The sequence below is a fragment of the Labeo rohita genome, chromosome 14 (assembly GCF_022985175.1).
Source record: "Labeo rohita strain BAU-BD-2019 chromosome 14, IGBB_LRoh.1.0, whole genome shotgun sequence".
NCBI classification, from domain to species: Eukaryota; Metazoa; Chordata; class Actinopteri; order Cypriniformes; family Cyprinidae; genus Labeo; species Labeo rohita.
The window spans coordinates 1,841,387-2,079,316 of NC_066882.1; the positions used below are offsets into that span (position 1 = coordinate 1,841,387).

At 35.2% G+C, this 237,930-nt stretch overlaps 9 protein-coding genes across 11 annotated transcripts in view; 7 read left to right on the forward strand and 2 right to left on the reverse strand.

Annotated features, from left to right (window-relative positions):
• Positions 1-47,902, forward strand: part of gabrb2a (gamma-aminobutyric acid type A receptor subunit beta2a) — a 55,151-nt gene extending 7,249 nt beyond the window's left edge. The window contains 8 exon segments of the mRNA XM_051127151.1: positions 16,177-16,397; positions 27,203-27,285; positions 34,961-35,098; positions 36,993-37,145; positions 43,407-43,599; positions 43,601-43,649; positions 44,046-44,186; positions 46,089-47,902. Of these exon segments, the coding sequence (XP_050983108.1) occupies positions 16,177-16,397; positions 27,203-27,285; positions 34,961-35,098; positions 36,993-37,145; positions 43,407-43,599; positions 43,601-43,649; positions 44,046-44,186; positions 46,089-46,433 (1,323 nt within the window). The 3' untranslated portion in view covers positions 46,434-47,902.
• Positions 47,903-58,566: 10,664 nt separating this feature from the next.
• Positions 58,567-105,012, forward strand: atp10b (ATPase phospholipid transporting 10B). The gene is made up of 21 exons (XM_051128387.1): positions 58,567-59,165; positions 74,005-74,209; positions 75,467-75,552; positions 77,276-77,382; positions 79,848-79,979; positions 80,377-80,504; positions 82,313-82,565; positions 82,807-83,021; positions 86,258-86,407; positions 89,065-89,596; positions 91,124-91,230; positions 91,327-91,453; positions 92,770-92,954; positions 95,478-95,775; positions 95,886-95,962; positions 97,439-97,564; positions 98,669-98,869; positions 99,464-99,544; positions 99,634-99,738; positions 100,820-101,007; positions 103,234-105,012. The coding sequence occupies exons 1-21, from the start codon at positions 58,756-58,758 to the stop codon at positions 103,418-103,420; spliced, it is 3,900 nt and encodes a 1,299-aa protein (XP_050984344.1). The 5' UTR covers positions 58,567-58,755; the 3' UTR covers positions 103,421-105,012.
• A 760-nt stretch (positions 105,013-105,772) lies between these two features.
• fbxl3l (F-box and leucine-rich repeat protein 3, like) lies at positions 105,773-117,660 on the reverse strand. Of its 2 annotated transcripts, XM_051127013.1 has the most exons (5): positions 117,295-117,660; positions 115,474-115,846; positions 113,819-113,941; positions 111,969-112,140; positions 105,773-109,236 (listed from the first exon to the last, which is right to left on the reverse strand). In XM_051127013.1, exons 1-5 carry the CDS (start codon positions 117,327-117,329, stop codon positions 108,593-108,595), a joined length of 1,347 nt encoding a protein of 448 aa, XP_050982970.1. In that variant the 5' UTR covers positions 117,330-117,660; the 3' UTR covers positions 105,773-108,592. The 2 variants fall into 2 exon arrangements, with proteins under 2 accessions (XP_050982970.1, XP_050982969.1); XM_051127012.1 differs by lacking the exon at positions 117,295-117,660 and having other exon boundaries at positions 115,474-116,246.
• A 6,233-nt stretch (positions 117,661-123,893) lies between these two features.
• atp7a (ATPase copper transporting alpha) lies at positions 123,894-153,222 on the forward strand. The gene is made up of 23 exons (XM_051127638.1): positions 123,894-124,226; positions 125,379-125,505; positions 127,818-128,277; positions 130,757-131,443; positions 133,498-133,722; positions 135,621-135,784; positions 135,872-136,033; positions 136,307-136,383; positions 139,381-139,603; positions 139,729-139,962; positions 140,077-140,168; positions 140,248-140,375; positions 142,451-142,605; positions 143,838-143,972; positions 145,437-145,631; positions 145,714-145,896; positions 147,163-147,373; positions 147,475-147,621; positions 149,315-149,457; positions 149,543-149,746; positions 150,027-150,144; positions 151,345-151,447; positions 151,568-153,222. The coding sequence occupies exons 1-23, from the start codon at positions 124,207-124,209 to the stop codon at positions 151,839-151,841; spliced, it is 4,467 nt and encodes a 1,488-aa protein (XP_050983595.1). The 5' UTR covers positions 123,894-124,206; the 3' UTR covers positions 151,842-153,222.
• A 7,390-nt stretch (positions 153,223-160,612) lies between these two features.
• On the forward strand, positions 160,613-162,774 carry sowahab (sosondowah ankyrin repeat domain family member Ab). The gene has a single exon (XM_051127098.1). The coding sequence runs from the start codon at positions 160,713-160,715 to the stop codon at positions 162,045-162,047; it is 1,335 nt and encodes a 444-aa protein (XP_050983055.1). The 5' UTR covers positions 160,613-160,712; the 3' UTR covers positions 162,048-162,774.
• A 3,222-nt stretch (positions 162,775-165,996) lies between these two features.
• gdf9 (growth differentiation factor 9) lies at positions 165,997-172,334 on the forward strand. Its single transcript, XM_051127112.1, has 2 exons — positions 165,997-166,710; positions 170,724-172,334. Exons 1-2 carry the CDS (start codon positions 166,368-166,370, stop codon positions 171,656-171,658), a joined length of 1,278 nt encoding a protein of 425 aa, XP_050983069.1. The 5' UTR covers positions 165,997-166,367; the 3' UTR covers positions 171,659-172,334.
• A 1,371-nt stretch (positions 172,335-173,705) lies between these two features.
• On the forward strand, positions 173,706-179,190 carry nudt22 (nudix (nucleoside diphosphate linked moiety X)-type motif 22). 2 transcript variants are annotated; one of them, XM_051127863.1, is made up of 7 exons: positions 173,706-173,827; positions 174,055-174,236; positions 174,416-174,914; positions 177,331-177,444; positions 177,567-177,664; positions 177,757-177,850; positions 178,060-179,190. In XM_051127863.1, the coding sequence occupies exons 2-7, from the start codon at positions 174,151-174,153 to the stop codon at positions 178,159-178,161; spliced, it is 993 nt and encodes a 330-aa protein (XP_050983820.1). In that variant the 5' UTR covers positions 173,706-173,827; positions 174,055-174,150; the 3' UTR covers positions 178,162-179,190. The 2 variants fall into 2 exon arrangements, with proteins under 2 accessions (XP_050983820.1, XP_050983821.1); XM_051127864.1 differs by having other exon boundaries at positions 173,817-173,835.
• Positions 179,191-179,779: 589 nt separating this feature from the next.
• si:ch211-107m4.1 (heterogeneous nuclear ribonucleoprotein U-like protein 2) lies at positions 179,780-187,972 on the reverse strand. Its single transcript, XM_051127862.1, has 14 exons — positions 186,895-187,972; positions 186,668-186,797; positions 185,786-185,862; positions 185,544-185,683; positions 185,359-185,461; positions 185,009-185,121; positions 182,814-183,077; positions 182,589-182,711; positions 182,372-182,482; positions 182,116-182,284; positions 181,850-182,032; positions 181,710-181,759; positions 180,164-180,232; positions 179,780-180,068 (listed from the first exon to the last, which is right to left on the reverse strand). Exons 1-14 carry the CDS (start codon positions 187,448-187,450, stop codon positions 180,006-180,008), a joined length of 2,151 nt encoding a protein of 716 aa, XP_050983819.1. The 5' UTR covers positions 187,451-187,972; the 3' UTR covers positions 179,780-180,005.
• A 1,377-nt stretch (positions 187,973-189,349) lies between these two features.
• On the forward strand, positions 189,350-203,725 carry smyd5 (SMYD family member 5). The gene is made up of 13 exons (XM_051128350.1): positions 189,350-189,484; positions 189,758-189,866; positions 190,009-190,148; positions 191,956-192,077; positions 192,229-192,298; positions 192,655-192,759; positions 192,889-192,951; positions 194,671-194,741; positions 194,846-194,952; positions 195,199-195,255; positions 195,435-195,529; positions 198,597-198,667; positions 199,987-203,725. The coding sequence occupies exons 1-13, from the start codon at positions 189,392-189,394 to the stop codon at positions 200,129-200,131; spliced, it is 1,248 nt and encodes a 415-aa protein (XP_050984307.1). The 5' UTR covers positions 189,350-189,391; the 3' UTR covers positions 200,132-203,725.
• The last annotated feature ends 34,205 nt before the right edge of the window (positions 203,726-237,930 follow it).

Consider the following 237,930-nt stretch of genomic DNA (forward strand, 5'->3'; position numbering starts at 1 on the left):
TCAGTAAATATATAAATAGACTTGAATTATATTTAGTCTAATATAAATGCATTTTAAGTTTATTCCTTTTTTATTTGGGTGGGATAGGGAAAACAGACAAATGATGGAAAATCAATAAATTACTAATAATTTACTGTCATCGTGTAATCCATAAAAGAATAACTGTAATCTGATTATTAGCATTTTAATACATAATCTAATTCCAAGTACTTAATTTTTGTAATGTGATTGCGTAATCCGGATTACATGTAATCAGTTACTACCCAGCACTAAGAAACACATTGTATTTATTGAGTTATGTCCATGGCTACTCCTTACATACGAAGCTGTGATAGTTTTAATGTGTCTCTTAGTCTCTTTCTTCTGTCATATATATAAAAAATCCATTTATTAATTACTAAACTTATGTATATTTCCCCTGCAGTCACTAAGTTTATCCCTTTAAACTCATGGAAATAATTTATTCATGCTTTAAAAGTGGGTTGAATATAATTCTAGACCTTTACCTCATTTAGTATACGTGGAAGCATGAATATGCAAACTGGTCCCCGCCTCCACTCAGTCCTGCTCTGCTTTCACTTGGTTAAAGGGACAGTTTATCCAAAAAGAAAATCTGTTATCATTTATTCACCCTCAAGTTTTTCCAAAACTGTATGAGTTTATTTCTTTTGTTAAACATAAAAGAAGATATTTTGAAGAATATTGGTAACCAAACAGTTGAGGGCAGTCATTGACTTCCATGATATTTTTTTTTACAGTACTATGGAAGTCAATGGCTACCATCAACTGTTTGGTCAACATACTTCAAAATATCTTCTGTTGTGCTCAACAGAAGAAAGAAACTTGCACAGGTTTGGAACTACTTGCAGGAGAGTAAATTATGACAGATTTTTATTTTTGGGTGAACCGTCCCTTTAATTAAAGTAACATATATACTACATTGTACTTGACTACAAGTGGTAATATTGTATTAGTTCAGAAAATTGGTGTTGACTGATGAATCTGCACATGGTTTGTCTTTAAGCATATTAAAATACCAGATAGACATGAAAACAACCTAATTTTTACTACATGGGTTTTAAGTTATTATTGAATTAACATTTCATGTCCATTTATTGATTTGTCTGGTAAGTAGGCATGTAATAAGCAGGATTATGCTGTGCTCAAGGTCCTGATCACCCACTAAGGTGCTAGTTTGCTAGTATCTCCTATATGTAAAAATCAAACACGGAATGTTTTCGTAAGAAAGTTTAATCAAATAACAACATTAAAGTCTAATTTCCAAGCTAATTCTGCAAAGAGGTGCTCAGTTGTAGATTAATTTGAAACACCTGGCGTTTGGAGTCTGTCTGACATTGCAATAAACTTTGCCACTTAATCACGTCTTCAACATCAAACGTTTATCTCCAAACATGTCATCAACATCCTCATCACGGCACTTGCGGTTATGAGCTTAGATTAAGTGAAGTTAATGTGACAGATTTGCCTTGTGTAATCTGTTAATATATCATCCTGTGATGGGGTGCTAAATCAAACGTGTTTAAGTAGCTGTAAAAAACGCTCCGTTGGGAATAAAGGCTAATCGGGCCAGTCATGCTATCAGCACCCCGGGTGTGACCGCTGGATCTGAAGTCCATCTCTCTTACAACCTACAGTATTCTGAGGCTTGTGCTTAACCAGTCTTTCGCATGGTTTCGTTGTCATGACCGATTAATGAAGTCTTCAAGTCCGCAGCAGCTGTGCTGGTGTTTCTCTTATTTGGAGAGACACTGAAACTATGGCAGCGGTGATGTTAAGTGCCCCGTTATCAGCGTTCTCCATCGCAATCTCCTCGCGTCCTCATTTGGCACTTTCCACAAATAGGGACGAACAGAAACACTTTGGTCCCTCATGACTTATTTAAAGCATTAGAGGGACAAATCCCATGTTTTTTTGTGAAAACTAGCCTGGAATAAGAAGTAGCTCGATTTAATCGTAAACATTTTGTTACCACATGATTCACCCCCATAAACGTGTTTCTTGTTTCTTTGCTCAAAGTGTTACGACCACGCTTTGGATCCTTTTTACTGCATGATGGAAAGGCAAACATATAATTTCATTCCATTTTCTCAATTTCCGCACTAATTGAAGCGATAACAGCATTCATTAAGCATGACAATTCCACCCTGTTACTCACATTAAAGACATGTTATTTAGCAATTAAACACCTTGAATTTATCATTGCAACACAGTGTTGGTGATCACGCATTACAAGTAACGTGAGTTGCGTTACCAGTTTACTTTCTCAAGTAATTAGTAAAGTAACATTACTTATTGATGTACAAGAAAGTATCTGAGTTACTTGTGGTGGTAACTTGCATTACAAGTAACGCAAGTTGCGTAATCAGATTACTTTATTCTAGTAAAGTAATGCATTACTTTTTGATTTACAAGAAAGTATCTCAGTTACTTTTTCAAATAAGTAACGCCAGTTACTTTGTTTCCCCATGTTTTGACTGACAGCTTTCGTGTTGCCATGTTGAGAGAAATCGTGAGTAAGTGCAGAGGTGTTGTGTGCGCTGAGAACATGATGTTACTGTAGTTCTAGACTAATTGTGAACATGTTTTTATTCATCTCACTTGCACAAAAACAGATTAATTATTCCTCAATTGCAAAATGCTAACTCAGAATATGATGCAAACCTGCAATAGTTAAAAATATAATTTAATTCCATTTTCTTCATTTCTGCACTGATTGAAGTGTTGACAGCATTCATTAAGTTTGAAACTTCAACCCTGTTACTCATGTTAAAGACATGTTATTTAACAGTTAAACAACTTGCATTCATCATTGAAGCACAGTGTTGGTGGTAACGCATTACGAGTAATGCGAGTTGCGTAATCAGATTACTTTTTTCGAATAGCTACTAAAGTAGCATGTTACTTTTTGATTTACAAGGAAGTATCCGAGTTACTTTTTTAAATAAGTAATGCCAGTTACTTTGTTTTCCCACATATTGACTGACAGCTCTCGTGTTGCCATGTTGAGAGAAATCATGAGTAAGTGCAGAGGTGTTGTGAGCGCTGTGTGAGCATGATGTTACTGTAGTTCTAGACTAAATGTGAACATGCATTTACTCATCTCACTTGGACAAAAACAGATTCAGTATTCCTCATAATGCAAACTTAGAATATGATGCAAACCTTTAATAATTAAATATATAACTTAATTCCATCTTCTTAATTTCTGCACTAGTTGAAGTGTTGACAGCATTCATTAAGCCTGACAATTCCACCCTGTTACTTATGTTAAAGACGTGTTATTTAACAATTAAACAACTTACATTCACCATTGCAGCACAGTGCTGGTGGTAACACATTACAAGTAATGCAAGTTATGTAATCAGATTACCTTTTTCAAGTAACTTCTAAAGTAACATGTTACTTTTTGATTTACAAGAAAGTATCTGAAATACTTTAACCTGCAATAATTAAATATATAATTTAATTCCATTTTCTCAATTTCCGCACTGATTAAAGTGTTGACAGCATTCATTAAGCTTGACAATTCCACCCTGTTACTCATTTTAAAGACATGTTATTTAACAATTAAACAACTTGCATTTATCATGGCAACAGTGTTGGTGGTAACGTGAGTTGTGGAATCAGATTACTTTTTTTTTAAGTAACTAGTAAAGTACTGCATTACTTTTTGATTTACAAGGAAGTATCCGAGTTACTTTTTTAAATAAGTAACGGCATTTACTTTGTTTTCCCACATATTGACTGACAGCTCTCGTGTTGCCATGTTGAGAGAAATCAGGAGTAAGTGCAGAGGCGTTGTGTGCGCTATGTGAACATGATTTTACTCATCTCACTTGGACAAAAACAGATTTAGTATTCCTTAAAATGCAAACTTAGAATATGATGCAAACCTGCAATAATCTATTCAATGATCCAGTTCGACCTTACGGATGAGCAAAAATAGCTTTAGATAAACATTTAATGTCAGATAAACATTTTAGATGGTTCTATTTTAGATGGTTATAGGCCAATTGTTTTTTTTTTAATATTATCTGGATGCAAAATAATCTGTTGTAGTTTTGAAAGCATTAATCAACCTCACAATTCTGTGCTGTTACAAAGGTGTAGTTTGCATGTTTATTTAATGTTCATTGATAGAAAATGTAGAAATCATGATTTTAAACATGTTTTTTACTGGATCAAATGTTTGGTTACAGTGGGGTTACAAAAATTACAAACCTCATATCAAAAACTGCTAATATAATATGCAGTTTAATGTTCTGGGATAGAAGAACATCATTTTCTAAAGGTTAACAGCTTTCATTGACTACTTGATGAAAAAAAGCACTACCTTATTCTTGGAAAGTGCCATTTATTTCTCTGCCTGGAAGAAGAGAATCCTCTTTTGTTTTGCGTTCTGTTCATTTTGCATGACTTCCGTTGTGTGCCGTGGAGATGGATGTCTGCTGAACGTGATGAGTGTTGGATTTGGATTGTGACAGGCTTAATGGAGAACTCCCAGCAGCCTCTGCGTCAGTGTCAGCTCAGTGGGAGAGACCCGACAAATGACGTTGTGTCATCCTGTCACAATCTCAATATGATCTATTGATCTGGATATCCATCTGAGGAGCTGGCATGCTTCACTTTGTCTTACGTAAGCTTGTTTCTCAGATCCGGCGTGCTCCGCTGTAGATCAGACTACTGCTGGGATCAACAATAAGGATCTTTTTTTTTTTTTTAATGCTGGCCCAGTCAGTTCAGTAGATTTGAATTTTACTTTCTCTGCCAACATTTTCATTCAAGCAGCCACCACAAATTATGTTTAGGAACACATTTTGTCAGAAAATCAAGTTAGATTTCTTTCCAAAATAAATCACAATAAATATTTTACAATATTTTATTTAATTTATGGGGGAAAAAACTGTTAAAATGTTTTCTGGACTCAAAATAATGCATTGTAGTGTTGAAAGCATTGATCAAGCTTACACAGTTCCACCCTGTTATGCAAGTTGTTGTAAGAAAGAAATGGTCATAAAAATATTTTTCTTTAATTTGTGGGAATATTTTTGGTAAAATTATTATCTGGACTCAAAATAATGGATTGTAGTGTTAAAAGCATTGATCAAGCTCACACGGTTCCACCCTGTTATGCAAGTTATTGTAAGAAAAAATGATCATAAAAATATTTTTCTTTTATTATTGAGTAAAAATTGTTAAATTATTATCTGGACTCAAAAAATTGAATTGTAGTGTTGATAGCATTGATCACGCTCACACATTTCCACCCTGTTATTCAAGTTATTGTAAGAAAATATGTTTTTTTATTTATTTATGGAAAATATAAGTTTACCAGGTAAAATAAAAGTCCCAAATTAGCTATCCACCAGTGAGTGATATCTTAATGAAGGCTAAATTTGCAACCATGTTTTAGTATTTATGTGTTTATTTATTTTTCTGTTTACATCTACACAAACTATTTCAGTCTTTCAACTTCAAAAATTCACATTTAATTTAATGTTACTTGCAACTGCTTTGTAATTATTTGTGAAATCTACAAGCAGTTTTTGAGTGTAGTAAATCCTACACCGGTTTTTTATTTGTTTATATTTTCACTTATTTCTAATTGATGCTTCTGAGACTGTCACAAATAATTCTTGCAGTTTTGACAAAATCTTGTTAAGCAGCTAGACCATGGTGGTGACATTGTATGGAGGCTTAAGAACATGTACAGCATATAGTAAGAATACAGTGACTGTTGCATCATTTGTTCATCCTTATTGTTGAGTCCTGGTTTGGTATTTTTAAATGTCGGTTTGCTCAAGCCAATGGAAGGAAGTCGGTCAGTTGCAGCGAGAATTACGGATCCTGTTTCAGTGACTTTCATTGCATATAAAGACAGCTTCTTCTCGTGTCTCAGACTTCTTTAGTTGATGATTTTTCATGTCACATAAAGAATTCATAACCGATGCGCCCTTAATTAGTACATTTATGCTGCAGATTTAGAGACGTCCTTGATTAAATTAATTTGCACTTGCAAATTTCAGCTCTGTTAACGATGATTAAACAGCACAACCTAACAGAGGCTTTTTTGCTCTTGCAGAACATCTCTGCTTCTCTAAATGCTTTAAAGGGATAGTTCAGACTGAAACGACTATTCTGTCATCCTTTACGCACCTTCATGTTGATCCAAAGCGTAACTTACTTTCTTCTGTGGAACACAAAAGGATACTTTCTAAATAATTTAATGGGCACGTTCTGTGCAGCTAAATACTTTTATGCTGCACTGCGTCCTTTTTAAAACTTAAAAGCTTCGCATCTGGTTTCATTGTAACTGTTTGAAAAAGAATAGCTATTTTATATAATAGCTAACCCATTATTTATCAGTGCACCTATGTTTTCATGCATGATTCAATCGGTAGAGGCACTGCGAGTAAAAAACGTTGATAAATCCACTCGGTTGCATGTGAGCTCGCAGAAGCCGTGTGTTTGCGTCTCGGTTTGAGATCTATTGATGTCAAAGAAGAGTAAACAGAGCCCAAAGAGGCATCTGCTACCATCTGTGACCATAGTAATTATGCTCACATTTGGCACTGAAGCCAAGAGGAAAGTTCCAAGCCCAGGTGTTCCACATTCTGTACCCTGGCATCCACACTCCGCTCAGAAAAATGTATATTTAACCTCTTTTCCCAAAATGTTAATCTACAGACAGTTTCCCCCCCTATTTTTCTCCATTTGTCTTTGTGATTAATAACTGTAATACATCAGCATATGCTGTATGTACTCCTGTTTCACTGTAGTGTTTCACTGAGCCACTGTGTTTTAAAAGCTCAGAATGGAGGAATATCATTAGGCATAAATATCATCAAAACATTTTTTCATGCATAGCAAATCTTCATTCTTTCTTAAAGGCTTAGTTCATCCACAAATGAAAACTCTCTGGATAGTTTGCTCAACCTCATGCTGTTCAAACAACATATTCTTACATGAAACACAAAAGCAGATATTCAGCAGAACGTTCATGTTGCTCTTTTCCATACAGTGATTAAAGGTGACCAGGTTTGTCAAGCTCTGAAACTAAAGTGGTCCACACACCTTGTGTGCTGTATTTCAAGTCTTCTGAAATAAAATGATACCTTTGTGTGAGGAACAGTCTGAAATTTATCTCATTCATCCATTTATCCATCAAATTTCGCTTGTTGTGTCCATGAAATGAGAATCATTGACATCAAACCTGACATAACCAGTGTTGGGGAGAGTTACTTTTAAAAGTAATGTAATATTAATGTTACTCTATAAAAAATAGGTAATTATGTTACATAGTTACTTTTTTTTCCGAAAGTAATGCATTATGTTACTTTTGTGATATTTTTTGTCACCAGGGCTGGGCTTGCTTATTTGTTTTTTAATAACAAAAAAACCCAAAATAATATTTTTGACAAATGCAAATGCCATGTCACACCAAAAGTGAAATTAAAAAGCCTCAGGCAGAAGGACGTGCCTCTACACTTATTCATAATTTCTCTCAACATGGAGACAGAAGAAGTGTGAGTGAATAAATGGGAAAACAAAGTAACTGCTATTACTAGGGCTGGGAGTCGATTCCAAAAAGAATCGATTCCTCGATTCCGAGGCGTTCCAAAGGGGAATCGACTCCCCATTCATAGCCGTTTTTAGTTAAACATAGCTTATCTATGGGCGCCTCTCAAACGAAAGGCTGCATCATACGAAGGCTGCATATCTCAGCTGCTGTCATCAAACGTCGCTGAACATCGATTCCTGAGAATAAACTGAATGAAAAGAGTCGGTACTGAGCTCGTTTGAGTCAGTTTGCAGCCTTGCTCGCTAATATTGATTAGAAGTCTGATTTGTTTCCTCGAGAAGGTTCTTTCGGATAAATTGTTTTAATGAACCAGTTAAAAAATGATTCAGAAGTTATTTTACAGTGAAACAGCCTTATATTGTCCACAGTTTTGAGCGTCTTTTCCATCTTTAATGAAATGCTATTTTTTAACATTTCTATCAGCCAATGATAATTCTGAAAGAAAACGCAGAGAGCACAGATCAGTGGCCGAGAGCACAGAGAAATCTGACAGAGAAACCACAAGCTCTTATATCAGTGTTGTTCTGTTTTTTTTGTTTCAGTGTACAGTTCATTTTGTGCAAAGCATAGGCTACCGGTGTTGAAGTACACATCATTCAGCTGAAATGTGCCTTGTTCCATTCATGTAATAAACGCATGTCCACTGCTGCGCTGTGGGCTATGACTAATTTCATGTGCAATGCAGACAAAATCTCAATTTAAATACAGAAATGTATCATAATTTTTAAAAATAAAGCTTAATGTTATGATAAGGCTACTTTCTAAGACCTTTATATCCTACAGTCATGGCGAAATTAGGTTCCTCCACTCTAAAAAGAAAAAAAAAAAAAAAAAAACAAGAATCGAAAAGAATCAAAAACAACAGTGAGGAATTGATTCTTGGAATCGAATCTCATCAATTCCAGAACCAGGAATCAGAATCGGACTCGATTCCAAAATTTGATACAAATACATGTGAGTTCAACAGATAACTCAGTTTTTAACAATTTTCAAAAATCATGTTTTTTCATTGTGCACTCTAATTAATCTCAATCAAACTGCAGTTTTGATATGAAGTAAAAATAACTAAAAAATAATAACACCATAACTAACACAATAAAACACAAGAATCTGTCTTTACAAATAAACTCTTCATATTTAAAAAAGTAACTCAGATATTTTGTTAAAAATGTAAAAGTAATGCATTACTTTACTAGTTCCCTGAAAAAAGGAGTATAAATTTGCTGAAATGTGAATGTGTTTTGAGGTCTGTGTTTTTAGTTCCATTTTCCATTTTCCACACAAAACTATTGGATCACTTTTATGATGTTTTTTTGTTGGTTCCCATCCCCTTTTAATTTTATGCTTGTGAGCAGCATGAATATTCTTCAAAACGTCTTGTTTTGTTTCCCTAAAGGAAATCAAAATGTCCACTGCTCTCTGTTCCTTGAGCAGGAGATATCTGTTGATGTTGACAAAGCGACTTAATTCTGCAAATTTATAAATGTAGTATAAATGACCTTACTTTCTTTTAATGCATATTTTCATATAACACATGCATGTGTTATTAATTAAATGCATATAAATTGTCATATATGACAGTGCTAAACCTGGTGATAAATGTTGCATTGTTTAATAATAAAATAACCTTAATTTTGTTATATTAGGTGTGCATTTGATCTTATTTAACCATTGCACTTTATACAAACTACATCTGGGACTAATTAAACTCAATAAAAATGCTAAAGCCTGAAATCATTTTTACCTTGTTTATCGCAGACAAGCTAAGCACTGGAGTGATGCACATTAACCGCTGGGTGAATTTCCTTCTCCACTTCCTGTGAAGCGATCTATCGATGTACCCTTATTCTCTATGCCCTTTGAACTGAACATGTTTGCTCCCTTCGGACTGAAATCTCACTTAAGATGATGGAATAACAAATTAAGTCCACTTTGCAGTTCACTTTCGGTTGAATGGAATGCACCTTAAATGATGCAGGTTTAAAACGACTAATTAGGGTGACTAATAGGGATGTAACAATATCAGAATCACAAGGTATGGAATTTATTCCCAGAATGTCAGAAATTATTCCCAGAAAGCAGACATGACAGATAGGGTTTCATCGAACAGATAGTTCACCCAAAAATGAAAAAACCAGTCCAAACCTCTGAGACTTACTTTTTTTCTGTAAATTAGACAAATGTAAGACAACAACGAGAAACCATAAAAATTTCGACCCTTCATTCGAGTGTTTGTTTCACACATGTGCATATTAGCAGCTCGTCGTTCTTTGGTCCGAGTTGAACTCTTTCCTTAGTTCAGCGACTGTTGGAGGAGTGAATGATTCATTCATCATACGATCAGATGCAGATTATTTTGGCTCATTTCACGTTGAATAGACTGTCAGGCATCTGAAAGTGAGTTTTGATTGAGTAACTTGTAGATCTGTGCTGCTTGAGCCGCAAACTGTTTCAGACGCTTCAGTCCGATTAGGTAACTTCAACTAGTTCATCAAAAAGAACCGATTCAAAAGAATGATTCGTTCATGAACCAAACATCACTGCAGACTGTTTGTCTGAGGCTCTGGATTTCAGGTAATAATCAGTGTTGGGCATGTTACTTGTAAAAAAGTAATTAGTTATAGTTTCTAGTTACTTCTCACAAACAGTAACTAAGTTAGTAACTGAGTTACATCATTATAAAAGTAACTAATTACCAGGGAAAGTAACTATTGTGGTTTTGGGTTTAGGACATCTTTGAGGAACGGTTTTGATCCACTTTAAATGTTGACTGCTATACATATATAAAGCTTAATGGCACAGTTTTTTAAATATCTGAAAGCATCGGTCAGTCAAGCATTATAATATGACATTATGATAATTAAGATAACAAAACTACTACAAATTCTAGCACTAATAACAATATAAAACGCACTAAGGATTAATGAGCTGCTGAGTTCATGAATATTAATCACATTGTCTGCGTTCACTCGAACTGATTTGCTGAAATCAAAACAGGGGCGATAATAAGTGAGTGTCAGCCAATGAGATTGCAATTTGTGCATTAGTTCCGCCTTCTACCGGAGAAACCGGCAGTTCTGAAAAGCTGAAGAATTCCAAAGGAACTCTGTTATTTTACAAGAAAATACAACAAAGAATATCGTTTACATGTAGCGTGTGAATTCTGCATGGTATGTGAGTCTCTCTCGCTCTGTATCTTTCTTTGCGTGTGTGTGAGACAAAGTGACCGCTAGTCGTGTGCCTTCACACTAGACTGTACGGTTCATCAAAAACAGGTACACTGCACATCCATTCAGATTTATTAAAAATAAAATTATAATAATATTATAATAAATGATAGTAACACTGCATTTTATTGATTAATTAAATTAATCATTTTATGTTTAATATAAGTGAGTTTGTCCTGTTTTATTGTCTATTCAGTCAATTGACGCCGAATTGACGCTAAGTAAAATGTGCACGGGCATTTAAAGAGGGAAAAAACGAGGGAAAACTCTAACAAACTACCCCACGACCTCTCCCCCCCGGTGATACCGGTATTACCAGTGTTGTCACAGGTCAATTAACTGGTGGAAAAATTTCCTCGCACATCCATATCCCTACTGTTCCCCCTGAGGTGCAAGGAATTCAAATATGTATATGAAAATTATTATTTTCAGTGGCTTCTCCTAGATTTCTTAGTTTTATCAGTATGTTTTGATGCTGGTTTAAGATGGTCCTTTGCTGGTTTATGCTGGTCCTTGACCAGCAACATGACCAGCATAAACCAGCTAAGGACCAGCTTAAACCAGCATCAAAACATACCTACCAGCATATGCTGTTTTTTTCACCAGGGTATGTACACATCTACCCTATAATGATAAAAATCCATGCAGTGGTTTTTAATGAATTAGTAAAAAATAATATCCCCTTTTTCAAATCAAGCCGTTCTCAGATGCCTGTCATTGTGGCGTCACACCCACAGAGGCCGCTCCCACAATAGTTGATTGACATGAGCATCTTACCTCAGATCAGCTGTAAAAGTCCGACCTCCATTGTTTCGATGCCGGAGCAAGGATGTAAGTTAGACAAGAATATCTCCGATTGAGCTGTTGTGTTGCTGGATGTAATAATGAACATAGTGGCCGCTGAAGATGCAGTGGATTACATTTGTTTGTGAAGGGAATGCGCCTCCCGATCTACATATATCCGACTATGTTCGCGCGAATCATTCGTGATCCACCTTCACTTACAGCAGAAGTGAGTGTAAGGGTTTTTTTTATGAATCTTTGCGATCGCCTTTCCTAATAATGTGCTAATTAGGAAGTTTAACGGCTAAACACGGCTAAAGTAAACAGGCTCGTCACTCCACAGAGAGAAGAGAGGGGCGGGGCGAGCAGAGCTCATTAACATTTAGAGCAACCTCGACCAGAACAGGATGATTTTTGCAGAGCAGATTTTGACAAGGTAAAAAAGGTGTTATTTACACTACCATTGAGAAATTTTAACCAAAGCATGTGATAGACTTTTCATTAAGACCGTAAAGAATCATATCAACTTGTGGAAAATGGGCATCCGATGACCCCTTTAAGAGTGCTGAAGTGATTCTGTCGCCCAAGGCATCAGATGCCTGTCCTGAGGGAAACCTGCAGCGTTGATGCTCAGCACCATCCTTAACCTGCTCTACACATAATGACAAATGCTAGAGATCGGAGGATATTATGAAAGTCGACGGCTGATGACAGACCATCTGCGTGCTCATTAGGATCTTCATGTACTCATATTTTTGTTATCAATAAGTTGCAAAAAGCATTTTAAAAATACTTTTCAGCTGCAAAAATGGGATAAGTGGTAGTGGGATAATATTTGTCTATCATGGAGAGTTGGGGCATGCGTGTGTGTGTTCAGGTGTGTTTAGCGTGTGTTTGCTCATGCTGAAATGGCTGTTTGAATGTGCACATGCAGGACAGTGTGAGTCACAGCTGGTTCTTCCATCAGCTTTTGAATCAGAGGGAGGTTTGGTCCTTTAATGCCTGAGAGTAACTTTATCAAGTGTGCTGGTTATTTTTGGCAGAAGGCGATTGCCCGTTTTAAGAGTTCCCTCACAGGTCACCGCTGGAGAAGCACGGAGAGATAAATATGGGGCTAGAAACCGCCTGCCACCATTCAGCCAGCCCACTGCCCCCTCGTCCTCTGGCCACGCTGATAAACACATCCGCAGCTCTCCTGAAACAAACCCCTGATACAATCAGGGGCATTTTATCCCAGGAGGCAATGCTCAAAAAGCAGTTCTGAAAAGTACTGAATTGAAAAGAGAAACTACAAAATATGAGCATAAGCTAAGTGTTCTGCAGTGACATCGGCGGATACTTCACTGTGATTGGCCGATTAGCCTGTCAGTGGAACAATGCCAGCCTATCACGAGCGCAGCTCGTCAACGTATCGGCCTGAATGTGTCAAACGGCTGGAAATGGATGGGCTAATTACAGAGTAAACATCTCGCACACTCGGACATCATCACTTTCGGTCACATCCGAATGGAAATGAACTTGTAATGACTTGAAACACAGAGTGATTTGTGAGCGAGGCGGTTTTTAGTGAGCACTCAGCTGGGTTAAATTAAAAGGTGCATCTGCGAGCCTACCACCACCTGCGGTGTTTACTGAGGATTTGTTGACTAATGATCTGAAAGATGGCGGCTGTTAATAAAAACAGCTCAACGACAGTTAGAAATCACTAATCAAAGAGACAATATATATGCTTGGTACTGTATTATTAGTTCTTATTTAAGACTTTGATCATGTTACTTGGGAGTAAAAATGAACTAAACGTAATTTGCTTAATGTGCTAACATCTACATCAGTGAATTAATTCAAGTAAATGTTTTTATTTTAATTTAAATGAATTTAAAATGTAATATTATTAAAATTTTCAATCTAATTTAAATGTTACTTTTATTTTAAGAAATTAATCATTTTAATCTGCAAGCATGTGTGAAATTGATAAAAATGACAGTAAAGACTAGGGATGTAACAATGTTATCATTGTCACATGACAATATGAAACAATAGGTGAAAGAGTGTAGTTTTTAAAATATATTTAAACTTCTTATTCTAACATAAAAGGTCTTTAAACTTGTGTTTTGGGCCATTATGGTTTGACACCGAAAGTGCAATATAGCTTAATCCCTTCTGTTTTTGCTGTGTGTTTCAAAGTGAAGCACACACTTTGTTCAAGCCGTCAGCTTATAATCTGGTGTTTTCCATGTCTCAGAATGGCTCCGTTCACAGTGAATATATGCAGTGAACTCATTTATTGCATGTGCTGTGACTTTAGCATGCGTTTGGGAACCCAACGGCTACGATTTATGCTTTCTTTTTGTGAAAGATGATTACAGCATTTCACTAGATTTGTAGTGAGATGTGTCTTTGTAAGCCTTTTATCTTCTTTCAAAATAAAAGCTCTACTGCCGTTTCCATCAAAATAAAAGCTTAAAAGTGCAGTATGAATTGCTGACAGGTAGCGGTTTAAATGGGTAATGTTACTGCAGTCCAAATTCAAAAAATCAGGAAAGAATTAGGAAAGAAGTATTGTACTTTCTATAGTGTAGTGTAAAGCAAATATAATATACTTATGAAATATTCATTTTTATTTATTTTACAGTGCAGCTTTTTTACAATATATGGCTATAACTGTCATTGTTGTTATTGTTATTATTATTATTATTATTATTGTATTCTAATTTGTTTGGTTTCCTAAAACACCAGTGTGAATGTAATTTAGACTGAGACAGTTTACCACAAACAAAAAGAGGGTTGAGTCTCCTTTAAAGTTCAATTCACTGACTTTTTTCTGACTTAAGTTTTCTTACTTAAGAACTTAGTTAAAGCTCTGAATTTTGAACTCTCAAAGTGCATTGGATAGAATAATTTAATTTTAAAATGTACAGATTTTTTATCGTAGACTTCATATTGTGACATTATCGTATTCTGATATCGTTATGTAACTAGTAAAGACATTTATAATGTTACAAATGGTATCTGTTTCAAATAAATGCTGTACTTTTAATATCCTATTCATCAAAGAATACTGAAAAACAATTCACCATTTCCTCTAAAATATTGGGCAGCACAACTGTTTTCAACATTGATTATATAAGAAATATTTATTAAACAACAAATTAGCATATTAGAATAATTTTAAAATATATTTAAATTGAAAACAGTTATTTTGTAGTTACAGTGTTTTATAATGTGAGTTTTTTTCTGTATTTCTGATCAAATGAATGCAGTCTTAGTGAGTCAAAGAGATTTTTAAGTACATTAAAAATCTTATAGACCTCAACCTTTTAAATCCACTAGTGTAAAATAAATACACTAAAATGTATTTAAAATACATTTATTTCTGCAAAGTATACTACAAATACATTTACATATTATGTACTTTGCAATTGCAATATTCTGCAATTGTACTTTTAGTATACTAAACTGGTATATTTAAAGTCTGCTAAATGGGAACAATTAATTTTGTGCTTAATGCACTTTAATTGTACTTAAGTATATGATTGTGCTAAAGTGGAACTATTGCAAGTATACTTCAGGTACACTTCAAATACCTTGCATTTAAAGACATTTATATGTGACCCTGGACCACAGAAGTCTTAGTCAGCAGGGGCATATTTGTAGCAATACCCAAAAATACATTATATGGGTCAAAATTTTCGATTTTTCTATTATGGCAAAAATCATTAGTATATTAAGTAGAGATCATGTTCCATGAAGATATTTTGTAAATTTTCTCCCGTAAATATATCAAAAATTAATTTTTGATGAGTAATATGCATTGCTAAGAACTTCATTTGAACAACTTTAAAGGTGATTTTCTCAATATTTTGATATTTTTGCACCCTCAGATTCCAGATTTTCAAATAGTTGTATCTCAACCAAATATTGTCCTAACAAACCATACATCAATGCAAAGCTTATTTATTCAGATTTCAGATGATGTATAAATCTCAATTTCGAAAAACTGACACTTATTACAGGTTTTGTGGACCAGGGTCACTTATTATGTAAAGATATTATTTAAAGATCATACGGTCCTCATTAATAGTGACATTAAAACACATTTTAGGCTTAATATTAAGAAATGTGCATTGTGCCAAAGTCATACTCCAAATAAAGTTTAATTCAAATTTTTAGTCTCAAAATGTCAGTAAATATGTTAATAGACTTGAACCATGCTTAGTATAAAATAAATGCATTTTAAATGTATTACTTTTTTACTAGAGTTAAGATACACCAAGAAAAACAAACTAAAGGTTTAGATCATGTTGAACGTTAAGAGCTCCTTAAGGTACCACTTTTTACAGCGTGGCTTTAAATTTTAATATTAAATACTTAAATATTAATCACAGTGTACTTTTAAATATTAACGTCGGTCTTATGAATATTAAATATTGATAAACATCTAAAAATATTATAGTGTCAGTTGCATGTTCGTAGTGTAAGGTGCTTGGAACCAGAGAAAGAATGTTGTGTTTTCCCACTAGTCTTCATGATCTCATCTTTTCCTAATTTTCCTCTTATTTTTAGGACTACACCCTGACCATGTATTTCCAGCAGGCTTGGCGAGACAAGCGCTTGTCTTACTCCGAGATCCCTCTGAATCTAACCTTGGATAACCGCGTGGCTGACCAGCTGTGGGTGCCCGACACCTACTTCCTCAACGATAAGAAATCCTTCGTTCACGGAGTGACGGTCAAGAACCGAATGATACGCCTGCACCCCGACGGCACCGTGCTGTACGGATTAAGGTACGTCCTTCGAGGTCATCGGCGCCGACGCCATCGACCCGTAATCACGTTCGACTCCTCTCGGCGTTCTGTCCGTGCAAAAACTATGTGCAAACCACCCACATAACGCGCTGACGACGTGCTCCGAGGCCTGTTTTTATTTTCCCTGGCTGCTGATGCATTATGCCGGTGTAAATGACTCAACATCGTTGTCTATGTTTAGAAGGGATGAAATTGTTGTTGCTAATTCCAAAGCTGCACATTGTGCTCGCCGTTCCTCAGCCTGACAGCAGTGTCCTTATCAGGAGAGTGCTTAAAAATTAAAAATCTGCATTGCAGCAGATAATTCACTGTTATTAAGGCGACCGAAATCAATAAATATAATTTATAACGCTTCATTATGTAAGTGCCCAATTACATAAGCTATTTTTTTACATAACCCAAAAGGGAATCTGCGTGCAGAAACACTAAATGCACATGATGAAACATTGATGGGAATGTGTGAGAGTGCCGTGACCTGGCCCGCAGAACATCGCTGCCGGGACTGCCAGCGCGCTACTTTGTCAATGGAGACCTTCGCATGTGAGACAGCGCCGGCTGCGGCCGCATGTGTGTGTGTGCGTGAGCATGTGTGGAGGAGGCAGTAATAGAGCGTTCTCTTTTGTGACATCTGAAATTTAGTGCGAATCTGTGCTCTGTTGCGGTTTGACATAAAAGAGTGTTGGAAGATGGGCTTTCTGGGTTTGTAAATGCGCACGGGAGTGTGTGTGTGTGTGTGCGTTTGCGCTGAGTGGGGGTGTGTTGTCCGTGTTCCTTGGGTGCCCTGCTTCACTAAGCCTGCCAAAGCATGTTCCTCAATTACCAGGAGAAGAAGAAAATAACAGTGCTCTTCTATAGCTGTCTGTGAGAGCCCAGGCTGACAATTTAGCACAGGCAGGTAGATCTGATTATCTTGCTCCTAAAAGACTTCAACCAATAACACAGACGCCGGCCAGGGGATGAAAATACACAGGCCTAAATACAATTTCTGAGTCATAACACAACAAGTGAATCATGTTACGGCTTAGCAGTCTGTGACGTCCTTGTTTTAATCGACTAATGTCAAAAGATTTTATATGAAGTTGTGTAAATTCAGCCAATCAGATCTAATGTTGTCACGATACCAAAATTTTGACTTCGATACGATACCTGACTAAAATATCCCGATACTACGACAAAAACATAAAAAAAAACAAAAACAGAGACTATTCCAGAACAAACATTTACAGATAATTTACGCACCCCCTTGTCATCCAAAATATTCATGTCTTTCTTTCTTCAGTCGTAAAGAAATTATGTTTTTTAAGGAAAACATTTCAGGATTTTTCTGTATATAGTTGACTTCTATGGTGCCCTGAGTTTGACCTTTCAAAATGCAGTTTAAATTCGGCTTTAAAGGAGAAGTCCACTTCCAAAACAAAGATTCACATATTATGTACTCACCCCCTTGTCGTCCAAAATGTTCATGTCTTTCTTTCTTCAGTCGTAAAGAATGTTTTTTGAGGAAAGCATTTCAGGATTTTTCTCCATATAGTGGACTTCTATGGTGCCCCAGGTTTGAACTTTCGAAATGCAGTTTAAATGCAGCTTTAAATGATCCCAGCTAAGGAAGAAGGGTCTTATCTAGAGAAACGAGCATTATTTTCTAAACAAATTGACAATTTCTATACTCTCATCTTGTCTACCTCTGTGTATTCTGGTTCAATACAGTTAGGGTATGTCAAAAAACTCCCATCTCATTTTCTCCTCCAACTTCAAAATCACCCTCCCTCATTGCAGAGGTACCGATCCAGTGTTTACAAAGTAAACATGCAAAGAAGATCAAGTGCTCTTTACAAAAAAAGGTAAAACAGTGATGTAGAAAATTAGATGGGAGTTTTACAGAAGTAGACAAGATGAGCATTTGAGGTTAAAAAGTATAGAAATTGTCAGTTTGTTTAGAAAATGACAGGTCATTTCGCTAGATAAGACCCTTCTTCTTCGTTTAGAGCCATTTAAAGCTGCATTTAAACTGCATTTTGGAAATTCAAACTTGGGGGCACCATAGAAGTCCACTATATAGAGATATAGAGAAAAAACATAATTTCTTATCGACTAAAGAAGTACATGAACATGAAATTTTTGTTCTGGAAGTGAACTTTTCCTTTAAGGACAGATACAATAAAACAAAGACACAAATGAAATAAATAATGCCCTATGAAATCCATTTTATTTCTTCCCAAATTCCCATTTTATTTTATTTTTTCCGAATTCTGTTTTTTTCCCCCGTTTACATTTTTATGGATTCCGTTTTTTTCCATTAAAATTTTTCTACACTCTATTTGGTTACATTAAAAAGTATTTTTCAAAAAGCTTGTGTAATTAATTGAAATCATGAAACTTACACAATTTAATAGCAATTTATGAAAAGGTTAACAAAAATTACATTTTTAAGGCTCTATGAAATACGTTTTATTATTTTTCTCAAATTCAGTTTTATTTTTTATCAAGTTCTATGAATCTGTTTTCCATTAATTTTTAATAATAGTTTTGTTAAATTGTAACAATCAAAAGCATGTCTGATTATTTTATAAAGATCAATTCAATTTTATAAAGAATTAATGTATTATATTATTATTATTTTATTTTATTTTTTTTTCAGAAACACTGTTGTGCGTTTACACTTTTCTGGTAAATAAATTCAGGTAAATATTTTTTTCTGGTAAATATTCCTTAAATATTCTTTTATTAGTAGTAGTACCACTATCATTACATTAAGTAATATTTCTGTCAAGTTAAACCGAACTTTTATTTTGACGGGTTGCTGTGAAGACCTTTATGTTTCTCTTTGTATATGATATGATGATGGATTTTCTCAGAAGTAATGGTAAAATGCTTATAAAGTGACTGTCAGAGCAGTTTTAGAGATCATGATTATGTGTTTATGCAACAGAGGCTGAAAACACCACCGAGCATCAGTATGTGTGTAGTAAACAAAACCGCAAGTCTGCACCATTCATTCACACAGAGACGTGCAGAATGTGCAGGATTCATAGTTAAATAGCCAAATTCTGTGATTTTACGTGTTATACAGTAAATTCCCACGCTTATCAAAATGCATTCTTAAAGTACCGTACTAGTAAAATGCGGAATTGTACTGTATCGCCATACCGTTTTAGTGCCGGTATATTGTGCAGCACTAATCAGATCAAACTTGCCAGATCGAAAAAGTGCCTTCTTCTTTTCTGTCCAATGTGTATAAAGAAACCATTGTTATCTTAGGCTGAGAGTAGCATCTGACTCATACATTTAAATGTAAACAAAATGTCTCCTGTTTGAATTAACCAACATTTGACATATGGTTTTGGCAGTGATCAGCTTATTCTGTTGTTGTGTGTCACATTCACAGCATTTTAGCACAGCATAACTCAGTAAGCACACACCGTGAGGTGTTCAGCAGGGCTCTGTACTAGGCCCATTTAAGAAGCGTAACAGTGCAGTTAGAGGCACTTCTGTCTAAATGTAGTCGACTAATTTAGGACATAATAGACTTAAGCAAATCTAAATTACTACACATAGTGACTGAGAGAAGAAGTGGTCTTCTGTTTACCTTCTCATTTACAGTGTATGAGCCACACAATCAAATGGAGACATGATCATTAATTCTCATTTACAGAAAAGGTTGCCTATTATATGGAGGTGAAGTGCATTGGCTGGTGTTATTTTTTTCCAGCAGCTTCAAGATATCTAAGGGCAGAATAGGACAGCTTCTATTTATAGCAGGAATTACTTTATTTTGTATAATCACACATTCCTGTGCTATCTTTCTGTGTAGAGGTAGGTGAATATAGCAGCGGCAATAGGAAAACTCAGGAGAGGCATCACTGCAAGGAAAATTGCTGAATTGGTAGCAGAATTCAATACCATGTCCTTCTCTTACACTTTTATGTCTTATTCTGTCAATAGTGGCTTAGCAGGATCACAAAAGAAATCTATATTAAAGTAATATAAAAATAAATGCTCAGATCTTTATGTGACACATCCATTGCCTTTTTTTTCAAACATTCTGCAGATCTATGTTTAAAAAACATCTTTGGTGGTTAAATTCAGTATGAACTCTACATTGGCTTGAATTCATTTACCTTTTTTTGGCATTTGGCGCATGCTTTTATCCAAAGCAACTGGATTTAAAGTGCACATTATACCAGTTTTTGCTTTTGTCCAAAGCAAATTCAGTTGCACTTAAAGTTAACATTTTATCAGTTCATGCATTCCCCGGGAATCAAACCCATGACCTTGGTGTTTTAATGCTATGGTTTACAGAAACACTTTCTTGATGCACATTCCTAGTATGTATGTGCACATCATGTGTATGTTCACTCAAATGACTTTTCACGTCTGTTGATGTCACCAAGTCTTCTTGTTTTTTAGCCCCTTCCCTTTAACCAGTTTTAATATAGCAACCGTTTTTCACTTAAAAACGATTGCTATGCTTTTTAACACTCTGGTGTTGTTTGCATGGTGGTCAAAAATGACGAAAAATATTGCTTTTTTCATTGAAATTAATGTACTATATTTTAGTTTGATCATGTTTTTATTTTTATTTTTTTGTGTATTTGAACCATTTCCGACAATGACTGTATGTATTTTGAAATCCATCTTTTCACACTGAGGACAACTGAGAGACTCATATGCACCTATTACAGAAGGTTCAAACACTCACTGATGATCCAGAAGGAAACACGATGCATTTGCATTTGAATTTGAAGATCAGGGTAGATTTTACCTATTTTGTCTTCTGGGAAACATGTTAGCATCTTCTGTAGCTTCTGAAGGGCAGTACTAAATGAAAAAAAAAAAAAGATATTTAGACAAAATAAGAAAAATGTACACATTTTCTTTCGTTTCAAAAGTTTTCACCCCCGGCTCTTAATGCATCATGTTTCGTTCTGAAGCATCAGAAGCGTTTGAACCTTCTGTAATAGTTGCATATGAATCAAAATCATTGATATTGTTATTTTCTACTATGGACTGTATGTAAATATCTTTTATGTGAAATCTCTTATTCAGGTCAGTACTAAATAAAAAAAAATAACATGCATTTATTATTTTGGTAAAATAACATTTTGCAGATTCTGCAAGGTGTATGTAAACTTTTGACCTCAACTGTATGTTCTTTTTTTTAGCTGATTGTATGGTACTAAATTATATTTATGTAATTGTTATGATCCATTTATTACCTGTTGCTTTTGAGCATAGACCTGAAAACTTAAAGTGTTGTAAATTTAGCTGATTTACAACAAAGCAAAAATGCTTTGGAGCATATATTTTTAATTAACTTAAGGCCTCTTTTCAAAGACTTTTGGCAGATTATTGCTTAAGTGAAAAAAATGTAAAAGTGAAATTTAAAAGAACTATAGAAGTTTATTATTATGAAAAATGCACAAAAATACAGTTTTAAATTTTATATGAAATGTGTATTTTCTCTAAAAATAACCAAAAAAAAACTATAAATCTATAAATAAATCTATATATATAAATATAAATAAATATAAATAAAATATAAATAAATCTATAAATAAAGTTTTGTTTCAAATTTGAGGTTGATATTTAAAAAAAATAGCTTTCAGATAGATTTTGTTTGGGCGCAGTACCGAATGTTTCCACTAGATGAAATTTACTTTCCATTCATTTGCAATGCTGTCATTTTTGACTGTGAACTTAGGACCATTTAACCTTTTCAAATCATGTTCAGGATTTTTTTCGTGTTCACATAGCAAAGGTCAAAACCTTCACCAAGGTTAATGCCAAAAAAAAAACATTTTAAAAGACAAAATGTACAAATGTTCTGTCAAAAATAACCAAACAACACCAGAGTGGTTAAAAAAAAATCACATTCTGGCAGTTCAGTGTGCGAAATCCTTGATCCGATTTAGGACAACCATTTTGGCTGCAGTGTTTTCAGCTCTCCTCGTCCTCTCGCCACCCTCATAATGTAATTTAGTCAGACCCCTGCGTGGTGTGTTGCAGCGCAAGCCTTAGTAAACAAGGTCGTTTGGAATAAAGGTACACATGCTGCCTTGGGGTCTGTACCCAACCCTTACATGAACCTGTGCGGTGCGCGGGGAAACCGTAGCGCTGCAGCCCCGCCAGTGATAGACGGATAGATGAAGTCTAGTGTGCTGGTAAAAAGAGCGCTCTTGAATGCATGCGGATGAGAAGACCTCGGCGTCGGTGGCTTTCAATGCAGCAAAGTAGCGGTCTAACGGCACTGGAGAGTAAACAGCTCCGACTTTTATTCCTCAGACCCTTTTCAAGCTGATACAAGCTGCCAGAGGCGTTAAGCGGCACTAAACCGGTGAGGGTCAGGCCTAGCTTCCTTCTGCTCTTAATATATTGAGCCAAGCCCTCTTCGAGCGGATACAAATCAAGCAGTAAGCAGCAGGTCACAGTGAGATGGAGAGCAGAGAAATGGAGAGACTGGGGGCAAAATCTTTTTACGTTTTTCTTCCCAACTGCTACAAATATACCTACCGTCTTTTAGTACACTAAACGTGATCAGAGCTAGAAACTAGACCGTAATCAGAGCGCTTAGAGTGGTTGGGGGCAATTATAACACCTGACAAATAAATCATATTAGCCTAATTTGACATAAAAGCACACATCCAGGTTATAATGTCATTGTTTTATTATGGATTTGTTGCTTTGTTTTTACCTTGTATGTTTATTTGATCAGTAACAATAGTGAAATATTATTACAAATCAAAATAACACTTTCTATGTGAATCTATGTTAAAATGTAATTTATTTTTATGATCAAAGCTAAATTTTCAGCATCATTACTCCAGTCTTCAGTGTCACATGATCCTTCAGAAATCATTCTAATATGCTGATTTGCTGCTTAAGAAACATTTCTGATTATTATTAATAGCCAGGTTTCCTTTCAAGGATTTTTTGCGAAAAATATTTAGCGCTTCAAAATGTTTTACAATTTTAAAAATGTCGCAAAAATGTTTTTTTGTTGAGAGAAGGGGCTTTATTGAAAATAAATGTGGTCACATGACAGAATTAGTCTATAGGCAGCGTCCGTGTTTGTGGTGTTGCTCACATTAAAGCACCATTTCTCTGTAGTTGTGCATTAAATCAATTCATATTATTAAATTGCATCTGAAATTATTTTATATATGGTAAGAAAAAGACGAGTTACCTTTTAAACATACATATCTTAATTTGATGTTCCTTTAGTACGTTGCAAGTTTTACAAAAAGTACAGATTTTTACATTAATTTGTTTTGGCTTGTTAGCTTATATTTTCATTCTTGTTTTGTTCTCGGTTCTGTTTTACCGTTAAATTTAAAGGATTTGTTTTGGAGTGAGGGGAAGTAAAATAGCATTGTTTTTCAATATGTTTGGCTGACTGTATTTTATTATGACAATGAATAGGCTGCGTTGTCGCACGTGAAACGCCGGCACAATCACTTCGATTGCCCTCCCCCCCTCTATAAAGGTGAAATACACTTACAATACTCCTTTTGTGGTCATATAAGAGTAACACATTATTTGAAACTTAAATATTTCACATTTGTGTACATTTACAATAAAAACAAAACATTGTGCTTTTGTAAAATAAAGGAAACAAACAGGATGCCACTTTTGCAAAAGCACATCCCAAAAATCAAACGAAATTCTGCATATAGGCTGCTACTTGTTGAACTTTTTTTCTTTAGTTTTGTTAATTTATTAATTATCTAGAAATATATATATATATTTTGCATATAAGCCTATTTGTTTCTTTTATATATAGCTTTGTTATGTTTTCTTCGTTCGCGGAAACGCTGCAGGCGCGTGATGTGACCATGTGAATTCTCATGTTCTGTTGTTTATGCTGCTTTTTGTGTGCATAAAATTAATTTTTAATGGTATTTTTAATGGGTCACAGCCACATAATTTATTTGTAATATAACAATCTTGCCGGTTAATGGTTAATAATGTCTTAACGACTGTCGATTGTCGGTTAGGAGAAATAAAATAACCGAAATGGACATTCCTATTTCCAGTACTGTCTAATAAAAGTTAATCAGAAAAATAATAATAATAATAATACAACTGCACCTGTGTATGAATACTGCTTGATGCTCATGATACTTGTTAATAAAAATAATTTTATTTAGGCCTATACAATTAAATAATAGCTTATATAATAAAGTTTTGTTTCAAAACTAAACCAAAACTTATGCAACAGTTCGTTTTTTTAAGGATGACGTCATCACGTACACCATTTTACTGGTAAAAAGCCAGCTGGATGGAAACAGGCTGGAGACAGCAAATTTCACGTTTTTTATGCATATTCTCTTTGTTGATAACAAAAAACTGGATGGAAACTTGGCTACTGCTGAAAACAGTTGTGCTACTCAATTTTTTGGTGAAAAAAATGATTCATTTTATTTCTCAGGAATCTTTGATGAATAGAAAGTTCAAAAGAACAGTATTTATTTGAAATAGAAATATTTTGTAACATTATAAACACCTTTACTGTCACTTTTAAGCCATTTATTATATATTTGCTGAATAAAAACATGAATTTATTTAAAAAATAATCTTACTGTCATCATTAAAACTAAATCTATTTGTGATTAATGTAATTGAGTGTTATAAATTGCCCTGTGCCAGTGCAGAGTAAAAGAGATGCATGCAGGGAAAGAAAGATGGAAGATGGAAAGAGAGAAGATGAAAGGGGTTTTAGAGATGAAAGAGATTGAGAAAGGGTTAATAATGTTAAGAGAGTGAGAAGTAGGGATGGAGGAAGGAGGTTGATCAACTCCATCTCAAACTCTTCTCAAAGCTTTCCAACAACACACTTCCAGAAACACCAAAGCTCATCAACTGGAGGGACCAATGACTCTCTCATCCATCCATCTCTTAGACACCAAAATGCACAGAGACTTTTGCTGATGATGTAGCGACCTATAAATAGCCCGTTATTTTTACCTCTGCCATCTTGGCCTAATTTCCTGATTTCCCAGAGCTCCCAGTACTTCCAGCACTTCCTGTGGAATTGTGATTGCGGGACGGTGCAGTAGCAACCTCGGGAGTATTGATGTTTTTAGCATGCTGATTTATGGCCAGGAACAAAGAGAACGATAAGGCTTGCTGACAAACCAGAACTGTATATGCCTAAAAATCTAAAGCGCAAATTTAATTGCTGCTTTTCATTAAAATCTGAAAGAGATTAATTTATTTGAAACAGATTTTTGTTGTAACATTATAAATCTTACTGATTTATAACTATACTTATCTTATTATACTTATCTGACCCCAAACAAAGAAAGAGATGAGGCTTGTTCTCACTATGCTGACAAACCATAACTCATCACATATATGGTAAAAACTGCAATAATTTAAAAGTTTAAGTGCTTCTTTAAATCAAATTTAAGTTGTACTAAAGTCACAACCTGCAGTGACAAGTTGGTTATTTTTTTTACAAAAGCAAAAGTTTATAAAAACAAGCAGAAATATAAAATGATTTATTAAAATTAAAAGAATTTATATTTATAATGTTTAATAGTCATTTATCATTCATGATGTTTATATATAAATATATATTTTTAAAAAATTCAAAGGTTTACAAAATCAAGAAGAAATATAAAATGATTTTAAAAAAAAAAAAAAAAATTTATATTTATACATTTATAATGTTTAATAACATAATAACAAAAAAGCTATTTATAATTTAGGATATATATATATATATATATATATATAAATGTAAAATGATTTAATAAAATTAAAATTATTTATATTTGCAATGTTTAATAACATTTAAGTCATTTATAATTTAGGATATTTATATATAAATAAAATATATTTATATATTTTTTACAAAATCAAAAGTTTACATAATAAAGTAGAAATATAAAATGATTTATTAAAATAAAACTACTTATATTTATAATGTTTAATAATATTGAAGTCGTTTATAATTCAGGATATTTCTATATAAATAAAATAAAATCTATCATGGTTTGCACAAAAATATTCAGTAGTGCAACTGTTTTTAACACTAATAATAATCAGAAAAGTTTCTCGAGCAGCGAATCAGCATATTAGAATGATTTCTGAAGAATCATGTGACACTGAAGAGTAATGATGCTGAAAATTCAGCTTTACATCACAGAAATAAATGACATTTTAACATATATTCACATAGAAACCAGCTATTTTTAAACTGTAATAATATTTCACTGTACTGTATTTCTGATCATTTGATTGATATTGAAATAAACGCAGCCTTGGTGAGACAATTTACTTCAGCCACTGTGAAGACTAACTTTTTTCTGCCTAAAAAAAAGAAAGAAGTTGTTGCACTCACATCCGTTGGAGAATCCAAGTAAAAGGTTTTTCGAATTGAGTTGGGTGCTAAATTATTTAAGATAAGCAGTTCTTCAGATGAAGTTTTAACAACCCACATGAAGTTCAGAGACATCTATTAAATTTTAGTTTTCATTTGCTGTGAAAATGGCATTGCTGCTGCAGTTGGGTCAGACTGATGATGTTCTCTTCTGTTTGTGCTACAGGAATGTTGTTTAAAGAATAGATTTTACAGAATTTCTGAATTATGCAGAACTTCTATATTTTATAGAAAAGCAAAAATGATGTACAGAATAGTAAAAAAGCACAAAAAGCCCATTTGTAGGTGGTGAGCAGCAGTGTGGATGAGGGAGGAGGGCTGCTCTAGCGCTGCCTCGTCTCTGTTGTCCTTGAGAAGCGTCAGTAATCCCCACAGTCCCCTGTCTCTGCTTTGCATTCAGGATCACCACCACCGCTGCCTGTATGATGGACCTGAGGCGATACCCGCTGGATGAGCAGAACTGCACGCTGGAGATCGAGAGCTGTGAGTGCCGCACCTTCTGTCCTTCTTGACCCCGCTCACATTCTCAGATTCACAGCACCAGATCTATGCATCTGTCTGTCATCATCACTAGAGGTCAAACCATATTGATTTAAGACATATAATCCTAGCAGTTTTTTTAACTGATAGCCAATATTATTTTACCTAATTTTGTTCTATTAAAACAGAAATGATTATTAAAAGCAATCAAATATGTAATTAATACATATATACAGTTGAAGTCAAATGTTTACATACACCTTGCAGAATCTGCTAAATTTTATCAAAACATGAGGGACCTTACAAAATGCATGGTATTGTTTTAGTACTGACCCGAATAAGATATTTCACATAAAAGACAGTTAGAAGGACACAAGGGACTCATGAACAACTATCACAAAAAAACACAGCTGTGGATCATTCAGGTAACAGCACCGTATTAAGGATCAAGGGGATGTAAACTTTTGAATTATTTTTTTATAAATTCAACTATTATTTTCTCTTCTGAAATATCTTATTCAGGTCAGTACTAAATATTGTGCATTTTGTATGATCCTTAAAATAATTAACATATTGCAGATTCTGAAAGGGGGATGTAAACTTTTGACCTCAACTGTATGTTGAGCTGATAACCAATATGAGGAAAGATTTTATTTTATTTTATTTTATTTTTTTATTTTTACATAAATAAATACATACATTTTATTTTTCTTAACATAAAATAATTAATGATAAATAATATATAAAACAATTATATTTATTTTTATTATTAAAAGCAATGAAATATAATAATAATAATATAAACGTATAAATAGTATATTATTTTGAAATATCATTATGTAACAACAACAAAATAATTTTAATTGTAAGATGATTTTTATTTGACTTTATTAAAACAAAATATAATATTGAAAATGATTAAAAGCAATAAAATGTATACTATTACTACTAATTTATAAATTATATTATATTATTATAAAATATGTAGTAGTAATAATAATAATAATAGTAATATATTGATAACCAATACGCAGAATGATTTTTATAATAATTTGTATTAAAATATAACATAATATTGAAATATTATTAAAATAATAAAATATGTATTTATTTATTCATTTAAATTATAATGATATTTTTGGTTTTTATTTATTTTTTTACTGATGCCATCAATACTACTACTAATATGGTAACAAATGTAATTTCATGTTTCTGTTAGACTGTAACTATGTGACACTTGAGAGTGAATGGCTGTTCAGTAAACAGCTGAATAATTTATGTAAGCGACGCATTAAGAGAGTCACTCTACCTGTGATCTTTCTTGTTTCTTGCTGAACACACAGTGCTTTAATGCTGTTTTCGGGGTTTTCCTCTGTAGAAACCCACCAAGTGCCGCCATTGATCTGTGAACCCGATATTACAGAACCCATTAAACAGGAAAATATGTTAAAAACATAGGCTGAAGCGATTATGGGTTATCTGTTACCCAGACCCGTCTGATGATCTGTTTTTCAGCTGTGCCATGACAGCAGTGGTAAATTATGCATTTACAGCCATAACAAAAGCTAATCATCTCCCTCTTTATCAAGATGAATGGGCTTTCTATTTTGTCATTATTGCCTGTAATTGTGTGTAACGCAATTTTTCTTGTAATAAAAAATGAAAGACACAGGAGAAGAATGCGAGGTCTTCTCAGTGTTTTATCTTTGTCCCTGGAGTGCTGGATTACAGCGCTGTGATGTGATGCTCCGGCACAGGCTGCTCCGTTTGATCATTAAGTTGCCAGAAGCGTTAAGCAGCACAGAAACACTGAGGGTCAGGCCTGACTTCCTTCAGCTACCAATACACTTTCTCTTTCCCCCTCCTTCTCTCGCTCCATCCCTCCATTTTTGGCTCCTTTCCCGCTTCTTCTACTTATCCCCTCTCAGTGTTATTACAGTTCACTAAAACCATAAAAACATTTCCAATACTGGAAATAAAATGTTATTTCGTCTTATTGCTAAAGCAGCATTTCTCATTTCATTAGTTTAACTTGATATGCAAAAATAGCTAATATGAAATTAAAATGAATAAAAAGAAATAGACAAAAATTATATATAGTAAAAATGACAAAAACAACAAAATTACGAAAACTTTCTAAAATTAGAATTAAAGCAAAAAGTTTTAAAATATTATATTCTATAATAATATCTCAGTGATATTAAAATAAAGCTGTTCTCATAAAGGTGTAGCAGAATTCAAAATTAGTACTCTTTTATTTTAAAAGTGTATATTTAAATTGAATTGGCCACATTAGGGTTGCCAGGTCTTGCCTGATCACAGCCAAAATCGAACCAATTGTGTTCCAAGGGAAATCAGCTATTAAAAATCGCTCCAGAATTGCATTCTGATGGGGCGGGATGACTCACTTCAACCCCTGAACTAAAAAAAACAATCCGACATAACAGTATAAAAGCAGCACAATTCTGCAGGAAAAACACAGACTTGGCAACACTGTTGAATTGAAGTTTATTTTGAAATAGGAGAGAAATTTCTTTAGTCAAAACATATATTATTACATCAATAATGTTGACTAAACATGCATATTTATTTCTTATATGTGGGTCAAAGATGTTAAGATGTCCTCATCAAAAGAAATTTACAAAAGTGATTTTAAGTCCATAGAAAGCACTTTTAAGGTTTCAAATACGTTTTTGGAGAATAAAATGTCAAAATTTGGTTGAAATAATGTTACAATGTCATTCGGTGTAACACAATATTTATGTAAAAATTCAAACATGTTTATTCTGACTTGTACATTTTAGGGTTAGGGTAAATATGCCTGACAAGATTGTTACACTGAGTGTCTTCTGTAAATTAGGGAAAAATATATGATATTTATTTTTTGCTCAGAAAAACAAAAACAAAAATGCAATTAAATTAAACAGAAAACTTTTACATTTTTTTGAAAAAACAATTTAAAGCAGTATTACACTTGTTTTTATGCTTAAACCCTTTTTTGTCTCTGACCCATGTACAGTATTTTTCTTAAATAATTAGACATCATAATAAACTTTCACATAGTAAAAACAACACAGCCTAAAACAATACAACCATCAAAAAAGATGAAATGTCTACTGTTCGATCATTTTATAAATGTTAAAAATAAGAATCAATTTATATATATATATATATATATATATATATATAAAGAGAGAGAGAGAGTATAATATATATAAAATAAACAAGAGTGTACTTACACTATGGCCATTATGATTACTGTAATTTATTCAATTAATAATATAAATATATAAAAAATCAATACAGAACTTAGAATTTCAAACATTGTTTCTAAAGTATTTCTAAAAATGTATCATATGATGCTGATGAAAAAAATGGAATGTTTTTAAAAATTCAAATTTAAATTAAAATCTAATTCAGCTGGCGCACATTTGGCAACTCTGCTTTCTTTCATTTTCTCACCCACGTTCACGTTTCTCACAATTGCGTGTTTTCCCCATAATTTTCATCTGCACGTCTGTGCTCATGCGAAAGTGAACAGCGGTTTTGTGCGGTGTTTCACACAGGCTAATGAGACACAAGCTTAAGCCTCCTTTCCCCTGATAAACTTGATTCTTGATACATTTTTAATGGGCGTGATTCAGAAGCAGATTTTAAAGCAGAAGCTCTGCGCTCGAGTCGCTCACCTCTGATGTGGATTCCAGCTCGTCTGATTCTCGCCCCTTTTTCTCTCGTTTCTTTTAAGGCCCCGAGGGAATAATGGAGCCGTAGCAGTAAAGTGATGTGATCTGTTGACAGTAATCAGCCAGTCAATTGACAGAATCAGACGCGGTGGCACAGAGATAATAGATTTAATGGAAAGTGAAACACCAGTCCTTCCCAGTCCAACAGCAGTTCTCTCTAGAGTCCTCGGCTCACTCTTTCGTGCTTTCTCGCTTTCGTCTGCTCGCCATTTAAAAGCCTTTTCAGACAGAGGGGTGAACACGACGCAACCTTACGTGGCGACGGTCTCCAAACGCTCCCACGCTAGGAAGACGCATCTTATGATTGTCACATGGCTCAAGCTCTTGTCGTATTTACATCACGTTGCTCTCTGGCCCATTAAACCGAATGAAAAAGCTGTGTTTGTTATCTCTGTCGCTGCATTAATGCTTTATAAGGCCTACAGCTTTGCTGGCCTTGTTAAGTCTGTACCTGGTTGCTAAGTCATGCAGAGATAACTCCCTTGAATATGAAGAAATCAGAAGCTCGTCGTTAATTATTCAATACACTAAATAGGTCACTGGTTCTCATTATAAGTTGCGCACAGACAAACTGGTGCAGACGGAGAAGGAACCTTAGCAAGGACGGAGAACGAGCAAACACAGAGATTCCTTCACCGATGTGGATGTGTGTCTGTTTCATAACCAGCTGTCCCCTTACATAATTTAATGATCACTTGTTTTGAAATCTAAATGTCACCCTCAATATTTATTCTGCACTTTCCATGAATATGGTGCACTTTGGTATACCGTTGGTTTATGAAAAGTATTAAAAACACGAATCCCACACTATTGGATATGTCAGATAAACTAAAATTAACTAAAAATATAACCTAGCACGAACCTAGTTTAAGAGTCTGTTCTTCCCTTTTAAAATGCTGATTTTAGTCTGTCCCACCTTAATTGCTTGCCTTCTAGAATTAAAAAGTTAACAACATAATATGCAAATTTACCAAATTACTGCCAGGGTTACTATAGTTAAAGGCCGTATAGTGGGCGACCCTACCATTATCCAGCGACTACTAAATTGTCCTTAGCAGTAATTTTGATCAAACAATTACAATTATGTGTATGTAACCATTGTTGTTATAATTTGGCTGCAACTGATACAGATCATACCATTGATATTACCTAAGAAGTTAACATATAAGGTAGCCAAAGTGTTTAATATATATGCACAGTTCAGTTGAATGATAAAGTTTACCCTCTTTAACTTTGTTATTCTGCTGTTATTGCATCTGCTTCTCCCATTTGCCCCTTTTTACATTTACTGTCACTCTATATAGACTAATACAATCAGATACAATACATTTCTAATGTATTCTAATGATAAATCGAACATTCTCTTCAATGGTATGAGATGACTGGAAGCAAAAATAGTGAATTAAGCTACAAACTCATTCATAATGCACAATGTTTCCATCTAACATGTATATTGAGGTGCAGCTCGTCAAATAATGGAGTGTTCTTACTACTTAGGGGTTAACCGGTTACCTTACCTGAATATGTTCGCAGATTTGTGTTGGATGTTATCTTTGGAATTAAATTATTTATATTTTATTTGTAAAAGTCATACTTTTTTTGCTTTGTTTTAGTTAATGTCATAAAACTAGCAAGCCACCCTGGTGAAAAAACCAGCATATGTTGGTAGGTAGGTTTTGATGCTGGTTTAAGCTGGTCCTTTGCTGGTTTTTGCTGGTCATGTTGCTGGTCAAGGAACAGCATGAACCAGCAAAGGACCAGCTTAAACCATCATCAAAACCTACCTAACCAGCGTCCCAGCATCAAAACATACCTACCAGCATATGCTGGATTTTTCACCAGGTCAGTAGTTGGGTAGTACTGACAGTGTTGTGTAAACATGGCTGAAGACGCGAAAACAGAAACAGACAAACCGAATCAATTGAGTGAATCATTTATGATGGAACCGCTCCGATTAATTCAAACTCAACTTGTGACTTCAGTCATTCAGTTTAAGAGATTCTCTAGCAAAAACCAGATCCAATAGAGCTATTCAAAAAGCATGTAGTGATGGGTGAAACTGAGCTTTTCGAAACTCCAAATCAGTCGCAAAATGATTCACTGTTTCGAAGCGCTCCTAGCAAATCGCGTATCGCGAATCATTTGATACAGATTGTGACTTCAAATCGCAAATAATTGGATTTAAATCAGGCTCTCTAGATCGAACTTCGCACATCGCAAATAATATGATTTAGATTCTAACTGCAAGTACTGCTCACTGCAGAGCCGAATGGCCTCCAGCTCCCCCTCTCCACCTCTGTGTGAACTAATGGGTGGAGTTAGGGTTAGGATAGGTTAAGGGGTAGGGTTAGGGTGTGGTTAGGTGTCTATCTCCACCCATTACCTCCAGCTCCTCCCATCTGGCTCTGCAGCGAGCACCCTGCGGAGCGAGTTCGCGAATCATTTCGCGAATGATGCCCGATCCGCGCTCCGAGTCCTGATCTGAAATGATGGTTCGCGAATCATTATTCTGATCGGGACTTTGGTGTACGGATCGCGAATCATTTGATTTAGATCCAAACTTCGAGGCAGGTTTACCAGTCATTTCGCGAATTGAATGATTCACGATCCACGCTCCGAGTCCTGGTCTGAAATGATGGTTCGCGAATCATTATTCAGATCGGGACTTTGGTGTCGAATCATTTGATTTAGAACTTAGTAGCGGGTTCGTGAATCATTTCGCGAATTTAATGATTCACGTGGAGCGCTTCGAGTCCTAATCTGAAATAATGGTTCGCGAATCATTTCATTTAGATCCGAACTTAGTAGAGGGTTGGCGAATCAGTTTGCGGATTTAATGATTCAACGATCCGCGTTCCAAATCCTGATCTAAAATGATGGTTCGCGAATCATTATTCAGATCGGGACTTCTATGCGGGATCGTGAATCATTTGATTCAGATCGAGACTTTTTATTGTAAAACCAGAGTTTTACCGGAGTTTTACTACAAGTACCTTTTTAGAGTAAATGGTTAATTGTCATAAGGGATGTGTCGCCAGGTTTACAAAAAAGCAATAAATTTCCACCTTAGGATGAATATAGAGATAGGCCTACTGATTTGTCTGCTTTAGGATTAACAGAACTTTGGATAGTTTTCATGTACTTGTCTAAATCAACTTTAAATAAAAAAGAGAGGTTTAGAACCAGATTTTTTTGTTTATGTATGTGAAATTTAGATAGCAGGAAACACAAATTAATTAAGTTATATTTTCCTATATTCTCTTTTGAGTAGGCAGGTAAACCAAAGAAAACATCTTTAAAACAGAAAGAAAAGTTACTTATAAAATGAGATTGAATGAACATTAAAAAATCTGACAAAAATGTCTATGTGTGGGTAAATGGCCAAAACAAGTGAATGACGTCTTCCTCAGAAAAGTGACAAAAACGGCAACTCACTTTCAATGTCTGAATTATTATATAATTATGTCCACATTTTTAAAACACATTAAATAAATATGTATCTTAATTTAACAAAAATAATATAATAAAAAAATAATAAATATATTATAAATATTTAGAGATCATCTGAGTGATATTTACATTGTTGTTAATTTGTTTATTGTTAGTTTATTATCTATTTTTAATCATACAAGTTTTGCCTATTTATTTAAAACAAATCTAATCTCACATTAAATTAATAGAAAACTGTAATAGAAACATTTCTTATACAGTAATATTTAATTATATACAATATTTAAATAGACCTCCTGAGGATGATGATAATCAACAATCTCTTTTTAAAGTCCCATAAAGCTTGGTTGCAGAAGGAAGTAAAACACAAAGTCAGTCTTTATGCAGAGCTCATTTTCTGCTGTTGTTCTTCTGTTGTCCTCATATGTACGGAGATGCACTCAGATGTGAGTTTGTTATAACGCACGTGTGTTTGGACCCTCCAGATGGCTACACCACAGATGATATCGAGTTTTACTGGCGAGGGGGAGACGGAGCCGTTTCGGGGGTGGAGAGGATCGAGCTGCCTCAGTTCTCCATCGTGGACTACAAACTCATCTCGAAGAACGTGGTTTTCTCCACAGGTTGAATTTATTCTCATTTGTGTGTATTGTACAGTTGGGACCATGAGTCAGATCTGTTCAAAAGTAATGTTTGATCTAGGGTGGGTGGAAGGACCAGAATATTATATGACGGTATGAGCTGTTTTATCATGATAACTGTACATATGATTTATTGAAATAATAATTTTACAAATTAAAAAGGTATTTAGATGTTTTGAAACTTGAAGTACACAAACCAAAAGATATGACTGTTCAAGACTTTTGTTACAAGCAAAAATAAAACCTGAATTCTTTTATCAGTGCTGAGTAGATTACTTACAAAATGTAATCCATTACTGATATCAAATTACATGACAAAAAATACATTTTACATTTACATTTTAGGAAATATAACCAGAATACTTTCTGATTACTTTTAGTATTAATGATCAATAATAAATTATTGATTTTGCGTGAATAATATGTAATCAATAAAAAAAGTAACTGTAATCTGATTACAGGTTTTTTAAAATGTAATATAATCTAATTATAAGTACTTGATTTTTGTAATCTGATTACATATTCCAGATTACATGTAATTAGTTACCCAACACTGATTTTTATGAACTACATTCAATGCATTCACATGCAACAGCCATTATACACATACCTATAAGCGCACAGAAGGCCGATATGCGGCGATACGGCCCCGGCCTGGTATGATCCCCTCAGTTTATGCACAAAATCATCACAAGATGAAACGCTGTGGTGCAGACATTATTGCATACATATATAGTTACAGTGTCCTTTTGCTAAACCTTGAAGCGATGTATGCGATGAGTAAGCATGTGAGTAAGTGCACATAATTTGTGTTTTTCTCCAGTCTTATTATCATCACTGGTCTGCCTTTCAGGAACAGATAAAGTCACGCAGTCTGGCTGTCTGACTCTACCCACACTCTCAGACATGGCGCTTATTATTGCGACCTGTTCTGTCACCAAATATATATTTGAGGTGGTCTGTGTTTACTAGAGATGGACCAATGCATTGCATGATTAAATTAAAATGATAAATGCTGTTCTACTTATTAAAGAAATCTGAATATAATAATGTATCAGAAAAATATTAAGCAGTACAACTGTTTTCAATAATACGAAATGTTTCTAAAGCATCAAATCAGCATATTATAGTGATTTCTGAAGGATTATATGACACTGAAGACTGGAGTAATGATGCGGGAAATTCAGCTTTGATCACAGCAATAAATTATATTTTAAAATATATAAAACAGTTATTTTGAATTGCAATAATATTTGACTGCTTTTACTGTATTTTTGATCAAATAAATGCAGTCTTCTTTTAAAAACATATACAAATTTTCTATAGTGCAATTACCAGTATTGGGGAAAGTTACTTTTAAAAGTAATGCATTACGATATTGCGTTATTCTCTAAAAAGTAACTAAGTAATTACTTTGTTACTTTTTATGAAAAGTAATACGCTACGTTTACGTTACTTTTGCTTTTTTTCCTCATCTAGGCTGGGATTGCTTGCTTGTTTTTAAATATAAAAAAGTTCTATTTTTGTGCATATGTAAAATTTAATTTGTACTTAAAAAGATATTTGTTATTTAATAGTTTTAATTGTTGCATTATGTGTTATGTTTGTGCATTTACAATTTCTCTCAACATGGGACAGGAGTGCTGTCAGTCAATAAATGGGAAAACAAAGTAACTGGCATTACTTATTTGAAAAAGTAACCCCAATATTCTCTTGTAAATTAAAAAGTAATGTGTTACTTTACTAGTTACTTGGGAAAAGTAATCTGATTACATACCCCCAACACTGACAATTACTGCCATTTCCAAAATGGTAGTCCCTCGATGTTACCATCGAGCATGAATGAAACTGTCCTTCTTTGTCTTTTTTGGACCAGGTTCTTATCCACGTCTGTCTCTGAGTTTCAAACTCAAGAGGAACATTGGTTACTTCATCCTGCAGACCTACATGCCCTCAATCCTCATCACCATCCTGTCCTGGGTGTCCTTCTGGATCAACTATGATGCTTCTGCTGCCCGTGTGGCTTTAGGTGGGACTTCTGATCATGTGATGTGTGTTATTGCTGGTTTGTTGGGCTTATGATGACCGTTTTAAACTGTGTCTTTATTTTGTATGCTCCGGGATCAGTTACAGTGGTTCTTTGGATTTCCAGTACTTGTTTTACAGGCTCTTTTCTGTTTGCCTCTCAGTAATACATCAGCGACTGTGGTTTTGCCAAGATGAGTTTCTGTATCAACATCCTTGTTGGTCCTGGAACAACATTCCTATATTGTGCTGCAGTGAAGGCATAATTTTGTAGGCCAACCTGTAAACATCAGTCTGGTTCCCTCAACAAAAACCCAATAGGATTTTCATGTTGGCTTTTGGATTATTGCAGAAAATAAGATCTGTGACCAACAAAAGTTTATGAATCAAGATAATCTTCACAAATTAACTTGCATTAATGCATGTGTTTGAAACAACAAGGCTGTGAAAGTGAACTAGTAAGAAATTTTCCTGTTTGGCACAATGGTGTTTAATGTACCCGGCAACCTCTGTAGACCCAATTAGCCAATTGTTAGGAACCGTCTTTTAAGTAGAATCTTAAAGGGGGTTTTACTGATGTATTTTATGGTGTAGAATAAAACTTTAAAATATTCTGAGTTTGTGTTAACCGCAGACCTTATTTTAGACATTTAACCAACAGCCAGTGCTGGGTAGATTACTTATGAACTGTAGTCCATTATGGATTACAAATTACATGTTGAAAATTGTACTTGTTAGCATAATCTGGATTACGCATAATTATTAGGTAATGTAGTCTGATTACTTTTAGATTACTTTTTACATAACTCGTTGATCACATAGATTTGAATGTGATTATTGTGAACCATATCTATAAAAATAAACAACAGAAAACAAAGAGAAAAAAAATATTGAGCATTACATTACAGTTGGGATTCCCAAACTGGGGTCCATGAAAAGATGAATTAGTGAAGTCATAAAAATGTCAAAAGCTTGGGATTCCCTACATTCCCTACAAATATTAATATTGCATAGCCAACATTTTCCAGGTTTGAAATATTTTTGTCCAGACTTCCACTATTAATAATTAGTGAAGGTCGCTGGATATGATGAAGACATAGTGTTTCAGCTGTTCATTTCCAGTATTTAGTAACTTGCATAACTGATTTTTATAAGTGGTAGATTTAAAAAGGATTAATAGATAATTAATAAATTAAGTATAATTTACTGCCATTGTGTGAATAACATATAATCATATAATTTAAAAAAAAGTAACTGTAATCTGATTATTTTAGTATTTATCTGATTATTTTGATAGTATTTTAAAATGTAATATAATTTAATTACAAGTACATAAATATTGGAATCTGATTATGCAATCCAAATTACAGGTATCAGTTGCTGCCCAAAAAAAAAAAAAAAAAAACCCATTGACTTTGGGACAATAGAATCATAAATTTAAAAAATGTAAACTAACTTTAAAGTTTTAGTACTAATTCCTGCAGCAAACCTTAATTCCTGTTAACAAATCTTAATTTATCTTTCATTTATAGTCAGAAATGGGATATTCCTGCTAGATATCTCAGATTTCCAACCATAGAGGTGTTCCTTTGCTTAACATTCGAAAGATGACAGGAAATCGGCACTACGGTTAGCTATGCAGGTGTTCAAAGTCTTCTGCCAACCAAATGTCAGAGAATAAGCGGTGATATGCATTAATTGTGCAGGTGTAAGATTTTCAACAAATGCTTGATAAACGGGTTACATCTTATAATGCTGCCGCTTCAACTCATTGATTCACTGAATTTGCTGAAACGTGATTTCATCCCCCAGGTGTCGTCATGTTCATAAAACATCACAAGTTTGCAAGTTGGAAGTCCAGTAGTCTCGCTAAGACAGACTTTTAATTAAGGCCATACGGTTTGGGACCTGTAGTCACTTCAATTGAGCAAGGAAAGCCTACTTTAGTAGGAGGCAGTCTGAATGAATGCTTGCCGGAATAGTAATGTTTTTATTAATATCAGTACACTAAAACCTTACTACATATATCTGCTTCACGTCGTGCCTAACAATGCCCCTTATCTGTTATAATGTCACTGTAAACCATGGCTTCTTAAGGCTTATTGCTTCAGTCTGAAAGGGAAACTCCTACAAATGCATATCCAGTAAGGTCAGCAGCAAAATGACTGTCCATGCCTTTTCGGCACTAATTTTTCACTGTGTGCCTTCCCAGATAGCACACTCACGTCTGCAAGTTGTCTGTTAAAGATCACTTGATCTGGAATGTATCTGCTGTGTACAAACATCTGACAGACGTCTGTAAGATGTCATTTTTACATAGATTCTAAATCTTAAGACATCTAGTATACTTCTATTTGACATCTGATAGGAAACGTCCTATAGACGCATTGCAGATGAGCAAACACTCTAAAAAATATGTCTTGTAAATGCAGACGTCAAATAGATGTCTCTGAGATGTAGGTGTGCTATCAGGGTTTAGTTGTTTAACGCCAAAAGAGCTGGTATTACATCTGACCCTGAAGGACTGGTCACACTACTCTTTTCATTCCACTGACTTCCAATGATACGCATGCGAAGTTGTTGCCCATTTTGTTGCATTACAAAGTTCAAGTTTGGTGCACTCTGACCTGCAAATTCGTATCATGTGAGACCAAAAGATGATCGATAAATCATGGCATGACCTTGTAGCTGAATTAAAAGAGCAAATTTACAGTATTTATTACTGTACTTGTTATGTGTTGAATTAAAGTACTTAAAGAGACTGCAGCATCCAAAGAAGTTTTGCATGCTCAATGTTTTGTGTGACCTCAGCTTAAGACTTCTGACTTGTGCCATATGCATCATGCAGTCTCCTGCAGTTTTCCCATGTATGATCAACAAAAGCTGCTGATTCAGGAACATGTCTTGGCAAAATCAATCTGTTCCCCAAAAGGAGAATTGCTTAGAGGTTACTCTTTCATTTCTCAAGAGATGAGGTCCTTTGCTCAGATGTTTCTTGTAGTATTTGTTGAGACGAGTGTGAGAAATGTTTGAATGTTTAAAAAATTCTAAAACATCTGAAACTCTAGAGGAGACAATCACGAGATGAATCTCCATTTGCTCTTCAGTTTTTCTCATTGCTGCGTGGGAGGAACTAGATATTGCGGTTGTGCTTTCCTTCGGGCAGTACCTGCCTGTGCTCCAAAAGAGGAGGCTCAAATTGCAAATGAAATTGTATGATGCTTGGACTCAAGTGGGTCTTAAATCTGCCTCACTCCAGTGAAGAAGCGGCGCTGCCAGTGCTCCCCTCCCTCCCGCTCCAAACTCTATTAGGAGTGCTCTGTAGCCTCTGCTGATCTGCGCTGATGTATTACTGCTGATTAAGCTGACAAACTTTCCTCTGGTCGCTCTTTACTGACGTGTTTTATGTCCAGGGCCATGTTCCTGCCATTATGACAAAATGGCTTCTTCTGACGCCGATACTTGGGGGGGAAACGGCAGAGAATAGATCACTGATGATAGGGAGCCGGGCCTTTTGTGTTTGGGTGAACTTGTCAGAATGAATCTGTCTGCAGTGAGGGGCATGTGACAAGCAAACACATGTCTCAACCTTGCTGTATTGTTTAAACAGAAATACAGCAGCTCTGTTACAGACTCGACATCTCGTTTTCTCTACGTGGCTTCAGAATGAATTGATTGAGCTTTCTGCACTGAACGTGTTTGCTATGTATGTGTGAATTTCACCAGAGATGATGATGAACAAATTAAACATTTGGGAATTTGGGAGGAATGCTGATGAATTGTTCTTTGACTAATTTGGCAGATGGTTGGAGGTGATCTTAGAGGCAAAAATCCATCAAAAAAAAAAAAATAGATTTGACATTTTATAATACATATGCACCGTTTTATAATACATTAGAAAATAAGTCAATCTTTTTATTCAGCAAGGATGCATAAAATTGATCAAAAGTGACAGATATTTATATTTCAAGTTCTCTTTAAAATAAATAATTTTCTTTTGAACTTTCAAAAGAACCCTGAAAAATGTATCACTGTTTCAGCAAAAATATTAAACAGCACAACTGTTTTCCAATTAAATCAGCATATTAGAATGATTAATGAAGGATCATGTGACACTGAAGACTGGAGTAATGATGTTGAAAATTCAGCTTTGATCACTGGAATAAATTGCATTTCAAAAAATATTCAAATAGAAAGCAGTTTTTTTAATTGTAAAAAAAAAAAAAATACTGATTTACTGTACTGAAGATCCCTCCTTCACTGTAAGTGTATGGTTTTATGGTTTTATTTCAGCCTGATTGCTTAGCAATAGCCTTAACAACACTGTAAAAAATGCAAATGCATATTTTACACTTTTGGAAACATTTTGAGTCTCAAATACAAAAAACAAACAAAAAGATATTTTCTTGAAACAACATAAAAACCCTTGTCAGACCAACAAAATTACCCCAAATGTTGTCCCAACTAGTCAGTTGTCTGAACAAAGAATTTCAAATTGTTGAAATGTTGAAATGTTTGGCTTTGTGAGTGCTTTTCCCAGCATGCATTGCAGCATGAATACAGGCAGTTACTGTTATAGGATTATTGTTTTGCTGTTTGCTGACTTAGTTTAAACTGTTTGTTTTGTCATTATTGTTAGTTATTTGTTGCACTGTGATGTAAAGAACACATCTAACATTTAACATTTGTTGATTGCAAACGTTCTTGAGGTTTGTGTGTCTAGTTTTAAATGTTCAACCACTTCTATCTGTTTGCTGGATGTTTTACAAACATGTAGACAATGTTGTGTACAAATTAGACATGTTATCCATTAAGGTTTCTATAACAATTTACTGTGTCATTTGTAAATAAACAAAAAATTGACACATAAAAAAATAAATTACCTCAACAACAGTAATTATGATCCTGCACCACAAACCAGTCTTAAGTAGCACGGGTATATTTGCAGCAATGGCCAAAAATACATTGTATGGGTCAAAATTTTTCTTTTATGCCAAAATTCATTAGGATATTAAGTAAAGATCATGTTCCATGAAGATATTTTGTAAATGTTCTACTGTAAACTTAATTTTTAATTAATAATATGCATTGCTAAGAACTTCATTTGGACAGCTTTAAAGGCGATTTTCTCAATATTTTGATTTTTTTTTTTTTTTTTTTTTTTTTTGCACCATCAGATTCCAGATATTCAAATAGTTGTATCTCAGCCAGATAATGTATAATTCTCAATTTTAAGAAATTGACCCATAGGTTTTGTGGTCCAGGGTCACAATTGTTGTTTTAGTTGCTGTTAGAAGGCTTTTTCTATCAGCAAAATTAGACAGTCAGCGTTGCATGAACAAACACATTTATGTTGACTAAACAAAGTATGTTTACTGAGAAAAACTTAAAAACTATTGTTGAGAGAACTCAAAAATCTTACTGCATCAAGTTGCCTATTTTTTTAAAGTTTTCTCAATTATTTATTTCTTTTTACATTGAAGCTGCAAAATTTGAGGTTCTGCTGATTTTACAAGAACTTTGTGAGGCGTGTTATGTTAGAGCAAACAAATCTCTAAATCTGTAAAATTATTAAAGGAGAAGTTCACTTTCAGAACAAAAATTCACATTCTTTCTTTCTTCAGTTGTAAAGAAATTATGTTTTTTGAGGAAAACATTTCAGCATTTTTCTCCATATAATGGACTGATACGGTGGCCCGATTTTGAACTTCAAAATTAATTATTTTTATTAAAATAACCAAACGTTTCTCAGCTGGGATCATTTACAACCGCATTTGGGATCGTTTGAAGCCGCATTTAAACTGCATTTTGGAAGTTCAAAATCGGGGCACCATATCAGTCCATTATATGGAGAAAAATGCTGAAATGTTTTCCTCAAAAAACATAATTTCTTTACGTCTGAAGAAAGAAAGACATGAACATCTTGGACGACAAGGGGGTGAGTACATTATATGTGAATCTTTGTTACGGAAGTGGACTTCTCCTTTAATGCTTCTCTCTGGAAGCGCAGTAGCTCGCAGCACGTCTTTTCGATTCGCATTTGCATTAGCACATTGTGTTGGAGTTGACTGTTGTCAAAGTTTTCATAATGGTTTTGAGTTGGAAGATGACACATGAATAACCTCTGTAATTGCTTAGTTGGCAGCTCGTAGTCGGCGCTCGGCGGATAATTACGTCTCACTTCTCTTGTTATATAAAGCTGCAAGTGACTTCAGCTGCACAGTACTGCTCTTAACTATGCCTGAACGCTTTCTTTGAACTCCAGGTATCACCACGGTGCTGACCATGACCACCATTAATACTCACTTGAGAGAGACCCTTCCCAAGATTCCCTACGTGAAAGCCATAGACATGTACCTGATGGGCTGCTTTGTCTTTGTGTTCCTGGCGCTGCTGGAGTACGCCTTCGTCAATTACATCTTCTTCGGGAGAGGCCCTCAGCGGCAGAAGAAGGCGGCGGAAAGCCGCCACGGCCAACAACGAGAAACTCAGGCCCGACCCCAACAAGGTACTGCCGAGCTGCCCGCACACACGGGGTTTGTTGACAAAGGCCTCTGGTCAGTAGGTGCTCGGTTCTCTGAGGTAATATGTTGTGTCCTTTCAGGGTCAGTGCTCTGTTAAAACACCGGATGTATAGCTGTGTTTTTTCCACTGGCGTAAGCTTGTTCACCAACCCGCAACCTAATGGGCTTTTACCCTCAGAAACATGTGATGAAATATCCGGGAGATCGGCGCAGACTTTTGTTAGCTGTAAACAACAGACTCGCTCGCGCCGGGCGGGCCGCGTCCGAGCGCGCGGCCCGGCGGAGCCTCTAGGGCTTTCCTTCTAATCTCACTGAAAGAGTTGTGTCTCTCTCTGAGTGCGGCCGACCTCTGTAACAGTGCTGATTTTGTATGCTTGCAGTGGTTGGTGGGAAGTGTAGTTCAGAGAGACGATGCTCTCTATGCCAGAATGAAACAGAGGGAAATTGACGGGTATGAATCGATGTGGGATCCGATCTTTGCGGAGGATGCAGCATTAGGACTAGGCGATCAAAGACTTAAGGTACTGAATATTTGACCTGAAGTCAAAAAATGCAATGGCTCTGCATCGATAACCAACCAGAAGTAAACACACCCCAGCTCTTTTTGTTTGATTATTATGATTTCTTTGGATGACTTTCTGTTCTTCTTCCTTTAGAGTAATGATGGTAGCCATCATCATTTCCACCATTACGTTGTCCTGCCCTTTTTTCAGTTACCGTTTGCACCCGAGCCTCTTTCCCAGACGCCCATTCCCGTTCGATCGCCGAGCGTAGCATTTCGTGCAGTGGATGCTTATTAGCTTAAAAGCCCGTTCACACCACGGAGGATAACTCTAGTAAGTTTTAATAATCATTCTAATTCTGTGAGAATACAGGGTAGTCCACACTACAGCTATTACAATAACAACGAAGAAGAATGACACGTAAAGTGCTGGGGGTAACAGATCACAAGTAACGAGTTTCCTTTTTAAGTAACTATTAAAGTAACACATTACTTTTCAATGAATAGTTAAATATCTGAATTAATTTTTCAAACAAGTAATGCAAGTTACTTTGTTTACTTTGTTGTACGGTTGCCAAAAATGTAACTTTTGGGTTCTTTGTTGTTAAAAAAAAACTAATATTAGAGCCCAGGCCAGCTGACAAAAAGTAACACAAAAATAACAATGCATTACGTTCCATAAAAGTAATTAAGTAACGCAATTTGTAACTTTTTTTTTTAATGGAGGGACTCAATATTGTATGCATTACTTTTTAAAAGTAACTTTCCCCAACATTGCAGAAGAAAAAGATGGCAGCCAATCAGAATCCATGCTGCTTTAAATATGTAACAATCTAATATTTAATATATCAGAAGTTAATTGAATTAGCATTATACAGTAGATTTCTTTATAGTAATCATTCTTGGTGTGAACGAGCCTTCATTTTCAGGACATTTAGAGTGCTGAATATATATTTTTTATAGCAAAGGTTATTGTCTACATAAAAACCAAGTGAGTGATTGTCAGTAAAATGCAGATAAGTGTATATTATATAAATTTAAGGCATCTGAGATATCAAATTAGATTAAAATTAAGCAATTAAACTTCTGTTTTACAATATTTACCCTATTGAATGTTCAAAACAGATCTATTGGTGAACAACAAAATGGGGAACTAACAGTTATTGTTGATAAAATCTAAATTATATGAACATATATACTGATAAATTGTTGTATCACTAGCCTGAAAGTAGCATTAGCAGTTAGCAAACCACATAAGCAGGGTAATTTTGATTAGTGAGCAGCTTAAGATATAACAATGCTTAAAATGTAAGCATAAAACGTATGTTTTAGTAGGGTTATCGTGGAAAGTGAAAGCGAGCGAATGCTTTCCTTCCTGCCCCGGCCTTTCCTTACCTCCATCTCTTGCAACCTGACTCCTCACTGTTGATCTAGACTTTTGCCTTCATGTTTTTGCCTTTTTATTTGCATTTATTTGGCTGATTTTATACGCAGACAGAATTTTAACCATGCCATGGTTGAAATTCGGAAATAATCCTGGATATTATTGCCTGAAAAGCTTTACTCCACAGCTTTCTATAAGTGCAGTGTAACTATTGCTGATGATTCATTTAGTCTTTTGCCAACTATGGTTGTACTGCATTCATCATGGTTTTCAAGGGACAGTCCACTTCTTTTCAACATCTAGCTCATGAAATCCATCATTGTGCATCATTTCAACTTGTGGAAAAACAGCATTAGCCTGCGGTCTGTGATTCAAAAAGACGACGTTCAGTAGGCAAACAGAGATTTTTTGAAAATATCTCACCCACAGATCTCAGAAAAATGCTGGTTTTGCAAAATATAGTGTATTAGAGGGCTCTTCTGTGATGTAGCTGATCATGTACCAGATCTGATCCTACAGCGTTTGTTCTCTCTCCAGATGACTCCCGACGATATCCGGCTGACCACGGTTGAGATGAAGAACGAAATGGGCCCGTCCGATCTGTCCCGGGGTCTGGGCGACCCGCGCAGCACCATGCTAGCCTACGACAGCTCCACCCTGCAGTACCGCCGGGCGGCCATGGCTCGGCAAAACTACGGCCACAGCGCCCTGGAGCGCCATGCCACCCAGAAGAAAAGCAGGCTCAGGAGACGGGCTTCCCAGCTCAAGGTCAACATCCCGGACCTGTCCGACGTCAACTCCATCGACAAGTGGTCGAGGATGATCTTCCCCACCGTGTTTTCCTTCTTCAACATAGTTTACTGGCTTTACTACGTCCATTAAAAGGATCCGGAGAGCGGAACGGACCAAAAAAGAAAACAAAGAAGAGTAAAAAAGAGAACAAAACAATACACCTTTTGCTGATTTATTTCAAATATATAGCGGAAAGACTAAGGAAAGACGGTCAACGTTTGAAAAAAAAAAAATATCAGGACGACTCTTTCGTTTTTTCATTTTAAAGACATTGAGGAAACACATCGGCGGCGGAACCGGAGAAAAAAAACACGCAGTACAGGGCTTGTTCCAGAGTTTCGATATACCACTTATATTTGTCATATGTAGATTACTCTGTGGATCAAATATTTATGCTTGTCTTTGCATATATTTTAAGGATTTGTTTTTTGCGTTAGTATATGTTTACTTCGTAGCCAACTGCATCCACGAAAGCTTTACAAAAGGAGTCGAGAGGAGTCGGTCTTGAAAGTCTATTTTCCTATAGTTAAGCTGTATATCAGATATCTTTTAAAAGCATGCTTTGGTTTGTTTTCTTTATCTCTTGCAGAGAGCCGGAGCACAATGCATTTTCATTTGACACTTTAAAGGTTCTTCTGTTCTTTCAAATGAGTTTGCAGGATGCAATGCAAAGACACTGTCAGGAAGCCATACAGGGTATTTTCACAACAGGTCCTTTTACTATTGTTTTTTTCGATGTTGGGCCAACAAGGAAACTCAGCCCTATTAAAACTAAGGTTTTATCTGATGCAGGGGAAATACGAACAGGCTGGGCCACGACGAAGGACACGTGCGATCCCGCGGAAAAGGACGGACTGACATGGACCATTACCCTGGTGGTTGGACTCGCTGTCCGCTCCGGCTGTGTCAACAGCACCTAGGCCGTGTAAATGCTAAACAGTCCTCATCTCTACACTGTATAAACTCTGTGTGGTGAGCCGCTGAGGGGGAAACGGCTGTTTGACATCTCGCGAGTGTTTCTGTTGGACGAAGAAAGACGCAATATATCTGTAAACCATTAACACTATCGATAGATATAAGTTGAAAACTAGTAGCTGATATTACATCATGGTAAAAAAGAAACTTTCTGATTCAATAGTTATAATATCAGATGTTAATGTTATGGTTCATTATTTAAACGTATTTTTTTGGTGTATTAGATTTCTTAATGTCAAAGACTTTGGTTGATGAAAAAATAACTTCTTGCTTCTTAAAAATTGGGCGAAGGATCTGAATCTTTTTCAAAGGCCTCAAAGCGCACCAGTTGAATTTAAGCAAGAAACCGATCATTGCTACTCTTGAAATTTATGGTAACTATCACTTCAGTTCACTAACAATATGTGAAGGATCTGGATCATACAATCAAGGCATCTGTCAGGCAATTTTGTATAAAATCCTGTAAATTATAATGATATTTCATAATGACCTGTAAATATATATATTGTGTAATGATTGTCAACAATAATGAAAATGTATCTAAATTAAATTATTAAAGCTTAATGAAGCTTATATCTCTTAAACCATTACCTTACCGAATTTTCCTTACAGTTTTACGGTGAGTTGAAATGACGAGCGTAAACAATGCCACTGAACCGAACAAAACTTGCATATTCGCTGATTATTGCTGCTAAAAATGGTCAATTGCTGTCATGTTTTGAGCTGTACTAATTGGTCAGACCTGTACTATAGACTGCCAGAAGTTATAACAAATCAAGGAGAAGAGTGCAAAAAAATTTTGTGGTTGGTCAAACTGAACCAGCATATCCAGGGCAAGAATCTTGACAACCTTCGTATTTGTATTTATCATTTCTGGTCAGGTAGGTGAAATATTAGGCTAGTATCTTAAAACTGCTTGTACATGTCTTTACCACATATTAACTTTAGTTTGTCAAAATATTGCACCTTTTCCTGCTGACTAAGTCCTTCTCAATATGATTTAACAGCTTCCACACGTTTTTCCCGTGGTTTAGACAGCATAAATTAGCAGAACAACGTATTCAGTAGTACATCAACTGTGCAATCTATGCTGTTGTCTACATTCGAGTATCATACTGGCCGCGCATCCGGGCAACTGACCAAATCGTGACGTAAGTGCAAACCCTCTGTTAGATGTTGATGGGCGCTTTCGAAGCATGAAGCTTCATGAAGCTTCGAAACTTTTGTGAATCAATTGTTTCGAAACAGTGCTTCTGCCAAAGTGCGTGATTTTAGTAAACGAGGCTTCATTACGTCAGAACTGTTTCGAAACGTTTCAAAATTTCAATCGTTTGCCATTTGGGTTTGCCCAGCAGCAACCATTGGACCAGTTTCTACAGTTTTAACCTAATCTCAGATCAGTTTCATAAATTTGTAGACATTTTTAACGAGACATTTGTGTAATTAAAAGATTGAGCAGTAGTTTATAGTCTCTTACTGGCCTTTATATAGAAGCTATCCATAAAACAAACAAAGCAAGCCCTGCAAATTAATATAAAATATTTTTAAAACCACATATTATACTGGTACATATTTAATGGTATTTTATTATTTTACTGCATTTAATGTATTAAACTTTTAATAAAACATTTAAAATTGGGTTTTAAAAGCTGTTTTTAGCATGTGTTTGTTGCATTTACACGCTTTTGACCAGCAGGCGTCACTAGCGTGTGGTGCTTCGAAACAGTGAATCGTTTTGCGAAGCAATTCGTTCAAAAGATTCGAAGCTTCGTAAAGGTTCGTTTCTCCCATCACAACCGTTAGAAATGACCAAAGTGTACCTCCAATATTGCAAATTTTTGCACGCCATTACGCTTCACTTTGTTTGTTATTATGATGACTAAAATTTTTTAATAGCTACATTTTTAGCTTGGTCTAATAGCGATCGTCACTGCCAAAAAAAATAGAAATGGCCAATCAAATCGAAACAGGCGGGATTTGCTGTATTCATAGAGCGCGAATTACAGAGCAGTGTTGCCAAATCCGCCGTTTTCCCGTGGAAATGGGCTACTTATATTGTTGTCTCGGGGTGTTTTTTAAGTCGGCGGGTTGAAGCGAACCATCTCGCCCTCTTAGAACGCGATTTCGACTGAGAAACGCGATTATAGCGCTATTTTATTAAACAGTTTCCTCCTGGATGCGATTAGGCTAATTTTGGCCGTTATTGGGCAAATTCTGAGTAGCAGTTTGGCTGGTTTTATTACGCAGAACTGGCAACCCTGATTCAGAGGGTCAGTTTTCACGTTAAAAGGGACAAAGTTAAGATGGAAGTTGCTAAACATGCAATATTTGACAATTGTTTTACTTTAGAAATGTTAAATAACTGATAACCAGGGATGTAAACAACTGCATCTCCTCTCTCAAATATGGCCGTTTTAAATTGAAAATCATTTATGTGATTTAAAACCTGAATCCCGTTTAATCTTATGTAATTAGACATGGCATATCTTTACTGTTCTATTTTCTTCATCATATTAAAAAAGACAAGAAAGAAAAAAACTGGTCCCCCCAATGTTCAAGATATGGTTATGGCCTTGTGTTTACTGCTAACTAGCTTACTAATACTGCACAGTAAATACTGCCTACTATTTTTAAATAAGGTGTAACAATACAATGATGCATAATTGTTGTCACATGACCTCTTCACATTGTGTGGTGTCATCATTTTTTAAATCTTTAATTGAATTATAATTAAATAATTCATTTTAGATTTTCTTTCCTTTTTTTGTTTTTGTTTTTGTCATGCCATATTTTAGCCACATTCCTAGTCTTCTGAAGTTGCACAAAATAGCCTTGCTCTCCATGGCGAGTTGTTAAAATCACAGTTGTAATTATTTCTGGCTCATTTGTCGCACTAGTACTGGAAAGTCAAGTTGAGTGCATTATGGGATACGTTATTCTGTGCGTCATGCTCTTGTGTACTACACATTTGGGCGGATATAGGAGGCCATGGTCATACAATGCATCCAGGACATATTGCACACATTATGCATGCTATACACTTCAGAAATAGTCTGAGTGTTATGCTAGTGTACTATTCTAAACATCCACTGGCTCATTAGATTAACCAGAAGAACAATATTGAATTTGCTCTCAGTCATGTTGTGCGTTTAATCCCATTGTAGGCCAGTTGGGACGTGTACATGATTATTTTGCTCACAGTTCATTATCTCTTGTTTGTTTGAAATATGGATTCTGCTAACACAGCACAGGACTAATATCTTTATGCTTCCCTGGAAAATGATGAGCGCTTTAATAAGTTTGGAAGATTTTCAATAGCCCTTCAACGTGCGTTGACGTATTACTCTTAAATTACCATAAATCCACGTGAGCTCCATGCAGAGGAGAGGAGAAGATTAAGATGCGTTATTGTCGCAGGTGATTGAGAGACGGGGTGAGGCGCCTGTGTGTGCTTGAGGAGCGATTGGAGCGGGGTTCTTTTGCCCGCTTTATGACTGACTGGGTGCCAGAATGCATAATGGACCAAAAAGCAACACTTCCGCTCCTCTGATGGACAGAAAGGGGAAAAAAACGCAGTTCTCATGGGCGATGGAGGCTGCCACAGGGGACATTAAGGCAGAAAGGCATGAACGTTCCAGTACACTTTGGACTTGGTGTAAAAGAATGGCCCTGTAGGCCAAAGGCGCTGCAAAATGAAAGCTAGGACGAAATAGAGATCAGAAATAAAGATTTTTCACCTTAACAGAACCCTTTCTGAATCACAAACATGCTTTAAATTTTTAAATTGTGATTTTCGGCAAAAGAAAAGTCATGAGAACGACTGTCGTGAATACAAATTTTGTTACGCTTACATAGCTCTAAAATATTTCAATGGCTAGAAATACATTTTTGTGAATATAAACTGATTAAAAAATTATTCAATGAAATGATTTAAAACATCCAAAATCATGTGAATTCATTGATTACAAGATGTATGAACTCTGAATACTTTCTTTGTGAAGGGCAACGCTGTTTATGTGCTTCATTATTAATTATTCTCATTTTATTTCATATTTTGTGACTATGAATATGCACTGAAAAAGTTAGTGTAGAAACAGTTTTCTCTCAGAAATGATAAATAATTACAAAGTAAATTTCACAAACAATTACAAAGAAATGACAAGTAACACTCTGAATTGCACATGAAATATTAAAGTAGAAAAACTGAAAAGTAGAAAGTAAAAAGTACTCTAATAATCTTTTTTTCCCCCAGCTTTAAAAAATCATTTTTATGTAGTGTGCTCATTTCTTAAAATGTTTAGATATCAAATTGTACAATGTTAATAACCCTTGCAAAATCTTATTATTATTATTAATATTTAGCAAGCTTTAATCAAATGTGAAGCCTTGTGAAATAATAATAATTAAAAAAATAAAATAATAATAATTTGCAAGGTTTAATAAAAGGTAAATAACTCTTGCAAATGATTATTACTGCTACTACTAAAATTCTAATAATAATAATAATAATAATAATAACAATAGTTTTTAGCAGGCTTTTAAAAAGACATGAATAACTCTTGTGAATTATTATTATTATTATTATTGTTGTTGTTGTTGTTGTTGTTAATATTTTGCAGGCTTTAAAATGTGAATAGCCCTTGCAAGTTAATAATAATATAAATTATTATTATTAATTTGCAAGGGCTATTCACCTTTTATTAAAGCTTGCAAAATATTCAAAATAATAATCTGCAAGGTTTAGAAAAAAATGTAAATAACCCTTGAAAATTATTTTTACTACTCCTGTAAAAAAATAATAATATTATTTTGCAATCTTTTTAAAAACCGTAAATAATCCTTGTGAATTATTATTATTATTAAAATTATTATTATTATTATTATTGTTGTTGTTGTTGTAATATTGTTGTTGTTGTTGTTATTAATATTCATATTTTGTACGCTTTAATAAAATGTGAAAAGCCCTCGCAAGTTAACAATAATAATTATGATTATTATTCATTTTTATTAGTATTTGTTTTTAAAGATAAAATAATTTTATTAGGGATAAAAGTCTACACCGAACAAGCTGAAAACAAATTCTCAGAAATTGTATTGTTAAAGGATTTTTAAAAATCAATTCATTTAATTAATAAAGTAATTAAGTAACAAAGTTTTGAATGAGAAGAATTAGAATAGTATTTTCTTGTCCAACATACTCCAATAATCATTGTTTACCTTCTAAAAATTACTTTTACAGTCTGTTTCCATTTGCAGAAGTCATGGTTTTACTCCTAAGGACTAAATTCCTCTCTTTCTTAATGGCCCCGGAGCTAACGATGTTAAAGAACTCCACCTGCACAAAGCCACACAGCTATAGTCAATGTCAAGTGTAGTTGCCATGGAGATCTCTCTGCCAGGAAGTGAGAGAACAAGTTGGCTGTCTTAAAGACAGGGTTGCACGTTCACCGCTGGAGTTGGCAGTCAGTGTGACGGGAGCTGCGGTAATTAAATAGTAAAAGTCTGCACACCGGCCAGCGAGAGGCAAGACTGTCACGTCTGGGGCTGCACTCAACCGCTGCCATAGAGGGACCATTACAGACGACAGTCTGCCCAAAACACAGCGTCTGTGCGCTCGCTCCACTCACTCCTGCCACTTTCTCTTTAGTGTCTCAATCGTCTCTCAGAAAGCAACCAGTGTCCCGCTTCTCATATTTTTCGTCTGAGAAAAGCTCCCATTAATCTCCCACTAGTCTAGTCATATATATTTCATAAAGTGTGCAAAGAGACCCAAGTTCAAAACATGATCTAATATATATATTATTTTTAATAACTTGGCTGCCAGCATTATCATCTAAAGTAGTAAATATAACATTTTGTCCTGTAATAACTCTGGTTTCCATGGTAAATAATCCACCATAATAATAATAATACAGTCAAAAACATCTGGAGTCAGTAATTTATTTATTTATTTATTTATTTTTGGAGAAATTGATACTTCTATTATATACGGACACATTAAACTGATTTAAAAGTGAAAGTGATTAGAATGAAATCATATTAGAATGATTTCTGAAGGATCATGTGACACTTAAGACTGGAGTAATGGTGCTGAAAATTCAGCTTTCCACCATAGAAATAAATTAAATTTTGACGTATGTTCACATAGATCACAGCTGTTTTGAATTTGTAATATTATTTCACAATTTTACTGTATATGGGAGAAGACGAAAAAGGGTTTAAGCATAAAAACAAAAAGTGTAATACTGCTTTAATTTTTTTTTTTTTTTTTTTTTTTTTTTTAATTTCTGTTTAATTTATTTGCATTTTGTTTTTGTTTTTCTGAGCAAAAAATAAATATCATATATTTTCCCTAATTTACAGAAGACACCCACTAAAATGTCATTCAGGGTAACAATCTTGTCAGGCATATTTACACAAAAATTAATTTATGACGTATTAAAAGACAAATTACTTTCACCCCAAATACTAATTAGCTGTAATTCTACATTTTAAAAATTTGCCACTATTCTAGATTTTGCCCATTTGTCAGTAAGAATTTTTTACTCATTTAATAAAAATGTAAAATTTAATATGCTTCCTTATTCTTTTATATTTGAATGTGTACAAGTCAGAATATTTTTAGAATTTTTAAATAAATAATGTGTTACACTGAATGACAATGTAACATTATTTCAGCCAAATTTTGACATTTTGTTGTCCAAAAACATATTTGAAACTTTAAAAGTAGACACTTTACTTACATTTTCCTTTTAATGTGGACATCTTAACGTCTGACCCATATATATATATATATATATACTGTATATATATATATATATATATATATATATGTGTGTATGTATGTGTGTGTGTATATATATATATATCCCAAATAGATAGCCCCGCCCCCAAGCTCACACTATTGGCTGTAAATAAACAGAGTAATGTTTTGTGCCATGAGACACTTTTCAAGGAAATAACTGCTTCTCTGCATATTACACTGAATTTTTATTATTATTTTTTTTTAAACACTTCACCTTTAAATGGCACAAAACTGAGTTGTCTCCTGGGCTCGGAAAGAGCAAGCTCTGAGCAACAACATTTTCCTCGGGGAAGATGGAAATGCACATGAGACCTATAAGCAAACATTAAAAAACATGAAAACGCGAGAGAACCTTCGACATATATTTAGCATTTAAAGCAAGACCTCTTTCTCCCTCCTTCTCTTTCTCTTTTCCTTTCTGAAAGAGCCCTAGTGTTGTCGAGATGTGAGAGGGCTGAAAAAAGAGAAGAGCAGAATAACCAGATGCTTTCCGCTCTTCAATGCTTCTGTGCCACTGGAGGAATTAAGGATTCACAGATCTTTGTCCTATTTGTCAGGAAGTGGAGGGATGGAAGGGAGGGGAAGGAAACAGAGAAAGAGATGGAGGGAGAGGAGCGATGCCGTACTATAACAGCTGCGCCACCGCGCCGCACGAAACAAGAGGGCCAGCCATCCTGGGACGAGGCAGCCGTACGCTCCACTACTGAACCTCTGCTTTCATCAGACTTACACAACACATGGTGCGCTGCAGGGCCATGTCAGCTAGTGACAGCTGCAGAACGGGCTCTCTCTCTCTCTCTGTGTGTGTGTGCTGCTATATACTTGGGCTGAATGCACTGAGACAGATATATGAGCTCACCGCTTTTAATCACAGTATGGTATTTATATATTAGTCACTTCGCATGCAAATGCAGTAGCTGGAGGTGCAGTGATTATATAGCAGAAGTTCCATAGCCTATTTGAAATGCTTGGGTTCATATAGGCATAATTCCTCAGAGAGAAAACGTGTGGTCTCATTAGCCATTGTTCAAAATTGCAAATTGTGCACATTTTTGCAGCTATTTTAATAGGAATTCACATGATTGAGAATTCTTCAGCTCAGTATTAAAGGAATAGTGAGGATCTGGATTAGGTAATAATTAGTGCAAAAGATCACAAAACTCAGATAATATTATAATAATAGAATATATTTACAGATAATGTAGTCACCCCCTTGTCATCCAAGATGTTCATGTCTTTCGTTCTTCAGTCGTAAGGAAAATACGTTTTTTGAGAAAAACATTTCAGCATTTTTCTCCATATAATGGACTGATATGGTGCCCCGAGTTTAAACTTCCAAAATGCAGTTTAAATGCGGCTTCAAACGATCCCAAATGCGGTTGTAAACGAGTCCAGCTGAGAAAGAAGGGTCTTATCTAGTGAAATGAAATTACTTTAATGGTTATTTTCATTAAAGTAATACAATTTATATACTTTTTAATGTCAAACACTTGTCTTGTCTTGCTCTCCCTGAATTCTGTTTTTGTTTTGTTCCGGTTCATGACAGTTAGGGTATGTCAAAAAACTCCCATCTCATGTTCTCCCTCAACTTCGAAATCGTCCTATATCGCTGTTTTACCTTTTTTGTTAAGGGTGTTTGTGTACCGACTGTGTCGGTACTTCTGCAGCGATGCAGGATGATTTTGAAATTTTTTTTGAGGGAGATTATAGTTGAGGGAGAAAATACAATACAAAGAGTTTTTCGACATACCCTAACTGTCTTGAGCCAGAATACACAGAGTTCAGGGAGAGTAAGACAAGACGAGCATTTGAGATTAAAAAGTATTTAAATTGTTTTTTTGTTTTTTTTATAATGAAAATAACCGATCGTTTCACTAGATAAGACCCTTCTTCCTTGGCTGGGATAATTTACAACTGCATTTGGGATCGTTTGAAGCCGCATTTAAACTGCATTTTGGAAGTCAATAATAAAAACAAAAACAATAGTGCTGTCACTAATGATTATTTAGGTAATCGAATAATCTGTCGATTATTCTGATGATTAATCGAGTAATCTAATAATTATATTTAATATTTTGTAGTAAAACTAGACCTAAGCGAACAGCTTTTAAAATGGTTTAAAATACATATGAGGCAATAATAATTAGTTCAAATAATGTATCAAAAGCAAGTAATCGTATGGTTTTATTGAACAAAGCTGTTAAAATACATCATGTATTATTAAACAATAGAGCTAATGCACATTACGCATTATAATAAATGCCTTCAGAGGGCGCAAACGACCTGACGATTGTTTTTACACTTTACTGCGTGATCTGTTTAATATCGACAACATTTTATTCAAATGTCCACTTACTCTTTAATATTTGGAAATTTCCTTATGACAGAAATGCTACAGACATTCTGAAATTTCTTGTGTAAACTCAGCTTGAGGGTTTAAACTTTTATTTTGAAATCGTGATGAACAGTTAGCATTATATAGAAATATCGATGATTTTTTATAATTGAGTACACTAATTCATTCGAGGAATCATGACAGCCCTAAAGAACAACTGCAGTAATTACAAGCATAGATAAATACAATAAAGCAGTCACATGCATGTTTACATTTAGGGGGAAAGTGTGCGCATAATACCCTCCAAAATGGTGCTAGGCTGATACAGAGAAGAAGAATTGTTGAATAAATTTTTTTTTTTTTTTTTTTAACACAACAAGTATTCTCATATCTTCATAAAATTACGATTGAACCACTGATGTCACATGGACTGATTTATCAATGTTTTTGGTACCTTAATGGGCCTTGAACATGGAAGGACCCTTGCTGTCCATGGAGGGTCAGAGAGCTTTTGGATTTCATCAAAAATATCATAATTTGTGAATTTATGAATGAAGCTCTTAGGGGTTTGGAACAACATGAGGGTGAATAATTAATGACAGAATTGTAATTTTTGAGTAAACTAACCCTTTAACTAACAATGAAAAATACATATGCTACTTATTTTTGTTTTATTGTTTTTTTCCTTTTATTTAATCAACTTTGGTAATGTTAGTTAATAAAATACAGCTATTCATTGTTTCATTCATGTTAGTTCCATGTCCATTTAAGTTTTAAGTTTTGATTGTTTTTAATGTATTAGTAAATGGTAAAATTAATATTAAGTGCTCATAATGATGTAAATATTGTTCACTGATATATGATTATTAATAAATGCTTATTTTTCACTGGTAAATATTTATTAATAAATGCTTATTTTTCATTGATATTTAATGTTAAGTAAATGCTAATAAAAGCTTATTTTTCACTGACAAATGTTTATTAATAAATGCTTATTTTTCATTGATAAATGCTTATGAATACACTAATAAATGCTTATTTTTCATTGATATTTAATGTTAAGTAAATGCAAAGAAATGGTTATTTTTCATTGATAAATGCTTATTAATAAATTCATAAGTGCTTATTGTTTAGTGACATTTAATTAATGCAGCTAAATGGAACTATATCATAAAGTGTTACTACTTTTCTGCATGATTTGACTTTCATTTTTAAAAAACAAATGAAAAAATAATCCAAAAACGTCCAGTGGCATTACATTAAAGGGAGACCTGACTCGCATCTAGAGACCAGAATATCTCCATTGGCTTGTGTCACCAACTAAGAATTGACTTGTAGTTTATATAAATAATTAGTGTGGGCTGAGTGAAAGTGATAGACAAGATTTTATTAGTTGTTCACGTGTCAGGTAAAGTGACACTTTATGATACTGCAGGACATGGTGACATCAGCCTACAAACAAGTTTGTCTGGATTACACGGGCACATGCACATTCCTGCCATCTAACGAAAGCATCTCCACTCCTGTTTATGATGTTTGTTCTTTTAGGAACTTTTGAATACTATTCATATACAGTAATCACTGACTGACTAATAATAAAGTCGTTAAACTAGGAAATGGAATTGGAATTATGGCAATTATGATTGAGAATAATAAACAAACCAAAACAAGCTAAATAAATATCACTGGGGCTTACAAAAGGTACAAAAATATACAATTGAGGTTCTAATATGTACCTTCATGGTACTAATTCACCTTTTAGGTTATTAGGTAGAGCCTTCAGAACAAAATGTTTTTTTAAATAACTAAATGTTTCAAGTAATGAAAGCACATTCAGTCAAGCATGCCGGGGCTTTTGACTGCTAGTTTGAGTGTTGTGTCTTTAGTGAACATAAGAGGATACACGATTATTTCTCTGAATGGCTGCATTGAGCTTGATTAATGTAATCGGGTCGCGGTGGTGTCATTGTGTCTTTGAATCTTTATTGACAGCTTTGATTCAGACGCTGTACGTGTGGCATGCAGTGCTCTGACAGCATACCTTCACCTCAGACAGGTGTTTGTTCCCACAGAGAGCGGTCAGGGGAGTTGAACAGGTGTAGACTCAACCCACTTTCTCTCTTTCTCTCTCTCTCTCACTCACTCTCTTTCTTGTTCTCTGACTTCTGTCTTAGTCTCACTCGTACAGGTGATGTGAGAGGCGTGCAGGACGGCTTCTTATAAATTTCGGATTCTCTCAGGACCCTCAGGATTGATATTAAAGCTGTAAGTGTGATGCATATTTCTTCTGAGACGTCATGACCTGGACAAACCCTCTGACCCTTCTCCGGCACGGCTGGACGAGGCACCGGGACTCGGACAGACCCATCAGGAAGGTGATCTCCAACCTGCCCTTTGAAGATCTGAAGAAGCGTGAGCAGCCGAATCGCCGGTATGGGGGCAACGCCATCAAAACCAACAAGTACAGACTGTGGTCTTTCATCCCCATTAACTTATTCGAGCAGTTCCATCGTATGGCCAACATTTACTTCGTGGGCCTGGCCATCTTGAATTTCGTCCCGGTGGTGAACGCGTTCCAGCCGGAGGTGGCACTCATTCCCATTTGTGTCATCCTGGCACTGACCGCTGTCAAGGATGGTTGGGAGGATTTCCGGAGGTACCAGACTGACCAACAGCTCAACAATATGCCCTGCTTCATCTTCAGCAGGTAAATGGCTCACACATCACTGCTGTTATGCCTGTAAAACTGAAATGTGATCCTGGACCACAAGACCAGTCATAAGTGTCAAGTTTTTTGAAATTGAGATTTATACAACATTAGGATAGGACAATATTTGGCCGGTCATTGTGGGTGCAAAAAATCTAAATATTGGGAAAATCACCTTTAAAGTCATCTAGATGAACTTCTTAGCAATGCATATTACTAATCAAAAATTAAGTTTTGATATATTTGCGGTAGGAAATTTACAAAATATCTTCATGGAACATGATCTTTACTTAATATCATAATGATTTTTGGCATAAAAGAAAAATATATAGTTTCGACCCATACAATGTATTTTTGGCTATTGCTACTTAAGACTGTGTTTTTTGTCCAGGGTCACAAATAAATAATTTATATTAATAATAACACTGTATTATTGTTAGTTTAACACGTTAGTTTAGTGCAGTTGTTCTCATCCTTTTTGACTTAAAGGCCCCCAGCAGGGTTGCCAGGTCTTCTTAACAAAACCAGCCCAAATGTTACTGAAATCTAAAAAACTAAAACCAACCTAATTGCCTTTCGAGGCAAATTGGCTATCAAAATCGGTTCCACCTCAGTTGAAATTGCATTCCCGAGGGGTTTTGCTTCGGACTAAAGCCAAATTCTGGGGGAAAACTGTGGTCTTGGCAACACTGGCCCCACAATATTTGAAGCCCCTATAAATTTCCAATATTTCTGCTGTAATTATGATGAATCTGCTTGTTTTCAAACTTTGTGTGTTAGTTCTTTTAATATATGTATTGAGTCATTTAAGAAGATATTTTGTGTATTCTAGAACTTAATAGAATGTAATAAATAATAAACTACAAAAATGTAAACTCTAGTGAAAAATAAATATACTAAAATGTATTTTAAAAACATTTATTTCATGCTAAGCATACTACAAATACATTTACATATTATGTACTTAATAAAAATACTATGCAGTTGTACTTTTAGTATGCTAAACTGGTATATTTAAAGTAACTAATTTTGTACTTAATGCACTTTAATTGTGCGGAAGTAGTGCTGAAATCCAACTAAAGATACTTAAGTATATTTGATTGTGCTAAAGTAGAACTGTTACAAGTATACTTTAGGTACACTTTAAATATTTTGCATTTAAAGATCGATATTATTTAAAGATACAGTCCTCATCAATAGTGACAATAAAACAAATTTTAGGGTTAATATTAAGAAATGGGCATTGTGCACAAGTAGTACTCCAAATTAAGTGTAATTATAATTTTTATATCAGTAAGTCTTGAACTTGAACTGTACTTAGTGTAAAATAAATGCATTTTAAATGTATTACTTTTTTACTAGGAAATACTTTTCAATACCCTCACATTGAGAAAAAACTGTTTTAATTATTTAAAACAAACACCAAAACAAAACAAATTGCTGCTATACTGTAGTTAAATAACTAGAAAACGGTCTTAAAAAGATTTTGATCCACTTCAAATGTTGCCTACTGTATTTGCACCACAAACAAGTGTATTTATGTTCATTTTTGTTTATGATTATAAAAGTAAGTTAGAAGAATAACCAATACCAGCTGGCAATATTGGCACGCCAGAAACCTTACACATTCAAGCTACAAACGCCTGTACTAGCTCTTACAATACAAATAATATGGATAAAAATTTACATAATTATTAATGTCACTGATCAGTTCTGAAACAATGAGCAATTTTTTTCAAATAGCAAAAAGGGTGGTAGTCATGGCATCCTAAATAGTAAGATGCTAATAAACAAGGTTTGTTTGCACAACACATTAAAACTATGGCCGTCTAGGATTTATTTACATATGCTAATGTAACAATTATTTATCACTCTGAAAGTGAAAGTAAAAAAAAGGGAAAGTGATGATGTATTATACCCATACTAGAAATTGGTTCGATGCATTTAACCCATCACAAGTGCACCACACAACAGTGAGAAGTAAACACACGCAATGGGCAGCCATTGCTCCAGCGCCCAGGGAGCAATTGGGGGTTCAGTGCCTTGCTCAAGGGCACTTCAGTCATGGTATTGAAGGTGGAAAGAGCGCTGTTCATTCACAATCCCCACCTTCAATCCCTGCTGGTGCGGAATCAAACCAGCGACTTTTGAGTTACAAACCCAACTCGCTAACCATTAGGCCATGACTGCCCCAAAAGTCAACTCCTTTGAGCCAGATCTAGAGCAGATCAATGAAGCAGCCCGTAAATCCTTTAGCTGTCTGTACTGAACGCCTCAATTAAGTGTATTCCACTGGAAAATTTGTGTAGGTTTTAATAAAGTATATAAAATAAACAAAGTTAGTGGTGACTGTGCAGTGACTAAGTCAAATGTGTCCTGCTCTCTGCGCTCGTTCTCTCCTCTCTACATCCCTCTCTCTCTCTCTCCTCCGTCTTTCTGTGAGCTCTGTCGTGGCGCAGGCTCGCTTGAATTTGTGTTTCACTTCATCTGTGTTTCGAAACCCCATGGGAATTTTTGACCTAGAAATAAAATTTGTGTGGGAGATTTTTTTCCTTCTTTTGAAGAGCTGCACAATGTCTTGCATCCAACGCATTGTGTGCATTTTGACGAGATCCTCATCACTGCGTTGCATCAGAGGGGTAGACAGAGAGGCATCGTTTAGATCTATTTTAAAATGACTGAATAGCTGGTGGGAAAAAATGAGTAATTCACCACACTTGAGAGGTGGAAGGACTGAGAGACTAGGGGTTAGAGAGAAAGAGAGGGAGAAAGAGATTTCGCAGCAGTCACAGGTACACCCTGAGATATATTTTTACTTCCAAAAGAGATTCCAAATCCATCACTTATTGCCATGGTTACTTAGTCTCTTTCATTTTATTTTGAGCTAAGCCGCTGCTCCATTTTGTGATTCCCGGAGTGTTTCCATACGGGGAGCCCAGGTGGCCCAGCGGCACGGGGCAGGAACGGGCTCGGGTCAGTCCGAAACTCAAGCCTACTGCTGTCCTGACATGCCTGTCGTGCCCGGAGGGGGTGTTAGAAAAGCTACCTCTCTTGCCATTTCTATTACTCACAGTATGTGCTTGGCTGTTGTTTTAAGCACGTCTCAGTTTTGGACAGCTGGGGTGTATTTATTCAGATGTAACAGGCGTAATGTCAACATGAAATGTGAACACATTTGCGTATTTACTTGCTTAAGACTCGGTCTTATTGTATTGTTGCATATTAGTGCATGTTATTCCAGAGAAAATACAAGCTTTGTCTTCATAATCTTTTACAAAAATGTAATGTCTTGTCAAATGGAGTGGCATCATAGTTGATGCATTTATGGCTTAAATATAAATTGTGGTCATGTGACTTTTTTTGGCTTTGACGGTTCCAGTTTTGGGGAAAGTTGCTTTTAAAAGTAACGCATTACCCCCTAAAAAAAGTAACTAGTTACTTTTTATGGAAAGTAATGCATTACATTACTTTTTAAATCTTGCTTGTTTGTTTTTAATATAAAAAATTCTAATTTATTTTTTGCCTGATAGAAAAGGTAAATTCACATCAATACAGTAGAACACATAAAAAGAAAGTTTAAGTATAAGTTATTACAAATGTTAGCTCATCTTGAGTCATTTTTGCTTATTAGTGTGGTTGAATTGGCTAATCAAAGGTCAGCAGACAAGACACTGTTTAAAAAAAAAAATGAGAATAAATACATAAAGGAAAATTGTATTGGTAAAAGATATTTTGTTATTATTTACCATATTTAATTATTGCAGGCTTGCATCATGTTTTGAGTTGCATTTCAGTGTTTTTATTCATTTTAAGGAATGCTGAATCAGTTTTTTTTTTTTTTTTTTTTTTTTTTTTGTGAGTGAGATGAATTAATGCATATTTCACATTTATTCTAGAACTAAAGTAACATCTTTCCCCCAGTTTCTCTCAACATGGGGACAGGAGAGCTTTCAATCAATAAATGGGGGGAGAAAAAAGTAACTGGTGTTATTTATTTGAAAAAGTAACTCTGATATTTTCTCGTAATTTAAAAAGTAATGCTTTATTTTACTAGCTACTCGAAAAAGTAATCTGATTACGTAACTCACGTTACCTTCAACACTGGATGGTTCCACGAAGAACCTTTAACATCCATGGATTTGGAGTAATGTAGCATTGCATCACTTGTTCTGCAGTGAATGGGTGCTGTCAGAATGAGAGTCCAAACAGCTGATAAAAACATCACAATAATCCACAGATAGATCACACCACTCCAGTCCATCAATTAACATCTTGAGAAGTGAAAAGGTGTGTTTTTGTAAGAAACATTCATCATTATGGCATTTTAGCATTAAGCCATTGCTTCTGGCCGAAACTTTTTCACTGGTCAAGGCGGTGTTATGGATTATAGACTGTATTTTAGCTGGAAGCAAATGAATTTGTTTCTTAAAAACATGCAAGCTTTCACTTCACAAGACATTAATTGATGGACTAGAGTGGTGTGGATTATTACACATTATAACAAACTCATCTACACCTTGGATACCTTGATGGGTGCAGTTTTTTTATTTTATTTTATTTTTTATGAACTATTCCTTTAAGAGTGCATGCAAAGTCCAGAAATGTAACCTAAAAATGGTAATATTTAAAATAAAACTGGTTTTGTTTGCATCAAAAATTATCTAACATCACTGAATCAACCTAAACGCATTATTTATACTAAACAAAACTAGTTTTATGTGTTAAATTAAAACATTTAATCTCACCTTACTGATGTTTTTGTGCACTTCCTGCAAATATGGAAAAAAATAATAAAGGGTCTCAATGAAATATGTGCAGTTTCACATGATTAGTGCAAATTGTCACATGACCAGAGCAATTTTTATTTCCTGTTTGCACCTTGAGAAGATGATGACTGCATCAAAACTCCAAAAATGAAAGGCTAGTAAAGTATGTTAACATAAAGATATGACAAAGGTTTTTGGTACACATTATCTTTAGAGTGTCTAGTATCAATATATGAATTCACATATTATCAGTTTTGTTGAGTGTGGTCATAGAATGAGTAAACATGTTGATGGTCACAATAGTGACCGGTGGGATAGCAGTGAACTTATAGGTCTACAATATAAACCCAATTGCAGTTGTTAGTGAAAATTACACTAAAATGTTGCAATGACAAAATATTGCACTAAATTAAAATGTTACAAAAAATTTACAATATTGATGTTGCAATACTGGTAGCACTAATATATATTTTTTTAATGTTATATTTTACAAAAGAGTAACTTTTTTTTTTCTTTTATCTCTATGTTCCTATCAATGTTGTATGTATTTTTATGCATAATAGTAACCACAGAATGTGATCAAAGAGTTTAAAATAGTTGGGCTAAGAGAAATAACATTTTTTTGACTGGAGAAATATGTTAATTCAGTACACACATTTTCCCACCGATCATAATTGTGACAAAAAATAATTATTGATTATTTCAAATGGTTACTAATGACACATCATTTGGATATTTTAATGTCTGGGAAAATTTTGGGATTAAATGGGTTAAGTATAGTTACCAGCTTTCTACAGTGTGAGTGTAGGAATCAAGATTTTGGATATTCTTACAGCAAGTGCTGTTGTGGAAGGTATTACTGTATGTAGAATCTTGAATTTTCAGGGCTTCACTGCTTGCGTTGAGATCGTAGTGGATGCTTTTTGAGGCAGGGAGCACAATACTGTCCTCCAGCTTCCTCTGCTGATCTGTGGAGTTGCCATTCCACAGTGTGATTGAAAAAGTTAATACGCTTTCTATCGCTGCTCTATAGAACTGGAGCCGCTCGTTCTTTGATACCGCAAAACTTTTTGAGCTGTCATAGAAAGAAGAGCCTTTGGTGAGCTTTTTTGATGATGTAAGTTCTTTCGTTTCAGCACAAGGTTGTTAGAGCACCGTTCAGATAGAGAGGAAACATCGTTCCTGCAACCCTATCTGTGATCAGATTCAGCAGCGTAGCGTTTGGTTTGCATGATGGTGTTAAATGCTAAACACCTGGATAGGTAGCAGTTTCTTCCAGTTGTTGAATATTCTGTTTCGTTTGAAATTATTCACCTTGTTTTTTAACGTTGAAGTGAGCTATTTTATGTGAACATGCAAGATATTCGGTTTATTAGCTTTATGGAGCTTTGAAACCTTTGCGGATGTTATGTTTTGAAGCACTAGTGCGTATTAAACTACTAATGTCATGTGATTTCAGTACACCTTTGTTACGTCATTTTCAGAATTTCAGTGGTTAACCCTTAACCCTGTGTCTGTATGGGTTTTTACCTGATCTCAGATTAATTTTGTAATGTAGACATTTTAATGGTGCATTTGTGCCCTAATAAAAAAGCAAGACTAGTAGTAAATAGTCTTTAAGCCTGACAGTTTATTAAAAGAATATACAGTTATTAGATGATTTAGAATTCAAATTTAATAGATTAAACTTTCATGAAAATTTTTTAAATTGATTTGTAAAAGAAGTGTGCAACATTTGAGTTTTTTTGCATTTACACCAATTTGACCTGCAGGTTTTTTAACAGTATATATGTGACCCTGGACCACAAAACCAGACTTAAGTAGCACAGACATATTTGTAGCAACAGCCAAAACGATGTCAAAATTACCAATTTTTCTTTTATGCCAAAAGATCATAAGAATGTTATGTAAAGATCATGTTCCATGAAGATAGTTTGTAAATTTCCTATCAAAAATATATCAGAACCGTAATATGCATTGCTAAGAACTTAATTAGGACAATTTTAAAGGTGACTTTGATTTTTTGCATCTTCAGATTCCAGATTTTCATATAGTTGTATCTTGACCAAATATTGTCCTGTCCTATCAATCTAAAAAAACTATACAATGGAACAACCAAACCATCAATGGAAAGTTTATTTATTCAGTTTTCAAATGTTGAATAAATATTAATTTCCAAAAATTGAACCTTGTAACTGATTTTGTGGTCCAGGGTCACACACACAAACACACACACACACATATATATATATATATATATATATATATATATATATATATAGACTATAACTAGAAGAACAGCAGAGTGCAGTAAACTGTATGATAATAAATCAAAATAATATTATAATATACTAGTTTGCAATGTTATCATTTTCATTATCCTTTTCTTCATGTAAGTGGCAACCAGTCTTTATGAGTGATTTACTGAATCTTTAATTTAACCGATTTGTTCAAAAACTGATTCATATGAATGAGTCATTGAATCATTTTGTTGATGTCATTTAACCGATACATTCAAAAACTGATTCATATGAATCAGTGTCATCAGCTGGGTTTCCATTACCTTTCAAGATGCGCAAATTGAAAATACGACTAATGGAAACGTATCAATTTCTCCCAAAAACTCCCATATATCGCGAAAAAGTTTTTATGCTTGCATGAGGTGGTTTTCAGGCAATTCGAAAAGAATATTTCGCAAAACTGCAATGGAAACGGCTTTTTCGTATTTACAGGTCACATGGGATATGTAAAAAGTCATATGATCATTCTCAAGTATAAGAGGCTTTCCCTGCCAATAGACTATGTACACTGCAGGCATCTGTGGCGTGTAACGGCTCCGACACGATCACCAGAGCTTATGTTATGTTTATACCAGCAGCGTCGCACACGTTTCTGAAGAGGCTCTCCGTGCTGCTTCTGTAAAGATACACACATATGCCTCTTTTGATTAAATAAAGCCAAAACCCGTCAAAGTCCCACCAAAATCCATTGCCGTGACTTATCGCAAGAGGAACAAATTACGTTTTAGTTGCATAACATCGATTAACGGAAATGCTGTCATTTCGCAATACTTTTTTTATCGACATTTATAAAATATCGCCAACATTTTGCACAAATCTGTAATGGAAATGCGTCTATTGAATAATTCACTTAACCAATTTGCTGGTTCATTCAGGACTGAAACACCACTACTGTGTGTTGATTTTTCTATGACTTTGTTTCAAACTATTTTCATTTGCCAGGCAAAAACAGATTATAGAATCTAAAATGTAAGCAGTTTAATATAAACTACTCATATATTGAACTGTTGTACTATAAAAGCAAAAACAAATGTGCATATTCCTTAAATATGCCACATTTAGTGACTAAAATGTGTTTTTAAGTCTAGTAAGAGAATAAATGTACAGGCGACATCTGTTGTGCTTATGCACCATGACGCACGACAACCAGTAGCAATGTTTTCATTCAGTTCCCTTGCAAGGCCCGTTTTCTCTTTATGACATTGCTTTATCATGCTGCATTTTCATACCCGTAAATAAACAATTCAATTTCAAACGGTTCCCAGCAGTCAGACAATCCCTCGTTCCACCGGATCCACAAGGGGACCTTCTGTCTGAAAGCAACAAAATCATTACGCTAATCTAATACTTCACACGCTTTTACGCTGTACAGTGTTGCTAATGCTTGTAATGTGCACGTTTCCCTCCCATATTGGACTTGAATGAACTGTGGTGCTTTCCTCCAGCGGTTATGATTGATTAGTTCCTATTCTACCCCAAAGGGAGAGAGTTTTATAATATTGTTCACACACATAGTCGTACCCCCCTTTCATTAAAACGGCTCGGGGCAGACAAAGTGATGCTTATTCCGTCTTGGCTGTTTAATTCACTCCTGCTGAGAATTTTTACTGCTGTGAAATATTCAAGAAAATAAGTAGCTGGTTCTGTTCATTTAGCAAACAGGACTTTCTGAAGAGTTGTGCTCATCCATGCAAAACTCACTGTTGTGATGCTAGGGTGTTCTGGATGGTTGCTAGGTGGTTGCTTTCTAGATATGAGATGGGTTTTTAAGAATGTGTAATACTAAGAGATAGTGGTTTGTTCAGATCCCTCATACTAAGTATGAGTCATCAGTGAAATTTCTTGCACTTTTTCCAAAACTTTGAGTCATTATGTAATTTTGTGGTATGCACAGAGACTTCAAATCCTGATTAAGAATTACAATTTAACTATCAAATTTGGAGAAATGTAGTATTCCATCACTTGCTCACCAATGGATCCTCTGTAGTGAATGGGTGCAAACAGCTGAAAAAAACATTACAATAATCCACAAGTAATCCACACCACTCCGGTCCATCAGTTAACATCTTGTGAAGTGAAAAGCTGCGTGTTTGTTTGAAACAAACCCATCATTATGGCATTTTATCTTTAAACTATCTTTTCCGGCTAAATGTTTTCACTGGAGAAAGCAACATTATAGTGCCGGAAACAGTGATTTGAAGTTGAAAGCATGTTTTTATCAGCTGTTTGGACTTTCATTTTGATGGCACCCATTCACTGCAGAGGGTCCATTAGTGGTGGAGTGATGGAATGCTATATTTGTCCAAATCTGAGGAAGAAACAAACTCCTCTACATTTTGGATTTCCCAAAGGTGAGTAAATTTTAATCAAAATTTTAATCAAATTTTCATTTTTGGGAAACTATTCCTTTAAGAGTGCACACATATATCAATACATGTGTACTGAAATGGTAACCTATGGTAATATTTAAGTATACTGGGCTGCGTTTCCAAAAAGCTCAGTAAGATTAAGTACATCATAGACCCATTGAAACCAATGGAGCTACGATCAACTCAAGCTTACAATGCTTTTGGGAAATGCAGCCCTGGTTTGTTCACGTTAAAAACATTATCTAGCATCCTTTGCAGTGAATGGGTGCCGTCAGAATGAGAGTCCAAACAGCTGATTAAAAACATCATAATAATCCATAAGTAATCCACACCACTCCAGTCCTTCAGTTAACATCTTGAGAAGACAAGCTGTGTGTTTTTGAGAAACAAATCCATTATTGAGGCATTTTTTTATTAAGACAATTCATCTTTAAACTGTAGCAAAATATCATTGCGTGAATAGTTCTCTGTCTGTAATTTTGCTTTCTCCAGTGAAAAAGTTGTCTCATCTGAAACAGGAGAAAAATATGCACAGATCAAGCTCTGTTTGAAATTAGTCCAAAACTAAAAAAAAGCGTTATTATAGATTATTTTGGACTAGTTACAAGTTTAAAAATGTCTTAATAATAAAGATTTGTTTCTTGCAAACATGCAGCTTGAGTCTTCTCAAGATATTAACTGATGGACTGGATTAACTGGTGTGGATTACTTGTGGATTATTGTGATGTTTTTATTCAACTGTTTGGACTCTCATTCTGACGGCACCCATTCACTGCAGATGATCCATTGGTCAGCAATTGATGCAATGCTACATTTCTCCAAATTTTGATGAAGAAACGAACTCATCTACATCTTGGATGGCCTGAGAATGAGCACATTTTCAGCCAGTTTAAATTTTTACTCGCTCCCTTGTTTTGAATAGGCATGACACCCCTGGCAACAATGATAGTGATGCACGCTTTACCAAACAGCCCTAATAAAAAGCAGGTTTTGGCTTGCAGTCTGTAATCAGGCTCCTGGACATATGTATGGAGAGGAGAGGGGCAGTTGGTGTGGAGGAGGGATGCAGGAAGAATTGTCAGGAGTGTGGCAGGTAGTTATTTATAGATCCCTCTCCTTGCGATAGAACATACTGCCCCCAAACTTTCATTAAGAAATACATCTGCTGCAAACAATGGCAAACTTTCACAGATAGTTGCCAGGTCGGCTGACTCAGATTAGCATGCACGAGCTCTGACATTTGACACGGCATGCATTTGTATATCAAAAATGTGAGTAGGATGCAGTGTAACTAATGCCTCCCTTCCTGTTGAATCACGCTGACCTTGAAGAAATGGTTGAGCTTGAGTACATGCATGCACCTTTCTCACATACTGTATGATTTGCCATGCTTCTGCTAAAGCAAACCTAATGTATTGTATGCGGCGAATGGTATTTAACTGAAAGGAATGCAGATATATTGGTGGATTAGTTTGAAAATGATGCTTTGAAATACACACAAAAGAATGGATGCACCTACTTGTTCGCAGTTAACATGCACTGTGAATAAAAACCAGAAACACTTGAATCGAAACATATCTTAGACAGTAGCAGTGAAAGGATGAGGACTTTCAGATAGAGAGTACAACCAGTGATTATGATTGATTATGATTATAAAATGCCTGCTGTGAATGATCATATTTGAACTATAGGCACTGTAGTTTTTCACTTTAAAGACACTGTTTTTAGTTAAAATTGCAGTGAGATGTGAAATGCTACGAGGTGTTGTCTCTCGTTCAAAGATAGTATTCAAGAGCAGGTGTTTGTCTCACACATCATCATTTTTTCACACTCACACATTTTGACTGACAGTTAAATGCCAGAAATAGACGTCTCGCTAATCACAGACTGCAAACAGTGAGTCCTTCTGGAGCGCAAGAACCTCGCAAGATTTATCTCATGCCACTATCAGGAACAGACATCAGTCACTTCATTCAGAGAAACGCTTGCTCGGCACAAAACTGCATTAGTCTTGTCTGATTTGCGAAGCTAATATTCTTTTGTCAGCCGTTCTATTAGTAAAAACATCATAATTAGTTAATTGTGCTCACTTTATGGTATAAATTAAATGGATTTAAGTTTGCATGAAGGAAAAGGGGTATTTAGTGGGAATTATTTGCCTGGCATTGGGCACTGAATACTAATTTTAACTGTAATTTGACGACAACAGGTTGTATGATATTGTACCTCAACATTAAAACAATAACCTAAAAATAAATTATAAGGAAAATGTATTGTGACATTTTTTTGCAAGACAAATAAGTACACTCTATGCTGGGTTAAATACAAACCCAGGGTAAAATATGGACAAACCCAGCAACTGGATTGTTTTGACCCAGAAGTTGGGTGAAATGTTTAACCCAACCTTCTGAATAGTTTTATTTAACTCAGCTCATGATTTTTGCAATCATACCATAAAAGAACCATTTTTGGTTCCCCAAAGAACCTTTAAGTGAACAGTTCCTAAAAGAACCATTTTGAAGAACGTTTTAAATATCTAAAGAACCTTTTGTCAACTATAAAGAACCTTTTCTGCATTTGAAAGATTCCATGGATGTTCAAGGTTCTTTATAGAACCATTGATGTCAATAAAGAACTTTAATCTTTAAGAGTGTATTGTTTAAAAAATACTATGTGGCTGGCTTAAAATGAACCTAAAATAGGTTGTAAATTAAAAGTCAGACACATAATTACTAGAGGCATCAGCAATAATTAAAAATAATTAATAAGCCATAAAAAAATTGTTATTTAATTACAATTTATTCAACTTATTAATAAATGTGCATTTATTGAATATATTAGTAAATGTCCAACCTATTTTGGGTTTATTTAAGCAATAAATCACTAGGTTTCTCCATATTTCACCCAGTGCTTGGTTGTTTTTAAGAGTGTACATATTACTGTAAAAAAAAAAAAAAAAAAAAAAAAAAAAATATATATATATATATATAGTGATACAGTAAAAGAAACACTATATTGAATATTACTGTAATGTCAGTAATACAGTAAAATAACTTTACAATAAGGTTTCATTAACATGGGTTAATGAACATTAACATCATTTAATATTTATTAATCTTTGTTGAGTTCATGTTAACTCAAGTCCATTAAAAATATTAACAGACACAATGTTTGATTTTAATAACGTATTATATTAGTAAATGTTGAAATTAGCAGTAATTAAAATTAATAAATGTTTTAGGTATTATTTTCAGATTTTTTTGTTTTTCAGAGTATTTTCAGGTATTTAATTTCAGACAAATGTCAACCTTACCATGAAAAAATAGTTTTTTTATCAAAGGTTTTTAGTGTACTGATAGCACAGATGTCAACATTTGGTGGTTCAAATACCCATGTGCGGTCTCTCTTAAAGTTTTTAAAGCATTTTTTTTTTTTTTAAGCGCATGATTTTTTCCACAGTCTGCTAAGTGCTATTTCCAGGCTTGTCACATCCATAACAGTACATATTCTTCATAAATAGACACATCAGAATTATAATAAAGTAATAATTATATGTTCTGTGAAGAGCCATCACTTCTCTATTTGTTGTTTATTATTGCATCTGGTTTGTGCATTTTAATTCGCAGAAATCCTACAAAGTATGTAGTCTCACAAAAACTGTGTCTTTTTTTGTCACATCAATAACGCATGATTATTTCTGTCTTTTAACATAGAAACTAGCGCATAGACTGATATTTTTCTAATGTTTAGACTTTATCAACAATTTTTAAAATATAAACAGATGCTTCAGTATATTGGTAACACATACATTCTCTAAGCATTTATGTGTCACATCCATAACGCTGGATTTGCCCTTAATGTTAACGGTAACACTTCACAGTAAGGTGTCATTTGTTCACATTAATGTATTAACTAACATGACTGAACAATAAACAACACATTTATTACACACCCCCTTGTCATCCAAGATGTTCATGTCTTTCTTTCTTCAGTCGTAAAGAAATTGTTTTTTAAGGGGAACATTTCTGCATTTTCTCCATATAATGGACTGATATGGTGCCCCGATTTTGAACTTCCAAAATGCAGTTTACATGCGGCTTCAAAAGATCCAAAATGCGGTTGTAAATGATCCACATCAAAGAAGAAGGGTCTTATCTAGCGAAACGATCGGTTATTTTCATTTTAAAAAAATACGGTTTAAATACTTTTTAATCTCAAATGCTCGTCTTATTTTTCTCTCCCTGAACTCTGTGTATTCTGGCTCAAGACAGTTAGGGTATGTCGAAAAACTCCAATCGTATTTTCTCCCTCAACTTCAAAAATCATTTCAAAATCATCCTACATCGCTGCAGAAGTACCGACCCAGTCTTTGCAAAATGAACATGCAAAAAAGATCAAACACCTTTAACAAAAAAGGTAAAACAGTGATATAGGATGATTTTGAAGTTGAGGGAGAATGTGAGATGGGAGTTTTTCGACATACACTAACTGTCATGAACCAGAAAAAAAAACAGTTCAGGCAGAGTAAGACAAGACGAGCATTTGGCATCAGAAAGTATATAAATTGCAGATAATTAAGACCCTTCTTCCTTGGCTGGGATCACATTTAAACTGCATTTTGGAAGTTCAAAATCGGGGCACCATATCAGTCCATTATATGGAGAAAAATGCTGAAATGTTTTTCTCAAAAAACATAATTTCTTTATGACTTTAAGAAAGACAGACATGAACATGAACAGTGGACTTCTCCTTTAAAGGTTATAAAAAGTAAATGATGTCATTATTCAAATCGTAATGTTGCTAAAGGCTTTGTTTTCTTAATCTCCTATTGTTATTTTTTTGTTTTTGGGACAAAATTTGACCTGGGAATGTTTCTGTGAGATTCACCCAGACTGCGCTGCTGGCGAGAACATTAAATGAGTTGTCAAAATGCTTCTATGTAACTTTACAGCTATTTTAAGAGAACACGGAGCTCCACCCTGAAGTTCTGTTCAGAATGACTCTTCTGTTGTACATCTGGCTTTGTGTGTGAGGTGTGACGCTGAAGAGCCGTCAGTCGGTAAAGAAGCCACCCAACCCAGATGTGCCTGTAGAACAACATACCTGACGCTCACATTGTGACTCCAGGATTCTTCAGCTGTTTGCTCTTTGTTGACAGCTGACATTGAGACATACTGCAATAAGCATGAATAAGCATGAAACAGAAATTTTGCATTTTAAGCAGGTTGTGCATAGTTTAAAAATCTGTGGATTAAGATTCCTGGCAGAGTATATATATATATGGTGTGTTATATATAGAACAAAATAAGTGCGTCTGTGCATTTATATGTACTACACAGACACCGAAAGCCCACAATGCATAAGAAGAGGTCTGTATGAGGCATTAATTCTGGTCTTCTCATAGGAAGCAGATGTGTTTCGTGGAGAGGAGATGGAAGGATGTCCGTGTGGGGGATTTTGTGAGAGTGCTCTCTAATGAGATCATCCCAGCTGACATCCTGCTCCTGCACACGTCCGACCCTAATGGAGTGTGTCACATGGAAACGGCCAATCTGGACGGAGAGACCAACCTTAAACAGAGGAAGGTGGTGCCAGGCTTTTCTACTCTGGTAAGAGCGCTGCCTGTCACAAAATAGAAATACTAAAGGCCAAATCTTACAGCTACACTGGACACGTCAGGACACACACTGAAATAATCATGAATGTTACTGATAAAGTATTAACTTAACTGAAATATACACCATTATAATATAATATTAATAGAACTATATTATATGTGACCCTGGACCACAAAACTAGTCGTAGCACGGGTATGTTTATAGCAATAGCCACAATACATTGTGGGTCAAAATCATTCGGTTATTAAGTAAAGATCATGTTCCATGAAGATATTTTGTAAATTTCATACTGTTAATATATCAAAACTTAATTTTTGATTAGTAATATGCATTGCAAAGAACTTCATTTGGACAACTTTAATGGCGATTTTCTCAATAATTCGATTTTTTATTGCATCCTGTTATTAAGTGTTTTAATAATAAAAAAAGTTAAAATGTGTTATTAATAATAATATAAAAATATATGTTAATCATTTGATTTAGATCATTTTAAAATATTTTTTAAAAATCATTTAGATTATTGAATTTAAATAAACTTAAAATAATTTTAAGTCATAAATCCCAGACCCCTGTGAGAACTGGTGTTTTATAGAAATAATGTTTAAAATGTAAAGAAAAATATGGAAAAAACAAGTTAAGATCAAATTTTTCTGCTCCAGATTTTTTTCTCAAAAAGATCTCAATAATCTAAAAAAACATTGTGCTCAAGATATCAAAAATTTGCAAAGATTAAAGTAATCAATCAAAAATATTTTAAAGACAAATGGTTGTGCTAAAATGCTATTTCTGTAGACTAAATTCTCAGATATATCAGCTTTTCCTATATGTGTAATCTTACTGTTTCTCAGAAAATTATGAACTTTTTTTAATCACCAACTTTACATGCTTTTATACCTGTTTTTTGACGTTTCACTATACAGATCTACTGACTCAGAAGTTCATAAAGCATAACTCTATGATTGTGTAAAAGTTAAGTAAGTGTGCTTGTGTAATAGATAACTAACAACTCCCAAACACTTACATACCTATCATACAATTCTGTCTTTCAACATGTACGGGAAAGACTTGTTGACAATTATATTGCTCATGTGCTGATGACGGCTCAGTTTGCCACGTGGAGTTTTACTGTCAGCAGCAGCAGTACATGTTGTGCAACCTTTCTTATTCAGTTCAAATGACTATATCATTCGAAAAATGAGGATCCAGAAGGAGGAAAAACATCATCTCGTGTTTTTTCTTGTATTTCAGGGTGAACCATTTCAACCTCAAACATTTGACAGTACCGTAGTGTGTGAAAACCCTAACAACAACCTCAACCTGTTCAAAGGTTACGTGTGAGTATCTAAAATCAATTTCAGTCAAATCACTCAATTTCATGCACGATTAACTACATCACGACTCCATCGTGACTGCCTCTTTTGTCAGAGCCACACCAATGAACAGCATTTGTTTGGCCTTCACATTTGTCATTGCCTAACCAGGGAAACTGCGTAAACCTGCCGACGCATCACAAAGGAAAACATCTTGATGTCTCTCCTTTACTTAAAAACAAGCAGATAACCGGTACCAGTTTTGTTCAGAGAGGTGCAGTCTGTCCACTGCGATAGAAAGTCATGGTTAATATTTCAGAGGCTGATGCATGAGCACTTTCATCAGCCATGTTGAATTTATGCTGTTATAAATAATAAACACCACATTTAAAGAGGACAGTCATCTAAAATGATGAGTAAAGGTCAAAGGTCATGGATGTAACATCTACCTGAATGGTAACAAATGGGTTTTAGTAGAGAACACCAAGTGTCAGAGGGTTAAAGAAACAGTTCACCAAAAAATTAACATTTAAAAATGTATCAGATCCTCTGTAGTGAATGGGTGCCGTCAGAATGAGAGTCCAAACAGCTGATTAAAAACATCACAATAATTCGCAAGTAATCCACACCACTCCAGCCCATCAGTTAACATCTTAAAAACCCCAAAATTATGTGTTTGCAATTAAAAAAATACATTATTAAGACATTTTTAAAGCAACGGTCTTCTAAATCTAAATTATATCATCATTTACTCACTCTCATGTCATTCCAAACCTTTCTTTCTTCTGTTAAAAACAGGCACAAAATGATATTTCAGAGAATGTGGGTGACTAAACATTTGATGGTAGCCATTGACTTACATAGTATGGCAAAAAGTACTGTGGAAGTCAATGGGTGCCGTCAACTTTTTGGTTGCCAACATTCTTAAAAATATTTTCTTTTGTGTTCAACAGAATAAAGAAACTCATACAGGTTTGGAATTTGATTAAATGATGACAGCATTTTTATTTTTAAGCAAACTCACTTTAACTTCAAACCATTGTTGCTTCCTCCAGTAAAATAGTGTTCTGGTCTGAATCAGGAGAGAAATCTACACATATCAAGCACTGTTTACAAGCCAAAACAGCTCTAAACAATTATGATGTGAGAGACAACAGGAGATGGACGTTTTCACTGGAGGAAATAGACTTGTATTTTAGCTGAAGGCAATGGCTTGAAGTTATAATTGTCTTAATGATGGATTTGTTTATTACAAACACGCAGCTTTTGGTTTCACAAGACGTTAAGTGATAGACTGAAGTGGTGTGGATTATTTGTGGATGTTTTTATCAGCTGTTTGGACTCTCATTCTGACGGCACCCATTCGCCGCAGAGGACGCAATGATACATTTCTCCGAATCTAATGAGGAAACAAACTCATCTACATTTCGGATGGCCTGAGGGTGAGCACATTTTCAGCCATTTTTCTTTTTTTTTTGGTGTAAACTATTCCTTTAAATCTCCGTTGCAAAGTTTCCCCACACATCCAGGGCATGAAGTATGCTGGAAAACAGATTTGGCCCCTTTTTTTTGTCCCGTTGCAGCCATATTAACTGGGTTATCACGTTGAGAGATGATTCTGATGTTCCCAAGCATTATAAAGCTCTTATCCTGCTCGTCCATTCAAAGACGGGCCCGTTGCTCACGTGACACGCACTGAGGTAATTAGTCTGGGTGACTAAGGAAGATGCTGTGTTTGATGTCACAGGGAAAGGCCTGATAAGAGGAGAACGGGCTTCGGCATCGATAGTCTTCTGCTGCGCGGCTGCACGGTGCGAAATACTGATGATGCAGCTGGAATAGTGGTGTACGCAGGTACATTTCATCACTGCATGTGCCATCACACATGGGATACACTAAAATACACTACATATACTACATTACATATATACCATTATTTTGCATACAACGTAATTATTGTTTTTCTTAAAGTAATTAATCATTTGTAACATTGTACTCAAGGTACTTTTAAACAATGTACAACTGCATACCTAAATGTATCCCTCAAGGGTGCAAAGTAATACCTTAAAGGGACAGTTCACCCAAAAATTAAAGTTCTGTTATTCAGTCACCTTTAAGTTGTTTCAAACCTGTGTGAGTTTCTTTTTTACGTGGAGCACAAAAGAACGGTAAGAAAAGACGATAGCCATTGACTTCCATAGTACGGAAACAAAATACTATGGGAAGCGATGGCTACCGTCAACTGTTTGGTTGTCAACATTCTTCAAAATATCATCTTTTGTGTTCAAAGGAAGATACAAATTCATACAGGTTTGGGAATCTTTGAGGGTGAGCAAATGATGACAGAATTTTTTGGTGAACTGTCCCTTTAAAAGTACATATTATTACCTAACGTGTACATATTCGTACATATTGTGACCCTGGATGACAAAACCAGTCGTAAGTGTCAATTTTTTATTTTTTTTTAAATTGAGATTTATACATCTTCTGAAAGCTAAATATGCTTTCCATTCATGTATGGTTTGTTAGGATAGGACAATATTTGGCTGAAACCCTGTGAGGATGCTAAAAAAATGTAAATACTGAAAAAACGCCTTTGAAGTTTTTAGCAATGCATATTACTAATCAAAAATCAAGTTTTGATATATTTACAATGGAAAATTTACAAAATGAACATGGAACATGATCTTTACTTAGTATCCTAATGATTTTTGGCATAAATGAAAAATTGAAAATTTTGATATTCAGTTTATTATAGAAAAGCTTCTATTTATTAAAGATCTAAACAGTAATATTGTGAATTATTATTACAATTTAAAATAACAGTTTTCTGTTTGAATATATTTGAAAACATACTTTATTACGGTGATAGATAAATAAATAAACGTAATAAATAATAAAATAATTTAAAATTAAAATCTTTTGAATTTGTGTTCAAATTTTGTTAAAATAAAAATATTGTTGAAAACATAACTTTTTTTTGTTAATATATTCTAGATTATGATGTGAGCACATTTTTTGCTCATTATAACAAATTTTCACATATTAGTAACATTATTGGACTAGCATGGTGGAAAGATCATAAGCAAGTTAAATAAATAAATAAATTAATTAATTAATCAATAATAATAATAATAATAATAATAATAATATATTATTATATAAAATCATATAGTAAGTAAATAAATAAGTAAATAAATAATTTAATTGTTTTTAATTTTCAAACACATTGAAAGTGGCGCTTAATTTACTTTAAGAAACGATGATCAAATAAATAAATAAATAAATATATATATATATATATATATATAATATTTTACATTTATGGAAATATAGGATGATTAGTAACTTTGAGCCAATATTTTGGTACTAAAACTAGCTGGCTCCAACTGAGTGACATCTAGGTTTACAACATTCATTCATTCATCATTTTATTTTATTTTATTTTAATCTTCATGGAACATGATCTTTACTTAATATCCTAATGATTTTTTGCATACAAGAAAAATCAATCATTTTGACTCATACAATATATTTTTGATTATTTCTACAAATATACCTGTGCTTATGACTGGTTTTGTGGTCTAAAAGTGACAGCAAAGACATTTATAATGTTCTGAAAAAAATTCAATAATTCACAAATTCAGTTTCCACTAAAATATTAATATTAAATATTTTCTGAAGGATCAGGTGATATTGGGTACTGGAGTAATGATGCAGAAAATTCAGCTTTGATCACAGCTATAAATTACATTTTACCATATATTCACACAGAAAACAGCTCATTTAAATTGTAATAATATTTCACAATATTTCCTACTGTAGTTTAGTTTAATCAGTTGATCAATGCAGCTTTGGTAAGCAACCCCAAATTCTAATAGTAATTGTTTATTTTTACATTCCCATTCTTGTCTCATCCGCAAACCCTTTTGTTTTTCTAAATCACAGTGTACATTTTCATTCATCATCCCTGATCCTCATTTGTAACGATAAAGCCTAATATACTTTGACTGTAACATCTAATAGTGCCATAAGCCCGCGCTATACCGCTAGACTCGGTTTTTTAAGTCTTTAACATCCCATTTAGACCGGCAGCGGTGCAACAAACTAGAACGCTCTCCCATTATAATCAATGAAGCCGTCCATAAATCGAGCGTGCGACGGCTTAGCCGATTATAGTAGGCGCATTATATCGCAGTTCAAGTTTTCTGTAGGCCACTATTTCTCTCTTGATAAATTATACACGTGACACATCTTATAAATGGCCATTGCTATTTTACAAATGCTCTTGTTTTTACGCCATGATTTATTCATTGCAGGACACGAGACCAAATCCATGTTAAACAACAGCGGGCCCAGGTACAAACGCAGCAAGATCGAGAGGAAGATGAATACGGATGTTCTCTTCTGTGTGGTTCTTCTATTTTTCATGTGTCTCATCGGAGCCCTGGGTACAGTACGGGGAACAACCCCCTTGATATTTTAAGATGCGCTACACAAAGTACATTACTTTAACATACAAGCTGCAAAACGACACTCTGATTCTGTCTGTTCTTCTGAGCCGCATCGGCGTGCGGCTGATCTCCCGGCAGTCTGCAGAGATAAAGAATAAAGTGCTGTTACGACCTCACACAATCCTCGCGCTCTCTTTTCCTTCTGTAAGGCGTGAGCCAAAGAAGGACACTACAGACACCCAGAATAGCTCGCTCACACGCCACTCTCTTATGAAAGCAGTGATTAATCTGGCTCTCTCTTTCTCTGTGGTTCAAGTTCAGTGACGCTTTATTGGAATATCTGTATTGAAATACAGCGCTGTCATTAATGAATGTGAACGTCTCTTTCTCACAGGCCATGCGATCTGGTTGGAAACTTTTACCAGCATGCCCTCATACATCGTCCCTGACAGTGATGGCAATTACACTCCTTCAGTACTAGCGGGATTTTACATGTTCTTCACTATGATCATCTTACTTCAGGTACGCGATCTGTCACTCGCACGGCATTAGTACATGTAAGTGAAAGTAATGGCCAAATTTAGGGTACACTAACATAAATTTATCATAATGTAAAATGTAACTAGATTTAAAACTCATTTCCTCACCCCCTACAGGGATAGTTCACTCAAAAATGAACATTTTGTCATCACTTACTCAAGCTGTTCAACAAAAGAAGATGTTTTTAAGAATGTTTAAGAATGACTTTCGTATTATTATTTTTTCATACTGTGGAAGTCAATGGGTACCAACATATGTTTGGTTACCAACATTTTTCAAAATATCTCAGGTTTGGAACAAGTTGAGGGTGAATAAATGATGATAATATCTTTAAAATGTAAAATGTTGATTTTGGCCAGTCCCACCTCAGAGACCTTAAGCATTTTGACCGCATCAAATGACAAAAATCATAAATTTCATATCATAATTTTGATAGTCAAAATTCAAAATAAATCTAGACAGTACTATTGTGAATTATCATTACAATTTAAAATAACTGTTTTTCATTTGAATATATTTTAAAACATACTTTATTCCTGTGATATTTAAATAAATATATTTAAAAAATAATAAAATAATTTAAAATTAAAATCTTTTGAATTTGTTTTTAATTTATTGTAAAAACATAATATATCTAACTTTTATTTTTTTTTTAGTATTTCTTTAAAATAAAAAACATGGTTTTGCTCATGATAAAAATAATTTACTGTTTTTACAATGTTCTTAAAATGTTCACACCTTAGTAACATTTTTGGACCAGCATAATGGAAAGACCATTAGTAAAGTAAATTAATAATATAATAAGTAAATAAGTATTGTAATAATGTAATATATATTATATAATATTATATGGTAAATAAGTTACTATAAGAAACAATGACCAAATAACTATATTTTTAAATTCATTTATAATTCAATTTAATTAAAATAAAAAATAAATAGAAGTTTTGGTACCAAAACTAGCTGGCTCCAACTAAGTGACATCTAAGTTTACAACATTCACTCATGCATTCTTTATTTTATTTATTTTACATTTATGATTTTAATCTGTAATTAGATTTTCAAGAATAATATTGCATAAATTGCCAACCTTATATGACATAAATCTAAAATAAAATTGCCAGTTTTTAATATTTATATTAAATAATGTATAATATATTAATATTTAGTTTCACCTTCTGAGGTAAAATAATATTCTAATATGTGACACTGGACCACAAAACCATTTATAAGGGTCAATTATACATACAAGCTGAATAAATAAGCTTTCCATTGATGTATGGTTTGTTAGCATAGGACAATATTTGGCCGAGATACAACTATTTGAAAATCTGGAATCTGAGGGTGCAAAAAAAAATCTAAATACTAAGGTAATCGCCTTTAAATTGTCCAAATGAAGTTCTTAGCAATGCATATTACTAATTAAAAAATTAAATTTTAATACAGTTCTGGTAAAAAAAAAATTACAAAATACCTTAATGGAACATGATCTTGTTATCCTAATGATTTTTGGCATAAAAGAAAAAATGATCATTTTGAACCATACAGTGTATTTTTGGCTATTGCTACAAATATACCCTTGCTACTTAAGACTGGTTTTGTGGTCCAAAATCACATATTTAGTTTAACTTTTCCTAAAGGTTAAGCACCTCTTTTCACTGCCTGTTTATTTAAAATAAATAAATAATTTAGCTTTATATTGTACTCCATTCATGGAAAGTGGCCAAAAATTGAGATTGCAAATGTTTATCTCAATCATAACGCTAACATTTCCAGGACTTTCTCTCCAGGTGATGATCCCTGTTTCACTGTACGTGTCCATTGAGCTGGTGAAGATGGGGCAGATCTACTTCATCACTCAGGATGTGGAACTGTACGACGAGGAGCTGGACAGCCGCGTCCAGTGTCGTGCTTTGAACATCACTGAGGACTTGGGACAGATCCAATACGTCTTTTCGGATAAGACGGGGACGCTCACAGAAAACAAGATGGTGTTCAGGCGCTGCACCATCATGGGGACCGAGTACTGTCATGAGGAGAACGGTGAGTTTAGTTCTTTCTTTTCTGATTACTATTATATAAAAGCTTTTAAATATTATGAATTTGTTCCACAATATTTATCTATTTTGTTTAACAGTTTAGTTAAATTTTTTTTAAGTTTTTCAAATTCATTATATACAGATATGTTTTTACTTTCAGTTAAACGTTTTCTTTTCTTTGCTGTAAATTGGTATGTTTAGCTTAAGGAATAATAAGGGTGGCTGTTATTTTTGGCGTTTCTCAGCTGCTCATTTGGCAGTTGTCAGTGGAGCAAATGAAGAGGATGAGGTCACCGTCTACCAACAGACAAAGCTTCCTCCACTCTTCCCTCTGGAAGAATTACAGGACGTCCACACAGGGGACAAAAATCACGCCAACACTCAAGTCTCAGCTGCCAATCGACGCAGATCAAAAGCGGCAGCAGGAGCCCAAAGTGACATGGCCTTCAGCAGTCCTCTGGTGAGATCATAGATCAGAAGATGCTGATATGTGTGTGTTCAAGGTGAAGGTTGGGATTTCAGGATGATTTGTTTTGAAAGAAATGTCTCTTTCAGGCTCATTTGAAATATGTGACTACCTACATTTTTGCAAACTCGCCTAAAAAACACACCTATCCATACAATTCACTGCCGTTTCCAGCTAAAATTAACACTAGTGGCAGTAAAACACCAACAACTTTTATTACTGCTCAAACTTTGATTATGGGGTTGATTATCAGTTAAGAAACACTTATTTTTACACAGTTCCTGGCACAATAGTATATTATGACCTCAAAATGCTTTTTGATTTGTTAGCAAAATTCATTTTGATTTTTGCAGTACATACTTTATCCAATGTATGTATGGCTTTTCTGATTTAGTAAACTTGCTTGGTAGCGCCCCTTGTAGCAGTCCCATAAAAGTCTTGACTTTCGTAGAGGCAAGCTAAAATGGCACGATTGCTTCAGCAAATGTGTTTTTATCTCATGTTTGCTTTCATTCACACTATCGGTTAGGTTAAAGGGTGTGGTTTAGTGTAGATTGTACGTTGTTTTTAAATGTAATAGACCATTAAAGTCACTTAAAGGAGAACTGTCGTGATATGTGCATTAACCAACGTAATAAAATATTTCCACAGTCACTTTTAAAGGGGTAGAATGTATATAACCAAATGCTTGAAGGTAGCCATCGACTTCCGTAGTATGGAATTTTTTTATGAAAATCAATAGCTGCCCTCAGCTCTTTGGTTATTAACATTTTTCAAAATGTGTGCTTTTTGTGCTCAACAGAAGAAACTCATAAAGCTTTGGAAAAAGCTGCCTTTTAGAGAAATTTAACATGTTTTTTAGTGCCAGCCGTGCTACAAGCAACACAATATAATTCTGTAAAAATGTACAGCATAAACAAAGTGCAGCAAAACATACCAAGAACAACGTATTTCAACTTTTGCAGAGTCACGCATCACCAATGATTTTTATTACCAATGAAGCAAAGAATGCATTGTATGTGTCAAAATGATACATTTTTCTTTTTTGCCAAAAATCATTAGGATATTAAATAAAGATCATATTCCATGAAGCTATTTTGTAAATTTCCTACAGTATGTATAACAAAACTTAATTTTTAATTAGTAGTATGCATTGCTAAGAACTTAATTTGCACAACTTTTCTCAATGATTTTCTCAATGTTTTGATTTTTTTGCACACTCAGATTCCAGATTTTTAAATAGTTGTATCTCAGCCAAATATTGTCCTATTCTAACATCAAAGGAAAGACTTATATTAGCTTTCAGATGACGTATAAACCTCAATTTAATAAAATGTAACTTTTTAACTGGTTTTGTGGTCCAGGGTCACAAATATCTTAACATTCTTAAATCTTAATGCATTTACTTCAGAAGCAAAATAACTTCAGATCTTAAAGGCGTAGTTCACCCAAAACTGTAAATTCTGTCATCATTTACATAATGAGGATTTTCTGCTATTTATAATACTTAGTGCAAATAGAGGCAATTATCTGCACCTCACTATTGTAGTACATTATAAAACAGTATGCAATAATAACATATTGAGTGTAAATTATAGTTTTAATTCAAATTATTAAATGGATGCTGCCTTGGGACAACAAGCCCTCCTTACATCTACCATTTTTAACTTTTCAATTATTTCCTTCATTTTTATTGAAAATAAAATGAACATAAAATAAATCCTATATCTGATATGATATAGGATTTGAAAAGGGCAAAAAAATTTTTACCAAAAGGCAGATTTGAACCTGGGTCAATCATGTTGAAACAAATACAACACACACTTTACCATCTGTACCAATGGAGCTGTTGTTTAATGATTGTCTTTTGTAGTGTTGACTAGTCCAAACACACATTGGTGGGCGGAGTTAGTGTAAATAGCCTCTGCCAACAAGACGTGCTATTTACACTTGGTGTAAATAGACACTCCGTTGTTTTCTTACTCCATTAGCAGATATTTCTTCTTTTTTTTTTTTTTTTAAAGGAAAAAACGAACCAAATTTTGACACATTCTTAGAAAACAAGACTTAATATCTTGATTTTTAGAATGTTTAGTTATGTGACCTTGGACCACAAAACTAGTCATAAGTAGCACCGGTATATTTGTAGCAACAGCCAAAAATACATTGTATGGGTCAAATTGATCGATTTTTCTTTTATTCCAAAAATCATTAATATTTTAAATAAAGATCATATTCCATGATATTTAGTAAATTTCCTACAGTAAATATATTAAAATCTTTTTTTATATTGTTAATATGCATTGCTAAGAACTTCTTTTGGACAACTTTAAAGGCAATTTTCTCAATATTCAGATTTAGGTTTTTTTTTTGTCTGCAGTAATAATAATACTCTAACCCTAACTGATACTTCATTTTCAACTTTTCAATTATTTCCCTCATTTTTATTGAAAATAAAAGCCTTTCCGATTTGATATGAGATTTGAAAAGGGAGAAAAAAAGTTTGCCAAAAGGTGGATTCAAACCCGGGTCAATCATAGCGAGAAGAGTTCAACATGATCGTTTAATGATCATCTTTTGTAGCGTTGACTAGTCCAATCACATGTTGGTGGGCGGAGTTAGTGCAAATAGCCTCTGCCAACAAGACGTGCTATTTGCACTTGGTGTAAATAGACACTCTGCTTTTTTTCTTACCCCATTAGCTGATATTTCTTGAATTTTGAATTTTGACACATTGTTAGAAAACAAGACTTGTTTTTGCAGTCTAATGGCAGTACAATGGATAAAAGAGAAGCTCATGTTGCATTTTTGCCTCCCTTTCAGATGTCACAACCAATAAAATAATCAATTATTGTGAATGACAGCATATTGAATGATGTGAATAAAGCTGAAATGTGTCATATCTGACGCCTCGCCCCTGACCCATCTTCCTTCCATTCTCCTGCACGCTCACGGTCTGCCCCGCAGATGGCCGAGCAGTTTGGTGTCAGTTATGAGCACAGCGACGCTGGCTCCGATCCGCTGTGTTTCGATCTGTTGACATATGGGGCCGCTGGGGTGCATTAAACATGGGCTACTGATACTGTACAGATCGTCTCGCCTCCCGCCGCCTCTTCCCATGACGCCGCGCCTTTCGTTGTCGTACGATGTCGAGTAATTTTCCACCTATGGAAACATACCGCATGGTCTCGTTGTGCATGATGTAATCACAGCCGTATTTCCTCAAACAGGAAACCGTGGTGGTTCCAGACTGGAAGCTGATGCTGGAGGTGGACCATCAGATGGCGAGCATCCAGACCGGGCCCTACCTGGACTTCTTTCTGGCTTTGGCCATCTGCAACACAGTGGTGGTTTCCTCAGCGACGGCCCAAAGACAGAGGGTGAGAGCGAACGCCGCCGCTGACCTTGCTGGAGCCCGAGAGGGTCGGGGACTCTGACTCACAGCACAAAAACCGCCCTCGTGTCAAAACAATAACAATAATAGCCCGCCATGTAAATTATGCCTCTTGCACACTGAGTACCTGTGGCCGCGGTCTCGTTGCCCCGAGATATTTTATTACTGCCCCTGCATGACTAATTCTTCTTTGGCTAGTGCTTCGCAGCCCGGTGGTGTGTTTTATAATTACTACATTTTAATTCTCCAGCAAGCACTTACTCTGTGCAGGCAATTAGATTTTTCATCAGCCGGGCGGACGGCGTCCCCCACGTCCGCCCCGCACGCGTCCGTAATGAGTTGAGTCTGAGAGAGAAGTTTAGTGTAGCTGAGTATCCTTCACTTCTGGTCAGCGCTAATTTCCCAAATTGCACTCGAGGACCCCGAGCGAAGCACTTTGTCCAGGGTAGAAATTATATTTGGCCTCAGACCTGTAGCACTGAGACGTTCAAAGACATCGGGTCAACATTAATTAAGTTGATTACCAATGGAGCATGATTGTATCACCCTGGGTCCATCACTACTTAAGAAGCAGACACAATGTATGCGGATCCACAGTACCTGAAGAACTCGATTATTAGTGTATTTTAGAGCGTTATGCAGGAACATGGGCTCCGTTTCAATATTTGCAATATTTCAGGTTGATTATGATTAAACGAACACACAGTTACACAGAAAATCTGATTTAACAGATTCATTTCAGATTTGGGGTATTATTTAATTAAAATATTAGATGCAACTTATACCATTATCTCTACAGAAAGTCAACTATTTGTGATATTACAAATAACAAATGCACTACCAGTCAAAAGTTTTTGAACAGTAAGATTTTTAATGTTTTTAGAGAAGTCTCTTCTGCTCACCGAGCCTGCATTTATTTGATTCAATATACAGCAAAAACAGTAAAATTTTGAAATATTTTTACAATTTAAAATAACTGCTTTCTATTTGAATATATTTTAAAATGTAATTTATTCCTTTGATCAAAGCAGAATTTTCAGCATCATTACACCAGTCTTCAGTGTCACATAATCGTTCAGAAATCGTTCTAATATGCTGATATGCTGCTCAAAAAAATATTATTATTATCAATATTTAACACAGGTGAGTACATTTTTTCAGGATTCTTTGACGAATAGAAAGATCCAAAGATCAGCATTTATCTAAAATAAAACTGTACTATTGTACTATTTTTATTTTATTTTATTTTATTTTATTTTGTTTTGTTTTGTTTTATTTTATTTTAGGGAAAGAAATTATAGAAATTACTACTTTTATGTGGCAAGGATGCTTTAAATTGATCTAAAGTGATGATAAAGACATTTATAATGTTACAAATAATTTCCATTTCAGATAAATGGTGTTCTTCTGAACTTTCTATTCATCAAAGAAACCTGAAAAAATTCTACTCAGCTGTTTTCAACATAATAATAATAATAATAAATGTTTTTTGAGCAGCAAATCAGTTTATTAGAATGATTTCTGAAGGATCATATGACACTGAAGACTGGAATAATGATGCTGAAAATGCAGCTGCGCATTACAGAAATAAATTACATTTTAAAATATATTCAGAAAGAACACAGTTATTTTAAATAGTAAAACTTTTTTAAAATGTTACTGTTTTGCTGTACTTTAGATCAAATAAATGCAGGCTTGGTGAGCAGAAGAGACTTCTTTAAAAACATAAAAAATCTTACTGTTAAAAAACTTTTGACTTTTTGGTAGTGTGTAAGTGTTCAAAAGTTTGGGGTCAGTAAGATTTTTGCTTGCCGAGGCTATGTGAATTTGTTTAAAAATACAGTAAAATCAGTAACTTTTGTATTTTAATAAATGTAATTCAATTTTTAGAATTGTTAGTGTTAGTGTGCATGATCCTTCAGAAATCATTCTAATAAGCTGCTCAGCAAACATTTATTCTTCTCAATTATCCATTTTTATCATGATACATTTTTTTTAAGTATAAATGATGAATAATAAGTTCAAAAGAGCAGCATTTATTTGTAAGAATGCTTTTTTTAAAAAATTATTTTAAATATCTTTGCTGTAAATTTTTATCAGTTTGATTCATCATTGCTGAATAAAAGTACTGATTTATAAAAAAAAAAAAAAAAAACAATTGTATTGATCCCAGACATTTGAAATTGCATGTGACTTTCACATGCAGTTTGCATATGCAATATTTAGAAAACTTAGGCTGTTTTCCAAATGCATTCATACTATGCATACTATTTCTGTAGCATACTGAGCACAAAATGGATTTTTTGCTCAGAATACCTAGTGTATTTGTCAAAAAGTGTAGTTCATGACAGATCTCAGTGCGCTGGATACAGTATCCCACAATGCAATGCACTTGTGAATTAATATTTTTACCTTTGCTCTTGACTCATCATTTGAACAGCCTGCCAAAGACATAGCTATGTTTATTTTGCACGTTAAGTGAACTTTACAAGCTAAATTGGTATGCAACTTGGCATGCAATATGCCCTTTTTGAAAAGAAAAAAAAAGAAACTGAGATAATGCAGTAGTACTGGTGTAATAAAGCAGTATTCTAGTATCTTCTACAGCATCTGTCAAGCAAATAAACGTATGTGTTTTTCCAGGTCAAAGGACGGCGTAGCTCCTCATACTCAGGAGGTTCATTTCATAACATGCGGCAGTGGTTCAAAAAGGTTTCTCTGGGAAAAGTTTTCCGCTCTATGAAGTTCTTCAGGAGAGGCGGGGAGACGCTCGCAGATCCTTTCTCCATCGATGACGAAGAGCCCGCTGTGTTTCACAACTCCGACGTTTCAGACGTCACAGGCCAGAAGGTCATTTCGAGTGAACGCAAGGTTAAAAGCAGTCTGTCGGGGTCAGAGGAGGTGTGTTACGAGGCCCACAGCCCAGATGAGGCCGCTCTGATACACGCAGCAAAGGCTTATGGGTTCACCATGGTGGAGCGCACTCCTCATTATGTGACTGTCAAGCTGCCCAATGACGCGCTGTTGAAGTTTGAAGTGCTGGACATCCTGACCTTCGACTCCACGAGGAGGAGGATGTCCATCATTGTGCGACATCCACACAGCAAAGAAATCATCATGTACACCAAAGGAGCTGATTCAGCCATCATGGAGAGGCTGGGGAATGTTTTTTCAGGTGAGCATGAATGTCAACCAGCCAACAGTTTATTTGATCAAAAATGCTGTAAAAATCTAAAATATTATTATAATTTTAAATAGCTGTTTTCTGTGTAAATATCTGTCAAAATGTAATTTATTCCTGTGATCAAAACTACATTTTTAACATCATTACTCCGGTCTTCAGTGTCACATGATCCTTCAGAAATCATTCAATATGCTGATTTGCTGCTCAAGAAACATTTCAGATTATTATCCATGTTGAAAACAGTAGTACTGCTTCATATTTTTGAGGAAACCATGAAACATTTTATTTTTTCAGGATTTTTTGTTGAATAGAACAGCGTTTATTTGAAATAGAAATCTTTTGTATAAATGTCTTTAATTTTTTTTAGCAATTAAATGTGTCCTAGTTGAATTAAAGTATACATTTCTTTAAAAAAAGTTACATTGATATATAATGTATTTTTTTTGTCCAAAGCAATTTTAATATGGGCACAAATAATTAAATATAAATAAGCTAATAAATGAGCAATATTAGCTTTTACTTATTTATTTTAAAAACATGTTTTACCCTTTCTGTTAAATATAGCTTATAGGAAATGATTTTGAAGTTTAAAAAAAAAAATTAATTAATCATTTTCTTGTTTTATTTAAACAAAAGTTTTTATTTTTATTTTAATGCAACAAAAATGGAGATAGTAAAAAAATATATTTAAAAAATAATATATATTATTATTATTTATTTATTTATTTATTTTTGTCTAAAGCAATTACAATATGGGCACAAATAATTAAACATAAATAAGCTAATAAATGAGCAATATTAGCAGTTTTTACTTATTTAAAAAACATGTTTTACCCTTTCTGTTAAATGTAGCTTTTGAAGTTTCTAAAAAAATTCTTTATTTAAAAAAATAAAAATTAAAATAACTAAATAACTAATATATATATATATATATATATATATATATATATATATATATATATATGTATATGTATATATGTATATGTATATATGTATGTATGTATATATGTATGTATGCATGTAGTTTTTTTTACTATCTCCATTTTTGTTCCATTTTTTGTTGTTGAAATTTATTTATTTATTTTTTTGTCTGAAGCAGTTTTAATATGGGCACTGATAATTAAACAAATAAGCTAATGAATGAGCAATATTAGCCATTTTTACTTATTTATATTTCGTTGTTTTATTTAAACAATTTAAAGATTTTTTTTTTTTTTCATTTTGTTTTAATGGAATGAAAATTGAGATTATAAAAATTGACTTGTGTTATTCAAACACTGCTTTTCTTTTTTAATGGAACAAAAATAGAGAAAGTGGAAAAAAAAAAAAGATGCTGACTGTAAATGGCAATCTTCAAATTCCACATATAAATATAATAAAAAGCATAATGGTCCAAATGATTTGTGCACTTTATTTAAAATCTTCTGAAATCATATTGTAACTCAAAGTTTCCAGCGGTCAAACGAAATGTAATTGAAATACAGTCAATTTAATGTAAGTGTTGTTTGTTTTTCACAGATATGACACGAGTGGATAGTGAGGCGAAGCAACTTGCTGTAAAAACTCAAAAAGACCTTGACATGTACGCCAGGAATGGATTACGGACGCTGTGCTTTGCCAAGAAGGTAGTAGCTTTCTAGAAAATGTTGTAGTTAGACTAAACGTGTTCGAAAGCAGTTGTACAGTTGTGCTGATGGAAAGCTCTGTGTTTTTCTCTGAAGGTTATCAGTGAGCAGGAGTTTGGGGCCTGGTATGCTGTCAGACAGGAGGCGCTGTCAGATATGGATGAGAAAGAAGAGCGTCTGATGGAATCTGCAAACTTCATCGAGAACAACTTCACTCTGCTGGGTACAGTCTGTGTTTCCTTCATGTACTGTAGAACTGATGATTGTCATCCTAAACTCTTAAAAATAAAGACTTCAAAATGGGGGATTTTATTAGAAAGGCAACAGAAGAACTATTTAGGGTTTCACAGAATACCTTTCAGTGAGCAGTTCGTACAAGAAACAACTTTCTTTTCCACTGTAAAAAAGCTATAGAAGCTCATTTCTGCCATGGAATAAAAAGTGATTGTGACTTTTTATGCCACAGTACTAACTTTTTTCATGCAATTTTGAGTTTATATCTCACAATTCTGACTTTTTCCCCTATGAATTCTGAACTTACATCTTGCAGTTCTGTTTTTTTTCTGCCATGTAATAAAAATCAAGGTGATTTGCAACTTTTTATCTCAAAATTCTGAGTTTATATATTGCAGTTCTGTTTCAACACATTTTTTTCCACAGTTCACTTTTTTTCCACAATTGTGAGTATATGTCTCACATTTTTATATTGACACTTTTTCTCCCTAAATTTTCTTTCCCTCTGAGTTTTTTCTCACAATTTTTTTTAATGCTGAGTTTACATTTGCCAATTCTGTTTTATTGTTTCTGCCACATTTAAAAAAAAAAAAAAAAAAAAAAAAAAAAAAAGGTTTTTTTTTTTTCTTTCAAATGCAAGTTTAAATCTCTATTTTCTGACTTTTTTTCCCCTAGAATTCAGAATTTACACCTTGCAGTTTTGACTTTTTTCTCTGAATTCTGAGTTTACATATTGCAATTGTTTTTTGTTTTGTTTTGGTTTTCCCTGCTTAGAATTAAGAAAAGTATCTGATTTACATCTTGCAGTTCCGTTTTATCATTTCTATGGTATAAAAATCTGACAGTTATGACAGTTGTTTCTCAAAATTGTGAGTTTATATCTCTCATTTCTGACTTTTCCCCCCATAGTATTCAGAGTTTACATCTTTCAGTTCAGACTTTTTTCCCCAAAATGTTTCCCAAAGTTTGTATCTCAGTACTTTTTTCGGAGTTGCAAGTTTATATCTCACAATTCTGAGTTTATAAAATGTAATTCTGATTTCATTTTCAGAATTGCAATGTAAAAAGTCAGAATTGTTGGTAAATAGGCAAAATTATCTTTTTGTTTATCCCATGGCTGAAACCAGATAACATAAGAACCTTCTGTACAGTGGAAATGTTCAATTAATGTGAAATGTTCTTCATGCAAGCATAAGCACCATTAAAAAAACCCTTCATTTGTAAGAGTGTAATCCTCCAGATAATATTCAAAGTCACAGTTTTGTGACATGAAATGTAATCTGACCTTCTGGAGTTTTCCCACAGGGGCCACCGGCATTGAGGACCGTCTCCAAGAAAACGTCCCAGAAACCATCCAGGCTCTGAGACGGGCTGGCATGCAGGTGTGGGTGCTGACAGGGGACAAACCCGAGACGGCCATCAACATCGCGTACTCCTGCAAGCTGCTCGAGCATGAAGACCTGGTGTTCACCTTCAGCACCAACAGGAAGGTACTTCACTGTGCTAGTTAGTGACAGTGTGACAACTAACTAAAGATTCTGTAAACGAGCAGAGCAGGCACTGGTTAGACCTGTGTTTGTCAACCAGTTTCATAAGAAAAATTAGGTTTGTGAACAACATCGCATTAGTGCGATGCATTTTAGTGCCAAATGAAAAAGAGAAAAAATAAATCTAAAATTATGAGTCTTATATTTTGAGATTAAAGTCAAAATTATGAGAATAAAGTTGTAGCAGTAAGACAGCATTATAACTTAAGTTAACAGAGTTGGAGCCAACTTCAACCTTCAGAACACTTTTGATGTATCGCTACGATTTTATTCTCAAAATGTTACAATTTTAATCTCATTTTGCTACGATTTTATTCTCATAATTTTGACTTTATTCTCAAAATATTACAACCTTTTAATCTCATTTTGCTATGATTTTATTCTCAAAATATTACAACCTTTTGATCTCATTTTGCTATGACTTTATTCTTTACGACTTTAATCTTGTATTGCAATGACTTTATTCTCAAAATATTATGACTTAAATCTCATTTTGCTATGATTTTATTCTCATAATTTTGGCTTTATTCTTAAAATATTATGAATTTAATCTCGTTTTGCTACAATATTCTCAAAATATTACGACTTAAATCTCATATAGCTATGACTTTTTTCTCTAAATATTACGACTTTAATCTTGTACTGCAATGACTTTATTCTCAAAATATTACGACTATAATCTCATTTTGCTACGATTTTATTCTCAAAATATGACTTTAATCTCGTATTGCTACAACTTTATTCTCATAATTTTGACTTTATTGTCAAAATATTATGACTTTAGTCTCATAATCTTAGATTTTTTTTTATGTGGTACTAAAACAGTGTTGTACATTAGCGTTCTTAAACCAGGTCTTTCCAGCAGGATCAGATATCTCAGTAAGTGCACGCTGAGTGTTAGTCACGTTTTGCACATGTTGTTTGGGATTTAAAACACTGAACCTGCACAAAGAGGAGAAGGGTTAATTGGTTTATCTGGGACAACAAAGGCTTCAATGTTACACAGTTTAATGCCCTCAAGAGTGAAGTTCTCCATAGCGTGTTCGAACACATAAACACGCTCGCAACAATTTGTCAGATATGCTGTTTTTCATTTCATGTCTGCCTGAGTCTGTGTTTAAGAGCGCTGAGAAAAAGTGCATTCACCGTTCTGAATGGCTCATATTGCTGCTCTGTAATCCTATTTTCACACTTCTGAGGAGGGCAGCAAACCGCTCTAGTTTCATTTCAACATTAAATCTCCTCCCGAAGACTTCCACATATTGTTTTACACGTTTTATGAAATGCCTCATCTTGTGCATCTAAAACCCTCGCTTTCTGTTGTCCTAGTTTTTCATGAGGTATAAGATCGTTTATCATCATCTTATATCTTCGTTTATTCCCTAAATAGAAATCTGTGTGGAAATGAGACAATCATAAGCCATTTATGTAACATAGTGAAATGGGCAACAACTGAAATTTCATTTAGACGTAACCCAGATATATTCTCAAACCAGTCATGGTAAAACACACAGCAGGGCCAGAATGTAAAGTATGTGGATGTGGCTTCGACACACGACATCTCGGCTCATGAACATTAATTTGATCATGATGTCATTGCACGATAACGTGCATTCACGTAAACTTGTGTTAGATAAGATCTGGAATGCTTGGTGTGACGTCATGCTACGTTGATGTTGATGTTCAATGCGAACTAAAAGCGTGACGGGAGATAACTTACTGACATCACAGCTTAGACGGAAAGAACAACTGTGATGTTTTGATCTTGTTTACAATGTTAGTCTTTTATCTCTAATATCATTTAGGCTAAAAATGCACAGAAAAAGAATAAATTAAATGGTAGGTACCCTCCCATTCTAAAGTTTGGAGCTAAAACGATTTTTTAAAAGAAAGAATTTATACTTTTATTCAGCAAGGATGCATTAAATTGAGCAAAAGTGACAGCAGATGCATTTATAATGTTATGAAAGATTTCTATTTCAAATAAACGTCCTTCTTCTGAGCTTTCTATTCATCTGTGAATCCTGAAAAATAAATGGTTTCCACAGAAATATTGGGCAGCACAAGTGTTTTCAACATTGATAACAATCAGAAATGTTTCTTGAGCAGCAAATCAGCACATTAGAATGATTTCTGAAGGATCATATGACACTTGATGATGCTGAAAATTCAGCTTTACATCACAGAAATAAATTTTATTTTACAATATATTTAAATAGAAAATAGCTGTTTTAAATCATAATAATATTTCACTATTTTTACTATATTTTTGATCAAATAAATGCAGTCGTGGTAAGCATAAAACATCAAAAAATCTTACCACCCCCAATCTTTTGAATGGTGGTTTATACTAAACTTATTTACATTCAGTATCATGTAAAAGCAAATGCATGCAACAAAAATGTGAATGTGACACTTTACAGTTTTGTAAGATAAAATACTAACATAGTCTCTGTTATATTGCAGTCCGTGTGTAAAATGAGGTTGGAAGAGACACTAGGAGAGGTGCGACGAAGCACGCTGTCACCAGGAGGGTTCAGGGGTTACAACTCGACGTTTACTGGCCCGCTGATGGATCCCAGTATCGGCCTGGTGATAGACGGGGCGACTCTGAGCATGGCTATGTCGGATGATCTGGTGGACCAGTTTGTGGAGCTTTGCAAATACTGCCGTGCGGTGCTTTGCTGTAGAGTGACGCCGTTGCAGAAGAGCGCTGTGGTTAAAATCATACAGCAGAAACTGAGGGTCATGACCCTCGCTGTAGGTAATGAAACCTTTGATTTGAGGCGAAGGGCTTGCTGAAATCACTTTTGTGCTGGTTCGTGAAGTACATTGGTTTTCTGTTGCGATACAATGTGATTTGTGTCGATGCAGGTGACGGCGCCAATGATGTGAACATGATTCAAGCTGCAGATGTTGGCATTGGAGTTTCTGGGCAGGAGGGGATGCAGGTTTGTTTTTCTGTTTTTTACAACCCACTCTCAGATGAAGTTAAGACACTGCAGTTATGTATAAATCAATGAAACCTTAATTTTTAAAGAGGTTTTTCTGATCGACTGGGTTGGGTGTGTTTTAAGTCGGCATAAAAAGAAAACCATGAGCATTTTCCTTCCCTATTGTGACCTGTATCTAAATGAAGTGGCTTCTCGATTAAGAAAAAATGTGGGGCGGAGCTTGATTTTGTCCAATCAGGAATTGGAGGGCGGAGTACATTATCTGTTTTAAATGAAAAATTTCCAAGGCATGTTTTTTTAAAAATATATAATTATGTGCACAAATAAATAATTTATTATAAACATTCACAACAATAATTTAAATAAACCTTGTTAAAAAAGGTTACACTTTATATTAGTAGTCTGCTTCAGACATTCTACTGATTAGGCTATACGTAAATTTGCAGGTACAATGCTGCTTAGATTACTTAGAAATTGTGGTCCGTTACTGATTACAGATTTTGATGATCATAAACTGTAGTTAGTAATATAATCTAGGTTACTCATTTTAGGTAATGCATTCAGACTACTTTTTATCTAACTTATTTAAAACTCATTAAACATTAAACATGCACTGTAAAAAAAAAAAGTAAAATTTCCAGTAAAAACCGGCAGCTGTGGTTGCCAGAATTTTACAGCAAAAAAATACGGTAGCAATGTTTTAGGATTTACGGTTTTAAATTAAATTTACATTAAAATATCGTAATTGTTTTAACTAATATAATGTTTATATACCAACCTAATGAAGCACTGAAATCTGTTTTGTACCTTTGTAACCACCAAAAGCAGGGGGCGATGAGAAAGTCACATGATGAACCAAAGCCCATCACAAGCAGCTTTAAATATGAACATAGAAAGTGCACATCGTCATTCACACAAACACTAAACACCATCATGGCAACACACATGAAACTGAAATAATGCAATAAACATTCATTTAACAACATTAGATGTAACATACAACCCTAATGTACAAAACTGATAAGAAAATATTAAGAAGAAACCGTTACTTCAAGAAAAAAACATAAAATTAAAAAAATTTAATGCAGTGAATTCTATGTCAGTTCACGGTTATTAATCTTTTTCACTTCTGAAAATGGTATACTACTGTAAAATGACATGCAATGTCCAATAAAGTTTTTCACCATATATAGTAGGGGAACTTACCATTAACCATTTAACAGGTTTTTACTGTAGCATTTTTACAGTCTTTCATCATTAATTTTTTTACAGTGTACCATATTGACATAAAAAAAGCAAAGAAATGTAAAATGTATTAACATTACACATGTCCAAAGTCTTCCTGAATTCCAGAATCAAGTTACCGAATGTCATTGGATATAATTAAGACATAGTGTTTCTCAAAATAAGTGTAACCATAAATAATGAGTGTAACTAGTAATGTTGATTTCATGCCAAATTTGTGTTCTGCAGGCTGTCATGGCCAGCGATTTTGCCATCACACGCTTCAAACACCTCCAAAGACTGCTGCTGGTTCACGGACACTGGTGCTACTCAAGACTGGCCAACATGGTCATCTATTTCTTTTACAAGAATGTGGTAATTATCACCATGGCAACAAATTTTGTTACATTTAATTTTAGATTTTTAAGTAAGTAGTGGTGCTGGACTTGGGCCAATAAGCAACCACTTGGCAACATCCTAGTAACCACCCAAAACACAGTGACACTCAAAAGTAAATAGCTGATACATTTGTATCTTTGATACATTTGTATTGTTTCATTACAAATGTATCAAAGCGTTGTCAACATGTCACAAAGAAAATTGAAACCTACACTGCTGTTCAAAAGTTTCAAGTATTATTTAGTATCTAAAGAAATACTACTTTTACTCAGAAAGGACACATTTAATTGTTATGGAAGCTTGTTTCCGCCACTGATAATAAAATAAAGTTAACTCTGACGTTTTATCTCACAATTCTGAATTTTTCTCATACTTAAGAGATATAAACTCACAATTGCAAACTATAAAATCAGAATTGCATGATATAAAATTACAATTCTGAGAAAAAAATTCAGAATTGTGAGATATAAACTAATATAACTAATATAAACTAAGTTATATAACATTCATTTAACATGCAATCGTGAGTTCTAAAGTCAGAATTGTGAGAGATAAATGTGCAGTTGTAAGAAAATGGTCAGTCCATTTTTCCTCTGAATTTGACTTTATAACTCACAATTGCACATTTATATTTCACAGTTCTGAGAATAGAAGTCAGAACTGTAAGAAAAAAGTCAGAATTATGTGTTTATACCATGCACTTTGAAACAAAAAGTCGCAATGACCTTTTTTAAATTTCTTATTCACTGGCAGAAACTAGTTTCCAGACATTGTCATAAAGGATTTCTATTTCAAATACATGCTGTTCTTTTTTAACTTTATATTTATTATAGATTTTTTTTTTTTTTATCATACACATCATCGTACATTACTTTTTAAAATATATAAAAATAGAAGAGTTTTAAATTGTCATAATATTTCACAATATTACAGCCTTGGTACACTTCAGAAACTTTTGAATGGTAGTGAACACTGCAAACAGTCATTCTTGTATTTCTTGAAGGAAACTTGAATTGTAGTAAATTATTTTCTGTTCCTTAAAAATCACAAGCACTAACTAACTTGTGTCGTCTCACTCAGGCGTATGTAAATCTGCTGTTCTGGTATCAGTTTTTCTGTGGCTTCTCCGCCACGGCCATGATCGACTACTGGCTCATGATATTTTTCAACCTGTTCTTCACCTCTGCTCCTCCCATCATGTTTGGGATCGTGGACAAAGAGGTGTCAGACGCCACGTTACTGAGCCTGCCTGAGCTCTATAAGAGAGGACAGCACTCGGAGGTGAGGAATCCTGCTGTCGCCTGTAACTCAGTCTATCATTGCTCTAGTGCTATTAACACAATCTGGTATAGATATTTTTTGTTAGAAGGTTCGTAATAAAAATGAATTAAGGGAGTTGGAGGATGAATTTCATTAAACTATGGCAGTTATAGTTTCTAAAAGCATTCAGCTTTTTTGTTTGTTTTATAGAAACCTTGGTTCCAAGTATCTAACCATGGTATTTAGGAGTCATCCACAGAAACCATAAATATCACAGTTAGGCTGTAGTTTCACTGCAAGTTCATTTTTAAAAATGGGTGAATTCCAAATATGATTTCCACCCAAAAAATGAAAATTTGTTGTTAATTTACTCACTCTCAGGCCATTCAAGATGTAGGTGGCTCTTTTTTTCTTGAGTAGAACAGTAAAGAAGTTTTTAGCTGAAACCGTTGTCCTTGGTGATTCATAACCTGAGGATGAGTAAATTAACAGCACATTTTTATTTTTGGAAGAACTATCCCTTTAACAAATAGTTGTGAATAGTAACATTATTAAAATATTTTGAATGTCAGTCAAAGTGCATTTCTTGTAATACACTGAAATGTTTGATAACAGGGCTACAGGCGTTCAACATTTTGGATTGCGATTCTTGATGCTTTCTATCAGAGTCTAGTGTGCTTCTTCATTCCATACTGGGTAAGAACATCTGTTCAGTGTCTTGTCTGTTTCTGTATCACGTGTTTTGGAGTAAGCTGTTATCTGATCAATGCTTTTACTTTCTCAAGACATACAACGGTTCAGACATCGGCATATTTGCGTTCGGCACTCCCATGAACACGGTGTCTCTGTTCACCATCATCCTGCATCTGGCGATTGAAATCAAGAGCTGGGTGAGTTCATGCTCCGCTTAATCATTGCACAACACACTCACACAGCATCTCAGATCTATGTCTACACTGATTAACATTCAAAATATTAAGAAATGAATATAAAAGAAATGCCTTTATTCAGCATGGATGCATTAAATTGATCAAAAGTGACAACAGTAATGACAAGTATAATGTTAGGACATTATTTTAAACAAATGCTGTTTTTGAACTATTTTTGAAACCCTGGAAAAAATGTATGAAGCAACACAACTGTTTTCAAAATGTTTCTTGAGCAGCAAATCAGCATATTAGAATGATTTCTGAAAAATCTCATGTGACACTGAAAATTCATTCAGTTTTGATCATAGCAGTAAATTACATTTTATTCACATAGAAGAGTTATTTTAAATTGTAATATTTTACTTTTTTTTGTATTTATTGTGCAAAAATGGAAGCAGGGTTATTATAGTTAACTTAAACGTTTAAAAACATTCTTGCCGAGCTGAAATAAATTGAAATATAAATATTACATGAAAAACATAAATGAAAATTAGACGTTGCATTGGCAACTAACTAAATAAGTTTACGTTGAAGCAATAAAATTACTAACTTGAAATAAATAAAACCTAAATTTGCAAAATGTAAATAAAATAAATGAAATATAAATAAAAAATAATCATAAAAATGACGAAAGCTCTAAAACTAAAAATTAAACTAAAATTAAAATAATAAAAAAATTCCAAATAATTCAATATATTAATAAAAATTATGATAGTATATAAATAATACTACAGTTACACTGAACACTGACAATAAATTAATATTCTAGTGTTTAACAATAATCAAATCTAACCTACTTTTCTTCTGATGGTACTGTTGGAACGTCTTTAGGCATTTTTTGACATAAAAGTGTGTGATCTTGTCTTAACATTCGAATCCTTCAATAATTTGCACAGTGAAACATTTTTGCAGCTTTTTCTTGATAAGGTATTATTTTTGACTGTTCTGAGTTTTTTAAGGTTACAGCATGTTTAAATCATTCTCTTTTATGTCAAAATATCAGTGTTTTTCCTCAAATGCCCTTATGTTGTTTGATGTGCAGACGGTGGTTCATTGGGTGATCATGATCGGCAGTGTGCTGGTGTACTTCATCGTGTGTCTGGCCTACAGCGCCATCTGTATCAGCTGCAACCCTCCGTCTGACCCCTACTGGATCATGCACAAACAAATGGCCGACCCCATGTTCTACCTCGTCTGCATTTTAACAACGGTTGTTGCTTTACTGCCAAGGTAACTGAAATTAAGCTCTACCATTATGTGTAGCATTAAGGCTGGGTTGAACATATCGATTTTAAATCGACTCATTTTAATGAACCAATATCAGTTCTTAAAGGGATAGTTCACCCAAAAATTAAAATGAAGTTGTTCTTAAATCTGCTTTTGTGGTGTGAAAAAGAAGTAATGACATATGGCATTAAAACAACACAGGGTGAGTAAATCATAACTTGATTTTCATTTTTGGGTGAACTGTCCCTTTAAATCCCACAAATCAGTCTCTGCTGTTTAGAGTTTATAACGTTATTTGTAGTGTGCCTCTCATCTGATAAATAGCAGTGAACTTTGTGCTTTGTTTCTGTCAGTTTTATTGTGAAATGTAAACGATAAATACCGCTTTGGTGTTCTTTGATGTGGTGCAACAGATCTGCTGTAACAAGTGTTGCCAAGTCCATGGTTTTCCTGTGAAACTGGGTTACTTGAACACTGTTGATGCAGGTTGTTTTTCATGTCTGTGGGTAGAAGTGATCAATAATGTGATTTTTATCAGGGGACCCCTCACCAAAACACGATTGGTCTAGTTTTGGGCTAGTTTTGAGTGGCAATGTAGCGAGGGGGTTGTTGTGAAAACCTGGCAATCCTTGCAGTAACCGCTTCTGTTCAAGCATCAGCGTGTAGCGGCATGTAAACCAATTGTCTCTTCCGCTTTACAGCCAGATACTGCGTGAAATAAACATGAATGAACATCAAAAGGCATAGTGAAAGAAACAGAACAACTTACCGAGTGTGTATCCTGTCTCATGCAATCTCTCAATCAGCATTTCAGCTGGAAAACGTCAATATAACAGCTTGTAGACGATGTCACGTAACAACATTTAAAAGTCATTCGATGTCCATAAACTTGTAGTTATCTAGAAAAATGTAGAAAGGAGCATTTTGCTAAATATATGCACTATATTACATGTTCATTATATTTTTGTAACCTGTTTTATCGATATAAAATGTGTTTCAATAACTACATTATGAAAACACATTTAAATGAGTAGAGCGTAATAATATAATTAAAAAAGTTATTATAATGAATTTACCACCCAATTATTTATTTATTTATTATGATATTCTTATTTGTTATAGTTTAATTTGTTATAAAAATGTGCATTATATAGTAATATATATAATAAATCTAAAATAAATGTGAAATAAATGAAAACATATATAAATATATATATATGTTTTCATATATATATATATATATATATATATATGATTATTGATTATTTATTTATTTATTTATTCTATACATGTATGTGGCCCTGGACCACAAAACTAGTCTTAAGTAGAACAGGTTTATTTTTAGCAATAGCTAAAAATACATTGGGTCAAAATTTATTTTTTTTATACCAAAAATCAATAAGATATTAAGTAAAAATCATGTTCTGTGGAGATATTTTGTGAATTTCCTACTGTAAATATTTCAAAACTTAATTTTAGATTAGTAATATGCATTGCTAAGAACTTTAATTGGACAACTTTAAAGGCGATTTTCTCAATATTTTGATTTTTTTTGTGCACCTTCAGATTCCAGGTTTGTCAATATAACAGCTTGTAAACGATGTCATGTAACATCATTTACCTCCAAAAACCATCCATAAAGATGTCCATAAACTTGCAATTAACTAGAAAAATGAACAGTAGAAAGGAGCATTTTGCTAAATATATGCACCATATTACGTTATATTTTTACCTTTTAACCTGTTCTTCGATATAAAGTGTTTTAAATGTTTTTCTTTTTGCCAAAAATCATGTTCCATGAAGATATTTAGAAAACTTCCTACTGTAAATATATTTTAAAACTTAATTATTGATTAGCATTATGCATTGCTAGGACAGCTTTAAAGACTATTTTCTCAATATTTAGATTTTTTTGCACTGTCAGATTTATATTTTTTAAATATCGACCAAATATTGTGGTATTCTAACAAACCATACATTAGTGGAAAGCTTATTTATTTAGCTTTCAGGTGATGAATAAATCTCAGTTTTGAAAAACTGACACTTATGACTGGTTTCGTGGTCCAGGGTTATATATTCTAATTTGTTATGATAAACATGTACACATTTGTTTCAATAGCCAGCCCTAAATAGCATCATATCAGTGATGTTGTTTACATGTCATACATGAACTCAGAATTTTAAAAGCAATGTCCCCAGCTTTACCACTGCTTTATTTTTCTTTCCCAGGTACACCTTGCATGTCCTGAGGGGAACACTGGCGCCCTCCCCTCACCTCCGCGCGCGGCAGCTCGAGCGGCTGCCCCCGTCCTATCGGGAGCAGCGGATCAGAGAGTGGCGTGGTCTCCGAGACACGTGTATCTCTCCTTCTCTCAGATCCCAGGAACACGGCTCGTCTCCCTGCCCCAGCGCATAAGTACACACGCAGCACAGTCCAGCACGCCACGCTACCTCATGCACAGAGGACCACAGTGCCACAAAGCTTGAATTTTTCTACTCAGAAAATTGGCAACAAACTCAAACCCACATTTATGTTTTGCACACGTGGGCACGCGCCGTGTCCATTTAGGCCGTACAGAGAAGCCGTGCGTTTCAATTTCTAGACCTCTTTGCTCTCATAAACCAGCTTCGCAGGTTTCCTGCTGCGTCTGCGTTTGGAACTCAGGTTTACAGTCTGTGCTTGATCAATACATGCGTATAATTTCTCGACGGCGTGAATGTAATGTGCTCGGTGGATGCAGCTGAGCCTTTTCCCTTTTGTGAAACCTACTTCCTGTTGTCATGTGGACCACATTTGTATGCACTTGCGCTTTGAGCTGCTCATGTAATAATTGAGGTTTGCAGATGTTACATAATATCTCAGTTCATATATTCAGAGCTTGTTGTGCTCGCTGACAGAAACACAAGCGCCACAGTGAGATTAAGGAGGCTGGATCTTCTTCTTCTTCTTAATTCCTAATAAATTTATTGGCTCGTAACGCTTGTTGATGTGTGTGCGTGTAACACGCCGAGGCGGATCACACAGTCCTGCGCCGTTATTTGAATATTTAATTGCCCTGCTGACGTCTGGCTGACGCTCTTCACTCACGATGCGGTCAGCGATGACCTCACGCTCAGACGGATCATAGCCCGCCGAGCGCGGCTCGTCTCCGCATCCTTCCAGCATGTGTGTAACGCACACCACAGTCGAGGCTCAGGATGAAAAAAAGGCTCTTGCGCTGATTCTATTTGCAGAACCCAAGGCGGGTTTTATGTAATGATGTCAGGCGGCTTTCTGACGGGATGCTTCTGCTATCTAGTGGTGCTCTGATGAACTACACAACCAACCGTCCATTTAGGGAGTGAGAGAAGACACAAGATGGTTGAAGTCTGGATGTCAGAACAGCACATCCTTTAATAAACCCACATGACTGTGTTTTCAGAATGTCACGTGCTGAAGGATTTCTTTAAGGGCGGATACTTCTAAACAAAATTAAACCGTTAATGAAATTATGTTCGAAAATATTTTTCATACATGCAAATTGGGGGTTATTATTTAATATGCACAGATTTGTATATTAAGTGATATAGACCTCAAATAAATCTCACTTTAAGCTTTTCAAAAGCTATTTAATAAAACATCTCTTTGTAAAATGTAAATATATGTGTTTGTAATTAAATGAAAATATTTTTAGGAAAGAAAAAACAGCCAATAACAGGGCTATATATATATATATATATATATATATATATATATATATATTAGAAAGACAATTACCTTTAGAAGCAATATTTAAAAGCATGGGTTTCTATGTCATATTATGAAACATGTTGCCTTAAAGAGCTGCTTTTTTTTCCTGATTTGACTTGACGTACATAAATGAATGGTCGGTTCAGTGAAGTTAAATAATATTTTTGACTTGAATAAATCCAGTTAATTTAGTTAATTTAATTCATGCAATATGATTGTTGTTTACAATGTGACAAACTTTTGCTTTAAGAAAATTTGAATGAAATTTAATTTTGTAATGGGTGAATGTGATTAAAAAAAAAACAAAAAAAAAAAAAACTTTTTTTTTCTGTTTATTTTTACAGTTTGCAGTATTGTTACAAATTTTTAAACCTTACCCAGCCAACAATGAGACCAGCACAAATAAATTCAAGAGAAATACAAAATACCACTTAAAATAACAGACTTACATGAAAAAAAGACAATAAATACCACAGATTGTTACAGCTTTTGTAACGAAAGACTCCAAATATTGACCTCCCTTTGACATGTAAATATTTTAAATATACAGTATGTTTTAAGAAAACACTTTCCAGTAAAGCTGAGCTCGTTTGACAGTTGTTCTGTGAATTACAGTGAAAGTGGTTTGGTGTTTATAAGACTCAATACAGCTACACCAAATCCTAGATAATTACAGTATGATCATACTAATAAAAGGACAGTGTAAATGCATATTGTACAACAGCATAGTCTTTTAAAGCGTCCAGAATGTTCTGTACGCTATACATTTGCAATGACAAGTACAAAAAAAATGATAGGAAAGGCCTGAATTTCATGCATTTATAAAATATTATTTCATATGTGACCCTGGATCATAAAACCAGTCGTAAGTAGCATGGGTATATCTGTAGCAAAAATACATATCCATTTTTTAGTTTATGCCAAAAATAATTAGGATATTAAGTAAAGATCATGTTCCATGAAGATATTTTGTAAATTTCCCAATGTAAATATATCAAAAATTATTTTTTTAAAAATTGCTATGAATTCATTTCTCAATATTTAGATTTTTTTTTTTTTTTTTTTTTTTTTTTGCACCCTTGGATTTTCAAATAGTTGTATCTCGGCCAAATATTGGTCTATCCCAACAAAACATCTATTAATTCTATTCTAACATCTATTTAAAAAAAAGGCCCATATGTTTTGTGGTCCAGGGTCACATATAGTGTACAAATAAAAAAAAAGTTAAGTGCAAAGTTATTTTGTTGTCACAGAAAAAGGTTTAGGGCTGGATGATATGGAGAAAAATATGATCACAATATTCCATATAATACAACATCAATATTTATAGTTAATGCGGAAGTAAATACTTTTCTACATGTTTGTTAGACCTTGAGAATAAATGTAAACATAACTTTGTTCACAATTAAACTTTCACCGGGTAAAACACCTTTTAATTTAGGACTGCAAGACAATAATTTTATTTTCCAATTTTTTTCTGGATTCTGTTTTATGATTCAGTACAAATGTATCATAACAAATGGCGGCTAATGAAATGAATTAATACAACTTTAATTGTTTGATCATGCTTTTAAAATGTAATCAAATTAAATTTATTTACAACAAAACATTGCATTTTATTGAAAGCAACATAACTTTATAAAGTAATAAAAGTCCCTTGATTGTATGATATTCTTAAAAAAAATATATACTATTATTACTTTGAGAATTGTATATTAGTATGCAATAGTAATATATTTCTGTCATAATTTCTTCAAGTTAAACAGGACTTTTATTTTGACAGGTTGTGGTGAAGCTCTGAGTTTTACTTTAAGTTTGTTTGGCTGTACACTCTAAGATGTTGGGTTAAATACAACCCAGCGCTGGGTGAAATTATGGACAAACCCCGCAACTGGCTTGTTTTAAAAAAAGCTGCTGGGTTAAATGTTTAACCCAACCTTCTGGGTAGTTTATGTAACTCAACTATTGTTTAAAGACTACAATATGGCTGGCTTAAAATTAACCCAAAATAGTTTGTAAATTAAAAATTAGACACAGAATTACTAGCAATAATCAAAAGGTGAACTTTTATTCATACGCATTTTTAAAAATTATTATTATTTAATTATTATTTATTTAACTTATTAAAGGAGAAGTCCACTTCCAGAACAAAAATTGACAGATAATGTACTCATCCCTGGTCATCCAAGAAAATTGTTTTTTTGAAGAAAATATTTCAGGATTTTTTCTATATAATGGACTGATATGGTGCCCTGAGTTTGAACTTTCAAAATGCAGTTTAAGTGCGGCTTTAAACGATCACAAGTGCGGTTGTAAATGATCCCAGCCGAGGAAGAAGGGTCTTATCTAGTGAAACAATCAGTTATTTTCACAAAATTAATACAATTTATATATTTTTTAATGCCTTGTCTTACTCATGACAGTTAGGGTATGTCAAAAAACTCCCATCTCATGTTCTCCCTCAGCTTCAAAATCGTCCTATTTCGCTGTTTTACCTTTTTTGTTTAGTGTGTTTGAGCTTCCTTGCATGTTCGCTTTCCAAAGACTGTGACTTCTTCAGCGATGTAGGATGATTTTGAAATGATTTTTGAAGTTGAGGTAGAAAATATGATCAGAGTTTTTCGACATACCCTAACTGTCTTGAGTCAGAATACACAGAGCTCTGGCAGAGCAAGACAAGATGAGCATTTGAGATTAAAAAGTATTTAAATTGTATTTTTTTAATGAAAATAACCGATCGTTTCGCTAGATAAGACCCTTCCTCGGCTGGGATCGTTTACAACCACATTTGGGATCGTTTGACTTCTCCTTTAACAAATGTGCATTTATTAAATATATTAATAAATGTTAATTTCCAACATATTTTGGGTTTATTTTAAGCAAGAAAAACAGTAATTTTTAAGCAGTAGTTGAGTGAAATTAAAATACCCAGAAAGTTGGGTTAAACATTTAACTCAGTTGCTGGGTCAAAACAACCCAATCACTGGGTTTGTTCATATCTTACCCAGCGCTGGGTTTTTTTTTTTAACCCAGCATTTTTTAGAGTGTAGTTTTTCTCAAATGAAACGGTGTAAAGCTGCTGAAGTGATGAGCTCTGGAGATGAAGTTCAAGTTCATGCAAAAACTGCAAGCGTCAGGTGAGTTTTAGTATCAGACTAAACTACGTCATTCATTGACTCTAAAAAATGCTGGGATCAATACAACCCAGTGCTGGGTAAAATATGGACAAATTCAGCGATTGGCTTGCTTTGACCCAGAGGCTGGGTTACTACCCAAAAGGCTGGGTTAAACATTTAATCCAAACGGTGGGTCACAACAACCCAATTGCTGGGTTTGTCCACATTTTGCCCAGCGCTAGGTTGTTTTAAACCCAGCAGCTGTTCACACACAACAATTGGATTTATTAGCGACATGCACTGGCTACTGTTGTCCGCTTTATTTCTGCTGTTAGATTAATCCTAGTCCAAAGCGTATTATTATTGTCATGAATTTTACCGTGATCTCAATAGGATATTGTTTATTGTCCAGTCCTATTCTGTTTAGCCCACAAAAGAATGGTTAAACCAAAAAATACAAGCTCTTTAACAAGTCCCACAGGGCCATTTGCCGTGCCTGTGAATTTCACATAAAAACCCTGTTTCACGTGTGCGCACTTGTGTGGAACTGTAAACACTTTGCATTGAAATCCCGTCTCTGAGATCCAATCGCAAATCATGTTTTTACAGCAGCGCTTCCACACTAATGATCCAGATGTTCCGTTTCCCATGCTAAATTTTAATTAGCCGGTTCAGTCTAATGGCTGCCGTGCCTGCCAAACGTTTGCACAGGTAGTCCAGAGTGGATATCTAGAGTGCGTTTTTACCACGTGGGCATCATATCAGGGAACCAAATCCGACCCAGTTGTTTGGAGACCTCGCTGTGGATCTGCTCGATGTTGTAGGTGTTGTCAGGGATGAGCACCTCCTCCATGATGGACAGCTGGCTCAAGCGGCCGCCGCACATCTTCACGAACTCCATGAAGCCGCTGCAGGTGACCTCGCACTCGCCCAGGCCGATGGCCGTCAGGCTCTTGCAGCGTTCAGCGATGCGGATCAGCTCTTCGTCCAGCGGCTCCAGCCCGTTGGCGCACACCACCAGCTCCACGAGACGCGGGCAGTTCAGCCCGATGCGGCCCAGCATGTCTTTACTGACGGCCCGGCCGAAGTACAGGTGCGTGACGGGCGTCTCCTCGCGGAAGAAGGGCTCGAACTCCTCCTCGTAAAGGAAAAAGTACATGACGATGTTGACCTGGGGCGAGTGGCGGATGAGGGCGTCCCAGCTGCTCTTCTTGATGGTGTGGAACTGCGTCTGGCCCGGGTTCTCGCTCACCACGTCGATGCGCAGGTGCTCCAGGTGGACGTGCTTCTCGGAGGACAGCGCCAGCAGAAGCTCGTCGCTCAGCAGGTGGTAGTTAAGAGCCAGTTCGCGAAGGCCGTGACACTGATCCGCCACACACAGGATGCCTGGATGAGAGAGAAACAACAGGTGAACTTGGGTTTATGAACAAGGGTAGGTGATTACAATATACTTTCATTATGGACCCGTCCCAAATGACACACTTGACAATAAGGGTGTGTGATATTGACAGAAAAATTACATCTAGGTTTTTTCTGGAATTTTGTTGATAACAATAATTGGACGAGTGTGTTACTGCGCTGGTATTTTGGCAGGTTTAGGACTTCTATGGACGGCTGACTCCCAAAACTTTAGATATTCTTCATATCTAAGGTGGTTAGTTTGCAGCGGTAATGGAAATTTGACCTTTTATGTGCATTTTTATCTTTATAAGGCCATTTAAATACATTTGAACAACCAAGGGCGTAGGTTTGGTTTTGGCATTAGTGGGTACAGACAACAGTCATTTAATTGTTTGATCAAAATAATTTAGTACTTGCTGAATAGGAACATGTCATAGCATCTTTACTAAATTCTGCGCCTCTGGAAATCACAACAAGCAATGTTGGACTATAAACTATAGTTCTCAGTAACTGAAGTGAGTTGCTGTTTTAGTCACTCTTCTGAAGAAGATGTCTCTCTATATGTGTCCTTTATGTACTACTTTTTTGTTAACTTGCCAACACATTCCTTATGACAATTATGGTTTTACTCCAAAAAAAAAAAAAAAAAAACATGGTTATAGGCTTATTGTTAAACCATTTGTGTTTTCTTTTTACATTGTTTTGCTTTTATAACAGTGGTTTGATGTCTTCTACTGTTTAATAAAAAAGAAATAAGAAAAAAAGATTCGCGAACCTGCTCAGAGGTCCCGATCTAAATCAAATGATTCGCGGTCTGCGCTCCGATCGAAGTTCGGATCTGAATCAAATGATTCGCGAACCCGCACCGACGTTCGGATCTGAATCAAATGATTCGCGATCCGCGCTCCGATCGAAGTTCGGATCTGAATCAAATGATTCGCAAACCTGCACCGACGTCCCGATCTGAATCAAATGAATCGCAATCCGTGCTCCGATCGAAGTTCGGATCTGAATCAAATGATTCGCGAACTCGCACCGACGTTCAGATCTGAATCAAATGATTCGCGATCCGCGCTCCGATTGAAGTTCGGATCTGAATCATGATTCGCGATCCGCGCTCCGATCGTTCGGATCTGAATCAAATAATTCGCGATCCGCCTTTGATCGAAGTTCGGATCTGAATCAAATGATTCGCGAACCCGCACCGACGTCCGATCTGAATCAAATGAATCGCAATCCGTGCTCCGATCGAAGTTCGGATCTGAATCAAATGATTCGCGCACCCGCACCGAAGTTCGGATCTGAATCAAATGATTCGCTAACCCGCACCGAAGTCCCGATCTGAATGATTCGCGATCCGCGCTCCGATCGAAGTCCCGATCTGAATCAAATGATTCGCCATCCCGCACCGAAGTCCCGATCTGAATAATTAGCGATCGGCGCTCCGATCAAATGATTCACGATCCGCGCTCTGAAGTCCCAATCTGAATAATGATTCGCGAACCATTATTTCAGAGGATTCGGCGTGCCAATCGCGATCCATTCAAAGTCCCGATCTGAATCAAACGATTCGCGATACGCGATCCGATTGAAGCGCTTTAAAACAGTGAATCGGATTTCAGAAAAGATCAGTTTCACTCATCACTACGTGCTTTAGAAGCGATTTCAAAATTCGACTATGGTCTTTTGATCTGGTTTCTGCTAGTGAATCGTATGAACTGAATGACCAAAGTCACGAGTTTGAGTTTCAATCAATCAGAACGGTTCCAGCGTAAATGACTCACTCAGTTGATTCGGTTTGTCTGTTCCTGTTTTCGCGTCTTCAGCAATGTTTACACTGTCAGTACTAGCCTACTACTGGCTTAGCTCGCTAGTTTTAGGACATTAACAGAAATAAGCCAAAAAAATTATGAAAAAGTAAGTATTGTTGCATCTAATTGTATTAGTATTAGATATAAAAAATATCTTAGTTTGTGTTCCGAAGATGTGTTCCAAAGCAATGTTTCTCATTTTTACTTAATTAATAACTAAAGAATGAATAACTAATATAACCAATGAATAACGAAAGTACGAATAACTAAAATAACTAACACTTAAATAAAAATAAATAAAAACTACATATGCATGTAAAAAAGGAAAATAATTACTTAAGTTTTACCTAAAGTTAAAAATAGATAATTTAAAAAATAAAAACTAATTAAAAATATGACAAAATATTATATTATTTCAGTGATACGAAAATATTGGTAGTGTGTTCACATTGGTTTAGGTTTAAATAAACTTATCTGAGGAAGTAAAGAAAGTCAAAGCATTAATCTAAACCTTTGTTTTCATTCTTTTAAAAAGGTTTTCAAAGAAAGGAGTCTCTAAAAGTTACTTATTTTCATTCAAACAATCATTTTCAGTCTAACAATATGATATAGGCTATACAGTATGTCTGTAGAAATGCTGCGGATAAAATAAATAGGCTTATTTGGATAATAATTTGGATAATAATAAAATCACAAAGACATTTCAGTGGTGAGTTTATAGTATGTACCTTGGCAGTGGCATGACCTATATTAGCTTATATTCAGTTGCATATAAGTGAATCAGATGAATAAACTCAGCAATGTATATTAAAAATGAAATGGGTCAATTTGGATTTCCTGCTGACTTGAAAACAGGTTTATATTTTCATATTAGATCTGGCATGACTCAGAGGGTGACGCACTGACCTGCAGGAGATACATGAGGACAGCTACTCATCTTCAGCAGCTTGAGCGTGTCACTGTTGTTGGCGACCAGTACCTTCAGGGAAGGGTCATCAACCGGTGTGTCATCAATTTTTATAGAGGATAGGGACTTGGAATTCACAAACACCACCGTCAGAGCCGAGACAAAGTGTGACTGAGAACAGACCAGACAAGACAAGCAAGTCAGAGCCGCGGGGTCCTCGTACCCTTTACATCAAGCGTTATTTCATTATTTCACAGAGGTCACCCTGCGATGCTGCTATTTGTGTTTGAGACAGGCTGGTTCATTTTTAAACATGTGTAGAACCATTAACATAAAACCACCAACGTATCATTAAATATAACACTTGTACTGTTTGTTAAAATTGAGTTTCAGCATTTTTACATTACTTTTCTGTGGAGCATCATGGGTAATGTAGTTTTTCCACCATAAACACAATTATTAAAAATGTGAACAGATGCCTTTAACCAAAGCATATACACCATCGATTAACAGCCTCAAAGCTTACAGTAAGTCAGTCTTTAAAGCTTATTAAGTTATTGTTAAATCCTGTGGACATTTATTTATTTATTTAGTCATTTAGCAGACACTTTTATCCAAAGCGATTTACAAATGAGGACAATGGAAGCAAGCAAAATCAACAAAAGAAATATTATTTAGCTTTAATAAAATCTTATTTAAAAATATAATTATAATTAAATTAAAATTACGTTTTTTTATAAAATTATATAAAAAAAACTAAAATAAAAAATAATATCCAAATATTTATATATTAATTTATAATTAATTTATTTATATTTATATCTTTATATATTATATATATATATTAAAGAATAATTAAATAAAACTATTATAATTATTAAACAAAAGAAAATAAATAAAATATGGTGCATAATGAAATAATAACTTCTCCTCAACAAGATGACAACAAAGGACAACATACACACTGAACTTTAAAACTTAGTGTAAAATAATAAATAAAATATAAAAAAAATTACATTACACTTAACTATATTATAGAATAATTAAATAAAACATAAATAATATATACAATATTTACAACACAATTAAACATAATAATATAAAATATAAAAAAAATAAAATAAAAATGTTAAAATTAAATAAAATTAATAAAAAAAAATAATTAAAATAAGTTTAAATTAAATAAAATCTCATCAAGACGTTTGGAGCACAAATGATGCACTATGATGCAAAAACCAGAAGTAACACAGCCCCATATCTTATTTAAACTTCCGTAACCAACTGTTCTGCTCTATTTTTACACTTGATTATTTACTCATCTGAATGTTTTGAGGAGGCACCTCCTAGAGAAAAGGCCCTGACCTGAACAGAGTACACTAGACAACGTGAAATGGCGATTGAAAGATAATTAAGCCTCCAGGTGAGGACACTGACTCATCCAGATCCTCCCGGATGTTGTCCAGTGTGACGGTTGTAAATAGAAAGAAGGACACAAACAGCAGAGGCAGCTGTACGTCACATTACAGTGTGATTAATCCTGCAAATTCCCCTCCATTACGTCGGTAGTTATATAAAGAAGTCAGGCTTTCTTTGTTTTCAAATCTTTTGTGACTAAGTCAGCCACGGCGAGCCTCAACTTGTCACTTTCGATACTGGTTATACTGCTTTTTCAAACTGTCAGGATTTTGTGGAGGGTGAAATTACATGCTACAGAAATCCAGAAATCCCACGTTTGACAGCTGGGACATTATAGTATTTTTCAACTAGCGACAGGGTTTAAACAGATGTCTGATGTCATGTTCAGCTACTGTAGTGTCGTATGTTAAGGGTGAGTACGTTTCTGTCGTACCTGGGACACGTCCATGAAGCTTGGCCGTGCTGTGGAAATCAGACCTAGTGTCTTAATGGTGCAGTTCACCAGCTGTGAGAGGATGTCACAGGCTGCTTCTGCAGATTCGGTGCAGCTGTCAACCTGAATGGTGTTTAAAAAATAAATGAACAAATAATAACTATACAAATAACACATTAAACTATATATATATATATATATAATGTGTTTTAAAGACGTGCTATAGCTAATATTGTGAAATATTTTTACTATTTAAAATAATTGCTTTTTATTTAAATATATTTTAAAATATAATTTATTCCTGTGATCAAAGCTGAATTTTCAGCTTCATTACTCCAGTCTTCAGTGTCACATGATCATTCAGAAATCATTCTAATAATTTGCTGTTCAGGAAACATTTTTTTATTATTATTATCAATATTTAAAACAGTTGAGTACATTTTTTTCTGGATTCTTTGATGAATAGAAAGATCCAAAGATCGGCATTTATCGGAAATAAAAAGCTTTTGTAACATTATACACTATACCATTCAAAATCTTGGAGTCAGTAAAAAAAAATGTTTGGAAAGACATTATAGAAATTAATATTTTAATTTAATAAAGATGCTTTAAATTGATCAAAAGTGATGATAAAGACATTTATAATGTTACAAAAGATTTCTATATTTGATAAATGCTGAAGTTCTATTCATCAAAGAAACCTGAAAATTTGTACTCAGCCATTTTCAACATAATAAATGTTTTTTAAGCAGCAAATAAGAATATTAGAATGATTTCTGAAGGATCATGTGGCAATGAAGACTGGAGTAATGATGCTGAAAATTCAGCTTTGAAATCACAGGAATAAATGGTAAAAAATATTACTGTTTTTGCTGTACTTTGGATCAAATAAATGCAGGCTTGGTGAGCAGAAGAGACTCCTTTAAAAAAACGTAAAAAAAAATAAAAAATCTTACTGTCCAAAAACTGTGTGTGTATATATATTAAATTTTTTTTAATGTAAAATCTAATTAAATTGATAGTTCACCCAAAAATCAAAAATTTGTCATTTAGTCACCCTTAAGTTGTTCCAAATTAGCTAAAAAAAATTAATATAATTTAAAAAAAACAAAAAGTTAACCAAACAGTTGCTGGTAGCCACTGACTTCCATAATATAGAAAAATTCAATGGGTACCAGCAACTATTTCATTATTCTTCAAAATATCATCTTTTGTGTTCAAAAGAAGAAAGAAACTCATACAAGTTTGGAAAAAGTGGAGGGTGAGTAAATGATTTTTGGGTGCATTGTCTCTTTAAAATGAGAGTTTTGATTCTTATCCTAATATAACATACATGTAAAACATTTTAGGTTTTTTATAAACATTCAAACAGATCATATGGATCTATATTTTCCAATAACATATATTAAGGTTTTAAGATATTTTGAGAAACTAATGTCATGTGATCACATGAATGATCAATGAAATTAATACTTTTATTCACCAGGAAAATGTCAAATTGATCAAATGTGACAGTAAAGACTTTTAATGTTACAAATATTGTTGTTTCAGTGCATCAAAGAATACTGAAAACAATTGTTTTAAATTGTAATAATATTTACTGTATTTTTCTATCTAAAACGGTTTGCAGATCGCCCTTTCTAAAACCGGCGTACCTTGAAGCTGACGTACTGCAGGTGCTGAGCGTGTCGTTTGATGATCTGCTGGATGAGATCTGGGTGTGTGGATCTCAGGTACGACGTGGCTGGCTGGTTCAGCTCGAACTCGAATCTCCTCCAGAGATCAGGGATGTGAAAGACGTCGTTCCACCGGCGGCACACGGAAGACGCTCGAGCCCGGTCCACCAGAGACAGGTACTGGAATATGTGCAGGACTACGTGGTGTGGCAGGTTGCCCCACGTCTCCTCAGTGGGTTTCTGTGAGGCGGAGGAGCCCGTCTGGACATACGTTGGCGCGCCACTCCTGTGTCTTTTGCTTCTGCGCTCAGACGGGGTGAAGTTCTGACACTTTGATCGTCCCCTTTTCATCCTGTTCAATGGAAAAACACTGTTTTTAATGCTTTTGATCAAGTAAGTGCAACTTCGTTTTCCAAAAAGGAAAATGTTAAACAAAGTAAAGTTAAAACAGCATAAATATGTCAGATTTAGTGACATTTACTGTACTGTGTGAATTTAAAAGATGTTTTTCTTCCACTGAAGCACAGGAAACTATTTGGATGATTCATGAATGTTTGAGAACATGATCATCACGTTTCACACAATCTTGGAGTTCCTGCAGCTCAAGCTGCACTGATTAAAAGCAAATACAAAATACAAAGCAATTCCCAAACCAAGTAGTTATGCTGACAATATCATTTGTAATGAAATTTTTGCATTGCAGTATTAAATCAGAAAAGAATGCAACATAAGCATTTTCTCCTGTAAGACGTTTTATGTGTATGACTAATTTCTGAAGGATCATGTGATACTGAAGACTGGAGTAATGATCCTAAAAATTCAGCTTTACATCACAAAAATAAATTACATTTTAAAATGCATTAAAATAGAAAACAGTTCTTTTAAATTGTAATAATATTTCACAATTTTACTGTTTTTACTGTGTTTTTGATCAAATAATTGCAACTTCGTTTTCCAAAAAGTTTTTGAAAAATTTTAATGAAAAGTTCAAATAGCATAGATGAATAATATACGAAACAATATACTTTATTGTCCCCAAATTTTTCTTTTGAAAAATTTTAATAACTTTAAAATAACCAAATCCCATAAATCAAACATACTGAATAGAGGAACAAGGCATGCAAACAAGTATATCAAAGGTCACAATACACAACGGAACAACCCATAAAACCAACAATAAATAACAATACCAGCAATAAATAAGAATAAATAATATACAACAATGCATGAAGTTATTTCAGATTCCATGCTATTTCTGGGTAACTTACACATGTTCTGACATTTACTGTATTTTGTGCACTGAAGCACAGGAAATTCTTTGGATGATTCTTGAATGTTTGAGAACATGATATCAGCTTTTACCCAATCTTGGAGTTAAAAGCAGACACAAAATACAAAGAAATCCCTAAAGCAAGTAGTTATGCTGACATAATATAATGCTATAATTTGTAATGAAACTTTTGCATTTCAGTATTAAATCAGAACATAATGCAACATAAGCATTTTCACTAAAGTAAGAATGTTCTCTAATGGTGTAAGACGTTTTGTGTATGTGGGCGTATATACTGTACACAGCCTCTTACAGGAAACTGTAACAAAACTAATAGTACATTAAAATACAGTATGGCATAATAGTCACAAATCAGTGCTTTCTAAGCAATTATTTCTCTTTATATACCTTATATAGCACTTATATACAGGCATATATACAGAACTCAAACCTCAGCAACAAACTTATTAATATTCTGCACAAGAGAGGAAGGCATTACCGCAGTAGTCGACTAGGAATATCATACTCACTTGTTCCAAGCTTCTACGTCAACATAGAAAGGCATACCATCCCAAAACACTCTGATTAGCTTTGCTGCGAAGTTTTACCAGTTGCAAAAACACAGTCTGTGACTGTCTCACTTGCTCAGCAGCGTCCCGCAGTAAAGTGCGTCCGACAGCTCCACTGCTCTGCACGGGGAGCGTTGGCACGTGAGCACGAGAAAACATGGATCAGACTCCGCATCAGGGCGCGCGCCTCCAATGAATGCCATTTCAATGTCATACGACCCAAACCTCAAATCAGAGGTGTTTTTGTATGTTTGATCGAAACATATGAATAAGTCACTGCGTAAAGCTGTCTGTTTTTTTACGTTATGCTTTTATATTTATGTTAAGCATTTTTTATGCTATGCTTATATTTTATTTTAGACATTATATATCAATATATATATATATATATATATATATATATATTAGAATATTCCAAGTTTTCCTGGATTACCTGAACGAGTTAATGTATCATATTCAGTGAAGCTTTGCACGCGCGTCTCTCAGCGAAAGTAGGTCAGTGTGTCAAAGAGAAACGTCACCCTGCGTTAAGCCTCTCACCAGCTCAGTGTAATGAGAATCTGGTGCTGTTGACAAGGTAAATAAGGCGTCCTGCATCTCGTCTTCGGGTTTCTGACTGTGTTGACGAATATCTGTTCTCATACAACTTGTTCCTCTGATTTCGTGTTCTGTTGGCTGAAACGGGACAACATGGCAACTGTTTTGTAGGCAGTGAATATGTCTGTAATAAAGTAAACCCCTTAGCATGCAAGTGGATCACTGGCCAGTCTGATTATGAATCATCACAAAATCAGTGTCACAGCTGATCCAAAAAACACTGTTTAGTCATGTAAGTGTGTTAACAAGCGGTAAAAAATAGCTTATTATATAAACATGGTTTAATAAACTAGTAAATATAGGCTAATAGTTAAAACTGTAATACTGTGAAATATTTTTACCAATTAAAATAACTGTTAAAATAACTTTTAAACAGTAGAATTCTCTTCTGCCCACCAGAATTTGATCCAAATACAGCAAAAGCAGTAATATTGTGAAATATTTTTACTATTTAAAATAACTGCTTTCTATCTGAATATATTTTAAAATGTAATTTGTTCCTTTGATCAAAGCTGAATTTTCAGTATCATTACTCCAGTCTTTAGTGTCACATGATCCTTTAGAAATCATTAGAAATTAATACTTTTATTTAGCAAGGATGCTTTAAATTGATTAAAAGCGATGACAGAGACATTTATAATATTATATAAAAGATTTCAGAAGTTCTTCTGAACTTTCTGTTCATCAATTAAACCTGAAACCTGCGACTGGAGTAATGATGCTAAAAATTCAGCTTTGAAATCACAGGAATAAATTAGATTTAAAATATATTCAATTAGAAGACGTTTTTCGTAAACAGTAAAATATTTCACAATATTATTTTGCTGTATTTTGGATCAAATAAATGCAGGCTTGGTCAGCAGAAGAGACTTATTTAAAAACATGAAAAATCTTACTGTACAAAAGTTCAGTGGTAGTGTATTTTTATAGAAAACAGTTATTTTAAATTGTACAAATATTTCACAGTATTACAGTTTTAGTATTTAAAACTGCAAATCAGAATATTAGAATGATTTCTGAAGGATCATGTGTCTGGAGTAATGATGCTAAAAATTCAGCTTTGAAATCACAGGAATAAATTTAATTTTAAAATATATTCAAAAAGAAAACAGTTATTTTAAACAGAAAAAAAATATTTCAAAATGTTACTGTTTTTGCTCTTCTTTAGATCAAAAAAATGCAGGCTTGGTAAGCAGAAAAGACTTCTTTAAAAACATTAAAAATCTTACTGTTCAAAAAATTTATTGCTGTGATCAAAGCTAAATTTTTAGCATCTTTACTCACATGATCTTTCAGAATTCATTCTAATGTGCTGATTTGCGGCTCAAGAGAGATTTATGATTATTGTCTATGTTCACTTTTTTCCACTTTTGAAAACAGTTCACTTTTTTACAAAATCTTTTGTAGCTTACTGACTTAAAATCTTACTGACCCCTAACTTTTGAATAGTATTTATGGTCAGTTTTTTTTTACAGTGTAGTTATACACAGAAAAAGGGTTCACATTTTGAGATGTCTCCTGACAGACCTAAAATATATATGTGGACTACAAAGTGGAATAGTTCATGACTTTAAAAGGGCACGCATGAAGGAAGTGGCTTTACCGTCAACATGTTTCAGTACCAGTTCTTCAAAATATCTTTTGTGTTCACAGAAGAACTCATACTCATACAGGTTTGGAACAAGTAGGGGGTGAGTAAATGATGACAGTAAGTAAATGAAGTATATGAAAATGATTTACATTTTTAGGTGAACTACCCCTTTAACATAAATAGTTAGTATGTTACTACCTTGGGACCGATAACACTGTCCCTTTTGATAAGAGATGACAATAAGTGCTGCTCTGCTTGTGCTCGTTTTCTTAAGTAATCAGTGATGCAGCTCGCTTCTCCCTCTGTTGGTGGAAATAGTCTCTACACGATTGCTCAGCAAGATATTTTGCAATGTATTTTGTGTGGTGTTTTAAAAGTCTGTTTTACTTGGACAATTCCGGGGACAGGACACAAAAAACCGGGACTGTCAAATAAGGGGACATCTGGTCACCTATATTACAGTGGAAATCCTGCTAATTAGCCATTATATCATTATACAAAAACAGACTACATGCAAATCACTTTGACTGTACAACAAAAACACATGAATGAGTAGGCTTATGTAGTATTAACGCAATTTAAAAATCACTTGGTGTGCCTTTCGAGTAAACAAACATGTATCATATAAACAATAACAATCTATTATATGAACTAAACAATAAATCAGTAAAATAAACTCATAATAACTGTATTTTTATTAGTAACAGATGAATTAGAGAGCTCTTTAATCGTAATTGTTTCTAGGCTACACTGCAAAAAACAATTTGTTGAGTCAACTTAAAATAATTTATAACCTGGCTGCCTTAAAATATTAAATTCAGTCAACTCAAAAAAAGTTTATTCAACGTGAAATGTTAAATTATACTAAGTGACAACTTAGATATTTGAGTTGAATCAACTTAAAATTTTAAGGCAGCTGGGTTACTTACCCATCTGTTAAGTTTAGCAAACACAAATATCTAAGTTGTTACTTAGTACAACTTAACATTTCAAGTTGAGTAAACTTATTTTAAGGCAGCAGGGTAACAAATTATTTTAAGCTGACTCAACAAATTGTGTTTTTTATTTTTTACAGTGTAGTAAGAATTAATTTAGAGCGCTCTCTTGCTGCTAGTAGCACAAGACGCTGAAAACATTAAAAGCTGTGGCAAGCCAAATTAGCATTAGCAACCCCCACCCGGCGTTACTGGTCCTAATAGCATTTTCACTTGTAACAGTTATTAGAGAGCTATGTGATCGTAATTGATACTAGTAAGAATTAAATTAGAGAGCTCTCTAACTGAATTATTACTAGTAATAAAGGCAGTTATGACAAGTAATCCTGAAAACATTAAAAGCTATGGCAAGTTAAAGTAGCTTTAAATTTGTTGTAGTTGCATTTTTACTAGTAAGAATTGAATTAGAGAGCTCTTTAATCGTAACTGTTACTAGTAAGTTAAATTAGAAGGCTGTCTAACTGAATTGTTAGTAGTAAAAATGCAGTTAGTATGAGTAACGCAGAAAGCATTAAACGCTATGGCACAATAAATTTGCTTTAAGTTCATTGTAATTGCATTTTTAGTACACTGCAAAAAATAGAAAACCCATATTGTCCAATTTATGCAATCATATTATTTGTAATCGACACAAAAAAATGTGGTTCTCTTCTAAACTTGATTTCTTTGCTTTTGATTAAAATGTACATTCTACTAAAGATGTAATTAAAGATGAATGTGAACCAATCAAGTATTTAAAAATGATTTTTTGGCTAAAACTGTAGTTCCCAGTGTGCTTTTCTTGAGACTTAATGAGGATGTTTTTGAGCAAGATGAGAAAAGCATGAGACTTAAAAGTGTTTAATAGTGTTTGATGTTCAATTATGTTGGAATCATTAGAACTAATTAAATTACACTGGTTTCACTTGTGGAGAAGAGAGGAGCATTTGCTTAGGCTGTGAAGTGGTACAACACATTATTACTGCTTTACTCAAAGCGTATATAATGCTTAGTATTTAGTATGCTATGTATGTACCAATTAGCATGCTATATGTATTATTGTTAGATAATGGCTTGTTAGCTACTTAGTATAATCTTATAATTCAGTTATATTTCAAAAAATGTATAAAAATTGATGTAATTAATCCTGTCTGCAAATCACATATAATCATTTAAAGGGGTCATCGGATGCCCATTTTCCACAAGTTGATGTGATTCTTTAGGGTCTTAATGAAAAGTCTATAATATATTTTGGTTAAAAATTCTCAATGGTTGTGTAAAACAACACCCTTTTTACCTTGCCAAAATGAGCTCTGCAAAAATCTTCCTGTTCTGGTCGAGGTTGCTTTAAATGTTAATGAGCTCTGCTCGCCCCGCCCCTCTCTTCTCTCTGTGGAGTGACGAGCCTGTTTACTTTAGCCGCATTTAACCGCGTTTATGCGAATGCTATCACGAATGCTTTGAGCGAACATAGACACATTTATGTAGACCGGGAGGCGCATTCCTATCACTAACAAACTTAATCCACTGCATCTTCAGCGGCTCAGATGTCGGGAGTAAATGACAACCATGCTCATGTCAATCAACTATCATGGGAGCGGCCTCTGTTGGTGTGACGCCACACCGACAGGCATCTGAGAATGGCTCGATTTGAAAAAGGGAATATTATTTTTACAGATTAATTAAAAACCACAGCATGGACTTTTTTCATTATAGTGTAGATTTGTACATACACTGCCAACACACATTAATGTTCAAACAACATGAAAAAGTGAACTTTGCATCCGATGACCCCTTTAACTGGGTGAATTAAAAATGACTTTCCATCATATTGAAATTACATAAAAAAATTAAATCAAAATCAAATCAAAATTTGTAACCTTGCCGCCTTAAAATTTTAAATTCAGTCAACTCAAAAAAGTTTATTCAACTTGAAATGTTAAATTATACAAAGTGACAACTTAGATATTTGAGTTGAATCAACTTAAAATTTTAAGGCAGCTGGGTTACTTACCCATCTGGTAAATTTAGCAAACACAAATACAACTTAACATTTCAAGTTGAATAAACTTAGTTGACTGAACTTAAAATTTTAAGGCAGCAGGGTAACACATTATTTTAAAGGGGTCATTGATGCCCATTTTCCACAAGTTGATATGATTCTTTAGGGTCTTAATGAAAAGTCTCCAATATACTTTGATTAAAAATTCTCAATGGTTTTGTAAAACAACACCCTTTTTACCTTGTCAAAATGAGCTCTGCAAAAATCATCTCATTCTAAGGGGTTGTTCCTTTAAATGCAAATGAGCTCTGCTCACCCCACCCCTCTCTTCTCTCTGTGGAGAGACGGTCTTGTTACATTAGCCGCGTTTAGCCGCTAAACTTCCTAACTACCACGTTATAAGGAAAGCCGATCGCAAAGATTCATAAAAAAATGCTTATACTCACTTCTACTGTAAGTGAAGCTGGATCATGAATGATTCGCGCAAACATGGACAGATATATGTAGATCGGGAGGCGCATTCCCTTCACAAACAAACGTAATCTACTGCATCTTCAGCGGCTCAGATGTCGGGAGTAAATGACGACCACTATGTTCATTATTACATCCAGCAACACAACACCTCAATCACTCAATTGGAGATATTCTTGTCTAACTTACATCCCTGCTTCGGCATCGAAACAAGGAAAGTTACTGGACTGTGACAGCTGATCTGAGGTAAGAGCTCATGTCAATCAACTATCGTGGGAGTGGCCTCTGTCTGTGTGACGCCACAACAACAGACATCTGAGAACGGTTTGATTTGAAAAGGGAGATATTATTTTTACAGATTAATTAAAAACCACTGCATGGATTTTTCATCATTATAGGATAGATACATACACTGCCAACACACATTAATGTTCAAACAACATGAAAAAGTGAACGTAGCATCCGATGACCCCTTTAAGCTGACTTATGTTGTTTTTTTTTTTTTTTTTACAGTGTACATGATTAAATCATGTAAACCGAACAGTTTTTTTTAGTGTAGTAATTAAATTAAATTAAATTAGAGGGCTGTATGATTAAATTGTTACTAGTAAAAATGCAGTTACTGTGAGTAACGCTGAAAACATTAGAATCTTATTCAGCTTGCCATATTCGCTATTACAGCAGATCTTACAAAACAGTGTTCTGACACTGGTCAGAAACAAGTGTAAATACTTTAAATAAAAGTATAGGACAGTGGTGTGGATAATGAGCTCAAATAAAAATACAGTAGTTTATCCCGTCACAAACTACCCATATGCGGCTACTCATTAAAAACAGCCCCAAGGCGACGCATTACTGAAGCACTTGAATCTGCCACGACGTCATTTACGTCTGCGCAGTTAACAGCGGCTGTTGATGTTCTCGAACACGTTGGAAGATGCGCGTTGTGGTGCGTAAGCCCGTGTGATAACCTCACATTCCGCATGGATTTAACAATCTCCAGCGTGACTTCAGTAAGGACGCAGTCTCCCGCTGTGTGCAGACACTACACATGTTTGTGTCTTGTTCCATGTGGGAAGGTTTTAAACAACTGGGGACCTAAAGGCTACTAGAGACTGAGGAAAGTATATGTTAGCCAGCTAACTGCTGTCTGTCACTGTGAAAGTGACAGTAAAACTTTCCAAACAACTGACTGAAACGTCCTGTGAGGCTTTAACTTGCTGTTACCGTGACTCTGGATGATCACTTCGGATGAAAGGTAAAGAAATCGTGTTTTTTCTGTGCGCTTCGCTGTTTATGTTAGCTGTTTATGTTAGCTTGAGGGCAGAGAGCTCAAACCAGCGACACATCTCCCTAAATCTGCCTGAAATACTGTTTTTTTCCTCATTTACCAGAGAAAAGATGTTTAAGATTTTTATACATAGTGTACATTTTATTAATAACATCCAGTATTTCGAATAAAACTTGTAGCTCTTTTGTAACGGTCAACTGTTGATTATCGAGCACTGATCTGTATTAGTTGTCATGTCGTTTGTCGTTATCGGATTAAAATTATATGATTATAGTTACTGAGGTAACGCTTTATAACAACGTTAATGTATAAAATAACGTTAACAATGAAAAATACACTTGTTCATATACGACAGTTGTTCATGTTAGCTCAGTTTCATTAAATAACATTAACAGATAACGTTAGATTTGAATAAAGTGTTAAAGTTATCATTAAGTAAGATATAATAGTGTTTGTTTATGTTGACGATTGCAGACTAATGTTAAACAAAAGGATCTTTATTAAATGTTAGCGTTAATAGGGTAATTCTTGTTTCATAAACCGAATGTTATCTATTTACAGGGTTTAACCAGTGAGATAAAACACCGACTTAAGTTTTTAAAAATTTTTTTTGTCATTTTGAAGTCTTGTATTAACATATAAAAGAGGCGTGTTATGTGAAAATTGTGTAAATATTGATTTAGTTAGTGTACGTTACCTTAGGCACGTTCACGTATTTTGTCTTCTGAGGCTTTAATTCAATTCAAATTAATTCAAATGTGTCAGTAAAATTCAAAAGGTGTTTAGCGGGATAATTATGCTTAATTGTTAGGACAGCTAAGTCTGTTTTTATGAGACTGTTATTAACATTTTGTTAACTGTTTATGTTTAATCCTAGCAAGAAGTGCTTACAAAGTACCATCTTTTTTTCAGAGTTTGCTTTCAGATATTTTGCAGAAGTGTTTTGATTTAGTTGTATTTGTTTTACTCTAGAAACTGGTTCAAGAAAATGTAAACAGCATGGAAATGACTGATGTTTGCTCTCCTGGGTCAGCTGCTTGTGTATCCAGTGATTGACACTTGAATGTCAATTTTACATACATGTTTGTACATGCCGTCTTGTTTGCTCTCATCTTCCAGAGGAGGAATGGCATCGAGCACTAATCTGTGTCGTGTAACTCTGGGGGTCCAGGGCATGACCTGCGGCTCTTGCGTCCAGTCCATTGAGGGCCGAATTGGGGGTCTGCCAGGTGTCATTCATATACAGGTGAGAGTGACATTAATGCTAATCTCAACAAATGAACATGAAGTTATTATAAATGAGTCGACGTGATGTTTACCTCCATTGTTATTGTTAAAATAGTCTTTTTATGAATATAATTGTAGACATTATAGCCGTGCATTCTTGGCTAGGTAACAAAAGTGGGTTTTAAAATATACATTCAGTCTATAAGCATTTTCTTTAACTGCATCTTCAGTAAAATCTTCTTTTGTGCAAATGTGTTATTGCATGTGTGTATCCGTTTGTATCTGTAGATGCATGGTATATGTTAAACGTATATATTTAGCTTTATATTCAAGGTTTTGTTTGACAATGAAACATGTAATATACAATTTTTATAGCCTGTAATATATCCAAGTTTATTGATCTTTTATCACTCTGAGCTCATTACTGGTCTGAGCATATTTTCAGTTTCACTTTATTAACACCTTTCTCATCTTCCCACAATGATAATCGTTGTGAATGTCATCCTTTATCCCTAAACAAACACATATAAACCTAGTTAAGTGACAGATTAAATTTCCAAGTGTCATTTTTCCATGAATCATTGTGTCAACTCTTGACTCTCTGGATGGCTGACAAAGCAGTCTGACAGAAATATATGGTGGTAATAATATTTACCAGAGCCTTCCCTCGAGCGACAGTCTCGTAATTGAAGAAAGCCACTCGTATGTTGAACTTGGATCCACAACCTAATTGTTGCTAATTCGTCCTGCCCTTTCTCTTAAAACACAGTTGCCCTGCAGATACGGGTCAAATGGGCAGATAATTTAATTGTTTGTTTGTCTAAGATGCTGTTTTAACCTTTAAAAAGCCATCTGGTGGGATTACTATTGACCTGTACTGTCAAATGCCATATACTGTCTTTATTAAACACAGAAACAAACAATATGCTTCTTTCTAAGAGAGCAGGCAAAGTACTGCGCACAAAGAAGCAGCTTGGTTTGGAATTGTGCTTATTGTGCTGAAAACAAACTTCCTGTTGTCTCCGCATGAGGATTTCAGGGTTTAAGGGTCATATGATGATATGAGTGAATCACCAGCGTGAGCTGCTTGAGGAATCACATTGGGTTCATCGTCGCTCACGTGCATTAGTTCAAAAGCTCAAATGCAGATGTAATGATTAGCAAAATGCATGCTTAAAGGGAATTAGATAATACCTACCCTACCTTTCAAAAGTTTGGGATCAGATTTTTAAAGTTTTATAGGTTTTTTTTTTTTTTTTTTTTTTTTCATTTATGTTATCAAAAATGCAGTAAAAATAGTAATATTGTGAAATATTATTACAGTTTAAAATAACAGCTATATATTTTTTCTGTGATGCCAAAGCTGAATTTTCAGCATCAGTACTACAGTCTATTTTTGATCAAATAAACAAAGCATTGATGAGCATAAAACACTTTGAAAAACACACACAAAAAAAACTTACTGATCCCAAAAGAAAATTGCGACGACAAGAAAATTTCCAGAAATTTAGAAGAATATAAAAGTTCTCAATTATGATAAAAGTGTTTTGAAAGTTAGGCTGCATCTTTAAAGTCAACATATGTGACCCTGAACCACAAAACCAGCCATAAGGGCCAATTTTTTGAAACTGAGATGTATACAGTCACTGAAAGCTGAATACATAATCCTTCCATTGATGTATGGTTTGTTAGGGTAGGACAGTATTTGGCTGAGATACAACTATTTGAAAATCTGAGGGTGCAAAAAAACTAAATATTGAGAAAATCGCCTTTAAAGTTGTCCAAATGAAGTTCTTGGCAATGCATATTACTAAGTAAAAATTAAGATTCAATATATTTACAGTAAGAAAATTTACCAAATATCTTCCTGGAACATGATCTTTACTTAATATCCTAATGATATTTGGCAAAAAAGAGAAATCAATAATTTTGACCCATACAATGTATTTTTGGCTATTGCTACAAATATAACCATGCTACTTATGACTGGTTTTGTGGTCCATGGTCACATGTATTTTCATTTATAATTTCAACTGTTATACTAGCGGTCAGTGAGCTTGCTGGAAAGGTTCTCAAGTAGGTTATTTATGTTAACATTCTGTTCAGCGATCTATCTAAACAAATATCATTTATTTGAGTACAGCTGGAATGCTGCATTCGGCAATCAGCATCCAGAACCGGAACTATCTGCTGTATAACAGTGTGTTGTGCAATCACAAGCACATGCTGCATTTCAAGTTACTGGAAAAATGGTGCTCTACGAGTAAGCATGTGGCTTTTATTGGGCAGTTTGATGAATTAGCACATTATGAGCTTTATTTTGTTCCACAGGTATCTCTGGAGCTGACTAATGCAACTGTGACTTATGACCACACTCGCCATAGTCCAGAATCCCTAGCAGAGGCTATTGAAGACATGGGCTTTGAGTGCAGCCTGACAAACGCTACGTCAACACCTGTCCAAACAGAAACCAAAGTCTTCAGCAAAGCAGGCTGTAGCACAGACTCTATCCAGCAGGCACGGAGTGCGCTGGCCCAAACTAAAGGGGTGGTCGAGACGCAGGAGGGCGCCGATAGTCTGGCTGTCACGTTTGCCCCGTCTCTGGTCAGTGTGGAGCGGCTTGGGGAAGTGATGAGCTGCCTGGTTCCTGATGCTGAGGAAGGGCCGAGTTCTCGCAGCTCCAGCGGGGTGGAGGCGGTGAAAATGCGTATTGAAGGAATGGTTTGTCTGTCCTGCACTACAACCATAGAGGGCAAGATTGGGAAGTTAAAAGGCGTTGAGAAGATTAAAGGTATGGCGTTTTGAAGCCTGAGACATTTGCCTTCGCTTCAGTTAAACATCTCCAGTGTTGTCCTTTTAAACTTTAACATTTACAGGTGAATCATGTCAAACATTGTGAAGTTTACATGGTAAAATTATGTTTAAACTCACTGACATTGTGCCGCCTGTAGATAAGAAATGAGGTCTTACACAATCTATACATTGTTAACGCAACATGACCTTCCCTTTCTCATATCTTGCTTAATGTTGCACTAAAGCAAGGTCGTAACTAGAGCTGGCACGATTCCTTAAATATGAGTACTCGATTAATAAAAATCCTCGATTGCATTTTGCCAGCGAAAATAATGAAAGTGGCGCATTCGACAGATAAGAATTCACATGAAAAACATTGTTAGACAGTTTTATAAGTCTGCATGAAATATTAAAACCATTTAAAAATCCTAATAAAGCATAAAGCTTTTGTGAATATGCGCTGCGGTTTAATATGCACTTTATTTTTATGTGTGTAGGTTACGCATATACCTAGGTTATTTTAAGTCATTTTAAAGTCTTTTGTTTGCTTCAGTTTGTTTTCTTGACCACCACCACCACCCAAAAAAAACAGATTACTCGATTAATCGCCAAAATCAACCTTGATCTAAATACTATCTAAATACTTGCTTGTGAAAGGCCAAGTGGTAAGTATGTCTTGAACATTATTTAAATGAAGTTTAAAGAAATAGAATATTAAAGGAAATTCTAGGTCTAATTCTAGTTGGTAAGTAATCATCGCAAATAATATTTTTAAATATGCACACATGCATTTTTATTAGTGTGCTAATATGCCAAAAACACAAAATGTTTATGTATTGTCGCATTCAGTTAGGAATTACGTGAGTCATGTAAATGAGACCATATTTTCAATTCACATTGCTGTATTTGGAGAAAACAGTTAAGTAGTTTGCATCCCTGGATATTACTTTTAGTTGTTGAACATTTTCCAAGTAAAACTGTTGTCAAATATTATATTTTGCTATTTCCATCTTTGAGCCTTGCTCCATTTCATCATGAAAACTGCAGGATTCGTACAAGGTGCTTAAAGTGCTTGTAGTACTTGAATTTGACATTTTGAAATTTAAGGCCTAGAAAACCCTTCAAAATAGCGACATTCCTGAAGAGGTATTTAAAAAGTGCTTTAATTATTGAAAGACAATGTATCTATGAAATAAACGTTTAATTTTTTTTTAATATTAGCACATATCATTTCAAAAACATCATACCTATTTTTTCCGCTTATTCAGTTAGTGTCTACACAGTCTAGCAAGCTAAGGCATTGGTAGTACTGACAATGTTGTGTAAACGTGGCTGAAGACATGAAAAGAGGAACTAATGAACCAAATCAATTGAGTCATTTATGCTCAGATTGATTCAAAGCGATTCACTAGCAAAAAATCAAGTTAAATTAATTTTCTTATTTCGACATTGCTTGTAATGATTTTAAAAAGCACGTAGTGATGGGTGAAACAGCTTTTTGAAACTCCAATCAGTTGAACCATTGGGTTGCAAAATGATTCACTGTTTCCAAGCAGCCCAATCAGATCGTGTATCGCAAATCATTAGTTTCAGATTGGAACTTCAAATCAGGTATTGCACATAATTTGCTTTACATCGGAACTTCGCATATCGTGAATCATTTGATTCATATCAGGACTTCAGAGCGCGTATCACGAATCATTTCATTTAGATCGAACCAGATTACTGAATCATTTCATAAATTGATTTGTGATATGCGATTTGAAGTCCCGATCTAAATCAAATGATTCACTATATGCAAAGTTCATGAATCATTTGTTTCAGATCAGGATTTTGGAGTGATTTTGCAAATCTATTTTTCAGATTTTTTTTTTTTCTTAAACAGTCAAAAACATCAAATCATTAAGGCAGTAAAGTTATAAAAACAAACAAACAAAAAAATATACACAAATACAAATCCCTTAAGAAAATTAATACTTGTAATACTTTAGTAGTAATAGTTTGCATGTGCTTCACTTTATTTTTGCCATTTTTTATTAGTGTGCTTTTTTCTTTTTGTAGAATTTGAAAGAGAAGATGATGTTTGATAAGTGAGATCTCTGATTGAAGTCCTTTAAAAAATAAAAAAAAGTGAAAGTCCTGGAATTTCATTTTGCGGTAGCTGTACAAACCCTGAAACTGATGCTCTGGAATTTGCGCTCTGCTTCTGTGAACAGTAAACCCCGCCTACTTTCATTTGATTGGCCGTCTCAGTCATTTTGACATTTAACGAGCGCTGTTAGACTGCTGAGGCAGACCAGACTAAAAATGTAACTTTTAAACATTTTAGTAATAAAACAACAGAGAACGATAAACCACCGTTGTTGCATGAGCAAAATGTAAACAGACTTTACTTACTGAGATGAGCGTGCATAACTATTGCAAAACACTGTATAATTTCCAGAGTATTGATTTTTGATTTGTCCATCCTTTTTCAGTCTCTCTAGAATCCCAGGAAGCCACTGTACTTTACCTGCCTTACGTCATCACGGTGGACGAGATTGTGAACCAAATCGAGGTGGCTGGTTTCAAGGCTGTTGTTAAATCAAAACCTCGCCAGTTAAAGCTTTCAGCTAGTGAAGTAGAGCGCTTGCTCAGCGCTCCCAAGCAGACTGCTGTCTCCTCTCCAGAGGAGAAGGTTTCAGAGCCGTCCACAGACTCCACGATTACTACATTGCTTCAGGTGGCAGGAATGCACTGCAAGTCTTGCGTGGTCAATATTCAGGACAATATATCCAAGCTGCCTGGAGTGAGTTCGGTTGTCGTGTCCTTGGAGAACAGACAAGCTTCGATTCAACACAACCCAAAACAAATCTCAGTGGTGGAGCTACAGAAAGCCATTGAAGCGCTTCCTCCAGGGAATTTTAAAGCTACTCTCCCAACATCCCCAGAGCCAAGCTTCCACCAGCCGCTAGTGTCTGTAGCGGATATCCACATTGAGGGCATGACCTGTGGCTCCTGTGTTCAGTCCATCGAGGGAATGATCTCCCAGAAGAAAGGAGTGAGATCAGCCCAAGTGTCACTGGCCAATCATCAGGGAACTTTTGAGTATGACCCTTTAGTGACGACCCCTGAGGAGCTGAGGGTTGCAATAGAGGACATGGGCTTTGATGCTTTTCTCCCAGGTAAGTGTTTCTTCTATCTTCTTATATCTTCCCTTCCATTTGTCTTCATTATTGACAGTCGAGGTATTACGAGAATAAAGTTGAGGTATTACGAGAATAAAGTCGAGGTACTACGAGAATAAAGTTTAAATTATGAGAGTAAGGTCGAGGTATTTCGAGAATAAAGTCGAGGTATTTCGAGATTAATGATATAATATTTTGGGAGTATATTTTAGACTATTGCGCATGCAAATTTCGAGAATAAAGTCAAAGTATTACGAGAATGAAGTCAAAGTATTTTGAGATTAATAACATAATATTTTGGGAGTATATTTTAGACTATTGCACATGCAAATTTCAAGAATAAAGTCAAAGTATTGCGAGAGTTTATTTTAGACTATTGCGCATACAAATGGCCCGGTTAGGGAGCACCGGGAGATATTTCAAAGTCTCAGCTTTCAAAATCTGTCAGTTTTCTAGTGAAATACAAACAATGTATTACAGTAATGTGTTTTTCACGCTCTTTAATGTGTCATGACAGATTGCTGTATTCGCTTCAGTTTAAGCAGCATGTCAATCATCTTTCTTTATGATTACAATCATGAGACATTCATTTAATTTAATTTGGCTATACCTTTTTTTTTTCCCATGCCTTCTGATGTTCCTTCACTTTTATATCTTGCTGTGAACTTGAAATAAACAAATTTATAATTTGTATTTTGTGATAAAATTGACATGCATCATACAGTGTGAATATGTAATCATGTAATCATTTAAAAACGTAACGCAGTAAGATAACAAGTATTTTAAAATGTTATATAATCTAATTACAAGTACTTTATTTTTGGAATCTGATTAAGTAATCCAGATTACATGTAATGACTTACTACCCATCTTTGCACATTATAAACATGAATCGTAAAACTGCCAATAACTGGGTGAATTTCAGAGGCATCATGCCCTCATCATGCAACTTCTAAAATGTGTCTGTCTTTGCTAATTTAATATGAATATTGTGTAAATATTGTATATTGAATATTGTATAATATGAAAAAAAAAACCTGGTAAAAGGGTTAGTTTCCACAAGACTTTCATTCATCTTTGAAACACAAGTGAAGATGCTTGAATGAAATCTGAGAGATTTTTGTCATCCATTAAAATCTGTTCCACCATAACACTGACGCTTTAAAACATTCATAAAAAGACAATGTAAAAGTTATCCATATTGGATTGACTTGATGTTTGAGAAACAATGAGATTAGTTTTAATATTTGAGCTCCCATTTACCATATTTAATACCATATCTGAAGACTGACACTAGTTTAAAAGTGCATAACACCAACAATTTCAGAAGAAACATGTCCTGGTCATCTTTCACGACACAAACAGCGAAAATAATAAATTGCGTTTTGCTTTAAGACAATGAAGTCTAGTTTAGGGCGATTACAATTTCCTGGAATGGTGACACTATTGTATTGAGAAAAGCACATTTCCTTCCCAGCTCTCAATACTGTCATGTGTCCCAATGTTTTATTTATAGAATACAGAAATGCAAGTCATCATGACTCTGTGTTATTTAAAAAACATCTCCATTAAAAAAAGTTAAGTGATATTAAATGATGTTTTATTATTATTATTTCTTTAATTTTAATTTTAATTTTTTTATTTTTTTTTTTTAGCTTTTGCAATAATGAGAATTGGTAAGAATTAATAGTTCTTTTATGCCTTTTAGTGAAAAATATAAACTTTTTTTCATTCGTGGGTGAAATATGACCCAGATACGCTCTTGGCAGTTTTTTGAGATTAACCAAACAAACATTTGTTCATTTGTCTCATGCAGTTAACATTTGATGTAGTCTTGTTGTAGGATTGTATAGTTTGTATAGTTTACCTAAAAGGAGAGAACAAATGAATAAGTTACAGGAATGAATTTTTAATTTGTGGCCACAATATCTTGTTTTCTCATGTTATTTCATGCTTTGGGGTTCAGATTAGTCAATTTCAGAATGCATAGCCACAATGTTCTATATTGTCATTTCCAGGTCATTTTTAACTTTGTTCTGTCGTGTTTACAGAGACAAATTCATTGGTGCCTTCAGTGGTCAAAAGCTCATCGCCACCAACACAGTCTGTCCAGAGCTCATCGATATCTCCGGTCTGGTCAGCCGTGAAAGAGAATGAAGCGGAGAATGACGATGAGCCTTCAACAAACACTATTTCCAAATGTTTTATCCAGATTGGTGGGATGACCTGTGCCTCCTGCGTAGCCAACATTGAGAGGAACCTCAAGAACGAGCATGGTAATCTCCAGTGCTGGGTAGATTACTTACAAATTGTAATCCATTACTGATTACAGATTACATGATGAAAACTGTAGTTGGTAGTGTAATCTAGGTTACTCATTTTAGATAATGCATTCTGACTACTTTTTTAATCAAGCTTGTTTTAAACGTACCATATTAATATTAAAAAAAAAAGCAAAGAGACAGAAAATATATCAGGGCTGTGCAGTGTGACCATTTGCGACTGAAAACTACAGCGTGCGACTATGAAAAAATATTTGGAGCGCCTGTGCGACTGACCCGATCGGCATATTTGTGTTTGCGCTGAGGGGAGCATCAAAGGTTTCTATGTGTTTTTGTAACGTTGAGTAATGTATCAGACATATCTCGCCAATCCTTTTTATAAACAAAGCATAGAGAGTGTAAATAAAAGATTCATTGTGCAATGTAGAGAGCTTTGTTGATTATAATGGAACTTTGTAAGATCGTGATGAGTATAAGAACTAAGATGAGTGACAGCTTTTAATGATTTTTAAGGGAGTTTGTAAATGAGATATTGATTTAACACAACAGTTAGATAAACAAAGTTAATATTAATATTAGATTGTCTGACTATAACACTATTGCCTGACTGTGCTCTAGTTTGTCATCAAAAATAGTCTGAAACCAGTCACAAGTGAGCCGCTACGCATCTCCATTCGGTTTATGAATGAACGTGCATTTTTAAATGAATCTAGTGAGTCAATGATTCAATTTCCCATTCATAAAGAGTCACTTGCTTTATTCCTGAATGAATCAGCCATTCGAACGAATCAAGTAATATGATTCGGTAATTAAATCAGTTGCCGCCACCTACTGGCATTTTTAAAGTATCTTTTCAGTTATTTAAATCACTTAATATTTCTGTATTCATAATGTTATATTTAAAACACTAATCACAACATGAATTTATGAATTTGATTGCACTCATACCACATCTGAGCCTCATTAAACATATGAAAATACACCTACAAGCCACTTTTGTGTTGTTCTGTGCCACCTCTGTAGTACAAATTAATTTTAATACTGATTTAATTTGACTGGTAACTTATTTTTTTTCTACTTGTTATTCTGTTGTTTAATTTGAAATGTTAAAAAGCTTCTAAAATATAATTTTTAAAAAAAATTGACATAAAAGATGACATACTTTTAATAAAGTTAGAAAATGGCATTACAAAGATAAAACAAAATTCCCCTTTAATTGACTTTAAGGAGTCAAATATCAAATTGTAATTGGAAGGCTAATTTTTGATAAGATTATTTGATTATTGATTAGAAGGTGCTCCTAAAATTTTGACTGTTCATACATTTAAGTTAAGAGCCCTGTATATTCATTCTTTTATATATCAAAATCATAAAATGCATTAAACATTTCAGAACACCAGGGTTCCCCAAACTGGGCTTAATATAAGAACAGCAGTGGGTTTGTGAGTTGATAAAAAGCTAATAATTAATTAAATTAAAAAAAGTAAACTAAAAATAATGTAAACACTTGAACACCAAAAATATAAATATTTTTATGTTTTCTTGCATGTCAGTGTGATAATTAGGTGTAAATAATTTGGGACAATCAATAAATTATGAGTAATTTACTTCCATTGTGTGAATAATATGTAATCCATTAAAAAGCGATTGTAATCTGAATTTACGTTTTAAAATGTAATATACTCTAATAACAAGTACTTAGTTTTGGAATATGACTACGTAATCGAGATTACATGTAATCAGTCCCTGATCTTTACAAAACAAAATCCTACTAGAATAGAATTGCGCTGTTTTAAATCAGTGATGGTGTCTGAAATTGATCAATAGTTCTCTTACAAAACTATTTAATGTGAATGGCTGTATTTAATGTGACGTGTGTCTTTCTTCCTCAGGTGTGCACTCAGTTTTGGTTGCACTGATGGCCAGTAAAGCCGAGGTTCGATACAGCCCGTCGATCATCGATCCTCAGAGAATAGCGGACTTTATCCGAGAGCTCGGTTTCACTGCTACGGTCATGGAGAACTATGACGGCTCCGATGGAACCCTGGAGCTTGTGGTAAATATGTTGGCATGTCTTATTGTTGGTCTTTGACCCATTTTCTTATCAACAAAAATTGTGGATTATGTTTGTGTTTTTTAATAGGTCAGAGGGATGACATGTGCCTCCTGCGTTCACAAAATTGAGTCTAACCTGATGAAGCAGAAGGGCATCCTCTATGCCTCGGTTGCCCTGGCAACTAATAAAGCCCACATCAAATATGACCCAGAAGTGACTGGCCCGAGAGACATAATCAGATGGATAGAGGTGAATTCACTTTCATGTTCTCACACACACATATATGTATATATGTATGTTTATATGTGTGTGTGTGTGTGTGTGTGTATCTCAGCAATTTGCTAACCATAAAGTGTGATAATCAGTGATTGTTCGTAGATGAGGAGCACTGTTTTCAGTTTGCATTCTAAATCAGTCACTTATTAAGTTGAGTGTCAGTTCATTATGTTCTAGAACAAAGCTGTAAATAATATTATAGGGAACTATGATTACCATTCTGAACTTCCCTATTTTCATGGACAGAACATGGGATTTACAGCCTCTCTGGTGAAGAAAGACCGTCCCGGAAGTCACTTGGATCACAGCCATGAGATCCAGCAGTAAGTACATGAGCGAATAAGAGCAATATGCTACTGGAATTAATTAAAATTAATTATCTAGGGGTCATGACACAAGAAACCAAATTTCCCTTGATCCTTTGACATAGAAGAGATCTTTTTTGCTTAATACATTCTGCAAGTTTTATAACATGATAAATGTCCTCATCATCAATAAGAAATCACTGATATTAAAATCAAGTTATATTTTTATTAAAGTAGAAGTCATTTTACTACATAAAGCATTTTTTTTTGATTGCTTCACTTTCACTTTAAAGGACACATCCCTTAAAAACAGCTCGTTTTAGACAGAGGGTCAGAATGAGGGTTGGAAATAAATAAGTTTGTTTTTTTGTGCAAGAAACTTTATTAACATTATAAGTTAACTTTAAGGAACGTATTAAAATAACAAAAAAAAACTGTGTCATGACCCTTTTAAAACATGATTAACAGTCATGGAATGATGTTTCCAGAGGAATTTAATAAAAAAATCAAAACCTGGTGCGCTGCTTTGCTGTCCACTACCTACCTACAGCGTCTTAGGAAGCTTCATAAGAAAAACAAATCCTACTGAGTGACTCATTTGATGAGCTTTACATGAGCAGCAACTGTTCCATGCAAGTAATGCTCTTCATGATGCACACATAGACTAAACTAGAGTCTGAAGATTTAGGTAGGGTCATTGCCAAACCATTTGTCTTCATTCCAAAGCAGTTATGCAGTGCTGTCTTAATTTTGACAGAACAGGTTGCTGCTGCTGCACCTAAGATGCCTTAGGGGCTGTTCACACAGAACACACGAAAAACACAGTGTTGGGCAGGTTAGTTGGAAAATGAACTAACCTGACAGTTAGTCATCATTAAATGAAGCTTCACTACATTTAGGACACTGAAGCTGTCTTCTTGGGAAATGTAGCAAGCTAGGCTACAGCAACATGGCAAAAGTAGTTTAAAAATTTCATTTTTATATTGAAATGACTTCATTCCAAGTCAGCATTCTCTCAGCAATCAATAAATAGAAAAAAGGCATAATAGTTAAGATTAATTATTTATTCAACAACTGTTCCAAATCAATTTGGCAACAAAAATCAGTATGTACAGGACTGGATTATCCTCTTATTGTGATATAGGCAAAACAAATCTTTGCTGCTGGAAACCTCCTATGACCTAAACTTTTACTTTTTAGGAAATTAAAAAAAAAATTCTTCTACTGTGCTGTCAAAGTTGGTTTTCTGGCTTTATTGTACACAGATACATTTATATAAATGGCAACGCTTCACAATAAGGTTCAGTAGTTGACATTAGTTAGTCAAATACAAAAAACATTAGCCTTTATAAATAGTGTTTCTTGAGTAAAGAAACTTATTCAATCAACTCTTTATTTACCTTCAGACTGCAAACAAGCTGAGATGCTCCAAACTGCACGTCACACTTCATTCACGGGAGAGGCGGGAGGAATAATGAGGTTTGACTAACAGTTTGAGCAGCCAGTGAAGTTCCGTGATTTAGTGGCGGTGGCGTCACTGATCCAGGATCAGTGATCCTTAGCAGTTCTATTTTAGTTGTGCCAAGTCTGCTGTTTTTTCCACAGAATTGGGCTACTTTAACACTGTTGCCAATAATGTGATCTTTATCCCATGGAATCTGAATTTTACCCCTCGGAATGCAAAATTAGGGATATTCATTTCTGTTATTTTTCCTAACCAACAGCCAACGCTCGTTAACCGATCACTGATCATTAACCAACAAGATTATTTTAAATTAGAATTTAATTATTTTAGAAAGAATAAGTGTCTGTGACCCATTAAAAATACCTAAAAAAAAAAAAAAAATTCCAGGGATTAATTTTACATGTGCAAACAACAGAACATGAGGATTCACATGGACGCATCACATTACGCACCTGCAGCGTTTCTGCGAGCGGTGAAAAACATACAGCTGTAATGAATGAATAGGCCTATACAATAAATATATTTTCTTAATTAACAAAACAAAGAAAAAACTGTGCAACAAGTAGCTAGTATGCAGAGTTCTGGTTCATTTTTCTTATTGTGCAAAGGAAGATGGCTGAAAGCCTCATCCTATTTTATTTTTATTTGACAAAAGAACAACGATTAGTTTTGATTGTAATTGTACACAAATAAAAGCAAACCGTTTACAGTTTCAACGTTAGTTTCAGTTTCACTTTAGCCTAAATGAATTAGTTTTGGCTTGTCGTTTATATAGCCTAGCTTCTTATATTTTTCTTTCTTGTTCTTTTCTGAATACTGTTCAATTGAAAGAATTTTTTTGTGGAGTGAGGGCAACTAAAATAGCCTAGCCTATGTTTATAGTGTTTGTAAGCATTTCGCTGTTTCTGAATGTAATAATAAAATGTGAATTAATGTTATAGGCCTACATGATTTATTTATTTATTTATTTTTTATTTTTTCTATTTTATTTTAACCATCCAGCAAACATTTTGAAATTATATTGATAAATTACAGGGAAAAAAATGAAATGGCCGTTTAACTGATTGTATTATTCTGTCAAAATTCTTTCTGTCAATTTACGATTAACCAGATAAAATGAGCATGCCTATCAGAAATGCTTCGGAAAATCTAGCTTGTGTTGATGCTACTGTGTACTTAAACAAAAAAAGAACTTCACTACTTAAAAGCTGTTTGATTCAGAAAAGAGCGATGCTACTGAGAAATGTAGTAAACTAGGAACTACCAAACACAACGCACGCAGTGGAATGGGGTAAAACAAGATCTCAAGATGCGATATTTTTTAAAGTTTAACCTATTTTAACTTGAGCACTGTGTTTTTAGTATGCTGTGTTGTGTGCGAGGTCCTGCAGAAGACATGAGACGCTTACCACGTCTAAACATCTCTGTTTAGCACATACACAATTGGAAAACAATTGGAAAAGTAGCTCAAAAAACTTAAAATGCAGTCTAGTTAGTCAGCTCGCCAGGTATTAGATCAGAGCTAATGTTGGCATCCTGTTTCCTCCCAGGTGGAAAAGATCGTTCCTCATCAGCTTGTTTTTCTGCGTGCCTGTTATGGGAATGATGATCTACATGATAATCATGGATCACCAGCTTGAAACGTCCCACCACCACAACACCACAGCCGAGGACAGAGAGATGTACCACTCCACAATGTTTCTGGAGAAACAGCTGATGCCGGGGCTTTCCATCATGAACCTGATTTCGTTTCTCTTCTGTGTCCCTGTGCAGGTGGGTTACCTGCCAGTTTGTGGTTTATTAAAGCACTTTCAATTGTATGTAAGTTTCTTGTTTACTGAAAATGTGTCAGAACATTGGTATTTAGTAACCATACTGATTTTGTCTGTCTTAAATAGTTCATCGGTGGGCGGTATTTCTACTGTCAAGCCTATAAAGCTGTCAAGCACCGGACGGCCAATATGGATGTGCTTATTGTTCTGGCAACAACGATCGCCTTCACGTACTCCGTGGTGATTCTTCTGGTTGCCATGGTGGAGGGAGCAAAAGTAAACCCCATCACCTTTTTCGATACTCCACCCATGCTGTTTGTCTTCATCTCGCTGGGCAGGTGGCTGGAGCAGATAGCGAAGGTGAACGAGCATTTCCAGTTACACAAGCTATTAATCCACCTGCTTGTGATTATATCTCTTAATTTCCTGCAGTGTTCTGCAGTGGTGTTGATGCTGTTTTGTTTTTAATTGTAGAGTAAGACCTCAGAGGCTCTGTCCAAGCTGATGTCTTTACAGGCGACAGAGGCCACTGTTGTTACACTGAATGATGACATGTCTGTGTTAAGGTTTGTGCATCTCTGTGCTGTTAAACGGAAAGCAGAGTTGACTTTGTTCCACATATGACCTTGTGTGTGTCTCTCTCAGCGAGGAGCAGGTGGATGTGGAGTTGGTGCAGAGGGGCGATGTTGTGAAGGTTGTGCCCGGAGGGAAGTTTCCAGTAGATGGTCGAGTGATTGAAGGACACTCCATGGCAGACGAGTCTCTCATTACAGGTTCGAGAGGGCACTTTTCTCTTTACTAACATGAGTGCAATCAAACGAGGCAGGATAATTGTTGTGTACTCCGTATCCTAGGACTGCATGATGATCGTGTGTTGGTCATGATCACGATTTCTGCTTTTTTCAATTTAAAGAGCTTAATCATCTGTGACGTTTGCCCGCTGGGTATTTTTCATGAAAACATTTTATTTTAATTTGCCACTGGTGCAGTGGTAACAAGCCTCCACAAGCATTCATGGATGTGGTTGCCAGATCTCAAGAGTTTAAATCCCTCTATAAGAGAACCACTGCCTTAGACTTTTGAACCAAGTTATGGGTATGCGATATTTATCATCTGCAGTAATATAGTAATTGTTGTTTTTACGACATGTGAGCTGATATTATGTATGATATTAAGTATGTCACTCACAAAAAAACAAACAAAAACACACCTTGAGAATCCAAAAGCATTCACTGCTATGATAAAGCATATTAGAATGCAGTAGGGCTGGGTTTTTTTCCGATTTTATTGATTAATTCGAGTTGAATGTTTTGCCACGATTTTATTTCGCTATTTAGAAGAGAAATCTTGCCAAACGTTAATTAGACAGTTTGACAATATGCCAATGAAAACAGTAAAAACAAAAGAACAATCCAACCACGTCAGTGCATGTGATTAACCACTAACGTGTGACGCATTCATATTGCTAGGCGCCATTTACAGATTGCGCTTTTGTTTTGACAAAGGTGCAATGTGGGCAGTGGAATAGGTAAAACATGCAAGAAGATAGGAGTGCCGTATTTTTATAATGCCATTTCATGCATGAGACGCAGAATGCAGTTAAAATGCAGAATGCAGACTATAATTTACCTAATATAGTTACGAAAGAATGCATTTTTGTTTTTTATATATATATAAGATATGATATAGTTAAGTAATCTCACACAACCAACCGCAGTTTTCCTAAATATTTGTGCGTGAGCGTGATCACAAATGTGATTTTAATTTTGTACTAGTTCAACAAATAAGAATATTGAGTGAGTTACATTTTAGACACAATATTGTCTTTTTTTTTTTTTTTTCTGTTTCAACAATGTAAATCGTTCCAAACAAAGCCGGAACAGAACATTTGTGTGTCTCAGACAGGGTTGCCAGGTTTGCTACTCAAAACTTGCCCAAAAGTAGCTCAATCGCATTTTAAAGGGGGTCCCCCGTTAAAAATTGCGTTCCGGGGGTGTGGGGGGGTTCGCCTGGTCAAATTAGCATTCCAGGGTCTACATATTACACCATTGGGGTCGTTTCAACCCACGCACATGAAAAAAAAAAAAAAAAACCCGCGGCAAGAGTGTTGAAGTAGCCCAATTCTTGGCATCGCTGGTCTCAGAGCGACACCATTCCTGAATGTATTTGTTTTTGAACAAATCATTTGAGTCAACGATTCAATGATTCTTTCATAAATACAGTTTTGAACAAATTGTTTGAGTGAATGATTCAGTGACTTACCCATTAAGACTTGCTGCCACCTACTGGTTGTTTTAGTGTCATGCTTGTTTATCCATCACATGCCGAAATCATCCAAGGTCCCAACACAAAAACACACTCAGTAAAATATCATTTGTGACCCTGGACCACAAACCCAGTCATAAGGGTTAATTTTTTTAAAATAAATAAATTTTCCATTGATGTACGGTTTGTTAGAATAGGACAATATTTGGCCGAGATACAACTATTTGAAATTCTGGAATCTGAGGGTGCAAAAAAAATAAAAAATTTGAGAAAATCACCATTCAAGTAGTCCAAATAAAGTTCTTAGCAATGCATATTACTAATCAAAAATTAAGTTTTGATATATTTAATGATCCGAATGTCATTTAATTAGACATGGGTTGTGCTCTTATAGTTTGGGCCAGTAAGTAACCACGTCGAACATCCTAACAATGTCGAACAACTGCATAACAATGACAGACCGACCGCACCTGTCCTCAAAATCATCTACAAATTGACTTTCGGTGGAATGTTTTTTCCCCTAATTTCCCTGTTTGTGCAGTGACTGAAATGTAGTGGTGATGATGTGTGTCTTGTGCTGTAGGTGAAGCCATGCCCGTCACTAAGAAGCCGGGGAGCACCGTGATCGCGGGCTCCATCAATCAGAACGGCTCGCTGCTGATCAAAGCCACTCATGTGGGCACAGACACCACCCTCTCTCAGATCGTCAAACTGGTTGAGGAGGCGCAGACTTCAAAGGTGCGTCTGTCAGCTCAGTATCTGCTATCATAGCACGAGTTTTGAAAATAACTGCTTCTGATTCTCCAGATTAGCCTCCATGAATGCTTCCTCCTTATTTATTTATTTGCAAGACTGAGATAGTTTTGCCAATTGTACTTTAATATATGTTTTTGCTTGTATTAATTATGTTTTTAGTGCTGGGCAACAATTAATCACAGTTAATTTAATCCAAAATTAAAGTTTTTGTTTACGTAATATATGTGTCTATACTGTGTATATTTATTATGTATATTTTTGAAAAATATTTACATGTATTTACATTAATATAATTTATATTATATATAGGTATATTTAATATATAAACGTAACATTTTTCTTAAATACATACATGCATGTGTGGACCAAGGACTAAGGTTTACACACAGTACACATGCATATATTAAGTACACAAAAACTTTTCTTTTGGATGTGATTAGTTGTTGCCCAGCACTAGTTATTTTCAAACTCATGTAAAATTTATGACAAAATCAGAATAATAAAAATATATTACATGAAGTGTAGTTAATATATAGTAATATATAAAAATAAGTGAAATATATCAAAGGATATGTATTATTGTAGTGTAGCCTATTTTACAGTTACATTACAAGTTAAAAGTATGGACACACATACTTGTGCTTTACTATTAAATTTGGAAAAAAAAAAAAGAATATATAAATAATGTTAGTAAAAAAAAAAATAGTTCTAGAAAAAAAAAAAAACCATACGTTTTATTTTTGCATGTTTTTGACTCCATTGACCATAACAACAAAAAAAGTCTTTTCCAGTTGTATGTGATTTATTGCATTCAGGATAATGATTTATCTATATATATTTAATCACAAAATATATACCTGATAAAATATTTTAGAGGTGGCATAAGTTGAAAAATGTATATTCATTACAAAAATGCCTGGGAATTAGGGAGATAAAAATATAATCAAATTGGTCTTCCTCATATATTAAGGTTTTTCTAGACCTTGTTAACCGTTGTTCTTCACAGAAAATAAAAACGTGGAAAAAAAATGAGCTGTTTTAGCATTTGTCTTATTTTAAATAAGGCCCCCTTGAAAGCTTGCTGAAACAAATTCAGTGAAAATTCTCCAAACATTTGACTGTCAATGTGTTCCTTTTATCCAGTGTACAGGATCTGCATATCTAAACTCACTGTTGGTCAGTACAAAACCTTCTTTTAAACTTTCCAATTTTAGGCTCCCATCCAGCAGTTTGCGGATAAGATTAGCGGCTACTTTGTCCCGTTCATCGTTGGGGTTTCCTTCCTGACTCTCATAGCCTGGATTCTGATCGGCTTTGTGAACTTTCCACTTGTAGAGAAGTATTTCCCTGTGAGTGAAGCTGTCTCTCTCAGTGCATGTTCATCTAAGATTGAGCCTGAATGCCATTTTGGAAGTATTTAATTTTTTTTCCTAGGTTTTAATTAGTCAAGGTTTCTTTAGATTCAATAAGCTTTGCTTTATTAACAGTGTGTTTACACAGTACATTTGAACTCTTTTATTTTAGAATTGCAAGAAAAATTCTGTTTTCCATGATATGTGCTCTTGAAAATATTCATCCTTGAAGGTTTTAAAAGGATAGTTCTCCAGAAAAGCTCATCCAAGATGTAGGTTTTATTTTATTATTTTTTTTTTTTCAGCAGAACAGTAAAGAACATTTTCTTCTGAAACCATCTTGGTGCTTCACCAAATGAAATTGAGCAGCTGCATGTTTTTGAGAATAACAAACTTAAGGAACACAGAATGAATACCCATGTCTCCTGACGATATGTTGAGGTCTTATGAAGCAAAACAATCAGCCTGTGCAAGAAACAACATTATTTACAATATTATTGTAAGAGAGCCTCAGGCAAACGGTCTGGAGTGATGTCTGGTTCACAAAACGAACGATTCTTTTGAACTGATTCTTTTTAGTGAACTTGTTGAATCAGTTCATCAAATCAGACTGATGAGTCTGAAACAGTCTGCGACTTGAGCGGCACAGATCTACAAGTTACTCAATCAAAACTCAGTTTCAGATGCCAAGGAGTCACTCTGACTAGAAATGAGCCAAAATAGTGGCATAATTGATCCTATGATGAATGAACTGATTCAGTGCTTCAGTTCCTCCAACAGTCACTGAACTGAGTTTGACTCGGACCGAAGACTGATAAGATGCTGTGTGAACCAAAGACTTGAATGAAGGGGACAAATGAAAGTTTTATTTTTTTTAATGGTTTTTCATTGTTCGTATAAAAATGTGAGCTGAGCTGATGAAGACAAGTTTATTCACTTAATTTGCTTTAGACACGCAAAACATCCATCATTATTGGGTGCTTTGAAAAAATATTTGCGTATACATTGTCATTGCATGATTGTGTAAAGAAACTAATGAATTGAACCGGTTCATGAAGCAAACTGTCTGAAAGAAGAACCAGTTTGTGGAAAAGAATGCGATTACTGTTTGCCTGAGGCTCTGGATTACAGGTAATAGTGCTGTAAATAATGTTCAGTTTCTTGCACAGACTGATTGTTTCACTTAATAAGACCTCAATATATTGTCAGGAGCCACGTCTATTTATTCTTATTTTCATTGACATGCTTTTTTTTCCTCTTAAAAACGGGTAGCTGCTGACTTGCATTTTTATGAATCATCAAGGACCACGGTTTAAACTAAAAATCTAAAAATTCGACACTAGAAATAGTGATCTACGTCGTGCATGTAGTAAATTAACAGCCAGTGCTCATTTTTGTGTGAACTATGCCTTTAATTCTAAACCAGGTTAATGTTTTTTCTTTGAACATTTCTCTCTGTAGGGTTATGATAAGAGCATCTCTGAGGCAGAGGCCGTCATCCGCTTTGCCTTCCAGGCCTCCATCACTGTCCTGTGCATTGCCTGCCCCTGTTCTCTTGGTCTGGCCACCCCGACAGCGGTTATGGTGGGAACAGGGGTGGGAGCCCAGAACGGGATCCTCATTAAGGGAGGAGAGCCATTAGAGATGGCACACAAGGTCAGAGATGAACCGCTGGTTTTAATACTCTAATGCGGTTGTGCAGAGATAGACCATTGTATAAATCTGTCTGTGCTTTCAGATTCAGTCTGTGGTGTTTGATAAAACGGGCACCATCACGTATGGAGCTCCCAAAGTGGTCCAGGTGAAGATGCTGGCGGAGGGGAATCGGATTCCACGCTCTAAGCTGCTGGCGATCGTCGGCACGGCTGAAAATAATAGTGAACATCCGCTGGGTGCTGCCATCACCAAGTATTGCAAACAGGTCAGTTTGACTTCATGGTGTGTTGTTTATTTACTTACAGACTGTGGTGGGGTTTACAAGTTAAGATAAGTTAGATTAAAGGAATTGTTCACCTAAAAATGAACATTTGCCGTTATTTACTCGCTCTTGAACCTGGATGAGTTTCTTCCAGCTGTTAAAAACAAAAGAAGCTATTTTGAAGAATGTTGATAACCAAACAGTTGCTGGTCCCCATTGACTTCTGTAGTATTTGTTCCGTACTATGGAAGTCAATAGCTACCGTCAACTGTTTGGTTACCAACTTTCTTCACAATAGAACTCATACAGGTTTGGAACAATTTGAGGGTGAGTAAATGATGACAGATTTTCATTTTTAGGTGAACTATCCCTTTAAAAGTCACACATTAAAAAAAAAAATATGTAATGTAAATAAAATGCAACATCTGTATTGCATCATTTAAGAAAACAGAAATCCATAGTTTAAACAATAATGTCATTTTTATTATGTAATTCTTTTTTTTTTTTTTTTTAAAGCTATTTATTAATTGGCAAATATTTTTATTTGCAAAACCTTTTAATTTCAAAAACTGTTGTCCATTGACATTTTACTGAAAATATTATAATATATGATGCATGAAAATACATAATACAATTACTGATCTTTTAAAAATTATAGTACATATTAAACCGTTATTATTTAAACCATAATTATCATTACATTAAATGTGTCTGCATGCAAGACTAGGGTCATTACACTGTTTTTTAAATTTCTATTTATCAAATGTTTGATAAGTAGAAAGCAAAGCAGCAAAACTGTCAACATTGATAATAATCAGAAATGTTTCTTGAGCAGCAAATCAGCATATTAGAATGATTTCTGAATGATCATGTGACACTGAAGACAAGTAAAGATGCTAAAAATTCAGCTTTGATCACAAAAAACAAAATACATTTTAAAATATATTCAAATAGAGAACATTTATTTTAAACTGAAAAAATATTTCACTTTTTTTCACAATTTTTTTTGTATTTTTTCCTGCCTGGCTGAGCATAAGAAACATCTTTCAAAAGCATTAAATCATACTCAATCTTTTTAACGGCAGTGTATGTAAATAAAAAAATAATAATTTGTTGTCTAAACACCTGCTCTTAGTGCCAAATGTTTCAGTACAGCTTGTTTTTGGAGTATTTTGTGACCGTTTTAAATGTCAGTTCCTGTATCAGTGCTTAATTTGCATAAGAGTCTGTATTTGGCATTTGGATTCACAATGCCTCTTCTGTGTTCAGGAGTTGGGTACGGAGTCTCTTGGCACCTGTACAGATTTCCAAGCCGTGCCAGGTTGCGGTATCAGGTGTCTGGTCAGTAACACAGAAAACCTGCTGAAGAGAGGCGACAGCGACAGCGAGGAGAACCAGCGCAATGCCGTCTTGATCCAGATCAGCGATACCAGGGCGCACAGCATTGACCACCCGCTCATCATGGACCCGCAGCCGCTCAGTGAGTGTCACGTGACCGCTTCTGCACAACCTCATTGGCTGCATACTCAAATTTAAATACAATTCTGAAAATTCTGAGAATGTGATGCTTTGCGGTTTCAGCTGTAGTGCAGACGGCCTCGTACGTGGTGCTGATAGGAAACAGAGAGTGGATGAGGAGGAACGCGCTGCAGGTGCGAGCAGATGTGGATGAAGCTATGATGGAGCACGAGAAGAGAGGACGCACTGCTGTGCTGGTGGCTGTGGACAGTAAGTAGGCGCTTAGTTTACAAACTAAGTACTTAGTTCGAGGAACTAGTCAGCATGGTTGTTCCTAGAATATATATATATATATATATATATATATATATATATATATATATATATATATATATATATATATATATATATATATACTTTACATATACAGAATACTTTAGAGTATTCTGTGCTCAAGTGCAGGCATAAAGCTTTCTGTAAAGCACAGACAAAAGTAATGACTATGAATGAGTTGGAAAAAAGTAGCAATTAGATATTTTAATTATTTATTAACAAACTAATGCTGTCTGAGTCGATTGCAAAGATGAATTTAACGATGCTGACGCACCATCCTTACGGTTCAGTGAGGCACCTTTCATACAGAATTAAATAATCAGAGAAGTATTTGAATTGGTTCATTTGAAATCAGACATTTCAAGCTTTCTTTAGACACATTTCTCATGCTTATGAGGCAAGTAGCCTGTACGTTTAGTTTCAGTTCATTTTTGTGCTGCATTTCAGTTCACAGAGACAGCAAAAAAACGCTTCCTGTTTGTTTCCTTTGTTTTATAACGGCACATCTTTTTGATGGTATTGTTTCGAATGATGCATTACTCTTACCTGACGAAAATTAAGTAAACCACTAGAAATGTATTGATTTAAGAAAAAAAATCCCTGATTAGATGATTTAAACTCTTAACATCTGGCAACCTTAACCAAGAAAGTTTGTGGTGGCTTGTTACCAATTCACGAATAAGAATACGTTTCGACATGAACAGAGCATAATTTCACTTTTTAGTGGCACTTTGAAATGCAGCTTTTAAAGGAGAAGTGCACTTCCAGAACAAAAAAATTTACAGATAATGTACTCACCCCCTTGTCATCCAAGATGTTCATGTCTTTCTTTCTTGAGATGTAAAGAATTTTTTTTGAGGAAAACATTTCAGGATTTTTCTCCATATAATGGGCTGATATGATTTTGAACTTCCAAAAACAAAATTTAGTTTAAATGCGGCTTCAAACGATCCCAAATGCGGTTGTAAACGATCCCAGCTGAGAAAGAAGTGTCTTATCTAGCGAAACGATCGGTTATTTTCATTAAAATAATACAATTTAAATATTTTTCAATCTCAAACGCTCATCTTGCCTTTCTCTCCCTGAACTCTGTGTATTCTGGTTCAAGACAGTTAGGGTATGTCGAAAAACTCCAAACGTATTTTCTCATCATCCTACATCGCTGCAGAAGTACCGACACAGTCTTTGCAAAGTGAACATGCAAAGATGATCAAACACCCTTAACAAAAAAGATAAAACAGTGATATAGGACGATTTTGAAGTTGAGGGAGAGAATTTGAGATTGGAGTTTTTCAACATACACTAACTGTCAAGAACTGGAACAAAAAACAGTCCAGGCAGAGTAAGACAAGACGAGCGTTTGACATTAAAAAGTATATAAATTGTATTATTTTTATGAGAATAACCGATCGTTTCGCTAGATAAGACCCTTCTTCCTCGGCTGCGATCAATTACAACCGCAATCTTGGATGACAAGGGGGGTGAGTACAGTATCTGTAATTTTTTGTTTTGGAGGTGGAGTTCTCCTTTAAGGGGAAAAATAGTTTAATGCATAATACGTCAATTGCAGTTAAGGATTGAAAAATGTGCAGTGTGTTTATTTTAAGCTTGTGTGATGTTTTCTCCTCAGATGAGCTTTGTGCTATGGTGGCCATAGCGGACATGGTGAAGCCCGAGGCTGAGCTGGCCGTCCACACTCTCACAGCAATGGGGCTGGAAGTTGTGCTCATGACGGGAGACAACAGCAAAACAGCTCGAGCTATCGCTGCCCAGGTACAGCACTCTTTCATTCACTTAAATAGTAATTGTCTCATGCAGTGATGAATTTTAGCAGCTGAGGTTGTGGGTTTTTGTCCAGGTGGGCATCAGGAAGGTGTTTGCAGAAGTCTTGCCATCTCACAAGGTGGCGAAAGTGGAGCAGCTCCAGTTAGCGGGAAAACGCGTAGCCATGGTGGGTGACGGAGTGAACGACTCACCGGCGCTGGCCATGGCGGATGTGGGGATTGCTATAGGCACGGGCACGGATGTTGCCATTGAGGCAGCCGACGTGGTGCTAATCAGGGTATGGAGACTAATGACTGTGAAGTTATATTGTGGTTGAACTGAATGTTATTACAAATAATGTTATCTGAACCTGCTGATGTGAAGGTTTGAACTTAAATGTTAAAATGTAAAAGTATAAAATCTGCCTTTTTTAAGATTTTTAACCATTTGTAGGGCTGGAAATTTGTTTCTTTTTCTTACCCCCTTTTTATCCCCAAACGCAAAAACTGTATTGTTTAGGTTAACATCTTTCTTGAGATGACACTTTTTGACTCAACATTTATTTTTGTTATAAACAGAATGATCTTCTTGATGTTGTTGGGAGTATCGACCTTTCTAAGAAGACAGTAAAAAGAATCAGAATCAACTTCGTATTTGCACTGATCTACAATCTTGTGGGGATTCCCATTGCTGCAGGTGAGAACAACTGCACCAAATAAGATAAACATTAAATTATTTCAGTATTATTGACCCTTGCCACAAACCGAACTTAGAGTACAGAATAGGAATTAGGAAATCTAAGGCCTGGAAAACCCTTAAAAATGGCAATATAATATTCATTTTTTCAATAAGCACATATCTTTCTCATTTGAATATGTTTGTAGATTGTGTTTGATGTTATCTTTGGAACAGAAATAGAGATATTTTATTTGTAAACATACTTAAGTTAAACTTAGTGAGCTAAGCCAGTAGTAGTACTGACAGTGTTGTGTAAATGTGGCTGAAGTTGCGAAAAGAGGAACAGACAAACCAAATTAATTGAGTGAGTCATTTTCACTCCGATTGATTCAAACTCGTGACATCGTAATGATTTTAAAAAGCATGTATAGTGATGGCTGAAAGGGCGCTTTTGAAACTCAGAATCAAACCATTGCATCACAAAATGATTCACTCTTTCGTGGTCCAGTGCTCCAGTCAGATCGTGAATCATTTGGATCAGATTGGGACTTCAAATCGCGGATCGCGAATCAGTTTTCTTTAGATCTAAACTTCGGAGCGGGTTTATGAATCATTTCAGACTTCAGTTTGCGAATCATTTGATTTAGATCGGGACTTTGGATGTGAATTGTGAATCATTTGATTTAGATCAGAACTTTGGAGTGGGTTCGCGAATCATTGTTTGAATGATTCATGATCCGCACTCCGAGTCGTTATCTTAAATGATGGTTCGCGAATCATTATTTAGACTGGGACTTTGGAGTGCGGATCACGAATCATTTGATTTAGATCTGAACTTTGGAGTGGGATTGTGAATCATTTTGCAAATTTAATGATTCACAACCTGTGCTCCGATTCATTATCTGAAATGATGGTTTGCAAATCATTATTCAGACTGGGATTTTGAAGTGTGGATCATGAATCATTTGATTTAGATCGGAACTTTGAAGTCAGTTCGTGAATCATTGTTTAAATGATTCATGATCCGCACTCTGAGTCGTCTTAATGATGGTTCGTGAATCATTATTCAGATTGGGAATTTGGAACACGGCTCACAAATCATTTGGTTTAGATCGGAACTTTGGAGCAGATTCGCAAATCTTTTTGTGAGGACTGTTGAAAAGTCCTTGAAAGTCCTGGAATTTAATTTTACAGTATCTGTATGAATTCTTTTCACAGGTGTGTTTATGCCAGTGGGTTTGGTGCTGCAGCCCTGGATGGGCTCTGCTGCGATGGCTGCTTCCTCCGTGTCTGTAGTGCTGTCCTCCCTCCTCCTCAAATGGTATTTTTACATGCTTTAGTGACAGGGTTTATTATTTTTGAGTCAGCTGGCTTTTTAAGTATTTCCTTCAGGTGTTTTAAGATGATCGAATAATATGACCCTCATTTCCTGCTTCTGCAGTTACACTAAACCCAGCGCTGAGAAACTGGAAAGACGACTGGGCGAGGTGAGAAAACACAGCAGCCTGTCAGACGTCAGCGTTCACATCGGCATGGGAGACCTGCGGCGGCCCTCGCCCAAACTCAGCCTGCTCGACCGCATCGTCAACTACAGCCGGGTCTCCATCAACTCGCTGCGCTCCGACAAGCACTCGATCAACAGCATGGCCCTCAGCGAGCCCGACAAGCACTCTCTGCTGGTGGCAGACGCTCACTGCGAGGAGGAGTTCGTCTGAGCGCCCTCACTTTACCTCAGTGCCTGTAGACGAGGGGCATTCAAGTCAAACCCAAAATGAGAGGTTCCTCACTGTGATTCTGCACGGATCAGCTTGCGCAGCTTTAAGTGTTCGGCCGTTCGTATCACTAAAGGCTTTCAGAGGCTCTCCGTTTACATTACGAGTATTCTTGGTGGCCAACTTAAAGGGATAGTTCACCTAAAAATCACAATTCTGGCATTTAGACTCACTTGAGTTGTACCTGTATGAGTTTCTTTCTTTTGTTGAGCACTAAAAGAAAGTATTTTGTTGCTAAATGCTATAAAAAAAATACTATGGAAGTCAATGGGAACCAAAAATGGTTTGGTTACCAACATTATTCAACGTATCTTGCTGTGTTTAGCAGAAGAAAGCAACTCATAGAGGTTTGAAAGAACTTGAGGGTGTATAAATGACAGGATTATCATTTTTGAGTGCATTGTCTCTTTAAGGATGACAATCCAGGTAAGGAAAATCAACTACAAAAAAAAAAAAGAATCTAAAATCAGTTTTATTTTTGTGAAAACAGCAATTTAAAAGTGATTTATTGTGTTTTATGATAATGATTAAGTGAATATTTATTGCATCATTTATTTATAGTATGTTATATACTTTTTGTGGGACATGAAGGAATATGAAGATTTCTTTTAAAGGTGAACAAATGAACTCTGTTTTCATATTTTCGAGTGCTGAGATGCAGTACATTCCAAAGAAACTCAGAAGGATCAGGTCGTTTGTGATCATGAATGACGGGGTCACAATTGGTAACCAAGAAAATGCTAAACCATTATAAGTGTCTTTAAGATTCAGTATATTCATTTTATCGTTCAGCAGACTGTTTGTAAAACTTGAGCTGCCTTTCCCATATTGAAATGTGCATTAGCTCATCAACCTAGCTTTTAAATGTAGTTTTTATTTTATCTTCACTTGATTTGAAAACCAAGTGGTTTATGTGAGAGTGTGAGTCTGAGTGCAGCTGTTTGTGCATTAGTGCCCTTAACACACACACAAATATTCAACATGTCACAGCATGACCTGAATCAGGTTACTGAAACACATTATTACTAATACTGACATTCTAAGCTTTTAAAATATTGTTTTGAAAATTATCCAAAAAATATATATATATTAAAAAAAAAAGAGGAAGATTTGTTACTGTTTTATTCAAGGTCAATTACAAGTGCACTCGTTAGTAAGTAATGATTAGTTGCTTGTTTTTGCCAAATGTGCTCAAGTTGGAATGACAATGTAAATATCCTGAAATTCATTTATGCACTTGATTGTTTTACTAAATGTGGTCTGGAACAATTCGTATTGTAGTTTTGCATCATGTTCTTTTCAATAAACAGACAGTTTTCAATAAGCCAGCATGCATTCATTAAGTACTTTTTTCGGTGTAAGATTGTTGATTTACATATAAATGTGCACTTTCCTGCAATGTAATTGCAAAAAAATAACCAGATTAGCATTCTGATAATTTTGTATGTCTAAAAGCAACATTTCAGTAAAATTTAGCATGCAAAAAAAGTATTGTTTGAAGCACAGCACACACAGAAGTCACCAAGCAGCTTTCTATTGCTCAACGCAGCAAATTTGGGAGACCAGCTTAAACAAAAAAAGTGAAATTGGAGCGAATTTCCCTAGTGGGAAAAAAAAAAAAAAAGGATTTAAAATGCATTTATTTCATACTTAGTTCAAGTCTATTAACATATTTACTGACATATTGTTTGAGACTTACTGATACAAAAAATTATTTAAAAAGATGTAATTAAACTTTATTTGGAGTACTACTTGTGCACATTTCTTAATATTAAGCCTAAAATGCTTTAATGTCGTATTGATGAGGATTGTGTGATCTTTAAATGTCTTTAAAAGGGTCATCGGATGCTAAGTTCACTTTTACATGCTGTTTGCCTCCCGATCTACATATATCGACTGTTCGCGCGCATCATTCGTGATCCAGCTTCACTTACAGCAGAAGTGAGTATAAGGGTTTTTTTTTATGAATCTGCAATGGCCTTTCCTAATAATGTGCTAGTTAGCAAGTTTAGCGGCTAAAGTAAACAGGCTCGTCTCTCCTCAGAGAGAAGAGAGGGGCGGGGTGAGCAGAGCTCATTTGCATTTAAAGCAGCCTCGACCAGAATGAGATGATTTTTGCAGAGCTGATTGTGACAAGGTAAAAAGGGTGTTGTTTTACACAACCATTGAGAATTTTTAACCAGAGTATATTATAGACTTTTTATTAAGACCCTAAAGAATCATATCAACTTGTGGAAAATGGGCATCTGATGACCCCTTTAAATGCAAAATATTAAAAGTGTACCTAAAGTATACTTGCTATAGTTCCACTTTAGCACAATCAGATATACTTCAGTATCTTTAGTTGGACTTCAGCACTACTTCTGTACAATTAAAGTGCATTAAGTTTAATTTAGCAGTCTTTAAATATGCCAGTTTAGCATACTAAAAGTACAATTGCAAGGCATTTTTATTAAGTGCATAATATGTAAATGTATTTGTAGTATACTTAGCATGAAATAAATATATTTAAATACATTTTTGGATATTTATTTTTCGCTTAGGGTTGGTTTGAAAGTGAAGTTGTGTAAGATGTGCTTCATACATCTGTATACTATTGAAAACAGAAAATTGACCTTTTTTGCCTGTGAAATTTCACTAACGTGACCATACTTTGATTGTGACCACACCTTAAGTTTTAATATGCTTAATATTTTAGCAGAGGATTTGAAAAAAACAAAACAAAAAAAAAAAACAATCACTGTTTTTAAATACAAAGATGGAAGTCAGTAAAAAATTCATTAACTCTGATCTCTAGTTATTAGTCAGAAATGACATGCATCTTTATGCCATGCTGGTCGGATTACTTAAATTGTAGTTAATTACTGATTACAAATTACATGGTGAAAATTGTAGTTAATGGCATAATCTGTTGGTTTACACAGGTAATGTATACAAATTACCCTTCGACTACTATAGATTACTTTTGAACTCGTAAGAAAATATTTTCCATTCTTTTGTTAGCAACATCCTTAAGTGCACTGAACATTACATTACACCAGGGTTTCCTGAAAGAACTGCAGACGATTTGATTCCAAATGTATAAAAGCAGTAAGAAATGAAGAATTAGGGTGAATCAACACATTATGAATAATTTACTGGCACTGTCTAAATAATATGCAATCATGTAATTATGAAAAAGTAATTGTAATCTGATTATGACCACTTTAAAATGTAATGTCATCTAACTGTAGGTACTTAATATTTGGAATCTGATTACATAATGATACATAGTGATGCTGTATAAGTAATTATACATAATAAAATTTGTTTTCTAATTCAACAAGTACATTAGATAAGCATTCTGATTCAGACACTGTTTACTATAGTTAGTTGATTATTATTTTGATGACTAGTAGACCAGTAAACAAAGCACGCATAACAATTTTGTCAAACATTCAGATTTAATACAATTTTTAATCATTTTTTATATGAAAAAGCCATAAAAAATTACAAAATTACTATTCGTAAGGTATGTAAACCTTTTGAAAACCAAGGGTTGTAAACAAACCTTAATGAAGATATTTATTACTCCAGGACTGTAAAAATGGCCTTTAATCTGTTCAAAGTCTCTTGCATGCTTCATCTGCCTTTATACTCCTTTCATTTCTCATACAAACAACTGTCTAAAAATATAAAGTAAATATATTGCGTTAAAGGATACTGGTAGTGGTTAAAATTGATACTGCAGTCCAAATTCAAAACATTGGAGAGAGTCGTTTCTCTTCTCCTCAGACTGGGCGCTCATGCGGGTTGCCAGATCACGCAACGGAACAAGCACAACTGACAATGAAAGGCAACAAGCCTTATACTGTAAAATAAGTTGATTTATCCAAGTTTTAAAATTCTCAAAGAGATTTTTACTTGCATGCTGAAGCGTTTTAGGTTGGGTAGAATCTGCGACCTTTAAACCAGTTCGTTTGTTGGCTTCCATACATTGTGCTTTCTGCCAACCGGCAACCCGGGGTGTTGAAATACTATTGGTTAAACTGGCATTGGGCGGAGTCACACAGATAAAAAAACAAACAAACAAAAAACATTCTGACATGGAACCACATTTCACAGTAGTGTAACTGGCTGTAGTCTTGTTTTTCAGAAAATCAAGTGCGTGAACTTGGCTTGTTTTCTAAATATCTGGAAACGTATTACGGTATTTTTATGCTATAGTACACTCAAAACATTACAGCACCTTTAAGTGTCTTAGAGTCTTGAGAGTCATTCATTGCTAAAAACAACAAAAAAGCTTAATTTTGGCAGTTTTTGATCAACAATATACTTGCATTAAAGAGTTTCATAAAACGGAAGCTGAAGAAGCTGCATATTATGCAGTGTTGGGGAAAGTGAATGCTACAGTCTGAACTCTTTTTGTCTTTAGTGTGACCTCTCTGCATCAGACTCTTTGTACCTCCAAAGGAAGCTTAAGAACATGGGGAACGTCCGTGTCCGCATCCTCTTCATCTGAAGGCAGATGTTTAGAGACAAGGAGATGAGAACAAAATTGTCAACCACAAATGAATTGAACTGAATTTCTTTAATAATAGTTCAAACCATTCCCTGCTCCCAGCTCGTCTTACCCTTTTATCAAGCAGATCGTCAAACTCATCTGTCATTCCCCTCAGCCGCCTGCCGTATCTCAGAGCAGTGAGTGGAGGAGCAGAGCTAACACGTGCCCTCCATGGATGATTATCTCTCCTGAACGTCAGTACTGCATCCATGGATTGGACCCTCTGCCTCATACATTGATCTAGAAAATCATAGCATCTATATTGGCTTACAAAGCATTTAAGGAATTCATTTGATCAGTTCACTGATCATTAGTAAATTTGAAGCACAGCTGAAATATGAAACTGTTCCTTGCATAATTATGGACAGTAAACCTACTGTTACAAAATGAAACGTAATTGCACTTTTACATGTTCTAAAACATAAATACAAGTTGATGTGTTTGACGATATGATCTTATAAGGCCTACCGGGAACAACAAGGAGATGCTTTCTTTGTGGTCCAGGTTTTGATTGATCTGAATCGTCTTTAGGTGTCTCTGACACCTCAAATGATTGTGTCAACTTTTGCGCCATCACAACTCTATAAAATTTTATATTCATTAAATTCATTCATTACTTGTACATTGTAGTTTCATGTTGAGAAACTGAAGTCAAACATTAGCTACCTTCTAAAACAATGAAGCCCAATTGTGAACGTCGCTGGGCATTCAAGCAGGTTTCAGAGATGCCTGTAAAGATTTAGATTTCACATGGTTAAACCTATAAAACAACAATTTGAAACTAGATTAAAGAAAGTTTGCCATGAGGAACCTAAAACAGGAAGTTTAACAAATTTTAAAAGTTTGAAGGTTTTAGGTTTGAACATTCCATCAGTGTAAGTCTATGGATTTTTCCCAGTTTTATTCGTTATTTTTAGGAAAACTGTAAGTCTGATCAGTTATAAAAAGATAAATTTATAGAAAGAAAAGATAAAGCACACTCAGTCGTATCAGTCTGAAGAGCTGGACTGAGTTTTGGAGTTTGTAGAGTTAAAGCTGTAGGAGGAGTTAGAGTTAAAAGTTTTAGTAAGAATAATAATAATAGTAAGTTTAAATAGCATTACAGTAAGTTGACTTCCTCAAGCCAACTTAATAAAACAAAATAAATATTTGAGATGTACAAATGCTCAAATAATTATAATCAATTATTATCATTGCAACATTAATAGGTTACAATACAACATATGCACAAACAAACTAAACTAAGAATTACTGCAGAAATCATAAACATGATATTCGCTACACGACAAACATCAGACACCTTCACTAAAAAACCCATCGATTAACCTTCCCAAAGCAAAGGATTTGCTCATTAAAATTAATTATTTGACGTTTGCCCAGTATACCAAAGCCATGTTTGTAAGGTTAATTTATGTGTGTTATTATAAGTACCTAACTTAGGGGCCTCCAAACTCGGCCCTGGAGGGCCACTGTCCTGCAGAGCTTAGCTCTAACCCTAATTCATCACACCTGAACCAGCTAATTAAGGTCCTTCCTGCTGACAAATAAAAATCAGCCTAAGCTGGTTGGCTGGCAGTGTTGCCAAGTCCATGGTTTTCCCACAGAATTGGGCTACTTTAACATTGTTGGCGTGGGTTGTTTTTGATGTCCGCTGATCGAATCGACCCCAATAATGTCATATTTAGCCCCTGAAATGCAAATTTACCAGGGGAACACTGACAAAAACGTCCCCCAGAACGCTACTTTTAACGGGGACCCCCCCTCAAAATGCCATTGGGCTAGTTTTGTTGTGAAAACCTGTAGGCTGGTTTTAGAGGGGTTTTGGCCACTTTCTTAGCTGGACAGGCTGAGAGACCAGCTGGAAGAAGCAGCTAAAACCAGTGAAGACAAGCTGGGTTTTTAAGGCATGCTAGAAACTTTCAGGCAGGTGTGTTGAAGCAAGCTAGACACCGGCCCTCCAGGACCGAGTTTGGACCCTTGGACAAGCAAAACTAGCGCACTACCACGAATGACACACGATAAGTGAGAAATTCGTCAAGTATGGGTTCTTACCCATAAACATGGACATGCTCAAGGACAGGCCACAAAAACAGCTTTGTCAATATAAGATCCCCTACATGAACTCCCGTAAAAGTCAAAACAAGCACGTTAGCAGTGTGAACTGACAATTCTCTGATGTTATGTTTTTATAACAGACAAAACCTGATGCAACCGCATACAATAATTTTATAAGCGCAGTTTTTATAAGCACGATTTAGCAATGAGTGATCGTGACGTCGTTTTTCTAGAACTTACCTTCAAATGACTGCTGTTCTGTAACAGCCTGCACACCGAATGTGAATTCCCAATTCTGCTATTATTGGACGCAGTATTCGTTTCCTGGTCAAGTCACTTCAGGCACGCAGCCCAAAACATTAAAACAAGCTTCCTGGGTCATCGACCAATGAAAAAACTACTTTCACTTTCAGGTTATTCTGTCGTCAACGTCACAGTATATTTCGCAATCATGCAGTTCTCTGTAACTGTTCCTGGTGAAGCTGTTTCCAAAAAAATTAACCTAACTTTAAATAGTCGTTTGAAGGGGGTAGTATAGTTCAAAATGTCATGTTTATGAGGAAAAATAAACAAATTAACAATCGTGTTATTTTTAGAATTATTTTCAAGTGTCAGTATATTCAGTAGGTTTCTGGTATGGAAAACAGGCCTGTCAGCATTTTATTTTATAGAATCAAGCTCTATAATGAAAATCAATCATCAATCATTTACAAAGGAAAATGAGCTGTCAATTCTGTAGTGTTGGCTCATCTCAAAAATAAAATAAACAGAATAAAACAAAATATGCAACTTGATTTAAAACCAAATTAGCTCTAACAAAATTAAACTGCCAGTGAAAGTCTGGAGAATAACAGATTCTATATGGAACACATTTCCTAATTTTATTTTTTAGGAAAATTGGAGGTATCGAGTTTTTGTTACAGTGCCCTTCTCACTTTACCCATTAAATTAGCATAGACGCAAAATATTGGGGGAAAAAATTCTGTGATATAGAAGAGACAATTGTACATCTTTTTTTGTGAATGTGTTTGTATTTATTAATTTATTGATTGATTTTTTGGAATTTGGAAGTTATGTACCTATCACTTTCTCTCTCTCTCTCTCTCTCTCTTAGCAATTTATATTTCCAGGAAAGATGAAATAGAACAGAGAAATGGAAAACATATTGTATCAGTTTTTAAAAATATGATCAAATCAAGAGTTGTTGTTGATTTTAATTATTATAAATTGATGAATGCAATTGATGTTTTTAAGATTGAATGGTGCTGTGATGTTGGGTTGTGCTATGTACTTAATGATGAGTTGTTTTTTATTAATGAGTTGAGATAGCGTTATAAAGTTTTGTGTTAATTGTTAAAATAATTGTTAATAAAGAGATTGTAAAAATCTCTCTCTCTCTCTCAAAAAAAAAAAAAAAATATTATGTATATGTATTAAAACTTTTGATATTATTTTCTTTTATTATAACTCTAACTCCTGTATTCAATATATTGTGAATCTTTTGTTAAACTCCTAAAAATGTTATTCACAAATGTACATTTTTTGAGTAAGAATCCACTACTGTCCATTTTTCTGGTTGATTAGAATTCTTATGGTTTGTCTTTGATGGGCATAAAAAACAAAAACAAAAAATCATTCAGAAGTCAAAAATTTCTTTCAGTGTTTAACCTTGCATAATTCCCTCTTGTTCATGGTATGTTATTTATTTAACTTTCTTCCTTGTATTATTTTTTATATTTTGTCCTCTATTGTTCTTGATATTGTATAGTTATGTACTTGTTATAAAGTATTTTTGCTTTTAAAAAAAACTTGTGAAAGTAGTAGCAGAGCGATAAAAATGAACTAACCAGAAGGTGGCATGCAAACCACGATATTATGCTTTGCATATAGTGTGAAATGATTTTGGAATTTTTATGCATTTTATTTGTTTAATGAGTTAATATGTTCTTAGGTACGTTTGTTTATTGGGTCATAAATCATAAAGAGCTGTAGACGAAAGATGCACACTTACTAATCTTTTCTGTGAGGATGCTGCTGCGCGTGAACTCCGCTTCCCTCCTCCATGCACGCGCAGCCGCATCCTTCATTCGCCGCGCGTTCACGTGCTGGTCTTGGATAAGAGGGAGGCACGCGGATTTCAGAGGATAACCGGAAACAGCAGGTTGTTGTTGAAACATCTCACACAACTACTACTGAAAAACTACAGCGGCGTGGAAATGGCTTTGACTCAAGACATGATCTTAACCTTTTTACTGGAGCGCGGGGGGAAAGTGAAAAACTCGGAGCTTGTGAGCAAGTTCAAAGGACTTATAAACTCCAGCGACCCCGCGGAAAAGAAACAAAACAGAGAGCTCTTCAAACGCCTGGTCAACAACGTAGCCGTGGTGAAACAAGTCGATGATGTGAAGTACGTGGCTGTGAAGAAAAAGCACCAGGGATTCATCACAGGTGAAAAACTCAGTTTTACCGAATCGCCGTGCAGTAGCAAATCCACACGTGATTCCAGTGAAATAGAGAATGTGGATATTATTAATAACAATTATTGTCATTGCCATACTCCACAAACTGTGAGTAATAGCAGTAAAAGCGCACATGATGCTGAGTTTGATTATAATGCAACTGAGTCTTTGACAGCAAGGGTGCTCAGCGTGACAGCTGATGCCAAAAGTGGCAAAACAGGGGCTGTTTTTGCTCTTGTGGCCATAAAATCTCCACTAAGTGAGCTGCGACATGATGCAAAGGGAAAAACAAGCTTAGATGCTGAACCGCCACCTGCAGCGACTGCTGAGCGAACTCTGAAAGTCAAAGCGTGTGTTGCCGGAGAAGGTTTTCTCTACAGGTCTCTGAGAGCCAAACGAAAGGAGCTTGAGGCGCAGGGTTCGCCACAACTGCGAAGGTGTAGTAAACTCACCAGATCTGGTGGTAATGAGGCTAAAGCCTCAGATGAAATTCCTTTGGGACCAATGGAGCATGAGTGGCTTGTGAAATCAGCAACGGGATGTTGGCGTCAGATTTACAGCCTCCTGCTGAAAGACCCTCAGCTGGCAGCGAAGCCAAATTTCATGTCTGGATTCACAATCCTGCACTGGGCTGCTAAAAGCGGAAACGGTGAAATGGTGTGTAAAGTCATTGATGTTTCCAGACAGAGAGGTGACGCAGGGATCGATGTGAATGCTAAGTCTTATGACGGGTACACGGCACTCCACATAGCCGCCATTCACAGCCGTGAACGTGTGATATCGCTGCTGGTGTGTGAATATGGTGCCAACACTAACATACGGGACAATAGTGGTAAAAAACCCTATCATTATCTAAATCCAGACGTGTCTGTTGAAATCAGAAAGATGCTCGGAGACCCTCACAGCCTGCAGCGGGACGCCCAGAATCACTCAGACCTCCCGAAAGGATTCAACACCCTGGGTAAACTATTTCAGCCCCACATCACTGGACAAAAGAAGAAATACAGACGCCGACCAAGCTTCCACTTCGTCAGAGATGATCATGAAGATCCCAGAAAGAACGTCGCAATTAATCGCAAACTGCTGCAGTAAAATATCCCAACTGAAAGATAACGCACTCTAAAAATAGACTTATTTGTTGTAGGTTTAATATAATGTGTTGTTAATTTAACTGGTGATTGTACAGTGACAGATTTGCGTCTACAGATGATTATGTTTGTTAATGAGGTTAATAAGTAACAAGAAAATGTGTTTTAGCACTAACATAGCCGAAAGGCTGAAAAACATGTCCAGCTCATATGAAATAAAATTGGCTTAAGTGTTATGTAAATATTGGGTCACAATGACACTTTCATGAAAATGTAAGTGTTTTTCCACTAAAATTCTCATGCTGTAAATGCAAAACAAACTAATTTAAAGGAATAGCTTGTCCCAAAATGTGTTAAAATTTTACATTTAATGCCATTTTAATAATTTAATACACTCATGATGTAGGTGAGTTTGTTTCCTCATCAGATTTGGAGGAATGTAGCATTACATCAGTTGCTCACCAATGGATCCTTTGTAGTGAATGGGTGCCGTCAGAATGAGAGTCCAAACGGCTGATAAAAACATTACAATAATCCACAAGTAATCCACACCACTCCAGTCCATCATTTATCATCTTGTGAAGCCAAAACCTGCATGTTTATGAGAAACAAATCCATCATTACGATGTTTTTAACTTCAAACCATTGCTAATGGATAAAATACAAATCCATAATTCTTAACGCTTCATCCCCTATTGCCTTTCACATCAAAATCTAGAGCTGTTTAGGCTTGTAAAACCCCCTGTTTCTCTCCTGATTCAGATGAGATGACTATTCCAATGTCGAAAGCAATATTCAATATATAAAATGGTTAGAGGACTCATAGGCAAAAGCAACAGTTTAAAGTTAAAAACATCTTAATGGTTGCTTTGCTTCGTAGAAACATGTAACTTTTCACTTCTCAAGATGTTAACTGAAGGAGTGGGGTGGTGTGGATTTCTTGTGGATTATTGTGATGCTTTTATCAGCTGTTTGGACTCTCATTCTGACGGCACCCATTCACTGCAGAGGATCCAGTGGAGAGCAATTGATGGAATGCTACATTTCTCCAAATCTGATGAAGAAACAAACTCATCTACATCTTAGATGGCTTGAGGGAGAGTACTTGCAAAGTATTTCATGATACTAATTGTACTGCCCTTAATTTATGCTGAAATTAAAGTAGAAAAACTTCATTCTGAATCATTATTAAGAGTTTTCAGAATTTCAAAAAAATATCAAAAATCTGAATCCTTTGTAATGCAAATATGGGGGGGAAATATGCTTCATTGTCAGAAATTATGTCACCATGTGACTTGTGAGATCATTTTTTGGCTTTCCTCAAACAGTAACTCTGTCATCTTTCTTATCTGATGGCTGTGCTGTGAACAGTGCCTAGAGAAACACTCATGCTGCTGAATGAATGGGGCGAGAGGCCTCTGTGTGGGATGTAGCTTGTCGTCCTTGAACTCATTTTATGCTTGATGTGATGTCTGTGTAATACTGAAGAGATAAACTGTAGCTCGGTTCTTTAATTTATACATAACCCGAGGTTAAATTTAGGTGAAACTTTATGCAAATAACCACTTTAACGATCTAATGTGTAAGAATAAAACCAGGAATTTATCAATGTTGGAAACAGCCTGAAAAATATAATGAGGCCTTTGTCACAGTCGGGCAGTGATTCAGGCGTGATTTCATGGGCGCCGGAGCTTAGCATAACTTCATTCAGAGTCTTTTGACTGCTGTGCGGTGATCTGGAATGATGCAAGTGCCCTTGCCTCTCGGTTAGAGCTGCTCTTGTTTAACTGCGAGGTGAAGGTCATTTCAGAAAGCATATCTTTTGGATTCAGAGTGGTTCACTGTTGCAAGTGAAGTATTCTGAGCCAAATTTGAGCACTTAAGCTACACATTCTGATTAAGACTAGCATGTCTTAAGCATTATTTCTTTGATTACTAGTAGTAATACTCAATTCAAGTTTATGTAAATAAATGTTGAATGAGTTGTGAATTCTTGATTTTATGTTCTCAGCATTATTTATCACAAACAGAGGCAGTTAGTATTTCTGTGTTAGAGAAACCAAAATAATAGTTCTTTGTGTTTTGCTGACTAATTTATAGGGTCATTGTTCGTGGCTCAGCCATTATGCAGGATCCCACGGTCAACATTAAACTGCCTCAATTCACTGTGAGTGTCATGGAAAAAAATGCTCATCTAGATAGGCCATTCAAACCAAGTATGTTATCTAATTTTAACAATAATTCTATAATTCTATGAGAATAGCTAAGTCTACTCCACAGTAACAACACAGAGGAACAATATCAGAGATGGGCTTATTAACCTTAACATTCACAGAATCCACTCAATTTCAAAGAGCTTGAGCGTTTAAAGTGACAGTGGACATAAATGTGCGCTTATAATAAACAGAATGTTGTTGTGTGTTGGTGTGGGCCCTAATATGATCATTTTAGTAAATGTTTTTGGTGTGATTGAGCCTTTAAACCACATTTCTTTGCCATTTATCATGAAGGCTGTCAATGTGTACAATGGATGCATTGATATTTCACTCATAACACATTGGCCACATGCAAACTCTGTGTTTTTTATGTGTTAAAATTCATGTATTTTTAAATTTCCTTCCGTAGCATAAACACATTGACCCGACAAAACCCAACAACAATCTTGTTTGTTAGCATTTGTTATAAATGCTAACAATAAGAAGTTGAACAATTTAAAAAAGGTAACCATTTGACAGGTATTTGAAAAGAGTTACTGGATGTCATTTATTTTCAGTAAAAGTTAGCAATTTGAGGTGATGTTGCAAAATTATCATTAAATTGCATATATAATATATTCTTAATCACTAAGAAAAATATCGTCATAAGCCTTAAGAAACTTGTTATTCTTATTGGTATCAATAAGTTTAAGAGATTTAACAATAAGCAAAATCCCCACAAGAAAGACCTTACTGAGAAATTTGGTTTTATGAATAAAAAAAATTTACAATGCAAAACAAAAAAAATGCCAGAAAAATTTAATTGCATATATATATTTACACTGTTGTTTTCTCAGAGTGATGTCACTTTCTGCTAGAAGATGTCATTAAGGAACACAATTTTGTTTTTAACATTTTGATGAAAGAAAAATAAAAAAATGTTTTAAGGATTTTTTTTTATTTAAATTACAGGTACCATGGGAACATCCAAACCAAAGTTAACCTCTGTGTTCACCAACTATTGTGACCAAAGAACACTAAGAAAACAAATAACCTCTAAAAGCACTGATTTATTGATTTTATTTTAGTCAATATTCTAAGACATGTTAGGGACAATGAATGTACATTTATTCATTCATTATAAGCATATTTTCCCCAGACATGTCCTGGTCTGGACTTCTAAAATGCCTAAAATGTTTGGCTTTGTTATTTTTATTAACCATCTCTACAGTCCTCATACATTACATAATATATGTGTATTTGTATTGCTTTGGCCATTGTCTATAGATCCCGCCTTCTCACAAGCCACGATTGGTCAATTATATACAATGCTTGCATGCCATTGGTCGAAACCCTTTTCAGTCATTACCTTCAGCAAGTGTGAAAAAAGAAAAACAAAGCCAAAACCCACACATTTTAGGCAAATTAGTAACTCCGACCAGGAAAAAGATGACCTCTGGTCAACCTAAATAAATATTAGGTACAATAGTGAAGTGAAACGCCTATAAAGACCTTGATTAGCTGGTTCAGGTGTGTTTGATTAGGGTTGGAGCAAAACTCTGCAGGAAAGTGGGTCCCCAGGAGCAGGGTTGAAAACCTATGCATTAAAAATGGTTTCCTTGTGTGTTTTAGGACATGTTCCATTGGGATTTAGTGGTTTTAATTACAATTTACCAGTAGAAACCAATAGGCACCATTACAGTTTTCATTGAAACCAGTAAAACCATTACAAATTGTGTTGGTTTCTATTGTTTGTTTGTTTTTGTTTTTTTTGCAACCGGGGTCAGTTGTCCTCGTGATGCAGACCCAACTCCCCCGTAGCTAGTTTAATTACTGGCACGTTGTCCACAGCTTAACCAAATCCAATCTTTTGGGCATAAAATCCAAACCATAACTTGAACGTAAACCCGTTCAAACTCGTCCACAGCGAATCTAAAAGAAATGTCGCGTTGTTTGAGACGTGTAAAAATCAAAATCTGTAGATCGTACTATATTAACATTTTGTGGATACCTACACTTAATTTTCTGCCAAAAAATCGCCCTGATTGCGCACACCTGTCTGTCAGGTAAGGGCGACGGAAGTGCGGTTTGGCCGGAGACTCTGAAGTCTTCTCCAGGCTGTATTTATTATGGCGACGCCGCTTTTTAAATGTGGTGCGCGTTATTCCTTTATGGTGCTCGTGGTTATCGGCCTGTCGTTTAAGTCGTGCTACAGCTTGGAAAACGAGTCTGCTGAACCCGACGCCACCCTTCACCACGGTAATATCCTGAGCCCTTTGCTGAAGGCTTTGTCTGGGCAGAACCCATGGGGAGATTTCACACCACGAGCCAAACCTGACTCCAGATATGTGCGCTACATGAAGAGACTGTATAAACTATCATCCAAACCGAACAGGAGTCCCGAGGCCTCACACCTGTACAACACTGCCCGTCTGATCACACCTAGAGAGGAGTGTCTCGAGCAAAACCGAGGTATAACTATTTGAATTACTCTGTTATCCGAATCTTTGAGTTTGATCATGCATGTTTACAATTTATGCATGTGTGATATTGCTTTATACTACTGTTCAATAAAGGTAATGAGTATCTTATGCTTTAGGCAAAATGTTTATAAAAATGCAAAAAGGCAAAAATGTTTTTGAGAGTATTAGACACATTTCCTATTCAGTTTTGTTCTGTGAATAAATACATACATACATAAATAAATAAATAAAATTTGTTTTATTAATAGTTAGGAAGGATCATGTAGACATTTCCTATTCAGTTTTGTTCTGTGAATTAATAAATAAATAAATTTATTTATTTATTTATAATTTATTTTATTAATTAGTTAGGAAGGATCATGTAGACATTTCCTATTCAGTTTTGTTCTGTGAATTAAATAAATAAATAAATAAATAAATAAATTTATTTATAATTTATTTTATTAATAGTTAGGAAGGATCATGTAGACATTTCCTATTCAGTTTTTGTTGTGTGAATTAAAATAAAAAAAAAAAATATAAAAAAAAAAAAAAAATATATATATATATATATATATATATATATATATATATAATTCACAGAACTGTCACAAAACTGAATAGGAAATGTCTACATGATCCTTCCTAACTAGTCCTGAAATTTACTTGGGCTAACTTTTTACAGTATGCAAGTCATCTGTATTGATGGAATACTGAGATAACTTAAATTTCCCAAAGTATTGCACATACTGCAAAAAAAAAGAAAAAAGTTTTTATCAATATAAAAAAAGCAATATCACAAGCTATTCTGAACGTGTTATAAATAACATTAATATATTGATGTATGATATTAAGAAGCAACAGCATGATTGATTTTTATACTATTGTTCTGTAAAGTTAATGAGTATCTTATGCTTCAGGCAAAATTTATTGAAAAATTAGACCCATTTCCTATTCAGTTTTTTTTCTTCATTTTTTTTATAAATTAAAGAGTTCCAAACAATGAACCAAAAAAAACAACTACAAAAATTAACCTTTGTTTGAGGCAAAAATCATTAGACTGTATACTACTTTTATGTGGCACTGAACTACATATTTAATGTTAGTGCAAAAAAAAATTACATTTATTGCAGAATACTCAAATATATACAATTTGTGTAATTTTGTAGGGAGATTTAAAGTGATGTGTTGAAATGAAACGGTCATAATTTGCTCATGTCATTTCAAACCCATAAGATTTTATTCTCTTCTGATTAATTTCTTTTACAATCTCTCTGAAGCATCAAGTTTTGGTGGGCAGAAATCTCTCAATAAAAATCTCTTCATTTATTTTTCGAGGAGAAGCAAAATTCTACTAACTTTTAAGGATTGTGGGTAGTGTCGTTCTTCAGTGGTTATTCAGCTTTTCTATACTATTTAAAAAAAAAAAAAAAACTTATGTACTTCTGAAGTTGCATCATCTCAACCTTACTGCCATTTATGTCTTGAAAGTTTTATGCATTATTGTTATAAATCAGTTTGTTTATAGAGAAAGTTCATGGGATTTTTACTTCTGGACAGGGTTGCCAGGTCTGTGTAACAATTAACCCAAAATGAACAAAAAAATCTATCTCAAATATCAAAACTCAAAATAAGTCACTGTTATGCGTTACACACAATTTCAACCTGAAAATCACTATATATTAGTAATCATAAACGTATCTATCAGTGCCCCTTCCACACTAAACTCATCTAGTACACCTTTATCACTGAATGTAAAATAAATAGGTCAGTTGTTTTCTTACAAGCTTTTTCAGTCAAATACAACTTTTAAAAAACAGCCCTCAACAACAGTTTTAAAGTAGCCCAGTTCTACAGGAAAACCACAGTCATGGCATCCGCACTTTCACAATCTGAACGTTGCTCCCTGTTGAACATGAATGTAATAGAGTGCTGTGACATCAAAACTAAAGAAGACTAATTTACAGTGGCCTCCCATAACTTTTAACTCATAAATTAAAATAAACTATTATTTTATATTACTGTTGCACTGTACTACTTTACAGAAAATGCTATACAGAAAGTAAACAAACTAGTGAGCCAAATTTCAAAACTTCCCCAGCTCAAATTTTTGATTGTCAATATTTTTATTTTATTTATTTATTTTAAAAAAATTGAAGAAAGATAAACATGTGTAGTGATGAAAGCCAAAATATTAAATGTCATTGGTGTATATTTACTGAGTAATCCACTGTTTTGTAGAGGAGGGTCAAAATTACAATTTTCACCTAAGATTCAGAGCCAAATTACAGGGGGTTAAAATGACTTTAGAAAGATGGCAACATCATTATAATGTTTACACAGAGATTGATAAGTATATTAGTAAAATCTACTGACTTAACTATGTGTGCTGCAGTATATGCCAATGATGATCAAAAATGGGAATAACGTGTAGATTCTTATGAATGGTCTATTAATGTACCTTGACTTGGGCATTTCCGTGCATTTTTAACGCCCAGATAGGTATGTCTATGCAATTGTTTTGACAGAGAGAAACAATCTATAATTCTAGTTTCAACATTTATACAATAAATATCAGCTGTATACAAACATTTGGTTTTTGACCACTAAAAATCCATATACAGTTAAACCGTTTGCTCCTGAGGCTGCATTGAAATCCATATATCTCCAGGACTGAACTATACACGGCCTTAAAAATAAAGATCCTAAAAGGAAAGTTTAAGACCCAATATCTAAAAGGGCATTCAGATATTTTTAACACTTAAAGGGGTCATCGGATGCCCATTTTCCACAAGTTGATATGATTCTTTAGGGTCTTAATGAAAAGTCTATAATGTACTTTGGTTAAAAATTCTCAACGGTAGTGTAAAACAACACCCTTTTTACCTTGTCAAAATGAGCTCTGCAAAAATCATCCCATTCTGGTCGAGGCTGCTTTAAATGCAAATGAGCTCTGCTCGCCCCGCCCCTCTCTTCTCTCTGAGGAGTGATGAGCTGGTTTACTTGAGTCCGCATTTAGCCGCTAAACGGCCTCTGTGGGTGTGACGCCACAATGGCAGGCATCTGAGAATGACTCGACTTGAAAAAGGGGATATTATTTTTACAGATTAATTAAAGACCACTGCATGGATTTTTACCATTATAGGGTAGATTTGTACATATACTGCCAACACACATTCATGTTCAAACAACATGTAAAAGTGAACCTAGCATCTGATGACCCTTTAATGAGTTATAGCCATGCAAACTTGGCAGAAGAGAAAGGTGAAGTGCTTTTTGCCTATATTTGAACTGTGACATTGACATAATTCAACAAGGATTGCTAAAGTCAACAGATTTTATTAGTAGACCTACCAATCTCTGTGTAAAAATAACATAATGATACTTCCATCTTTCTAAAATCATTTTTACCTCCCGAAAATTTGGCTCCAAATCTTAGGTGAAAATTATCATTTTGACCCTCCTCTACAAAACAGTGGATTACTCGGCAAATATGCATCCATGGCACTTATGTTTTTTGACTTTCATCTAGATTTTATACATTTCTCTAAATGGCATTAAGATAACCTAAATACGTCTTGAGTTACAGCCATGCAAACTTGGCAGAAGAGAAACGTGAAGTACTTTTTCCCTGTTTTTGAACTGTGACCATTGACATATAATGCAACACAAATTGCTAAGGTCAAAAGATTTTACTAATAGATCTACCAATTTCTTTGTAAAAATAATATAATCATGCTGCCATCTTTCTGAAATCATTTTTACCCCCCTGTAATTTGGCTCCAAATCTCAGGTGAAAATTATTTTGACCTTCCTCTACAAAACAGTGGATTACCCAGTAAATATACACAAATGACTCTTAATATTTTGGCTTTCTTCTTCATTTAAGTATTTCTTTTACTAGAAAAATGTAAACAAAATCCAAAATTTGAGCAAACTGCAATCAAGCAATAAATAAACACATTATAACTTAGGTCAAGCAAAGGATGTGTTCCTCAATAGTTCTATGTGTTATCTTGGCAGAATTCTTCATGCAGGATATTTCCTACAGTCTGAATCGAGTGAGGTCTCAGGAGCAGCTACTGAAGTCGGTCCTGCTTTACTCTTTCGACCACAACCACATCACCCCGTTCACATCGCTCTGCTACCTCGATGTCAAGGAACAGAAGCCCTCCAAGGATCACATGTGTTCTCCGCATCTCAGCACGCAGCAGTCGGTCCCCCTCCTCACCTTCCGCGTCCACACCGAGAGGAGAGTCCGCCGTCGCTGGGTGGAGGTCGACGTGACCTCCTTCCTCCAGCCTCTCATTCAAGCCCACAAGAAGCACATCCATCTGCTGATCAACCTGACCTGCGTCGAAGACATGATCCCCAGACCAGGAGGCCAGGTTCATAAGAGCCCGGTGGAGTTAACACACAGATCTCCGTCTCTTCTTCTGTACCTTAACGACACCAGCGAGGTTGCATACCAGAGAAGAGCCACACGAGGTAGGATGGTGGACCTGACGACAAACCGCTGGGATGGAAAGTCCACATGGTGGGATTCGGCTTCGCGAAAGAGACGAGGCACCCTAAAGAGCACCGATTCGCCATTTGCGGAAACCAGCATGCCCAAACTCGTCCCTATGTACGACTTTCCAACAGATGACTGTGACCTCTATGATTTAAAAGTGAGCTTCAGTCAACTCAAACTGGACCACTGGATCATAGCGCCTCACAAATACAATCCGAGGTATTGTAAGGGATCTTGTCCGAGGGCTGTGGGATATATTTATGGGTCGCCGGTGCACACAATGGTTCAGAACATTATTTACGAGAAGCTGGACTCCTCTGTGCCTAGACCTTCTTGTGTACCTTCAGAATATAATCCACTGAGTGTTTTGACCATTGAAAACGACGGCTCTATTGCCTACAAGGAGTATGAGGAGATGATTGCTACCAGATGCACCTGTCGATGAATTGTTTGGGGTCTTTTTGTGATGCAATGCTTAGCAAAACACTGACCTGTTGTTTTTTTTTTTTTTTTTGCACTGGCCATTCTTATTATAAAGATGATTAACGACTTGACCACATGAATCAGATAATTACCTTTTTATCTGATTCTGTAGTGCTTAGAATATTCAAATCAGTTAAGCAATTGAAATGTTTCGGTGTTTTCTTAGACACTTTTTCTTCTGTATAATAGTTATATGGGGGTACTTAATTGTCTTAAGGGATAATTTTCTTTTTTGATGACCGGTTGTTATTTTATGTTTTGTTTTGTCGGTTGGTGGTCTTGTCTCGCACTTTCTATTCCTTCAACATGAATGGCAAAATTTTAATACTTCTAGTTCTGGACAGAATATAAAAAGTGTAGTTCTATTGTCTTTTCAGAACACTTTTACGTTGTTGTTGTTTTTTTAAAACCTGGGAATTGTAGACGGTTGTCTCATGGGCAACCTCTCTCTTCTTGATGTCCAGAAAATAAGTTGCCTTAATTGTGGGCAACTTGATATGTTTGTATTAAGAAGCTAATAGATGAGAATGTGTGTCACATGACCATTTATATAATTTATGTCTGTGTAGTTTGGTCAGGTTGGCTTTGGTTTCACAAAAGAAAAAAACCCATATGAAAATGTAGAATAAAAACAAAAATTCAGCAAACAAACTTGATTTTATTTATTTAATTTTTATATGTATTTTATTTTTATTATATATATATATATATATATTTATATATACATATATACACTACCGTTCAAAAGTTTGGGGTCAGTAAGACTTGTAATAGTCTTTAAAGAAGTCTCTTATGCTCATCAAGGCTGCATTTATTTGATTAAAAATATAGAAAAAAAAACAGTAATATTGCAAAATGTTTTTACAATATAAAATAATGTTTTTTATTTTAACATACTTTAAAATAGAATTTATTCCTGTGATGAAAAGCTGAATTTTTATCAGCTGTTACTCCAGTCTTAAGTGTCACATGATCCTTCAGAAATCATTCTAATATGCGGATTTATTATTAGAATCATCAATGTTGGATAATATCAACAGTTGTGCTGCCAAATATTTTTTGGAACCTGTGATTTTTTTTTTTTTTTTTTAAATTTATTTATTTATTTTTTTTTTCAGGATTCTTTTTATGAATAACGTTTAAAAAGTACAGTGTTTATTCAAAATATAAATATTTTATAACAATGTAAATTTATTTATTATTAACTTTTAATAAACTTTTAATTATTAACTATACATCCTTGGTGAATAAAAGTATTAATTTCTTAAAAAAAAAACAAAAAAAGAAAGAAACAATAAAAATGTACTGACCCCAAACTTTTGAACGGAAGTGTATGTATGTATGTATATATATATATATATATATATATATATATATATATATATATATATATATATATATATATATATATATATATACATTTTTTTTTTTTTTTTTTTTTTTTTAGGAAAAGCATGGCTGGCCATTGTAATGTCAGTATTTTTTAGTTTTTTAGTCTTAATTAATTGTTGCGCTGGATTACGAACTTTTCTTTATAGTAAACTTTAACCAGACTGAAAATTAACATATATATATTACTGTGCTTTCAAGTGTATTGATTTGAATTGATTTTGTTTATTAAATACTGATGTAGCAACACTGGAAATAAATGGTAAAGTTTTTGATAAAATGTAAATTTAAAGTCAGCTAAACAGAGATTTTACTCCTCACCTGGGATAAAATGTGGTCTAGAATATGTAGCAAGAGAGTTTAAAGTTTGAGTAACTTCGAAAAATTGCAAAAATAATTAAAAAAACAAAATCATATAATGCTGTTCAAATAATCTCTTCAGACTCCTTAGGCGAAGCTGCCTATCTGCTGTCAAGACATAAATAATTTTACGTACAAAACAAGATATGATAATTGAGATCGTTTTACTTGATGTGGAAAACGTTAAATATTTTGTTACAATTCTAGACTCACAGGTAAGCGTCTCTGAAAAAAACTGAATACATTAAATAGATGAAAAAAATCGAAGTTGTTATTTCTATTTTATCCTCTCATTCGTTTTCAGCAGATGTTACAACTTTTATTTTGAAGTACAGCGTCTCCGGAAGTTGGTCGGTTAAGAGTCCGACTGTGTACGGTTTAGGTAAGGAAGTAAGTTTTGCTTAGTAGCTGTATGTTGTAAACAACACAAAAAGTAGCAGTCTTAAACGTGCATTTTAACTTAGTGTTTCTTGGAAATTAAACTGCATCTTTTTATTCATTTAGTTAACCGTTTGTAAGGCGATTTCAGCTGTTTTTGTAGTAACGTTAGGCATCTGTCAGTTGTTTCATAACTGATTAACTCTGTCTCAAAACAAACTTTCTGTCTAGATGTACACGGTTTAAAAATCATATCTAGGTAGGCAGCTCACTGAGAAGACACCCATGCTGAAAGTCCACTTAGGAGAAGTCTGAAAGGGTTTTGTCATGGATCCAGAGGTGTCTCTCATGCTGCACTGTGACCCATTACAGGCTCTTGGAGAACATCAAATTCACGTCGAAATCTCAGACAGGTACAGTATAAATATCCAGCATTAATGTTTTTTCTTAATATAAAATAATGATGTTGGAATAATGTAATTTTAAATTTTAAATAGTCACAAAATAGGACTGTAATGAAGTGACTAGTTACAAAGAAACCACTTTACATCTAAATTTTAACCAAAAAATTGATGCTTCAATCCCACACTAGGTTCAATCGGCAGAGTTTTCCTGAAATCGAGCAGCACATTGAAGCCTTGTGGAGTGACCGAGTGACCAAAGAACCGTGGCTCTTCAATGGGGCCAAATTCAGATTGCATTCAGCGGTGCTCTCTGTCATGGAAAAAGGACCAGTGGCAGAACAGGCCGTCCAAAACCTACCGCAGTGTGGCGAAGGAGACCAGTTGGAAAGTGCTGATAAGTCCTCAGACAGATTGGCAAAAGATGAGCAATCTTATGTGCTAACTTTACAGTTAGGCCTGACCAGTTATAAAGACTATCTCGGGACTAACTGGTCACGAGAGGCAGGGAATCTGCAGAGTCACGGACAGAACGAATGTGCAGATCCCCAGGCTTTCCTCGCACAGCCGCTGGGGGTGGGTGCCGTCATGTCCACCGCGGATGGAGACGTCGTCCTACTGAGGAGAAGTCAGAAAGTGGCAGAGGCTGCAGGCCTGTTAGACATACCTGGAGGTCATCCTGAGCCAAAGGTCAGATACACTGAGAGGTTCTCAATACTGCCTTCATCAGGATCCCTTATTCTCTTATGCTCACTTTTTTTTGTTAACCTGGCAACACATCCCTTTATGACAACCATGGTTTTGCTACACTAACCACAGTTTAACTGTGGTATTTGTAGAAACTGTGGTTATACAAAAACAACAAAAACACATGGTTACTACACTTTTACTATAGTAAAACCATGGTTAATTTTTGTATTTGTGTATACTTGCTTACTTATTTTTTCCTTCTTTTGCTTTTATAACTATACTGCCTTAAATAGTTTGCTGTCTTCTGCTGTTTAATAAAAAAAATTAAGGAAAAAAGATTCGCAGTTTGAATCAAAAGATTTGCGATCCGCAAAGTTCCGATCAAAAGATTCGCGAACCCGCTTCCAAGTTCCGATCTAAATAAAATGATTTGCGATTCGCTCTCCGAAGCCCCAATCCAAAAAATGATTCGCGAGCCATCATTTCAGATCAGGACTCGAAGCGCAGATCGCAAACCATTCGATTCGCGAACCCGCTCAAAGCGCAGATCGCGAACCATTCGAGTCGCAAACCCGCTCCCAAGTTCCGATCTAAATCAAATGATTCGCGATTCGCTCTCCAAAGCCCCAGTCCAAAAAATGATGCGCGAACCATCATTTCAAATCAGGACTCGAAGCGCAGATCGCAAACCATTCGATTTGTGAACCCGCTCGAAGTTCCGATCAGAATCAAATGATTCGCGAACCCGCTCCCAAGTTCCGATCTAAATCCAATGATTCACGTTTCGCGCTCCGAAGCCCCGATCTAAAAAATGATTCGCGAACCATCATTTCAGATCAGGACTCGAAGCCCAGATGGCGAACCATTCGATTCGCGAACCCGCTCGAAGTTCCGATCAGAATCAAATGATTCGCGAACCCGCTCCCAAGTTCCGATCTAAATCAAATGATTCGTGATTCGCTCTCCGAAGCCCCAATCCAAAATATGATGCGCGAACCATCATTTCAGATCAGGACTCGAAGCCCAGATGGCGAACCATTCGATTCGCGAACCCGCTCGAAGTTCCGATCAGAATCAAATGATCCGCGATTCGCGCCCCGAAGCCCTGATCAAAAAAATGATTCGCGAACCATTCGATTCGCGAACCTGCTCCCAAGTTCCGATCTAAATCAAATGATCCGCGATTCGCGCCCCGAAGCCCTGATCAAAAAAATGATTCGCGAACCATCATTTCAGATCAGGAGTCGAAGCGCAGATCGCGAATCATTCAGTTCGCGAACCCGCTTCCAAGTTCCGATCTAAATCAAATGATTCGCGATTCGCGCTCAGAGGCCCTGATCTAAAAAAATAATTCGCGAATCATTCAGTTCGTGAACCCGCTCCCAAGTTCCGATCTAAATCAAATGGTTCGCGATTCGAGCTCCGAGGCCCCGATCTGAATAATGATTCGCGAACCATCTTTTCAGATCAGGAATCGAATGATTCGCGAACCCGCTCGTAGTTCCGATCAGAATTGAATGATTCGCGATACGTAAATTCCCGATCTGAATCAAATGATTCGCGATCCGATTGGAGCGCTACGAAACAGTGAATCACTTAGTGAGGCAGGGATTTAACTGATTTAGAGTTTCGAAAAGTTCCATTTCACCCATCACACGTGCTTTTTAAAATCATTACAAGCCGAATGTGGAAATTCAAAAATGAATGGCTCTTTTGATCTGGTTTTTGCTAGTGAATCGCTTGAACTGAATATGGTTCGGTTTGTCTGGTCCTCCGCTTTTCGCTTCTTTAGTCATGTTTACACGACTCTGTAAGTTCTACTAGCTCGCTAGTTTTATGACGTTAACTGAAATAAGCGAAAAAGTATAATATTTATAAATAAAATATCAATATGTCAATTCCAAAGATAACATTACAAACATAATGAGGTAGAAAGTAGAAAAGCTTTTCTCATGGAGTTTTAGGTCTGTTCTTGTTTGATGAACTTCTTAGGTCTAAAGCTTATTCGTAATTAATTATCTTGGGTACTTTTGCTTTGTTAATATAGAGTGTTTGTAGCACATGGTTATGGTTGCTTGGTTGATTTCCATCGAATGCTCAATTGTTATCTGTTGACAACCAATGACACACTGATGCCAAGTTACTCCTCATGTTAAATTTTGCTGTGAATCATCTTGACACAAGTACTGCTTTTCTCATTTCATTTCTAAGCAAGACTTGAGCCAGAGTGTGAATTGTGGACTGTTTTAGAATCCATTTGTTTGACCCTTATTATTAGTGTCATGTTGAATTTGTAGGTTTTGTTTAACTGGTGTACAGAAGAGACATCTTTCTTTAAAAACATTATTCCAAATGTTTAAATGCTGGTGTGTATATATGATCTGAAATGCAGTAGTATGTGTGTGTGTGTCTGTAGATGTTGTGTCCAGAGGTCAGTGAGGAGGCCATATGTGTCGATCTCCTGCAGGGTAAGGAGAGAGCCGTTGTTTCAGAGATCTTCTCTTCAGTGTGTGCAGAGATCAGCGATGAGGTGTGTATCTGTGGATTTACATTCGATAGACGACGCTCCAATGCTGTACTGAAAAGTTGTGGCAATTGATGCTGCTTTGTGGTCTCATCATCTCTGTCTTTTTGTTTTTACTCTCATTATAGGTGAACGTTCCCGTCAATTCTCTGAGCAAACCGCTGTTTATGGGAATTGCGCTGAACCACACTAGTGCAGGACGACCCAGTGCCGAGTTTTATGTCCGGTAAATATTATTGGTATGATATTTTAATGCTTACACATCCACATGGTGAACTGTTAATTTAACCACTCGTTTGTATGTTATTTACTGTGAAGGTGCACTTTGACAACAGATGAAGTGAGAGATTTCTACAGACGTGGAGGTCCGGAGGCCCATGAGTCCACGGATATACTGTTTCTGAGTCGAGCGGTAAGCGTTTGTATACATACAGACTAATCCATTAAATCAAGAGATAACATTTTGTTTAATCTTACACTTACCATATTCACATTCTCTTTACATATGCAAAATGTTACAAAGTTGTCAAAAACAGTACAAGAACAGTCATTTTAAAATTTCATAGTATGTTATGATAAAATACTGGATTTCAATGTAATTTTTTAAACTCTATTCTACAGAAAATGTTCCAATTAAATGAGCGCTCCCCCCTGTGGTCAGAGATGTGTCCTTCAGCGAAGGGTGCAGTACTGCTGTATCAGAGGGTGATGCCTGATTACTGAATTGAATCAGATACACAACCAGCTTTGAATAATTGCACAAGCAGATCATATAAACATGAGTAATTACATCATTTACAGGAACGGTTCACCCAAAAATGAGAATCTGCTAAACATTAACTTGGGCTATCCAAGGCATAGATGTTTTTGTTTCTTCATCAGATTTGGAGGAATGTAGCATTCCATCACTTGGAGTAAATGGGTGCCGTCAGAATGAGAGTCCAAACAGTCCTTCAAGTAACGTGTGCTGTGTGTTTCTAAGAAAAAAAAATCAATTTCTTCTGGACAAAATAAAAACGTCCATAATTCATAATAATGCTTCCTCCAAGTCTTACATCAAAATCCAGCCACATATTTGTTCAGAGCTGTTTTGTTTTGGCTTATAAATGATGCTTGATCTGTGCAGATTTCTCTCCTGCTACAGACCAGATCACTTTTTTACTGGAGGGAGGGTTATTATGCATATAAGAATCATATTTTAGCTGTAAATGACAGTTTAAAGTTAAAATGTCTTAATGATGGATTTGTTTCCTTTGGCTTTTTAAGATGTTAATTGATGGACTGGAGTGGTGTGGATTATTATGTTTTTATCAGCTGTTTGGACTCTCATTCTGACGGCACCCATTCACTACAGAGGATCCATTGGTGAGACAGTGATGGAATGACACATTTCTCCGAACCTGATGAAGAAACTCAATCCATGTCTTGGCTGGCTTGAAGGTGAATGCATTTTCATTTCTGGTTAACTATTCTTTTAACCTATTTTATGATATATCAATTACATCGGTTTTGTATAAGGGACTTGTTTGAAAAATTACAAAAACGTACATTACAAAAAACAGTAGTCTTCTATTTTGTATACTGGTGGCCATTAAAAGTCTAGTAATTTTCAGAATATTTGTACAGAACTCCTTGTATTGAATACATGTGAAGTATATTTTACAGAGTTTTCTATTGAAATTTATTCTTTGTGACAGACTTTAATTTGAATAAACGGCTTTTATATTAAATTAATAAAAGTTTAAATACAAACGACTAAGACCTTTTAATTTGATGCAAATGACAGTTTGGGAATCAGAGTGAAAGTCTTCAAGCCAAAGCAAATATTAAAATATTATCTGGAAAATATTCACATTGTAGTCCCACTATTGATGTTAGATGTAAAAACCTGATGAGAAACGTTTTCAATTCAAATTTAATAGTAGAATTTTCACAATAAATATTTTCTAAAACAGTTTTACACAGAATATTCCCGTACAAGCCACAAAGAGCCAAATGTGACAAGGAGAAGCTCTGTGGAAAGATTTACACACATTTACAAAATGTTTATGAATGCATGTAGTGCAAATAAGTAGAGATATTAAGAAATGTGTTCTTTACAGTACACTGTTCCTGTTAAAATTGAGGGCTGTCAATGAAATCATGATTCAGTGTTTAGAAAGCAGAATAAAACGTATCAAATTCAGAACATCGCTAAAATACATTTAAAAAACCCTCCATAATTGTATGATGAAGATAATAATAAAAAGATAATTGTATATATAAACAGCTTGGACATTCGGAACAACTGCTTTTGTGCTCCACAAAAAAACCCCCATGAGGGTGAGTACATGATGACAGAATGTTCTTTTTTTTTTTTTTGGATGAACTACCCCTTAAAAACAAACTGCATTCTGGTACTCAAGCGAGCTACTCATTATAAGCAATGACCTTTGTTAATGAAATTACAGACAGACTGAACCAATTATTTTTGTAAAGGTGAAGCACTGCTAATCAAAGCAAAACGCTCTGATTTAGGTTGTTTTTCCTGCTACACGAAAGTACTGGGTTTATCAGAACGCTTCCAACTAACTTGAAAATCCATAATACATGCTGCCGTAACAACTCGGGTTTTGCTCAGACAAACTCCACTGCAAGAAAAACAAAGATTTTATTAAATATATGCATGTTTTTCAGTGCTATTTTTTCAAAAAGCCATAGACTGGCACCCATATGGTTTTCTTACCTGGCCAGTGTACGGTCTGTAATAATTCCTGTATCTCTGTGGGTCACTGCTGCATCCGTAAGAGCGACCCTAAGTGGTAAATCAACATTAGATAAAGTTCTTACTAATGGGTGGACAAAGTACACAAATCAAGTACCTGAGTAAAACTACAAGTACCCTAATAAAATATTACTCCAGTAAAAATATTAAGCACTCAATTTTAATTCAAATGTACTTGGCAAAAGTACTGGATTTCTAATGTACTTAAGTATTATAAGTTAAAAGTGCAATGAATGTTTATTTTGTCATTTTAACTTACATTTAACAACTTCATAATATGTTTTATATAACCCTACTGCTCACAATATTTAGTTCTGGGGGGCTTGTCATACACTATCAAAATATTGAATATATTAAAATATCAATTTAGGTTACTGATACTTAATGCAGGGTTGCCAGGTCTGCAAAATTGCTAATAAAAACTAGCCCAATCGTGCTTTTTCATTGTTTTTCCCTCCATCAGGGGTCTGCTTAGTTGAAATCATGATCTGAAGAGATCACTTTAACCAGCAGACTTTGAAAACAACCCATGGCAAAAGAGTAAAAGCAGTATAATTTTGCGGTTAAACTGTGGACTTGGCATCCCTGACTTCATACAATATACTGTAAAAACAACTGTAAGAAGTTGCATAGGGAAAAAGTACACAATTTTAAAAACACTATGCAAACATATTAGTTTTATATCATTTGTGATCCTGGACCACAAAACCATTCTTAAGTATCACGGGTATATTTATAGCAATAGCCAATAATACATTGTATGGGTCAAAATTGTCGTTTTTTCTTTGTCGTAATATGCATTGGTAAGAACTTCATTTGGACAATATTAAAGGAGATTTTCTCAATATTTAGATTTTTTTTTTGGCACCCTCAGATTCCAGATTTTCAAATAGTTGTATCTCGACTAAATATTGTCCTATTATAACAATACATCAATGGAAAGCTTATTTATTCAGCTTTCACATGATGTACAAATCTTCAAAACTGATTCAGTGAGTCGTTAACTGGAGACTTGCTCTGGGGTGCATTTCCCAAAAGCATCGTTAGCTAACTGTGGTGGTAAGTTCCTTTAAACACTATTGGTAACAACGGAACTTGTGACCGTAGTAGCTTTTGGGAAATGCACCTCAGATCGGATCACTTAAATTAGTGAGTCATTTACTGGAGACTCGCTCAGACCAGATAATTTGAATCAGTGAGCCGTTAACTGGAGACTCGCTCTAGGGTGGGTTTCCCAAAAGCATCGTTAGCTTAATATGTGATAAGTTCCATTAAACTCTTTTAGTAACGATAGAAGTTGCGACCATAGTTGGTTTTGAGAAAAGCAAGACCCCAGATCGAATCATTTGAATCAGTGAGTCAATTACCGGAACTCGCTCTTCATTCATGAATTGGAATCCAATTCATGAATGAATCTAAAAATACTTTGTTACTTTGTCCACCACTGCTTCCTAAAGATTTAGTTTGAATATCTAACAGTGTAACATCACCACACTAACAAACTTACCTGTGCTTTCTGGGATGTATAGTATGAGCTGAACGGGCCTCCTCTCCATCCTTGGAAAATGAAAGATTGAAAATTAAATATCATGCTTTAGGATCAAGATCTCAACAAGCAACAGCAGAAGTGCAATCATCTCCTCTTACCACACTGATGAATGGGGCGGTTTTGATTTCCTTGTTTGTGTTTTTTGCGTTTGGGAGGTGTGGGTAGGAGTTGGCGAGCTTCCTCTTTATAATGCGTTAAGAGCTTCAAGGCCTCATCGGAGCTGAGCTCCACAAACATCACCTCATCCACATGCTCTCCCTGCTCCGGCAGCGTGAAACTCACTGGAAACAGGAAGAGAGATGAAAACATCAGCTTCATGATTGTGCAGCTGTAATGCGTCTTGACCCTTGTGATCCAGTCTCACCTTTGGCTTTGAGAAGAGACGTTTCCTGAAGTGCGGTGCCCTCCTGCTCTTGCCGCAGTACGAGACGTCTCTTCCACACCTCATCAGGTGGAAACACCACCACTGCTTTTCGCCGGTAACCACGGAAACAGAGCATCTTGTGTCTCCGGGCAGATGGATAAATGTTGGCCTTGAAGACGAAAGCAAGAACATATTGAGCGCAAGACAGTTGCTGAAGTTCTGACTCGCCTTACAGCGCACACACATTCCTCACTACCTGATCAAGGATGTAGTTCCTTCTCTTGGTTGCAGCTCTTTTGATCAGCTGACTGACGCACTGAGTGGCCTGCTGCAGCATCAGCTCTCTGTGATTGGCTCCAGGAGGCTCCTATGGGACAGGAAAATAAAGAAAACGGAGGAGTGATCAATAAACAGCTATGGCTTTCTATGGCTTTCCCAGTTAACAATAACACTGACTTGACAGATTTTCTTACCCTCATGCAGTTCAAAATGGAGTTTGTACTCAGAAGATTGTAACATTTTTTTGGGTTCTGGATCATGTGATCCTGAGCCCAGTGAGTCTTACCGGAACCCGGCAAACCAACCGTCATCAACACCTGAGAGGTAAAGAGGGCGATCGTGAGAGAATTCGTACGTCTTCACACTAACAATATTCATCCTGATGTTTCATTTTGTTAGGTTTTAGCACGCTCTCCTACCTCGCATTCACTTTTAGATGCTGTCAGCAAAAGCGCACGAGTCCTTTGACCAGGAGGAAGTGAGAGCAGTGTGCAGAAACCAGCAGGAAAAGGATGCCAGGGAGTGTCTGGGTTGAGATTTACGGAAACCGAACAGTTTTTGCAAAGCACGTGGGGATAGAGGGCTTGGCCTCCAAGAGTAGAAGAGTTCAGGTGAAAGGCCACTCCAAGAGAACGTCCATTCTTGTGAAATGAAAGCTTCGCCTCTCCTGTCTCACTGATGAACTGGATAAGAAATAGATATGAATCAATAATGAACCTGAATGCAATTTGCTGAGGATGTATTCAAACTAAAAGCCTTTCCACACTGAGCACAATGTGTAAACGCGAGGCAAATCAGGACAAATGTTGCTTTGACACAGAGCGCAAACCGATTCTTCGCCTTCTGCTAATTCACGCCTTAACACGACGTGGTGTCGACCAACAATGCATTTTTCCCTAGATATGTAGCTTGAATATGGATTTAACATAGTCCGCTGTTCAATATACGGCATTAACTTAAGATTTTTTTTAAAAAAATGTAAAATTAGCATCATACGACATTTGAAAATGTATATAATTATTAATGTATTTGCTTAAAGCCTACTTTAATCCATGGAGTGCTTGTGATAACTTTTGATTGTGATCTATAGTTGATTTTGATTCTATAATAGGCAGACATGCACTCTTTGTGTTTAATAAGGCCACACTGCTTATTGTCATAAACATCCTTTATTGTTATAAAAATACCATACAAAGCACAAGCAGAAAATATTTTATATATACAGTAGTCAACATTTGAAGTGGATCAATAGAGTACATCAAAGTTGTCCTAAGACAAGAACAGGTATTGTTTTGGTTTTAGGACAACTTTGATGAAAGGTTTTGATCCACTTCAAATGTTGACTACTGTATATGTGTATATATACGTATATGTATATGTGTATATATATATATAAAACTATATATAACAATCATGTCTATTTGCTTTCATATTTCATTTGTAGAACAGTAGAAAAATGTTTCACTCAATTTTTTTAATACGAAGATCTAGAGTGAACAGAAGGAAACGGACAGTGTTCTCCTCCAGATTCACATAATTCAGAATTAACAGAAATTAGGAGAGAAAAAGGAGAAGTTCACTTCCAGAACAAGTCACATATAATGTACTCACCCCCTTGTCATCCAAGACGTTCATGTCTTTCTTTTTTCAGTTGTAAAGAAATTGTGTTTTTGGAGGGAAACATTTCAGCATTTTTCTCCATATAATGGACTGATATGGTGCCCCAAGTTTGAACTTACAAAATGCAGTTTAAATGCGGATTCTAACGATCCCAAATGTGGTTGTAAACAATCCCAGCCGAGGAAAAAGGGTCTTATCTAGCGAAACGATCGGTTATTTTCATAAAAATAATACAATTTAAATACTTTTTAATCTCAAACGCTTGTCTTGTCTTATTCTCCCTGAACTCTGTGTATTCTGGCTCATGACAGTTAGGGTGTGTCGAAAAACTCCAATCGTATTTTCTCCCTCAACTTCAAAATCGTCCTATATCACTGTTTTACCTTTTTTGTTAAGGGTGTTTGATCTTTGCATGTTCACTTTGCAAACACTGGGTCGGTACTTCTGCAGCGCCACCACTCTATCCTTTTTGTGCAGCAGCAGTTGCTGTGGCCATGTGATGTAAGTCTGAAATCTTATTGGACAGCATGAGTTTTTACTTTACGCAACTGAAAAGATTTGTCGGACTGGTTGGTAAAAAACATTTGCATTTTCGGTGCATGAATGTTTGCAGTCTATGTGGAAGCATCCATAGTAATATGCTGTTTTATTCCAGCGCGTCATCGCGTCCGATTTTCGTTTCACTTTTTTGCGCTCAGTGTGGAAAGGTCTTGAGGCCATCCAAGATGTAGAGGAGTTTATTTTTTATCAGCTCTTTGGACTCTCATTCTGACGGCACCAATTCACTGCAGAGAATCCATTGGTGAGCAAGTGATGGAATGACTCATATCTCCAAATAAAATGAAGAAACAAACTCATCTACATCTTGGATGGCCTGAGGGTGAGTACATTTTCAGCAATGTATGAACTATTGATGAACTATTCCTTTAACCCAAGAGCTAAAGAACATATGCATATTTTGACCTACTTCTGTACAATTACTTGTGACACTTACTGCATAGCATCCAATGACATCTCCTTCTGTAAAAGGCTCACCAAACACCTCTTCCTTTCCTGCAGTTACTATCCTTCCCCGTCCATCAAAACCATATGACAGCTCCACCTCGCCTGAGAAAACAAAAACCAAGAATTTATACATATAGATTTTAATTTGATAATAACACTGATTATTAGTGCTTACAATATTTAAATTACATTTTTAAATGTACATTTAAAAAAAAAAAGTAAAAAAAAATAGTGTTATACATTATCTATAACAGGATCCTCAACGCTTTTGTTTTTTAAATTTCTATCATCTTTATATTAATCAAAACCCTTGAGGTCTGTAACATAATTTATTTTCACCTAGCTGAAGGCTTGTGTTGTCCACAGACCAGCCCACTCTGAGCACGTGTAGATCCGGGTCAGAGCTCTTGTCTAATGCAGGTGCCGACAGTCGCTTCACAAACTGGAGACCCAAAGGTGCCATTTAATTAATTTGTTTTGTTGCTGTACAAAACATGTACAGAATTCAAACCTCAAGTTCACACCTTGGCTTCGAATCCGACCTTCCCTTGACAAAATCCGTGCGTCATCCTGCACCCTGACCAAAGAAGAGGGAATTTCTCCCAGAAGAGCGGCTGACCGCTGCTTCCATCAGAGTCCACCTCAAAATGCAGGTCACAGTTATCTGAAAAACACAAACACAGAGTTTCTGAAAACAGACTTTCATCTCAAATCAAATGACTTCAGTTTCAGTATCTGAGCATGTATTGGATCTTGATGAATTTACAGGAATCCAGTCGAACGTCGTCAAAGTCTATTTCCGCTTCTTCCTCAGGCTCCGGCGGCAGCTCTGGTGTTTTAGCTCTGAGGAAAAACAAGTCAGAGGGAAATAAATGTTAGAAATGTTCAAATCTGTTTTGTAAGACCTGTTTAGTGTCAGTAAGATTTATTAATTTAGCAAGGGCGCATTCATTTTAGTTACATAAAATGTTGCAAACAGTGCTGGGTAGATTACTTAGAAATCTGTTACTGATTATAAATTATATGACAGAATTGTAGTTGGTAACAGTCTGGATTACACATATTAGGTAATGTAGTCTGATTTTAGATTGCTTCTGACCTAATTGTTCATCACTTAGAGTATTATGATTACTGTGAGACTGAGATTATACCAAACTGATTCAAACAAACAACAAAGTGTCAAGTAACTGTAATCTAGAAAATAATCAATTTTAAAATGTAATCTAATTACAAGAACTTAACTTTTGCAATTTGATTTTGTAATTCAGAATATATATATACTTCTTACCCAGCACTGTTTACAGAATATATATATTTAAAATAAATGCTGTGAATTTTAAGATTGATCGGAAATGTTTCTTATGCATGAAAATCAGCATATCAGAATGATTTCTGAAGGATCATGCGACGCTAAAGTCTGGAGTAATGATGCTGGAAATACAGCTTTGACTCACAGAAATAAGTTACGTTTCAAAATATATTCAAAGAGAAAACAGTTCCTATAAAATGCTATAATATTTTGGAATTTTACAAAGAAATGCAGCCTTGGTGAGCATAAGTCGTGGTGGAGTACGCTGGAAATTCTATGTCTTTTGACATACCTTGAAAGTACAAGCGCTTGTATTTTCTACAGACGGATAATCAATACCTGTTGTAATGAATGTCCTCTTTGAACTCGTAATAATCTCTGCCTCTCTCCTCATAAGGCCTCTTCAGTTCCCTGCTTTCCTCTGCGGTGGAGTCTACCATCTCAGGTTTATTTGACAGTCTATGGAGCACTGCAGGAGAGAGCAGTCATTGTTTTATCATCTTACTTTAATTTTATTATATGACAAGAAGCAGCACTATTTTAATTGTTCTATAAATGTGACTTACACTGCTCTTGCTGCTGTGGTGCTTCTGGCTCTGAAAAGGCCAAGACTGATGATGAGCATCCTGACTCTGCATCCTCTGTAGCAGCGGTTGCCACGGCGACGGGATGCAGAGCGGCGGCTGAATGCTGTGGATTCGTCTGCTGTTTTCTGTCCTCTCCACATCTAACGGCCTCTTCAGTCCTAGCTGGCCTCTGCGCTGCGATGGCTCCTGGGGCAGTGCAAGAACACAGCTGAAGTGGGTCAGTCTGTGTACTTTGATCAGTATACGCGTTCATGCTCTTTTTAGGAGGACTGGTGCATACTGGAGACTGCGTCCTAACACACTGCACAGATTCCGGGGAGTGAGACTTCAGCGGCTCTTCTGCAGGCTCTATACTCATCACCTCACTAACATTTCCTTCCTCATTTCCACCTTTGATGGGTTCAACACCGGCTTCGATCGCAGAGATCAGCCGAACCACCAGCTCGGCCTTCAGGCCTTTTGAGTCCAGTCCTCGTTCCGTTAACATAGCACGCAACTCGGCCACTTTCAGCCTTTTTACTTCCGCCACCAGCATTTTCAACAAGACCAGTCAATTCCACATTAAAATTAAAAAGCTTACACACGCTGTATATTGTTATTTAGTAAAATTTGATAAGTTAGGCGGACTCTTCAAACTTATTAGGAATTTTCTCTCCCACGAACCAAAACACACGACCCGCTGTAGAGAATTCAAGAGAATAGACTGAACGCTGATTGGCTACCGAGAGGCCGCTGATCGTTGATTGGTTATCAGCAGTGACGTAGGCCGACTCTTTTCCACGAGTCGGTTCTTTCGAACTGTTTTAAAGAACAAATTAAAATCGATTCGGTAGTTACGTCTTTACATTATATCGCTGTTTGTCTCGTGCTTTAAAATATTCCAAACAAATAATAAATAGGTCCATAATGATGTTTTTTTACAGATTCAAATTTAAGTTGATTTAATAGCAGTGTTTATTGTAATTTTATGTGTTTTAGTTCAACTGGTTGCAGCTATGAGTAGACCGAATCTTTTCCGCGAGTCGGTTCTTTTGAACACTTTGTCACATAATATCGCTGTCTTTCTCATGCTCTAAAACTGTCCAGTCACGCCATAAATAAGCTCATAATGATGTTTATTACGATTTAAAATTTAAGTTGATTTAATAAGTGTTTTATTGTACCCCTCTTGAAAATTAACCACTGTTTTATTGTAGTAAAGCTTTTTTGTGTATTGAATTTTTTTTTTTTTTAATTTATTTATTTTTTTATTTTTTGGCAAAACCATGGTTAATTGTCGTAAGGGTAATTTTATGCATTTCAGTTCAACTTGTTGCAGCCAATAGTAGGCCGAATCTTTTCCGCGAACCGGTTCTTTTGAACAGTTTGTTTCAAAGAACCGATTAAAAACGATTCAGTGGTTACGTCTTTACATAATATTGTATAATATGTCTTTCTCATGCTCTACAACTGTCCAATCACGCCATAAATAAGCTCATAATGATGTTTATTACGGCTTAAAATTTAAGTTGATTTAATAAGTGTTTATTGTACCCCTCATGAAAATTAACCACTGTTTTATTGTAGTAAAGCACAGTAATCGTGTTTTTTTGTGTGTGTGTGTATTGATTACCATTTGTATAATCACAATTTTACTATAAATACCATGGTTAAACTATGGTTAATGTAGCAAAACCTTGGTTAATTTGTGGTTACCATGGTTTAACTATAGTAACCATGTTTATTTATTTGTTTATTAGTTTTTTTTTTTTTTCTTGGCAAAACCATGGTTAATTGTCGTAAGGGTAATTTTATGCATTTCAGTTCAAGGTGTTGCAGCCATGAGTAGGCCGAATCTTTTCCACGAACCGGTTCTTTTGAACAGTTTGTTTCAAAGAACCGATTAAAAACGATTCAGTTATTAGGTCTTTACATAATATTGTTGTCTAAAACATTCCAGTCACACCATAAATGGGCCAGTAATTATGTTTATTACAGTTTAAAATGTAAGTTGAATCAATAAGTGTTTATTGCAATTTTGTGTATTTCAGTTCAACTTGTTGCAGCCGTGTTTTAGCACCAAAAAGTCATTTTGTTTGGGATTTTGCACGTTTTAATAAAGTGCAACTCATTACAACCAGCTTAAAAATAAGTAATATTTAAGTTGTAAAAATATTTCCGTGATTTTTAATTCATAACAATTGTACTAACTGTAATAATTGCCCATCAGTCAAAAGATCCGAAGCAGAAAAATGATTCTTTCACGAATTGGACGTCACTAGTTACTGCTGACTTGCCCCGCCCTCCGACGCCACATTTTTATATTTTTATTAAACAGTACCAGATTATTCTTCTCTTTTTTAGCATGCAGCAACTATATTTTCTTCCAGAATAAATCTCTCTTCACGCAGTCGATTGTTGTCAGAGAAAGCAGATTTATCACTTGTACACTATTGGTCAATCCGAGAGGTCAGAGGTTGATATGTAAATATCCAACATGGCGGCGCCCGTAGATGACATGTTTTCTCGCTGCGTGGATCCTGCCAAAGCCAGTAATAACGTGGAGGTTCGATTTATCGATAATGTCAAGGTATGCATCAGCAACGCAATGATAAAGACGCATCCTCCTCAAACAATATAGTTCGCTCGTTTTTTATCAAGCGGTTTAGCTTTGATTGTGCTGCTCGCACCCCTCCCAAATCAGCCGGCTTATTCTCATCTCATGCCAGAACCTGCTGATCAAAGAGATGCAGACAATCCAAAATATGCAAAATGTGACAAATAATCACATGCATGTTCTCTGAGCATCTTTTGTTTCTCCCATTATATGCTATTTTGTAATTATTGAATTGTTTCTCCCCAGGGCAAAGGATTATTCGCCAAAAGGCCTTTCAAAAAGGGCGACACTATTTTTATTGAGCAGCCTCTAGTCTCATCTCAGTTCTTGTGGAATGCCTTGTACAAATACAGAGGTGAGAGCATAAGTTCTTTATCATTTATAATATTTGAATAAATGTTTATTGCCTCACTTTGAGATTCTGGAATACCAAAGTTAGTTATAGTTTATATATTTATACATATATTTATAATGTATTTATTCTTCTCTTTATTCAGCATGCGAGTACTGTCTGCGTGCTCTGGAGACAGCAGAGGAGAACGCCAGGCGGTTGAGCGGTCTGCCGGCTCTTAGTCTGCCTCACCCTGAGCTCTGTAAAGTGCGGCCGGATCGACACAAGGCCTGTCCACAATGTCAGGTACACACGGTGTTGGGAAGGTTCCTCTGGGAATGTAATAGGTTGCAGGAAATGTGATAGATTAAGTTACCCTATTTAAAATATAATAAGTAGTTTAACTATTTTAATTACTTTATTAAAGTAATGTAACTTCATTACATTTGATTACTTTGCTAAATTTAAATTTTCTGAATTTTCTAAACTCTTGATCATTTTCGAACATTTAAGGCAGGCAGGGTTAACTGATTTCTGTGAGATTTTTAAAATCTTTCATCACTTGGTTTAAGATAATAATTTAATTTTAAAGCGCAGCCACCACAAAATCCTGTTTACAATCACCACAAAAATGTTAAATGCATTTTATGATGTTAGAAAAAATAATATACGTTTTCTTTCTCTTTGCTGTTTTATATCAATATAGTATGTTAAATGGGATGTTTAAAACAAGGTAGATTAAAAAAAGTATTCTAAAAAGTAGTCAGAATACATTATCTAAAATAATAACCTAGATTATGATACTAACTACAGTTTTCATCATGTGTAAACAATAATGGATTACAATTTGTTGTCTGCTCAGCTCTGCAGACTACTTGCATAAAATGCAAACAGTATGTCTTAGTTAGATGATCTTTAAAGGTTTAGTCTTATGATCTCAATTGTAGTTTTTATTGCAGTGCAGTACAGTGATTAATCATAGCCTGATGTATCATATGTGATCATAAGGGTCAGTTTATATTGCTGAATAAATAAGCTTTTTGATGTATGGTTTGTTAAGATAGGACAATATTTGGCCAAGATGCAACTATTTTAAAATCTGGAATCTGAGGGTGCAAAAAATTGAGAAAATTGCCTTTAAAGTTGTCCAAATGAAGTTCTTAGCAATGCATATTACTAATCAAAAATTAAGTTTTGATATATTTACAGTAGGAATTTTGTGGAACATGATCTTCGCTTAATATCCTATTGATTTTTGGCATAATTTTGATGCATACAATGTATTAAGCAATCTAGAATATGGTCATGCAGAAAAATGCATTAATATGTGCTAAGAAACAGCCTATATTTTAATAATATGCGTGCTAGTTAATAGTGAGAATCGGTCCTCAAAGTGAAGTGTTACCAAATGTTATTCTTGTTTATAACTACTTTATAAAAATCATTAAAGATTTTACATCAAACAGACATGTACCACAACAGACTACTGTTTTACAATTACACTAATAGGCCTTTTACATGCTAAAAAAACAATAATTATGACTAAATATATACCAAAACCGTCTCAAATACTAAGTATTGCACTTATTAATAACACCAAACATTATTGGGACAAAAAATGATTATGCATTCTGATCATAACTATACAGGGAGACCAGAAATAAAAATATAACACATCAATAAATAAATAAATATCCTGAATATGCTGTCCTAAGGATGAAGCTGATCCTGTAGGAGTGTCTGCTCCAGCCTCATTAAAGATGTATTAAAGATATGATGTCGGTTATGATACTGTAGGCATTATAGGGTTAAAACATTTTGTTTAGCTCACAGTAACTCAATCAAAGTTAGGAAGCACAAGGATGTTCTTAAGTCACGATGACCTGCAAAATCTGTACTCTGAAGGTCGGAATGTAAAAAGTATGTTTTCTCATTGGAAACTGAATTAGAGTAAAATTGTTCTGTTTTAATAGTGCTTGAGCAAATTCCTCCAAAGAATAATTGGGTAATTAAGTACAAATAGTTGAGTACTTTAAGCAGAGCCTGCTAATGTGTTTTCGGAAGTAGTGCGTGACTCAGCCTGAATCATGGACTCGATGTGCGTTCACTTCAGGTGATGTACTGCAGCGCTGAGTGCCGGCAGGCCGCATGGGAGCAGTACCACAAGGTCCTGTGCCTCAGTCAATCTCACGACGATCCGGATCATCCGGTTAACAAGCTGCAGGATGCATGGCGGTAAATGCTCTCTCGTATACTGAAAGTATTATGCAGAACATTTGATAAGTATTGCATTTGCTTGCTTTGTCAGTATTTGATTGCTTTTGTTTGAAGGCCGTTGGTGCAGAAAGCTTAAAATATATGACTCATTTTTTTGCATATTATCCAGGAGCGTGCACTACCCTCCGGAAACTTCCAGTATCATGATAATGGCAAGGATGGTGGCCACCATCAAGCAGGTTATTTCCTCTTTATTGTTCTAAATAAGAGGACTGTTTACATTAATTAATTTTTAGTAAGTATGGAAGCTTGTTTCTGCCATTGGATAAAAATAAAAAAGGTAAATTCTGACTCTTCTGTTTTCTCAGAATTAGATATAAACCCACACTTGTAAGAAAAGTCATTTTTTCTTTAAAATGAACTAAATCGCAGCTGCCAGTTTATATATCACAATTCTGAGAAAAGAAGAATTGAAAAGAATTAAATTAAATTAAAAAGTCAGTTGCGTTTTTAATTTTGTATTCAGTGGTGGAAACTGTGTTCCATAAATAAGTGTGAAATAACTGGTAAAAATTAGTTTTCGTTGTTTTTCCAGGCTCAAGATAAGGAACGCTGGCAGAGGTTGTTCTCTAATTTTTGTAGCCGTACAGCGAATGAAGAGGAGGAAATAGTTCATAAATTGTTGGGAGACAAGTTTCAGGTAAATTCTGTTATCTTCACTCTTTATTTGTACAGTACTGCCAAGTTTCTACAATCCAGAGTATTGATTCACATCTTTAAAATGCCCCAAAATACAGTGGTGGTGTTGTTGTTGTTTTTTTTTTATCAGGGACAGCTGGCGTTGCTGCGTAATCTCTTTACCACAGCGCTGTATGAGGATCGTCTCAGTCAGGTCAGACTCGCATTATCTGTCTGTCAGTCTTTAATGATTTAATGAAAAAGCAAAAGGATCATATGAACGTTGAATGAACATACATTACGGTTAAAAAATTTGGGGTTAGTAAGATTTTAACATTTTTCGAAAGAAGTCTTCTGCATTTATTTGGTCAAGAATACTGCAAAAACATAATATTGTAAAATATTATTACAAATATGGCTGTTTTCTGTGTGTTTAGATTTAAAAATGTTTGATTGCTGTGATCAAAGCTGAATTCTTCTCTGAATTCTAATCTTTAGTGTCACATGATCCTTCAGAAATCATTCTAATATGCTGATATGCATATATATATTTACATATTTATAATATATCTAATTTAAATATAGATTTGTGTATTTGTGAAAACTGTGAAACCATGATTTTTTTTCAGGATCTTTTGAAGAATCAAAAATTTCTTTGTACTAAATACAGTTCTTTACCGTCAGTCTTGATCAGTTTAATGCATCCTTTAAAAAAAGTATTCATTTCTTTTAAAAAAAAAAATATTGGTAACACTTTACAATAAGATTCCATTTGTTAAGATTAGTTACATTAGCTACATTAGTTAACATGAACTAACAATGAAAAATAGTTTTAAAGCTTTTATGCTAACACTTTACAATAAGGTCTCAGTTGTAATCATTAGTTAATACTTGATGAACTAACAATAAACAATATATTTATTACAGTATTTAGTAACCTTTGTTAATGTTAGTTAATGAAAATAGTCATTAACTGTTAGTTCATGTTAATTCACACTGCATTACCTAATGTTACCAAACACAACTTTTGGTTTTAATAACATAAAATTAACATCAACTAAGATTAATAAAAGTTCTTAGATAATGTTAACTAAGGTAGTTAATTAATGTTAACTAATGAATCTTATTGTAAAGTGTTACCATGTTAGTTAATAAAAATATTCATGTTAGTTCACAGTGTTAACTAATGTTAACAGATACAGTTTTTTTTAAAATAATGTATTAGTAAATGTTCAACATTAACTAAGATTAATAAATTCTGTATAAGCGTTATGGCATTTTAATCATCTTAATATTAATTTCAGCGTTTACTAATGCAATATTAAAATCAAAAGTTTTATCTAATGGTATTTAATGGAGCTAACATGAAAGGTTTTCATTTCCGTAAAAAAGGTTTTTATTTATCAACCTTACTGACTGATGTTTTAGTGCATTTCCTCCTAACATGGAAAAAACAGGGTCTCAATAAAATAGGTGAATTTCCACGACCAGTGCAAATTGTCTCATGACTAGAGCAGTTTGTTTCCTGTTTGCACCATGAGAAAATGACCGCATCAAAGCTCCAAAACAAAAGGCTAGTAAAGTATAAGTATGTAAATACAGCAACAAAGTTAATGTCAGTTAATGCATTAACTAATGGGACCTTATTGTAAAGCATTACCCAAAAATCGTACTAATCCTAATATTTAAGGCTAGTGCATATTTTATTTAATACAGTATCAGAAAAAAAGCAAATGTCAAATTTATTGACAAGACTTGAAACTGACTTTTCATACCAGTAACTAACACTAGGGGGGAGTTACAACCTGTTAATTGGTCAAACAGGCTTGAATTTGGATAAATACTGTTTGATATATCTGCAGTCTATCACTACTTTTCACCAATGTGATGCCTGAACAGTGTAAATAAAATAAAACTGTTTTTTTTCTTCTAGTGGTTCACCCCAGATGGTTTTCGCTCTTTATTTTCACTTGTTGGGACCAACGGTCAGGGCATTGGCACCAGGTAATATCCACTCAATGCAAACAATCACTTCATGTTATCATGCAAGTGTGCAGTAGAGTAACATTCCTCTGATGTGATTGATGTGTGTGTGTGTGTGTGTGTAGTTCTTTGAGTCAATGGGTTCACGCGTGTGACGCGCTGGAGCTTCCCAGCCAGCAGAGGGAGCAACTGGACGCTTTTATCGACCAGCTGTACAAGGACATCGACAAAGGTCATTTTTCTTTAGACTCCCACCTGTTTATAGAGCTCAGCCCCTCACGCATTGATCTGTATACCTGCGCCGATTGAATCCATCTCCGCGTTTGACATCTGGTTCCTCAAGCGCGGCTGAGACAGAGACACACATTTTACCACTTAGACGGCCATCGATCTGTGTAAAATATTATTGTTTTGTGCAAAAGTGTGAGATAAATCCAAAAGATGAAAGGCTTTCATAGATCATTCTTTTCTTTTGCAGAAACCGGCGACTTTCTGAACTGCGAGGGCTCCGGCCTTTTCCTGCTGCAAAGCTCTTGTGAGAACCGTCTTTATTCATATTGGCACGTCTTTCGGTTTGTACAGCTGTGATGTTTTAATTTTACACACGAGTTGACTTTGAGTAGCTAAAATTGGGTCAGCTTAACAAATGAGGCCTGTCTTCTTGCCCCACAAAAAGAAAAGTGAAGATTTATGACGATTTCCTGCATTCTACAGGTAACCACAGCTGCGTTCCCAACGCGGAGGCATCTTTCCCCGACAATAACTTCCTCCTCCACCTCAGCGCCCTCAGCGACATCAGCCCCGGAGAGGTCAGAGGAACATGTTGGATAATAGATGCTAAGCTGAGGCTCGTAATATTCTAAAGCCTTGAGTGTTTCATTGTCGGTAGGAATTACAGTCTAGACTCTGAAAATCGGAGCAGTTTTGGCAGCTTGTCACATAGATTGAAAAGGCCTACATCTGCCTTCCTTCATGCTGGAGAGGTAGAGCGCTGTGTTTACCTCACACAGACTGATTTTTTTTAATAGGTTTGTTTGTCTGAATTATATTAGCCAGTGGATGACAGCTTATTGTGAATTTGTAATAGCTTTCAGTGTCAAATTCACATTGTAGTTAACAAAGAGTGTTATGAATTTTTATAAGGTTGCCTAATGACAAATTTGTTTAAATGGTGACCATTTGTTTTCATGTTTTGCAAAGTTGTGTGCCACTCAGAACTGATTGCTTTTTAAATTCAAATTCGGTTAATTTGAGGTGAGCTAGCAAACAGGATGTGGAATTGCAAGAACGTTAAGAAAAATGGTAATGTGACTTTTTTTTCTGGGGAAGAAAAATGTAGATACACTACTGTTCAAAAGTTTGAGGAAGTAATACTTTTATTTAGTGAAAAATGCATTGAGAAAGTGGCATTAAAGAGTTTTTTTAATGTTACAAAAGATTATATTTTAAAATATAGCTGCAAGCGGCAATTAAGAAGCCAAGACAAAGAAGGCAAGACCAACTTGCATCAATGAGCAAATAAAGACGTATTTATTATTTTAAGCAAAACAGCTGAAAAATCAAATGCAGTCACTATTAATATGATTGAAAGATTTATCACTGATAACCAGTAGGTGTTGCCGTTAAGAAATTGATGTCTTGTGGTCAGTGTGAGGTGATAATGGCACAAATAAAGTTTGGTGTCAGTACGTCAAAGCTTTGCAAAGATACAGTCTGAGATGTAGTCTAGCATCATGCCTCAGCTTTGTTGCTTTGCTACACAAAAATGGTTTTGTCTATCAACATGAAATCCATAACTTTTTGTCAGCACAGTCTGAAGATGATCTGGCTTGATTTTGGTGAAATTTGGAAGAATGTTAAAGGAAGAATTTGGAAAAAGTTTAAGTTTTTCAACATAAAATGGTAGACAGAAAGTTCGACCGACTATGCCAAAATTTCTATCCATGTTCTCGGCATGACCAGTTTAATTACAATAGGCTAATGCAGTCAAAAGTTATTCGCATTTTTGGAAATTTTATTATTAATGGTTAATGAATGGTTTATTACTTTTGACCAGTTGGTGGCGCTGTTATCAAATTGATGTGGTCAGTGTGAGGTGACAATGGCACACGCAAAGTTTGGTGTCAATATGTCAAAGCTTTGCAGAGATACAGCCTCAGACGCAGTTTGGCATGATTCCAGCAAATTTGTTGACGTGTTAAACGATAGCCGTTTCATGTATCGACACGAAATCCATAACTTTTTGCCAGCATGGTCTGAAGATGATCTGAGCCAAATTTGGTGAAAACCAGGCCAATGGTCTAGGAGGAGTTTAAAAAAGTAGGTTTTCAACATAAAATGGCGGGCAGGAAAGTCTGTGTGATCCTGAAGACACACATCGAGTTTCGTGACAATACGGCAATGCATTTGTAAAATATGCCTGACACCCAAAATGGCTGGCATGGGAAAATTGGATGTGGTTCACCTTGGCATGCTCTGCTGAATAGAAAGAGACCAGTTGTGATTTTTGGCCAAACCATTCAGAAGTTATAAGCAAAAAGAGCCTTTTTTCATATCTCCTGACCACTAGGTGGCACTGCTGTGAAACTGTGCAGGTAGGCTCAGGTCATGCTTGTTATAACACACACCAAGTTTGGTCTCAATACGCCAAACCGTTGCGGAGACATAGCCTCATGTCCATTTTTGCATGCTTTTCGTAGAATTCGTTCATACGTTATTTGAGAATGGTTTGACTAATCAACTTAAATTCCGTAACTTTTTGCCAGCATGGTCTGAAGATGATCTGAGCCAATTTGATAAAAATCAAACAAACGGTCTAGGACGAGTTCGAAAAAGTAGGGTTTTTCAAAATAAATGCTGTTCTTCTGAACTTTCCATTCATCTGTGAATCCTGAAAAATGAAATGTATCACAGTTTCACTAGGTGGCACTGCTACAAAACTCTGCAGGTAGACTCAGATCGTGTTTGTTATAATACACACAAAGTTTGATCTCAAAATGCCAAACCGTTGCGGAGATATAGCCTCGTATCCATGTTTTGCGTGCTTTTCGTAGAATTCATTTGTGTGTTATTCGAAAAAACATTTTCTAATCAACCTTAATTCCGTAACTTTTTGCCAGCATGGTCTGAAGATGATCTGAGCCAATTTTGGTGAAAATGAGACAAACAGTCTAGGATGACTTTGAAAAAGTAGGGTTTTCAAAAATAAATGCTATTCTTTTAAACTCCCTATTCATCAAAGAATACTGAAAAATAAAAATTATCACCGTTTCTACAAAAATATAAAGCAGCGCAACCGTTTTTAACATTGAGTACTGATGCTAAAAATTCAGCTTTGATCACAGAAATAAATTACATTTTAACATATTCACATAGAAAACAGCTATTTTGAATTGTAATAATATTTCACAATTTTACTGTATTTTTAAATGCACATTTGGACTTCTTTTAGAAACATAAATCTTACAAACCAAACTTTTGAACGTGTGTGTTACTATACAGTGATTGTGTGTGAGGGTCTGTCAGGTTTCAGAAAGCATGAGAATAAATGAATAATATGGATGATGATTTCAATTTTGGTCTGTTAGTGTCCAGAATGGTTGGAGAGCATCTGGAAAAATGAATTGTTTACTGACTTGTTATACTTTGCATTGGAAATAAGTAAGGCCACTGACAAACATCATGAAATCTGTCAGACTCTAGCCAGTGTTTTCATGACTCTAGCCAATTTATAAAACCGAAAACCGCTGGAAAGCTTTTTCCGATTATTTCTGTATAACTTAATTCCCTCGATTCATCACAAAGCTGCAAAAAGATTGAGAGCAGAATTGCTTGCTTTGCTGATTGTCTCATGAATTTCTCTCCTCCCTTCTCTAGGAGATCTGTATCAGCTACCTGGACTGCTGCCAGCGAGACCGGAGTCGTCATAGCCGGCACAAGATCTTGAGGTAAACGAATGCAATCCCTTGTTTAAGCATTCTCTGTGAAACTGGCCAGCTGAGTCTACCTCCAGAGAGGATCAATGGCCTCGGTCCCGGGTAGCGGCTCTCGGCCCGATAACCGCAGGGGCCGCTGGCTCGCTGCTGGGCCCCCGCTCTGCTATTGATCACTTACCTGTCAATCGCAGCAGCTATGCCGCCTGGGTCAACGATGAGGGTTTGTGCGGAAATCCCTCTTAATCTATATTCACCTTATTCCTGTGAAAAGCCTGACTTCACCTTGAAAAGAACTGCTGACCTTCTTGGATGTGAAGTCGAGATCAGAGACTGACCCCCTTGGATCTGACGGATATTATTTATCTTCACCTGTTATAGAATAAGAGTAGATTGGGAGCCCCAATGGACCGAACGCTTGGTTCTGAAATTTTTAATATTGGGATTTTATTTTATTTATTTAATTACTATGGGTAGTACCTGAGTATTTGAAGGTTGCTTTGAAAATGTAACAGGTTACAGATTACAAGTTGCCGTATTTAAAATGTAATAAGTAGTGTAACTGTTTCAGTTACTTTGTTAATGTAACTGATTCCATTTGATTACTTTTTGAAATTTAAAATTCTAAATATTTTTCTAAACTGTTTTCAAACTAACATGCCTTGGGGAGAAAAACAGTTCATTTAAAAAATAAAACGTATACATAAACCAACATAGGAAATAAAATGGTTGTCAAATAAAATCCTGAAACATCAGTGTCACATATTTTAGAGCAATCAATGCAATTTTGGAAAGAAATCAATAAAATCTGTATGTGTCTGAAAATATTTACGTAATCAGATTCTAAAAACGGAAGTGCTCCTAAATATTATTAATATTACGCTTTAAAATACTTGTAATCAAATCTAACCTTTTTTTTTCCCTTATACATTTAGTTGAAGTGCCTATGAGATTTTAAGGTAGTAAGTTAATAATTAAATAACACATTTGCAAGTTGATGGTTCTCTGACTTTGCTTAATGGTCACATGACATGCAGGTGAACAAATAAAATATTTAATCTTTTTTTTTTTTTTTTTTTTTGTATTAAGTTAATCTAGCCTTAGTTTTCATTCAAATCATTTTTTCATGAACCCCAAGGAAGGAAAGGAAAGGCTGTATAACAAAAGCTGTATAACAATTCCTACATTCATTTTTTTGTGTGTGTGACTTAAAATATAAGCTAATGTAGTTTTGTAAAGACATGAGTGTGAGTAAACGATGACAGAACTGTAATATGTGTCTAGATTTTGGCTTTTCAAATGATAAACTACATCATTTTCGCTCTCGTTTTCAGGGAGAATTATTTATTCATCTGTTCCTGTCAGAAGTGCATGTCCCAGATGGATGATGCGGATATGACATCAGAGGATGAGGACGAAGTGGAAGGTGAAGGTGAAACGGAGGGAGACGACATGGAGGATGAAATGACCGATGTGTGATTTCACTCAGGTTCCTCGGCTCACCCAAACCACTTCACCCGTTTCTTCGTGGACCTTTCCGATGTGATCCTGACCCCCGTCACAGGGTGTAATATCCACAGCAGTTGAGAAACCAACATCACACTTACAGTAGCAGTACAGTTGTTTGGCTGTTATCCTTAATATCGAAGCCTATGCAAAATATAAGTGCGCTATTTTTATCATGTGCTTTTTTTGTCATGATTTCTACCATGCAATGGGTTAAAGCTTCAAGTAGCTCCGAACACACTAAAAACTGTGACCAAGCATGAAACATGATCTGACTGTCCACTAATGGGTTACTTATTATATACTGACCATCCAAAAGAACATGAATCCTCTGTTTTCTCACATCTCGAGAAACTGTACAGTCATCAGATCGAGAGGAAGAAGTGACCAGCTTCATATTACTTTAATGTGACACAAAAAGTCAAATCTGACCCTGTTCTAGTGTTGTAGCCTTTCTGAAATCTTGGAAATGGTTAATGTAAGTTTAATAAAGGTTATGGCAATAATAACAGTAGTTCTATGCAATAGCATATAACTTTATTTTTGAATAACAAGCTTTCAAAAAGTGGGCATCAGTGGTGTCATCTGCAATCAAATTGAGTCATTCGTATTTGTGTTTTTCACTTTTCACAATCCAAAGCTGCTTTACATAAAATGCTTTAAACCACAGAAAAAAAAATCCATAAGGTGTTTAGAGTGAAGGGAAAAACCTTGAGAGGAGCCTTCAAGACTTATTTAGCATGCTCTATGTGCTTAGTGTTAAATAAACACAGTACTAACATTTGTTTGGGGTCTGTTATGTTCACCAAGGCTGCATTTATTTGACTAAAAATACAGTAAAAACAGTAATGTGAAATATTATAACATTTTAAAATAAATATTTTCTACGTGAATATCTGTTAAAATGTAATTTATTTCTGTGATGCAAAGAAGAATTTTCACCACCATTTTTGCAGTCTTCAGTGTCCTATGATCCTTTAGAAATCATGTTTATTTGCTCCTCAAAAACATTTCTGATTATTATAAATGTTGAAAGCAGTTATGCTGACTGATATTTTTGTGTAAACTGAAAAAAGTAATAGTTAAAAATAATAATAAAAAAATTACTCAAGGTTGCATTAAATTGAACAGAAGTAAACACTGGCAGTAAATACATTTATAATATATTATGAAATCAATTATCTTCTTTAGAACTTTCCATATATCAAAAGAATAATAATGTATAATGGTTTCTACAAAACATATTTTTTTGTAGAATGCTTTCTGCGTTGATAAGAACCATTATTTATAACAGCACCAATTATAACTGATAATAATTGAGCAGCAATCAGCATATTAAAATGATTTCTGAAGGATCATGTGACACTGAAGACTTTGATCACAGGAATAAACTACATTTTGCAATATATTCACAGGAAACGGCTATTTTTAAATCATAACAATATTTCACAATATTCTTGTTTGTACTGTAATAATGCAACCTTGCTGAGCATGAGAGATTTATTTACAAAATGTTAAAAAAAAAACATAATTATTACAAACTTTTGATTGATGGCGTATGCAAAATCTCTCATAGTACATGTAATAATAGCCATGTATTAAATGAATAAATGATCCAGTGTTTAAACTCTAAGGATGATTAGTTAGTTCGGTTAGAGTGATGCAGGTAGTGTGGAGCACAGCATCCTTCACAGTCTGGCTGTGGTTGTCAGTCCTGCGTTGATGTATAGTCTTTTGAAAGGCGTCCTAAACGACTGGAACAACTCTCTGTCGCTATCTGGCTTATATAGGCTCTAGCTGGCTGTCGTTTGCAGTCTTTGAAATCCATCCTAAATGGCTGGGATGATGCAGGCAGCGGTCAGTGGAGTGTTCATCACCGTATGACTCGTGTAGGCTGGAGTTTGCAGTCGTCGCTCGGCAACAGATGAGGTGGGAGTGGGACACGGAGCTGGACCGAATCAAACTCACAAACTCACATTCACGCCTGGCTCCTTTCTGATATCTAATGCCCACTGTTCACGATCCAATCAATTGTTGATGGACAAAATCAAGTCTCTTGTTGAATATTCTGTTTCGTTTGAAAATGCAGCACGTTATGAAAGTCAAATGCGACTGCCGCTTCATGTTGACTTTAACTCTTTACACGCCAGCATTTTATTAATTTGCCAGCCGCTGCCAGCATTTTTGATGCTTTTCACAAAATATCATGGCTCCCAAAATATTTTGTTTGCATGAATATCTGAACATGCGGTATGTCAAAAACAACAGAGCCTCTAACAAACAAACGTTTTATTCTTGTAATATGATGTTATGATGGTACAGGTTCCACGTGACCATGTAGATCATACACACGTGAAACATATGACTATTCTACCTTTTTTTAAATCAACATGACGGTGGGTACATTTAATAAAAAGGCAATATTTTGAACAAAAAGCTGAGAAGATCATCTTGGACGTATTCAGAACGATTACATGCAAAGTGCGTACGAGTTTCTGAATGAACCGCTCGTTTTAAAATTTTCCCAAGCTACTGAAATGTGTTTTATTGTCTTGAAATGCATTTATTGCTTCGAACATTACAATGCACATGATAACTTTTGTTAAACTCTACAATGAATAAATCCACTTCAGGAGCTAATTCTATAACATGCTAACGCAACAAGGCAAGTTTAAAGAGTAGTGTTAGCATTTCTGATCCTTTTCACAAAATATTTTGTTGCATGAATATCTGAACATGCGATGTGTCAAAAACAACAGGGTCCCTGCTTTTGAACAAACAAACAATGTTTTATTTACAAAAAGTAAATCCACTTCACCAGCTAATTACTCTTCAACATGCTGTAGAGCTAAAGCAACAACACAAATTCAAAGACTAGGGTTTAAATTTTATGGCTGTGCACTTTTTTCCCCTGACTATGGAAGCCCATGAATTGTGAGTTATAGACGTTTCTCCTGAACGCGGAAGTCACTTTTAACCTGAAGAATGCTTTGCATTTCCGGTGTCCAGTGTTTCTAGTCAAATTAGTGTATATTCCAAGTTGATAATCTAATGTTAAACCTATTAAAATGTTTTTAAAAAGCACATGGCTCCATAGCACCATCACTTTGCAATGTTGCAATGACCAACTTTTGTCAGTGCCTCTGTCCTTAAAGTTTACCACAACACGAAGTTTGACACGAAGCTGCCGACGTTATCTACATTGAAAACATATGGGCGCTATTTGAATGGGTTCCTATGGAGGCCGGAAGTTAGAATTCATAATGGCGGTGCTCATCGTTTACCATTTTCTTTCAGTTGTGAGTTTATATCTTGCAATTATGACTTTATAACTCCCAATTGCAAGTTCATATCTCAGTTCTGGAAAAAAAGTCAAAATTGCAAGTTTATATCTCACAATTCTAGCTTTTTTTTCTGAGTTTCTACATTTTCTCAGAATTGCATGTTTGTATCACAGTTGTGAGGGGAAAAAAAGTAAGAATTGACCCTTTGCAAAAACCCGCCCTCCTTTGTTACTGTTGCTTTTTTTGACAAACAATGTCAAAAATGACAAACAAAAAATACATCGCAGAACAAAGAGAATGAAACAGAGCAGGTTATTTTTGGTATGAAAGAAGGTCTCATCTTTAAAATGTCATTTTTAAGAAATTCGAACAATAAATACCGTTTTGTGGCTCTTTAATGTGTCATGACTGATCACTGTATTGCCTTATTAGATCAATTGACGTGAAGCGATCCTCTTTTCTTCTTACTTAAAGCACCAAAAACATAACGTATTTTACTTAAACGCATCAGTACATACAATGTTTCAAATTTAAGTCTGAAGTTAATCTAATCTGTCTGATTTGTTTGTTTGTTTGGCGTTATGATTGGTTGAAGCTCGATCAGTCGAGCTGTTTGCGAAGGGTCAATTGCAAGTTTATATTACAGTTCTAAAGAAAAGTCAGAATTGTTTAGGTTTCACAATTCTGACTTTTTCACACTTTCATTCTGGCAGTTGCAAGTTTTTTCTCTTGAGATATAAACTTACAATTGTGAGTAATAAAATCTGATTCAACTATACAGTTACATAGTATGAGTTTGCATCTCGCAGTTATGATTTTATAACTTGCAATTGTGAGTTTATATCTCACAATTCTAAGGAAATGACAGAATTGCCCGTTTCTATTATAACAATTTATAACAATTCTGTTGAGAAAAGTTTTGACTTTATTTCTCAGAACTGCGAATTTGTATCACACAGTTGCGAGAAAGTCAGTCCGAATTATGAGAGAAAGATTTGTTTTATTTTTTTATTTAGTGATGGAAACAGGCTCTATATTACCGAAAAGATGGAAAGCTAGAAAATTCCATCAGTGATGGGGAAAGAGTTAAAGTAGCCGAGTGACGTCGCCTGCCAGTAAAGGCGTGTGTGTGTGATTAGGTGAAATCAGGTAGCGTTGGCTTTGCCATCATCCAATCACGTCTGATTTCCCGCGGCCAATTCACCTGCTGTTTGTCATTGCAATTGTATCAGTTGTGCGGCAGTCTGGAGTGCTTTGCTAATCTCACTGATGGCAGATCTGTCGTGAGTAAGCGCTGCCGTCCTAGTTGCCAAGCTGATGAATTTTGCCCCACAATTCTCTGTTTGATGTAGAGTGAGGACGATCTGCCATGTTGCAGAAAGTATGAAAATCCTGGCAATCCCATTTTATACCTCTTGTCATAATCCTCCAGTTTTTAATACTCTCATCCTTCTGTTTATGAAATTCATCTCGCAGCTCTCACACTTCCTGCTCTCTTCTCTTCACGGATGATGGTATTGACAATTTCTATGTGTCTTCCACATCAGACACATCTGCCAAAATAATTAAACATTTAGTGGAGCAGACTCTAAATAAAGCATAAACAGCAATGTTCTCCAAGCAAAACTAAGCATAATGACAGATAGGGAGTCTTCTGGCTTTGAAGAGCGCAAATAAACTATTGCCGTGTTTTAATGGTTCTTGCTGTAAGGAAGGCATCTCTATTACTGCTGCTCATACTTGGATTTAAACAAACACCTCAACTTTAGCTTAACTTGAGAATCATACTAATCAGGCAGTTTTTATGAGAAGAAGGATGCTACTGCATTCATGAATGATACATTCTGAATTATGATTTACACCTGATGGCAGATGGCTGAACAGAATTTATATCAATATGAATATCAGTTAAGCAAATATCTAGTATCTGATTAAAACACTTTGAACACCTTACAAACCATGTAACGTGTTGAAACACTGAGAACACCAGTGCTGGATAGTAAGTGATTACATGTAATCTAGATTACATAATGAGATCACAAAAATGAAGTACTTGTAATTAGGTTGTCTTGAGAAAGCCAATTTACTGATCTATTATTTAAGAAGAACTGGTTTTAGCTGGATTAACATAGAAACATGTTAAAATAATGCTAGTAACTGTGAGAAGTGCTAATCATGCTAGAATCATTCTTGTAACTTACTAATCATGCTAACAACATGATAGTATCATGCTTATTGTGTGAGAAACATGCTGGCAATATGCTAGTAACTTGTTAATCATGCTAACAACATGCTAGTAATTTACCAGTCATGTTAGAATAATTCTAGTAACTTGTTAATCATGCTAACAGCATTATAGTAATATGCTAATCATGCTAGAATTATGTTAGTAACTTGCCAATCATGTTAACAACATGTTAATCACGCTTAAAACACGTTAACAACTTGTTAGTAACTTGCTAATCATGCTAGAATCATGCTAATAACGTGATAATCATGCAGGAAACATGCTAACAACATGCTAGTAACATGCTGATCATGCTAGAAACATGCTAACAACACGCTAGTTACCTGCTAATCTTACTAGAATCATGCCAGTAACTTGCTAATCATGTTAACAACATGTTAATCATGCTTAAAACACATTAACAATGTGTTAGTAACTTGCTAATCATGCTAGAATTATGCTAATAACGTGATAATCATGCAGAAAACATGCTAACAACGTGCTAGTAACATGTTAATCATGCTAGAGACATGCTAACAAACTAGTAACTTGTTAATGCTTGAATCATGCTAGTAACTTGCTAATCATGTTAGAATCATTAGTAACTTGTTAATCATGTAAACAACATGATAGTAACATGCTAATCATGCTAGAAACATGTTAACAACACGCTAGTTACCTGCTAATCATACTAGAATCATGCTAGTAACTTGCTAATCATGCTAACAACATGCTAATAACATGCTAATCATGCTTGAAACACATTAACAACTTGCTAGTAACTTGCTATTCATCCTAACAACATGCTAGTAACATACTAATCATGCTAACAACACACTAGTAACTTGCTAATCATGTTAGAATCATTTAATTAACTTGGTAATCATGCTAACAACATGATAACAACATGTTAATCATGCTAGAAACATGTTATTAACATGTTAGTAACTTGCTAATAATGTTAACAACATGACAGTATCATGCTAATCATGGTAGAAACATGTTAATCATGTTAGAATCATTTAATTAACTTGGTAATCATGCTAACAAAATGCTAGTAAACATAATCATTCACAACATGAAACATGAAACACGTTAACAACTAGTAACTTGCTAGTTACCTAACAAATCATACTAGAATCATGCTAACAACACTAGTAACTTGCTAATCATGTTAGAACATTTAACATGATAGCAACATGATAATCATGCTAATCATGTTAGAAACATATTAACAACACGCTAGTTACCTGTATCTAATCATACTAGAATCATGTTAGAATCATTTAACTTGTTAATCATGCTAACAACATGCTAATAACATGCTAATCATGCTTGAAACACGTTAACAACTTAACAACTTGCTATTCAGTAACTTGTAACATATAATCATGCTAACAACATGCTAATATGTTAGAATCATTTAATTAACTTGGTAATCACTAATCATGCATGCTAGAAACAACACACTAGTAACTTGCTAATCATGTTAGAATCATTTAATTAACTTGGTAATCATGCTAACAACATGATAGCATCATGCTAATCATGTTAGAAACATGTTATTAACATGTTACTAACTTGCTAATAATCTTAACAACATGACAGTATCATGCTAATCATGGTAGAAACATGTTAATCATGTTAGTAACATGGTAATCATGCAAAAACATGCTAGCGACATGCTTATTCATCTTAAATTGTGCTAGTGACGTTGATTCACCTTAAATTATGCTAGCAACATGGCTAAACCATGCTATACTGATTCATCTTAGAAACGTGTGTGTGTTCCCACTCTGTTCCAAACTCCAATTTTAACAAATAAATTCAAACATTAAGCTTTTCAAAGTTATTTCAAACTTTCAGACAAGGCTTTCTCAAGTCAACTTCAAAGTTTGTTCGTGAACTTTACTCATCTAGTTATATTATATTATAATGTATAGCAGCCTATGAAAACAGCTGGTAATAAGGTATCCATGTATATATCATCATCATTTGATAACCTGCTAAAAACACTTTCAACTGTGTAGTAACATGCTAACACTCACAACATCTTTGTAATCATTAAATTATCATCCTAAAACACATTAGCAAGCACATAACAACATGCTTAACAATCAAAACATAATAGCAGTCATTTCATAATGTGCTAAAATCTCTTGGAGCATCTTAGCAATCATAAAATAACATCTTAAAAACACTCATCGCTGATTAGCAAATCCAGCAACATGCTAACAATCAGAACAGAATAGCAGTCAGTTAGTAATATGCTAAAAACACTCCGACCGCATTAGCAAACGGTGATGGCGTGTTTTGCGCTGTGGTTAGTTTACCATAAAAATCCAGTTAATCTTGCTGTGAAATCAAATTACGTTTCTATTAATGGACCAGTGGTTATTTTCGCACACACTTAGCGCATTTCCCCCAGCACACGAATAGGTTTATTTTATTTTTTCTTTTAATTAGCAATTAATCCCTGTTTGGGAAGATTTGAGACGGTTTGTATGTGCTTCCTCTCTCTGTGGAGCCAGATCCAGCTAAAAAACAGTTTGTTTTTGGAGACGGTGGAAGCCATGCATCTGCAAACAATCTGTTTGTGTGTCTGTTTTGAACCCGTATCTGCCTCTGCTCCTCTGGATGTTGTTTTATTGAATGAGGCCATAATACAAGTTGGACATCCTGCGAGGATGAAAGAGACGGGAATTACAGGGCAGAAGGGAAGGACACCTGGGGTTGTGCCTGTGAGGAATAACCACTGGATGCAGCTGGCAGCACACAGCCAGCTGGGGCCCGATAGCTCAGGCCAGCGGCCCCGCAGGAGCGTGTCCGAATCCGCTTTGAAATACTCTCGCAGAATGGCCCACTGTGAGAAATGCCACACAACAAGTGGAGCTCCAGAGCAAGAAGGGTCAGAGAGCGGATCCCTAGAGCAAAGCGGCTGATGGACATGTCGAGGAGGAGGGCGGCAGCGCTCGAATGAAAGACAATTATGACTACAGGAAGAAAGAAGTCTTTATTCAGATGCAGCCTGGAGCAAAAGGACTGAATTTACATTTTGAAAAGTGATTTGAAAGGATTTCCAACTCATGACTGAAATAACACTTTACGTCACACGATTAAAACGACTGAGTTGAATCTTCCGCATTTTCGTCAGACCCAGGCCAGGGACTCAACTAATGAATATACATCGTTTACACTTCAAGATAATGCTAATGAGAGCTCCCTTTTTAGTGCGTAATTAACTTGCGTGCAGCATGCTCTTATTTGCACACATTTGTTACACTTCAGTGCATTAACACAAATCCGTGTGCTCATATTTCCTTGAAAAACAACAACGAAAAAAATAAGCAGAACTTCGTCCTTTATCAGCAGTGTCATAAATAGAGTCCGGTCCTCCGGGGATTCTTGTAAAGGAGTAAGAATTGTCTGGGCGCCATGAGTTTTTGCATCTATAAAGTAGTGGTTCGTGCCATTTTGAAAGCAGTTCTATTAGTGTTTTGGTTCTTTACAGAAGGTTTTAAATATGGAATCCTGATAATTCACCTCGTTCAGCTGGAAGAACCAACACACTGTGGATGGTGAAGACATCTAGTAATTTAAGTATTTTGAAATAATATTAAAATATATTTAAAAGAAGATGAGCAATCACTGTTTAGTACACGAATATTATGATACCATCACCGCCAGACATTTAATCAATGTGTATTCATTTTTAATCAGATTTTTCTTAAATATACAGTTAAAAATATATCACCTAAAGCTTTTTGTCAATGCACCTTTTTCATCTGGAGGTGCACATTTAGATGAAATTTAGATTAAATTAATGTCTGTTCCACACTCAAACCCATAATATGGATTCAAAAGATTTAGATTTGGTCTTTTAAATCTTTTAACAATGCAACTTCATGTTTCTTTTTAGGTTGTGTTTTCAAACTCTCAGTATTTGTACTTTTAATTTTCTTGTAGTTTTCATGAATATGTTGGTTAAAGTAGTAACAATATACACTGCCATTCAAAAGTCTGAGATTTGTTATGTGTTTAAAAAAAGTCTCTTATGCTCATAGAGAGAATAATATTGTGAAATATAATTACAATTTAAAATAACAGCTTTTTATTTTAATATACTTTAATTTATTCCTGTGATCAAAGCTGAATTTTCAGCATCATTACTGCAGTCTTCAGTGTCATGATTCCTCAGAAATCATTCTAATATGCTGATTTTTTAATTAATGTTGGAAACATTTTTTGTTGATTATTATTTTTTTGGAACCTACTTGTAAAATCAATTCAACACATCTTCTGCTAAAAGTAATAATTTCTCAAAAAAAAAAAAAAATGAACTGACTCCAAACTTTTTAATGGTAGTGTATATTGAAAAATCAATTTAATTAAAAGGAAAAATAAGTGTTCATACCACACTAATAGATACTTGTTCTTGTTTTAAGCATAAACTTACGACTGCATATCTTCGCTTTGCATCTCACATAAATGTGTCTTGATTTAAAGATGTTTACATACATGACCTTAGACCACAAAACCAGTCATAAGGGTCAAATTTTGAAGATTTTGAGATTTATACATCTAAAAAAGCTGAATAAATAAGATTTCCATTGATGTATGGTTAGTTAGAATAAGACAATATTTGGCTAAGATACAACTATTTGAAAATCTGGAATCTGAGGCTTCAAAAAAATCTAAATATTGAGAAAATTGCCTTTAAAGTTGTCCAAAGAAAGTTCTTAGCAATGCATATTACTAATCAAAGTTTTGATATATTTACAGTAGGAAATTTGTAAAGTATCTTAATGGAACATGATCTTTACTTAATATACAGATTTTTGGCATAAAAGAAAAATCAATCATTTTGACCCATACAATGTATTTTTGGCTATTGCTACAAATATGCCCATGCTACTTAAGATTGGTTTTGTGGTCCAGCATCACACATTTGTATTAGAAAACAATGCAAAAAGAAAAAAAAAATAATGCTCTGACTTTAAGACATTCTGCTCTGATTTAATACCTTAATACATATAAGGCACATGTATTCAAGATTAGCCAGTTCATTCATTAATAGTTTTTGTTTTAAGATGAGACCTCTGTGTCCCGCCACTTGGTGAGATGAGCTTACTTAGCCTTACTGTAGTTTGGTTCGTACATATGTACATGTTTATGCAGACGCTGCACAATGAAAAACTAATTAGCAAGCTGCATTGCTCGGAACCGTTTCTCAAGTTGAAGTATGAAGCACATGGAAACCATCAGCAGCGAGCTGTCCAAATCTGTTAGCGCTGTGAAAGCCATGAGCGCCCAGGAGGGAGATTGTAAACCAGAGTGACTGACTGCTCCTGTCCCGTAGAGCTGATGGAAAGCTCATTTGCACAACTACCCGGACTCCGCTGACATAAACACTGAGACTAGCACCGCAGAATTGGGCCATGAACGTCTCGCGATTGAGACGCTGTTTCACGTTTCGTTTTGAATGGCTTAATTTTCTTGAAGGTTTAACAAACCATTCCTGAAATGTTCTTACAATGGCGAGCGTTCGTCAAAAACGTCCCAGCTGGGGGACGGTTTCACGGTTCACAGAAGGTACGTGGCTTTTTTAGAGCAAAATGTTTTATTAATTCAAGCAGATTCAGACTCTAATGGATATAGGCATCACACTGTTCTCTTTTTCTTTACGTCTGAATAGAGACCCGTGGAGGTTAGGAAGTGATTGTGTTCCATTTGCAGCATTTTGGTACACAGCGAGGGTTTTTTTAGCACAGTAAATGGATTGTTGGTTTCCCTCTCATTCATTATTCTGTTCTCTCAACAGTGGCTTGAGACCTTTGGAATATGTTGACATTTGCAGAAGTTGTCCAACCCTATCCAATTTTGAATCCCAGACAATCAAAATAAAGCCGTGTTTTTCCAGAAGAACTGAAGTGTGCCCGCACAGATGATTTCATCCACACATAGCTGTCCCAACGAGACTCGTGAAGTGTGAAAAGGCGCTGGTCATTCAGTGGTTCATCGTCTTATCTTGCTTTCTAATTCATTACAACAGGTTCCTTGTTAAATGAAGCTAATCTTTTTTTCCCCGCTTGGCATTTTGAAGTCTGGTGATGTAAAAGGAGGAACACTGAACAATTATGTTTAACTGATTCTGGGAGTCTATTTAGTAGGTCGGCGAGATATTCCACAGAGATAAGATATAACTCCCTTCTTGTCCTCGGGCGAGCCATTTACTGGGTTTTATGTCGCACAAAAGGTCATTCATGAAGCAATCATTTCAGAAATGTGTGGCCCACCGCGGAATTAACACGGAGGTCCGACACGACAATTCTGTGATTCTGATTTTGACTTCCTGTTCGGAAGATGTGAATGAATCAATGGAAATGCCATGAGCGCCTCAGCAGATGTCACTCTTGACTGACGAACAATAAGCTGATGTTAGCAACGTGAAGGAATAGTGAAATTTACTCACCCTCAGGCCATCTACGATGTAGATGAGTTTGCTTCTTAATCAGATTTGCAGAAATGTAGCATTCCATTACTTGCTCACCACTGGATCCTCTGCAGTGAATGGGTGCCGTCAGAATGAGAGTCCAAACAGCTGATAAAAATATAATCCACACCACTCCAGTCCATCAGTTAACATCTTGAGAAGCTGAAAGATGCATGTTTGTAAGAAACAAATCCATCATTAAGATGTTTTTAACTAGTCCATGATCCATGATAACGCTTCCTCCAGTGAAAAAGTGGTCTGGCCTGAATCAAGAGAGAAATCTGCACAGATTTACAAGACAAAACGGCTCTAAACAAATATGTGGCTGGATTTTGATGTAAAGAGACAACATGAGACTTTTTGCTGGAGGAACTGTTATTATGCTTTCTAGACTATTTTAACTTTAAACATCCTAATGATGGATTTGTTTATAATAAACATGCATCTTTTGGCTTCCCAAGATGTTAATTAACCCTTTAACGCATTAGTGTTACTAGATGGTTGTTTACTGGTCCAAGTCTATTCCAAGCTGTTTTTGGATATAGTTAGGGCCAGAGCACCGAGGTGCAAGGAACCTTTTGGAATTGCTCACATTCTTCTTCTCCAAAATGAATCGCATTTTTGAAGGCCTAAGCATGCTTGAAAACTCATGAAACTTTGCACACATGCCAAAAGTCGTGAATATGGGTTTCAAAAGTGGGCATGACAAAATGGCTCAATAGCGCCAGCTGTAAAATTTCAACAAAATGCCCCTCAAACTATGTTTCACGTAAATGTACGGAATTTGGTAGACACATAACACAGCAATACCTACAAAACAGCAACAGGAAGTCTTTTTTTTTTTTAATTCTATCAGCAAGCTTTGTGTAGTTTTTGCCATTTTCAGATGTATTTAAACGAACTCCTCCTAGAGATTTAAACAGATCAACACCAAATTTGGTCAGTCTAATCTAAAGCCCTTTGTAATGTTGAATTGGGAAGATCTAGAGTTTTTGTTAAAGGGCTTTGTTTTGTCAAAACTTCTATGTTTTGCCATGAAAAAGAAAGCTGTTATAATTCAGGCATACAATGTCTGATCTGCACCAAAATTCACATGTTTGATAAAAGTCCTGTGCTGAACTTATGCCCATGCCAATATTCAGTTATAGCTATAGCGCCACCTAGAGATTTCATGACATCAACATTATATTTGGTCAGTCTACTCCACTGGAATGTTAAATTGTGAAGATCTTGAGTTGTGGGCTGACAAAGTTCGATGTTTCACCATGAAAAACGTTGTTGTAACTCAACCATACAATGTCCGATCTGCCCCAAACTTTACACTATTGATAAGAGTCTTAACCTGAACACATCTAAAGGCCAACATTCAGTTGTAATCATAGCGCCACCTGTTGGCAACATCATGCTTTGCACTTACTCAAAAGTGCTGGCCTGAACACATCTACATGACAATCTCCAGTTATAGTCAAAGCACCACTACCTAGTAGCAGGAAGTTTGGCACATATATGACTTATATGTTTGGAATATGACTTTGACATATGACTTTGACATATTCTTTCTATATTTACCACTTTGAATGCAGATTCACGAACAGCTAGCGCCAGCACAAACCCTATGGTGGCTTAAAAAACTACTGTCAGGATTTACCAAAGGCATGTAATATGCATATGCACGTGTAGGAGTTTCTCTTTCAGATGCAACATTTATGGGAGCCGAGCACAACATGATTTACTAAGATTTGCGCTAGTCAATTTACTGGTATTTGCAGCATTATTCAATGCTGCTCTTGGTGGATCGTGTTGGTCATTATGGAAATGATCGGGCTGCATCTGTATTCTTTAATATGCACATTGTCCGTAGATCAGAAGAAATTTCCACTCCCATCGGTGCTTTTATGGCACTGCGCTCTCACGCTAATTTGCCCTGTTTAGTAAATCTGGCCCCTACTCTATATGGCAAGGCACGTATGTATAGAATGTATATCTGAACCTGTTTGATCTCATTAAGGGAAATGAGCTCTTTGGAAACAGGCGGGAGATTAAATCCCAGCCACACAATAACACAAAAGCAGCGTTTCTCTTTTAAACTGATATCTTTGTGTGCCATGCTTAGTTTCCGCTGATTAATTACTCTTATATGATCTGAGCTCTCTTCAACGAAATGTGCTGACACTTTCCTGTAAAGTCACCTTAATTAAAGATGCATTGTGCTCGGTGACATCCTGTGGATAGAGTTTAACCGAAGAGCTCACCCGATAAAGGACGACACTTTTTTATTTTTTTATTTTATTATTTTTTTTTTTAATAAATGAAAAGGTTTGAGATATTTTTAGAAGCTTCATCATCCTAAAGGCACATTCATTAGCCGCCTTCCTCTGTAAAACATGTGTTGGTCTGGTTTATGTTGGGTATTGATTGATGTGGGAGCTGTTTATGGACAAAGCCAGAGCTGTTTTTTTTAAGAGTCAATAACTGTGAGTACTGTTTGGACCTGATATTGATTACGGAGTTAAGTAAAGGACTTGTGTGATTTGTAAACTCTGACCATGTCAGCTTGTCAGCAAAATAAGAACTGACGTTTCAGTTTATGAGTGTGAATTTGAATTGAATCATGCACAGGATATTAAACTGTAGTTTGAATGGGAATAGCTGATTTGCTTTTCAAAGAAAATCAGCACACAGCACAGATAATGAATTCTGGGAAATTGTGTCTTTCATCCGGGTACACAAAATGAAAGTTAAATTATTAAATGTAATACAGTTGCAGGGAAAAGTATGGTTTATGCTTTCTGAATATTCTGTCATTAGTTAAGGCGAGACACTACAGGTAAATCAATGTTTTTCCAGGCACTGGTCAATTTTAAGCAATTTTGCTTTTGTAACATGACTTAGAAAACATCCAAAACGCACATTTAATTGTCTATTTTATTACACATTTTATGCTTTTATGTACTTGTACAACATATATTTAAATAGCGTTGTTTCCTTCTTAACTATACCGTCCGTTTTCTCTATAATAAAAGTTTTATTATAATTTATGCCTGAAAAAAAGCATGGTGAAAATATATGGAGTCATAAAAAATCCCCTCTCTAAACACTTTTAACTCTAATATGTCAACAAAATGAAATAAAAAATTCTGTTTTGGAAATTACGCAAATTAGTGCATAAATAGGTTATGCTTCATTTGCATATTTAAACATAACGCTTCAGATAACTTGTAATACAACACAATTAATTCCTAATTGACTGTGATTAAACAACTGGGGGAAGTAAATCTATTAGTATGTGTAGAGATGAACATTAGCCCAAATTAATAAATGTTATAAAAGCATTGTTTATTTATTTAATTGGAGGCTAGCGCATTAACTAATGTTAACCCTATTTGTAAAGTGTTATTAATTTACTGTGGATTAAATCTGTATAATCTGATCATAAATTTGAGGTTCAATACAACATCAGAACATGAGATGTTCAACAATGACATAAAAATGTGTGACATTAAAAGAGAAGTTCACTTCCAGAACACAAATTTACAGATAATTTGCTCACCCTGTTGTCATCCAAGATGTTCATTTCTTTCTTTCTTCAGTTGATTGGAAATTGTTTCTTGAGGAAAACATTCCCAAATTTTTCTCTAAATAGTGGATTTCAGTGGTGCCCCAAGTTTGAACTTCCAAAATGCAGTGTAAATGCAGCTTCAAAGGGCTCTAAACAATCCCAGCCGAGGAAGAAGGATCTTATCTAGCAAAACAATCAGTTATTTTTAAAACAAATTGACAATTTATATACTTTTTAACCTCAAACGCTCGTCTTGTCTAGCTCTGCGATGTGCATGCGTAGTCTGTGTAATCCGGGTCAATACAGTTAGGGTGTGTCGAAAAACTCCCATCTCATGTTCTCCCTCAACTTCAAAATCGTCCTATATCGCTGTTTTACTTTTTTTGTTAAGGGTGTTTGATTTTCTTTGCATGTTCACTTTGCAAAGACTGTGTCGGTACTTCTGCAGCGATGTAGGATGATTTTTAAATGATTTTTGTTGTTGAGGGAGAAAATACGATTGGAGTTTTTCGACATACCCTAACTGTCTTGAGTCAGAATACACAGAGTTCAGCACTGTAAAAAATAAAAAACACAATTTGTTGAGTGAGCTTAAAATAATGTGTTACCCTGCTGCCTTAAAATTTTAAGTTCAGTCAACTAAAATAAGTTTAGTCAACTTGAAATGTTAAGTTGTACTAAGTAACAACTTAGATATTTGTGTTTGCTAAACTTAACAGATGGGTAAGTAACCCAGCTGCCTTAAAATTTTAAGTTAATTCAACTCAAATATCTAAGTTGTCACTTAGTATAATTTAACATTTCAAGTTGAATGAACTTTTTTGGAGTTGACTGAACTTAAAATTTTAAGGCAGCCAGGTTACAAATTATTTTAAGTTGATTTAACAAATTGTTTTTTACAGTGAGGGAGAGAAAGGCAAGATGAGCATTTGAGATTAAAAAATATTTAAATTGTATTATTTTTATGAAAATAGCCGATCGTTTCACTAGATAAGACCCTTCTTCCTCGGCTGGGATCATTTAAAACCACATTTGGGATCGTTTGAAGCCGCATTTAAACTGTATTTCCACTATAGTCCACTATATGGAGAAAAATGCTGAAATGTTTTCCTCAAAAAACATAATTTCTTTACGACTGAAGAAAGAAAGACGTGAACGTCTTGGATGACAAGGGGGTGAGTACATTATCTGTAAATCTTTGTTCTGGAAGTGGACTTCTCCTTTAATTCATTACAGAATGGTATGCAAACCTAGAGGAATCATTCAGCAGTGCTGGGTTGATTACTTACAAATTGTAGTTTGTTACTAATTCCAAATTATTTGTACATAATTCCAAAAATTATGTACTGTAGAAGTACAGACTCAGTTTCTACCCAGATGTACTTTTGATTTCACTGTAGATGTGCAGGAATAATATTCATGTTAGTCTTCATGTGAACAACCCACAAAACTTCTCCTGTTCCACCTTGTGCAACCGTTTTGTCATCCTTATGGGACTTTCTCCTTCCTGTCCAGCTAATGGACATACCTTAGGGAGTCTTGAGATCCCCTTGAGGTGTTCTTAAGATCAATGGTGAGACTCCACTTGTATTTATTAGGAGGAGAAACAGATACCTCATTATCATCGGGGGCCGGTGTGTTTCTGCTACAGATTGGCTGTGCCCTGCAGTGAGACTCACCACTTCATTACATTTTCCACTTTGAACCGCTCTTCCCCTTCAATTTCAATTGATTACACATCAAAACACACCACACGGCAGATCAGCTTTCACAAGCCGTCCGTTCTGCTGAAAAATCTGCAAGGAAGTTTTCTCTTTCTACAGACTGCACAACGGATCCTTCAGGATTGTTAAACAAATGAGACGATTGATATTTGGAGTGCGTTGCTGCAAGCGTCACGATACAAACTTATAGATTTATACATTCAATTACATACTCACTCGAGGCACTGATTTGGACCGCAATAATGGCCTGTCATACATGCTTTCTGCATTAAACACGCACATGAGAGAGCTGTCAGCTCCCACGTCAAAACGTTTCATTCTCATAAACACACGCGCATGTGCTGAGTGACATTTCTATTGTCTTCTTTTCTTTACTTAAAAACAATCACATGCAATCAAGCCAACAATTATGCTGAGCGACCTTCGGGAAAATGGAATCACAGTTTGAAATTGCATTCATATATTCATGTTTTAATAATCAAGATCACATCCCTAAGGGTCATGTTGATTGAATTAAATGGGACGTAAATAAGGTTCCCTATTTTATGGAAAATTACATTCTGCTGTGCATGTAATGTCCAGCATACTCTAGGTTATAGAGAAGATTGCTAAAATACATCCAGTGTTTACAGTGTTTATCAGGAGTCTATCAATTCAACGCAGCAATTAAGATAAGCTATCTACATTGGTTTGTGTTTACGTTCATAAATATATGATCAGTTTGAGCAAGACTGATGTTCAAATTAAATTTCTTTGCATTATTTAGAACAGGGGAGACTGGGGAGGCTTGTAACTTTGTACTTTAATATCAGTAATAGTGTTTTTTCCCGTGCTACTTATCTCAAATTTTATGCAATTCTCCCACTTACTCTGCTACAAATTATAGTGTAAACAAATGTCAGGTAGAAAGAGTGCTGTTAATGCAACCTATCACACTACCGATAGTAACAGTTAACATTATTTTATTTGACCTTTTTCCATGTTTTGTCCACATCCTCAAACTTTTTTTCGTTTCAGGTTTAAATTACATTTTAAAGGGGTGCTATGATGCTTTTTCACTTTTTGAATTTTAGTCAGTGTGTGGTGTGTATCTTTGGGCATAAAAAAGATCTACAGAGTTACAAATCTCAAAGTCCACTCCAAAAGGAGATATTTCGTTTTTAAAAAAATCCCTTTTCAAGAACTACAACAAACGGCTCCTTTGGACTACAACATTTGTTTTCCGCATGCTATGATGTCACAACGCGGTCCATTAGAATATCATTAAATTAAATCCCGCCCTAGGAAATTCGAATTAGGGAGATTAGCCTTACTTTAGCGATGCAGTGCGGAAACACAAGCATTGACTAGAGTGGGCGCTTCAGAGCTGTAATGCGCTGCAGACATGTTCAGTACAGGGGGTCGAAACACATGCCGAAGCCGCAATCTACTCCGGTTGCCACGTCGGAACCGTAACGCACTGCAGACGTGTGCAGTGTGTGGTAAGAGATTTATTCATCATACAGTGTAGATAGCTTCACTTACAACGCAAGTGTTTTTTAAAATGCATAAACTTGCACTAGAATAGGCTAGGCCGATCAGTGATGATGTTCTTTGATAATGTTAGGCTTCTTTTAGCCTTATGCTGGAGCTGGTTTTGGGCAATGAAACTAAGTATGTAAATAATTAAATATATTAGCACGATAATATCATGTACTGGCGATCTCACAGGCTGACAATAGGACCCAACACTACCGTAGCGTATTATTTACTCACCCTCCATGCATCCTAGGTGTATATGACTTCCTTCTTTCAGACGAATGCAATCGGAGTTATATTAACATTTATCCTGGCACTCCTAAACTTTAGAACGGCATAGACGGGTGTTTCTCCTCATCAGTCCAAAACAAGTCCAATAATATGCATCCATCCATAATAAAAAGTGCCTCACATGGCTCCTGGGGGTTAATAAAGGCCTCCTGGAGCAAACTGATGTGTTTTTGTAAGAAAAATATACACATTTAAAACGTAAGAATCACTTTAATCTAGCTTGCGCTAACAGTTGTACACGGAACTTGAAACACCGTCTAAGCTGTTCACCAATCGCAACGCAGTGGGACAGCTAACCAATCACAACACATTTCGTTTTTCAGAAGGCGGGCCTTCATTAAACCCGGAATTAATTGAGCCGTATGTGCCAGGCTGGGAGAAATGTATTGTAATAATGTAAATTATGTTAAAAATAATGTGTTTTTCAAACCACCAAGCATGAAAGCATGTTCTAGGCACACCCCCAAAACAAAATCAAGACTTTATAAAAGAGCATAATAGGACCCCTTTAAGAATGTCATTTTGGTCTCAGACTTTTCTATCCCTTTCTATTTATACACATTATACCATTTTATATTAAAAAATAAGTATTTTATAAATCTGTTTTGTTGTAAAATTTAAAGTAAATTTAAAGTAGCTGCATGAAATTATATCTGTAATTGCACTGTTGACCCTCATACTTTAGGGCTCTAAGTCTACCTGTATCTTAAACCCATAGAACTACAGAGCGGCATCATTTTGGGAGGAAAAAATGCAGCTGCAATGTAAAATTTGATGATTATTATTATTTTTTTTTATTTATGTATTTGTTTGTTTGCTTGTTTACTTATTTTAATCCAGGTTTGCTGTGCTTGGTTTTTTTTTTTTTTTTTTTTTTTTTTAGGGCTGCATAAATGTTGCGATATAGTTTAAATAAATAAATAACATGTATTATTAAGTATTAAATTAAAATTACAAAGTAATAAGTTGTAATATTTCAATATTAAAAAAATACAATCATGTTTTACAACTGTAAAATTGCAATACTAATGCATACTAATACAATACTTAATTTTCTGCTTTGAGATGCTGCAAACACTGGCAGATGATGAGCTGCTCATGTGTAAGAAAACAGTGCCACATTTCACCCTGAAAACATGCAGCATGTATATTTACTTAATTAAGTTGCAGTCTTTGCATTTTTATAATTGCACTAAGCCATATCATGATTTTGGATTTATTTAAATTAATTTAAATGAATTTGGAACAGATGCAATTCTTTATTTACACAATAAATACTTTGCACCTAATAAAAAGTGGTACCTATATATAGATATATATAAAGCAGCACAGCTGCTTCCAAATCAGCATATTAGAATGATTTCTGAAGGATCATGTGACACTGAAGACTGGAGTAGTGATGCTGAAAATTCAGCTTTGCATGACAGGATTAAATTCTATTTTAAAATATATTAAATAGAAAAGCACTATTTTAATTTGCAATAATTTTTCAACAATATTACTGTTTTTTCTGTATTTTTAAACAAATAATTGCAACCTTGAAGAGCAGAAAAGACTTTAAAAAGCATTAAAAATCTTTCTGATCCCAAACTTTGAACGGCAATGTATATTTCCTATCAGAACGGTGAAAAGCAAAAAATAAGTGAAATTGTGAAAGCCATAACCCTTTGATTTTCCCACTAATACAAAATCTCCTCTTTGATGAGTTTGTAGACACGTTAGATCTGCCAAGTCTGACTCAGTCTGGCGCAGCAGGGCATCTGTGTTCAGACTTCACATTTAAGATTTAGTTTAGATGTACACTTCTCAATTCTCCCTGCACGTTCATTTAGAACGTCTCCAAAAATCAAGTGTGCTTTCTATAGGGATGCTCAGATCTCACAAGAGTTTGAGCTGGAGACACGATTAAAGCTGCAGTCTGTGGTCGCAGAGAGTCACACAGGCAGTCCCACACAGCGCTGCGTGAACAGGCAAATACCTCAGGAAACATCCAGCGTTTATTTCACATAAACCTGTTTAGTGTGACTCTGGATAATGCAGCTTAAGTGACAGATGATTCTGTTTAATTCGGCAGAAGTTCTTGGACACTTTGTGGGTTTTGTCGCTCAGGGCTGTTGAAAATGCTGCGTTTTGCTGCGACCCCAGCAACACTGACATTTCCTTCACTTTGTGAGTGCCTTCTTTTCTCCCCAGAGAGAAGATATAAAATAAACTCCCTTACTTAGCAGGCTGTGGTTCACAAGCAGCTGCATGTTCTCCCGTAGTGACTGGTTGCTTTCTGCAGGGTGAACGACCCCTCAGGGACAAATGGGTCTGGTGCAGGTCACTGTTCCCCAACCAACCGGTCAACTTGAGGGCCATATGGACATTTCAGATTGAGAACCTTAAATTGCACATGTGTGCTGCTGACATTGGTGGTCGACACTGCTTCATGTACGTCTGTCACTTGTAGTTTTCATTACACCCTCATGTTTTTCCAAGCTTGCATGACTGGGCAAAGAGGCGTTTAGCAGAATGTTCATGCTGCTCTGTTACATGCATTAAAGGTAAAAGTGGACTGAGGATTGTCAAAAAAAAAAAAAATTGATTGGTGTCACTATGACATATGCGCTACATTTCAATCTTCTGAAGCCAAACAACAGCTTTGCATGAGGAAAATATGACATTTTAAATTTGAGACATTATTTGCTGAAAATCCAAGCTCGAGAATCTCGTTTAGGCATGTCTTATTTAGCTAGAAAACAACCAAAAACCAATGCCGTTTGGCATTATTGATTTAAAATTTGGTGCAGCTCATCTTCACGTGCCAAAATTTTGATGTAATTGCAAATGAGATTTGAGAAATGTCATATGGGGAAATGCTTGAGCACTTTAACCCTTTAGTCTGAAAATAATTTTAAAAATGCATGTTTTGCATATTTGTTTTTGTATCATTTGATGCATCAAACTTTAATGGTGATAAAAAATGATATTACACATGATATAGTACAAATATGGAGCTAAAAAAGTAAAATACTAAAAAAGTGCAGATGCTGATATTATAGTATGATTAAATTTTTATATTTTTTAATATAAATCAGTGAGATTTAAAACAGTATAATAGACTACTTAAAAACAATTACATGCATTAAAATACATATGTGACCCTGGGTCAAAAAAAAAAAAAAAAAGTAGCAATAGTCAAAAATACATTGTATGGATCAAAATGATTATTAGGATATTAAATAAAGATTATGTTCCATGAAGTTATTTTGTAAATTTCCTACCATAAATATACCAAAACTTAATTTTTGATTAGTAATATGCATTGCCAAGAACTTCATTTGGACAACTTTAAAGGTAATTTTCTCAGTATTTTGATTTCTTTGCACCCTTTGCATCTTTGCCAAATATTGTCCTATTCTAACAAACCATACATCAGTGGAAAAGCTTATTTATTCAGATTTCAGGTGATGTATAAATCTCAATTTAAAAAAAATTACCCTTATGACTGGTTTTGTGGTCCAGGGTCACATATAAATATCAGTTATCACTCTGTATCTTCCAATAATGTCATAGTAAGATGCTTAGTTTTGTGACCAAAGCTCTGTTTTTATTGGGAGGGCATAACATGCAATGCAATGCAAATCTTTTTTCCTAACAAGTTTTGATGCCTGACATTGCAAAAAAGCGGAGCAAGCATTTTGCAAAATATGTGTTTCAACAACATGAGGGGGAGTAAATGAAGACTTGGGGTTCATATTTGGGATTGTGGGTTCATGCATCACACGCCGTATGTCAGAAACAATCTACATTGGCGTCATTGGTTAATATTTCCATCCTCGCCAGCCGAGTCTAAGAAAATGTTTCCAAGGTTTTTGTTTTCTTTTCATGCTGACCGCCGAACCGTCCCGGAGCAGACGCACAAAGCCTGAACTTGTGGGGCGTCTGTCTGCGTGTACGTCTGGGTCTTGGGGTATTGTGCGATGCAGACTTGATCCAGCAGACCTTCAAAGCCACGGCTCTGTGGTAAGTGTTGGCAGAGTTGTTTTTTGCACAGCTTGTGCCCCTTCTCAAGCTCACTGCAATGCACACACTCAGGAAACCACTGAATTATAGATGCGGAAACAGGAAATTCATTCCTCCCATAGCCACTGTCACTCAGACCTTTGACCTAATCAATTAGCCGGGCTACAGGCAGGGCTCCTGTTTTGGAGAAACGACCGTCCACAGTTAGTAAAGTGAAAAACAAAATACAAGCTAATTTAAATTGCTTCAGCCCCAAATGGATGGGTTAGATCTGAATCGCTGTAATTTCTTCAACGCAGATGTTGAGCATGGCATGATTGCGTGTTTAATTGAGCATTTCACGAGCACAGCTATATTAATAAATTAACAATTAATGTAATTCCCGAGACCTACAGAGTGCATTTACAAATGTAGATGCGCAGATTTACTTGAAAAGGCATTTAATAGAAAGGCTGGAAGAATCAATAAGCTCTGAATTTCCCATCTGATTTGTTTTTGTGCTACTAAAAAGAGAAGCCTGTTGTTCTACAGTCCAGCTAATTTAAATTTTGTCATCAATTACTCACCCTCATGTTTTTCCAAAACCATGGGTGACTTTCAGTCTTCTGCACAACACAAAATGGGAAATTTTGAACAGTTGTACTAGTTGCTTTTTTCATGCACTGATAAAATGAATGAGTCTGGAGCTTTCAAGCTTCAAAACGGACATAAAACACCGTAAAAAGCCTCATAAACATAGTCAATACATATTCCATGCTATATTCTGAAGTCATAGTGATGAACAGACTACAATTATTATTCACTGATAATCTTTTGCTCCAGTGAATCAAACTCGATAACTAGATCATCTTCATTTAATCATATCTATTTTTTTGTTAACTGGATAAATCAATTCAATGACAAGAAGTAGGCATGCACAATGTCATCTCTGATAATATTGTAAATGTTGTTTTAACGATATGCAAGCTGACACTGAGTATATATAAGCATATGCAAAAAAAGAAAAGAAAAAAGAATAATAATAATAATAATAAAATAGCACTATAATTCAAGTTATAAAACCAAAAAAGTATTTTTGTGTGGGTTTTCATTTTTATATTTATCCACCTCATTCTTCAAAGCAGAAGTAAGCCTACACTGTAAAAAACAATTTGTTGAATCAAAATAATTTGTAACCTGGCTGCCTTAAAATTTTAAGGTCAGTCAACTCAAAAAAAAGTTTATTCAACTTGAAATGTTAAATTATACTAAGTGACACCTTAGATATTTGAGTTGAATCAAGTTAAAATTTTAAGGCAGCTGGGTTACTTACCCATCTGTTAAGTTTAGCAAACACAAATATCTAAGTTGTTACTTAGTACAACCTAACATTTCAAGTTGAATAAACTTATTTTAGTTGACTGAACTTAAAATTTTAAGGCAGCAGGGTAACACATTATTTTAAGCTCACTCAACAAATTGTGTTTTTTATTTTTTACAGTGTATGGGCGAGACTTATGGTTTATTAGACACTATAGGGAAATAAGAAGAAAAACAACGTGCAGTAAATGGTCAAACTGTTTTCACTACAAACTAATGTGTTTATAATTAAGATAATACATTAAAATAATATGGTAAGACACACCAATTTGCAATATCAAGCAGCAAACTGAGCTGTTTTGTACAGCTAAAAAAATATGGACCCATTTTATACGACAGTTCAAAAACCAATAAGTTAATATTGAGTGATTTACATTATAGAAACAATATTATCTGTTGTTATTTTTTTATTATTATTATTTTGCAAACAAAAATAGCTCCAGACAAAGCTGAGCGGAACGTGCGTCTTATAGCAACACTGTGGTGTTTCGTTCTTGAATTGAATAAATGAATCAGCCGTTTTGAATGATTCATTTGAATGAATGATTCAGTGAATCACTCATTAAGACAGGGACTTGCCACCACCTACTGGCGATTTTAGCGTCATGATTATTTATCCATGACAAGCCTAAATCAGCCAAGATACCAGCACAAAAACACACTTCAAAAAAAAAAAATTCAGAATACATTTTTGTCAATATTTTTGTCATTACCCCTACAAAAGAGTGATTTCTTTTAAAAGTTTGAAAAGAAATGAAGTTATACAGGGTTAGAACAACATAAGAGTCAGTGAACTGGATGAACTCTCCCTTACATAAAAGAATCATCCCCTCAATATAACATTTTCTCTTTCTCTATATGGAATAAGTCAGTGGGGTCAAAGCCCACCGGATTCAGGGACCAGATGTGAATCTCTTCAATCCATTCCCATCTGCGGGAGTTCTGGCGGTCATGTTTTACAGGGAAATAATAAGACATTTGTAAGCCTTGTACTGCTTTGCCGCTTTGAAAGGCTGGACAAACAGTTCTTCAATGACTCAGCTGAATCAAAGAGCCCTCTGTGGTTTACAGGAATCCACCCCTGAAATGTCTAACACTAGAACGGAGGAACTGGTTTTCCATCTCTTTGCTAGGTTTTGTCTGAGTCCTTTATCTTTACTATGAATACTTTGGCATAATAGATCAAAGCAACTCTTGATACATCAGACACTTGACCACATGTCAATGACACGGAGACGTTCATCTCAGACAAAGAGAATAAGATATGGCGTAAGGGCTGGTGTTAGTCTTTGTTTCAGATTTATTTTTTTATTTGCAGAATGTGAGCTAACCTTCCTATAATTCTCAAACTCAAAACTGTACGTATATATTTTTAAGTTTAAAGAATTGAAAACTTTTATTCAGTAAGAGTCCAGGCAAAAACAGTAAATATGTATGTAATAATATGCTTTGTATCATTTGTAGTATACTTCATACTACTTTTTTTTTTTTTTTTGGATTAATCCTCATCAAACATGTAACAGTTGAAAAATCGCACCTTAGAAATAGCAATTTAATAAACCATTTAGGTTTAGGCATTCAAAAAGTATGTTGCACGGAGGACTTTCTATTATATATAATATTTTATTAGTCTATATGTGTGAACCGGGCACAGCCCTGTCCATTATGCTTCTTTTTCAGCGTAATTTACTGTCATTATTCCATTTAGAGCGATAATTAGATTATGAAAGATATTAAAGGTGAAAGGTGGTTTCTAACTCGCAGACAGAGATATGAGCTGAAGGTTTCAGATCCTGTCTCTTCCACTGGAGCTGCTCCCATCAGTTTTGTTGGTTTTGTGGTTTGGCCGTGAGCCAAATGCCGTGCTTTACACTGTAACCAACCAAAAAAATAAAAAATAAAAAAATAAATCCAGCCGATGTTGGTTAATTAAGTTTTGACAGATGAACTCGCACCTAGATTGGTTTCATTTAATAACGCTGTGTTAACTTTCATCACTTTGATATTTACTTTAGTCACTCTGGGGCTGACATGACACTGGAAAGATCATTCATTCATGCAGACAGTTCTGAGACTTCTCAGGACAACACAAGAATCGCATTTTTAGTAAATACAGTTGTGCAATTCTAGACACTTATACTTTCAACAGATACTTATTGACGGAGTGCAGCACAGACACCACAAGCAAATGTTCCTCATTATTTATAATGTCTCATAGCTAGCAGTGTGAATAGCTTAACAATGAGCTTTCTGCAGGGCACGGCAGCACAAACTCTTCACGCACCGAACGCCCTCCATCCAGCCGCCATCCGGCCTCTGTCGTTTCGGATATTGACTCACCTGCACGCGCTGTCATTCTGGCTTTTTTAACATCTATTTGCTCTGGAAAACCAAAACACCATTAACAAATTTTGAGGACGGTGCTTATTCCTCCTGCGCTTAAGAGGTTTCACTTAAACTCACATCCGTTCATGGCTGCCCATCTATCTCCGTAGCCACACAGACATTTTAATGGCCACCTTGATATTTAATGGCGCTGGTCACGGAAGACTAAATATACGCATTTAGAATGATAAAACACATATTGGAGTGTAAAAGCAGCCTGTGAAATGTTGAGAATAATGCATTATTCAGCTATGATGCGCTCGCTGGCTTCAAGGTAAAGTAAAACCCCTGTGGTGCGTATCCATGAAGATGTCCATGCAGGATCTGCTGAATTTTTGATGATACATTGCATTGTAGTAAACCTTTAAAAGATGTCCATGCGGACATTTCGCACACGGAAGGTTCATGGAGCCGATGAACTGACCGTTTGGTCGCACTCCAGGATGGCAGACTCATTATAAAATGCAAATGTTATCTTTATTCTTAAACCAACAACAGGGAAAGTATTTAGTCTGTTATCAGGTCTATTAAAATGGCCAGCAGAAATGTGAAAACAGTCAGGGCTCGACAATAACGCACGAATTCTTAAGAGTAAGAGTAAGACAGAATGAAATCCGTTCCATTTGATTCGAACTCGTGACTTCGATCATCAGTTCAAGCATTCACTGGCAGAAAAAGAAAAAAAGAAGCAGATCAAAAGAGCCATTAATTTTCCAATTTCGACATGGCTTGTAATGAAAAGCACATAGTAAATCAGTTTTAAAACCATTGCTTCGCAAAATGATTCACTGTTTCGAAGTGCTCCATTCGGTTCGCTTCATTTGATACAGTTTTGGACTTCGGAGCGGGTTAGTGAATCATGTCGCGAAATGATTTAGATCGGAATTTCAAGGCGGGTTCGTGAATCATTTCGTGAATTGGATGATTAAAAATCTTGAATGATTGAATGATTCGAATTTCCGAAGTCCCGATATGAAAAGATCAGGTTTAGACCTGGACTAAAAAGAGCGGATCGCGAATCATTTGAGTTAGATCCGAACTTCGGAGCGGGTTAGCAAATCATTTCGCGAATTAGATTATTCAAAATCTTGCGAACCCCCGATGTGAAAAGATGATTCGCGAATCATTATTCAGATAGGGACTATGGAGAGCGGATCGCGAATCACGAATCACAAATCACAAATCATTTGATTTAGATTGGAAGGAGCGGGTTCGTGAATCATTTAGCGAATTGAATGATTCAGATCGGAACTTTGGAGCGCGGAGCGCGAATAATTTGATTCAGATTGGAACTTCGGAGTGCGGATCGCAAATCATTTGATTCAGATCGGAACGTTGGAGCGCGGATTGCGAATCTTTTGATTCAGATCGGAACGTTGGAGCGCGGATCGCGAATCTTTTGATTCAGATCGGGACGTTGGAGTGCGGATCACGAATAATTTGATTCAGATCGGAACGTTGGAGCGCGGATCGCGAATCTTTTGATTCAGATCGGAACGTTGGAGCGCGGATCGCGAATCATTTGATTCAGATCGGAACGTTGGAGCGCGGATCGCGAATCTTTTGATTCAGATGGGAACTTCGGGGCGCGGATCGCAAATCATTTGATTCAGATCGGAACGTTGGAGCGCGGATCGTGAATTTTTTTATTCAGATTGGAACGTTGGATCGCGGATTGCGAATCATTTGATTCAGATCGGAACGTTGGAGCGCGGATCGCGAATCATTTGATTCAGATCGGAACTTCAGAGAATGGCAAATCTTTTTTCTTATTTCTTTTTTAAAATTAAACAGTAGGCTACAAAACATTAAACCATTAATGCATTAGGCTACAGTTGGGCTACAAAAACAAAACAAAGAAACAAAAAGCAAAAATATACAAATACAGATCCCTTAAGAAAATTAACCATGATTTTATTATAGTAAAATGTAACCAGTTACTTAACAGAAATTCAGATAATATCCATGTACTTATCTAGATCAACTTTAAATAAAGAAAAACTGGTTTAGAGCCAGATTTTTGTTTATGTATGTGAAATTTAGCTAACAGGAAACACAAATTAATTTATATTTTCCTATTTTATGTTTCGGGAAATGTGTTTAAAACAGAAAGAAAAGTCACTTGTAAAACGAGATTATTAAGGGGGTGCTAGAAATCAACTTTAGGTGACAAATATCACAAATAGGCTGATTTAAACAGATGAGAATATTGGTTAATATTGTTTTTTTTTTCTGGACAAGATGCACAAAATAAGGCTTAAAGGCATAGTTCACCCAAAATTTAAAATTGTCGTCATGTCTTTCTAAACCTGTATGAAACGCCTATAGAAATAAGTGGCTACGGTCAACGGTTTGATTTAATTTTGAGTGAACTATCTGTTCAATTTCAAGCCTGTGTGAGCATTACAATAAGGCTACAAAGCCCAACCGAGTACACAGTCATGCCAGTATTTGAATACTAGTGTTTTTTTTTTTTCTATTTCAATTAACTTGCCAAGAAAACAGACTGTTTCTGTATTATTGTTTCAGTGTTTATTTTGCACCCCAGGCTTTATTTTCAACCCCCAACCTTCTAGACCTTTTGCCCGGCAAACTGGTCTCCCCTAATTTGAGTAATTACGTGCACTCGTAGAAACCCCCCAACCGGCCCTCGCAGCTGTGAACCGTGTCAGGTCAGGTCAGTCGTTCCACAGCGACCGCCACACAATCCAGGGAGATGTCCTGCGGTCAGTCCTGTTTCAGGAAACAGCGCAAGCATTTCGACCACATGAGACGGGCCGTAGCCGCTCCTTCCCTGCTGTTTTCCCACATGCTGCTGAAACACATCTGATAACTTATGGACTCTAAAATCCGCGGCTGTTGACTCAGGTGCCATCTGATTATTTTTGGCCACCAGGGGTGTTGGTGAGATCAGTGATAAATGGTAGAAAGCAACCTTTTCACCCCCTATAAAGAGCCAAAGAGACAGTGAGGGCCCTGTTATAAAACCAAACGATTTTATGAATCTAGCACCCGACACTGCGATGGGAATCCGATCCATCTGGTATTTCACTGGGACGTGACTAATCTTTCATTAAAGGGGTGATAATGGGTGAAACTTTAGCGGTCATCAGAGGAAAGAGGAACAACATGTGAGGCTCCTTGAGGCATAGACCTAATTGTCACAGTTTTTACTCCAGTGAATGTTTCTCAGGGTACACAGGGGAAAAAATGTATGTTCACTCAGAAATTGTTAGTAGATTTCACAAACAATTACAATGTAATGGCAAGTAACACTTTTAATAGTCACTTTCTTTATAGATACATGCCTTCAAAAGCTTTGAACATTTCCACTGTTACTGCACTGGGAACAAAATCAGTTCATTGAACACATTTTAAATGAGGCATATTGCCATTAAATTGGGTTATTTGCCGTCTATTATAGGATTGTAAACAGTAACGAATGAATAAAACAGCACAAAAAAATGACACAAACATAAAACTATTTTTATGGACAAGATATATTTTAAGTAATAATTTACACTGGAAAAAAAGCAAAACTTTTGCTCATAAAATGCTAAAAAGGAAAGAAAGAAAAGAAAACAGCTAAAAAAAAAAAAAAAAAAACAAATAGATCTAAATATTATGTTTTGAAGTACACTCAAACAAAAAAGATCCGTGAAAATAGGGCACAACATACTGTATAATTTGAAGGAATTTTTCTGTGTTTATTTTTTACTGGTGTTTTACCAGTATTTTGAATTTTATACTTTATTACATTGTGTTTTAGAGTTCAGAACAGCATTTAATACAATCCAATAGTATATGACAGATCAGGCTGGCAATTAAAAAAAAAAAAACTGTAAAAAAAATATCTATAAATAATAATAATAATAATATATAGTTATTATTATTATTATTATTATATTTATATATATATTTTTTTACAGTTTTTTTTTTTTAATTGCCAGTCTGATCTGTCATATACTGTTGGATTGTAGCTAAACATTAAAAAAAAGTAGTGAAAATCTAAAAAGTAACACATGAATATCAAACTATTGAACTATGGACAACACATAATGTAATTAATTATAATTAAAAAATGGTGTAGGATTAAAAAAGAAACTATTGTTATTCATAAACTGCTTTAAAAATAGCTAAAAAAAAAAATAAAAAATAAGAAAAGGGCAAGTAACACTGAAATTTTGAAGCAGAGAGATTGAAATAATATTTTCTTGTAAACTGTAATCCAATAATCTTTTATTTACAATGAAAACATCAGTGCACAGGATGGAATGTTTAAATGAGTGAGTAAATTGTAACAAAACATTTTCAAATTTCAAATTCATTGTTTCTGCGGTTGTTTTCCCACCAAAATGATGTCATTTCCTTCAGAACAATTTTATTTAATATTTATCTTTCGTTTTGTAAAGGAAAATTACAGATTAACAGTATAGAAGTTGATGACACAGGAAAAGTTATTACCAATTAAAAAATGTTTCCAAAGCAAATATATTTTGTTTGAAGCGTATTAATTAAAGTAATTTTTTTTTTTTTTTACTTGGAATATGTCTTCATAAATTGACAGTTTTTAATGTTAGAAGATATTGCAAGACAAAAATCACAACATCCACTTAAACCAAAGTGGTGAAAATGATTAAAAACTCACCTCTGTGATCTCTGAATAAATTAAACCTCTTATTGTGTTTGAGTTTAATATTTTATCCACTATATTAAAACATAAGTGAGATACAATGTCATATGAAAATGTGCCACTGACCCGTATGCGTGTGTGAGGGAGACTATATTTAAAGGTGCACAGGACCGGTGCATCTTAACCTGTTCTGCCCACATTGCGGTGTGACGTGCACCATCTGTTGCAGTGGAAAATGAGAGGTCGATTACGTATATGGCAATCCCAGCTTGGAATCTCTTGGAATTGAAACAATCCTTACTTGTGGCAGGTGTCTAATGCCTTCCTCTCGCACATCTCAGCCCGCTCAAACTCTTAAAATTCAGAAATAAATCTCAAGGCTTTATAGCTAAAGTAGAGGCTGCAGAGAAACAATTGTTCAGTTTTTTTACCATCAAGGCGCTTTTACAAGCTCGTTGATGGTGCTGCATGTTAAAAAGAAAATGAAATTCAGTTTTGCTACATGATAAGAGTAACAAATAAAACTGGGTGGAAACACGTTTGTATGAGGACGAAAATAGACGGCAAGAAGCGCATACCGATTACACTCACTATATGTCTCAAACAATCAGTGGCTCCATTGAGTTTTCGACAAAACTGTGCTTTATAGTGTGAGGGAGAGGCCCAGTGTGGGTGTAAATGATCCAGTGAAATGACATCAGTGTCAGGGGACGGGAAGAATAGCTGAGAGCAGACTGAGTGCCCTTCAAGTGGAGTCGGAAATATCGTACTTACAAGTTACAAGTGCATAAATGACAAGAGGGAAACTGTGACACAAGAGTTGCCAAGCTGTGATGCTGGAGACACTGATCTATAAATTAGATAATATGCACTACCAGTACAAGTTTTTGAATAGCAAGATTTTAATGTTTTTTTAAAAAAGACTCTTTTGCTCACCAGGCCTGCATTTATTTGATTCAAAGCACAGCAAAAAATCTGAAATATTTTTACTATTTTAAATAACTGCTTTCTATTTGAATATATTTTAAATTTTAATTTATTCCTGTGATTTCAAAACTGATTTTTTAGCATCATTACTCCAGTCAAATGATCCTTTAGAAATCATCCTAATATTCTGATTTGCTGCTCAAAAACAATTATTTTGTTGAAAACAGCTGAGCAGATTCTTCAGGTTTTTTTGACGAATAGAAAGTTCAGAACAGCATTTTTGTGAAATAGAAATCTTTTGTAATATTATAATTGTCTTTATCATCACTTTTGACCAATTTAAAGCATCCTTGCTAAATAAAATAATTAATATATATTATTTAAAAAATTATACTGACTAAACTATACTGAAAAAATGTACTCAACTGTTTTAAATATTGATAATAATACTACTAATAATAAAATGTTTCTTGAACAGCAAATCAGCATATTAGAATGATTTCTAAAGGATTATGTGACACTGAAAAATATAGTAATGATACTGAAAATTTAGCTTTGATCACAGGAATAAATTACGTTTTAAAATATATTCAAATAGAAAACAGTTATTTTAAATAGTAAAAATATTTCAAGATTTTACTGTTTTTGCTGTACTTTGGATCAAATAAATGCAGGGTTGGTGAGCAGAAGAGACTTCTTTAAAAAACATTTATATCTCAGTTTGGTAGCGCATCTAAAACAAAAAGTAACAATATTTTTTTCACTTAATTTTTTATGGTTTTCTGTAATTCTGTGGTGCTGATTATTATTGTAGCCTACCATTTATTTTCATGTAGTATCAATATTTAGGTCAGGTAAATTTTAGAACTTCTATCATTCTATCATCTTTCGTTCTTTGGATTGTGATTAAAATGCAGTGGTTGCATCTAATGTTAAATAGAAAGAGAGCAGTTTAACAGTTTCACAAAGAAATGCACAACATTTTCTCTGAGAAATAACAAGAGGACGCCTTTTCATTTATAATTTGCCTTCATTCCATTTTTTTTTTTTTTTTTATATTTTGAGAAAAACTTAATAGTATTGTGAATCGTGTTGCATTGCGAGTTAAGTGAATCATTACATCCTTATAGGCAGCTGCCTTCTGTGAAGGAACCTTATAAATGACTGATTTGAGACGCTCTACATGGACAGCAACTGCCTGACTTGACTTGCATTTAATTTCAGTAGACTGACGTTATAATGTAGTCGAGCTAACAGCTCTAATAAGCTCGTACGTACACAAATATTGAGTAAAATAGATTTTAGTCACACCTTTTTTTTTTTTCCAAATGGTTCAAAAATGGCATTTGGAGTTGAGTCCAACAGCACCATGTATATGTATTACGTCATCTGGCAGCTTGCACTGTAAAGCAGAAGAGACAGAATGAGAGTAGTTGGCATTATGTAATTCTCACATTAGTCCAGGCTCGCTCTTCTTTCACACCTGCCCTGTGTAAAACAGCAGGTCTGCACCGAGACAAACAGGATTAATTATCAATCACACAGCAGAAGTGCTGCAGACAGAGTGACTCTTATCAGGCCGTGTGATGCTCATCTGTTTATTCTTTCCTTTCCAGCACCCTTAATGGTCGTGGCACGGGTCAGGGCAAGAAAGAGACAAAGACCACACAGAGGTACACACTTCCTCACTTCACAGAGTCACGTGATGTGAATAAAACAGACCCGTCTGCATCAGACGCAGGTTTGTGCTTGCAGTGTTGATCTGTGCATTTAAACCAAATAGACGAGAATGAGGTAAGTTGTGCCACTTTTATACAAAAAAATATTTAATAATTCACTATCCCATCCCAAAGTCTTTGCTGCTTATTATTCACATTTTCTTACAGATACTTATAAGCAAAGAAAATGTTTTATATTCAGAGTATTTTAAGGTTGTGAAACTTTTTCTTTTTTGATAGAAAGATCCTTAATTAGAGAGGGTGAACTAAGGCACGTTATTTCATGTTTAAACCATCAAGGCTGCAGGGAAACGTTGCTTCTTGAAATTTCCACAGTTTTGTGAGGCTGATTTAGCTTTTTCAATACATATTGTAATGGGGAAAAAACTCTTGATCATTTTCTTTGAATTGTGGGTTTTTCTTATGTTTGAGCTTGGATTTTTCCCCAAAGAAAAAAAAAGGTCACCATTTCAAGTTTTTTAAAAATCTGAATTTGCATGCAAGCTTACTTCATTGAAGCATATGACACACTTAACTCCACAGATATTTTAGGAAAATGTTTTCATCAATAATTCATAGCCAATCTTGAGCCAATTATTTTATGTGCACTGTAAAAACTGCAAATGCATATTTTCCAGTTTACTAAACATTTTGTGTCTCAAATACTAAAAAATACTCTTTTCCTGAAACAACGTAAAAACTCTTGTCAGACCAACAAAATTGCCCAAAATGTTGTCCCAACTAGTCTAACACAGTTGTCTGAACAAAGAATTTCATACTGTTGAAATGTTAATTGCAGCATGAATAAATTATGTAGTTAGTGTTATAGGATTATTGTTTTGCTCTTTGCTGACTTAATTTAAACTTTTTGTTGTTGTTTTGTCATTATTGTTAGTTATATGTTGCACTGTGATGTAAAGAGCTCATCTTTTTAACATTTGTTGATTGCAATCGTTCTTGATGTTTGTGTGTCTAGTTTTGAGGCCTAGAGTATGTTCAACCACTTATATCTGTTTGCTGGATATCTTAGTCTTGTAAGATGTTTTACAAAGACAATGTTGTCTACATATTAGACTAAGTCACTATTAAGGTTTCTATAATATATAATTTGCTGTTTGTCATTTGTAAATAAACAAGAAATTGATACATAAAAAAATTATTTACCTCAGTTACCTCAAAGTAATTGTTGTTTCAGACTTTTTTTATTAGCAAAATAAGACAATCAGCATTGCATGAACAAACAAATTACGTTGGCTGAACAAAGCATCTTTACTGAGAAAAACTAAAAAAACTATTGTTGAGAGAATTCAGAAGTCTTACTGCATCAAGTTGCCTTACTTTTTTAAGTTTTCTGAACTATTTATTTTTTACAGTGTGGTTAAGTTTGGGGTCGGTATGATTATTCATTTATTTTTATTTTTTTATTTTTTTAAATAATGCCCTTAAAGAAGAAGTCAACTTCCAGAACAACAATTTACAAATAATTTACTCACCCCCTTGTCATCCAAGATGTTCATGTCTTTCTTTCTTCAGTCATAAAGAAATGATGGTTTTTGAGGAAAACATTTCAGGATTTTTCTCCATATAATGGACTTCATTGGTCCCCCGATTTTGAACTTCCAAAATGTAGTTTAAATGCAGCTTCAAAGGCTCTAAACGATCCCAGCCGAGGAAGAAGGGTCTTATCTAGCGAAACAATCTGTCATTTCTTTCGAAAAATAAAAATTTGTATACTTTTTAAGCACAAAAGCTTGTGTAGCACAGGCTCTGGGATGTGCGTCCACGATGCTATGAATTAGTGGTGGGTCATTCTTGAACGATTCGTTCATTTTGAACGAATCTTTAATGTGACTCAGGAAGAACAAGTCGTCTTGGGGAGTGATTCGTTCAGTTGCGTATGCGCAACATCCTATTAGGTTCTGTACTGGAATTAGTTCACCTGTTTTGAGTCTTTGGGTTTTTCGAGTCGTTCGTTCATCTTATGGGGCTGTCACGTGATGAACGAACGACTCAACCCCGAAAACAGATAAGAGATAAGAGAGATAAGACAGATAAGAGGTGAGGTGAGCTAATCATAGACTAAAGACCCAGGTAAACAATGAATTAATCTTTTCTGTTTCTTACAGCATTATAGTTTTGTCTTGTTTGTAGTGTGATCAACGTTTGTGTAAGCAGTAGATGTGTTAGGAAAGTAACACGTAACATTTTAATAATATTTTGCTAAATGAACGAAATGACTCGAAAAAAGATTTGTTTGTTTTGCTGAACGAGACTCAAAGATTCAAAGAGTCGATAAAATGATCCAAACTTCCCATCACTACTGCGAATCACGTCTAAGTTCATTGTCTGTGTACTCCGGCTTAAAAAGGTAGAGTATGGTAAACAACTCCATGTTATTTTCTCCCACAACTTCAGAATCGTCCGACATGGTTGTACCTTTTTGTTTGTAAACAGCGTTTGACTTACTTGCACTTTTTTGCTTTTACTTACTTGCACTTTTTTGCTGTTTGCTTTGTAAACACTGGGTCTGTAGTTCCGCCTACAGCTATTCTGTAGTTCCCAGAGCCTGTGCTACATCAGCTTCAGTGCTTAAAAAGTATACAAATTTTTATTTTCTGAAAAAAATTACTGATCGTTTCGCTAGGTAAGACCCTGCTTCCTCAGTTGGGATCGTTTAGAGCCCATTTGAAGCTGCATTTAAACTACATTTTGGAAGTTCAGTATCGGGGCACCAATCAAGTCCATTATATGGAGAAAAGTCCTGAAATGTTTTCCTCAAAAACCATAATTTCTTCACGACTGAAGACAGAAAGACATAAACATCTTGGATGACAAGGGGGTGAGTAAATTATTTGTGAATAATTGTTCTGGAAGTGGACTTCTCCTTTTAATGTAAGTGATGCAAAGTTACATAGTTTACCCCATTCTCAGCTGCATAGTTACAAAAGCTTTTTGTGTGCATGAAATATGCATTTTTAAATTTGCATTTTCTTTTAATCCAACAAAAACCGAAATGATAGTATATGTAAAAACAACTGTTTTTTAATGTTTAAATTATGTGATTGCATGTTTACCCTTCCCTGTTTGCTTTGCATATTAATTTTACATTTGCAGCCCAGTGGTTTACAAACTATATAACCTTTTCTATCACACCCTCAGTACAAAAATATAGAAACTGCCAACTTGTCAAGTTGGGTTTTCAGTCCAGCAATGCTTATGGTATTACATGCCACTACGACCTATATTAAAACATCTTTCTACTGATTTTCAAAGTCAGTTCCAGATATTTTATTGCCTTTCTTCCCTCCAGCGGCAACACATGGGCAGTTTTACTTTTTCACGTTTATTACCTTGAAATCCTCTTATAATTTATCCAGGCTGTCAGTGCTTTCTTACCACATCTCTTTCCCCTCATTTCAAAAACACCCTGAAGTCTACTATCACCCATGTCATGACACACACATACACCCAATTCTGAAAGAGCTCCAGTTTAAACAATACAGCACACTCTCATTCCAGAGAGCCACTATGAGAGCGCACAGCTGGAGTCAGTCCTGTCATCAGCGCGCGTGAATGAACAGACCGCAGTGAATGAGATGGATTGATTATGACCCCTTTTGACCACACTCTTAAAAATAAAGCTTTC

What these genes read in the sequence shown, in the direction of transcription:
- sowahab (XM_051127098.1), top strand. Translation starts at nt 160,713, where the DNA reads ATGGCTTTGACTCAAGACATGATCTTAACCTTTTTACTGGAGCGCGGG.
- nudt22 (XM_051127863.1), top strand. Translation starts at nt 174,151, where the DNA reads ATGGATCCAGAGGTGTCTCTCATGCTGCACTGTGACCCATTACAGGCT. An exon ending in GAGGTCATCCTGAGCCAAAG is followed by an intron (nt 174,915 to 177,330) that starts GTCAGATACACT and finishes GTGTGTCTGTAG; the next exon opens with ATGTTGTGTCCAGAGGTCAG. An exon ending in GTGCAGAGATCAGCGATGAG is followed by an intron (nt 177,445 to 177,566) that starts GTGTGTATCTGT and finishes CTCTCATTATAG; the next exon opens with GTGAACGTTCCCGTCAATTC.
- fbxl3l (XM_051127012.1), bottom strand. Translation starts at nt 115,971, where the DNA reads ATGTCACTAAATCTGACATATTTATGCTGTTTTAACTTTACTTTGTTT. An exon ending in TGCAGTACGTCAGCTTCAAG is followed by an intron (nt 113,942 to 115,473) that starts GTACGCCGGTTT and finishes AACACCATTCAG; the next exon opens with GTTGACAGCTGCACCGAATC. An exon ending in TCCTCATGTATCTCCTGCAG is followed by an intron (nt 109,237 to 111,968) that starts GTCAGTGCGTCA and finishes TCTCTCATCCAG; the next exon opens with GCATCCTGTGTGTGGCGGAT.
- atp7a (XM_051127638.1), top strand. Translation starts at nt 124,207, where the DNA reads ATGATCACTTCGGATGAAAG. An exon ending in ATGGAACCCTGGAGCTTGTG is followed by an intron (nt 135,785 to 135,871) that starts GTAAATATGTTG and finishes GTTTTTTAATAG; the next exon opens with GTCAGAGGGATGACATGTGC. An exon ending in CTCGAGCTATCGCTGCCCAG is followed by an intron (nt 149,458 to 149,542) that starts GTACAGCACTCT and finishes GTTTTTGTCCAG; the next exon opens with GTGGGCATCAGGAAGGTGTT.
- smyd5 (XM_051128350.1), top strand. Translation starts at nt 189,392, where the DNA reads ATGGCGGCGCCCGTAGATGACATGTTTTCTCGCTGCGTGGATCCTGCC. An exon ending in AGGCCTGTCCACAATGTCAG is followed by an intron (nt 190,149 to 191,955) that starts GTACACACGGTG and finishes CGTTCACTTCAG; the next exon opens with GTGATGTACTGCAGCGCTGA. An exon ending in AAGCTGCAGGATGCATGGCG is followed by an intron (nt 192,078 to 192,228) that starts GTAAATGCTCTC and finishes CATATTATCCAG; the next exon opens with GAGCGTGCACTACCCTCCGG.
- gdf9 (XM_051127112.1), top strand. Translation starts at nt 166,368, where the DNA reads ATGGCGACGCCGCTTTTTAAATGTGGTGCGCGTTATTCCTTTATGGTG. An exon ending in GTGTCTCGAGCAAAACCGAG is followed by an intron (nt 166,711 to 170,723) that starts GTATAACTATTT and finishes TTATCTTGGCAG; the next exon opens with AATTCTTCATGCAGGATATT.
- si:ch211-107m4.1 (XM_051127862.1), bottom strand. Translation starts at nt 187,450, where the DNA reads ATGCTGGTGGCGGAAGTAAAAAGGCTGAAAGTGGCCGAGTTGCGTGCT. An exon ending in ACCACAGCAGCAAGAGCAGT is followed by an intron (nt 186,798 to 186,894) that starts GTAAGTCACATT and finishes TCTCTCCTGCAG; the next exon opens with TGCTCCATAGACTGTCAAAT. An exon ending in GTCTCTTCTCAAAGCCAAAG is followed by an intron (nt 182,033 to 182,115) that starts GTGAGACTGGAT and finishes TCCTGTTTCCAG; the next exon opens with TGAGTTTCACGCTGCCGGAG.
- atp10b (XM_051128387.1), top strand. Translation starts at nt 58,756, where the DNA reads ATGACCTGGACAAACCCTCTGACCCTTCTCCGGCACGGCTGGACGAGG. An exon ending in CCTTCAGCACCAACAGGAAG is followed by an intron (nt 92,955 to 95,477) that starts GTACTTCACTGT and finishes GTTATATTGCAG; the next exon opens with TCCGTGTGTAAAATGAGGTT. An exon ending in AGAGAGGACAGCACTCGGAG is followed by an intron (nt 98,870 to 99,463) that starts GTGAGGAATCCT and finishes GTTTGATAACAG; the next exon opens with GGCTACAGGCGTTCAACATT.